This window comes from Silurus meridionalis, chromosome 24 (assembly GCF_014805685.1).
Source record: "Silurus meridionalis isolate SWU-2019-XX chromosome 24, ASM1480568v1, whole genome shotgun sequence".
Taxonomy (NCBI): domain Eukaryota; kingdom Metazoa; phylum Chordata; class Actinopteri; order Siluriformes; family Siluridae; genus Silurus; species Silurus meridionalis.
In genome coordinates, this window is record NC_060907.1 from 19,451,902 (window position 1) to 19,738,466 (window position 286,565).

Sequence of the window (286,565 nt, forward strand, 5' to 3'; positions counted from 1 at the left end):
TCTCAAAGTTTTGGTCCACAAAACGACACATGTTTAAGGTCATTCAATCAGACTAACATTGCATTTACAGTCACTGCATTTGGCAGAAGATCTAATCCAGAGCGACTTCCAATCATCTCATTTATACAACTGAGCCGTTGAAGGTTATTAGGTTCATCATGGCCAACAAGTTAGAACAAAGAGCTAACATGAAATTCTTTGTGAAATTAAGCAAATCTGACACAGAGACATCCGAGATGATTCGGCAAGTTTATGGCAATGTTGCAACGAGTCGTTCGAGGTGTTTTGGTGGCACCTGCACTTTAAAAGCGGAAGAACATCTCTAAAAGAAATCAGGAAGCCCATCAACGTGCTCAACCATCGAAAATTAAAAAAAAAATCGGCCACTTTTGCACAATGACCAAACATTTTGATACCATCTCATATTTAACATTCTTCTGAAATAATCTTATAGACAATTGTTTAAACAGATTTTCTGCACAACACCTTTCGCATTATATTGGTCCCCGTGCTCCTCGTGAAATTACGTTTAATTACAAGCTATATCAAATAAAAACAATAACCCCTTAAATAGTTTTAACAAATAGTGTTAGCATCCATGCTCTTCTCCATCAGGTGTGTACATATTATTTTTCGAACAGCTAACCATCAGTTCCATCAGCAAGGCACTGGAGCACAGCAAATAACCAAGAAATTACGAATGCAGACACGGAGAGCAAACCAAACTTTTCTCTTCTCTGTATTCCTACTGCTGCTTTTTACTCATCCTCCAGTTCCCTGAGTATCATGTTAATGGCACCGTGACTAATATATTAGCTTATTAGCTTTATTTTAAGATGTGAGAGTGGAACTAAGCTGTAACTAATTACTTTAGACTTGGCAAGAACCAAACAGGAACATGTGGATTGTGATATCAAGAGCAAAAGTAAAAACAATAAAGAATCTATTTTGAGTGGCACACGCTCTTTAAAAGTGGGAGAGCGATGAGACCAGGAAGACCTCAAGCCCCAAACATGGCAAAACCATTGGACTACTTGTGCATGATAATTGTCGGATAATAATCCACATGATAGCCTCCCTTTATACTCGCACAGGGCCTTTTTTCTTCTTGTGATGAAATTTCATTGTTTAAACGTCTGCGCCATCATAATATCCAGATGTGGTCTATGTTCGCACTAAGATTGGAGCAGATTTCCCTCTGTATATTTGTAGATAGTATAAATCCTCACCTGGCCTTGGTTTGGAGCAATTTGCAAGGCACTCTAGGATGATCAAAGAAAAAAAATATATACTTGTTTGTAATTAAAGACATCTCTTTATGCCGATCACACACCTTTTCTAATTTTGCTTAGAGCCATCTGGACCAAACCTCAAGGTTTGTGGACAAAATTCATCTTTGGCGACAGTTTAGCTGTAATTACTGTCGAGTTTTCAGCTTTTGTAAGTCTGTTAGCAATAATGTACTTTAAGGAAAAGAATGCGAATGTAGTGACTGCATTGATTTAACAATTGTACACCTTTTTTTCCGAATATGCAGATATTTTCTGCAGGTTTTTGGTCCAGACCCGGCAGCAAAATCAATGTATTTTATTCATTCATTTTTTGGCCCACTACTTTTGCCCATTACTTCCATGAGAGTCGCAAATGGGTGGATTAACATGCAGCACCACTGATTTCTGGCCCTTCAGCTAATGGAGGGAAGAAACAGAGGATGTCAGCACACATTCAGCTCATTTATCAGGCTTCTGCTCGAGCTCTAATGGCTCCACTCGTAGGGTCCGACTGCCAGTGAACAAGATTTAGTGCAACACTGAATACACAACCTACATTTAGACAAAGGTGATAACTAAAATGTCTCCTTGGGTGTTTTGGACAGAAAGCCACCATGATCCTGAACAAGTAACCGAAACAAACAAAGAACCTGGTTAACTTCTGGATGAATTTACTTGATAGAAAGGCCATTTTTTGTTATAATCTAAAATATTGTTTGTTAAAAAAAACAAGGTAAATCCTTGTCTTCTCTCAATCATTTCAAACACTAAGTAGATGACTTCTGTTGCTAAAAAAAAAAAAAAAGTTTGATGCAGGCTAACACTTTAAGCCCTTGTAGTTTGAAGAACACAAATAATTATCCCATATTCAGAGTGAGTAACATGTATCTCAAACAATTAAAGAACAATGTGGTTAAGGGCCTTGCTCAGGGCCCCAGGAGTGGCAGCTGGTTGTGGCTGGGATTTAAACTCACTATCTTTAGATCCAAAGTCCAATACTTTTACCACCTCCAATCTTGAAGGCATGGCAACTGCAGCAATCAGAATGTACCTTTGGTTGGTGCTGTTGTATTACAAATTAAAATTCTAGAGAAACCTATAAAACAATGCACAAGACTTAACTCTACACATGCCCCAACACGCTTATTGTATGTCTTGTCTAAGTAAATCCAGCTGTTGCTTAAAGCACCTGTTCAATGAGGTTTGAACTAAATACAAAAACTCCCAAAGCAGACTTTGAGTTTCCACAGTAGACCTGAAAATATGTTCTAAATAGAGAACTTCTATAGCATAAGGATTTCCGTGTGGTATCCCAATACAAACTAACCGCTTGTCATCTCTGGAGATAACGTTCTATCGGGTTTAGATAGAACAACCACCTAACTCCAAGCACCACCATGATTTCAGCACCAAGGACAGTTTCATAATCTAAACTTTTAATAAATGCACATAAACTCGCAGCACAGCGCAGCTGGAGTTCACTGATTATTCTGACTCCCAAACTGGATGTGGCACAGAGGAAAGATTAAAACCCTTTTCATCAAGTACAGTGAAGAAACTCTCACTGCCACATAAGCAGTACATTCCAGAAGAGGGGCTCTGGCAGGGTGTTGAGACTCCAGCCCCCTCAGAGCTTATCTCCTTCTTTTGAAGGAAAAAAAAAGTTCTGATCGGGGGGGGCTGGGAATAAGAAAAAAAAAATGTTGTTTGTGGTCTCCAAATGGCTGAACTCTCCATCTATATGGAATATCTTAGGGCTGAAAAGTGTAAATTCAGGATGTTAAAGGGAAAAGCAGTGCCAGAGGCTTTAAATGGACAAACAACTACAATACTGGAGAAGAAATTAGAACTGTTTATTACCTGCATTCTAGTGCTTTGGACAGCGTGGGAGGCTAAAGAGAATAGAATAGAAGCATTCGAGTGTGAAGATATTTTGCTTTGAGGCAAAAACCAAGTGTGCTCGTATGAAAACGATTCACTGCTCTAGTGAATTAGTCTCTGTGATCATTCAGAAAGAGATCCATGACAAGATTTATATTATAGTCAGCTTTTTGCTTGCTTTTAAAAGTTGGTCACCATCCAAGAAAAACAAGATTGAACCCCCGAATATAGTTTGTGAAATGTTACAAAAGAACCCAGAAAGGAACAACTGGCTTTTTTTCTTTGTGGCTTTACCATGAACAACTTCTAACTTACCATGAAGCGCAACTCCCCTGCAACACACGTGATCGAAAATGTGCACAAAGTGTTGTGAATTTGAGTAACGTGGTATAAAAATAGCATTATTCCTTCAACTATTTAAGACTCGGTTCCACCCAGTTGAATACTTGTCACAAATCTGAGCACCTCGGAAAGTTTGATGAGGGTGTGTGACAGTGTAATTATCAGCCTTTAGCAGTGTCTTCGTGTAAGAGATGGGTGGCGACGCGTGACGGGATAATTTTATTGTGTGTGTAAGAACAATAGAATTTTTCTTCACCCCTAACTGCTTTGCATGGCGGGGTGGCATGTGTGCGTTGACATGTTGGCACAGGAAGCAAATTTAAAACAACCTAAAGCTGATTAAAAAGAATAAAAGCAAGAGATAATTGGCTCCTGGATCTCAGGGTTTATAATAGGACACTGAGGTCAGACTTTCTGACAAAGTTTTTTATTTATTTTATTTTTCTATGAGATTTAAAGTCACCAGTTTTCATTCTTTTCTCTCTTTTTACCATGCTAACCGATTTTCCGAAACTCATCAGCAGTTCTATAAAAGTTGCTGGATGCGAGATCCTGATTGGTGGAATTGATGGGAAGCTGCCGATAAGTTTTCTACTGCAGATGCAGCTATCAGTGCATCTGAAATTCTTATGTTAAAGCACTAGTGCTTACTATCACGGCAATTCAGAGACGCCCTTGTCCAGAGCCACTTACAATTATCTTAGCCATACAACTGAGCATTTAAGGGTTAAGTTCTTAAGGACCAGGCAGTGGCAGCTTAGTGGTTCTGGGATTTGCACTCATGACCTGAGAAGTCTAACATCTTAAACACTGAGCTTCCCCACAACCCTGAAAGCCCTTCCCCACATCCTATCACACAGGAACCTGCGGTAATGGGGTCAGGGCTTGACACTTCCTCATCCCACCATGCCATTGTTGATTCTTTTCTTATCAGGGTGCAGCATGAACTGGTTTATTCCTTACAAATCAATTTTACATGATGCTTTTAAGTCACCTTGAGCTGCTCTCATTATAAACCTGTCTCCTGAATCACTGTTATCATTCCAAAGTTTGACCTCGCCCCGGCTGTGTCGGTTTCCTGCAATGAGAATGAAAACTTTTCCGATGAAAGATCAGACACCCCGAGCTGGCGCATGTCTGCGGACGAACCTCGTTTTAACTCACGCCTGCTCACTTCAGATAGATTCCTGTCAGAGCTTGTGCGCTTTTATCAAGCTGAAGCCTGTCTCTTAGTTACGCTCATAATCCGTCTGTTCAACCTGAGGGAAAAAAAATACATTCTATGCTATGATTTTCAAATTCAATCGTATGTCTAGCGTCCCTCCTTCGTGTCCGCAGACCTTATGTAGTGTTTCATTCCAGCAATTTTGGCACCTTTCCTTTTATTCCTGCCAAGTTCAGCAGGTCCTCGCGTCTCCTGAATCTTTACCAGAGTCATCATGTACAGAGAAAGTGAAACTGAATTATTTATTTCATCTGAATCTGGGGCAATTTTAAAATAGGAAGAATCTAAAGGATGTACTTTTTTTTATTAATTAATTAATTAATTAATTTATTTTATTTATTTTTTTATTTAATTTTTTTTTAATAAGTGTTTAAATTAGAAAAGTAGAAAAGGCAATGTGCGTGTATTCATGTTTGGAATGGAAAAATGCATTTCAATTATATTTATTATTCTATTATTATACTTTATTTATTATATTATTATTAATTATTATATTATTTATTATACTAAACTACAAACTAGCTACTTTAAGTCAAGAACATCAAACACACACACACACACACACACTGCCCTGTAAACTGTAAAAAAAAAAAAAGAAAAAAAAGATGGCGAGGAACTTAAACCAAACTTTAGCATGTAGACTCGTTAGGTTTTATTTATTTATTTATTTATTTATTTATTTATTTATTTATTTATTGCTGCTAATACATGTAGTAAATCTTCATGCACTGGATAACAGTCAAGCATTTTTTATTTTTTTTTATTTCAATCTGCTCAAACATCCCCACCCCCACCCCCTCCCATGAGAACCGAATGATTAATGAACCCAATTAAGAGCGTGAATTACGCCTCTAAATCACGGCTCAACACACTGGCTGTAGATTTGATTGACTGAGCTTCAGCCAAACCGCCACTCATAAAAGAATTTACTGCTCTTAAACGTGTTAATGAATCCGCCGAATAGGATTCGGCCATTTTTCATCAGTGTCTGTCCATCCATAACAGTCAACAGCGGTTTCGAATCACTTAATAAGAATCAACGAGGGGCCGAGTGAAGGTCAGCTGTTAGCGAAGAGCTCCTCAAACTCCAGGCCTAATGGGCTGATTTTTGAATTTCAATAAATAAAGTTTTTATTTTTCATCCATATACATCACGGTGGAAAAAATTGAGCATTATTGATATGTGAATATCTTTAAATCTGCACTTGCCTTGAAACCATCACAGTGGCCTTCGCTATTATTGGCGCTCGTGGTAAAATGAGCAAAGACGATATATATGGAAGCAGAAAAGCACCCTGTGTCAAATGGCATCCCCAAATACCTCCTACGGACTGATCGTAACTATACACCCGTCAAAACATTTTCCTTTTACCTTCTGCTGCTGTCAGTCCTTCAAGACACATGCCATCTTTCTCAGCATCAGCATTAAGCTACTCGTTTGGGCTCAAACTGGGATTTCAGCTGCCAGCTCATTCTTTTCTCCTTCATAGAAAGAGGAACTGTAACTTGCTGTTTTTTTGGATGTCAGGAAGTTTCGTAGCTGAAGGTGATGCCCTCAGACATCCATCCTCAAGAGCTGATCTCCACTCAGCAGCACAGACAAGAGCAATTTAAAGATAACATCTTCACCTTCAGCACCTGCTCCAGCACACCACCGACGTCTCGTAAAGCACCACACAGAAAGGAAGAACGAGATTTATTTCATCCGGGTAAGGAACTGTGACCTTCGAGGTTTCAGGCGTCTTTATATTTTTTTCACTTTTATATGACAATATCATTACCGGACACACTACCGGACGTATTTCCTGCATCTCTACAGCGATCTGTTGGATGCTACCGAACTGTAAAGTCTTTGTTGAACACTTCGTCGGAATGCTCTTTGGAATGTGGCCATCATTATAAAGATTTGCGCCCAAGCACGTATTCGCTGTAAGATTCCGCATTCAAGACATCAGTCGGATCTGTTGTTTACTGGATGCCAGAGATGTACGCCGTTGATTTTTAGATAATTTATTTTTCTTTTTTAACGCTTTTCTTCCCGCCGACCAAAACAACATCTGCATATTTCGCTAGAGTTCGTTGCTCTCGTTTCTCTCCACCCCTTAAGTCCTTCGACTGAAAAGAGAGAAAAAAAACCTTTCATCCCTCACTGCTTCGAGTGGCAGCAAACTAAAAAAGTAAACAAGCAAAATTAGCTAAAGAGGAGCAAGAATTGAGGGGGGGGTGGGGGGTGGTAGATGTAGATGATGAAAAGATTTGAGTGAAAGGATCAGTATGACTACGCACCCTGTTTAGTGATTGAAAGCATGCTAAAAGTCTATGAGTGTAGGAGAGTAGGGTGTTTAACAGCTAAGACATTAGTGTTTAGCCACTGATTGGGGAAAAAAAATCAACTGGAGCTGCAGGGGAGAATTCTGGGATGGAAAAATGACAATTTTGTATTAAAAAATAAATAAATAGCGCCCCTTTTTTCCCTGTAAGACGATTAGCTTCGCATGTTTCAGCAGTGATGGAGGGATGGCATAGAAATCATGGGACAATGTCCCGTTTATGCCTCTTGCGCTGCTTGGTCTGTAAAAGTGCTGCCGTTCGATCGGGAATTCTCATACATTTTTGGCTCTGATTTCTTTTCTCCACTCAGCAGAACATGTTCAGCTAAAGAGCCAAGCAGTAAGTTATGCGCTACTGTAGAGGAATTAATGTGCAAATAAGATCGAATATCCCCCGAATGACTTCATTTAGTCTGGCCTGAACGACAACGGCTCCTGTCCTCAGAAGCTCCGTCATTGGTACTTTGTGTAGGTGGGGCTAAAGTGACTGCTGCGGGATTAAGGGAAGCTCAGTAGTTAAGGCTCTAAGTTATTGATCGGAAGGTCGGGGGGTTCAAGCCACAGTGTTGCCAAGATACCAATCTTAGAGCCTTGAGCAGGGCACTTATCCCTCTGTGCTCCAGAGGGCGCTGTATCATGGCTGACCCCAACTTCCTATTATGACTGGGATGTGCAAAGGAAGAATGGTGGTTGGTGGTGGGGGTGTGCATGTGAGGGAAACCGGAGGAAACTTCTTCTATAACTGATATAATAAACATTCCAACAAAAGAAAATTCACTCTGTTTGTATGCGTTTTAAACTGTGTAATTGATGGAAACATTGATAACTTCATACCTTCAGGTGCCTTCGAATGAGTTGTTATTTAAAAATTCCATCCACCTTCTGACGATGTGATCCGTCTTCATTTAAAGTTGCATCCTTTGCTTTATTCCCATTTACTACGATATTCGTAGATTACTGCTATATCTGTCGTTCATCTCTGATCTGTTAGTGACAAAAATTACAGTGTAAATTCTTCAAAAAGGAAAAAGCATTTTATATAAAAAAAAAAAACAATTATCCGACTACCCAACTGTTTTTGGCAAGCGACACAAAATCCGAAAGTGATTCCCCTGATACCGCCAGACGTTTATTACCTCACAAAATAGTTTGCCGTCTGGGTTAAAAAAAACGTCAGCTGTCACGTTTTCTTAGAAATCCGACTTACATGCAGATCATACTGTATTGTGTTTTCGGATTTAAATAAACCGACGCAATGATATGCCTCGAAACAGATCCACCCGAAGCATGCTTTACACAAATTCCCTCATAATCGGATTTATGATATTTTGTCTTTGCTCCGAGTGCAGTTTATATCGATGTGTTTGTTCAGACACGTCACTGTTTCTATAGTAATTCTAGTGTTACTGAAATATTTACTGACAAGACATTTGTAATAAAGATAAGGAGCTTTGTATTAGCCACAACACTATGTATATTGTGTCAGGGCAGCGAGCAGGCATGGGAAGCGGGAGTAACTCAATCATAGTCTATTAAAGTTTAAAACATAAACAGGAGAGTTAATAACCGCAACACGGAGATAAACCAGAATGCGGGTATATACCGTATAGCCGGTAGGATCCGTAAAGCGGGTAGAATCTGGAAGGCATGTGGGATCTGTAAAGCAGGTGTAATGCTCAAACACAGAACCAGGAGCATGAACCAGCTGGCGGTCAGGAATCCGGTAGGTCACTATAGCCATCTAGTAGATCCGACAGCGAGTGAGGTCGGAGCGTGGCGTTATAAAGGGGACCAGGTAATGCGGAACAGGTGTCGGCGATTAGCACCGGGAGCGGCTGAGAGAGAGCCGCGGAGTGGGTGTGGCAGGAGGATCCCTGACATATTGTATGGCAATAAATCCAAGAAAATGTTACGTTTGTATCTGAAGTTATTGTCGAGTATGTAAATGTATATAAGTTGGTGAACAAATGTTTTAGTTTTACTGGTGATATCAGTTTTAAAACTAACACACTTTTGGCCACAAACTTTTATTTGCTTTCGAATGAAATGAAACCGTCAAATGACTTTGCAGCATAATAATAAAACATTAATCCACAGACAGCTCATACAGTCTTTTTACTGAAATACTTACGTCTAAAAACAACTGCTTTGGTGCCCTGATTTTCTAGGCAATTAAAAAACGGGGACTGAAAATAAAACTGTAACCCGACATCCAGTGCCTGAAATCTCATTAACTATTGCTTGCAAGCACGATCTCCACAAAAGAGTCATCAGACAGAAATCTTAATTGCAAGCTCATTATAATCGTGAATCTCCGAGGAAAGGGAAACTGCATCTAGATAAAACTGAGGCGTTTTAGAAATATTGGCGTGATGAAGAAACCAACAAATTTGTCCTCAAGCCCTGAAGATGTGTTTGGAGTGTTAGCAGGCAGCATTTAAGGAATAACACCTTGGTAATCGTTAAGCATGAAAATAGACCTTTGGTATTTGGGGGCAGTGGGTGGTACAGTAAACGACAAACAGGTAGATAAAAAAGCTTCATAATACAATTGTTGTGGAAGAATTTGAGTGGCATTAAGAATGCAAGTAAGGTCTTATATTGCACTATCAGTGTCCAACTTCACAAATGGTCTATTGGATGAATGGGCAAAAATTCCTTTAGAAACACTCCAAAATGTTCTAGAAATCTAGCAAGTTTTGGGGGTTGTTGGGGGACCGACTTTAATTACATAATGTATATGTGTTTAAAATGCCATGTTATTACAGTCCCTATTGGTGTAATAGTCAGGTGTCCTGGCCTTTGTACAAAGACTGTAGGTCTTTGTTAAAAAAAAACAAAAAATCTAGCCGTCTAATTAACATAATCCGCTTGAATTAATATACGTGCAGCATTTCCAAAATTCCCTTAAAGGCAGATCCTCAGCTCAACAAAGGGCTTATAGTGTAATTGTACTCCCACTAGCATAAAGTTCTGTGATCTGTGAACAGAACAGCTCGTGATACTTTTAATCCTACATTAAGTGATGCTGTGATTTCCCCCCTCCCCCTCCGTCCTTTATGGTTTCTTTGCTTTAAAGATTTGCGAGTCTGTTGGGTTTTATTCCAGTCTTTAATTTTATTTTTATTTTTTTTACGTAGACTTAATCCAAGTCAATTAATTAGACACGACTCAGTCTCTCTGCTTGGGTATTAAATCACAATCAAATGATTTTGTGTATACAGTGTAATATATATATACATATATACATTACAGTGGCCGGCCGTGCATTTGGTACCTGGGCCTTTAGTGGGGACATACCCAACTTAATCCACCAGAGAGACATTTCACGTATGGAGGGTAAAAACCATTTTACTAAAGCAAGAAACCCATTTAAGACTCCAAACCTCTACACTACAACCTCAACTGTCTGCAGCGCTCCTCAGAGGCTGTAATCCAGTGGTACCGCTCGTATTCACTGGTCTGGAAGTGGGAACAAACCCTTTCCTGGGCTGAGACACGCTAGCTAGCTTCGGGGTTGCACATTCCTGACTGCTTTTTCAGCTCACAGGCAGCAGTAGTGTAGTATGCTGGATATCAGGAAACCCTAATCCATAATAAGCTATTCGAGAAGCTACAGGAACTCAAACTGCTAAGAGGCAGTCAAAGACACGGAGACAAGTGCACAAGCGCACTCAAGGCTAAAGCTTAGCGCTGATTATTGTCCGCACAATAAATTAAACTTTACCAGACAATTGCGAGCACAAGCTGCCGAATGGTTTTGAAAATTTCAGGGGTCGGGGTCCTCCAGTGATATATCCCGCTCTTGAACGACTGGTTGCAGCATCACCGTATATCAAATGTACATCGTGTCAAATGTCTGTGTGGCAGATTTGCCAAGTTTCATGCGGAATTTCACATTTGCCTTTTGTTCTAACTTTCTGTCCGTGATGAAATCACAAATGTTGTAATGCACGGGGTCAGAATAGCGCCAGCTGGCCCCGTCGGTCTCGAGACGTTTTTGATACCACCTCGTATGTTAACATTACCAAACAAATGCAGAGATGCTGTCTCAGGTTATTACCCCGTCATCCCCCCTATGGATATTTCATTGTTGCTCTTGTGAATTGGTCTTTTGCGTAAGAGCAGCTCGTGATCCTACATTACTTACTACTTTTAATCCTACATTAAGTAATGCTGAGACACAACACCCCCCCACCCCCCCTCCATCCTTTATGGTTTCTTTGCGAGTCTGTTGGGTTTTATTCCAGTCTTTCTTTTTTTTTTTTTGTAAGGGGTTTAACGTTATTATTTATTATTTATTTAACGTTATTATTAACGTAGACTTAATCCAAGTCAATTAATTAGACACGACTCAGTCTCTAATTCCCACCCGCAAAAGTGTTTTGTCTTAACTCCATCATACCGAAACGCATAAAAGAAAGCAAGTTGCAGCGATCTCTGGTTCGAATAAAAGAAAGAGAGAGAGCGATAGAGAGAGAGAGAGAGAGAGAGAGAGAGAGAGCGCAAAGATAATTTTATTCATGTCGAAACAATTCATTTAAGCCCACCATCTTCCTCCTAGATCTTTCCGTGTAACTAAGAGCGAGAAAGGAGAGAGAGAAACGACGCACTCTTTTAATCAGAGAAGTGTGGAAAAGCAGTTGCGATTCATTTAAAAAAAATAATAATAATCACGCACAGGATGGATGATGGAGATGATGAGAGAGTGGAGACGACAACGACTTCCATAATAATGAAGGCTGTGTTTATTACACACCCTGCATGGGGCTATTTATCACCAAAAGAGTGAGACAGGCAGGGGAAAATTGAAAGGAAGGAGCAGGAGGAAAATGAAAGGAATACGACAAGCATGTCTAAACAAATATGATAATGGAGGTAGGAGGCAGTATGAGGGGGAAAGACAGACCCCTGTGGTCATGTTTATAGAATTAAGGGCTCTGAATGAGATTGAATTCAGACCTTCTCAGGGAGAACACACACCTGCACAGTGTGAAGATAAGCGAGCTTGTGTGTATGTGTAGCAGGTTTCGCCATAGGTACCGGTCAAACAGAACCACATTGAGGTTGAGAGAATGAAACATTAAACATGGCAGAATTTTGCAATGAGGTACAGAAGCCTCTATTCATGGTTGGCAGAGAAACAAGAAAGTTTAACAACTATGAAAATCACATATACCATTTCAACAGAAATTCTGGTAAAGATTCATTTCTTTGGTGCAAAAAATGTGGACATATTCTACATTACTTTCAGCTTTTATTTTGATGGTTTCTATTCCAAACTTCCAGAACATTTCTGTCAGAAGTAAAAAATCCTGTTCAGAGGTAAAAAAAATAATAATTGGGAACATTTTAAATGCAAAACACAAAACCTACAACACCTGGTTGCAACCCTGGTTGCATAAGTCTCCAGTGTATACTTTGTGGAAGCACCTTCGGCCTTTATTACAGCAATAAGTCTCTATTCTTTGCAAAAAGTTCAAATTCTTTCAAATTGCAAAGAGATCACCGCTGTTTAGGTCATTCCATAGGTTTTATGGATTGAGGTTTGGGATCCGGCTGAGCGGTTTTGATATGTGCTTTAGGTCATTGTTATGTTGAAATGTAAAATTAATATTTAGCTTTTGGACAGATGACAGAAGGTTTTCTGCAAAAAGAATGATATTCAGAGATTTTTTTTTTCATCTATCTTGAAAAGTGTCCCCGGTTCAGCTGAAAAGTAGCAGCCCCAGAGCATAAATGTTACCCCCACCATGCTTCACTATTAATATGGTGTTCCTTGGATGATGCTCAGTATTAGCTTTGCACCAAACTTACCTTTTTTGAATTTTGGCTAAAAAGTCATACCATAGCACAGTTTGTGGTGACTGAATGGATACTTTTGGATAATTCGGATTGCTAATTGCTACTAAAGAGTCTTTATAGTTCTCTTTGCACAATACTGTATATTCAAAGTATACACTAGGTTTACTGATCTTGTATTATGTGTACTGTCTGTCTGTACTGTTTTTCTTCTGCACTGTTTGCACTCAATGTACTTTATGTAGCTTTGTGTTGTGTTGTGTTGTGTTGTAGCTCTATGTTGTTTAATGTACCACCCGGGTTCTGGAGGAACGTTGTCTCGTTTTTACTGCGTACTGTGAACCACTGTGTATAGTAGAAATGACAAAAAAAAAGCCTCCTGACTTAACAATTAAGTCTCACAGTTATTAAAAATGTTCCCAATTCAAAATATCATTTTCCCAATCTCTCTCTGGATTTTTGTTTGTTGGAAGATCACATTAAAGATGTAACAAGTCTTGATATTTATGTTGTTGTTACTCCTGTCTCTATATTTTGCAATTTCATAAGAGTGGGTAGACTTTCGATATCCACTGCATGTCCACTGCAAATACTGTAAGACCGCTTGTTGTGGTCTGCGAAAATGTCTACATACGAGTTATAGTTGTGAGCAATAGTACAGGATTTAGGACTGGTACTAACTTTCAGTCTGGAAAAAAATAGAAAAAAGATCGTCGCAGAGCTTCTCTCATTAGCAAACAAGTTCCCAAGCTTTCATTGAAACAGCATTGAAATGCACCGAAGACCAAACCTGAATACTTCTGTACGTCTTGGGTCTGTGTACTAATAGGACACGATGACAGGAGCTGTTAACTCGCGCTTGCTTTCAGGTTTTCTGACCTCTGCCTGATCAATACTAGGCGGTCTAATTAAGCAACCGTATCCCCCGTCGCCTCGTTCCCTGGGTGCTGGAAATGTTCGCAGCACACCACAAACATATTGCTGGGTCAGTTTTGGTGCAGTTTTCATTGCTGAATCAACATCATTAGCATAAAAGAGGACGAAGAAAAAAATAATAAAACAAAAAAGCTAGGCTAAGGATGCAAAGCGACAATCAGGTCCATTTATCACAGCAGTAGAAGGAAGCCATGTCAAGCTGTCATTACAAGAGAGTCCAGGTCATTAATTAAATAGAGGCAGAGTGCAAAACATACCACCAAATGCAACAAGCGGCACATAGGAATCTCCCTTCTGCACGCTGCGTCAGTGGTAAAGCAGACTGAAGGATATCGACTGATGAGAGAAGAGCTGTGGATTAAGACGGATTAAAACAGGACAAATCTAGGGATCATCAAGATGATTGAGTGGGCATGCAGTTCGAGGTGCTGTGCCGTGTCCTACACTGTGCTTAATCCTCCTACTGGGTTTACTGTTTTCCAGATTTGTAGGCCCTTTTTTTTTCTACTTTCACCACGTTTTTTAAATTATATATAAAAAATATAACACCTCATGTGTTAGAGGAATTAAACCTGTCCTTCACATTGTGCTTCATGAGGTAAACCACATTGGTTAGAGCAAAAACAAGTGTGGATTGTTAGGGGGCTTTGCGTAAGTGGTGGCTCAGTGCTTAAGGCTGAGTTTTCGAAAGGTTGAGGTCTAAACCCTGGTATCGCCAAGCTGCCACTCTGGGGCCCTTAAGCAAGGCTTTTAACCCCTCTGTGCTCCAGAGGTGCTAAAAAAATGGCTGACTTTATGCTCTGTCCCAAACTTCCTACAAAACACAGCAATACGCGAAGAAAGCACTGCGCTGTAAAGTACATGCGACAAATATAAAGTGCCTTTCTTCATGTGTATGTTTTAATAATCAAATGCCATTTTTGCTGCCATTGAACCTTAATGTTTCATCTCAAACAATTTTGCTGCCATTGAACCAAACTTTATCAATACAGAATTTCTACTCATATTCAAGAAGGTTTTTTCAGAGCCCTGGAAATTGATGTTTGACACCCATCTTGGATTGCAACCACACCTCTGTGTACAGCTCAAGGCTGTGATTGCATTTCGGTGTTGCACATCTGGTACGAAGTGAAATCAAGAGCAACAGGGGGAATTACAGCCACTGCAGCATTTATTTATTTCAATAAACTCATCTGTTCATTTGTCACCGAAGAGATACAGTGATGTAAGAGCGTGGCAATTGAAGATTCTCCGGGTCACCATTTTGTGTGCTGCATTCCACCTTCGTTAATCGCTTAACTTTTTTTCTTGTCCCCTGGTCCAAATGCTGAGGGAGAGATCTTCAGAAAACAAGGATCAGGATGTTGTTTCTGGATTGCAATAAAAATCTATGTATTACGTCATTTTTTTTTTTCAGCGCTCGACCTGTTTCTTTATGTTTTCCTGGTATGAAATCGAACATGATGTCTAAAAATGTCTAAGATTTTCAGTCACGTCAGACCTCATGCTCTTCATCTAGGGTCCTGATAACTCTTCCTGTCTGTCCACTCTGACTGGGAAATGAATAATTTAGGTACAGATGACATCTTGGAGAACTTCTGACTTGATCTGACTTGAAATTAAAAACATCCATCTTCAAGTGCTCACATACAACAGATACGAGGTGGTATCATCACCTTCAAAATAGTCCTTTGTACAACAATACAGAGTCCCAGTGTTCTTCTGGGTTCTGTCAAGTATCTTCTTTGATTTACGCTGGATGTCCTAATCAAAACGTTGACCTTTGAGCCGGATCTTCATACTCGGGAAAAGGGCGAAGTCTGCGGGGGTGTTGAAATGAGACCATGCGCTTTGTTCTCCGACGATCATCATGCACGATTTGCAGAATTATTTTTAAATTTTAGGGGATTGAGCTCGTCGGAGGTCTTTCTGATCTCTCTTAAAGTGCACGTGGTGCTGTAAACACCTCCAACGACTCGCCGTATGTCAAAACGCATGTCGTGTCAAACGTCTCTGCGGCCAGTCTCGCACCAAATTTCCCGTTTGCTCTTAGTCCTAATTTGCTGTCCGCGATGAAATCGCAGACGTGGTAACACACATGGTCAGAAAAGCAACAGTTACACAGTTATTCTCGAATCACGTCAGACTAATGAAAGAAAGAGGCAATAGTTCTGAAGATTATGAAAAAAAAAATTTAAAACAGAATAACAAAAAAGAATAAGTGTTGGAAAAAGTCCTCAGTCCCTGATTTAATACTTCATCGAGCCACACTTTGCCTTTGATTGCAGCCATTAATCTTTTTGCAGATGTTAGTACCAACTTTAAACATTCAACAACATTCACCTTCTTATCCATAAACTGCTGTTTTGTTCTTTTGCAGGTATGTTTAGGATCAATTTTGTGGTGGAAGGTGAATGACCTGCCTATATTCAGTATCCATTTTCTCTCTTCAATCCTGGCTATTCCCCAGTCATCACTTAAAGGAGAAACATATAATATAATGCTGCCACCACCATGCTTCACAGTAGGTATGGTGGGTTTTGGCTGGTGTGCTGTGTTTTGCCTTTTTGCCAAACATTTTGAGGTCTCAAAAGGTAAATCTTGGCCTCATCAGATGGCTTTACAGTCGTCAGGTGTGTTTTGCATAGCAAAAGTATGAAAAGGCATTTTTCTTGCCACCCTGATATTTAAACCAGCTTAATGTAAAGCTTGTGAGACAGTTGACACATGTACAGACCAACCAGATCCAGCCATTAAGCCTTGTAAGTCCTTGTAAGTCCTTCAAAGTTGCTTTTGGACTTTTGGTAGCTTCTGTGGTCAATGTCCTCCTAGCTGAGTCTTAAGCCTCTTATTTAGGCAATGTGTTGGTGGTACCATATGCTTTCCACTTCTTAGTGATACTCTGAACAATACCCAGAGGAATTTCTAAAGCCTTTAGAATCTTTTTGTAGCTTTCTTCTTAGACTTAGACTTAAATATACTTTATTGATCCCGTGAGGGAAATGATTGTGTTACAGCAGCAGGTTACACAAACAGTAGAAGGGGAAAAGAAACGAATGCAATAAAATAATTGTAACTTACGAAAGAAATACAATATTGCAGATGATGCAACATAAAAAAACAGAGCGCAAACCGGCAATTCAAAAAGAAAGAAAAGAAGAAGAAATCAGATGTGCAATTTGTCTGTGTTTGTGTATGTGTGCAGAAAGTGACAGTGATGTGTATATAAGTTACTATTAGCATCTGTTACAGAGAGGTGAGTCATTGTACAGAGCAATGGCATATGGTGAGCGATTTCTCGAACGACGACGCTGAAATAATCTGTTGGAGGATGAACTCTGCCTCTGTACGGGATCATGTAGTGAGTGGGACGGATTTGCCATGATTGACAGGTGTTTGTTCAGTGACCTGTCATCCCTCACGGTCTCCATTCTGTCCAGTTTGTGTCTGATTATGTTTTGCGGATGATTTTATTGATCTTGCCTGGATCTCCGGCACTGATGCTCTTCTCACTTGGGCCTTTCTACGACTTTATCCTTTACCATGGACTACTACCAGTGCAATCTTCAAGAAATATTCGGAACTAGTCGAAACCATGAAGTCAGTTGGTACGATGAGCCTGTTGTTTGAGCTGGAAGTTGGGAGCTAAATGACTGCACCTAAACAAGTTTATAATAGTACACATTATGGGTATAACAGTGTACATAATTCACGGTTTGGTACCTAGCTGACACTCGTTTTCTGTCATGGTGAAAATCTCTTTTCGCCTCACTACAAATCGTATTTCCAGTACGCACAGTAGCCACAGTGACACTGCGCTAACTCTAGTTTCTTTTATACCTCTGGCATTGTTGATGTTTTCAAGTTTAGCAATAATCATTTTTTTTACAATTATAATTAGCTCTAAGTGCGAGGCGGAGACTAAACAAACTTGTGGTCCGTCACTTAATACCTTCCTGAGGGAACTCATATTTTGTGTTCCGCATGTAAAAAGGTTCTCTTCACATTGATAATGAGGGTAAACCCCAACAGCACGGTGTACAGTGGAACCTCGGAGCTCGCGGCCTCAGCGCTCGCGACCTCGCATGCTAGCGCCTTTCATTCCGACTCTCATTCAGATCGGCTCGTGATCAACCGCGAGCTGCTCAAAACGCTAGTTTTAACATTTCTAATCAAGGTTTATCTCATTAAAATAGCCTAAAAAATGCTTTAAAACTATTTTTATTATGTATGGAGTAAAATAGTGTTATTTACCCATTTAAATCGATTTCGTATAGTGTTCTTTGGGTTTTTACTGGGTTGGAAGGGGCGTATCAAAAGGTCGCGAAAATTCGGAACTCGCGACCGGTCTTGGTCCCTAACCCTCGCGAGCTCCGAGGTTCCACTGTATATATATTTGCTTTTCTTTAATTATTGCATCTTGTTTTTTCTGAGATAAGGTGTGTGCCATTTTAGCTGAAAAACGTTAGCTAAATGAAACGGACTGAGAGAAATGTTAGCCACGTTTCCTGAATGTCTGTCAGAAATTACCTGCTGACCTGCAACAATTTGGATTATGAATATTAATCAACAAGAGAAAAAAACAAATTCATGTAGAAACTATTCTCAGCAGGCAATCCTGCTAAATCTAAAGTAATGATCAAAATATCATTCTGTCTTTCTCTATCTGATGATCCATATATATATATATATATATATATATATATATATATATATATATATATATATATATATATATATATATATGTATTTCCTCCTCCAAGATTTAGCAAAGCAGAGCATGTAACAATAATAGAGAGATGAGAGGACAATTAACTACAACACAACAACAAATTGAGAAGGAAATTATTTATAAAGAGCTGGAAATTCAACGATTTTCCAATTTCCAAATAAACCCAAGGGCTCCAGAAGCTAAAAGTAAAGAGGATGGAAATCTCAGAGTGAATAAAAATAAGAACGGGGCCATGAATAAAATATGAAAAACGACTCGGAGAGAAAGTCCCTGAGCCATGTGCATCAATCCATTTGTCCCAATCAGCTCCTTCCTGTCCGATAATACACGTCAAACCAATGCATATGCTTAGAATCAGTCAATTTCATTTCAAATGATGACAGTGTGTGTCCTTATCATTGTTATTTTTTTTTTTATCATTGTCCACCAAATATCTAATCAGATCTGACTTTTCTGGGTCAATAACCAGGTTTTTTTCTTTGTCTTTCTTTTGTTTTGCCACTAGATGTCGCCAGTGTGGTCCTTTGCACTTTCCAGGATTACTAATTATCTCCACCTGTAGCTCATTGTCTGCGTCTATTTGAGTTCCCCTCTTTCGTCAGTTTGTTAATTCTTGATGTTCTTGTCCTTTTTTTTATGGTTTTGTTCCCTGTCTTGCTTTCTATTGAGGTTTTTCTTTTTGCTTTCCTGTGCGGTTTCCCAAAAGAAAGACTTTATATGTTTGTATTTTTTCTGAGCTATAGGCTTGTTTTTCCAGCTCCAAATTTAAGTCTTCCTAATTTTGCTTTTCTTTATTTTTGTGGTTTTGGACATTTATAATAACCGCACAATGGAACCTTTCAGTTTTTCATAAAACCAATCCTGGTTCGAGCTCTGACCTTGACATTTCTGTTTAATATTTGAGAGAATTATTTCAACCCCATATATGAGCCCCAGAGATCCCATGTTTAAACACCATTTTCATAAAATGTTGGGAAATATATACATTATCTACTTATCCTACATTGTTCCTAATTCCAATTGACCAGACGGTTGTTTTTTTTTTTTACTCAATCCTCCAAATCACAGGAGGATTCAGTTCACGTCAGGGTTTGGTCCGTTTGACCTCATTACATTTTGTACTTCCTGTTTTTTGCACATCGAAATATATTTATTTTTTAAAAGAACCCCCTAATAAATAATATATTTTCTCATATCTCCTCTTGCCTCTCCCTCAGATTCTCTTTTACACTTCGACCATTTTACTTAATGCGCAATTTCGGGGTGTAAATGAGTTTATGACGATAAAAAAAAAATAGTAAAAATGCCAACCTCCTTAAATCAATGGCTGCCGTGTCGGTCCTTCAAAACATTTGTTCTTCGCAAGGTCAAAATCAATGTGGTATTTCAGGGGACATGCTCTTCTAACAACCCAGTATTTTCCTCCCCAATATAAAGAGGTTAACAGTTTACTTTACAAATCCCTTGAAAGGGCGTGTCCGTGCTACAAAAATCAATAAACAAATAATCCCAAGTCTCAACGCCTCCTCTCGTACCTGATCTGTTAACCTTAAGACATACTTCATATCCAATCTGCATAATTGTAAAGCAGTGCCTCAGGGTTCACTATGCGGCCTTGTCTCATTGTATTCCCTTTCGCAGAAAACACTATAAACCCATGTGACACGTAATCAGGAAGTGCTGTGTGCAGGGAGCGTGGGGTTAAAGACCTTTTTACCCTCCTGAAACATCTCCGTTCCTGCCTTAGTGCTGAACTTCTTCCTGTCCGTGCTCTGTAGGGCACTGTTTTTGATTACAGTCAGGACCTTGGGGCATCACTTGAATATGATTTATAGCTTTATGTTAATGGGGGGATTAAAATACAATTAACTTGACCTCTGGGAGGGAAGGAAGTCTGAAGATTGGGATGCAGGAATTGTGGGTTTTGTTTGGTCTTACAGAGTGAATCGAACTTTTATAGTATGTTTCATAGATAGATAGATAGATAGATAGATAGATACTATAGAATGAAAAGTAAGAGTAAGCAGTGTGATATGAATTGAAATAGATGATCATTCATCCTTAGTAACTGCCTGGTCAGGGTTGCATTATTTGAATTCGAGGTCTAAATATCAGAGCAGAATCCAGTTCTTGCGTGTTTCGCAACTCGATTATCGCTCAGAGGTTTTGAAAACGTGGACATACTAAATAAATATTGTTTCCATGGAGCCGCCAATTTGTGATTATGTTGCGTGTAGGATAATAGAATACAATTTCACCGCTATTGGATTTGGTCTATTCCCGATTGCTTCTCTGATTAATGGTCTCCCTATCCATTGTTGAAAGCTGTGGATTATTGTTGATTTTCCGATTCAAAATTGATATTGATTAAATAACTCTATTGATTGGTGTAATAAGACTGTGGAAAGTATGAAAGCGTTCTGAAATGAGCTATCATTTCTCGGAGGTGTAGAACATTTTTGTAACCGTTTAATCGCAGCAAAGTGGGTTGCGCCCGCATCAAAGCGCTGAGCTCTCATAAAAAAAAAAAAACGGCTTAATTGTGTTAATAATAGTGCCCATGACTGCCCTCTCTTCCTCTCTGTTACACCCGGAGGACACGGGAAGCTAACGAGACGGCGATATTAGCCTGCCAGAGTGATTATCACCTTCTCGCAGCACCCTCTTAAACCTTTGTTCTGTCTCATTACTCACATTGTCTCTCCACAATGCGAACGTTAGGCAGCAAAACGCTGCTTATTTGAGAGGATGAAGAGGATGATGTAACGAGAGTCAAGTGGTTCCATATCTGTCCTTTCAGCTAAATTACAGTTCTGCATGTGTTTTTTTTCAGGTTCGGGGACAATTGGACTGACCTCAAAAGACGAGGAAAGAAAAACGAGAACAAATGGATAAAAGCAGGTGGAAATATAGACTGACAAAATATGAAGGAATGATTGAATTACTACCTACAGGAGATGCTTTCCCTCAGCGCGAAGCATGGTGGTGGTAGCTTCATGTAAGTAGAGCCGTTATTATTAGCAGAGATCAGGAAATTATTCGGAAGTTGAGATTGTCCTTCGAGAGACTTGAGAGGAAGTTTACCTTCATACAGGACAATGAACCTAAACACACAGCTAAAGCTACATCAAATGGATCAAAGCCCGGGTTCCTTTACATCAGACATAAAGGAACTTTGGCTCACAATTTTGATAAAAAAAAATGGAAGGAATGAAAGGTGTTGCATTTTCACGTGATTCAAATGCATTGGCTTTCTCCAGACTCGAGCCATATCCTTTCACACGTGAGTGCGTGAGCCTGTGCAGGCTCTCTTTCGCATTTTCAATAAGTCTTTGCTTGAATTCGGTGTTGGCCGACCAGTTTTTGGCTCGTCGCCTAGATTCATACGCATGGACGTGTCCATGTGTACTTCCTCGAGAGCGACAAAGGAGCAGATTAGCATGCAGAACCACCGACTCCGAGTCTTTCAGCCAATAAAGGGGACAAAACAGAAGCTGCAAAGCACACACTTGGCCCATTTATCACAGCAATGGCTCCACTCCTGGGTCACTATCGAGACTCGGCGAGCAAAAATAAATAAATAAATCATGGAAATTGTGCATTTTTGCATCAGAATGACCGCGGCGATGTGGCATTGCAATGTAGGAGCTTTTAGCAGGTGGATAACTGGGGGTAAGACTGAGACAAACGTCCACTAATGATCTTCCATACTCTGAGATTATTGGAATGATAGTTTCCCCATTTTTTTCCCCCAGTTCGGTGGTCACTTGTCACTTTTCCAATCAGTAGTAAAGTGCTAGAATGCACTTCATCCAAGCCACATGAAGACACCACATAGTTTTGGATGCTCATTGAAAGTCAAAGCTTCAGAGATCAGACTCGGCTCTTTTTCTCCTGTATTTCCAACTGCAACATTCGTTAACCAGCATTGAGAGACGGAAATTGCAAATGAATGGAAGTAACGTGCTATTGAAAAAACGTGACACGTCTGTCTTTTTTAATATTCTGACAATACATTCGTTTATCCCTCCTTTTTATTTTATTAATCCCCCCTCTGCCATTGATATGATTTTATCTGCAGTTCGTTTACAGGTCTGAAAACAAACAACATTTCTAGATGCATATTGCGGAATGCGTTATCCTTCCGCAGCAGCCGCGAACGCGAGCCGTTACGCAGCCTTATCTGTCACAGCCATGTTTCCGTTTGAAGCGTTCCTCGTTCCCCAGGTGGGTTCAGTCAAATCTGTTTTGGGTACAATATGATTCAATATGCATCGAGGAGATACGCAGAGCGTGTCGCAGAACGACTTAATATACAGCTTACAATACAATAACAAGTAATATTATTATTATTATTATTATTATTATTATTGAATGTCCATGTTTGTGAGATTCCAGCTTTATTTATTTAATACAAGAAATAAAGAGTGACGAGTTTTGGATATCGGATGACATTGTAACCCATTGAAATTTCATGAAGCGGCATTCGTCGTAATTAGGAATTTTGTCTGTCCTCGCCAGCTGTTCCTCCATCACTTCGGAATGCTGAGATTCAAATTGCCAAACAATTTGGCAATCCCCCACCCCCCGATCTGACAGCAGATGACCTCAAGGACCTGCCCAGGGGGAACATGAATGAATTGATAGGAACTGTTCCTCAGTCCAAAGATCAACTATTTAGACGGGTATAAGAAGCTAAGGAGGAACCACTTTTACATTTGGATTAGTGTTCTAAAGGAGCAAACTCTCCGAGAAACGCCGGAGGAGAGTCCGAGCTGCCGGGTTTTGTCTGAACACCGAAGTAGAATTGTTGTTTGTGTGTCTGATTTTGGTTTAAAATGTTAAAGTCCAGACTCTCTGTCTAATCACCATGTTCACAGTAGGTGCTGTAATTCACAGGATTGGAGTGGAGCTTTACAATCTCACCACCAATCTTTATTTCCTGTTTTAACATTCGATATTGTTTGTCTCATGCAAAAATCATCAAAGCAAAAATACAGATAAATGCCTATGGTGCTGAGGCAGTGCAGCTCAATCAGGGGGTTTTATTGTTAACTCACTTACAGAGGCACTGACTAGAAAGATGAAGGTCAATGGGGGGAAAAGTCCAATGTTCCAGGTGAAATGTGGCCTGAGTGAGTAAACGTATTTATTTATTTTGGACGTCTGAAGCTGAAAGTGCAGATTGAGGTGTAGCATCACAATTTCTAAGTTTGATAGTGTGTAGGTTTTATTAGTTACAGGGAAAAGAAGACAAATGTGTGTGGGAGGGATTTAAAAGTACACACACACACACTCTGATAGATGGCCGATTGAGGAGGTGTGGAGGCTCATTCACACAACCATATCTCTTCGGAGCACTCAGCACAGCGTACAATATAACCAGGCAAATCCTGAGACATCGTTTCAAAAGCATGTTGGTTCGACACACACACACACACACACACACACACACACACGTACAGCAAAAATGATTGACATTCCTTCTTTGAACCTCATTTAAATTCCTTGAAATACTGGTTTACAATTTTTTTTTTTTTTTTTTTTTTTTTTTTTACTTTCAATTATTGAATTTTTTACTGTTTCAGTTGACATTCGAATCTTTTTTTGTTATACATTTTTATTTTTGTTCTATATTTAGTAATTCATTAATATCAATATGATACATTTTTCAGTAAAGTCTGAGTCTTTATTTATTTATTTATTTATTTATTTATTTATTTATTTATTTATTATTTTAGATTACAAATCTTCCACATGCTAGTGCTGAAACAAAAGTGTTCTTGTACCTGAAAGCTTTAAAGATGCTAACACGGGTCTAGATGGAGGCGGCTGTATGAACAGTCTCTCCATCGTTTTGAAAATGACAGCGGGAGTGAGGAGAAAAAAAAAAAAAAGTGAAACAAGAAAAGAAAAGTTTCTGTGGAGTTTCTGGACCCGAGCGACCTGAACTTTCACTGTCTTCTCTTCTCGTCTGCGAGCAGCATCTCGGAGCAGAAACGCATAATGATCCTATGATTAGAAATGACTCGTAGATGAACTGTGAGGGCTGAATGCAGCAGAGTAAAGACAGGAGGAGCTCATGAAGGCTTTTAACTGGACAAATAACAGCACTGTTTTCCTCACAACGCCAATGGTGGAGGAATAATTGGGAGCAGTTCCTAATTGGGATTTCAAAAACCCCCGCCGGTTCTCACGATCAAAACCGGTACCTATTGGACTTTCAGTAAGGTTCAGAGATGTACAAATCAAAGGTGGCCTGAGGTAGATTTTCAGAAGATGCCACCTATGTGTCGGTTTCTATTCCTCTATCTGCTGTTTTATGTTCTATAGAAAATAATTGAAGGTCAAATAAAAGACATTTTTGGTCTGTGCATTCAGATCAGACTTTATATGTGGAGACATCAAACGCAAGAAACTCGTTTCCCCATATGAAACCCTTTATTAATATAGAAATCATTACATGGATTATTGTTCACCATTTGAAGGTTTACATCAGTCATTTTTACACAATGATATTCAAATAGGTTCAAAAGTTGATTGTAAAAAAATGAAAGAACACACGGAAAAAAGGAAGTGAATGACACTTATACTGCTGTACTTCTTCTATAACTGCATTTAAAGCATTTAACAATTAAATGAAGGAACATCTGAATAAAGGAGACACATTACGACCATAATCCCCCAAAAAAAAAAAAAAGAGGTCGGATGCTAAGGATATGTACTGTAGATGATCAGATATTCGATGTCTCTGCAATCTGACGTTGAGGAACATCATTATGGTGATGGACCACAGCTTGTCTTCAGTCTTCATGTTTAATAAAACATATCTTTTATGGTAAATGACCATAATAATGATGTATTTGTAAAAGTAAAAAAAGCAGATTCATGAAAAATGGCCACTGTTACTCACCGTCATAAGTAGAGCAGATGAAGTTGAGTTTGTAGCTCTCAGGCAGATCGATCCACTGCTGCGTTCCTCCAGCCTGAACTGCTCCACTTCTCTTCTCCTGGCTGCAGTCTTCATTCCAGGTCCCGTACCCCGGAGCCCAGTTCTGATAGCAGATCATCGATCCGTAAACCCAGAACCAGATACGCTGGACACAGTCGTGACGCAGACCGAGCCACACGTGTTCAGTGGAGGCTTTTTGAGCCACGTCCTTCACCCAGAGCTGCATCTCTTCACTGCGAACTGAGACCAGGTCATGATGATGGTTCCTGCAGTAGTTCAGAGCTTCCCACCAGCTCAGATTCATTTTAATCAGGATCAGGAATTCTTAAACAAGAACACATACAACTATTGTGCAAAATCTTTTTTTACTATTTTTTATATGTATTTTTTCTTGTTTTTAGCAAAACATTAAACCAGCAATGGAGTCTGGGATCTAAGTGGTATATTATGTATCATGTTTTTTTTATTTCTTTTTTTGGTTTTGAGTATTCCTAAACTTATTTAAGCAGATTTATACTCCTGCTTGTGCTTTTTTTTAAACAATCAATTTGTTATAAAATATATAAAGAAAAGTTCATTCTAAAAAAAACTGTATCGGGGAGAATAAATCATAAAAAACAGTACTTTCTTTAAAGAGAGAAAAAAAAAAAAAAATATATATATATATATATAATATATATATATATATATATATATATATATATATATATATATATATATATATATATATATATATGATACAATTATTTATGTATTTAATTAACTCACTCTCATGGCAGATGAATGGAAGTTGTTCTGTGCAGCTCACATCACTCCAGTAGTGTTGCTCAGACCCACTCACTGCTGCACATTTCAAATCATCTCTGGGTTTGTCAGAGCTCCAGTATCTGAATGAGGATTTACTCTGATCTGACCACTTCCAGGAGTCATTAAAGAGACCAATCCAAGACCTATTATTCACTGAATTTCGAGTAAGATTTCTGATCAATTCATTCCCAGCTTGGTTCCTCACACTGACCAGGTCGGTGTAGTTCTCTCTGCAGAAGGTCTGAGCTTCATACCAGGTCCTTTTTTTAATTTGAACGAATAAGTATATTGAATTCTTTCCTGAAAGACAGTTCATTAAAAAAATTAATTTCTGGCTAATTAAGTAAGTAATAACATCAGGCCAATCAAGGAAAAAAAAATAATAAACACATTATCTAGGAATGTATTATTAATGTAAAAACAATTTTATTTTATATCAGAAACATCTGTTGACAAATTCTTACCGTCATAACAAACAAAAGGTAACATTAAGTCGCATCTGTAATCATACCAAAATCCATTTTTTGCAATAACAGCACAGTGATCATTTCCTCCAGCATTGTTTGGTTCTCCACTACTCCAGTTCCTGTAAGTGTCTCCACCTTTGTAGAAAGTTTGAGACCACTTCCATTCCCCAACGCTCTCGCTCTTTAGACCGATCCAAGCTAGATTTGCAGGTTCCTTCTTCAGTGTGATATTCAGCTTCTTCATCTCATCCATGTTGCTGATGGTTGCCAGATCAGTATATTTGCCTCGGCAGTAAGTCTGAGCTTCGCTCCAGGTTTTATTCTCGTTCACAAAGTGATAGCGATGAGGAATGTTCACTGTTACACCACATACTACAGTGAGAAAAGTGATAGAAATTTAAATATTTATATTTGAAATAAAAAATTATATTAATTCATTAATAAGTGTAAATATTATCCAAAATAATTTTTGCATAGTCATCATAAATGAATAACTGAAGTGATTTGAAGTGAGTTCCTCTGCTATTGGCTTCTGCTTGCTGCTGCTTAAAAAACAAAAAAAATGACTTTTGGAGTAAATAAACGAGTTGTGATTGTTTAGGAGGAGAATCGATAGAAAATTGTAATGTGTACATGCTGACTGGTTTAACTGGCTTATGTCAGAGTAGCTGTGATGAACCATCACATAAGACCATTATCTCAAACCACAGAATCATTTGCAGCAATTTGTTCTACTGTAGTGATCCCTTCAATTGGAGGCCACTCTGTGCAGCTTGGGTGGTTCCATGAAATTCCGGATAAGAATGGGAGATTTGAGGATGGATTTCAACTGTAGTTAATGTCAACAGTCTCCTACACTGACTCAGGACTACAGTTTGCTTCTGATCTTCATCACTGTACTCCGCAACATCGTATATCTGCTACAAATGGACATACAGTGCAACCCAGATGAGGATGGGTCCACTTTTGAGTCTGGTTCCTCTCAAGGTTTCTTCTTTATGCCATTTTGGAGGGATTTTCCTTCACCACAGTCGCCACCGGCTCGCTCATCGGAGACAAACTTACACTTATAAAGAACATCTTCACTTTTAATCACCACATTATCTGTGTAAAGCTGCTTGGAGACAATGTTCATTGTTAAAAGTGCAATACAAATAAACATGAATTGAATTGGATAGGACTTCTGTGGAAATGGACAAGACATTTTAGGACACTTTTCTCGGCAGCAGTACGCTTTGGAAGCCCATGACCCTGTCAAGGGATGGATTTACATTGGACCCTTTTATTAACTAATAAACCAGGAACGCTGCTGCATCGTGTCATTCAAAAAATATATATATATTTGTTTATTTATTATTAAATTTTTAAAGATTGAGACTCTACAGTACTTATGCATCTTGATTGTAATCCCACAAAGCCACATCATGTCATGTTCCTGTTTGATCCCTGTGTTGGGGTTAAGAAGGAATTTTTGGGAGGAGGAAAACTGTTTTAAAACACATGGACATCAGCAGATTCTGGTTTCTACACCCACTCTTAACTTCCTAAACCATCCGCATAGGCGCATTGATAAACTTACACGAAATAGCAACAGAACAAAAAGTTAATAAATAAAAATAATAAAAAATCAGTTCAAGACCAAACAGGAAATCCAATTATTGACATAAAAAAATGAAGCACTAACCTGAGAAGAAAATGGTCACTGAAATAATCCAAAACATATCTGTAGGAAAACTGAGCAACATTTTTTATCAATGTACAGCATTAGAGCTGAGAAAAAAAAACAGTCTATTCTCTCTTTCTTTCTTTGTCTTTATTTTTCTTTCTGTCTTTTAAAAAAATGCAACCTGGTCATTTCCTTACCAAATAATTATTCATAAAAACAGACACTTTTCCTACAAGTCTTGATGTGAGTTGTTACTTTAGATATAATAATGTTTTAGAACATGAACATAAACGTACCTATTATTTATCTTACAGTTAAAACTACTGTCTGAGTCGTCTCTGTGCCGGCACTAATATAATGTACATCTGGCTAATTATCTTTAAAATAATCAGGTGTGATCTGATTATAAAAATATACATATATACATAAAAAATGGCAATATCCATACCTTATGTATCTCTGGTCCGCTTTAGCAAGGTGTGTGTGTGTGTTGTGCACCTAAACAAATGAACAAATAACTTCTTATAGAGCATCATTGTTCTCTTAAGACCCTCCCACACACTCGCTGTCCAAGATCCCGGTGCTGATAAACAGCAAACGAATAACTACTTTACATGAGTTTCCACACCCTGGTCATAGACAACATAGAAAAAAACACGTTTCACATTGTGTAGTTTTTACAGTTTAAAATGTTTGTAATTATTATGTTTATTTTATTTTTTTTTTTTTATACAATAAAATGTTCAACTCTTGCTACATAATTTGACTAATTCATAAAGGGATTAGCTGGAATATATTTGAATATTTAAATGTCCTTCTCCCCACATGTTGCTAATATGGCTCGTTCCTGTCGATCTCTTCTCTACAACATCCGAATCCTTCAGCTCTTCCCCTGAATGCTATTTTTCCACTGCAAATGATCCAAAACGCAGCTGTGTGGCTTGTGTTTAATCTGCCCAACTTTTCCCACACCACCCCACTGCTGCTCCTCCACTGGCGTCCAGTAGCTGCACATATCAGATTCAAAACACTGTTTGCCTACAAGGCCAAAAATGGATCAGCACCATCTTACCTCACCACACCTTACACTGCACCACGCTGTCTGAGATCCTCCAGCACTGCTCGACTGGTACCACCTTCTCTCAGAATGAGAGGTCAGTACACTTCAAGGCTCTTCTCTGTTCTGGCACCGAGGTGGTGGAATGAACTTCCCCTAGATGTCCGTACAGCAGAGTCCCTGATTATCCTCAAGCGACGATTGAAGACTTACCTCTTCCTGAAACACCTAAATTAGCACTTTCCAAGTTTGCTTTGTAGAATTCAGGAGTTATATTTATATTAAGATTGTAATCTTGCGTACCAGTGTGCAAACCCGATTCCGAAAACGTTGGGACACTGTACCAATTGTGAATGAAAACGGAATGCTATGATGTGGAAGTTTCAAATATCAATATTTTATTCCGAATACAACATAGATCACATATCAAATGTTTAAACTGAGAAAATGTTCGCATCTTCCTCTTTATAATGCGCCAAACGTTTTCTATGGGTGCATTTTCTTCTACGCAGCCATGATGTTGTAATTGATGCAGTATGTGGTCTGGCATCGTCATGTTGGAAAATGCAAGGTCTTACCTGAAAGAGACGAAGTCTGGATGGGAGCATATGTTGTTCTAGAACTTGGATATACCTTTCAGCATTGATGGTGCCTTTCCAGATGTGTAAGCTGCCCAAACCACACGCAGTCATGCAACCCCATAGCATCAGAGATGCAGGCTTCTGAACTGAGCGCTGAGAACAACTTGGGTTGTCCTTGTCCTCTTTAGTCCGGATGACATGGCGTCCCAGTTTTCCAAAAAGAACTTTACATTTTGATCTGACCACAGAACAGTTTCCACTTTCCACAGTCCATTTTAAATGAGCCTTGGCCCAGAGAAAACGCCTGCGCTTCTGGATCATGTTTAAATATGGCTTCTTTTGTGACCTATAGAGTTTTAGCCGTCGACAGCGAATGGCACGGTGGATTGTGTTCACCGACAATGTTTTCTGGAAGTGTTCCTGAGCCCATGTTGTGATTTCCATTACAGCAGCAGTCCTGTATGTGATGCAGTGCCGTCTAAGGGCCCGAAGATCACGGGCATCCAGTATGGTTTTCGGGCCGTGACCCTTACGCACAGAGATTGTTTCTGAATCTTTGGATGATATGATGCACTGTAGATGATGAGAACTACAAACTCTTTGCAATTTGTCTTTTTATACCCAATGTTGCAAATTGACCTAATAAGTTGCAAATTGGTCCTCCAGCTATTCCTTATATGTTCATTTAACTTTTCTGGCCTCTTATTGCTACCTGTCCCAACTTTTTTGGAATGTGTAGCTCTCATGAAATCCAAAATGAGCCAATATTTATCATGACATTTCAAAATGTCTCACTTTCAACATTTGATATTTTATCTATATTTTATATATAAGGGTGTCTGTTAATGTTGTAAATGTAAATGTAAACTGAAAGCTATATCTGTGTGAGCTTTGTTCCTCGTGTCACAAACTGGAGGCTACATTTTTTCATGAATTTGCATAAACTAGAACAGTAACCATAGAGTTGAATTTACAGAGTCTTAAATGTGATATTTGCACTAATGATGTCTTTTTATAATTAATTAATTTATTTGTTTGTTTATTTGGTTGTTTGTTTGTTTTGCCAAAAAAAACCAAACAGAACTTTAAAAATACCTAGAAATTTAGAATCCCTCTATGGTCCTGAGATCAGGGATACCAGAATAGTGTCAAACCATTAAGACAAGATTTATCAATGAGAAATAATCAGAACATGGCAGTAGAATAGTGGCTTCATAAACAAGTTTATTATTATTATTATCATGTATCATTTTTAGTAGTAGTTGTCATTCTTGCTTATTTATTTGATGAGAAAGAAAAGCCCAAGTACAATATCCATCATGTGATTCTGCAAATATCGAAAAAAATAAATACATTTGACCACAAGGAAAAAACAAATGTGAATCCCAAACAAGCTGTAATATCAGAAATCAGGTAAATACATTTCATCTTAACTGCCCATAAAACCCTGTAATAATAAGAAAAGAAATAATAATAATGATAATTCTGTAACAAGTTCATGCTACATGGAGTCTATAGAATTTACTGAATATTGTATTAAACATATAATGAAATGATATGGATGAACAGGATTCATTGTACCACAAATGTGTTGAAGATTGTAAAGAAGAGACTGCTGTAGATATACAGGTGAGGGACCGCAACATGTCTTCAGTCTTCTTAAATGAGAGAATGAAATATTAATTTCAATATAGAAATATTGTAAGAAACCAAATGAATATGAAAAAAGCCCACTGTTACTCACCGTCATAAGTAGAGCAGATGAAGTTGAGTTTGTAGCTCTCAGGCAGATCGATCCACTGCTGCGTTCCTCCAGCCTGAACTGCTCCACTTCTCTTCTCCTGGCTGCAGTCTTCATTCCAGGTCCCGTACCCCGGAGCCCAGTTCTGATAGCAGATCATCGATCCGTAAACCCAGAACCAGATACGCTGGGCACAGTCGTGACGCAGACCGAGCCACACGTGTTCACTGGAGGCGTTTTGAATCACTTCCTTCAACCAGAGCTGCATCTCTTCACTGCGAACTGAGACCAGGTCATGATGATGGTTCCTGCAGTAGTTCAGAGCTTCCCACCAGCTCAGATTCTCTTTAATCAGGATCAGGAATTCTTAAACAAGCACACACAATTATTATGTATTTTTTATTTTTTATATTTGTTTTTTCTTGTTTTTAGCAAAACATTAAACCAGTAATGGAATCTGGGATCTAAGTGGTATATTATGTTTTTTTTTTTTTGTTTGTTTGTTTTGAGGTTTCTTGAATTTATAAGCAGATTTATAGTCCTGCTTTTGCATTTTTTTAACAAACAATTTGCTATACAATTTATAAAGAAAAAGTTGATAGTTTTCATTCTAAAATAAGTATCAGGAATAAAAAATTATTTTAAACAACAGTACTCTTGTAAAAAAAAAATAAAAAAAAATAAAAAAATATATATATATAATAAATAATATATGTATTTAATTAACTCACTCTCATGGCAGATGAATGGAAGTTGTTCTGTGCAGCTCAGATCACTCCAGTAGTGTTGCTCAGACCCACTCACTGCTGCACATTTCAAATCATCTCTGGGTTTGTCAGAGCTCCAGTATCTGAATGAGGAATTACTCTGATCTGACCACTTCCAGGAGTCATTATAGAGACCAATCCAAACACCATAATCTTTCACTGCAGTTTGAATAAGATTTGTGATCAATTCATTCTCAGTTTGGTTCCTCACGCTGACCAGGTCGGTGTATTTCTCTCTGCAGAAGGTCTGAGCTTCATACCAGGTCTTTGTTTCATGAATGAATGTATAATTATCCCTGCTGTTTTTGCCTGAAATAATCCAGAAAAGTACAATAACTACAAATCTTTAAGTTTGAAAAACAGTAAACACTGAACAGTTACAATTCAATAGTCTACTATCATTTAATATCATTGGCATTTATTAACATGTATCTGAAAACTGTACCTTCATAACAAACAAAAGGTAACATTAAGTCACATCTGATGTCAAACCAAAAGCCAGTTTTTGCAATATCAACACAGTGTTCATTTCCTCCATTATTGTTTGGTTCTCCACTACTCCAGTTCCTGTAAGTGTCTCCACCTCTGTAGAAAGTTTGGTCTGCCAGAGACCACTTCCATTCCCCAACGCTCTCGCTCTTTAGACCGATCCAAGCTAGCTTTTCAGATTCTATCTTCAGTGTGATATTCAGCTTCTTCATCTCGTCCATGTTGCTGATGGTTGCCAGATCAGTGTATTTGTCTCGACAGTAAGTCTGAGCTTCGCTCCAGGTTTTATTCTCGTTCACAAAGTGATAGCGATGAGGGATGTACGCCGGTACACCACATACTACAGTGAGAAAAGTGATAGAAATTTAAATATTTATATTTTAAATTTAAAAAATATATATATAATTAACAGTAAATATTATAAACCTTTTTTTTGCATAGTCATTAAATTGCTAAATAATTGATCATAAATAATTAACTGAAGTGAACCTCTGCTATTGACTTCTGCTTGCTGTTAAAAGAAAATAGATAGAAAACTGTCATATGTACAATCTGGCAGGTTTAATTGGCGTATGTCAGAGTAGCTGTGATGCATTGTGTCTTTTGAGACAATTATCTCAAACTGCAGAATCTTTTGCAGCAGTTTGTTCTACTGTAGGTCTTCTGTGGAATTGGACAAGACATCCAAACACTTTTCTCCGCAGCAGTACGCCTTGGAAGCACATGACCCTGTCAGGGGATGGATTTACATTGGACCCTTTTATTAAGTATTAAACCAGGAACGCTGCTGCATCGTGTTATTCGCAAAAAAAAAAAAAAACGAGGGCATTTTCTATTTGTTTATTTATTATTTAAAATCTCAAAGATTGAGACTCTACAGTACTGATGCATCTTGATTGTAATCCCACAAAGCCACATCATGTCATGTTCCTGTTTGATCCCTGTGTTGGGGTTAAGATGGAATTTTTGGGAGGAGGAACAAAACGGAGGAAAACTGTTTAAAACACATGGGCATCAGCAGATTCTGGTTTCTACACCCACTCTTAACTTCCTAAACCGTCCGCATAGGCGCATTGATAAACTTACACGAAATAGCAACAGAACAAAAAAGTACATTTATAAAAAAATTCAGTTCAAGACCAAACAGGAAATCCATTTATTAACATAAAAACGAAGCACTAACCTGAGAAGAAAATGGTCACTGAAATAATCCAAAACATATCTGTAGGAAAACTGAGCAACATTTTTAATGAATGTTACAGCATTAGAGCTGGGAAAAAAAAAAAAAAACACAGTCTATTCTCTCTTTCTCTTTCTTTTTCTCTCTCCGCCTCTCAAAAAATGCAACCTGGCCATTTTTTACCAAATAATTATTCTTAAAAACAGATACTTTTCATACAAGTCTTCATGTGAGTTGTTACTTTAGATACAATAATGTTTCAGAACATAAACGTACCTAATATTCATCTTACGTCATTAATATAATGTACATCTGGCTAATCAGCTTAAAGAAAATCAGCAGTGCTCTGATAATAAAAATATACATAAATACATTAAGAAAAGGGCAATATTCATACCTCATGTATCTCTGGTCCGTTATAGCAGGGTGTGTGTTTTGTGTTGTGCACCTGAACATAAAGCACTTATTATAGAGCATCACTGTCCACTTGAACCCTCACACACTCACTGTCCAAGATCACAGTGCTGATAAACAGCAAAATATAACTAATTTGCATGAGTTTTTACTTCCTGGTCATAAACAGCATAAAAAAAACACATTTCACGTGTAGTTTTTACAGTTTAAATTATATGTAAATTTAATGGTTTTTTTTTTTTTTTTTTTTTTTTTTTTATAAATACAATCAAATGTTCAACTCTTGCTACAGAATTCAACTTTCCAGCTCCTACTGACTAATTCATAAAGGGATATTTTTTACAACAGTGTACAACTTGAAATATATTTAAATAACTGAAAGCTATATCTGTGTGAGCTTTGTGCTTGTGTTACAAACTGGAGGCTAAATATTTTAATGAATTTCCATAAACTAGAGACGTACCCATAGAGTTGAGAGAGTCTTAAATGTGAACTTTGCACTAATGATGTCATTTTTTCAATATGCATTCATTTATTTATTGATTTATTTATTTATGCGTGTGTTTTGCCGGGAAAAAAAAATAGAGCTGAAAAAATACCTAGAATTTTAGAAACCCTTGTATGGTCCTGAGTTCAGGTTTACTGAAATAGTGTCAAACCATTAAGACAAGATTCATTGATGATAAATAATGGCAGGAGAACAGTGGCTTCAAAAACAAGTTTATTATTATTATCATAATAATCATAATAATAACCATAATAATTCATCTTAACTGCCTATAAAACCCTGTAATAATAAGAAAAGAAATGATAATAATGATAATTCTGGAACTATAAAAAGTTCATGCTACATGGAGTCTATAGAATTTACTGAATATTGTATTAAACATATAATGAAATGATCTGGATGAACAGGATTCATTGTACCACAAATGTGTTGAAAATTGTAAAGAAGAGACTGCTGTAGATATACAGGTGACGGACCGCAACATGTCTTCAGTCTTCATGTTTAATGAAACATATATTGGTGGTAAAGAGAAAGAAATATTAATTTCAATATAGAAATATTGTAAGAAACCAAATGAAAATAGAAAAAGCCCACTGTTACTCACCGTCATAAGTAGAGCAGATGAAGTTGAGTTTGTAGCTCTCAGGCAGATCGATCCACTGCTGCGTTCCTCCAGCCTGAACTGCTCCACTTCTCTTCTCCTGGCTGCAGTCTTCATTCCAGGTCCCGTACCCCGGAGCCCAGTTCTGATAGCAGATCATCGATCCGTAAACCCAGAACCAGATACGCTGGGCACAGTCGTGACGCAGACCGAGCCACACGTGTTCACTGGTAGCGTTTTGAATCACTTCCTTCACCCAGAGCTGCATCTCTTCACTGCGAACTGAGACCAGGTCATGATGATGGTTCCTGCAGTAGTTCAGAGCTTCCCACCAGCTCAGATTCATTTTAATCAGGATCAGGAATTCTTAAACAAGCACACAGTGAATTTAGAGAACAATGTGAATATCTCTACGTAATTTAATATAATGTAAAGATTTTTTTGGAGATTATTCTTATTTATTAAGCAAAATGTGTATATAGTTTATGATATAAAAACAATACCCTTAAAATGAATTAATATCGTGTTGAAACATTTAACTCACTCTCATGGCAGATGAATGGGAGATTCTGGCTGCAGTTCACATCACTCCAGTAAAGTTGCTCAGACTTATTCAGTGCAGCACAGCTGAAACCTCCACTGGGTTTGCCGGAGCTCCAGGATCTGAATGAGGAATTACTCTGATCGGACCACTTCCAGGAGATACTAAACAGACCAATCCAAGCCCTGACTGAAACTGACATTACGCTCATGATCTCATCATTCTGAGTTTGGTTCCACACTCTGACCAGGTCGGTGTAATTCTCTCTGCAGTAGGTCTGAGCATCATACCAGGTCTTTTTTTCATTAATTAATACGTATTTATTTGAGGTTGTGTTTTTTTCTGAAAAACAGTTGATTTATATGAATAGATAATGTGTGGCCAATTCAGATTTTAGTGATTAAAAATTTAATAATCAAGAAAACAAAATAATAAATGCACATATATATTTTATGTAAAACAGCTTGTTTTGCAAATTCTTACCATCATAACACACAAAAGCTAATAAATTCTCACAATTGTTGTCATTCCAACAGCCATCATTAAACATTTCAACACAGTACTCATTTCCTCCGAAGTTGTTTGGTTCTCCACTATACCAGTGCATGTAAGTGTTTCCATCTCTGTAAAAGTTTGGTCTGCTACAGACCACCGCCATTCCCCAATGCCCTGTCTCTGTAGACCAAACCAAGCTAGCTTTGCCGTTTCCATCTGCAGTGTTTTATTCAGCTTCTTCATCTCAACAATGTTGTTGATGGTTGCCAGATCACTGTAACTGTTTCGGCAGTAGGTCTGAGCTCCAATCCAGTTTTTGTTCTCATTCACAATGTGATAGCGATGAGGAATGGACGCCGTTACAACACAGACTACAGTGAGAAAGAAATGTAAATATTCATGGCTGAACAATAAATATTTAAAAGATTCATATTAATTCTTAATAATTTTTCGATGTGTCAATGTATAAACTTTTCCTGAACAATCTTCAATTCCTGTTTTCATTTGTTAGAATTTCCCATTTCCATTGTCTGTGTTTCTTTTTTCTGCCTTTATTTCTGTTTAAAGCAGTCAGTGGAGGCCTTTCACAGTGGAACTGTGAAGAAACAAACTAAAGAAATCACACCAAGGAACAGAATTGATGTAATATGGTTAGCATCTGGCATTCGAGCCCTCACAGTGTGGCGAGTGGGTGATGACTCCGAGACATAGTCGCAAAGCTAATGCTAAGGCTCAGCACTACTCTTACCCACTTCAGGTGTCTAACAAGTTTGCTATTCTTAGTGATTCAACCATTGAGAAACCAACTCAAAATTTCAGATTTTATGAGACTCTATTCTAAGGCACTTAAATGTAGCTAGGCCTTTAGGGTCACCATCAGCGCAGGTTAGGTGTATACCAGGGCAGTGGAGGTAACAGGTCAGCTTAGGTTTCTAGTACAGGCATGCCCAGGTTCACGATCAGAATTTCTTACATAGGCATATAATCATGAGATCATTTAGTCAGCTATTAAAAGTAACAGAATAGTGGTGTGTAAATGAGCAAAGGCGATGTCTGATGCAGTAGAATGCTCTGTCCCCATCCCAAAGCTGATAACAGGTTATGGTTGCTGTGGTCTGACAGACGAGCTGCTTAAAAAGATCAGAACAGGGCTTGTTCAACTGTGACTATCCAGAGCCAAGGCCAGGTAGCAGACAAGAAGGCTAAACCGACCATCTGCTCTCTGCACTAAGTCATCACTCAGGGTGCATTATATTGAGACTGTGTCTGTTCTAATATGTAAAATAATTTCACAAAAAAGTTTGTTTAAAATGAAATAGATAAAGCTGAATGCACAGCCAGCGCCTAAAAATAGGATTGCTGAACTTTTGCTCTGTTGTAAGCACTGATTATAAATGTATTGTGTTTAACTGAAACATTTAGTAAAACAAATGAATGTGTAGCATTAAATAAAGCTAATCTTCCTGAATATAGTTACAGTTACCAGCCCCTTCTAGGCTTTACACCAAAAAATAAACAAAAATGTAACACATTAATTGTCTGTGATTTTCATTCATAAATCGGAAGGTGATTGGACCCACTCATAGTGGTAGAAACACTTGACTTAAGTCTAACATTTGGATTAAATATAAAATATACACTCGTCGTCCCACAGGCTGAAGTTATATCTCCTTTAACATCTGATTCGGCCATAGCGTATCAAGCATTATAGATTCTAGACTAAGAGGATTTTTCCTCTCAGATTTCTTTCTTTCAAATCTTTCTAAAACTACACTGTACATATGCATCTTTTGATTGGGATCCCACAAAACACAGCATAATCTGTGAAACTCGAAGTTCACGTTTGATCCGTGTAAAAGGATCAATTTTGGGAGGGAGGAGGAACAAAACTGAGCAAAAAGAAAAACAGGAATAAATGGTCAAAACAGATTCAGTGTAAAAGAAAACATAGAAATGTCTGCATTGGCATGAAAATAGAGCACATCCACTAACCTGAGAAGAGAAGGGTCACTGAAATGAGCCAGGCCATGTCTGTAGGAAAACCAGCATTAAAATTTTAGAAAGGGTCTGTCTCTCTTCCTTTGTCTTTGTTTTTCAGGCTCTGTCTCTTAATGCAACCTGGCCATTTTAGTAAGTGATAAAAATATATTTTTCATACAAGTCCTAATGTAAGCTGTTAGTATAGAAATCATAGTGTTAAAATATGCACATAATTATACCAATTTTTTTAGCTCACAGCCAAAACTACTATCCAAGTCGTCTCCATGCTGTTATATAAATATACAATGTACACCTTCTGACCAATCATCATCATCATCATCATCAGACAAATATCCATATATACATAAAAAATGTAATATCCATACCTCATGTATTTCAGGGCCGCCACACCCAGTGTGTGTTGTGTGTTGGGAACATGAGCATAAATAGAGATCTTATTATACAGCACCATTGTTCTCTTTAAACCCTCCCACACTCTATGTCTGAGCTGCCAGTTCTGACAAACAGGAAACTATTTTACTTGTTTCTTTTCACCAATCAGAAATGATATAAAACAAAGACTCCACCCCCTTTTTACTTTTCACATAGTGTAGTTTTCGAGCTTTGGATCTGAAGTTCTTTGTAATGTTAATATTTGATTCTTAGAGACGACTGAACAGCAATTTTCAACTTTTGCTCCAAACTTTAGAACTCCTCATTCTCTCTGTGTTTGCTTTGAAGGAGTGGAACGTAGCGTAGTGCCAGTGTTTACATTTATTAATGTATTTATTTGACTTAAATTAGACAAGCTTTGAAATAATTTAGAAATTTTGATTCCCTCGTTTGGTACTGAGCGTAGGGTTAATTGAAAAGTGTCGAACCAATTCGATGTCTGTTGGTAAAACATTAGAACCCGTCACTAAAACAGTGGTTCCAATAAATAAGATTCATTATTGATTTTTTTTACTCTTCAAGACTATTATGGAAATAATAATCGGTATTGCGGTTTAATGTTGTTGGCAGGATTATGGACTGGGTCTTGGTTTTTCACAAGCCAATGTACAGTGCATTGTAATGGAGAGTGTGTTAGAGAAGTGAAGAAAAGAGTGCAGGCAGGGTGGAGTGGGTGGAGAAGAGTGATAGCAGGAGTGATTTGTGATAGAAGAGTATCTGTGAGAGTGAAAGGGAAAATTTATAGGACTGTGGTGAGACCTGAGATGTTGTATGGTTTAGAGACAGTGGTGTTGAGTAAAAGACAGGAGGTGGAGCTGGAAGTGGATGTTAAAATAGTGTAAAATAGTGGCTAGAGGAAGATGTTGAGGTTTTCGTTGGGAGTGACGACGATGGACAGGATTAGAAATGAGTTTATTGGAGGGAAAAGAGTACCGGTAGTTGTAGGACAGGGCATGTAGGATGTTTTGGAGACAAGGTGAGGGAGGTGAGATTGAGATGGTTTGTGCAGAGGAGGGACATGGCGTATATCAGTAGGAGAATGCTGAGGATGAAGACACCAGGAATCAGGAAAAGAGGAAGATCAAGGAGGAGGTTTATGGATGTGGTGAGGAAAGACATGAATAAGGCAGATGTTGAGGATGGGGGGGTATGGAGACGGATGATCCACTGTGGCGCCCCCTAATGGGAGAAGCCAAAAGAAGAAAAAGAAGAATGTACCCATGGGAGTTTCAGTTTAGGGGAATCTGGGTTGGAGCCACTTTGGTGGTGTTTAGTAACAATTCTATTTATTTTGTCTTTGGTTGTGCACTTGCACACTTCTATTATATTATAGAATTGCACAATTCTGTTTACATTTTTCGGTTTACATTTTTCTGCTACCGTGCACCTTATTCTGTCACGACAGGTTTTACTGGCGGAGCTATTGCTATTTTTATTTCTATATTTTGTGTATTGTCCTGCACTGTCCTGTGTTGTCTTTTGCACTGTTTGCACCAGTTGCACACATGCACTTTACGTGGCGGGGATCTTTAGTTCCTGGCCCTGTGTTCTTCTGTTCTGTGACTGTTGTTTTATGTTGTTTTATGGAGCACCTGGGTTCAGGAGGAACGTTGTTTCATTTCACTGTGTACTGCATCAGCTATATATGGTTGAATTGACAATAAAAGCTTCTTGACCTTGACCTAAATGTTACAACCACCTCAGCTTTTATTACACAACAACTGTACATCTTCTGTTACCACACTTATTGAATTACTTTCTGTTTTTAATTAATTGATCCACATACTTTAGTTTTAGTTTGAGGACCAAAAAAACTCTATACATGACCCTAGGTTTAATATTTGTGTGTGATTGAATGAGTGAAGTGTAACACAGAGGCAACGAATACAGGGATAAGAATATTGTGTACAAGTCGATTTTTTTTTGATGCAAACTTTCAGTCTTCAGTCATTACAGTTTACACTGTTACACATTAAAAATCAAGTGAAAAAAAATCCAGGTAGAATATCCACCAACATGTGATTCTGAAACATCTAAAGAAGAAACCCATTAGTCCACGAGGAAAGAAAATTAATTGCATTCCCAACAAGTGTCAAAAATCAAGAAAATAAATGTCCCCTTAACTGCCCATAAAACTCTTTTCTCTAACCTTGATTATGAAAAAATAAAGTATAGAATTATAACTTTAAAAATATTACAAGTTCATGTTGCATTGATTTTATAGAATTTACTGAATATTATAATAAACAAATAATGAAATGATCTGGATGAACAGCATGTATTGAAAATGATAAATGAGAGACGGCTGTAGATCTGCTGATGCTGGATACAGATGATGGACCACAACTTGTCTTCATGTGTCCAGTCTTTGTTTACTTAAACAGATCTTCATGGCAAATGAGAGAAAAAAAAATATAGAATTATAATAAAGAAGCGGCTTTAGAAAAATAATGCAATAATAAACTCTGAGACTCACCGTCTTTCAAAGAGCAGATGAAGTTGAGTTTGTAGCTCTCAGGCAGATCGATCCACTGCTGCGTTCCTCCAGCCTGAACTGCTCCACTTCTCTTCTCCTGGCTGCAGTCTTCATTCCAGGTCCCGTACCCCGGAGCCCAGTTCTGATAGCAGATCATCGATCCGTAAACCCAGAACCAGATACGCTGGGCACAGTCGTGATGCAGACCGAGCCACACGTGTTCACTGGAGGCTTTTTGAGCCACGTCCTTCACCCAGAGCTGCATCTCTTCACTGCGAACTGAGACCAGGTCATGATGATTGTTCCTGCAGTAGTTCAGAGCTTCCCACCAGCTCAGATTCTCATTAATCAGGATCAGCGTGTCTGTGTAAATCAAATATTCAGTAGTAACAAAATCCAGATCTAAGTTCTGAATCCAATCTGAACATATGTTTTATCGCAAGGTCCATTTTCTATTGTGTTGATAAAGTGTATTCTAAACAATATCTCATAATCTAAAACAGTATGAATAATTAATTTTTAAAAAATTGCATTTTGCTGCAAAATAATTATTTTTCTTACTTTCATGGCAAATGAATGGGAGTTTTTCGGTGCAGTTGCCGGTATTCCACTGGTGTGGCTTCGACACAACCACTACACCACAGTTAAAATCTCCACTGACATTATTCTGGGTCCAGTATGTGAATAAGGATTTACTCTGATCTGACCAGGTCCAGGAGTCATTGTACAGACCGATCCAAACAGAATAAGAGGACTTTGCAACATTCCAGACCTCCATATACTCAGTTTGGTTCCTCACACTGACCAGGTCGGTGTATTTCTGTCTGCAGTAGATCCGGGCATCATACCAGGTCATTGCCACATTAACAAATATGTATGTATTAGTGCTTGTGTTCTTTTCTGAAAGAAAATTAATTGATGAACTTATTTTTTTTTTTAATTCATGGCTGACACTGCCATCAGAAATGTATCAGATTTGTCTGAATGGCAAATAGATATATTATTAGTTAGTATATCTGTTATCATTATATATATATATATATATATATATATATATATATATATATATATATATATATATATATATATATATATATATATATGTATTGTATATTATTTTTGTTATTTTTCCCCAGCAAGTATTTACAACCCTGATTACAAAAAAGTTGGGACCCTGTGTAAAATGTAAATAAAATCTAAACGTTTTTGGAGAGGAATGTTCTCCCATATGTGTCTGATAGAGCATTCTAGCTGCTTAACAGTTCTGTGTTTCCTTTGTTGTATCTTTGAATTCATGAAGCGCCGAATGTTTAAATGGTGAAAGGTCTGCAGGCAGTCCAATTCAGCACCTGGACTCTTCTACTATGAAGTCATGAGATTGTAATCATAGAAAGAATAGAGATTTGAAGGGTGGAAGCAGTTGTTGCTCTAAAACCTGTCTATACCATTTAGCATTGACGGAGTCTCTCCAAATATGCAAGCTGTAAAAGTAATTAACATTTCAATTCATCTGAACACGCAATCCGGATCATGTTCACGCATGCCCACTCCTTTTCATGATAGAAATTCAAACTGCATTTATGCATGACATGATAAACTGTTTTCTATGTTTTCTAAAGGTGTTATTGAGCCCATGCAGTGATTTCCATCACAGAATCAGGCCTGTTTTTAATGCAGTGCTGGATTTAAAGCAGTACATTCAAAAGTGGTGCAAACCAAAAGCAGGCCATATAGTAACTCAGTTAAAAACGGTTATACAGAGTCAACAGTTTGTGGTGTCATTACGGACGAAGGTATATTAATCAGTATAATTAGAAATAGTGGCTAAAATGATAAAAAAAATTTCATTTGCAATTCAGACAAACCTGATGAGTTTTTAGAATGATAAATAAATTATTTTCCTAGGCATGATTATGCTAAAATTTATTTGGTCTCTTTTATCTTTAGTATTAAAAGGTACTTACCTGCATAACACACAAAAGGCGTTAAGCTGTTACAGTAGCAATCATTCCACAAGCCATTATCTCCAAACATTTGAATACAGAACTCCATTCCCAACCAGTTGTCTGGTTGAGTCGCAGACCATTTGGTGTAATTGCCATATAAGGCTTCATTTGCCAGTGACCACCGCCATATCCAGGTGTCTTTCCTCCGTATTCCAATCCAAGCTTGTTTGGCAGTTTTATCCTTCAGGATGTCACTTAGCTTGTTTAGCTCAGTCATGTTGTTAATGGTGGCCAGATCGGTGTATTTCTCTCTACAGTAGGTCTGAGCTTCGATCCAGGTTTTATTTTCATTGACAAACCGATAGACGTGTAAAACATATGCCCCTGTGCAACACGCTAGTGTGCAAACCAAAAAAAGACATTATTATGTAGTGCTAAGCAGCTATTAAATATGTCAACAATGTAAATGACAAATATTTAGTTCCATATTATTGTAAATGTATATACAAAGAAAATAAAACAGTACTGTTTAGAAAATCGTTGTATTCGTAATGTTTATTGGAAATGGCCCCATTAAATGCAGGTTTGTTAATTTTCCCTTTTGGGGAACCCAAGTTTTAGAATTTGTATGTGTGTTTAACATGTGCTTACAGTAAAGAGTAGTTTATTTGTTTACTATGGCTTTTTATATCATATAACACTTACAGGTTACTTCAACAGAACACCTATAATGTATAATGCATAGAATAATGTAGATGTAAATCAAATTAATGTTCATTTCTAATTAGAAAAGGGGAAAACGCATGAGATTTCCGTGACTTGGACCATGGCATGGTTGTTGGTGCGTGGCAGACCAGGAACCAGGAAGTGTTAAAATTGATGACTCAAATCAAGGTTCATTTTCATTGTTCCATATACGCAGTATAAAAAAGAACAAATGTTAGTATGGACCAAGGTGCATAAACAGTGTACAGTAAGAGTAATTATTAGACATAGCGGAGTTAAGATGTGGGGTACGAGGTAAATTCGATAAATGAGGTTGAAATCTAAGTAACGTATGTATAAAATGCGAGTGCACAGTCAGAGGTGACCATGTGCAAGTGTGTGCAATATCCAGTGTGCATATTTTAACAGAATGAGGGGATGACTGTAGTACACAGTAAACAATTTAAGTCCCTTAGTCTAAATGTGCTACAATGTCCAGTGTGTATTTCCGATGCACAGTAAAGTGGTTGAGTGTGAGTGTGTGTTAATGTCTATGTTTGGGGCTCTGGCAGTTTGAGAGAAGAAGCTGTTTCAGAACCTTGTAGTGCGGGTCCTGATGCTTCTGAACCTACTGCCTGATGGCAGGGTCTTGAACAGACTCTGGGGGGTGAGACGGATTATTCAGAATAGCAGAGGCTCTTGCATCACTTGCAGTGCCCCGGATAGCTGAATCGACCTGTTATTTGAACCTAGAGCCATTCAAGTTTTTATGGTTGTAATGGCAGGAGCTACTGCCTGGACTATAGTTGCAATTGCACTCTCTATGACAAGTGTTAAAAAAAATGCGCCAACGTAGGAGCCGCCATGTCCATGCACCACCGTCTTAGACCCTAACCTGTACTGTATTTTGTCTCGGCATTAAAACCTTTGTGTGTTGTGCCCAAAAAACTCATCAGTCAAACTATCTTCCACTTCAACCCATGTGTAAAGCAGATCTTCATGGAGCTGGCAATATGCACAGGGGCATTGTAATGCTGAAATAGGTTCAGATGTGCTAGTTCAAGTGAAGGAAACCTTAATTCTACCATATCCAAAGACCTACTATACAATTATATGCTTCCAACAGAGGCTAAAAATGTCAGGTTGTCCCTGTACTTTTGTCCATGTAGTGTCCATCTGCAAGCCTTAATGATCATATGGTCTTAAATCACTTATGATCACTTTCTCTTACACACACACACACACACATAGTCATTTTATGTACACTGACCTGAAAAGAGCAAGTTGAGTGAAATGAGATGAGCCATATCTGTAAGGAGCATTACAAATATTTCAATACATTTTCTCGTATGTATTCAAAATATCATTGCACAGACAAAAGACTCCTGCATTTCTATGGAAAAATGCAAGATCTTCCTACCTGTGATGTTTCTCCTGTACTGCATTTGTACTGCCCCTGGACATAATGTTAGTTTATGCCAATGATTTGCATCTGATTTTAGAATTCATACCTCATTTGTGTGATCTGAACAAAACTTAAATTATAGATTTGCCTCTATTAATCCCTCCCATCCTTTCTCCATCACTGTCAAACAAAGGTTCCAATAAACAGGAAATATTATTACTGTGAATGTGAAAAAAGAAGCCTTGTTATTCACGCTGCACATTGTTTATTACTTTTAGCTTTTTGCATACTTCCATAGAATCAGATCATATCTTTGTGTCTTTGTTCCATAGAACATCATGTGACCTATTCAGGGTGGTGGTGTGGCTTTTGTTTTATAGGGAATTTTTTGAATATTGCACCACAATATCTGTGCGAAGTGTTCATATGGAGGATTTTTTATGCACCTGAATACACTTTATTTGTAAAATAAAAAAAGTTTAGAAAGATGTCCATCTTTTTAATGTCACTTTTTGTGTGTGTGTTTTTTTGGTGTGTAGCTTAGCATTAATTAGCTGCATTAATAATGATGTCAATCCTCATAAGGATAATAGCACAAACATGTTATGTAAAAAGTCCTCATAAAGTCATTGTGTGTGTGTGTGTGTGTGTGTGTGTGTGTGTGTGTGTGTGTGTGTTTATAGCTTTAGCTTTCTGTTTAATTCACAAAATGTATAATAATCACAGTAAAAGGTCCTCACATAGATATATTAACAATGTGTGTGTGTGTTTTAGAGACACCCTCACAAGTCCCCAGAAATATGTATGTGTGTGTTTATAGGGACAACTTGCCTGCCTAATGGGGACCCTGGATATTATAGGGATTTTGGAAACATTTAGGACATTGTCAAATGTGTGTGAGAGGGTGACTTTTGTAAGTGTATCTGTGCAGTTGTGTGTGTGTGTGTGTGTGTGGGGTGTATGGGTGTAAGAGAGCGATCAAATTGTTAAATCAAAGACACAAGTTCTTAGAAATGCATATGTGTGTCTTTTTACAGGGACAGCTTGTCTGTCTTATGGGGAACCCAGGGACAGATTTTTGAAGTTGCAGTTTATGGTGTCATGGCTTGTAGGATTTTCTAATGTCAATTGGCAGATACCCTTATATCCAGTTATCTCAGTTCAACAGCTAACCAAATAAGGGTTAAGGGCCTTGCTCAAGGGCCCAGTATTGGCAGTTTTGTTGTGCTAATTAATTCTGAATTCTTGTTTTTCTGTCTATAAAATTTAAGTCTTGGGTGTCTTTTGATTCTACACTTTTTCACCACTGGGGCTTCTTGCTCACCTCGTTTCCATTTTCATATTGGACTCTTTAAGCCATTATAATTTCCCTCCAGTTGCTCTGGTTTTATTTCTTTCTAGTGGACATTTAAGCCTTTCAATGTCTTCTTTCTGCCTTAGCAGGACAACAGCAGCGGTTGCAACACCATGAATCTGTGCTGGCTCAGCACGTCCAGTATACAGGCCAGAGCTCAGAGTTCCTGACTTAGTTAAAACAACAACTTTAGAGCTGTGCATGCCGCTTAGCCCATTGCTTCGCCAGACAGCCCAATGCCTGCTAAGATTTCCTAACCCAATGCTCACTAACATTTGAATTACAACCCTCCTCGTTTCCCACCAACCACTCACAAATCGCCTACATTATCACTCTTCTCTCTAGGAAAGCTCTGGAATGGGCAACTGCTTTTCAGGAAGTGCAGGTTGTTTGCTGTTTTAACTACATCACCTTCAGAAGGGTGTTCAAGCCATCGGTCAGCGGCACCAAATCCGCAAAAATAAATGACTTACCCTTTGACAAGGCAGCCGGAGTGTGGCTGAGAATGCTATCCAGTTGAGCGCACTCAAGTTATGCTTCCAGATTCATTAACCTACATTACAAATTAGCTCCTTGAGATATCCCCAGCACTTTTGAGTCGCTCATCAAGCTGACAACCTGCCTTGACATCGGGATCAGAGGATTGTCGCTGTAGGTGTGGACGAGATGTTCTGTCAATAGAGAGGTGAGAGTCACTGCTGCCTCCTGAACCCATGCAACTATGCAGTTCCATCCTCTTCTAACAGGAACGAGTCTGCCACTGCAAGGAGCATTGCTGCTTCTATTGTGGGAAAATTGGTCACTTCTCTGCCTGCCCAGAGCTCCAGGAAAACTTACGGAGCTGAGAGGAGGCTGTGACGGCTGTTTCTTTATCCTCCACCAATATGGCTTGTACTTAACGGTGGATAACTGGTGGAAGGTCAGTCACTCTCTCAAGGCTTTGCTGGATTTGAGTGTGACAAGGAAATTCTCTCAAGTTCTGATAAACAGGAAACTTTTACTTTGTGTGCAAAAGTGTGTATTATGTGAAAAGGGATGATCTGGATTATATGGGATACCATTTTGTCATGCCATGCCACTGTCTGGTAAAAACAGTGAAAGTATTGGTACAGTACAGTAATACTCCGAGCCTAAATATAATTAACAAATTAATAAATACTTAATAAAAGAAATACTAAAAATGTACAAAAATACTGATATATTATTCTAATTGATATAAAAACATTGAGACATTGTTTTTTCACATGGGAACCATTTGTTATGGTATCCATACACACACAGCAGCAACAGTGACACAACTGCCAAGAAATTATGAAAATGAAACAGATGCTTACCTCAGCAGCAAGCAAGATCATTTACATAAAACCAAACGTCTCAAAAAAATTTCTAAAACGTACACGATGAAAGAGCGTAAAAGCCAGAGTCCTCAGGTAGCAGCTACACGTCAGATTATGAACTTTTTCTTTTTAACTGTCTCCAGCACTGTAGGATTGATGTTAAAACCTCAAACCTAAGTGCTTTAACGTCTCTATTCAGAGTGAAATTTTATAAACATTCTCAGAGGTTTCTCAGCATTCTCTTGTTCCATCGAAAATGCAGGTGGTAAACAACTTTCAGGCCTGGCAGCTTGCCTGGACATCTTACCTACACATGGAATCAAATTACTTCCTAGAGCAAACCAGATGTTCTCAACAAACTGCCCGAAGCTTTAGCGCAATTCACACTCAAACAGAAGACTCAAAAAAGCAATCATGTGATGATCTCAGTATTGTGCTTGAGCTAAAACTTGGTGAAATGCCTATAATTCCATTTAGTTAATTTTATTGACTCATGATTTAAATTCTCAAAGAACAAAACACAAGGCTTTCAAATCAAACCATCTACAAATGCCTTTATTATAGTCAACTGTCCCGATGATTGACCGCTTGTCCTCAACAACACCAACCTCGTCCAGATGAGCAGATGTCGAATCAAAGACAGGAGGAATACATATTCCTAAAATGATCGATACTAGTAGCTGGAACAAAAGGTACAGCTCAAACCCTGGGAGTTTTTACTCATGTTCAAGGGCACTCCATTGTCTGTATGCAGATGTTGTCCCAGGTTTGTCACAAATAAATATAGTTGCTCTCTTGGGGTTGCAGACAAATCACTCATTAGTTTTCATTAGTTTTAAGAACTAATACAATTCTACCATGCTTTCAGTGTTACTTTTTGTCCAAAGTCTGGAACATAAGCAGAAATATATTAATGCAGTTCGTGACATCACTCAGATCCATTGAGGTCTCTTGAGACAACTGTGGTCTTAGCCAAGTAAGCAAAGTTGTCTGCTTTTGGCAGTTTTCTTGTTGTAAATGTGTTCTCCACACTGCAAGACACATCTTCATTAATTATTTGGAATGAAATATTTTAGAAACCATTTTTGAACTCCCAGCCAAGCAGTGTAGAAATAAAAAGCTTGTTTTTTACAAGTTTAATAAGATGCAAAAGCCTGCCATGTTCCACATTCAACATTTGTCTCAACAAAGTCTCTTCTCTGTTCTGGCACCGAGGTGGTGGAATGAACTTCCCCTAGATGTCCGTACAGCAGAGTCCTGATTATCTTTAAGCGACGACTGAAGACCTACCTCTTCCTGAAATACCTAAATTAGCACTTTCCAAGTCTGTAGAATTCGAGTTATATTTATATTAAGTTTGTAATCTTGCGTACCAGTGTAGATTTATTCATTACTAGAGATTTAAAGCACTTTTGTACGTCGCTCTGGATAAGGGCGTCTGCTAAATGCCGCAAATGTAAATGTAAATGTAGATTTGTCCTAAAATTCCCTCATTTTGTAAAAATATTTGCTTTCGTTTTTTGTCTTGCTTTTACAAATTTTGTGTTGGATCAGAAGTTTGCTTGGTTTGGTAAAAACCAAAGTAAAAGTGGTTCTTTTTGACGTTTTGTATTCTTTCTGCTTTTGTGTTGGTATTTCAACGCTGAATTATTAAAATCCAAATCCTTTATTTTAGATCTTGGACCAAAGTCCACCAGAAGTGTCACCTTTTGGACCTAACATTGGTTAGGTAACATAGGAAGCCTGCTAGTTCATGAAAGCGTTAATGGGCAGCGGGTTTATTGTACCAATTTAGACATCATTTTAAATGGGTGTACTAAAGTTTAGCTAAAAATGCAAATTCTGTTGTCATGTTTTATAGAATTAAGATTAAAAAAGGGTTACACTATCCCTAAATACTGTCCGTATTCTGTTTGTGTCTTGTGATGAGGGTTGTGAGCCGGCTCTGTGATGAATTGCCAGTTTTGTGCTTCAGCCAGCACAATAAAGCATAAAGCCCTGGACGTGAAGGTCCAACTGAATTCCTTCTGCGGTTAGCAAGGACATGCACCATTACCTTCTCCTTTCTGCAGGATATTTTATGTCCCTTTAAATGAGAGAAAATGGGCAGTATTCCTGCAAGGTAATGGCTTCACATCATTTACACATGGGCACACTCCGCCGGGACGCCGACATCACGTGGGACAATTTGCAACATTTCTCAGACCTCGGTATGCTATATCTCCAGCTTCATTTACGCTTACAGTAACTCACTGGTTCAGCTAGTTTTTTTTTTTTGCTTGCTCTATTCTCTTCCTCTCACAGCTGGCATTTCTGAAGAGATTCTCATTTATTACAGGTCACAGATGTTAAAGCGGTGATTTAAAAAGACAGAGACTCACGGCGGTCTCATCAGCACCCAGCAGCAAGTCTTCCCCTGGTCTTAAGTCATACACTTACCCCATTTTTTATCGCATGACAGAACCTCACACTGGTGGGCCTCTTTCATTTATGTTGAGTCAGCTGGATCTCTTTAAAGCACAGCTGAAAACAGTTCTGACATGAAAGTACCATGGAATACTGGCAAAATGCTACACTATTATGTAATAAAATAGTGACTTTCTGAACATTTATACTGTACAAACATGTATGGCATTTGTCAAATCCTCTTATTCAAGGCACTTATTTATATAAATAAGCAGTTGACCAGCATCTTACCAACTGAGCCACCACTCCACTACCACAACAATGCTTGTTAGTCATCATTTAGCATAACAGGTCAGAGTGGTAGACTAGCGGCTAGATGATGTGGAGATAAGAATTATGGATATTCCGAACTTTGAAAAGTGTCCCGTTTAGCAAAGCTTTTTTACAAAAAGTTTAAGTACGATATCAAACTAAATTTAGTCGTTAGCCAATGATTACCAATATCTGTCGAGTGGCTTTGCCATGTAATGGGTTGATAAATCCTTGATTCCTGTTGTTGTAGGTCAAATTTGAAGTACCCAACCTTAAATGGATTATTATTCCATTAACAGCATGCCCCAAAGTGTTTGATTACACTTATCCCACAGCAGCTTGTCCATGCTAACAAACTTAAACATATTAGCATTGAGACACCTGACTTTTTCATCCAAAATCAGAGGCACACAATTGTATAGAATGGCTTTGGGTGTGGGAGCATGAAATGTTCCCTTCACTTGACCTAGGAGACCCAAACCTGTTCCAGCATGACAATGCCCCTGTGCACAAGGCCAGCTCTATAAAGATATGGTTTGGAGTGGAAGATCTCCTGCTAGAGAGTTCTGACCTCAACCCTATTGAACACCTTTGGGATGAATGGGAACACCGACTGCACCCCAGGCCTCCTCACCTAACCTCACCTGATTTTACTAACACCCTTGTGGCTGAACAAATCTCTATAACCTTACCATTCTACAGAACATCTTCCCAGAAGAATGGAGGTTATACATAGGGATGATCTTATGGTCAGGTTGGTGTTAACAGATTGAAAGTACACTACATGGAAAAAAATGTACTGAGCTGCTAATTCCTCTGTCATTTAAGAAAACAGTCACAGCAATGCAGGCATTATGATTTATTAAATGAATTGAGATAATAAAAAAGCGTTTATTTATTTTTAAAATTCGTAATGTGTGGATGCAAAAACCTTTCATTTGATTGGCCAAGCGAAACCAATGCACATTTAGTTTTTCGGTGTAGGTCGTTCGCCCTTTATTTGTTGCACTTTGTGTTCCTGTGAAATATGCTTCGGGTGCATTGACGGTGCCAGTCGCCTTTGATTGAGGAGGTGTGAAGCACCTTATTAACTTCCCCATTGCCATTCGAATACAGTCGCCGTCTGGCCTTTCGAACGGAGGCGAGAGAACGAGCTTGTTTACCGTATATGCGGTCGGTAGGTCGTCACGCTAACGCTAAGCCTACCATCATTATAACTATAATCATCATCATCATCATCATCAAGAGAGGTTAAAAAAAAATTGAGTAACGGGTCGATGAGCACCCAAATATCACATTTTTACCGTTAGGATCACGCAACTTCATTTTTCAAGACAATTAGACCCTGAGGAAATCAATGTCTTATTGCTGTGTTCATTATTCAGGCCAGTGAACACCGATCTAAATGGGACGGAGAGAAGTCAGAGTGAGCGGGCGCCATCACCATCTCATTTCCATTTCCACTGACGTCCTGGACAAAGAGGAAAGAAACAGCAAATAGCGTTGACACTAATGACATAACGTGAATTCCTGTATATATCAGGCGACAATTCCAATTGCGTCATACACACTGGTGTCTTATATTTACAAACCATTGCTTTCCAGAAGGAGTCCAATGTTTCAGGTTATTTCATTGTTGTTGTTTTTTTAATTTGTTGGATTTTGAATTCTGATTCGGCACAAGCGGTCGATTCGATTTCAACCAAAGTGGTAATAAAAACCTCTGGATGTGTTGTTAGCGTTTGTATGCTGCACATCTTCCCAGACAAATGTGTGTCTCTTTGTCTGCGGAATCGACATTATCCATCATCTCAGTGCTCCTGATGATCCACAAGGACACCCATTACACACATCAGCAAATTCTGGAGGACACTCTAGGGTTTGTCTTTGACAGAAAATGTGGATAGTTTTGGGAAAAGGTTCCTACCAGTTGCTTAGTGACCTCAGGAAAGAAATCAAATATTTAGATTTTTTGTATTTTTTCTGACAGGATTGCGCTTTTCTTCAATAAGCCACTTCATGGATTTGTAGTGGGAGTGAATTCAAACCAGAATACTCAGGTTCTGGACAGACAATCAATACACACTGATTACAATAATCGTCACATTTGTGATGTTCGTTATCTGGCTCGTTTAAAGAAAGGTGAGAGTGTTTCGCTCATTTATACTCTTTGTGATGGTGACAAAGCCGGACAATAAGCATATAATTACCAAATACAACTATGTGTAAATAAAAATTAAAAAATAAAAAATAAAAAAAATAAATTGGTTTAATTACTTCAGTGTTTAACAAAGAAGAAAATATGTATCAAATAGAAATGATGTATGAGGACCAAACAGAAAAAAACGAAAGAAGAAAAAACTTTTCTTGGAAAAAATATGTTTATAAAATACATATGGAAGGAGTCTCCAGTGTCGGTGCTGAATTCCAGTCAGAGGTCAGACTGCAACTGAAGATGGATCCTGTGTAGCATAAAGATTTATTCACTTGCAATTGCAAGGCTTTATTACCAATGGAGTCTTTCGCGTGGAAACAATTCATACGGCGGATGAAAAAGCACAAGCGGGGGATTTGTAAGATGGATCGTTCTAGCGGAAAATACAAGAAAATCACTTTTCAGCCCTCACCTCCTGCAAATGACCCAGAATGACCAATGTAACACGATCTGCAATTGAAATGTAAGATTCGGTCGTATATATTATTTCGCCAAACTATCCATGATACAGTCGAATACGAGATCCAGAAGGGGTGTTTATAATTATACAAGCTATTATAGCTGTTTTTTGAGACAAATATCTTCCACTCTCGACTCTCCCTCCACCCAAATGTCACCACTCAATTAATTAAATGCTACTCGCTGTGGAATTTACACAAACCTATCGGACTGATCCTATGTCTGGGGGCTCGGAAATGAAGGGAAACACAACAGAAATATCAGATGACCTTTAATTTTAGAATTCTGTTTCATTTTTCTTGTTCGGAAAACCAATTTGTGCTACAAATTCCTAGTCAATATGATGTATTATAGGGGGTTTTACTGTTATATAATTGATTTCCTGTACTCAAATGTGTATTTATTATTTTGTGTATAGGCAATTTCAAATGAACAAGTACCGTGTCTTGAAGAGGGGCAGAGTCTATCTGTCTATCTATCTATAGACATGTGAACCAAAGTAAAAAATTAGATTCCAAACTCGATAACTTTCCCACATTTCTTTTATTTGTTTATAAACATCCTAAAAGAAAAAAATCCCCAGTTATTGTGTCTCATCACAACAAATTCTGAACGCACTGCATTAAATGCGCACAAATATTTGCATCGCTGTATATCACTGTCAGGGTTTGAACGTTTTAGAAACTAACTAGCCTACAGTACATCTCTGTAAATCTCTGATTTGATTGGTTACTTGATGCTGATAAAGCAGATTGTACTGAAGAATAACTTGGATGTGTATAACACTGTACAGCAGAGCAGCTTCAAGAATATTAGATCTGGAGCAGATTTGGATATCTTCCAGTGGGAAATTTCACGCATCGAATGCTAGCACCGCTAACGAAAAGAAGCTTGCTAGCAAAGAGACGATCTATCTTTCGATCCATAGACCCTATTAGCACTTCTGGTGGGAAAAATAGAACCACCATAAGAGGTGTTGTACTGTAGAGCTTGGAATTAGCATTGTTTATCCAAATAGGGGGATCATTATAAAATGACAAGCTACGCTAACACTGAGTACTGAGTTTATCAATGAACCATTTGGGTAAGATTGTGCACGCAGTACGGCTTAATATTCAATAGATTCTTATGAGAGTGAGGAAAATGATCTAGCCGAACAGCAGGAAATTCATTTTTCTATCTTATTTTCTACTAAGCCCGAGGGAGTCTGTATCTCTGTGCTGTCAAATGGACTTAATCTGCCTTAAAATGTCATCTGATATTACACTAATCTCATTTCAACAGCTTCCTTTTTACATCCTGCCACCACGAGAGCGCTGAGACGATATACATTTTTCCTTAGCATTCATTGCGATTAAAGACCGTAGTCATGCCTTCATCCGGATCTTAAAGAGAACATGAGGAGACCCCTTGCAAATGCCTGATCGATTCACGAGGCTATGCTGGGTGTCCGAACACACACTGGTAAACCCAGTAGAAGGTTTTTAACCCAATCAATACAGGCGGTACGGAGCATTTCATTTTGAAACCGTAATCATTTTTATTGTGTAGTAATCATAATCCAAAAATATACATCGTAAAAGACACTGTGCCAGTCCACAACCAGGAATAATACAGCAGGTTCAACATAGATGTACAAGACTGCGAGGGGAAACAATTTCATTGTTATCCGTTTTTCAAAACGCCAGCGGGGAAACCTTCGCGGGTCTGCCTCGGAGATGTCTTGCGCGCTGCATTTTTTTTTATTAAATAACATCCACGAGTGAGTCAGAGAGGATTAAACCAGCCTCTTGATTAAGGCTTTGCCGTCTCAGAACAGCACACATGTTCACACGGAGGAGGAAAAATAGATGTGCAAGTACTTTTATTACTTTTTATTATATAAACAATCAGGTGCCTTCACTTTTTCTAAAAATATATTATAAAAGCCTCCTGTATCTTCCCGAATTTACAAAGGATATGCGTATACTACACACACACACACACACAAACACACACAATGATGCAGAGTTATAAAAGTCTGAAAGGTGCAGTTTGTTTTCTCTCAGTTCGGCTATACGTATATACATACACAGTATACAGTATGATGCTGAGGAAACCTCTCGTAAAGATCCAGCAGAAGGGTTGCAAGATGTGCTGAAGATGAAAATGATGTCTTCAACGTGCTGGTAGAAGAAGCAGTCGCTGAGAAACCAGTGTGGTCGTGATGTTACACTACAGTGTTTCTGTGCCTATACGGTGGAGGAGGCAGAAACGTTCCTGGTTTCAGACTGGACTCGGGCAGGTTCTCTGGGTTCTCACTGCCGTTCTGCTTGTAGATGAAACTGTTCCTGCAGACCAGCAAGGGATCTGGAGGGTGCGGTGGAATGCTGGCTGGAAGGTTTTGATGTCGCTTTTCTGGATTGTTTGTTGGAAAGGACTTCTTATTTGTTCCAGAGTGAGCTGTTTGTGTTGTGCCGCTTTGATGGACCGCATGGCCTGGTAGAACACTAGTGGTACTTTTAACGCCATCGTGCTGATGCAAGGTGCGAGCAGGACCAGGAGATCCAGGTTGGATTTGATGGCTGATGTGGCACATTTGTCCTGTTACTGAAGGTAGGACACACATAGTGGAATGATCATGACCCGAATGGAAATGGTGACCGTTTTGACTCATTGGTCCACTGTGAGGGGGCTGAACTGGTGGGAGTGTAAAGTGAACATTTTTTACATGGATGTTTGTAGTCCTGCTTGTTGTTCTGGTCAGCCCAGGAAGAGACACCATGCTTTTCTTCAGTGTCTCCTGAATCATCTCGTCTTTTCTGTGGCCGAGAATAGTGTTCTCGTCCTCAAGCTTGAGTTGTCCGTCAGGGTTGCCATGGTAACCTGGGTTATCCAGTGCATGAACCTCTCGGTTTTTCTGGTGGATGATGAAAGGATTCTCCTCAATAGGGTCTGGAGTTTAGAAAAAAACAGCATTTTTAATATGATATCTCAAAGATTCAGTCAAGAATGAAAGTGAGGGAGCTGGCAATGCTTTCAATTTATTCACCGACATAACACAAGGATCTGTAAAAGATCATTCATATGGCATGAAACATTGGACTACTGCAGTAGAAGAGGTTACCTGAGGAACTCTTGTCGTTCCTGGCAGCCACACATCGATCCTCGTCAGGACTTCGCCTCTGTGCTCTGTCTTTCAGGAATGCAGCGGGATCTGCACTGTAGCGCCGACAGCTGCTGTCCTCTGTCGCAGTGGCAGTGCTGAGATTCTTCTTCAGCTTTCCATGGCAGAGCTGCTCCTCTTTTGCAGATTTTGCAGGGAACAACAGTTCACCAGATGCCGTGGCTGCCTCACAACCCTGTGCTTCTAACGTCGCATAACTCGGTGCCTGTATGTCATTCAACATGCGATGGAAGTCCAGAAAAAAAGAAAACTATTAATCTTGGGTCTGATTATTATCTAAGGAGGTGCCATATAATAAGGTACTAACAGCCTCACCTGATTGGATTTGAGATTAGGGCCGGATGGATGGGAGGAAACATTGGATAGATCTTTAAGTTTTTGAGGACCCAAGTACTCCTCAGCATCCATCATATCTCCAGGTTCGTCATCATCCAAGAGACTGTGGAGGAATTTACTGTGCGTGGGACTAGGCAGCTTTAGGCAGTCATCCCCCTGAAACAAAAGGTAATCTTGATACTTTCTAGTGTCAGATCTAAGAGGTGAAAAATTTATTTTTTCTGCTACTAACCTGAATGACCAGGTACCTCTGAGGGTCTCTTGCCATCTTGCAGAATTCTGTAGCAAGCTCTTTAAACCTGGGCCGACTGTCAGCATCGATCATCCAGCCTTGAGCGAGGACGAAAGGATCATTAACGAGGCACAAAAAAACTCCCGAAGCAGCTCCTTTTAGCAGGAAATGAATCAATGCAGCGTAAATAAATGGAAAATTCTCTTTTACTTGCTGATAGAATCATTTAATCCCTGTCGAGCATTTGCATGTTTCCACTTCACACCGAGTTAATTCCCTTTCTAAAGCTCATACGACAACCCTAATTACTCATCTTTATCAATATGCTGCAAGGTGCTTATTAATGGTATTGGGTTAGGCTTATAAAATCATGTAATTTGATATAATTAGATATAAATAGTTAGATATAAGGCATTCGGATTTGAACACATTGTAAAAAAAAGAGTTGAGAACTTACACTTGACCATGACCATGTAGACCTCTATTGTGCATATCGGAGGTTGAGCCAGACGTTCTCCCTTTTCCAAAATATCCGGGATCTCGCGATTGGGAATGCCGTCGTACGGCTTACCTCCAAAAGTCATCAGCTCCCAGACGGTCACTCCTGATTAATCAATATTATAATTGCCCACTCAGAAAGAGCTTGTATGCGATTCAAAACACTGAGGTTCCTTACCATAACTCCAAACGTCACTCTGGTGTGTGAACTTTTTGTAGTGAATACACTCCAGCGCCATCCAACTGATGTGAAATGTCTGCAGATGAACAGAAGAAGAAATAAGCTCATTTTTAAGTATAAATAATGTCCCTGTGGCTTGATGGAGACCTTCTAACCTTGTCTTCGTCTTCACTGTCTGCACCCAGAAGCTGAGCAAGCCCATAGTCGGTGATCTTGACGTGGTTTGGAGATTTCACCATGATATTACGAGCAGACAGATTCCTATGGACCAGCTTTCTTTCCTCCAAGTACATCATACCCTGAAAAATATTTATTCCCAGGTTATGTCTTTTTTACTTTTCTTACAAATATATTCTTTTAATGGAGTACCTCAAGGTTCGGTATTAAGCCCTGCAATAATTTTATTCGGTCACTAAAAACTTGTGTGATATCCAATCAGGCAGCGAGGGTATCATGCACTGGGCATAATGGAGCGAAGTGTAACCTGATCAAAATCATCTGTTTAGCCTAGCAGCCATCCTTTTTTTTTCATGGCCCCATATGTCGTATTTTGCGCAGAGTGCATTGCTGCAAAACCAGTCAGTATGGCTTGTGAGTGAGGGCATTAATAGTCAAAGAAAACTTCTTCCTGTACCCTAAATGTACTGCGCTGCAGCATTTTATTGCGATAGAGAAAACTGAATTTATGTCACACGATATAAAGAAAAGAGAAGGAGGTTGAAGGAGAGCAAATAAGAAGTGACATGAAGGTTCTTCTCATTGTGGTCAAGAAGGTCATAAATCAGTCACAATGTCAGTGGTTGCATGGATACACCAGGCTGCCAGGGTTTTCTTGACAGCTTTATTGAGTGCTTTAATTTACTAACTGGGCAAGTGGAATGAGGAAAGGAAACACATTTCAGCACACCATAGCGCTGTTTTACCCATTTAAAATGTACTTCCACAGTTAATTAGATCATCAATAATCTGTTATGCAATGAAATGGCACCACAGCCTGGCAGATGAGAAAGGCCAGGATTTCTGATTCAGCTGGAGATACTGGAGAATCCTCCCTGCTCATACATCATGCTTGCAGTACCAGAAACCCGTTTATTATTCCTCCATGTGGCACGCAACATCTTTAAATGAGGATCTGCTACCAATCAGGCTGCGGTGTGACCGCGACAACCTCCAACAGCAGGGACGTGTCGCAGGTGGCCGCATGATTGATAGAAGTCATTAAGTCGGTGTCCGAACCTCTTTGTGATGAAGAGCCGTAGTGTGTCTCTTCTACTCAAGCCATCAGTTCGAGGCAGACAGGTGACTTGACAGTGATGCAGGCAAGTGAGGTGGAGAAAGTGAAAGTTGTGGCAAAAAAAAGCTCTCAAGTACGTCAGGGAGTCGGACATTGCTTAAAATACACTAAATGGTTAACTGTTTGACCTATATGCATATTGTAATATAAGCTGATAGGCATTTTTCACACTAATGCACTCAAGGTGCCAGAAAGCAAGGCCGTGTCTTTCAAGGGTCAAAACTGAGCAGGGGACAAGAGATTACTGAAATGGGCAGGGATTTCTGTTTCCACTGGTTGAGAAGCTGCATATGACTGTTGATTAAAGAAAAAAAACTGGACACTCTCACAGGAGATTCTTATAGAACACTTTAGGAGACACCTACAGGACACTCTTATATGTGACTCTTATGGGAAATGCTCATACAGGAGATACCTAAAGCACACATGTACAGGACACTTTTCCTGAAAACACCCCCAGGACACTATAATAGGACTCTCTTACACAAGACTCTTATAGGAGACACCTACAGGACACTCATATGTGACTCTTATGGGACATGCTTATAGGAGTTTCTTTCTGGGACTTTTTTTTACAGGAGAATCATACAGGAGACTCTTACAGGGAACTCTTACTGAGGACGTGTACCAGGACACACTAACTTGACACTCTTGCAGGAGACTCTTCTGGAAAAGTTTTACAGGGGATTCTTATGGGAAATTCTTAATGGGGACTCTTACTCTTAGCAGGACACTGTTACCTTGGCTATCTGAACACACCAGTTGAGCAGCAGCTGAGAGCCAACACTGTCCTTGTGCTCACGGACATAGTCCAGCAGACAGCCGTGGGGCAGGAACTGAGTCACCAGCTGCACGTCGGGGCTCACACACAACCCGAGCAGACGCAGCAGGTGTGGATGATCCATGCTGGACATCATTACAGCCTCCTAAGGGGGAGACACAAAAAACAAAACACGACCTTGTAATAGAACGCCGTGAAGAATAGATGAAGCTTTCGTGATTATTCTAGCATTCACCTGACAACCATGCAATGCTGTTAATAGATGCCCCCCTCCCCCCTCTTTATTTAATCCTGAATGGATCGAAAAGGCTGTGCATTAATGCCGGCCTTGAAGAAAAGTAAGAACAGGCAAAGAATGAAGAGTCTTTCAGGGGGGAAAAAAAAAGAAGAAGAAGGAGAGAGGGCATCAATATCCGTCCTCTCAAATCCCAGACTAAACATTATCCATGAAGCCTTAAAGAGTGAAAGAAAGAGATGGAAAAAAAATAATGAGAAAGTGTGTCTAGTGCTCCATCGCCTCTCAGAAGAGGTGACCGCCATTAGTGAGAGTGACCCTCAGCATGTACTCGCCTTTGTGCATCGGTGTGTGTGTGTGTGTGTGTGTGTGTGCGCACACACTGCTGCACTTATTTAGAGAGCGTGTGCATGAATATAGTAATAACGCTGAAACATTATTCATATATTAACTGTATTAAACCGAATATCCCGGCGTACGTTTACAGAGATTCAGGTACGGAAAAGAACGTCGATGTGACTCACGTCAAGAAATTTACCCCTGGCTTTCTGTCTTGTAGTTTCACTGAGTTCTTTTATAGCCACTGGGATTTTTACACTCTCACCTTCTGGTATCCAGATGCCCTGATTTAAAAAGAATAAAATAAATATTGTTTTTTTTAAATAATTGTATAAAGTACAGTTTGTAAATTTAATATATAACGCTAATCTCTTTTTCGTTATCACTCGATTACCTTGTAGACGCTACCGTAGGTTCCGGATCCCAGGATTTTGACGCTCTTGAGTTCGGTTTCTTTCAGCAGACGCAGCTGAGCCTGATGCATTGTAGTTCCACTGGATGTAAGAGGCTCCAAGAGCTGATCAGCACACAGATCTCAGACCAGTTATTACAGTAATACGTTCACATACACTATATATACCTAAACACACACACACACACACACACACACACACACACACACACACAGCAGATCCCATATCAGTTCTTCGTACCTCCGACTCCATGAAGCGGCGTAGCACTCTCTTCTTCTTGATGCTCCTGCTTCTGAAGTAAACGGCGAAACCGAGCGCCACGATCACGATCATCATCCCGAACACTCCGGTTGCAATCAGAGGAGTCCTGCAATGAAAAAAACATTTAGGCAGCCAAGAATGTCAACCAAAAAAAAAAAGAACATGCATGAACAAGTTTTATTGTTACCTGTCCATCATTCCGAGGCAGTCCTTAATCCGAGGTCCGGTGCACCTAAAATCGACGTGTGAATCTTATCAGTAGCAGTAGTACACAATTACGATTCTCCATTCTTATTCAAGTTTATTTCATATATAAAAAAACGATCACAGAGAAATGTCGACAGTGCACAATGTCCCTGGTTTGAACATGTCCCCGGAATGCACTTGTAGCCGAAGAGTACAATGTCTCAGCTGGACTCCTCGCAGTGACACTGCGCTCTAATGGACAATTTGCTCCCAATTAAAATCCTTTCTATTAAAGCCGCAAACTCGGAGGCAGGTTCGGATTCGCCGCCGGGTGCCGAGAATAATAACCACAATCCACAGCGGTTTGTACGTTTAATACAATGTGATTTAGAGATTTAATTCTGCGCCAGATTCAGTGTGGTGTACAAGTTTATTGGCGGAAAATCTCTCTCTCTCTCACACACACACACACACACACACACACACACACACTCTGAGTGTGCAGACTTATCGCTATTAAACTCAGGCTGCTGCTGCATTACGAGGAAATGATGTCATCATGAGTAAGGGATCTAATTCCTGATGGTTCATTATAGTGCGCTGTGTTTGTCTTTTTTTTTCTTTTTTTTTTCTAGCAGCCATTGTGGGTTGGAGCACTTAGGCTGTGTGCATTCATCAGAAATGAACCCACACACACACACACACACACACACACATACCCCCGGGTGCAATGGGCATGGCAGGGTCTACACTCGTTGTTGCTGTGGGCGTATTTGAAGATGAAGCTGTCGGCATCCTGCAGCCCATCAGGACATTTCTCCACGCAGCTGGGCCCGTCTTTTACGTGGGCACACTTCATACAATGATCTGCACCCTGAAGTGGAGATAGAAAGAGAGAGAGAGAGAGAGAGAGAGAGAGAGAGAGAGAGAGAGAGAGAGAGACCAATCAATAGACATAGAGATATAGCAACATTCAAAGGAGACACATGAAAGAAAGTGATAGATAAAAAGAGAGAAGGATGGATGGATGGATGGATGGATGGATGGATGGACAGACAACTATTGAAAAAAAGACATTGAGACACAGAGAGAACAATCTTTCTGGCATATAAAAAGATAAAGCAAGATAGAGAAACATACAGAAAAAGAGAGTGCCAGATAGATAGATAGATAGATAGATAGATAGATAGATAGATAGATAGATAGATAGATAGATAGATAGATAGATAAAGATAGATAGATAGATAGATAGATAGATAGATAGATAGATAGATAGATAGATAGATAGATAGATAGATAGATAGATAGATAGATAGATAGATAGATAAAGAAACAGAGACACAGATATACAGATAGAGAGAGAGAAAGTAAGAAAGACAAACTGGTTCTTACTGGTCCGTGACAGGTCAGTGTTTTGTCTCCAGATTTCTCACACTGGTTATCGCACACCACACACACTGATCCATTGACAAACTCACGGAATTCTCTGCATACACACACATACACACATTCAGTCTTGGAATAAAACAAGCTTTCAGGTTTTCCAGAAATATCAGCAGATTTCAACTGTGACCCTTCAGCTCTTTGTATTGTTTCTGCTCCTTAAACCCCAGAGCTCAGAGAGTCCAGAGCTCCAGGGCTGTGAGACAAACCATGAATAATTCAAAATAATTCCTTCTTCTTGGGGTCAGACTGGGTGAGTTAGAGTACACACAGCCTTCCCTCCACTGTATCCCAAAAGACATGTCTTGTTTAGTTTTTTCCTTCAGTTTTTCATTGAGATAGAGCATTGCAAAAGTATTCACTTACTTGCTGTCTTGTTGCATTATAACAGCTTTAATATAAAACCTTTAAATGCGATGTTTTATATATATATATACATATACCACAAAAACTTACAGGTATACAGCAGAAATTGCAGTATTTGTCCCTAGGTCGTACAAGGTGGTATCAAAAGGTTTTGAGACCAGCTCAGTTCTAGCTCTGTCTGTAATGACCTCTCTCAGACGCCTTAAAACCCGGCAGTAGAACTCACTATTGACGGTGTGGCCTTGCGACGAATTCTCAACACACAATGCTTCGAATGTCGAAAAAGATGATTAGCATGCATTTGGTCAAGCTGCGGACCTGCCGCACCTTTTCCGGTCATTGAGACGAAGCAATAGTCTTCACAGTGGAAGAGCACATCTCCGAACCGTAACCATACACCCCCAATTTTGTCACCTGTAATGATCTTTGACATGAAGGACGGCTCATCCACGGCACACTGACGGAGTTCTTGTCAGACTTGACGTGGTGTTTATTTCTGCTCCCGAATCAGCAGCCTGGAGACGAACTTAGTAGCAACATGGCGCATGTTCAAATCACACATGAAGATCGCCTGGTTGGTTGGTTGCCTTCCTGATCTCTCATCGTCTTCCAGTGACCTTGCATTTTTTAAGTCTGCATGCCACTCGAAACACCCTGAACAACTAATTGCAGCATCGCCGTAATCTTGCCGAATCATGTCAAACGTATCTGGGGCAGATTTGGCCAGTTTCAAGCAAAATTTCATGTTTGTTCTTTGTTCTAACTTGCTGTCTATGATGCAATCGCGATCTTATTCGCTCCCTGTACTGTGATTGCAGCCTTCTGTTGGCGTGTTACAAAACCTTTTGATACCACCAAGTACATGCCAAAGAGGAGAACCTTGGAACAGTAGCTAAATAACAGACATCAGTTTTAAAGTTTAAAATGCAATATGTGGCCCAAACCCAGAACTTCCCATCACCTCAGGAACACCATTCCCACAGTAAACACTGAAAGACTCCTCTTGCAGCAGGACAGTAACTCCAAAATGCATCTGAAGCTACACAGGAGTGATCTCAAGGCAAATATCTTGTAATGACAAATCAAATCCCAGACGTCAATCCAATAGGTAATCTGTGGCATGACTTGAAGACTGCTGTAGACCAAGACCACTTGTCTAACTTGAATGAGCTGGATCAGTTTTGCCTTGAAGAATGGGCAAAAATCCAAACAAGAGAGTTCTAGTTCTATTTCAAGCCAAAGGGGAGTGTCTCAGTTGAATTTGGCTTAGAAGGTCATGAATTTGAATGCCAGCACCACAAAGCTGCAATCGATGGGCCCTTGTGAAAGGACAACATGTAAACATCCAACGAGTCTAAAGAAAAAATTAACAATATTTCCTTAAAAAAATGAGAAACAAAACCACAAAACAATATCAGTGTCTATAGAGATTTAAATAATTTGTTTAATATACATTTGCTGATTTCAATCTGCACTGAAAAACAGGGACAGTCAGACTAAAGAAACTTTAAAGCTGTCTGATATTTTTCAAATACTTTGGAGAACTCTGCTTCCCAGAACACATCATGGCCTACAAATAAGGCCACCCTGGACTACACTTCCCATCAGCAGACTTGATCACATTTGCAGTCACATGTTGACTAATCACACACCTGAGGATATTTAGGTGTAGGCCTCAGTGTAGACCGGTCTTATTTGCATGCAGTGCAAACACTGATCTTGCAGCTATATCGGTTTAGCCTAGCCTAGCCTAGCTTAGCATGCAGTATTAACATACTTACCCTTGGTAAAGATTACAGGACTTCACGCACGTCCTCCCACGGCTGTAGTACCTACAGGATACACACTGGTCAGGCCCGGGACCCCAACATCCTGCTTCTGAACACAGCTTATCACACACACGTTGCTCTGTAACTGTAAAACACACACACATAAAGGCTAATAAGTTCACTACAGAAACAGAACACCTTTCCCTGGAGACGTCGAGACCTAGTTTGCTCCTCGGTGTTCTCGGTGCCCTGCTCGGTGTACATGACATTATGAAAGTGTCATATTTCGGAGACCTTGGTCGTGTGGTGTCTTCTTGCAATCTGCTGCGGGAAAACCACTGGAAATTTGTATACCACGAATAGAAACGGATGCGGGGAGTCATGCCGGGACACAAAGTTTACTTTGGGAAATGAATGACAGGGGTTTCTATGAGGGACAGTGGAAGTGCAGTTACCTGACAGGCTTTGTTCCTCATATACTACAGAAAAACAATAATTTTTATTTGAAAACATCCACGAAACTCTATAAAAGGCTAAAGCTCACAGAATTCGCCTCCTTGTTAGCCTGTATCCTTAGACCGAAACAGACATGGTCATGAATACTTGATATATCAAGCACAGTCTGCATCACTGGCCTTCATGGATAAGTGGATAATGAACGAGACGGCTAACATGCACAATCGATTCTCCTCACTACAAACCCATTAGCACGCCATTGACATCAACCCCCTGTAAACCAGGTTCGCACTTAGGAAGGATTTCATGTATGTTAGGTGTGGAAAGCGATATTCTCCTCCAGTTTTGTAATTTACTGTATCTTGTCTATTGTTTAAGCTCGTCCATAAGCCTGGCGTTGGGGTGCGATCGACTCACCGCACTGTTGCGCCTCCTTGTTGTTGTTCAGCAGCGCTCTCTGACCCGCCGAGCGGAAAAACCTCGTCCAGTTGAGTGTGTGATAGAAACACAGCTGGCTGTTGTTGCTGATGTAGACGTTCCCGGCGTGGATCTCCAGCAGAGACTGGAAGCCCAGTGATGTGATCCAGCGCTGCTTCAGGATCAGCAGAGATACGCCGCTGAGGGAGAAAACCTCATAAATACTCTTAACAATCTTAGAATGTACACTTACCCGATTTTGTTATTAACACGCACTCACCTGTAAAGTGCTCGTCCGCCAATGATGCTGAGGTTGGAGAACACTCCGAAGTCCGTCATGTTCTCCGGCCATGACTGGATGTTCAGGAAACCTAAAAAAATAAAAAACAAATAAAACGTATGAAACAAATGCAGTTTATTATTTAAAGTAAAAAAAAATGGAGTAATTAAAAAAAACCCACTACAAAACACCATACAATGCAATGCAATACAATACAGAGGTTTATCATCGACTTGAAGGTGTGCAATAATGTGTTTATATAATAAGTGTTCCTCTTGAGAGGCGCCGTTACTTTTTTTTCTTTCATTACCAAAAAGTTTCACCCCATTAGATCGGAGACGGTCAGAGGGACGGGTTTAATGTGATGAAAGACAGAGTTCTATTTATTTTGATCAACTGTTTCACCACCAGCAGCAATAAATTCTTATTATTGTTAATAACAAATATTGAAAAATGTTCATCATTTAAAATATTTTCCCATCCAGATTATATTAAACACACTTTCTTAAAATACTCTTTTATGGCCCATGTAATTGAATATTCATATTTCTATGCAAATTCATATTTCTATATATTCATATTATTATTTTATACATTTTCTTTATTGTTGTGTATAAAATGGGTGATTTGATTTCATTTAATATTTACAGTATTAATGACTACATTTTGCTTATTTTATGCATATTTTATTAAAGGTAAAGGTGATTTTTTTACAATTATAGCACAGTAAAATTCTTTCTTCACAATTCCCAGTGATGTTAGGAAGCTGCAGTCAGAGCACAGGGTCAGTCATGATACTCTGCTCCGGAAGTGCAGAAGGTTAAGGGCCTTGCTCAAGGGCCCTAAACCTTCAGTAACCTAGAACCTTAACCACTGAGCTACCACTTCCCTAATTTTCACATATCCCATCTTGTCAGGAAGCTAAAGTCAGAGCACAAGACCCGCCATGGTACAGCACCCTTAAAGCAGAAAAAGGTAAGTGCCTTGTTTAAGGGCCCAATAATAACATCCCCTGTTATTCCCTGTTACATCCCCTTGAACCCCTGACCTTATCAGTAAACTAGTATCAATCCCAGGTCATCCTAGGTGATTCATCTCCAGGTAAGGATCTTCTGATATTTCTGCACAGCACTCTGATCTCCCTTTAAACCACTGCTCGCACCTCGGAGTAACCATGGACAATGAGCTGTCCTTTTCCTTGCACGCTGCTAATGTGACACGCTCTTGTCCATTTCTTCTCTACAACATCAGAAGAATTCGACCATTAATATCCACACGGGCGTCTCAGGTGCTTGTTCAGGCACTGGATGATTGCATCTCTCTGCAGGCAGGCCCACCTCTGAACTCGATTTGTCCATCACAAATGTTTTGAAACACAGCTGCATCACTTGCGTTTAACCTGCCTACCTGTCCTTCCACACCACCCCACTGCTGCTCTCGCTCCACCTGCTTCCGTTAGCTGCAGATTCAAAACACTGATGCTTGGCTACAAATCCAAAAATGGACCAATACCCTCTTATTTCAAAGCTCTTATTTCTCTGTGCACTGCATCACCCTGCCTCAGATGTTCTGGCACCGCTCAACTGGTCCAACCATCTCTCAGGGTACACAGGGCGTACATCAAGACTTTTATCTGTTCTGGCACTGAGGTGAAGGAATGAACTTCCCTAGATGGCTGATCAGCCACTGTCTATCTTCAAACGACAGATAAAGAGCTTCTTCTTCCTGAAACACTTTACTAGTGCTATAATTCCTCCCAATAGAGTTCATGCTGATGGTATTGTATGTTTGCAACCTATTGTAGTATTCATTAATGAAGACTTCTAAGCATTTTTTGTACGTCCCTTTTGATAACGGCGTCTGCTAAGCGCCGTAAATGTAACCTGTAATACGAAGACATCAGATTTTCCGTATTTATATATATTTATTTACTTTTTTTTTTATATATATGCTCTTTTTTTTCTGCTCCCATGAGTTTATTCATTTCCCCTCTGTTGTATTGTATTGTATTGTATTGTATTGTATTTATTTCACTCCAAAAGCTGCTCCTTACCTGTGATCTCTTTTACTGTGAGGAACACACTGAGTCTCTCAGGGTCCAAAGCTCTGATACCGTGGTACATGTCTCTGATAGAGAGTGAAGAGAAGCATCAGTGAGCTCATGAGCCATTTAAGGGGGCTAATAAAAATCTCATGGAGAGAAAGATGGACTAATGTCTTTTCAGAGCGACACGTCAGCTTGAGTACTGACGATCTAGCTGATTGATGGCATGTAAAAAAATAATAAAACTGCCATATAAAAAAAAAACCTCATACAGGTGACTAGACTCCAGGTTCTGGAGGAAAAAAAAAATTTAGCATATGTGCAGCAAAGCCCTAAAGTTCAAGTAAAATTGAAACTCTGTTGCGGAAAATCGAGCCCACTCCTGGGAAATCAAGTTCGGAGATGGATTAGGTTACCAAAAAAAATTGTATTTCCAGGCTTGTAAGCTGCAAAGCAAGGGCGAAGGAGAGAAGGAAGAAGAGGCAGTGAGAAAGAAAGAGAAAGGAAGAGAGAGAGAGAGAGAGAGAGTTCTCACCCTTTGATTCCGGTGACGAGGAAAATGAGGTTGCCGTTGATTTTGGTGCAGTTGATGAACTTGTCGATGTTGCTCGAGTCGACCGTCTGCGCCGCGTGCAAAGCACCAGTCCCTATTCCATCACACACTCAAATACCAACACACACCAACAAACACTTAAACGCAGCTAATGACTTGACGATATTATATAAACAACTATAAGCATTGCTAGTTTAATATTCATAACTGATTTGGTTTTGTGGTAAAAAGAATGAAGTGCGACACTCTAATTTATAATTTTGATCTAAAAAAGAAGAAAGCCGGATTGAAGAGAACAGGATGCTGTCTGGTATTTTGAACACCCTTGGAGAACTTGGAGAACCAAAAAACATGGCTGCCGAAGACGACACTTTCCAACATTGTCACTTTCGCAGTCACCTGTTTACTAATCACACACACCTGAGAACAATCACACAACACACACTATTTAAGAGCATTTGAGTGCCTACAACTGATTGACCAAACCTTTCATTATTGTTTGCTTGGGTTTTGGATTCACTGGTGATATGGTTTGCATGGAATTTGCTTGTCTCTGGATGACCAACTACCGTTTTTAGATTTGTGTTTAAATACGAAATGAAATGACTCTGAGCATGTGCAGTCATCTCCACTCACCTGCTGTGACAACCGTTTTCAAAAAGTCCCAATTGGTCATAATATATTACAATTACATAGACCCAGTGTATGGATTTAAACTACATTTAAATAACTTTCCCCCTCAGTTTAAGATTGTCTCATATGTGGTTCTTGCTTAAGCTGTTCCACAAATTTGGAGGCATACAATTATAAAGGATGTTGAAGGGTGCATTCGGTATTCCTTCGCTTGAATCTCCAGACCCAAACATGTCAGAGCATCACGATGCTTCGTTACACAAAATCAGCCCCATGAATATATGCTTTACATGGGTTGGAGCTCTGACCTCAACCCTACTGAACACCTTTGGAATGATTTTTCCCCTATCTGACAGCACCCCAGGCCTCCGTACATCACCTACAATAGTACCTGGCTTTACTAACCCCCTTGTGGATAAAATGAATCTCCACAAAATCTAGTGGAACATCTTCCCTGAAGAGTGGAGCTTATTACAGGACTTTCAAATTCGAGGCACAGTATAACCCAAATAGTGTATTTGTGTGTGCACAAATTAACACTAGTTGTAGAGCTTTGCTAATTAGCCAAGCCTTGATTATTTATTTATTTATTATAGCTTTTAGATGTTCACCTTTAGGACAGATGTCAGTACAAGGGACGCACATCCTGACGTGGTTCTTCTCCACCTCCATCTTGTTACTCGGGCAGGCTCGAACGCAGGAGCCATGATCCACCACAAAGTTGTCTGGAGGAAACCATAGAGCAGCTTTTTACTCTATTTGATTTGTATTTTTTGAGACACACACTCGCGCAAGAACATCCGAACCAAACGTATACCGTTGGATCTTTTTCGCGTTTTTATTCTTCCCCGCCGTACTCACGTGGACATTTTTGGACGCAAAACGCTCCGTACGTGTATCTGACATTGGGATTGGGTTCCAGCTGGAGGGTTGCGGGGTTGTACATAACCGGTTGAGGGCACAGAGACACACAAGCGCCGCTGTCATTGAAGTTTCTGCAAGCCTGCGTCAAACACACACAAAAAGGGCAAAGGTCACTGGGGATTTGGGCGAATGAATCACGCGGGGTTCACTTTTGGTCATAAATCATTCGTCTGGCATTCAATTAGGATTCGTTTTATTAACTTAAGACCATTTTTGCACAAAAAAAAACATAATGAACAATTGATCCGAAAGTGAAATGCTGTTCTAATTAAAATCTAGGCATGTATATAATCCCTGGGTGTGCGCAGCAATAACCTGAGGTAATTGAAACTCATAAAGCTATAAAACAACAACGCCATTATCGCAGGGGTGCCATTACTTTCAGGAGATGAAAGCCGAGCCGTTTGAAACGCTCGATTGTGTAATACCGTGTAATAAACCGATCGCATTCGGATAAATAATGCCTGAATAAGTCTGTACTGTACTACTACGCCAGGCTGTAAAAAAAACGTAATACTATAGACACGTTATGGAACAACAGAATATTATATCATTCCATAGAAAAGAAAGAGGACGTACGAAGCAGTCGGTGTGTTTGGGTCCCGAACAGCCTCCGGCACACTCGCGGTGACAGCAGCCGCTGACGAATGGACTGAAACAGCGACTGTCACACTGATCAGCGCACACCGTCTTTGTTACTGACACACACACAAAACATCCAACTTACACCAGGATTCCTTCTGTTACCGTTATATCCATTAGCAACATATCAACATATACCAAGTGAAGACGCAACAAATGCAGTTTTAAGGATGTTTATTTAGTCTGGTATCGACTGCGTGATGGTGTGTTATGTCTAATACACACTGGCTTTGAAAACACCGTGATCACTCACAGATTTGGCACTGATTCTCTTGGTGTCCCCAACAGCGTCCATTACATGATCGGTGGCATCGTCTGCCTGTGGAAGAAAAACAAATGGGACTAGGTGAATAGGGAAACTCCTTTTATCCAGTCTTCTCTTTACCAGCATGTTTAAAGTGAACAGGGCACTGTTTTACGGCTCACTTGGAAGATTTTCCCAGTCAGAAACAAATCTAACGATTCCACATCCTTTTTCTGATCCGTCTACGTGGAGATATTCATCGTACCATGATTACATCTGTTGTTGTTCGGCTCATGCATCAATAATATAAATGCAAAGGGGTTCTAGCTAGAAATGTTAAGGACTGACTCACACGAGTAGTTGCTGTTGTTCGACGGCACCACCAGCAGTTCGCCTCGAGTTTTCTTCATGATGTCCCGCCAGTGGATGGTGTCCACGTGGCACAGGAACTTGTTCTGATCTATGTACAACCCGCCGTTCAGGATCTCTGATGGAGAAGACAAAATGTCTTTTAATCTACAGACCAAGCTACATGTAGCTACCGCTTCCGGAGCGATTTACAACTATCTTATTTATACAACTGGGCGGATAAGGGTCAAGGGCCTTGCTCAAGGGCCCAAGCAGGGCAGCATGGCAGGACATTTTAATTCAAAGTCTAATGTCTTATCTAATGAGCTAGCATGACCCCTTCTAGCTACTTCAATTATCAAACCAATGTTCACCTCTACGAAAGTGTGAATCAAATGCATTGTGAACGGGAGCTACAATTGTGCTAAAATTATTGAATATAAGTTTTTTCAAAAAACAAACATAATAGGAGTGGAGCTTAACATTGCTTTATTGGCATTTGCTAGCGAGATTTGAATAAACAGCTCCTGGAAGTAGTCTATTTTGGAGGCAGTTTTTTATTTACTGTTTGTAGTACAAATTAAATCCTTTGTATTCAAGTTAACGCCTCAAACGTTCTCTTCTAAGGAGCTCTACACTGATTGGTTCATTCATTCGAGTCCAAAAATAACACCTGCTACAACTTTACCTGGGGAAAGTTCAGGGTATTTAGAATCTGGTTACATGCAGACCTCTGTGCACTACTTTAGCACAGCCCTAAGAGAAACCCTGAGGTCTACTTCAGTACAATCCTCGAAGAAGCAGATGCGAATGTTGAGACCGATGAATGAACGAGCGAACGTAACCGCCGAGTGTGTGGAGTAGACACTTTTCTGTAATCATGTTTTAGACCTCTGTTTTCATTTCAGCTGTCTCGAATCTTTCTGTATCGTAACGAGTTTGGAAAAAATATGCCAGAATAAAAAGATGAATGAAACGAACGGCGTTGATCTTTCGTTGGTGCTGCTTTGTTCGAGCATTTTGGTCAAAACAAAAGCTGAGACGTTCAAACAGGAACCTTACATGACCTCAGAATACGACTTTTTTGGGTTCTATTCATCATGCTCCCATTTCATGTGAACGAATTCAGCAGAATTTCCCAACACTATGGTTCTGAATTCTGTTCAGTGGGTAATCCCTGACAGCCGAACACTTATTTATTGCACTTTGCATTCGACTGAAGCGTACTCCAAGAACAGCCAGCTGTATTCTGTGAGACGGAAAGACCGAACGTTTAAATTCCACGCAGGACGGCTCACATTTAAGTATTACATTTGGAGCCTCTTGAAACCTTTTCATAAAGCGTCCAGGTTACAGAATAGCTGCAGACTGCAAAACAGACACACCGTCTCGAGCGCCCTGGCACGGCAATCTGGTGCCTGCTTTGAATATGAAAAGAGGGCCTTCATAAAAGATTCAGCCTTTCGGAAGTATATTATAACCTGCTTGGCACAAAACATCTCCAAAACAATTTGTCTCCACAATTTGGAGTCATTCCCTACGGGCAGGATGTAAGGATACTTCTTTGGTTCTTTTTTTTTCTTTTCTAGCATCCAAAAAAGGCATCGATCAATAATGTAAACTACCTGGCAGGGCACACTGGAACCTGTTTCGAATTTGCTGAAAGACTCTGCCCACCTGCATGTATGCACAGGAGCTTGGCATAAAAACCTTTCCAAAAGTGTTTCTTTCCATATTTCAGGTTGTGAGTGCCAAGTCAACATGAGGGAGAGCAACAGCCTCGAATGAATGGTTATTCAATAGACTGCTTTCCAATATCGTGGAACAAACGTAGAGTCATTTAAAACCAGTTCATTGAGGCGATTTAAGAAAATATACAAGAGTATATACAAAATCGCATTTATGCGGCGAGACTTCATATCGTGCCGTGGAATGTTTATATTTATACTTAATTAAGGCATTGACATTTATTTGGGGGTTTTTATACATTGTGTTCAAGCCATTTTGTTCTCAGAAACCAGCATTGAATGCTCAGGGGCGGGAAATGACAGTAGATCTGCAGGAGCATGGACAAGTGTGCCAAACGGAAGAATTTACACTGTGCATGAGGAAAAATCTGTTTGCCAGGCAAAAAAACTCAGCAACTGCTCCTTTTCTCAACTATTCCTTCTGATTGCACGAATCTTGAGCAGTGGACGAGCGCAACTGGACTGATGGTAACCTGAAATATCGTCTCCGAATCTAAACTCAGATCTGATTGGCTGTTTTACATTGGTGCTACAATATGATAAATACTATATGTAAATCCTGTAACCAGTTGTTAAGTGTTTTCCCTGATGTTTACAAACACTATAAAGGTTTGTGGACCCCTAAGTATAAGATTGGTGTGTGCTGTTTAAACAGTCCATTAGTCCCTGTTTGCTTTTATAAGAACCTCCAGTCCACTGGGAAAATGTTCCACTAGCTGATGGGGAGATTTGTGCCCATTTAGACACATAGGTGTTAATAAAGTCAGGCACTGATGTAGGTGAGGTGATTGCAGTCAGAGTTTACAATCATCCCAAAGAGTCTAGAGCAGGAGATCTTCCACACACTTTCAACCAATGTACAGCATAGCTTCATGTAGCTGGCTTTGTGCACAGTGGTATTGTCATGCTGGAACAGGTGGAGGTCAGTTCGGTGAAGTGAAGGAAAAACATCCATGCTAGCGCATATCAAGACATCCTATACTATTGTGTGCCTTCAACTTTTGAGGTTTGGGGGGAAGAACCACATATGGATGAAGAAGTCGCAGTAGGTTTCCCATCACTTTTGTCATGCGTACAATACAACTGAGAAATATCTTCTGAAATCTCTTCCGGTAGGTCCGACATCTTTTTGAATTTGGCGTTTCCAAAGACGATTCGATAAACAACAACAAAAGAAAAAAAAATTCAGGAGAACCAGAGGCGTTTAAAGCTACGCTTTCATGTGTAGATTGGCGATGCATGGATGAAAGGAAGTCAGGATGGAAGGACGCTACGCCACCGGATTTGCGATGCAGCCTTCATTCACTCGTTCGGTCACGGTGGCCCTTTTTAAACACGTACTTTCCATTTGTGCTGCGTGAAGCTGTGATCTCCCGGGTCTCAGATGTTCCTGTTTGTTTGCCACGTCTATTAAAGTAGCAATAGGGTGAAGGAAAAAAGGTTGTGTGAAAGCGGAATGGGTTTAATATGATTTATATGTATGAGATTCTGACCCGCACGGACACGCTGCTCTGGGGCTAATCAGACTCGCTCATGTTTTTGTCCATTCATCAACCTGGTTTGGAGGTAAAGCAGGAGAGACTGTCAAAAGTATGAGCATAAATACATTTAATCATTGATTTTTGACCTAAAAAACACATTCGCGAAAAAAAAAATGGATGTTATTACAGAACGTATGGGGACGCTTCTACATAATAAAAGATTTAAATATTCATTTGACAATATGTTGATAAATTATATAATTGGGCCACACTTCCAATTGAGAATTATGGAGGGCTTTGTGCTCTTGGGAATCTTCTTGTTGTTGTTGTTGCCTTCCCCAGGTCTCTGCATTGCAGCAATTTTGTATCTTTGACCTCATGGCTTGGTTTTTGCTCCGATTTGCATGGAGGCTCTCTATAGAACAGTGTGAAGCTTTTCCGTATCATGTCCAATTTTCCACAGGTAGAATCCAGTCGAGGTGTAAAAACATCTCAGAAACGATCAAGAGAACTCTGGAGCACCGGAGCTCACTTTTCAAATGTTGTTGCAAAGGGGTCTGTAGACTTGGGTATGAAATCTAAAGACACTGCAATTTCAACATTAAATAAAAAAGTGGGGACTTTCGGAATTAGCACTTTTTGTCTTTAAATTAAAACTTCCTGCAGACTACAAATATAATCCAAATTTACTACCAGATTTTCCACAGGACCGGTCCATGGCCTGGTGTTTGCCGAAACCCTGATTTGAAGTATTGATTTATTAAGGAATCACTGTTCAGAGACCTAACACCAGTGCTATAGACTAATGTGTTGTCCTTTAAATGTTTACAAGAGTCAACTATTCAATTCCAATATACTCCACATCTCAAGCTTTAAATAAAAGATGTATATATACAGAATATACTAATGGAAAAAAAGTCTACACTAAGTACACTATTACTTGCCATACAAATACTGGTATAAACCTCATGGCGCACATGTTGAGCTTGGTATCGTTTCCACTTCAGTTTTTTGTACATCTAAGTTTCTTTCCTCTCGATCTTCCCACAAATTAGAGCTGTGTCATTAGAGTCTAAAAATATTTTATATTGAACCATGCTGCGTTCGTTTCCTTTTTCCCCCCTCATTGGCTCCATTAACATCTGATCGTTGAGAGGAAATGGATTTGAAGTACTTATCCCGAAACAAACATACAGACAATCTCCTGATTTTTATTTATTTTTTACTTCAACGAATGAGAAATGAAAGCAGGAGTTTAACAGTAAATGATTACTGCTAAACCGGTGGATTATTAGATTCGCTGGCCTGCACCTGATGAAGTTCAATTGGCAAGAGCGTGGGCAACAAACACAACCCTGGATGAACCCCAAAATCCCTAAACGTAAGTTAAAGTGTTTTTTTCATTTTTTTGGTTCATTTTTAATCATTTCCACTCAAATAATTTCATCCTGAATTGTTGAGTTCTTTATTTTGTCCTTTTTTTCCCCTCCTGCCTCGATCCAGGAGCATAAATGTCACTTCGCAATAAAATGGTTCGAATGAGGTGAAAAAATGTTCGCTCGGTTATTGCGTAGGCGTTGCATCACCAGTTTCCAGAGTGCTGGAAAAAAACAAAAAAAACTCCCTCAACATCTTAACAGTTAAAATTCAATCCAAAGAAACAAAACAAAAAATTCCAGACTTCTTATAGTTGTGTTGAATTCTTTTAATAGCACAAATGTACCAAATGATACCAAATCACAATTATACATACGTTGAGTGAAGAGCAAGCATTAGTTTTTATCCAAAGATAATTTCACCCTTCCATTAGATTTTTATTATATATTCAACTAAATCCAAGGACATAAGCACAATAATTAGATAACCTTATTGTCCTCACCTCATTATTTCATATTCTTGAAGCGGCTCTGTGTGTTATGTATATACTAATACATAACACATGGCATACTAATAGCATACTAAAGTGTGCTGCTACGAGGCAAGACGTGAGCGAAATAGCAAACAAGGACGTATAATAAGTACATACATTTCATACAATGCAATGCGCATCATTGGGTTTTCAGCAAAGGCAGCCTCAGAATTGACGAATCGATGAATGAATTCAATGAAGGATCGAATGAATGATGGTGGTTGTCTGATTTCCATCAATTTCAACCAGTTTCACTGGAATAGTTTTCATCCTCAGACTCAAACTAAAACAGAGGGAAAGTGGGGTGGATTTCATTTGCTACTCATTTCTCTGGTTTTTAAACAACAAAAACTGGCCAAGAACCATTTTTATTTGATATGTCAATTTTTTTTTATGTCCATTTGACATCAGATTTGTTGTTGAACATTTTGTTGGAAAAAAAAAGAAAAATTATATTGTGAGTTCAAAGTACATTGATTCATTTATCATGCGAAATGTATTGAATGATATTTGTCTTTGTACTTTGGTTCCCAAGTCGATGGATGGATGGATGGATGGATGGATGGATGGATGGATGGATGGATGACCCTTTTTCCCAGCATGTTTGATCAGAACATACAGTTGGATAGCAGCAGCTTTGCATCCGGCCCAGAGCATTAAGGATTGTGGGATAAGTGGAGAGTGAAGTGTATATTGGATCCAGGTTTTTATGCCAAAACGCCTTTGATTTTTATTTTGTAATTGCGAGGTTTTTAAGCAAAACCTCAACCTTTTTTTCAATTAAATAAACTATTCTTCTACTTACTCCTCCTACCAAGTGAAACTAAAATGTCCCTCCAGACCCAAAGCCTTCCCCGGAATCCACTGCAGTAAGCAGCAGGCAAGGAAGTGAACTGAATACAGATGGGGGTGTTGATGCCACCTGGACCCATGTGTAATATATATTTCACGATCTTGGGGAATTCATTGAGTCGTGAATGAACTGGAGGCCTGCACACGGGTTTAAAAGAGGCAACTTCGCTTCCACAACCTCATTTGCATAACCGTTTCGGGTCCCAGCTCTCATACAGAATGTGTGTGTGTGTGTGTGTGTGTGTGTGTGTGTGCTTTTCGGTAAATAGTGGAGGCATATAAGGAGTTTATTTTAAACAAATTTGATATTTTTTACTGGTGACCTTGATAGCTAGTGAGATTGATTAAAAAATTTCCAAAAATATATGGAGAAGCAATTTTTTTAACCCGCAACCTTTTTTATTTTTTTGCAATCTTGGCTGTAATTCAGATCACGTTTGGGTCCATTTGTTTTAATGTGCGTCAATGAAATCTTTTATTACTGATTTGTTGTCACAAAAGACAAAAATATTAGCATCATTTTTTTTTTAATTAGTTTCAAACATTAATATTTATTTTATTGTTCCCATGCTAGCATCACTGGCTAGTTTTAAAGCAGGATTGAGGAAGGCTGGTACATATTAGTATTTTAACAATAAAACAAATGGCCGCGTGAACCGCAGCATCTCTACCGGGTTCTTCACAATGAAAACTGAATAAACACTCCAGGATTTTCCTTTCTAGTGTTTATAAGACCAAGCAGTCCAAGAATTTATATGTTAAATGCTCAACTTTTTATATGCGGTCTGATTGTGTCTGGATTCAAAGAGGAAGTTGAGGAACCGTGTTTGGAAAGAGATGTTGTGGTTGCCTGCAAACCTAAGAGTAGCAAAATGATTGAATTCATAAGAGATTATGCCAAAAAAGGGGATCAAGCAAGTGATTAGCACTTCAAAAAGGTGTTATTATTGCTGTAGATATAAAAAATCTGTTAATAATAAAGTTATTAAGTCAAAGAAGCCTCCACGGAGAAAGAGAGAAGTAAAAGAGTACCGGTGAGGTTGTTGAGTCCGAGTTGGCGGAGGCCGAAGAGTTCATCTCTCCTGTAGTTGAGGAAGATGGCGAGGGCGTAACGGTCTTCGTACAGTTTGGCACCGCGGATGATGCGCAGGTTCTCCAAAGGCAGATATTCAAACCGGTTCAGAGCCACCAGGACGTAACCGGTCACCTCGCGGATCGACTACATCAAAAAATAATTAATTTAAATGAAAAAGTAGATTAAATAAATCATGTCATTATGTAATTCTTCCACTCCTGAAGTCTATCCTGTGCTAATCGCAAGATCGATTTGAACGTCCATTCATCACACCCTAAAGAGGACGGGTTCACCCAAGTCTCTTTCCTTATGATGTCACAGTGAGTTATTCATTGGCATGGACACATAAAGTCTCTCCAAACCTGCGATTATTACTTCTATAAGAGCTTGGTTAAGAGAGAAAAATTTGCATCATATATTTCATAATTTAAGTGCAGTATTAGAAATTTCGGTGCTAGACCATCTTCCCGTTTACAGTCTGCAAGGCTTAAAAAAACAAATAATACATCTTCATAGACTGAGCACGGATCGGCCTGATCTCATGCAAAATTCATAACTGAAAGCAATTTTTGTGCATTTTGGTGAAATGTGTATTAAAAACAAAAATCGATTATCCTGGTCCTTAGACGATCCTTAAACATTATGCTCTAACACCTTAGATATTAGTGTTCCTGCGAGAGAATATCGCAGGTTGCAAACACAAAGGTGGGAGGAACTAATGCAATAAAACTCCAGCCGGTGAAAGCGTCTGTATTGTTAATGTCAGACTTGAAACCTATTCTGCATTGGGGCTGAAGGACGAACTGTTCAAATTGTATTATTCTAACGCAATTGGATGTGGGTGGGGGGGTGATTAATCTCAGCCTAGGTGACACCCATTTGATATAAAAAGCCTAAAATTAATGGATCTGAAATCCCTATTCTTACATCATCTGGCTCACAGTGAGACACAGTGAGCATTCCAAGCTCTCGCATACACTTTCATGTCGCATCAAGAAAACAACACCTAGCAAATAGTACGTAACTGATAACGACATACGTCTGAAGTTTTCTATATAATGTCTGGAAATAATAGGGTCAATAGACTATTCTCTAAGCACATAAATACAAATCACACAATTATCCAAGCTGCTGATATAGAAAACAAATTGTCAACCAATCAAACAATCAACCAACACCGGGGCACACTGTAGACTTGACATTTGTTGCCTGAAGAGCTTGTAATAAATTCATTAGCTGCCCACATTCACATAAACCAAATGGCACTGCAGCACAAAAAAAAAACCTCACACGAAGTTAACATCGGAAAGAAGCAAAGGGAATCAAGGTCAAAAACAACTCCCTCGTTTCCACACAATGAGGGCTGATTACGGCAAAACTTGCTGAATAGCCATTAGTTATAACCCTGAAGATGTCATTAAGGTGTCATTAGAAGTCGGTCTCATTGCGGAGGGTTTGCATGCCAAAGTCGAGTGGTGGTTGGACAAAATTTGTAGAAGGGAAAATGAAAAACCTGATAATTATATCATTAGGCAGAAGTCATTTCTGGGAATTGAGGAATTCTAGGCTTTTAAATTTTCAACCCTCGATGAAAAAATGTATGATCCAATTCGCACAGTAATACCTCTGTACTCCTCGGCTGCGAAACTCAAATTCTGTACTCGTCACGTTATTATGAATGAAAATTGTTTCGGCAGCCATTGCACGCTCGAAAACTCGACACCGACTTCGTTGAAACTCATGAGCGCTTCGGTCTCGCAGTAAAACAAATGCGTTAAGCATCTTAGGTTAGCTTGCAAACAGTGGCGTAGCATTGTCTTTTGTGATATTTGTGCATTTTAAACCTAAATAGTGGTTCCTAAAGTGGTTAAAAATGCGACTACCTACTTGTTCGGCACTCATTATGAGTTCGAAAAACTAATTACAGATGAGACCGATGTATTACTGTACAGCACTATTTTACTTACTGTACCTACTATGAATGTAATGGTACACATTCGTTGTGAATATACCATTCACTGCTTTTGGTACAATGCACGTGATCGTAAATGAAATCTATTTTATTTGTGGAACATCGTTTAAATCTGAGTTGCGGATCGCAAGTTTGGCTGGTCTCTACTTGTTGGTTGTTGCTAACCACTCAGTACCGGAAACATGCATGCATGAACTCACTGCTGCCTCCTGTGAAATTGAACCAGACCGTGACCTAAAAACTGAGGTACCGAACCGTGAATTGTGTGAGTTGTTTTACCCCTAGAACCTACAGGATCTTAGTGTACAAGACAGTTCTATGGGTTGCCACCGACAACCTACCCAATAGAAGACGCAAATGAAGAACAGTAAGAAGAAACAGTAGAAAAATGACTTTGATTACTTTTTCTTACCATCGTGTAACCTGGGTTTTATTCCCAAAATATACGTTTGCAGCATTTGGCAGAGAGCAACTTACTTCTCTTTTTTATAAACAAACAGGTTGTGGTTCAGGGCTTTGCTCAAGTCCCCAGTCATTTGGTTGGTTGGTGCTAAAGCTTGAAACTTATGTCCTTGTGATACAAAGTCCAATGCCTTAACCACTGTGTTACAACCTCCCTATATAGACAACTTTATCTTGAGAGTGTCGAGTTGTCAGAGGCTTGAGAAATAAAGATAAAAGAAAGGAGGTTTGAGCTCATGCTCTATCTTTCCGCTGTTTCAGGTTTGTGCTCCCCTGTGATAAGCACTCGCGCTATATCTCTCTTTTTTTGAAGCCAGACGCCTGTCAGTCATCTGTCTTGTGAGGAAGCAGAGAGCTTTGTGCATGTGGTTTGAGGTTATCAGTTTATTTTGCCTTGCACGCTCCACATTGCTTCATAGCACTTTCCTCCGGGGGTTCCCAACCGAGTGGCCTAAAAGAGTTGTTTAGATGCAGTTGACCGTATCAGCTTTCTTGAATTTTTTTAAACGACTCACCTTGAGAAAGTCCAGGTTGCGGTTCTGCTCGATGCTGGTGATCTCCAGGTTTCCCATCACCACCTCACAGTTCTCATAGGACTTGCGCAGAGTTTGGTAGTGCTGCTCGAGATCTGACAGGGTGCTGAGCTTGTTATCGGTGCCCTCACACACTGCGAATCACAGGCAAACAGGGGTAAATATATGGAAAACCTACTGTAGATACAAAGTGCATCGTAATCTTAGGATGGAACTGCATTAGTTAAGCGTTTTTTTTGGGGGGGGGTTATATATATTGAGCATGCAAAATACATTTAGGAAGTAGGAATTCTGCTGTGGCCAAGCTTAATCTTTATTGCTAATTTGTCAAGGCAATATATAAAATTCCACCAAACCAGAGCAAAACCTGGCAACCTGAATGCAGCATATGGAAGTCCTTTACTCCTTTTTCTACAGGACTAAAGGAACACATGTGGCCATATTACTTTACAGCATGAACGCATCCCTGTATTACCTTGATAATTAAACTATGTAACATCTTACGCTTATCACACACTTTCTTCTCTCCATCTGGACATAACCATCTGCTCCATCCGCTTTTCTAACAACCTTATGTTTTCTAGGTGCCATGTTGCCCACGCATTGACCTGGAAGTGGGCTAGAAACCCAGTCCTACCATGATAGACCTCACATGACATTGTTGCAAACTACCTGTGCATCACAGGTACATAAAATGGGTGTGGTATCTGGCTGACCAGTGTTCCCAATTTGGACCATTTTTGATAGATACTGACCACCAGGGCCACCACACAAGAGCTGCAGTTTTGAAGATGCTTTGTTTCAAACATCACAATTTGACAAACTTGCTCAAATCCTTACATTTGCCCATTTTTCCTGCTTCTAACACCTCAACTTTGAGGACAAAATGTTCACTTGTCAGTTTAAGTGCATGGCATGCCATGTGTACATACACAAGAGGGTATTCAGGTGGTAAAAAAACCTCTCCTAAGGTACAAGGGGCAAACTTTAAATGTTGGAATGTGAATGATATTTTATATAAGTTTTTCCATACTAGTTTTGACATTTTTGTTTTGCGTGTTAATCTTCGAATGTGAGTTTTTGAATGCATAGTTTTGGAATGCGGATTTTTTCCATGCTAATTTTTAAATGTGCGATTTTGAATGCTAGTTTTGGAGTTTGATTAATGTGAGTTTTAGAAGTTTTGGCAATTTAGGCAAATTTTTGTCATTAACTGCAAGGTCACTTTATCAGCAATTGAGAGTTTTAAACAAATAGGCTGTGGAGCCCAGTTTTCTGCACCAGTGTTCTAACAGAAGCAAAAATCAGTGGAGCGTGAATCGATTCAACTGCTAAACAACATTCAATTTTTACCTTTAGAATTCAGTGAGGCATTTCACAGACCTTCAATTTGCATTTTTGGTCTATTCAGGCATCAAGCGAGTATGGGCTCATGCCATATCCATCCTGGGAAAGCATTGGCTGTCAACACTCTCGGCTCATTTATCAGCTTACTGTTTGGTGTCCTAATAGCCCCACTCTCAGGGGGCCCTAAATGCCAGCGGACAAGATTTAATGCCACAGTGGCTCAGAACATGACTGATTACAATGAGTGTAAATGGCTCTGTTATTTTTTTATTCTCTCTAGGTATTCCTGGCCAAAATGCTTTTAATGTAAGGTCAATTGATGACAAAATAAAAAAAAAGAAAGAACAAAAAAATACCAGTTTTAGATGAATGCAAAGCCTTTTTTATTTATCAGCCATAAATTTAAGCCATTAGACCTCCACATTAGTCTCTCATTTTTTTCTCAGCTTGTTTCATCAATAACGTTTGCACAAAGTATATTGGCTCGGTGTTTGCCAAAGATACGATGAAATATACTTAGCAAACGTCTGCATAATAGATGTTTACAGATTTTTATTTGTTTTTTTACAAGCCCACACTTTAGTTTTGGCAAGTGTTAAGATTATGACTAAAAGAATAAGTCTCCCAGAAACCACTGCACTAGTTTTCATGCTTTCTTGTTCACTAGGAATTTGCTCTTGTCTCAACATTTACAGCACTCAACTTGAGTTTGTATCTGATTTCCACCTTCTTACAGACAGAATTTGAAACCCACTAATTGGATGCAGGGGGTGACCTAGTTAGAGGCTCCCCTTCACACTGTAGATGTTGACTCACTTTGTTGGTGCCCTATAGAGGACATTGCTTTGCTTTCCTGCCCTCTGGAGGACAGCAACATAGAGGGTGCCTGGATGGATCCAGGCAAGGGCTTTAAGCCCAACAATCTTGTAAATGTCTAATAGACACCTGCACTCTTCCTGCGCTTCTACTTTCTCATGCACTGCTTTTGACAATGAAGACCCAAGGCTTGTTCCTCCAAGCAAGTCAAGGTCACAAAGCTTCTCCCATCAATCATCATTAAGGATGTTGTTGGGGTTGTTTCTGAGTTTGTGGAGTGTCTGGCGATGGTACACACCGTTTGCGCCGATGTCCACATGTTGCACGGAATGAACATAAAAATAGCACCATTTTGTATCCAGTGTGGCCATTGAGGGCTACTGCCGTGCTGCCATCTTGGATCTTTAGATGAGAATTAAACAAGTGAGGGTTAAAAGTGTTGCTCAAAGGCCCAGCATTGGCAGCTTATTGGTAGTGGTATTTACCTCCTGATCAGAAGTCCAACATCTTAACCACTGTGCTACCCCTTTCCACAGACAGCATCTTTCCTTCCTTTTGTCTCACAGAGAGTGTCAGATCTACCTCAAACTTTGTTCCGTGTGCTGCCCAGTAAAACCCGAGACCCAAGGCCATTAAAAAGTGACTTTTGCAGGTCTGGAGCTGCGCATTAAAGAAGGCAGTTTAGGGGTTTTCCAGAAACCACAGTCAGTCTGTTTTTGCACCTGATTTTTATTCACCAGTAATTGGAATTTGTTTTTAGTCTCACCTTTTGGTCTTTGTTGTTAATTTTCAGTATGTTTACATTATATGGAAGATTCCAGAAATATTGCAAGAAGCCTGTGGAAAGCGACACCAAGACCACGCAGCCAAATCCTCATAAAGCGTATAGAAACTTTTGATCAATCTGTGTCTCAACTATCATTTCAAAATTGAATATACGAAACTTCATTACTTAAAACATTCCAGAAATATGAACTATAGGGACTTGTTGAGTTTGAAAGACTTTAGCCTAGGTCTATGCAAACTTCTGGACTCAATTGTGATTACTTTTTTTTTTTTTAATGAAAGCTGATGGCATTTAAAAATCAGATGCTCCTTTGTCATGTTCCTTGCCTGGCAAATTCATATAAATGCCAGATATTTTACAGGCTCTCAGTTCATTTAGGTGAAAGTGGTGATAAACCCCAAATGTCACCTCGCCTAGTGAAAACAAAGGCTATAATAATTCAAAATCAAAACTTCACGGAAAACCCATTCGCATTGTGGGGGGAAAAAATCCACTTTGGCTGCAAGGATGTTGTAAGTCTAAAGTATTTCAACTGCAGGGTTCAGCTGCGGTAATAGTAAGGTAACGAAGGGCAAGTGTATCCAGCCCCGCTTTACTTTTCACTGAAAAATGCTATTAACAGTGGCAATATCTTGTGCTGTGGAGAGACCTGTGAACCAGATAGCACATCTTAAAATCTCAGGGATATTGAACATTAGATCCTTGTGTCTGTGGTATTTTTCTCACATTGACAGCAGAGGAATTCAACATCTGTGTTAAGCATAAATAACAGCATTGATGTTTCTGGTTAGTGAGGTGACCTTGGGACTAGGACTATAGAGGCTTAAGTAGCCATTTTTATTACTTTTATTGCTTTTCAGTAAGACAAACACAACCTCTTGTCCACTGACACAGTGAAAAGAAAAATTGCACTCAACATGACACCTGGGAAAGGATCATGACCTTAAGACCTTGCCAAATTTAGCCTGTCAGACTCGTCATGAGAGCCTGAGATAAATCCATGTGTTTTTATGATTGGGTTAGAGTAGGTTAGATCCAATATGCCAGAGCGATGACTCCAATCCTGTTCAAGTGCAATGCTTATTGTGGGACTTGTGGGACTGTGACTCAAACATTTGATGAAGTGCTCTCTGGCGTAAGCCTGGAGGTTTACGAATGAACTCGATGTTGCTGAAAGTTGCTACAGTGTCAGAAGTTGTGTGTTTCAACATAAAATAACTCCTCCTTGTCTTTATGTCTGCTGTATTGCGATGTCGGGCGTCACGCCACCCAAAACAGCATGACTTCAGCACCAAGGACAGCTCTGCCAACCAAACCTCTAATAAATGAATATGGACCTGAGGCAGAGCGTGGTTCAATCACACCCAGCTGGAATCCACTGATTACCCTGACTTTCCACAGCTGGATATGGCTCCGGGGGAGATGAAAGTGTTGTTTGTTGAGGGGGAAAAACTTTTGTTGCTTTACAAACCCTTACTAACTTCCTCCAACCCCAGTACACTGCAGACTCTCTTAAAAAATGGTGGATTCAAAGCAGCAGTGTGATCCCAACTCCATTGGCGCATCTCATGGGGGGAAAACACAACCTGTGATTTCGATCTTCAACTTTTCTTCATGCTCAGATTCAATTAAAGCACACTGTGCTTTAACCTGACGCCTCCAGCAGGAAGTGGTGTTGAAATCCTATGTTAGAGTGGGTTGGGTAACCAGTAACCAGTCACGGGCATTGATGAGTTGAATGTCGCATGGGGCAGGTATTGCTTTCCTTTAAATATATAGCACTGCCAATTCATGCACATGAAAAAAAAAATCCAATGCACACTGAAAGAAGAACAAAATTACAGCTAAAACATTATGCTTTGTTTATCTGTCATGCAAATTAACCGTGTCCCCATTAGGTTTCCATTTTCTCTGAAAGGTCAGAATAAACAAAGAACTGTGCGCAAATGCAAAAATCTGTTCCCGTAAACAGACGCTAGCATCATGTCCTCGCTCGTCTCCTCCCGGGTGAGGACCTAAAGATAATTTTTTGTGTCTACTATCCAAGCAAACACATCACCACCAGTGTGTGGACCAGATGAAGATTGAAAGTCCAAGCAACATAATGGATGACACTTTAAGAAGCCTGAGTCTATTCCCGATATATTTATCACTGATTCACTGATTTTTTTATTTAATTTTTTCTGTTGGAGACAATCCTAAGTAAAATAACATTGTCTTCATTATACTTCAATAGGAATATTACAGACATGCCTCAGGGTTTCTTAAGCACCAAATAAAATTCAGCACCAGAGTTATGTTGACTTTACCCTGCTGACATCTTCCTCAATATTTGAGGAACGACAGCAAAGCAGGAGACATCAAATAAGAAGAGCAGGGAAGATGCAGTGAAGATGAAGCCAAGTCGCAAAGATGCTCACGTATGCAAAGTAGCATGGCCGAACACCATCACCATGCGGCAAAAGCAAAGCAATGAAATCTGTATATGAGCCTGAAGCAAAGCACCATGTGGATTAATCTCGGCCGGAGCTTTAATCATGTTTTTCAGCCAATGCTTGCTGCGAAACTGATCCTCATCCACAGTAGCAGCAATAAACAGAGATGGTAAAAGTACCCAATTTCTTTACTCTTTTAAGCAAAAAATAATGAAATAAATGCTTCATGTCTTTAGTTGCGTTCAAGCAGAAACGTACAAAAACTCTTATCCGGATTACGTATCTCCTCTTGCACCAAAGACGCAAAAAATGTGGAAAAGCTTTCGGTAGTAGTACAATAATACCCGCCTGAATGCTAACAACAGGCTGTCTCAAGGTCAGCGGCTTTTCTTTGCTAATTCCAAGGTAAACTTGCCTCGATATGAGCAGTGGATGAATAAAGTCTCACTCCTGGTGAATCCTGCTCGATATTTCATGAATAAATTTTTTTATTCATTTGCTCCTCGTAGCATAAGTTATACATATGAGTGGCAAACCTAGCTTCTAACTTGTTGCCCTATATTATGCCACACTTTCTTTTTTCTTTTTTTTACAAGAGCCCCAGCTAATAAATTCATCATTACCCAGTCTGGAAACAGAGCTGGCTGCAAATGCAGAATAGAGTCCTGAGAAAACACTTCCTGGTATCCGTGTCTTCACATTCATCGTGTCTCTCAACCTGTTTTGTGGGTCTGCTAGTTTGACCTTCCGGCTGCAATGAATGCTGCGAAACCCTGTGGGTCCGGCGCTACACCCTGTACTGTGACTCCGCATAGAGAAGGCTGCTTTAGACAAACCAAACCCCTCCCCACCGGAACGTTTCCCTGAGCAGAGACAAACTGCTGCAATTAAGGCAGAGCAGGTGCAATGAAAGCGGGCCACAAGGACATCCTGAGAGTCCCAAACCACTATGAAGCGAACATCTCGAATGATCTTTATCTGTCTTTGAGCCCAAATCTAATAGGCTATCGCAGTTCATGATCTCAGATGCATTAAAGTCATGCTGTTTGCTGTCGGCTCCGTGTCCGCCTTTTAACGAACACAACTGCACCATCGCTCGGCGAGAAACCCATGAGTTTAACAACCGACGTTAAATTTGATTAAGGACGCAAGCCGGTAGTGTAGAACATGTTCGCAGGGTCTCCTAAATTATTTTTTGCTCCATGTGCTCAGCAGGAGCAGCTTTGGTCAACAGCAGGAAGCCGGTGTTTGTTCCTGCGTTAACCACACACCTGCTGCACTTGCTAATCGTTCCTTCCTTCACAGACGACACAAACACACCAGTTTCACGCCAAAGCAGGCTCTCATTTCACTTATCAATAATATTTGCAATAAACGCATCTTCTGACTAATGCCATCCCATAATACGGAACTCGGTTTGCTATGCAATATGACCAGACCAATGGCTCAAGTGTAAAAGCTTTATTCGTTTGAAAACCAAGTGTTTTACAAAATTTAATTACAGTCAAGCTTCTTTATGTAAATTAAAGCCCAGCCAAAATAATAAAAAAAAATCGGGAAGCTGGGTGTGCAAAACTAAGTACACCCTTATGGTTCTGTAGCTTTTAGCAGCAATGATTCGAAGTAATGGTCCTCCGTATGACTATAATTGCAAAGAATTTTGGACTGAGACTGAGCCTTGATTCTGCTAAAGATTTGGTGATGTGCTTGCGATTATTTTTCTGTTGCATAATCAAATTGCAGCCAAACTTGAGCTGGCAGACAGTTGGCATTGTGTCTGATTCTAGGCCATCTTCATGACTGCATATTTAATGTGGAATGCAATAGAAAAACATCAACCAAAATCTCGCTGACTTTCTATCGAGTGTGGAATACAACACAACAGCTACTACTAGCTTTTTAGCCTTGCCCAAAAGGCACCACAGAACCTAATCCTGGGACTGGGGAGCACACTGGAGCTTTTCCCTGCCTATATGATGTGTCTACTTGTGTGGACCCTGGTATAGTGCCTTGAGGGTTTGGATCGGATGTTTTGTACTTATCCAGGTATTCAGATTAAAACCAGACCTTATAGCGAACCATAAACGAGACTACTGCGAAAACCTTTTATCTTCTTCGTCAGTCTATAGAATCACAAAGCGAATTATTTTTAACGAGACCTAAAGACCTCCCATCCATTACGCCTGGCGCGCTGAACATCCTGAATTATTAAACGAGCTGGATGGAGCACGGTGTATTTTAATAAGCACCCGGCTGTTTGATTCGGGTTTGTTTCTAATGACTCACTAATGAGGATTTATTCGGCCAGCAAACGCCTGTAAAAGCTTTAAAACAACTCCGGGATCGGGTTTAATCTCAGGAAAAAAAAATACAAAAAAAAAAAAAACAAGACGAAATAAAAGCTGGAACGACACAAAAGCCTGATGGCTGGGATCTTGGCTGCTGAAGCGAGAGTAATAATTCCTTCCCGACTGCCAAATACAGGCAGATAAATTAGTGTGTGTTTCCTCGACAACCACACACACACACACACATCGCACACTCTCCGTAATCTTGTCTTCCCTTCAGCAATCCCGCTATCCAGTCCTGACTGCGAGCTGATCCCGAACACTCGGCGTGAAATCTAAACACGTCTGTGTCCGAAGGCATTGTGTAGTTGCTGAATAATGTATCGCTGAATCCTGCACTGCAGTAAGAAGAGCAATTTATTTGAAATATATGGTGTGGGGAAGAGGAGAAAAAAAGAAACGTGACCGTGAAATAGAGCTTTAGCGATTCTGAATGACAAAGTTAGCCAAGGTTGGGCCGTTTTGCTGTCGTGTTAGAAAATGAGCTCATTCTTTCTTTTTTTTTTATCAAACACAACCTTCCATTCCACACTTATCTCGCTTTTCCCAGAAGGACTCTGTCTATAAATTTTGCAAGATATCAGCAAGTTACAGGAGGCATGAAGTCAGGTATTAACCGCAGAGCAGAGTTACTTTTGGTTCTTCTTGCCACAGGAAAGACCTGAAGGTCTGGACAACCACTCACTAATCGGGGTAATTTGTTCAGGTACAAGATAATCGTCCATCACTTTCTTTCGGCAAAACGCTAATACCTCTACATCTTCATTGAATATATATATATATATATATATATATATATATATATATATATATATATATATATATATATATATATATAGACAGACAATACAGACAGTCTTTGAAAATAGTCATGTAACCTGCTCCGAGCAACCACCTTGTCTACACACGATGCCTAGAGAAAGCATGGGCTTTGTTACGTGATGGCCATGCAGACCTGTCGTAAAGACCCCCGTTCACCGCACTTCCTCAATCAGCACTCAGAGACTCCGTGGACGCTCTTATCAGCTTTTGTATAACAGCTTTAACACTTCACTCTTTCCCTTTCTGAAAGACTCGCCGCTCGTGAGTGTGCTTTGGTAGCGCAAGCGATAGCAGGGGCGCATGGATTATCCCGTGCTCGAAGCCCGATGCTGGATGAGTTCCAGCACTCGGCGAGTAAATTGCTAATGGATAATGTAAGAGGGCTGAACGCTGAGAGGATCTTCTACAGCACAAAGAGCTCAAATCTCAACCTCTTGTTCGATTGTTGTGTCGTAAATGAAAGACTGGGACGTCTTTCCCTGAGAATAAAATCACAAATCACCGGTGTTACGAATTCATTCAAGCGGAATCCGACGGTTACGAATACAAAGCGGCGTAATCGCAGGATTCCAAGGATAGGATTCGATTTTGAAGTATTACATTCTCGCTGTAAAACCACATCTTCGGGTCAGTTTGATTTGAGCTTCGCTGTAGCGGCAGAACAACCCGAAATAAAAGTCAATAAACCGACTCAATGTGGATTTCACTGTGCTCTTGGAGGAAGTTTCCTCAGAACTGTGAGCTCCATTCACCAGAAAAAAGAGGACAAGAGCAATTTAAAGATAGCATCATCACCCTTAAATTAGCCCTGTGCACCTCTAACACCGCACTGATTAGGAACCGGTGGTGTGTGTGTGGGGAGAGGAGGGGGTGTCTTCTATCCGATTTAGATTAGATTACGCACACGTTCCTCCAGACAAGTCCCTACGAATGAGTCATTTCAGACGCCACTGACATCACGGCTGCCACCAGTATTGTGTAGCCCTCATTTATCTTCATAGCCGATGTCAAAACACACTTAAGCGTCCACCACCGCCGCCACCCCCTCCCCAGCAGTCACTTCTCTAACCGGTGGAGCAAAGCAACATCTGCATATTTGAACAGCTGCTGAGTTTGAAGCGCTTTTGTTTGTTGGCCCAAATCCTTTCACTCGTGAAAAAAAACACACACACAAAAAAAAACACTGCATCCATCACCGGTTTGAAGGCCGCTCGTTTTGACAGAGTAGAGAAACAACAAAAACGGGAAAACAAAGTGAGTTAAGGATAGCAAAAAAAGAGACAAGAGAGATGTAAAGAGCAGAAACAAAAAGGAAAAACAGGAACTAGAGCAATGGGGTGGGGGATTCTTTGCGACGGGAAAAGATCTGGGTAAACAGTCGTCCTGTTCAAACAGTTCAAACAGCCTAAAGGTGCTGCTTTTTTTTAGTCCGAGGAGCAAAATGCGATAAAAGTGCACAAGTGTACGGCTCAAAGGCTTTCGTCGTGGCAGGGATCAGACTGCTGTAGCTCGGTCGCGATGGAAAAATCTGGAATCAAAAGGAGCTGCAGGGGAAAATTTTGTCACAGCGAAATCAGCCACATGCATAAACACATACACACATACAGTACACACACTTTCTTTTAGTAAGTAAATGTGCATAAACAGGACTCATTTCCCAGCATGTTCAAGGGTATACATTCATTCTGGAAGCAATAAACAGCAATTTGTGGATATTATTCTCTATAAAGCACATACTGTGTATATATATATATATATATATATATATATATATATATATATATATATATATATATAATATCTCCCTCAGATGCCTCGAAAACTGGCAGTAGAACTCGCTATTGATTGTCCAAATTCTCGATGCACGATGCTGCAAATGTCGAAAAAAGATGATGAGCATGCACTCGGTTGGGCTGCAGACCAGCCTCGCCTTTTTTGGCCGTAAAGATTATGAGCTGTTCCGCTGTGAAGACTCTTGCTTCATCTCAGAGTTGTCCCTGTTCACCAATGTTTTGTCATCGCTAATGATCCTCGTCATGAAGGACGGGTCGTCCACGGCACACTGATTGAGTTCCTGGCAGCAAAACGGTGCATGTTCAAATCACATGTGAAGATCGCCTGGACTGTACCGTATGACACCCTGAGAATAGCAACAGTGTTGTGGATTGTTCTCCGACGATCATCATGCACAAGTTACTGAATGGTTTAGGGAGTTGAGCTCGGTAAGACCTTCCTGACCTCTCGTCGATTTCCAGTAAGGTTCTTACGCTCTTGAAGCAGGTGTGCTCCCTGACTAAACTCTAAATGTGCTTTTCACAGCATATCTGGGTCCCAGTGTTCACCTGCCAGGAGTGTCTCACGAGAGATGGAGAGATGATAGAGGAAATAATGAGACTGTCTGGGTTCATGCCTATCAAAGTGTAACCCCTCTAAACGAGCTGGCGCTCGCTCTTTGAAAATCTGACTCGGGTTGCGGACTTTCTTTTCCGATTTGGTACGCCACACTGTGATGCCCATTAGGAAATGCCTGAAACTGATGGAAATGCTGTGCGGATTCAGTGAGTACCTCATGAGCCTGCTTTCTGAATTCAATCACAAATGAGCCTTTACGGACGATACCTCTATGACCTGGTTACAGAATGGCGGGGTTCTGGGTTGTCAGGACAGAGAAATGCTAACAAATTAGCAGTAGGAATACACAGTTTTGACCCACAAAGTTGTAGAAAAGTAATGCCGTTATGTGATATACGAGTTGATATGGATACTAATGCTGTCAAACGCATTTGAGCCAATGAGAGCGAGAATATCTAAAAATAATTAGCTGGTGCTGGCTTAATAACATTTACCCTGAGCCAGACATCTGGGGTTTAATATGTCTGTCCAGACAAATACATTCCTCCGATCCTTTAATTAAGAAGAAAAAAAATCTACTGCTCCCTTTCTCCGGAACGAAAAAAGATTAGAACATTCTGGTGCGGTATTGCGCTCTGGAGGGAAAGAAATCCGGGTACAGCTCAGACCGTGCAACAGACCAGACCTCATAAGGAGACCCGCAGCGCTTTCTAATTAAAATAATCCCCTTTAATTAAGGCACGTGATCGGTGTGGCCAAAATTCCCAAACGCTTTTAAGGCGCCGATGGAAAACTCGCAGAGTTCACATTGAGCTTAATGTTTGACATTACGCTCGGCCATAACGTGTCGAGTCGTTCCTCTGGTTTGACTAATCGGTGTGTCGAATCATTCATGCTGATATCCAGAGCAATATTTAGTTTTCTTTCATTTCTAATGAATTTGTATTAAATTTGTGTTCTTCGATATAAAAAACATTGGGGGCTTTATTACAATGAAGTCGCCCCCACACCCCCACCCAACACCTCCCCTAAGGCTCTCAACACAATTGACTGAATTAATTCTACACTAGTGTGCACACTGCAACGAAAACGCAGACGAATGTCTCACGTCATTTAAATATCCACAAGGAAATAACTTCCTGCTCCTCAAATTTCCGTCTCTTATCTAGCAAACGGTAGCTGAACCAATTTGCGCTGAGCTTGCACATCATTTTAGGTTAACAAAACGAGGGCGGGTTGACGACGTAGCAACGCCAGGATATTGGAACGCGGCCACGGCAAAAGCCAAATGCTTTGGATTCGCTTTTACGGTTCTGTTAACAGGACACAATGGCAGGAGCAATTTTGTCTCGCTTTCAAGATCCTGCTCCTTTACCCGATCAATACGAAGAGATCGAACTTAATGCGGATCCTCTTCCGTCGCCTCGATCCCCGGCTGCCGCCGTCTCAAACCACTAACCATGTCGTGTCGTGTCGCTCGATCCAAATGAAATCGGACCTGGTAAAGATCTCTATGGTTGCAGATGTAGTCCTGCACAACTCCAAGCCAAATTCATGTGTAGTGTGAATGTATGAATCAGGCAATGGGCTCATTTCAACTCTAAACATTCTCTGGCGAGGGGTTCCAGCTAGGTGTGTGTTAAGGTTTGCTGACTTCCTAATAAAAAATTATGGATCTTCCTTCATTTCCAATTTCAGTCTCTGCATTTGGGATCACACACCTCCTTGTGGCAGACTGCTGCAGACTACTGACTCTCACATAACGCACTTCGGTTTAAGCCCCTGCCCTGACAGGCTTTGTACCCACTGAATAGATCGAACAGAGCATTCATAGTCAGTGGTTTAGTTAATGCGATTGTGTGGAAAAATTGGGTGAAAATGTACAAAAATATCCAGCCCCATTTCACATAAAAGACTAACAGAAAAAGTAGGACCCAGCAAATGGTGTATCATACAATAGACAGATACACATATGCTTGACATAGAGGGTGTGAATTTATATATTTTGGCTCTGCGTTTGTGTTGGATTTTTGGTACCAGTGCTTTTTTGAGATTCATGTGTGCTGTTTTTGAACTTGCGCATTATGTACTTAAAAAATGATGGATCTTCCTACATTTCCAAGTCTTTGTCTGCATATGAGTTCACACGCCTCCTGGTGGCAAACTGCTAGAGCTCCTGCCGCTCATGCAGTCGATCGTGGTTCAAGCCTCAAACGTGACCATCAAACAGATTCATGATCAGTGGTTTCGTGAAAGCATGGTGTTGGCTTTTATTGGAAAAAAACGCGGAACTATCCTATCATGCAACGTGAGGAAAACGTGTTTTGGGTGAAAAGGGACAAAAACAACTAGTACTTTTAAATTTTTTTATTGTGAATTAATTAATTTTCGATGTTGACAGTGTTTGTTTGTGTAAAATGATCCAAGAAAACTTCCTGAAAGCAGCACACGACATTTAAGTTCGACCAAAAACCTCCCTGAAAGGATTGCGTTATAGAAGACAGGCACCTCTTACTCTCTCTGTGTGTGTGTGTGTGTGTGTGTGTGTGTGTGTGTGTGTGTGTGTGTGAGAGTGAGACAAAAAAGGACAGTGAGAAAGAGAGGACAGGCCCGAGTCTGGGTCATTTATCAAACCTGTCCAGCATTGAGCTGATGAATGAAACCTCACAGCAGGTTGTCCAGTGTGATTAGATGAGTGGATTTCTGCAGCAATGGTCAGAGCAGGGTGAGACTCACACACACGAACACACACACACACACACACACACACACACACACACCAACAAATATGAGGACATCACACACAACTCATAATCTTTCAAACTTCCAGCACTTTCTTTCCCACTTCGACTCCTTCCCCCTATTTCTGGATGAAACACTGCAAAAACAATGTCCAGCCCGAGGACTTGTCATCCTAATTATCCGAACGAGCTGGACGCGCCGGCAGATGGTTGATGAGAGACGGTAATTAGGTTTCCCCGGACGTCTCCACTGGATTGGGCCGTGCAGGTTATATGAACGAGAACGGTGAGGGGACTTCGACATTCAAGCACATACATTTCCATGTCCATCTTCTTTCCTCTCTCCTCTCTCTCTTTCTGTCTGACCGTCCTTTTCTAATCACAACCTCATCCAAAAGGATCATGAGTCTCAGAGCAGGACGTTTTATGACGTTTTGAATTTTTTTTTTTTTAACCAGAAATAATTTCATTTTATATATAAATTAATTTGTATTTGATTGAGTAAAATAAGTATTAGATCATGTTCCTACCAGCAAGAATTCTGAGCACCACAAACCCAATTTAGTCCCTTTAAGAAAGAACTAATATCAACTCATGTATACAAAACACCAGTCATAGAATCCACCTCTTCCATTATGGTGAAGAGGTTTTAATGGAAAACACCAAAGAGAAGTCAAAGGACCTCAGGGACAAGATTGTAGACCTGCACAAGCCTGGAATGGGCTACAAGACCATCAGCAAGAAGCTTGATGAGAAAGATACCACTGTTGGTTAAATATTTGGAAATGGATTTTATACAAGAGAAGTCGATCTGGAGCACCATGCTAAATCTCACCTAATAGACTAAGGATGATTCTGAGAAAGGTGAGGGATCAGACCAGAGTTACACAGGAGGAGCTTGTTAATGATCTCAAGGAAGCTGGGACCACAGTCACCAAGAAAACCATTGGTAACACAACAAGGTTCTTTTGCTCAAGAACGCACATGAACAGATCCGTCTGAAGTTTGCTCATGAACACCTTAATGTTTCAGAGAAGGCTTGGGAGAATGTAATGTGGTTGACCAAAATTTAGCTCTTTGGCATCAACTCGACTACGCCGTTTTCGCCGGCAGAGAAATGTTATATATAACCCTGAGAACACCATCGCCACTGTCAAACACGGAGGAGGAAACATTCTGCTTCTCTGCTAAGGGTACTGGAAAACATCACCACATGAACAGGGCCATGAACTGTAGAATCTTGGATGAGAACCTCCTGGCCTCAGCCAGAACACTGACAATGAGTCTTTGAGATGACTGTCCAGCATGAGAATTATCAAAAAACATCAATCTGATGGTCTTGTAGCCCAATCCAGCCTTGTGCAGGTCTACAATCTCTTCCCTGAAGTCCTTTGACAGCTCTTTGGTCCTTCCCATGATGGTGGAGAGGTTTGAATGGAAGAGTTTGAATCTGTGGCTGGTGTCTTTTATACACAAAAAGAGTTGATATTAGAAGAACTTTCCTAAAGGTACAGGACTAATTTCGGTGTGTGGGAGTTGCTAAATTGATACAGGATCAAATACTTATTTCACTCGATCAAATCCAAATTAATTTATAACCTTTCTTTTTTTTTTTATTATCCTGTCTTTCTCTGTTTAAATGAATCTACCATCAAAGTCTAGACTGTTCATTTCTTTGTAAAGGGGAAAATTCACAAAATCAGCCAGGGATTAAATAATTATTTCTCCCACTATATGAGGTTTGGAAAAAAACAAAACAAAGAATGATTAAAAAGTGTGAAATTTCTTCAGGCAAATTTGTCCGGAGAAGAGAAAAGAATGGAGCAGTGATGGTGAAAAAGGATGGAAAAATGATTTAAATGAGATTTCATTTGGCAGGATTGTAGCCGCAGGTGGGTGGGTTGTGTGTTTGCACGTGTGTGTTGTAAAACCTTTTTTTTTTTTTTTTTTTTTTGCCAGGCCGAGGTCACACACCATCACCTCAGCATTTCCCCCTGAGGCTTCATGTTCCTTCAAATTGAGGCAACAACACCAATGAGGTTTCGGTAACTCCTTCAAGGCACTGAAAACACACACACACACACACACACACACACACACACACAAAATGATGATGACAATGATGATGAGATGGAGGCATGACCAAGAAGGTGGATGATTGAACATGTATTTGCTAAACAATATAAAGGCAAAAAGATTTTTGCATTGAGCAGCATAAACGAAAAATAAAGTGGACACAAGAAAGAACAAATGGCAGTGTCCTACAAAGCTACATCTTCAAAGATCGGTTTCATATGTCTTGGTGTTGAACCTCTTAACAGGACATGATTTATGCCTCTTTGCATGCAGACACCATTATCCAAAGCGTTGTCTCATTTATACAGCTGAGCAGTAGAGGCGCTCAGGGGCCCAGCAGAGGCAGCTTGGGATTGGATCTTGCAACCTTCTGATAAGAATTTCAACATCTCCACCACTGAGCCTCCACTTCCCCCCTAATATTCATCACAATAACCTGAGCTGCAGTATGACATATGGATGACATTAAACTTCTACTCTCACATCTAGAGGTGTGCACTGGGATTGGAGAAAAAACAGTGCTTGGGATGGAAAGCGCAAACAAAGGAAGTTCAAAATCCAAAGCCAGGTTTATTATTTATTCGTAATCGACCCATTGCGAGTGGACTTTACTCGTTTGCTTGTTTATTTTTCTGTCTCTAGACGTGGGCCAAAGCAGGAGTCCAGATCCAAAGACATTCCATTAAAAAAGATTTACGACCCAGCGCTGTTCTTTTAACTTAGCGAGATGAGTGTAAATTGGGCTTTTGTTTGCTCTCCTTTGATCCATTTTTCCTTTTATTTTCAGCATATTACATTTTATTTATTTATTTCCTTATTAGGAAACGGGAACTATTAATGTCACTAAAAAACAAGCGTGGTCAGAATATGTGCAAGAATGAACAGCGGTTGATGACACATCGCGCAGTTTCCTGACCTAATCATCAATATTTACAGTGCTCTGATCCGGGATATGTGGAGAGACAAAAACATCTCTGTTCGAATCCCCTCGATTCTGGAATAAAATGGCAGCACAGGCGAAGTCAGCTGCTGAGAATACAACGGCGAGCTTCAGTACCATCTCGTAATTAATCGCGTCATCTAACATGGAGGCAAAGAGAGAGAGATTTCAGAATGCCCAGCAGCCCTTGGTCTCAGATTCCCCTCATTGATCTGGTAATGAACTTTAGAAACCCTTCACACAATGACCCATCTGGCACACTGCACTTCAGGACCATGGACAGGGTTAGCTAAACAGAATTGTGGTGGATCAGGAGATTGTCTTGAAAATACACACACACACACACACACACACACACACACACACACACACACACAAACACTTTCAACCTTGGAGCTGCTAGACAGAATTGCTAGACATTTTGTGCTGCACCCCTGTGCCATGCTCACGTGCCATGACTTTCGTGAGTCACTGGAGAAGTCTGGACTAATGTGACTGTATTGCGCACGAGAACAGAAATTGTGCGTGCGTGTGCATTGCGCAGCTCACTGACCCACCATGCAGCTTGTATATATTCATCCGCACGCGCAGAACATATTCAGTACACTTTTCACTCATCCATGAGCTCTTGGTGCGGATGCTTTCTCTTTACTACAATATTGTTTGATCACTTTCCAGGAACAAATACAACTAGAATGCACCCTAAAGTACTTCATTATCGCAAATAACTGTGCACGAAATGCCCACGTGTGCGTGCGCGTGTGCGCGCAAATCAGACGCACCAAATTTCCATTACGCACGTCCTCATCGTCCATCAAAAACGTCCCCAAACGCACACACTGAACTCCAATATGTCCACAAGTTAATATTTGAAGCATTTTAGCATTTAAGTTTTAATTCATGAGTTGAAGTTGGTTCTTTGTTGTTGTTGTTTTTTTTTTACCTGCCTGCGCGCGGCTCGTCCGGATGACCGCAACCGCCAGCACGAAACACTGCACGAGACGAGGCGCCTTCATTTTTACCCTCGCTATCTCCATTAATTCACATGCTGAGAAGAAATCCGCCGTGTGACAACTCTGTCCTGGGACCAAACAGGAGCTTGTTTGTCCTCATGTCCTAAACTGCCTCCGCGTTTTCTTTTTTTTCCCTCTGTTACCCGCGCCACTAAAACTGCACTCACACAAGTTCACCAAGAACACCATGGGAAAGGGCCGCCTCCTTATTTACATAAACACGCCCATTCGGGTGTCTGGTTGGCTGGCTGGAAATGGGATGGTTTCTTTGAGAAGAGTGGGATTGGAATGAGAGAGAGAGAGAGAGAGAGAGCATGGCCCATCCTATTATAATTTATCTATAGCAGGTTATAATGTATTGGTTGTTTTGTTTCTCAGTTCTTCAAGTCCTTTACCTTAAAAAGACCTGGTTTGCTTCCAAACAAGATCTGAGATGGGAACGTGGCATATGATGGACAGCTTGAGAAAACCGTGTCACAAAATTCAAGCCCAAATTCTTATCATCCTCTTACATCCTGGTACCCGAACATCTCCCTGTCCATCTACAATCCCGTCATGGATCTCAGATGGGGACAAGAGGAAACATGGGGGAGTGAGAATCAATCTGAGATGTGAATATGATGAGAATATGATGGGAACCAAACTGAGTCAGCTTTTTCAAAAAGAGAGAAGAGCATTACTGATTTGTTCCTTCATTCCCAGGTATATTATACTGTGCGTTGAACACTTAAGGTCTCTGTGTAATAGATGACGGCAGAAAAATAAAGATGAACCCAACGGATTGTGGCGTTTCACCTCTTGTAACCCTGCGCTCATATAACGCGCAAACAATTTGCCATTCAAACGATTCCAGCATCGAACGAGCATCTCATTTCCATAATTCCTTGGCAGTTGCATCGCACTGTACCACACTGTCTGACCGGTATAACTGATAACGATGTGTGTGTGTGTGTGTGTGTGTGTGTGTGTGTGTGTGTCAAGTCAAGTCAAGTCAAGTTTATTTGTATAGCGCTTTTCACAACAGACATTGTCTCAAAGCAGCTTTACACAAATCAACAGTGATGGTGAATGGTGTGAATTTGTCCCTGATGAGCAAGCCGTGGTGACTGTGGCAAGGAAAAACTCCCTTAGATGTTATGAGGAAGAAACCTTGAGAGGAACCAGACTCAAAAAGGGAACCCATCCTCATCTGGGTGACATCAAGAGTTTGATCATAAATCTTTCAACAATACAGAACACTGGAGAGTGAGAACTAACATGATTACTGGAGTATAAGATTATAAGTGATGTTCTTTCTGCAGTCTTATACAGTCTATATGGTTAGTAGCTCCGAGTTTTATAAGCTCAGCATTTGTGATCACCACAGATCCAGCATCAGCTTCTCCATGCCAGAGCCTTTAAACACTCCAGGAGGTCCAATGTCAAAACTCCACACATGTAGCGGGATCCAAATGGCACTGGTACGTCTCTAGATGGTTCAGGATGTTTGTGAGTTCGGCATCTACTTCTTCAAAGGTCCGTAATCATCACGAGGTGGGAGGTGACTGGAGCTGGCCAAACCTCAGGGTGTCTCGGGATGGGGAGAGAAAGAGAAGCAGTGGAGAGGAATTAGCGTAGCTGCTGTTCATGATATTAACAGCACAAGTTGATAATGTGCATGTGATCAGATGTTCTGGAGCACAAGGTTATGATGTGATGTGTGTTATGTGTAGGCTTTGCTAAAAGATATGTTTTAATCTACACTTAAATTGGGTGAGTGTGTCTGAGCCCCGAACACTGTCAGGAAGACTATTCCAGAGTTTAGGAGCTAAATGTGAAAATGCTCTACCACCTTTAGTGGACTTTGCTATTCTAGGAACTACTAGAAGCCCAGAGTTTTGAGATCTCAGGAGCGTGGCGGATTGTAGTGTGTTAAAAGACAGGATAGATATATGGGAGCCAAACCATTTAGTGCTTTATAAGTGAGAAGTAATAGTTTGTAGTCTATTCGAAACTTAACAGGAAGCCAATGTAGGGACGATAAGATTGGGGTTATGTGATCATATTTTTTTGACCTTGTAAGAACTCTGGCTGCTGCATTCTGGACTAACTGAAGCTTGTTTATTAATGAAGCAGGACATCCACCTAGTAACGCATTACAGTAGTCTATTCTGGAGGTCATGAGCATGGACGAGCTTCTCTGCATCGGATATGGGCAACATATTTCTTAGCTTAGAAATATTTCTAAGGTGAAAGAAGGCTGTTTTTGTAACCTGATTGATGTGATTTTTGAAAGACAAGTCGCTGTCTAAAATAACACCCAGGTCTTTTACCGTTGAACTAGTGGTTACAGAACATCCGTCTAAATGCAGGTTGAGATGCTGGGGCGTCTGTATACTAGTTTTGGGCCGATGAGCAAAATCTCAGTCTTATCAGAATTTAAAAGTAGAAAGTTATGGGTCATCCAATCTCTTAGTTCCTTAACACACTCAGTCATCCGGGTTAATTGAGCTGTATCGCCTGGTTTAGATGAAATATATAGCTGAGTATCATCAGCATAACAATGGAAGCTAATTCCATGCCTTCTAATAATATTTCCTAACGGAAGCATGTATATTGTGAAGAGCAGGGGTCCTAGAACTGAACCTTGCGGCACGCCATAATTTACTTGCATTAGCCTGGATAGCTCTCCATTCAAATCTACGAAATGGTAACGATCGGACAGGTAGGATTTAAACCAGCTTAATGCCTGTCCCTGAATGCCGATGTAATTTTGTAAGCGATCTAGGAGGAGATCATGGTCTATAGTGTCGAATGCAGCACTAAGATCTAGTAAAACCAACAGCGAGATGAAGCCTTGGTCTGAAGCTAAAAACAGGTCATTAGTTATTTTAACTAGAGCAGTTTCTGTGCTATGATGGGGCCTAAAACCTGACTGAAATTCTTCAAAGATATTGTTCTCTTGCAGGTAGGAACATAACTGTGCAGCGACAATCTTTTCTAAAATCTTAGACATAAATGGGAGATTTGAAATTGGTCTGTAATTTGATAACGTGTTTGGATCCAGATTAGGTTTTTTAATAAGGGGCTTAATAACTGCTAACTTGAGGGATTTAGGGACGTGACCTAAAGATAGTGAGGAGTTAATAATATTTAGAAGAGGTTCACCAGTTGTATATAACACTTCCTTCAGTAATTTAGTAGGAATTGGATCTAACTGACATGTTGTCGATTTAGCTTTGGCAATAACATTATACAGCTCTTCCTGTCCTATACATGTAAAATAGTGGAGTTGTGGAGTTGAAGGTAACACTGTCTCAGGAGATGCTGTCAGAGGTTGGACCGCCACTACTAAACTGTGATGGAACACAATTTTCAGAGCCCTGATTTGTAGTTAGTTTAGCTACTGTACTGAAAAGGAACCTGGGATTGTTTTTGTTGTTTTCTATAAGTTTGCTCAGGTGTTCAGCTCTAGCAGCTTTTAGCGCCTGTCTGTAGCTGAGCATACTGTCTTTATACGCGATTCTAAATACCTCCAATTTAGTTTTCCTCCATTTTCTCTCAGATTACGTGCTGTTCTCTTGAGGGCATGTGTATGACTATTATACCAAGATGCAGGTGCTTGGTCTCTAACCTTTTTTAACCGGATAGGGGCAACGGTGTCTAATGTGCTAGTGAGGATAAGGTCTATGTTCTTAGTTATCTCATCAAGATTATTAGTAGTTATGGGTTTAGTGAGAAATTGAGATAAATCAGGCAGGTTATTTATGAATCTGTCCTTAGTGGTTGGAACAATAGTCCTACCAGGTCGATAACGTGGTGCAACACGGCTAATCTGCTCTACCGGTAGTGTGTACAGTATGAGGTAATGGTCTGTGATGTCATCACTCTGAGGTAAAATATCTATATCAGTGACGTCTGCTCCGTGGGATATTATTAAGTCTAGTGTGTGGTTAAAGCGATGAGTTGGTCTGGTGACGTTTTGTTTAACCCCAAAAGAGTTTAATAAGTCAACAAATGATAATCCTAGAGCATCGTTTACATCATCTACATGAATATTAAAATCTCCTACAAGCAGCACTTTATCAAAATTGATCAAGAGATCTGATAGAAAACAAGCAAACTCTTGAAGAAAATCAGCGTAGGGCCCTGGGGGTCTGTACACGGTGACCAGAGCGAGTTTTCTATGTATGTCTGAAAGTACAACTTTAAGAACGAGCACTTCAAATGATTTAAAGCTGAATCCTAACATCTGACTAACATTAAGAGAAGCAGTATAAATGGTTCCTACACCCCCCCCACGACCAGTCTGACGGGGCTCATGCTTATAAACATATCCTGACGGTGTGTGTGTGTGTGTGTGTGTGTGTGTGTGTGTGTGTGTGTGTGAGAGAGAGAGAGTTATATATAAAACAGAGAGAAAAAATGGCGATGAGGATGATAAACGAGGATTACAGTAAAAAGCATTTGTATTAATCGGAAAGTTTAAAATCATCCTGATGGTTTATAAAACTACAAATAAAAACAACCTTCATGCTCATTTCCTGTCTATTGAGAAGTTTCGCCAACTCCAATCATTTTCTATCTGACCTCGAATGAACCTTGTAGTTTTCTCGCTCGTGCTTCATGCATCAATGCACCTGCATAGATCCTAAAATCCTGGTCCTATGTGATGATATTTTCCAGTTTTTGTGCTAAAATGCGTTGATATTTGGAGCTGTGGATGGTTTCTCACTAGTACAACATAGACACGGCACACGTCCCAAACCCTGAGCAACAAGACTCATTCACTCAGATGTGTGAATGTGTTAACGATGATGAATAGATAATGACTGTTCTAGCAGCGGAGAGAGAGAGAGAAATATGATAACTGGGATAATTATACCGTCTCTTCACGGCGTTAACGCGTGCCTCGTGAGAAGAAAGAGAGCGTGATATAGAGGGAGAGGAAGACAAAAGGACTCGCACGTCGTCTTTATTCCGCTCGCCGAGATTCAATTAATTCTGTTCCTCTTTGATATACCACGACGATAATATTTGTATGCCATGTCAGACAATCCTGGAGCTCGTTCACTTTTCTGCATGTCAAACGAAATTCTTTTACACGTCACCTATCGGCTGAACGTGAACGCTTTGGGTTCCTACTGGATGCCAGGTGTTGTAGGATTCATCTTGATTGCTAAGCACATTGTTTTGACACCTTACTCTTATCCATTCATGGGCCACTAGAGCGTCTTTATCTGGGGGCGGAAATGCCATTTCGCAATCGCTCCACAGCTCAGAAAGCTGATTCGGACAATTTCTGCGGAAACACCTACAGACTTATACTAGCATTCTGTAGAAGACTATAATCAGGAATCGATATTCTTACAGTTCATATGTTAGATCTTTTGTTCCATTCAACAACCACAAAAAAACTAATTGTCATGGCTAGACGACTGGGTCACAACATCTCCAAATCTGCCGCACTTGTGGGGTGTTCTAAGTGTTCCATGGAAGGAACAGTGGTGAACCGGCGACAGGGTCGTGGGCGGCCGAGCCTCATCGATGCATGCGAGGAGCAAAGGCTGGTCTGTGTGGTCCGATCCAACAGACGAGCTCCTGTAGCTCAAACTGCTGAAAAACTTCATGCTGTTAATGCTTGATGCAAAAGGGGGCCAACACAATATAAGCCAGGTGGTCATAATGTTATGTTAGTTCGGTTTAGACCTCGGTTACAACTATTAGTTTCGTAAGCATCCATCATAAAGATCAGGACATTTCAAACCCAGTCTTTCATTGTCTTCAAGAGAGACGTGCATGTTCCTTCAGTTTCTATGGAACAAACTCAGTAATTTAAAGGTATGACGTTTTTCTTTGACCAAACAAATATATAAATGTCTAGATGTTCCAATTCATTTGTAGTGAAAAAAATCATCCGTTAGCATCAAGAACGACGTTACACACTCTTACACACTCTGGACAGTTCGTTTCTCCAGACATTCAGCTGGAAATTTGCTGTGCCTCTTGGAAAAACTTGCCAAAGATGTTCTACACTAGATGGACATTTCGTTCATCCCAGAGCAGTTTGATAGGATTTAGGTGCGGTGACTCAGCAGACTGTTCCGTGATAGATAGCAGCTCATGGTCTGGGTGAACGGTGAAAACATTTGGCATATCATTAAACAGAAAATGTGACAAAGAAGACCCAGGACTGTCGGAAGTTGGTTGCAGTGAGCCACGGTCCAGACGGAATTGCGTGGTGTTGATTTATGGAACGGTAGCCATGTCAGTTCGGTATTCCTTTTATACTTTGTGTGTGGGTTTTTTCAGGGTTTGCTAGTTTCCTTTGACCTCACAAAACATGTCAGTATTAAAATGGTAAGATTACTGAAGATACATTTTTTCCTTCACCGATTGAAAGGTTCAGGAATTTAAATGTAACTCATTATCCAAGCTCCTAGTTATAGGTCTAGCTCTAGCTCAGGCTTGAAATCTAGCTCATGAGGCTTGTCAATATATTGCTTATTTAATTACCCCTGAGGATCGCATTATGCGTAATAGCGGCTTAAACATTGAGCGCAATATGGATTTCTAATCCTTTGCTTGAACGACATGAAGGATAATATTAGCTAAATCAGGTATTATTGTATTGACCGTGTCTATCGATCCACTGACTCCACTCCCGGGAGTAATCCATTTTCAAATCGTACTCATAAGGAAGCCGGAAGTCTTTTTTGGCAGAGATCCAGAGTAGGGTTACAGAAAGGACACGACTAACAGGAGTTAGATGACGAGGCACAAATTCACGAGCGTCATTTTCACCTTGGCAGATCGAGAACAGCACACCAAAAAAAAAGCCATATTTTTTCCAAGGTTTATCAATTTTTATTTTTTGGTTTGTTTTAAGAACTTCATGGTTGCCAGTAATATCTATGAGTGTTTGCGTTGTGTTTTGGGTTCTGGTTGGCCCATGTTAATGAAACAGATTCAGTCCTGGTGTATTTCAGGTGGGTCTAAATCAGTGGTCCCCAACCCCCAGGCCACGGACTGGCACTGGTCCGTGGGTCAATTGGTACCGGGCCACACAGAAAGAATACATAACTTACATTATTTACATTTGATTTATTATCTGATTCTGAACTGTTTTATTTTGGAAAATAACCGGATTTTCTCCACCACATCTGTCTATGACTCACTCTTGATGCAGGTCATGATGCCTCGGTCACATGTTTTACCTCTATCCACTACCTTCTTAAAGGGGCTCCGGCCGCTAACACATAATACATTACCGCTAAATTCAAACCCCCAAGCGAGCAAAATGAACAAACAACAACACAGTGGATTCACGTTTATTATTATATTTTGAAAATATAATTTTATTTTGTTGTATTTAACTGCCACACCTTAAAGGCCGGTCCGTGAAAAAATTGTCCGACATTAAACCAGTCCGTGGCGCAAAAAAAGGTTGGGAACCGCCGGTCTAAATGATGGAGGTGATCAATTAACAATAAGGAAAAAAGTATACATAAATACAAATACAAATTACAATTTAATAATTCAATTAAAAGCATGAAATAGCATATGCTCTATATATATATATATATATATATATATATATATATATATATATATATATATATATATATATATATATATATATAATGTGTATGTCAAATATATATAACGCGTGATGGCCAATTGTTCACAAACTTTTGGCATTACTATTGGATAATTTCTATATGGAATGTCCTTGCACCTGAATAGCCCCAAAAACCAAAAACTAGAGTCGAAGACTTGTTTTTCTACAGTAAGTGAAAGGAATGGAAACAATTTCAAAAGTTCGCAATTTGCAATATTGTCTTTGCATCACATTCCATATATAAACCTTTCAAATAAAAACCGAAAAGCATACACCATATAAGGCTGCAAAACCTTCAAATAAACCGACGACTTTGTCATTTAAGGTCCCCAAAATCAATCAGTCATCATGTCTAACATCCAGGCCAGGCCAAAAAAAAAACCCCGCTTTTTCTAGAGACCTTCCCCTGTTTCTCCTGAAGGTTGCATTAATTGCGTTTTAATCCACTATTAACATAATAGGTGAGAAAGCGTCCTGCCATGAATGAAGAAACCATGACCTACACGGGACAAACAAAAAGAAGGATGACTCCGATGTGCCGAGGAGATAGTCTGGAGGGAGAAAAGGTCATTAACACTCCCCTCAGCCAACATGAGTGTCGTCCTGAGTCACCTGGATGTTGACTGAAGAATATGGTAGTTCTCAGATAGAGCCCTGAGGCAGCTTTTTCCAGTCTTTGGTTCACAGGTTTTATGATTCCTAACTAACGATCTATACGTTCCAGAGTTGAAAAAACCTCACCCTATATAGTGTTTTATCAGTGTTTTATACAGCGATAAATAAGAAACCCACAATGTGAAACGAAACGCACGATTTCAGAAGCAAATAAGCTTCGAACGACATCGATTCCTTCTCCGTGGTTTATTAAGAGCGTTCCTCGTCATCGCTACGCCGTTGTCACCACGATTACCCCGAACCATCTGGTGCCGGAGTATTCCGTGTGTTTATCCCGCGTTCCCCGGCGTTAATTATTGTGATATTCCAGCTGCTCTTTTCTCTCGGCTGATGTGACACATCTGAGACACTTCGGGCTGGGTTATGCTCCGACATCACTCATATTTTACACACAGACATTTTTTTGTCATCATTTTCCAAATGATGGTAATTAAAGCTGTGCTGGAGTTTTCTGGTTATGAAAGGAGTCTCCGGTTTTAGCGTTTCTCTTTTTTCAGCTTTATTCCGAATATTTCACTCACCAAATAATCTCTACAGCAGCACCGAACTCCTGATTTTCTCCTAAATAACAGTAATTGTGTGAAAGCCGGTTGCTGCCCTTCTTTCTTCTACCAGAGGACACAGAAGGCTAACAAGACGGCACGATTAGCCCACCGTGGTGATTATCGCCTTCTCGCGCCGTCCTACCGATCCGTTTGTTCCGTCTCATTACTCGCATTGTCTGTCCGGCGAAAGACAAACGCAGACAGGATGAAGAGGACGGTGAGAGCAGAGGGAGTCGAGTGCTTCTACGCCGGTTAAATTGCGCTCTCGCTTTTCAGGTCAAGGAGAAATGCGGGGGACATTACAGAGAGCTGTCGGGGGAAGCAGAATGCGATCAAATCCGGAGGATTACGGAGAGCTAAATAAGGGGTTTTTAGAAAGCTTTGAAGCCGAACATGACAATGGAGAAAGGGTTAAAAAAGGGTCAGATACGGGCCTTAATTACATAAAGGAACGATAAGAAACACACACAACTCACTTGCAGCGAGAGGCTGCACTCAGCTGGGGCTTCGTAACACCTGATGCGTCTTATCAACTCCTCGGATGCCTAATTGTTTTGCTAATGACACCGTGACTAATGGAAATGTTTGGCGACTTCATTTTTGAAACGATAGCGTGCTAATTAGCCGCAGCTCAGGCACAGAGGGATCCGAGTAGGAAGAGGCACTCCGAACGAGGCTAATCTTGGCAGAGCTGCGTCGTCACGGTTGCTAATTCTTAGTATGGCTAGCATGACTTACCTGTGTCTTCTCAGCACACTGGCTCCCTGCATATCATCATAATGACAACATTGCTATTGCGCCAGTGTGGTTGCTTTTTGCCACCGGATGCTCCTTATCGGTTCATTATAGGCGTAATTGTTTGCTCATGGAAATGAGCGTTAATGGTATTTTGAAATGGTAGCATGCTAATGAATAGGCTCCGAGCAGGATCTGTCGCTCAAGTGAGAATTTCTGAGATAGGAAAGGTCTCGTTTTCTCTCAGATTTCCCTCGGGTTCTGCTGGTCTTGATTTATTTCATGATTGTATCCTTTGTTAGTTCATCTAGTTATACACTCATTTGTTTTTGTCTCAATGGGTCTCTAAAATCTCTTTAGTAGCAGTGAAGAAACACTTTGAGATGCCAAATACGGCTAAGTCACACGTTTAAGAGGCGGGTCGTGTTTTCCCAGCGGTGGTAGCATGGAATCTGAACTCATGATCTTTGGTTTCAAATTTCATTGTCAAGTCAAGTTTATATCTATTGCGCTTTTCACAACAGACATTGTCTCAAACCAGCTTTACAGAATGAATAGTTAACCTGATTGATGTGAGTTTATCCCTGATGAGCAGCCATGGAGACTGTGGCAAGGAAAAACTCCCTTAGATGTTATGAACCAGACTCAAAAGGGGAACCTCATCCTCATTTGGGTGACATCAAGTGTGAGATTATAGTCTTTAAACACAACAGAACACTGGAGAGTGAGAACTCATTGCTTTAACCACTGAGCTACCACATTTCTTCATGTACCTTATTCTTGCAAATGAACACAACACAAACTGTTGAAGACAAAATAGTTATTTTATTGGAGTTCCAATGATCATTACACTCTAAATGTTTCTCTAATCATCTGACATGACAGGTTAAAAGGAGACCACCACCACCATAGGTTTTTATAATTCTTTTCAATAATACATTTTATGTGTTTAAGTTCTATATAGACTTGTGTTACCAAAAGATTTAATATATAAATGAAAAGCATCTGGGAAAGCGGATTGAATGGAGCAAATGAGATATTGGTATATTACTCATGGAGGATACAGTTTGAAAATATCGAGAACGGAAATTTTTCTGATCGCGCAAACGAAACCCCACCACCCTGACTAGCAGTCATAGTTGGAGCAGATGAAGTTGAGTGTGTTGCTCTGAGGCAGACTGACCCACTGCTGCGTTCCTCCAGACTGCACTGCGCCACTACTCTCCTCGTTGTCGCAGTCTTCGGACCCCGTCCCGTTTCCCGGAGCCCAGTCCTGGTAGTAAATAAATTGAAAATTTACCCAGTACCAAAAGTCCACGGTGCAACTGTGACGCAGGCCGAGCCACACGTTTTCGGTGGAGGCGCTCTGAGCAACTTTCTTCACCCAGAGCTGCATCTCTTCAGAGTCCACTGAGACCAGGTCATGATGATGGTTCCTGCAGTATGTCAGAGCATCTTTCCAGGTCAGATTCATCTCTATCAGGATCAGTTTATCTGGAAATACAAGAAATGCGTATTCTATCGTAAAATCTATAACAGATTATAGGCAAATAAAACAATGGGATCAAGTTAAAGAATGAAAGATGAATTATTGTAATGGAACTCACTCTCATGGCAGATGAATGGAAGTTGTTTTGTGCAGCTCACATTATTCCAGTAGTGTTGCTCAGACCCACTCACTGCTGCACATTTCAAATCATCTTTGGGTTTGTCAGAGCTCCAGTATCTGAATGAGGAATTACTCTGATCTGACCACTTCCAGGAGTCATTATAGAGACCAATCCAAACACCATAATCTTTCCCTGCAGTTTGAATAAGATTTCTGATCACCTCGTTCTCAGTTTGGTTCCTCACGCTGACCAGGTCGGTGTTTTTCTCTTTGCAGAAGGACTGAGCTTCATACCAGGTCTTTTCCTCATGAATTAATGTATAATTATCACTGCTGTTTTTGCCTGAAATAATCCAGAAAAGTACAATGAATACAAATCTTGAAGTTTGAAAAACAGTAAACACTGAACAGTTACAATTCAATAGTCTACTATCATTTAATATCATTGGCATTTATTAACATGTATCTGAAAAAGTTTACCTTCATAACAAACAAAAGGTAATTTTCTTTCACATCTGCAGTCATACCAAAAGCCAGTTTTTGCAATATTAGCACAGTGTTCATTTCCTCCCAGATTGTTTGGTTCTCCACTACTCCAGTTACTGTAAGTGTGTCTATTAAAAGTTTGGTTTGCCAGAGACCACTTCCATTCCCCAACGCTCTCGCTCTTTAGACCAATCCAAGCTAGCTTTGCATTTTCATTCTTCAGTGTGATATTCAGCTTCTTCATCTCGTCCATGTTGCTGATGGTTGCCAGATCAGTGTAATTTTCTCTGCAGTAAGTCTGAGCTTCGCTCCAGGTTTTACTTTCGTTCACAAAGTAATAGCGATGAGGGATGTACGCCGTTACACCACATAGGACTAAAAAACCAAGGCAATTGGACTTAATACAGGATTATGGTGTAGAAGAACAGATATGATCCAACCTGTCTAAGTTTGAAGGCAAACCATTTACGAGTCAAATTTATTCAAAAAAATATATGAGCACTCATTTAAATTGAACTTTTTGTAGCTACACACTGACCTGGGAAAAACAATAACATAATTCCTTTGTGATCCATTTCTGTGGAGAGAAAAAGACAAATGCATATGCAAACACTTTACAATATTATATATGTACATGTTATGTGAACAAACACGGAGCATTCAGTGATAAATGTTTGTGGCAATACAAAAGGATTCAGGCTCAACTCTGGCTCAAGAGGTCAGGGTCCATTCTCAAAACAGGGGCCCATTTTGGGGACATTGCTAATTACAGCCAAAATTAAATGACATGAGATCATCTCATCACGGTTCTTATAAAGTTCTAACTAGTAAGGTTCTTCAAACATGAGAACATAAATAGTGTAGCAGAATCAAGTTTGAGAACATTCAAGCTCTTTTATGAATCACTTGAAAAGGCTTCATACAGATACTGGAACGATCGCAGGACCCAGTAGGAGTTGCAAACAAGTAAATGTTGCAGACACTGCCTGATTTGAGATTTTTATTTATATATATATATATATATATATATATATATATATATATATATATATATATATGATTAATAATAACTAAGACACATTTCAGATAAATTCCTGTAGTAAAGATGGACATTGTTTGCATCGCATGTCACACAACTGTTGTGTTCTATACACACCTTGGGGTTTAACCAAATTAGCCAAACTACCAGATAAGTTCTACATTACTATTCTATCTGTATGTTTTCTAATATCATTACTGCTCTTTTAGTCAGCAAATATCAGCAAATTCTTACCAGACTCTTCTTGCTTTCTGCAATCTCTTAATAGACTCCTGTTTGTTCCTCTGTGTCGTATGGAGCTGTATATATCTGTCTGTTCCTCTTAAACCTGTTCTTTGTGCATTGTCCTATCGATCTCCTCCCATCTCCCTTTGTTGCCGCCCAACACCACCCGTCTCTGCTTGTGCACACTCAGATGTCTAATCTGAAGTTCAGTACGCTTTCTGTGTACTTCCATGTATATTAATATACATTCAAAACCAGAAAAAAGTTCAGGATTTGCATGAAGCCAGAGGCCAAGGTGAATTTTTCTGCCTGCGCCGGTTACAGTGAGCTTTCAGTTACATGGAAATGGAGATGTGGTTAGACGTGTGTGTCTATTTATTTATTTGTTCATCTTGGTGTGTTTTTCAGAGGAGGATTCCCTCTCATTTTCTTATCCAATTCCCATCCCGTCTCCTCCTGGTCCTGTCCTTGCTACATTTCCCCCAGTTGCATTCAGGTGTTCGTTTATTCATTTCTACCAGAATGTGTCTTTGTCTCACTGTCCCTGTATCGATTAGGATCTGAGAGTCCGTATCTAACCCTATCATCAGATCTCTGTTTGGCTCGAGGCCTCAGTGTCCCGTCCTGCAGGGATTTCTGAAAAGTTTCCGTAAACCAGTATAAGACGAAGTATCATGAATTACAGATCCACAGGCGTAAAACACATTCATTACCTCATTACATAACAGACCGTCTGCACTGTTTTATCCATAATGTCCTGATTTTACAAATAGATTGAAATAAATCAGAACACACTGTTTAGTTGTAGTGACATTTCATCTTAATTGACTTTCAGAACTGAATTATGCCATAGACTCGTTTAGACATGACCGAAACTGGAAAGTTATCTGTCCGTTATACTGGAAAAATCCCTTTATTTTGTGAATCAACACAGAACAAATTGTTGGAGGTCAAAATATTCATTTTATTAGAGTTCCAGTGATCATTACACTCCATATTCAAATGTAAAAGTCAAATCATTGACACGACAGGTTTAGAGAGACCACCACCTTAAATCATATACATTGTCAACATTAATCTCTTTATATAGGGAACTGAAAGCTCAGTGGTTAAGAAATTAATGCAACTGCTGTATTAATAAGATCATTGCCAAATGCCATAAATATACATGTAATCCATTAATATATATATATTAAAAAAAACATACAGATGTCTTTAATCAGGAACTTTGTTTTTGATGTTATAGACTTTATAGTGTCAAATGTCTACAGGTGTCTGTTACACTACAGACAACTAAACAAACCAAATATTGCATACAACAAACAAAATCGAGCAAGTAATATAAAAGAAATGACTATTTCCAGCTTTTATTTCCCTCAAACCCCCTTCTATTAATAAAGAAAACGTTAGTGCAGATCACATGGAAAGAAATCCGTAATACAGTGGAGCAAATAAGCATTTGACCCAGCCTACATGAATTACATACATGGGAGCATCTGGGAAAACAGATTAAATGGAGCAAATGGGATATTGGTGTATTGCTCATGGAGGATACAGACGATCGAATTTGAAACTATCGAGAACGAAAATGTTTCTGATCGCGCAAATGAAACCCCACCACCCTGACTAGCAGTCATAGTTGGAGCAGATGAAGTTGAGTGTGTTGCTCTGAGGCAGACTGACCCACTGCTGCGTTCCTCCAGACTGCACTGCGCCGCTTCTCTCCTCAATGCTGCAGTCTTCGGACCCCGTCCCATTCCCCGGAGCCCAAGCCTGGTAGTAAATCAATTGAAAATTTACCCAGTACCAAAATTCCACGGTGCAACTGTGACGCAGGCCGAGCCACACGTGTTCGGTGGAGGCGCTCTGAGCAACTTTCTTCACCCAGAGCTGCATCTCTTCAGAGTCCACTGAGACCAGGTCATGATGATGGTTCCTGCAGTATGTCAGAGCTTCTTCCCAGGTCAGATTCATCTTTTTCAGGATCAGTTTATCTGGAAATATAAGAAATGTAGTAGAAATGTGCATTCTATCGTAACATCTATAACAGATTATGCGCAACATCTTTAATACAAATTATATTACACACAGTGTGAAATTCAGCAGTCAGTGTTATAAACCAGGAACAGGAATAAATCACTGAGATACAGTTAAAGAAATGAAGGTGAATTAGTGTGATGGAACTCACTCTCATAGCAGATGAATGGAAGTTGTTCTGTGCAGCTCACATTATTCCAGTAGTGTTGCTCAGATCCACTCACTGCTGCACATTTCAAATCATCTCTGGTTTTGTCAGAGCTCCAGTATCTGAATGAGGATTTACTCTGATCTGACCACTTCCAGGAGTCATTGAACAGTCCAATCCAAGCACCATCGTTCACTGTAGTTTTAATTAGATTGCTGATCTTTTTATTCTCAGTTTGGTTCCTCACGCTGACCAGGTCGGTGTATTTCTCTCTGCAGAAGGTCTGAGCTTCATACCAGGTCTTTGTTTCATTGATGAATGTATAATTATCACTGCTGTTTTTGCCTGAAATAATCCAGAAAAGTACAATAACTACAAATCTTTAAGTTTGAAAAACAGTAAACACTGAACAGTTAGAATTTAATAGTCTACTATCATTTAATATCATTGGCATTTATTAACATGTATCTGAAAACTGTACCTTCATAACAAACAAAAGGTAACATTAAGTCACATCTGCAGTCATACCAAAAGCCAGTTTTTGCAATATCAACACAGTGTTCATTTCCTCCATGGTTGTTTGGTTCTCCACTACTCCAGTTCCTGTAAGTGTCTCCGTCTCTGTAGAAAGTTTGATTTGCCAAAGACCACTTCCATTCCCCCACGCTCTCGATCTTTAGACCAATCCACGCTAGCTTTGCAGTTTTATTCTTCAGTGTGATATTCAGCTTCTTCATCTCGTCCATGTTCCTGATGGTTGCCAGATCAGTGTATTTGTCTCGGCAGTAAGTCTGAGCTTCTCTCCAGGTTTTTTTCTCGTTTACAAAGTGATAGCGATGAGGGATGTGCGCCGGTACACCACATAGGACTAAAAAAGCAGGACACATGGATTTAATACAGAATTATGGTGTAGACGAACAGAAAACTAATCCAACCTGGGTAAGTTTGTAGGCAAATCATTTACTAGTCAAAATAAAAAATAAATAATCTATAAACATTTACTTATTTTTAACCTTTTGTGGCTACACACTGACCTGAGAGAAAAAAAAACATAATTCCTTTCTGATCCATTTCTGTGGAGGAAAAAAAAATATATGGAAACACTTTATATTATATATGTACATGTTATGTGAATAAACACAGAGCATTCAGTTATAAATGTTTGTGGCAATGCAAAATGATTCAGCCATTTTTTTTTTTTGATGGGGGGCAGGTTCGACTATGGCTCAATGAGTCAGGCTTTTTTGGGGCCCTTTTTACTACAGCCGAAATTAAATGACATCTGAGATCATCTCAACACGGTTCTTATAAAGTTCTAACTAGTAAGGTTCTTCAAACATGAGAACATTAATAGTGTAGCAGAATCACGTTTGACAACATTCAAGCTCTTTTGAATGAATGTCCGTGCCATCGCAGGACCCAGTAGGAGTTGCGAACAAGTAAATGTTGCAGACACTGCCTGATTTGGGATTTTATATATATATATATATATATATATATATATATATATAATGATTAGTAATAACTAAAACACATTTCAGATAAATTCCCGTACTAAAGATGGACGTTGTTTGCATCGTCACGTCACACCGCTGGTGCGTTCTATACACAGCGTGAGGCTTTAACCAAATTAGCCAAACTACTAATATTGTCATTATTCTTGTTTAGTCAGCAAATATCAGCAAATTCTTACCAGACTCTTCTTGCTTTCTGCAATATCTTAATAGACTCCTGTTTGTTCCTCTGTGTCGTATGGAGCTGTATATATCTGTCTGTTCCTCTTAAACCTGTTCCTTCTGCATTGTCCTATCAATCTCCTCCCATCTCCATTTGTTGCCACCCAACACCACCCGTCTCTGCCCGTGCACACTCAGATGTCTAATCTGAAGTTCAGTACGCTTTCTCTGTACTTCCATGTGTATTCATGTACATTCAAATCGAGGAAAAAGTTCAGGATTTGCATGAAGCCACAGGCTAAGGTGAATTTTCCTGCTTTTCTGTTACATGGAAATGGAGATGTGGTGAGACGTGTCTATTTATTCATTTATCCGTTCATCCTGGTGTGTTTTTCAGAGGGGGGGGGGTTGTTCTCTCTATTTTCTTATCCAATTCCCATCCCGTCTCCTCCTGGTCCTGTCCTTGCTACATTTCCCTCAGTTCAGCATTCAGGTGTTAGTTTATCCATTTCTACCAGAATGTATCTTTGTCTCACTGTCCCTGTATCGATTAGGATCTGAGAGTCCGTATCTAACCCTATCATCAGATCTCTGTTTGGCTCGAGGCCTCAGTGTCCCGTCCCTGCAGGGATTTCTGAAAAGTTTCCGTAAACCAGTATAAGACGAAGTATCATGAATTACAGATCCACAGGCGTAAAACACATTCATTACCTCATTACATAACAGACCGTCTGCACTGTTTTATCCATAAAGTCCTGATTTTACAAATAGATTGAAATAAATCAGAACACAACATTTAGTTGTAGTGACATTTCATCTTAATTGACTTTCAGAACTGAATTATGCCATAGACTCGTTTAGACATGACCGAAACTGGAAAGTTATCTGTCCGTTATACTGGAAAAATCCCTTTATTTTGTGAATCAACACAGAACAAACTGTTGGAGGTCAAAATATTCATTTTATTAGAGTTCCAGTGATCATTACACTCCATATTCAAATGTAAAAGTCAAATCATTGACACAACAGGTTTAGAGAGACCACCACCTTAAATCATATACATTGTCAACATTAATCTCTTTATATAGGGAACTGAAAGCTCAGTGGTTAAGAAATTAATGCAACTGCTGTATAATAAGATCATTGCCAAATGCCATAAATATACATGTAATCCATAAAAAAGAAAAAAGAAAACATACAGATGTCTTTAATTAGGAAGTTTGTTTTCCATGTTATAGACTTTATAGTGTCAAATGTCTACAGGTGTCTGTTACATTACAGACAACAAAACAAACCAAATATTGCATACAGCAAACAAAATCAAGCAAATATTATAAAATAAATGACTATTTCCATCTTTTTTTCCCTCAAACCCCCATCTATTAATAAAGAAAACGTTAGTGCAGATCACATGGCAAACAATCCATGATACAGTGGAGCAAACAAGCATTTGATACACTGCTGATTTTTCAAGTTTTCCCACTTACAAAGAACTGAGATATTTGTCATTTTCATCATAGGAACACCTCAACTGTGAGACAGAATCCTAAAAAAGAATCCAGAACATCACATTTTATGATTTTTAAATTAATTTTCATTTTATTGCATGAAATAAGTATTTGATCGCCAACCAACCAGCAGGAATTCTGTCTCTCACAGACCTGTTAGTTTGTTTAAGACGCCTCCTATCCTCCACTCATTACCTGTATTCATTTCACCTGTTCACACACTCAATCAATCAGACTCCAACATCTCCACTATGGGCAAGACCAAAGAGCTGTCTAAGGACACGAGGAATAAAGCTGTAGACCTTCACAAGGTTTTTGTACCCAATATTAAGCTCTATTTTTCTATTGTATCAAATACTTATGCAATGAATTATTTGAAATTCATACAAAGAGATTTTGTGTCAAGTAGTACAAAGTAGTTGCAGTGTATCTTTCTGCAGTTAATTTACCTCAGGTTTTCTCACAGCTATGAGTGGATTTACGAGATTTGGAGGAAAACGGAATAACTGAAGTCATTGAAATGGTCAAAAGTGCTCTGTATTGTCTTTCTGGTGATCATTTGGGTTCACACAGCATTGGTGGGTTTACTGTATATTTCAGTCGTTCTCAATACTTTTACGGATTCTGTGAAATCATACGGTGAATTTCAAAGTGATGACTCAATTGTTTGTGGTCCCCAGCGCCCCCCTGAAAGTTACGATTTTGCTGTTTGTGATCCACAAACTGAAGACAGTCAAGGCAGCAAAGGAATAAAGGTAAACTGTTTTTAATACTCTGAAATCTTTTGCCAGCATGGTCTCCCACCTTGTTTAGGCCATGACATTTTTGAGAGTGTCTTAGCCTATAATATTCTATTGTACTTGAAGTATTTCATTAAAAATACACAATGGCTTACATATTCAGTTCTGAACAGATGCATCAAGCAGTTGAAATACAAAGGAACCGATGCTCTTACAAAGCCATGTGCTGTCGACTCCGAGGCGCCCAAGCTTTCCAGACCAGCTGTTCAGACTTGGAATCCAGATGATGTGTGGCAGTTAACTTTCCAGCTTAACGATATTGTTGGTTTTGGTTTGTGCACAAACAATTTCTTCAGCACATCTTGACATTCTAATCCAAAAATACTTGGAATCAAGGCAGTGTTTATTTCACGGAGTCCACTAAAACCACTTCTTGAGGCACTACCCAGCACTCATTTTTGAATTTGGCCCTTTGCTTAGATTGTGAACGATGCGATTCAAAAGTGAATGCAGCTACTTCAACAGATGTGCCAGGCATTTGAAAAAACTTCAACATCTGCCTAACATTTATCTGAAAGACCTCAGATGTTTCAAGCATATCTTTCAGCTGGACCAGGATGCAGTCAGCTTCTGCATGTCCAAGACTTAAACTTTTTACCCCAACCTTTACAGTGAATCAATTAAACCTGCAGCGCGAGAGCTTATCTTTTCAGAAGTTAATACTCGTGTATCCACAGGCATAATGTAAAGAGGTAGGTCATATAAACAGGGTCTTTTCCTTGTGTCGGAAAATGGTGAGTCCACTGAGTTTGGTGAACTACTTATTTTAATTCGGAATGATGCAGCTGTGTATTTCGTGATGGAAATGTATAAAGCTGAAGATGGTCTGAATCCCACCTGTACTCTGTGACAAAACAAAGTACCAGGGTGCAATGTCTTAGCAGTAATGACTCGGTGGATTTGTATCCATTATAATCATACATTACATTGTTAATGGGCACCAAGTCATTCCACTGAAACACACTGTGCTGTCTGAATAAAAAGGTTTTTTTTGGCACCGAAGTGAACAAACGCTGCGAAAATGCTAATTTACTCTTAATAAAATGTGAACATATGCAGGACTGTGCAAAAGTATTCGGCACCATACTACTTTAACCTTCCAGAAATGGTTGAAAGGCAGTTATTTATACATTTTGCTGTAGTGGATCAATAGGAAATATCAGTTTACATTTCCTTTTGCCTGAAAATTTCACTGGATTATTCAAATGTTTGTATGAGCAAAGAGTCTGACATCAGGTGCTCCACAAAAAAGATGTGATCTCGCCATTATCTGGTTCATCTGCAATTACATGAGGAAACAGAAAAGTTGACAGACTGAAAGATGCGTTAGAAACCCACCTGCAAAACTCCCTGAAAATCAATGTACAAGTGTACTTGGGAGAGCAGCTGTTTTGAATGCAAAAGGTGGACACAGATTGTTTTTATTCAATTAATAGAACTTCATTGATAAAAAGTTTAATTGTAATGATTTCGAAGGCATCCTCACTTTACAGCATTTTTACACAGGAGCGTAAAAGTTTTCACAGTACTGTAGCATGCAGGTGTTTTTATTTATTTATTTATTTTTAATCTTCATGCAATCGCAGACAGACTGAATTATGTAGGATCAGATCACTTTGTGGAGCATCAGATTCTGTGACATTGTGCATACAAAAATCTTCCTTGATTATTACAGTTAATGTCAAAAGAAATGTTTGGAAAATGTAAACTGATTTTCTGCTGACACACTACAGCAAAATATATAAACAAATGGTTTAAAACAAAAACTTTTGCACTATTGCTTATTGAAAATATCAAAAAATTAAAGACTTGCCTTTAAGTGTAGTATTACTTCTCTCTCCTATTCACTTTAAACTCCAGAAAAGACTGACTGGGAGAGAACATTTCTCCGCTCTGCCATCACTGAGGTCTTGCCTGACCTTCCAGAGGTGACAAAGGATATTTTAGAAGAGACTTTGCATTCTCTAGGCATGGAGACCTATGATGATTTGTAGTTTATAGAGCCAGATGATTTGCTGTCAGCGTTGAGGCCTGTTCAAGCCCCAAAAGTCATTGCTGCTTGGACACTGAGATGTAAGTCATGTTTTTGCAAAACAAAATACTACCAGTGCCCAAACTTATTCGCCTAAAACAAAAGGTAATCAGTATAAAAACTCACATTGTGTAATTGATGATTCCTTGTTTGTGTGTGTTTTTTTGCAGGCCAGATTCATCTGTTGGTTCCTCACCAGGACTTCACACAACCTTGCAGTCTTTTTCACCCAGTAGTTCACAATCATTCTCTTCCAGAGGCTCCCACAGCCCTGTTATTGACTGGGAAATACTGCTCTGATATGCTGGGAGAAGTTCCCAGAGGAACTGATGCAGGTATTGGAGACAGAAAAGCGTCCATGAATGAGAAGAGAAATGCTCCGGATTGTGGTGACTGAAATGATGGGAATAGGTTCTGCCCAAAGAAGAAGGCATTTTACTGAGGTTGCCAAAAAGATGGTGTCAAAATATCCTAAATCTCTGCAAGATGTAATAGAGGAAGATGTGGTTGGGCCACGGTAACATTCTTTAGTTAAGCAGTTGCAATATAGGATTGAAAATGTGAAGCGATCTACAACCCCTAAAAGATGAAAACGAAAGCATCGTGTCAGAGTCTGACAGGTGAAATACCTCCAGAGCAGAGAGCAGCAATCCAGGATACTTACGGGTGCATTAACTGGGATGTAAAATCCATGCCCCTCGGAGAAACCCCTGAGAGCCAGCAGGAAAAGAAAGAAAAGCTGAAGATGATGTCTCGGCAACCTACTGTAAATCTACAAGAAGTCAAAGGTGTGGTGTTCAAAGTTCTCTTTGCGCACAGCGGAAACAAGTCAAACGGGAAAAATAGAAAAAGCCTTTTGGAAGAGTGGCTGGCATGGCAGATCACTTCAAGGAACTTACTGGAATTGGTCTTCAAGAAACGTTGACATGGAATCTGGATTTGAAGGTGAAACGACTCTTAAACTACTTACTGTTGGTGTGAAGAAAAACAAAGTTCTTACAGGCAGTAAAGCAGTATGGAGTGATGAGGGGAGCGCTAATTGGTTGCTCTGAGATGTAAAACAAACATTGCTGTTTTTCTTTAACGAGAAAGAAGATGCAATATTCTGCTACGTGAAGGACACATGCCTGCCAGGGGAAGTAGAGATACCAACATAAAACTTCAGTCAATTATACTTTTATAGCATTCATAAATCTTAAAGATGGACGTTGTTTGCATCGTCGCATCACACCCCTGGTGCGTTCTATACACAACGTGAGGCTTTAACCAAATTAGCCAAACTACCAGACAAGTTCTTTTTTCTTATTATATCCTAATATTGTCATTATTTTTGTTAAGTCAGCAAATTCTTATCAGACTCTTCCTGCAATCTCTTAATAGACTCCTGTTTGTTCCTCTGTGTCGTATGGAGCTGTATATATCTGTCTGTTCCTCTTAAACCTGTCCTTTGTGCATTGTCCTATCAATCTCCTCCCATCTCTGTTTGTTGCCGCCCAACACCACCCGTCTCTGCCCGTGCACACTCGGATGTCCAATCTGAAGACCAGTAGGCTTTCTGTGTACTTCCATGTATATTCATATACATTCAAATCGAGGAAAAAGTTCAGGATTTGCATGAAGCCACAGGCCTAGGTGAAATTTCCTGCTTTTCAGTTACATGGGAATGGAGATGTGGTGAGACGTGTGTGACATGCATTTATTTGTTCATCTTGGTGTGTTTTTCAGAGGGGGATTCCTCTCTTATTTTCTTATCCAATTCCCATCCCGTCTCCTCCTGGTCCTGTTCTTGCTACATTTCCCCCAGTTGCATTCAGGTGTTAATTTATCCATTTCTACCATAATATATCTTTTGTCCCTTAAATGTCCCTGTATCGATTAGGATCTGAGAGTCTAACCCTATTATCAGATCTCTGTTTGGCTCGAGGCCTCAGTGTCCCGTCCCTGCAGGGATTTCTGAAAAGTTTCCGTAAACCAGTATAAGACGAAGTATCATGAATTACAGATCCACAGGCGTAAAACACATTCATTACCTTATTACATAACAGACCGTCTGCACTGTTTTATCCATAAAGTCCTGATTTTACAAATAGATTATAATATTTCAAAACACACTGTTTAGTTGTAGTGACATTTCTCCTAAATTTTTTTTAAAACTGAATTATGCCATAGAATCGTTTAGACATGACCGAGACTGGAAAGTTATCTGTCCGTTATACTGGAAAAATCCCTTTATTTTGTGAATCAACACAGAACAAATTGTTGGAAGTCAAAATATTCATTTTATTAGAGTTCCAGTGATCATTACACTCCATATTCAAATGTAAAAGTCAAATCATCGACACGACAGGTTTAGAGAGACCACCACCTTAAATCATATACATATATAAAGTTTGTCAACATTAATCTCTTTATATAGGGAACTGAAAGCTCAGTGGTTAAGAAATTAACGCAACTGCTGTATTAAGATCATTGCCAAATCCCATAAATGTACATGTAACCCATAAATATAAAAAAATAAAACATTAAAGAGGTCTTTAAACAGGAACTTTGTTTTTGCAGTATTAAATGGACATTACAGTGTCAAATGTCTACAGGTGTCTGTTACACTACAGACAACTAAAACAATCTAAATGTTACATACAGCAAACAAAATCGAGCAAATATTATACATCTTTCTTTTTTTCCCCTCAAACCCCCTTCTATTAATAAAGTAAACATGTTAGTGTAGATCACATGGCAAAAAATCCATAATATATGGTTTAGATATAGGATTAAACATCTGGAAAGAAAGTCAATAGAATGGATAGATATATTGTTGAATCACTCGGTGGTACAGATGATCTGGAAAATTAGAGATCTTTTTAAAAATATAAAAAATAAAATGTCAGCACCAATAAACCCACCACACTGACTAACCTTCATAGGTGGAGCAGATGAAGTTGAGTGTGTTGCTCTGAGGCAGACTGACCCACTGCTGCTTCGTTCCTCCAGACTGCACTGCTCCGGTTCTCTCTTCATTGCTGCAGTCTTCTGTTCCTGTCCCGTTCCCCGGAGCCCAGTCCTGATAGCAGATCATCTCTCCAGTCACCCAGTACCAGAAGCCCAGAGCGCAGGTGTGACGCAGGCCGAGCCACACGTGTTTGGTGGAGGCGTTCAGAGCAACTTCCTTCACCCAGAGCTGCATCTCTTCAGAGCGCACTGAGACCAGGTCATGATGATGGTTCCTGCAGTATCTCAGAGCTTCTTTCCAGGTCAGATTCATCTTTATCAGGATCAGTTTATCTGGAAATATGGTAAAATGTTATATATCAGGGACAGACTATATAAACACTGAGATGACTAAAAATGAAATGAAGGTGAATTAGTGTGATGGAACTCACTCTCATGGCAGATGAATGGGAGTTCTTCTGTGCAGTTCAGATCACTCCAGTAGTGTTGCTTAGAGTTATTCACTGCTGCACATTTCAAATCATCTCTGGGTTTGTCAGAGCTCCAGTATCTGAATGAGGAATTACTCTGATCTGACCACTTCCAGGAGTCATTGAAAATCCAATCCAAACACCATCATTCACTATAGTTTGAATAAGTTTTGTGATCAATTCATTCTCAGTTTGGTTCCTCACGCTGACCAGGTCGGTGTATTTCTCTCTGCAGAAGGTCTGAGCTTCATACCAGGTCTTTGTTTCATTAATGAATGTATAATTATCAATGCTGTTTTTGCCTGAAATAATCCAGAAAAGTACAATAACTACAAATCTTTAAGTTTGAAAAACAGTAAACACTGAACAGTTACAATTCAATAGTCTACTATCATTTAATATCATTGGCATTTATTAACATGTATCTGAAAACTGTACCTTCATAACAAACAAAAGGTAACATTAAGTCACATCTGCAGTCAAACCAAAAGCCAGTTTTTGCAATATTAGCACAGTGTTCATTTCCTCCATTATTGTTTGGTTCTCCACTACTCCAGTTCCTGTAAGTGTCTCCGTCTCTGTAGAAAGTTTGGTTTGCCAGAGACCACTTCCATTCCCCAAAGCTCTCGCTCTTTAGACCGATCCAAGCTAGCTTTGCAGTTCCTTCTTCAGTGTGATATTCAGCTTCTTCATCTCATCCATGTTGCTGATGGTTGCCAGATCAGTGTAATTGTCTCGACAGTAAGTCTGAGCTTCGCTCCAGGTTTTATTCTCGTTCACAAAGTGATAGCGATGAGGGATGTACGCCGTTACACCACATAGGACTAAAAAAGCAGGACACATGGATTTATTACAAAATTGCGGTTTAGAAGACCAGATCTGATGTCTGATATGATGATTTACAAAAATACTAACGAGTTGACTGATATGATAAATCAGAGGTTTTAGGATTTATGTGTAAACACAAATTTATGAAAAATTGTTTCTACACACTGACCTGAGTAAAACAGGAATGTAGAAATTCCTTTCGAATCCATTTCTGTGGAAAAAAAAGCACATGCAAACGCTTTACTACCTTATACATTTTATATTATTTTTAATCATTTATTTATTTATTAAAATTTTTTTGTAGAGAAAATGTGCATCAGCAGTTTGTTGCACATGCAAAGGGATGTAGCCATGCAATTTATTTTTATTTTTCTGAGAAATGAAGTGAATTAAAAAATGTATAGAAATGTTTCTGATCTTTAGCCAGGCACTACGTGGCGATGACAAATTATCATACATAAATAAATGGACTTATGCATCATTTTCTATAAAATACTTCAAAGACAATTCTTCACATAATGATTTCAGCGGCATGCCGATCAAAAGCATGCAATTCAAATCATATTCGTCTGCAATCTACATGAGTTTTCTGGAGATTTCATACCAACAATAGGTAGCAGTGATTTTCCAATAAAAAATATGAAATATCAGTTATCTACATGATTGGTTATAAAAAATGCTCATGATTTCTATTCCTATATCAGATCAGCAATTACTGTTTTACTTGGCTGTAAAACAATAAATTAATTCCACATTAAAATATTCAACCTGTTTACACGGACTATTACCCTACATGCACCCTGGGTAAAGTGGTAAATGACCTGCTGCTGACCTTTAATTAGGGTTTGTGTCTCATTGCTTGTGCTTTAGGTTTTTATTTTTGTAATTTCCAAATGCTATTTCTTAGTAAATTAGTCATGAGTTTGGTATTAACTTTCTCTGTAAAGCTGACGATATGCGGTTGGATGCAAGTCGGATGAGAGACGAGATGAGAGTTAAATAATGTTGAGGAATGTGTGAAGGACGTTAGTAAATGGATGCTTGTTAAATTCTGAGAAGACGGAAGTATTTTTACCGGGAACTCGTACTGTACAGTACAAAGTCCTGAAGGCTTTCTGACTTCATAACATCTCTAAATTTCCTGTCATGTGCAGCAGTGGAGTTCCTTGGTGTGATTATCTACATGAGGTTCGAAGGAAAGACTGGAGTCCATAATGTTACTCAGATCTCAGAAATAGAATGCTCTCGGAGAGCGCTAAAAGGTGCAGGCTAATTGTAGAGCCTCGACTAGTGAAGACTAACGCAAAGGATTGTTTTCCATTGTGAAACCTTTTGCATAGTTCCTGTTTGAAGGATGACGGTTTCATGATCTTGAACGCCATTTTTATGTTCTCGCTATTTAACTGAAGTACAAAGAATGCGAGCAAAACCAAACCCATCGCACGAACAAATTCTTTCTCTCGCACGATTATTGAGTCAAATTACATTCACGTCTGCCTTTTCGGACATTTAACCTCCTAGTTTGTTGTCCTGTATCCCATTTTGCAGTGTGTGCACTTTTGTGGAGCGCTGAAAAAGCCTGCGCATGCAAATGAGCGGCGTCCGAAACGCATAAAAATTACATAGGAAATTAGCATTTTCTTTATTTTCAAACATTCACGTGTGTATTTACAAAAAATGTTATAATTGTACACTGATCTCCGAAACAACACTTTCTAGATACTTTATTCATCTCAGATTTCACACAATGATCCTCGAATTCTTATCTAAAGGACGCACAGAAGAGCAAAACACAAAATAAGTAACAATGTAACACTTACCTGAATGCTGCTTGTCCCTTTCTCTCGAATTGCTTCTCAGTCTCATATAGAACTCTACCTTACTGTCCTCTCCTCTTATCTCGGTTTTTGGAGCTTCAGCGATCTCCGCCCATCTCTGTTTATCAATACATGTCTGTGTTTACACACAAACGTAGAAAGTGACGTCATCTGAAGTTCAGCTTCTGTGCAATTGCATAATAGAGCGCTCTATAAAGGCAATTTGAGGAACAACGGTATGTTTTGCATGTTGTCACAGGCTGAGCTAGCTGTTCCTGTCTGCAGTGGTATCAGTGAACCATCGGCTCCATGGAAAAGGAAACTATTTTGCATATGGTTAGATGTGTAATTCTAGCAGTGGCAGACCCTCAGGGCCAGCAAGGCCTTTCCTGCTGGCCTAAACTCGATCAGAATCACTAACTTGGGTTTGAATATTTATTTTTGACCCATGAATATGTAATTTAGGAAATGTAAATCATTCCCAGTAGTCTTCCCTTTTATTTCATAGCATTTCTTATGAGTGTTTTTTTGGGTTATAGTTTGAATCCAATCTGATTTCGGCCATCACATACTGTAACCTGTTGCCAGGGTCACTGGAACTGCCAGGATCCCTTCAAAATGGAGACTGCAGGGGCACCCTGTAGATTCAAATCCATTGTGCAAAAGGTCACTTTGAGTTTAATATTAATGCTTCAAGTAGAAATAATATATGTTGGTGGTGCTGCTGTGGCTTCAGTGAAAGGAGACTTTGTGAATTTTATTCCTTGGGTTGCTTGCTTTAGAAACGGCATTCTAAAGTCTATTAATCAATACATTTGTCTTCAGTAAGCCTTTATTTTTTCAAACTCTGTGTAATATATTCTTCCCTGTAAAACATTTGTCTTCTCTAAAAGTAGCATTTGCTGCTCTAATGTAGTGACTCTGTCATGCAGTGTGCAATGACTTTGCAGTTCCTGGTCCTAGAAAGTACAATTGGCCATGATTTCCAGGATGGAGGCAAGACCTTATGCTGTATCACTTGTCAAGTCGGAGCATGCAACAGCCAAGCTTGTGAGTTTAGGTGCAGAACGATTGAGATCAGTCCGAGTGGCTTAGACTGCATTATAACTAATTACTGAGGATGTTAGATTTGCTTAAGTTGATTCACCAGCCTTGTCCACGAGCGTGAGCAATAAATTCTTTACATCTTTTGGTCTTTCAGACATGGTCAGTACTTGCACGTGCAGTGTGTGGGGTGGGATTGTGTTCCAACATTAGTGAGAATTGTACACTTTCCTTTAGCTTCTTGTCCTTGTATGTTCTCTTGAGTTTCGCCCCCCCCTCAAGCCGATATGCACGCCTTCTCTCCAACAAGTCCAACCTACATGGACCCGTCCAGCATTAAAAAGATCAGGAAGACTAGTCATACACATGATGATTAACTCAACCCACTTCCACCTTCTGAAGAATGAACCCCACCCACTCCCAACTGAGGGGGAAAAAAATATATGAACAATGTATCATTTCCAAATTCCAAAGATCTTTTGAAATATTTTTTTTTTGCCAGCCGGATGCCAAATAACATTTTGATGCGTCTTGACATTCTGTGTGCCTGAGATTGAAAAATGGAATTTATTCAAAGCCTGCCTTTGAACTGCATTTTGCAGACTTGAAAGCCACCCTGGCTCCACCCTATCAGCCTATCCAGACCCTTCAGGGGTCCGGGAACCGAGTCTGTATTAACTAACATCTATGGAAGAAATTGCACATTTTCTCAATTATTGTCAACCCAATTCTATGGAGCCCCAGCAGCAGTGGGTCAGCAGAAGGTTGAAAGCTTTTTGTAACCTCCCTTGTAACCTTAAGCTTGGCGTTTAACCCCAGTTTTGGTTCACCATTAATACCTTAAAGATATATATTTTTCTTTTTCTAACACAATTATTACATCTTCAGGTAAATGAGACCTGGTTAAACCAGGGCAGGTGTATTAAAGCTTAAGCATGACTCAACTTCTTGTGTTCAGTGTGTGTGTTAGAGCGTCATTGTGGAACTTATTATTCTTCAATAAAAGGTTTTTCCAGTATAAGTACTAATGGGTTCACAATACCACGATATGAGTAACTTTAACTGCAGGGTTTTTCATGAAGCCGAATTAAAAAAACAAAACGTGATAAAGAATAAAGAGACATTCTCATAGACGTATAACCAATGCTACAGCACATTTGAGCTTGACTCTGTCTGTCTGATCACATTCCTATGAGGAGTTGACAGAATGTAACGCAATGCTTTAAACACATGCTCAGTTTGGATTTCAGCTTCTTTTTTGGTTGCCGTTCCTCTCTCACTTCAGTCAATTAGCTTCGATCTGCTTTAACAGATGCCTGTTGGTGATGGTGTGTGTGTTCATGCTGTGTAGTGTCATTGGGTCTCACTCTGCCTTGACCAGTGCAGCAGAATTTTCTAATCGAACTGGACAGCTGGCTGTGAGGTTTCATTCATCAGTTCAAGAGCAGACATTTGATAAATGACCCAGACTCGGGCCCGTCCTCTCTTTCCCATCGTCTTCCTCTGTCTCGGTCATACTCACAGACATGCAAAACACAAACACATGCTATATACTTCTACATACTGTACAAAGTTTTATTGTAAACTCTCTCATCATACCTGGCACACGATACTGTCATTTGCACTACCATGCACTCCCACACTTTATGTACATTACTGGTCTGTATCCCTATTTATTACCCACACTGTCTGTATTGTCTTGTATAGTCTGTTTTTGTCTTGTCGTGTCTGTTTTGTCTTGTATAGGTTTTTATTTATGTCTGTACTTTTGGGAGTAACAAACAGCTGGAACCAAATTCCTTGTGTGTGTCAACACACTTGGCCAATTAACCTGATTCTGATATATGAGCTGACTTTTCTTTTTTTTGTTTTGTTTTTACTCTAGATTGTTTCTTGTTTTTGGGGGCAGGACTATTTTCTCAATTTGTTTAATTAAGTTTCAACTTCTTTCAGCTGCTCCCATTAGGGGGCGCCACAGCGACTCATCCATCTCTATACTCCTGTCCTCTACACCTGCCTCTTTCACACCAACTACCTGCATGTCTTCCCTCAACACATCCATAAACCTCCTCCTTGGTCTTTCTGTTTCCCTCCTTCCTGGTGGCTCCATCCTCAGTACCAACCCAAACCTCCACTTTTCTACAATTCTTTCCCTGCTGTCTCTGTCGACGTCTTCCTCCTCTTCTCCTCCTTTGGCCAACAGTAGCCCAATTTCCACGTGTACCCTGTTAGCTAACAATACCTGTGGCGGTCATTGGTAACCCAGTCCTTGACTGATTCGGTATGAAATCTTTTTTTTTTTTTTTTTTTTACAGATTTTGCTTTACTTCCTATTTCCCAGAGTGGACACTTCTCAAGCTAATACTAGGTATAAATCCTATATTTGTCCAACTGCAGGTTGGCAATGCCGTTTGACCAACCTTTTGAATAAATCAGCACACCTGCTGCTGTTAGATAGAAACCGCTGCTTAGTAACGTAGTCGCTCTGGATTCAGTCACCTTAGTTTACCAGGACTGCATTTACATTCGCATCAACCTGGCGTCAAGGCCGTACAGCTTCAGAGGCTCGGATTATATTTGTATCGAATGCTTTTTTTTTTTTTTTGAGGTCTGAGACACAAGCACCAGGGGAATGCGATGAGGAGAAAGAGCCTGTGCTTAATAGGGCGGCTGGGTATTGATTAGCCGGAGGGTGAGAGGCAATTAACTGCTTCAGTTGTTCCCCGAAACCGACACTGGATCGATCTCTCGGCATTACGCCGATAAGGAAATCCGTTATCGTGTTCCGTGAGAATTTCCGTCGCCGTCTCCTACGTTGGAACTTTTTGCCGTCACCTTCATAACCGGCCGTAATAAAATGCGACAAACTAGCTGTTCCGCGCTATGGAGCGTGCTACTCCACTGACAAGCCAGGCGTACGGTGGGGCGGGTTGGGTTGGGCGCTTCATCGCCTCGCCCATGGTTAAAAAAATAGCATCTGTTTCCTTGAAGTTACAGGAACATAAAACTCCCTGGGAAAGTGATGGCACGTGACATCGGCACGCCAGTTTTTCACAGGAAGTGAAACGTTTTGCGATCTGATGCGTTTCGATGATTGACGCTCCTCCTTTAACCATACGCTTCCTAGTCGGTAAAAAAAAAATAATAAAATACACGAAAATTAAAGACTGGTGCCTGATATCTTCTCATTTTCCATTCACTTGTTCATTCTATCATCAAATTCCATCCCTATATACTCATCTATTATTGATTTTCGATACTTTTCACTTTCCCACCTTCTTGCCCTTCTTTTGTTTTGTTTTTTTTCCCCGTCTCCCTGCTCCGAGATGGTCTCTCCTTGGAGGCGGGTGTAAATATTAATGGAGTGTGAAGGAGCAGGATCCTTGTGCATGTGTGGAGAATTGGTTTTCTGGTTTTTTTTTTTTCTGTTTTTATTTTTTATATAAAGAGGTTGACTTTCGATGAGAGAAGTTGCTCCATGCTTGCATCTGTAACTGTACCTACGCCTCGGACATTAGCGTGCGAAGCTGAGCGTGTCGCACTGCAGGCCAACTCTGATGGAGACGTTCAGGAAACGTAATTACCATCTTTCATCAGCCATCTGCTGGTGGATCTCGCTCATTTAGTTAATTAGAAGAGCAAGCCCTCAGGTTAAACTGGCACACGCTTCATCCAGGAATCTTTGAAGACGAAATAGAGAAAATGATTGAGCTTGAGCAGAAGAAACTAAGTGCTGGATGGTCTGCTGGAGTGTATATTTGAAGGCTGTGCTAGAAGCTGCTGAGAAATAAGGCCATGAGGTCTCTCTCTCTCTCTCTCTCTCTCTTCTGAGCAAAATGTGCTGAACTTAAAAGTGAAACTTTAAAATGTTTTAGTGCATTCCATTAAATTGGACACATTCACAAAGGGGGAATCGAAGCAACGTTGTCATCGTTTATCATTGACGCCAGAATCTCTCATTTGTTGAACACTTTTCATATACCAAGAGCTTGTTACATAAGAATTCTTCAGTTCAGTGCGACGTTTCATAACGTGTGACCTCGTGGTCCACGAACCATAGTAGTGGCATTAGGTAATAAAATTATAAATCCGTCTGTTGGCTCCTGGGACGGAATTATAGAAGAACCAATAGACAATAAACAATTCTGCTTTTCTCGAGTTTTAACAAAGGCTTCATGTGGTCCGTATTTGGATATTTTTCATGTTTTAGCTTTTTAATGCTAGATAGAATTATTTTTTTTGTTTGTTTTTGTTTTTTAACTCCTGAAACAAATGTAGATATTAATCTCGATAAGCAATGCTCACCTTCTAACATTCTTGGCAGAAAGCTGCGGCGTTATGGTTTAGCACCATTTATTTCGCTCTAACGCACCCAATTCACGTCACTGGCTAACAACTGAGCTCTTGGATCGGATCAAATGAGGTGTGCTATTCGAGAGGAATGAAAATGTTAAACGTGGCTGAAAGGGAAACGTGGACATCCGTCGCTAGGCATTGAACGGAACGTCCGAATTTGGACAGAGATGGGCGGCGGGTTTGTTCTGCACCGTTTGAGATCTTTTAAAACGCAGCATCAAACAACTGCATGCGATCGGGCACAGCTCGGCTTCCTCCTGGCCTTAATCCTCCCGGCGTCGCCTGCCCAGTCAATTAAGTCCAATCTGCTTTGGAAAATGAATCGGCGCGTGACCATATCGCATGCAGTTCGGCAGCGGTTCGCCTCGCTCTGTGCTGCCCAGTACAACATAAATCCTCAACGGCTAATGAATGGAGATGACTCACTGTGATGTTTCATTTGTCAGTCCAAGAGCAGCCAGATTTAATAAATTACCCAGACTCTGTTCTGCCCTCTCCTATTGGCCCTTTCTCTTTGTTCTCGGTGCCATCTAGAAACTAGCGTCCTAAACTCCATGATCATCAGGTATACACTCATGTACATTACTGTCTTAGGGATTCGGATCTGTATTATATTTACATTTATGACATTTTGGCAAATGCCCCTATCCAGAGCGACTTACATTTATCTTACTTGTACTACTTAGCAGCTATGGGGTTAAGGGTCTTTCTCAGGGGCCCTTGTTGTGGCTGGGATCTGAACTCACAACCTTTGAATCAAAAGTGCAGTTTCTCAACCACTAATCAACTACCTATTTAACTTAAGTCATTGTTCTAGACAATGGAGCAGTAACATTTTCTATGCAAAGCCTTTGTGAGGCCCTCCAACAAGGGTTATATGTTCAGCAGACCCGCATATGCTTTCACGCCAAGTCGACGTCAAGTCAGTGGCTTGTTTGCAACTGTGCTTTTGTTGTGTATGTTTAGACCTGGGGTTCGATCAATACCAGGAACTTTGGCTCCTGACGCCAGAATCTTCAACAAATTGAGTCAACATGATTCGAACAAGTCTTTTTATGTGCAAGATTTGAGACCAAGTAAACGGCAAAGAATCTTCTTCTTTCGGCTTCTCCCATTAGGGGTCACCACAGTGGATCATCAGTCTCCGTACCCTATCTGCCTCTTTCGAAGAGTAAAGAAAAAAATTCAACCTTGGTATAATTTCCTTTCGTGGTAGAGTGATCGGAGCGAAAACTAAAGCGCTAATGGTCTAACATTTAACTAGCCTGTTTTTTTGGTTTGTTTGTTTTGTTTTGGGTCTTTGTGTTTGTTTGTTTTATTTATTTTTCTGACCCACTGGTAATTTGACTCGCAACCTGATTCACCAAGGAGCAGCAGAACCTTGTTTGCACTGCACAGCGCTGGCTCCTGGGGAACGAGGTACTTAATTGGACGTCGTGCTATTGATTGGGCGAAGGAGGGGGATCTTAAAAGCGAGAGCCAATTACCAGCTCCTGCCATTGTGTCCTATTAACACACAGTCTAAAGAGACTTCCAAAGCTGTTATTAACGCACTCGTTATTGGGTCCTCGCATTACTTTATAAACCGAAGAGTCCGATTAGATTACAGATCAAATCAAAGAACTGTCAGAACCAGATTTTGGTGCATTGGGGGGGCTGATGGTGAGTAGTGCTAAGCCTCCCGACCTTTCAAAGAAAAATACACATCAATATAACGTTTCAGATGATCTGCATTAAATAAATATCCTTAAGTAGAAGTGACTGTCTGCATTACCAGGTGCTGACTCTAGATTCATTCTGTGACAGTCATGAGACATAGATTTGTAGATACATGGCCTGAGAGCTTTCATTAAGACTACATCTGGATCAATTTGAAAACTACGATTTCCTCAAAAAATAAAACGTTTTCAATCTTTTACCAAAAGTTGCTCATCAGTCCTTGTACTGTGCACGCTTCAGACCAGGTCACTTATGTGTGCCATTTATTTACTTTTCGGCTCTTCAAAACACTGCGACGCAAATCTTGGGCTAGAGACGTATGCGATCGGTGCAGTTGCGGCTACAGCGAAAGGAGACGTGTTGGGTTTCTTGCTTTAGTGATGACCTTCATTCTCGCTGTGAGATTCCTGTCTGTGATGAAGAACTCTGTTCTACTGCACTTCTCCCGATGACAAAGACTGGTTTCAAATGGGAAGAAAACGACCCTCTGGGTTTCTGCTCACTGAGGGAAAGGTTTGGAAAGGATCTAGAAAGTGCATTAATAATCGTCTCTGGGAGCACAAAAAGGCAAATGTGTGGTCGTGTGCATGATGTGTAGATTTATGAGCGTAATAATGGCGGCTGGGTGGCTTTATTGTGACACAGTGATGTTATCCATCTGTCATGTTTCGAGTTTCATCTTCCTAAGCTGTGTGGTTTTTCATCATCCTGCCACTGCAGCTTTTAAATCTGAGCATGACCACAGGGTGCAGTGTTTGTCCTCTTCCTACTCCAATCACCATTGTCATATTTATTCCGACGTGCTCATCTTCCCCTCTCACGTCTTTCTTTTTTTCTCGCCTTTCTCACTAAGCGCTCTTCCTGTTCTATAGCCCCGTCCAAGGTGTCTAATAAACACAGCCTTCGTTAATAAGGCCCCTCATTCTCTGGATCTCCGCCGGCCGTCTTCTCCACGTGTCGTTTAATGAATCTCGTCCTCGCTCATTTTCTTCTTTTCTTTTCTCGCCGTTCTGCCCTCGTTCACCTTACCATTTATTTACACGAAAAGAGAAGCTTATTTTCGGCATTTGAACGATGGAATATTTCAGTGTCCCCGTCCTTGTCCCCCCCTTAATGTTCTGAAAACCACACTTAAGTGCTTCTCCGAACAAAAGACTGAGATGGACGCGGTGCCAGTGCGAGACGCATGAGACAAAATGATTATCGGTTTGACCGTAGACGTCGCCGTCCAGCCGTCTCACATGCCAGCGTACCATGTTTATAGAGTAAACCTGACCAGATGACCTCTGTAGCAGTAAATACGTCTTTCTTTTTTTTCTTTAATATGTATTTATTTATTTTTCCCTTCCAATCCAGAATGAGCCAAAATTCCCCGGCCTCACGGGAAACCCATCTGTGGTGTTGTGTGATCTTTTCTTTTCTTTTTTTCTTTTTTTTTTTTTTAATTAAAGAATCAGCCGATCTTATTCGTTTGGACAGAAATATTGAACCCCAGATGTCTAGCTGCGACAAAATGTTATTAGAACGGGATGAGCGCAAAAGATTTAATGAAAATGTATCCGAAAACGAAGGCGCCGTCGTCTTTATGCATTTTTCTAACCCTGGAAACATTTGTCTTTTCGGCGGAACTTGTGGGTGGGAACAAAATTACAAAAGCATAACGGTTATTTTTTTTTAGGTAACTTACTTTTTTCCAAAAATTTAGTTTTAATAGTCCAGCTTCTGTCTGGGTGATAATCATGTTAAGAGGATCGCTCTTTGCTATCGGCTCTTGTTTTATCCCTCGCAAATGAAGAACTCAATTAGCTCTTTTCAGTGCACCAGGAACTCGATTACGATGTTACGAACGCTTGTTGGATGATGTTTTAGTAGTGTATGATGCAAGAGTTTTAGTACGTGATACTGCGAACATCAGATCATTAATATCAATAGCCAACATAAGTCTGACGGAGTGAAATCGTTCGCTTAAAAAAACAATCCGCTCTGGTTGCGAACCGATGCCACGACGTTCGCGTTTGCGCTCGTTTATCGCTAAACGACTCCATTTGAGTCGGTTACGTGGCGAACAGGAGAGCGGCAGCAGTGGGACTTTCTAATGAGAAAGACATCGAGTTAATTAAGTTCATTCACAGCATCATTTATTTCATTAGTTTACTAATTGTTTTTTGTGCGTGTGGGTTTCAGGAAACTCTTCAGCTCATTGCACATTTATAGGTCGGAGGTGATCGAGGCGTAAGATTCTTTAGCCCATGATGAGGCAAATATCGCACCTGTATTGAATTCTTGTAATTGGTTTTAGTCTAGAAATACTCCAGTATTAACTAAACAATCGTGTTTATCTTTTGATGTTTTTTTTTTTTTTTTTTATAGTCTCTCAACACGACTTTTGAAGGGGTTTCGTTTGACTGGGTCAGTTCTTCTCGCTTGGGTCATTTTCCTCTCCCAGTCCAGATATACACAGACTATATTCACATGCTTTTAATTCAGGAAAAAAATAGCACCTGCGCTACTTTTCTACCAGTTTAGCTCAATAGGAGTGCTTTTGTATTTACTCGAATAAAGCACTTGGCGTGTGGATGATCCTCACACCACTCGGCTGTCCTCCATTAGCCACTCGGGTGAGTGCTGTATTGCAGTCACTGAGGTGAGTGCCATCAAGTGTCCGTGAGTAAGGGCTACTCCCTGTATAACTAGCTGCTCTAGTGCTACTTGAATATGTAGCTCATGGGGTTGTTTTGGAATCCAGACAAAATTGTCAAAATCGGTACATCTTTGGAAAATGCCTTTTGTTTTTTTTTTTTTTTTTACATATTTGCCCTCTTGGCCACAGTTTACCCAGTGATTAGTACTTTATCCTCCAAAGCCACCTGAAAAGTTGAGAGAAACTCTGCAGCATGTAAGAAAATTCTAACTAATTTGACAGGAACCAGAATCTGAACCTAATGTAACCCAACACCTTGTTAAACCCATGAGAGCAAAGTGGGGTCTTTGCCAGTTCTAGTATAATGGTACACTTATATTTGTCATTTGCCAGACACACTTAGCCAGGGCAAGTTGCCCCATTTATACACTGAGCATTCGACGGTAAAGAGCATTGTCCAAGGCCCTGGGAGCTCGGTAGTGCCAGGATTTGAACCTTCCAATCAGAAGTCTGACCACAAAGTGGTTGGGTAAAGGTAAGGGGGGGGGGGTATTTTTCAAATGTACATTACAGCATCATGGAAATCTTTCTTCACATATCAGAGCACAGGGTCAGCCATGATACTGCACCACTGGAACATGCTTAAAGGCCCAAGAGTGTCAGCTTGGAGATACAACTTTCCAATCAGTAACCCATAGCCTTGACCACTGAGCTGCGGGTATTATATTGGTGCTGACCGTGGTGCTGCTGGTATTTTTTATGATTGTAGGGTAGCTTTTGAGTGTAGTCCTGAAAGTCTTTTTTCTGACGCATATAAAGCGCCTATTACGATTTCTATAAAGTTATAAAAAGCATCGAAAAAGGCGTCATTGTATCGCAGCAAGCTCGATTATGCCCAGAATCATACAGGCATCCAAGGACATGATGTATATGTTAGCTAAATAAATCCAAGCCGGTATTCATGGTTATTTGGAGCAAGTTGTGAATTGGTTTATGGCAAGTGTTGTATTTTTTTATTTTTTTTGTGCTGACACAGAGGACGGTTCTCTTTACTTCCTCCACTCGACTTGTTCTGACTTTAATTGCAGCTCTGTTCAGAGAAATTTCCTGAGGGGATTTTGATTGTCTAAAGCAGTCATCTCTATGCAGAGTCACAGTGCAGGGCGTCGTGTCAGACCCGCAGGGTTTAGCATTCGTTCTAGCTTAAAGGTCACATTGTGAATGTGAGTACACAGATATCGCAGATATGAGTGTTTCCTCATATCGCAGAACACCTTTTTGCTACTCATCTGCCCCTTGGTGTTAATGTGTGTTCAGCTTGTCTATCAATATTTTCAAGATTCTAGTGACATTATTTTAAGATTGAGGTGTTGAATGAAGAATGAAGGGGTGATATGGAAAGCGGAAGCACGACAGATGAATCTCTTGGTTCCTGAAAGGAAGACCGTGGGTTCAAGCCCCAGAACCGAATCTGCCACAGTCAGGCCCTCAACCCTCTCCAGAGGTGATGTTTCATGACTAACCCTGCGCTCTGACCCCAGATTCCTAACATACTGAGATATGCAAAGTGTGCAATAATGTACACATGACCAAAATCTGGAATGATCATACCCAGCAGATGAACGGGCTTGAGTTTGGATTGGGCCACCATCCGAGCAGGATCAAACCGTTGCCATGGCGGCACGCAACCAGATCGGATACCATTTCTAATTACGGATGCATTAGCAGTTTTTGTTCAGCACGCATTCACGGCTTTGCTATTGAATCTGTTTCAATAAGTTGGTTTACCGGACGATAATGCGACGCCAATCCAGGCAGGTACGAGAAATAATAAGCAGGAAACGCGAGTCGTCCATTAACGCCGCCGCTGTAGATGAATGTCTGTTTTGGCAGAAGCAGGTAGAAAGACGTGATGCAGAGCCTGATTAGAGTTTTGGCAGGGTTTTTTTTTTTGTACAGATGGCCGCACAGGGTCGGTTTGTACACACACTCTTTCTCTACTTTTACATACTCTCTCGCTAGTGCTGTCCTCATTACATTGGGCAATTTTGTGCAGGAAAAACAGGTTAATGCATATAAAGCAGTGTTGTGGTTATTTATCTCTGAGCAGGGGTCCTTTAGGTTCCCAATCGCCACATCCCCTAATTATACAGCTAAGAATTTCAACTATAAAACCTGTAAATCCTGTGTGTGTGTCTGTGCACTGTTTCCAGCTGATGCTTTGGGACTAATCTTCTTTTTTTTTCTTGCCTGTATTGTGTGCACTGAGCAGCGTCTGGCAGAGATAAGAGTATGTGAATGATCCTCCACTCCTCCTTATTCAGCCATCCATCAGTGTGTGTTTGCGCTTGTTTTTATGACTTGTCGGGGCCCAAATATTTTCCCTAGAACAGGTACATCTGATGGTTTTGACCTTGTGGAAACAGTTAGCTGGTTCCCAATAGAAAAACAACTTTGACTTTTATTTCAAAAAAGAAAAAATTGAAAGGTCTCCTTTCGGTTATTTAAGGTTAGGGTGCAATTCCGATTTAGATTAAAATGATGCATACTATTATGGTATTAAAAAGGATTGTGTTGCTTTATTTTTTCATTTTTTTTCTCCTGTGAATTCAGCATGTGCCCATCCATAGCAGTGAACCAGTCATGGGATTTTATCGCATTCACCCTTGTGACCCTGTTAAATTCTGACATTTTCATCTATTCAGAAAACAAGCAGAGGGACATTTCAATTATATAGAAAATTGAAAAACTTGCTATATTTTTTAAACTTATGAGAAACTTGCATGACCCCCAGTTCTGAAAGACAAATAACACGATACTCAAGAATGCATTGTGTTTACTGTCTGAAGTTGCTGTGGCTACTGATTGGTTATTGTGTTGGTGTCACTCTGATGGGATTACTGTGGAGGGTCACTGTTGGGGTTCCAGTGTTGGGGTCACTGTGATGGGATTACTGTGGAGGGTCACTGTTGGGGTTGCAGTGTTGGGGTAACTGTGGAGGACTGTGTTGGGGTCAATGTGATGGGATTACTGTGGAGGTCACTGTTGGGGTTCCAATGTTGGGGTCACTGTGATGGGATTACTGTGGAGGGTCACTGTTAGGGTTGCAGTGTTGGGGTAACTGTGGAGGACTGGGTTGGGGTCAATGTGATGGGATTACTGTGGAGGTCACTGTTGGGGTTGCTGTGTTGGGGTTACTGTGATGGGATTACTCTGGAGGGTCACTGTTGGGGTTACTGTGTTGAGGTCACTGTGATGGAATTACTGTGGAGGTCACTGGTGGGGTTGCTGTGTTGAGGTTACTGTGCTGGGGTTATTGTGATAGTTAATGTTACCAATGAAGAGTTAGTGTTTTATTTCTCTATTAAATTCTACCATCAATGTTGCTGTTACAAAAAAAAAAAATCGACACCTTCTGAGCAATCCAGAACTCGCCCACCAAGCTTTGGCTTTGTGACCAGCAAAACAGCATAACACTAGAAGAACTCGATCATAAGTACCCCTTTGATGATGCTGGATAGCGATTTCTACGGCGGGGTAACGACATAATAAAACTGCTAACCCCCTGACTATGCCTGTTCCTAGACCCTGGTCTGAGAACGCATTGCTCTAACGGTGGCTCTCTACGTTCGAAATAATTGCTGCTGTAGCTCTGAGTTGCACTAAATCTTGCTCAGTGGCAGTCAGATCTCAAGAGTGGAGCCATTAAGAGCTCGAGCAGAAGCCTGATCAATGGCCCGTGTGTGCGCTGACAGCCTGTGTTCCTTCCCTCTGTTTGGCTGGATGACTTGAAATCGGTGGGGCTGCATGTTAATCCACTCGGTCTCTCTCGATGAACAAGAGAGCTCTTCCATGCATACGAATTTGGAAGCGTGCCAAAATGTGAGACCTGCAGAATGAAGACTCTAAATAAAGGTGTGTGTACAGAAAACGTTACCCTGCACCACTTGAAATTCTTTCATTAATTTTTTTTGTTGGTCTTGGATAATTCACCATTCAAGTCCTTGTGCATGAGCTGAACCTCGAAGCAATGATGCAGAAGAGCGAGTGTGTTGTGTCCTATGCAGGCGCCCTGCCGTTAGAATGGCCACCTACACACTGTAAAACCGGAGGGTGTCTGAGGATGTCGGTGCAGCTGATGGAGCAGATGGTTCTGGCCTGACAGCGGCAAGTGTGCGATGGGTGGAAGGAGGTATGTTTAATTACACATCAAGTCTCAGCTGTTTACAAGCTGGAGTGTTGCCCATTACTACAAACCATTACTCAGATTTACACTCACACACACGCACACTGTCAGGAAAGAAAAGTCAAAGATATCCTTTATGAAACACATCTGTTTTCTTGAAACTTTGAATTACATGGTCTTGTGACTATCATGCTTTTTTTTTGTATTGCACAATCCAGTCAAAGATTTGGTTCTTCACATGGGTAATTAGGTTCTGCTTAGAATCTCTTCTAATTGGGTCAGAATGCATATTCAGGAGGAGAAGATAAATAATTTTGCATTAGAATATATCTTTTTTTACACTTATGATTATATTTTGAGGGAAAGAATTTAAAGTTTTGCAGTGTATTGCCACTGAGGACCAGCCCAGCACCCGGTCCAATCCAGCCTTGACTACACCTTCTGCAAGTTTGAGAAGAACTTGGTGATGGGACATTTGGAGCATTGATGACAACTGGAGCCTCAAAACTTAAACTTCAAGGTAAGTCACACTCTATTGTTACATCTAAATCTTAAAAGCCACATCGTACTAATCTCAGCCTCGCCTTTCTCAAGGTGACACTAAAATTAACATGTAAACCAATTCCTGAAACCTAAACCGAACCAATCCTCGAGGTAAATCCTTAAAACCGCTAAGGGTCTGTTTGCAAGGTCACTTTGCCGTGGTGTCTTTCTGGGCACCTTAGACTTGTTGGGACCTTGAATAAGAGAGATATATGGTCAGTCCTTGAGGACCGTACTGAGAAAACATTGCTGCTGATGCTTATCTGAGGTTTATCTGTAGTGTGTTGTCCTGTTCAAGATCTCAATAAGGGACCTAAACATTTGGGCATCTGGAGGCTTGATTACAACTATCATTAGCTATGAAGAAAGGAGGATGAGGAGAATGTTGTTGTTTGTCTTTCTTCACGGTTAACCTCTTGAGTCTCTGCTGTATCTGATTCATTCTGTGATTATGTGGAGCAGATGTTCACCTACATTTCAGATTGTCAAGATGAAAACTCAATGGGAAGTTTGCGTTTGTGATGCACCTTTTTATTCTCTGTGGTCTTTCTCGAACACACGCGATTGAGCAAAGAACATCTGCTGCATGTATATATTTTTTATGAGGGCATTTCAGCATGAACACAATCATTGCCATTAAATGACAGCCATTACAAGCGTTAATGGCGGTTTTAATTCTTTCAAAGCTGGTACCCTTTGGCTGTATTGAATGCAGACTTGAGTAAATGTACTCAGACTCTATGGGACCAGATATCGTCAGGTTATCATGTTATAAATGCTTAATAAACACTGTATGAAGTGTTAATAAGAATCTTGGAATGTTTTTTCCCATTGAATTCTTTACATTTGTTAATCGTCCATCAGCAAACCTGCAAGATTCTAATAAACATAGCAGGGGACCCATTGGATTTCTGGCCCTCAAGCTTGAGCAACTCTCCATGGAGAATCTTTAGCCCTCTAGTTTCCTCCCACATTTTTCGAATGCAATCCAGCACGTGGTTTATCTGTTTAAATTTTAACTACATGTGAAGAGTGTCCTATGATGACCTGGCGATCAATACATGATACATTTTTGACTTTCCTCACAAAGGTGTTCAGTGGGGGCTGAAGCTCTGTACGGGTGTTCTTTTGCTCCAAACCTGCCAAAAAGCAGGCCTTTCTGTATCTCTCTTTGTGTCATGCTGGAATACCTTCTGGTACCTTCTACAATTCTTCAGCATACAACTATTCTATGTAATTTGCTTCCATCTTTGTGTCAGTAGGCAAATTTGTGGTGCGATGTGGTGATCAGTTGCCAACAAATGGACATGTAGTTTATTTTTGTCCGGCTTGGTAAAAATTCTTCAACACTTGAGCCCTTTTTTGCATGACTAAGAGATCAGGCCTAGCTGCCACCACCTTCTTCTCGATCAAACAGCACTTCCAGACCATCTATGTTTCTTTCTGAAAAATCAGTTTGCTTGGGTTGATTATTCCCAAGCTTCCCCCACAATGTGACTTTACACATATGGGGAGGTGGTAGCTTAGTGGTTAAGGCGCTGGATCTGAAAGCAAGAGTTCACACACCAAAATGCCACCCCTGAGCCCCTTAACCCCATAGCTGTGCAGTTGTATGAATGAGATACTTGCAAGTCGCTCTGGATAAGGGCGTCTTCCATTAAAGGGCGTTGCAAGTACACCAGCAATGTATTCGGTGATATTTTTAATCATTAATATATTTTAAACAACAGTTTCAAGAGTTTCAAGGTGGAGGGTTCTTTTCCAAATTCCAAGCAGACAATTTCCAATTAGGGACAAATTTTCTTCATTTCCATCCCAGGTCAATAGTGCACTCGAGCATGTGTTTGGCATTTGTTCTTAATTGGCTTGAGTGAATTTCTCATCACTGTGTTTTTTCCCAAGCAAGGATATTACACTTATTTATTTCTTTTACTCACCTTTAAACATGACAAGCCTACAAAGCTTAATGGCGGTTTCAAGCCCTATTTTGTATTCTAAACGCACCCGATTTCAACATATCCTCTAATTATCAAGTTTTTTATGACTCCGAGTAAAGAATCCTACTGTTGAAGGCGTGAAAATACTGTATTATACTCTTTCAAATATTACCCAAACTAAAAGCACTGATGCTGCTGAGGAACCACTTTGAACACTATTTGGTATGTAAGATGCTGAAGGTCATCATTAACTCAAATGCAATGGGGTCAGGAAGTTTGTCTTTTTTTTTTTTTTTTTTTTTTTTTGTGCACTTTTAACCTTTTTCTATTCACCGGCTTCTGTAGCCATTTCCACAATATAGCAGATTTTGTCCATCTTTACCTTTTTTTTTTTTTTTTTTTTGGTCTCTATGTGTAAGTGAAGAGCGTCTCATCCCCCATCCATGGAGAATGAACACATTTATTCCGGGACAAGAGGAAAGCCACTTGACTTCTCTACATCTCCTCGATCCGTGCATACTAAACCTCTCCTGGCAATAAACCTGCTGTATTTTGTGTTCCACCAAGAGACAGCAGAGCTCTAGAGAGAACTCTAATAGTGACATTGGGTTTAAACACTACCTCATTATCCCACCTCTCCATCACAGTAATGGATAAAAGCTGGAAGCACTATGGGCTCGAGCACACTAGCATTAGCAAGATTAATGCGCCTCATGGGGAAATGAGGGGAATTTTTAGCCCACGATTCCCTTTCACCTTGTTGCAACCGCAGAGACACTCGCTTTTGAACAGTGAAGAAAGAAGCTTTGAAGCGAAACTAGGGGTGACTTATTTTCAGTATGGTTTGTCACTTACTGATATGAAAGACTGAAAAGTATAATCTTGCTAATTGTAGACTGTGGCGGTTTTCCTCTGCCATGTTGTCAGCAGTGGACACTCCTATCTATAGGAGGAATTAAATAAGTATGGTTCAATAGTTACTACCGAGGAATGGGTGACTTTTCTGTACAGATATTTCAAGATTTTTTTTCCCATTGTTTGCAGACAGTAATGTTAGAGGTTGTGTAGTTAACTGTCCGCCCTTCCTGACTGTTTTTACATGTTTCTTAAAAATTATAGTTTGTGGGGTTTTTTTTTTTTAGACTTGGGCAAAAAAAAAACGTAGAAAAAAAGTAATTCAGTTCAGAGCAGTGGATACTTCTGGCCAAGTTATTGAATTCTACCAGCTTTTAGTGAGTTCACACCAAACCTGCAAATACAATACTACAATATTTGATGTAAATGGCAAACCGATGAAGAGCTAATACCAAGTATTACCTACAATCATGTAACAAGTATAGTGATATAATAAGCGGAGACCAGACCAAATCAAAATCGAAAACATAGTCGAAAACGTCGCTTGCCGCAGTAAAAAAACAGGCTGAAAAGTGAAATCTATGACCAGCTTTGTTTCCTGTGAATAATTATACTTCCTGGCTATAATATGTGCCCCTTTTCTTGATTTCTGATTGTAGACTGCTTAGTATTAAGCCTTCCTGTGTTCTAAAGTCTGATTTCAACGAATTCTGATCACTCATGGAGTCATGGGCTTAGTTTCCATGATCAGGCACGAAACTTGGCAATTCTCAAACCTTGGACTAGAGCCACTGCTCCACCAAATTGATCAGAATCAGGGTAGGTGGTGTGGGTGCCAATTATAGGAAAGGGTTTCTCTTGGATAAATGATGGTAAAGTTGCTCCAGACATTCCTATTAAGAACTTCGCAGCACTTTTAACTTGCAGGAGCCCCAGCAGACATTATCATGCTCAGTTGGCCTGGGAATATGTGGGGATCTTTTGGAATTATCTCAAATCTGTAGCTGATGCTTTAGAAATCCAAGCTGATCTTTTTTTATTTGTATTTTTGTATTTTTTTAACCTGTTGATCTTCACCAGGTTTTTGGGCTTGAATAAGGGCAATAAGACAACAGAGTTGGGACTATTGCTACCTTGCAAGCCTAATGTTTGAAGATCGTTGGTGTTGTCCAGTTTCCGGTTGATTTGGCTGCTCCTGGATGTGAGCGTTTGCATGGTAGACTGCAATGGACCGATATCCCATCAGGGGTTGGTCTGAGTGCTCAATATTAAGTACAGTATGCCAGGATTAATAAAATAAAACCATATAACAATTTCATATATTCTGTCAGCTTTTGACCCATTGCAACAGAAAAACGGTCCGACGTGAGCACAGTGACGTGCGCTGGAGATTTCAGCATATAATGTGTAATTGCTGTAGGTGACATGCAGCATTCACCTCAACAACTTACTCAGTGTCATCCATGTTATAAGGCATAATGATGCTCCTGACTACTGTGTGTAAGCAGCAGCAGCAGCAGCGGTGTGACTGACAGCGAGAGCTATCGGGAAAGTAACTCAAGTGTGTTCTGTTTGTCACTTCTGGAAGTGGAGGGTGAGTGCTAGAATGCCATCATGCATCAGTGTGACAGAAATGCAAACATGTCAATGGTGGACAGGAAAAGAAAAGGGGCCCAGGCATCCCGGATGAGTAGATTTCATGTCAAGGACATTCGATTTCATTAATTTGCACATCAGACAAGTTTGTCCGAACAAGCAGTAACATCAAAAATAATCGCTTTTATTTGGTCCCTGTTGTAATGATGACCTCAATGTCGTAACTAGATGGTGTTGCTTTATATATACACATGTACATTCATGCTTACTACATGCGGGCACATCACAGTGAAATATAAAGACCAGAAAAAAATGCATTAAACAGAGCAGAAACCCAGTCTTTCTACCCAGTAGGTCGCTGGAAAAACGCGTATGTACTCTTGCCACCATTTGTGTTTATGCACTAAAATAGATCAACACTCCCAAACCTATTTTACAGTATATAGACTAGCATTTTTTACAACTCGCAACTTTCTCAGCAACCAAAACATGCCACTGGGCCACACAAGAGCGTTCACTTGCCCTGAGGGCTTGCTTATAAATGTGTCATTTGCCCACCCTTGCATGTTCTCTGTCTGTGTTAATGGCATTGGGACCGAAGCTGGAACTGGATGTTTACATTATTGATGAAGGTGCCAGATGGGAAGGTTCTGCACCGTCACGGACCATTAGCTGCTTAATTTTTTTTTTAATTTTGGCTAGTCCAAATGCAGTTAGTGTGATCCGAGTTCACAGGATGATTCAGCGTGGCTCAGAGATGGGGTTTTTTTTTGTTTGTTTGTTTGTTTGCGAGGTGACAACATTGTAGTGTCAAAATCGAACACATTTTGTTAGTTGTTCGCCAGCTTTAAATAAAGATTTGACCTTTCATGCCCTTTTTCTCTACTCACTGCATTGTTGCCTCGATTGTCCTTGCGAGGGATGTTCTATTGTTCAGAACGTGTATTGTTTATACAACAGCCAATCTCAAACCTCTAACCTGATGGGTCAAGTGGCGTTCCAAGATTGCTGTAGTATATTTATAGTATATAATCACTTTTGGAGGTCAGACGATACCAATTTTTTCCAGAAAGATACTTAACAAAGTGCAAATCAAAGTAAGCTGGCAATGACTTCATTATGCTCTAAAAACATTCGTGTTTAAGTCCTTTAAGTCCATCTGCAGGACTCCGGTTTACTTGCGGCTCAGTGAAATTCCCTAAATTGTGAAATATATATTGCATGTGAATATGTAGAGTGAATACAGATGGGAATACTCCTCATCTGTATTCTTTTAATTCCCCCTGCTGTTGACTTCAGCAAATTTTTAATTTTCTGTCACTACCATGGTACACTACCTCGCCCCACCAGCAGAGGCAGCAATCTTTCATTTGAACTCATTGTCTCATGTCCCTATTTCACTGTAGACTGCCTTGCATCAGGTTTCACCCCCTTTTTTTTTTGCAACATTCCTCCATTCTGTAAAGTTGAAGGCTCCGAAATGAGATGGACCAATCGGACCGCAATCCGGCTGAGAAATCGTAATCGGATCGTGGTCCATTGTATCAGATCCCTTGTCTGGCTACCGAGTAATGGACTGCCCTTTGGATTCGCCAATAAAATCTCTAATTCTGCTTCATGTGTATCCTGAAGCTCCTCTGAGAGATTCGTTACAGCATCAAGGTGCAAAGTTACAGACTGAGGGTTTGTTGCACATAAAGAAAATAAACAGAACCTCGTCATTGGTTCTTGAGGTTGAAAAAGAAAAAAAAGAAACAGGGTTTTGTGATTGGACAGCATGTCCTGATTAATGCATCTTTGTTGCTTGTTTCATTCGTTTTACCCTTCTTCTACATTCTGCTTCTTGTTCCTCATAAATACTATAAGCATATCCGGCCACATGACTTGTGCTATTGATTTGATGCAGAATTTTCCCACCCACTACCTTGGGCCCAGAAGTGCTGGTGTTTACAAAAGTCGTTCTACAATACAACCTTGACTGATATGCTGATGAATTTCAAGTATCGGAGCTGAGGGTCCTGAATTTGAATCTGGATCGTCGGACCATATGTAAATTGATTTTTGGATGAAATCTGCTCACAGGTGAAGGGAATAACATCCGATTTTAAGGTTAATGTTCACCAAAGTCTTGTTGATGCACAGGGAAATGAAGTCTAGCCTGCGTGATCCAAGCCTACAGAAGAGCAACTGCAGCAGAAATTGGCATGAATAGTAAACGCTGGCTCTGACGGAAAGGTTTTGGAACATGCAATGCACGATTGCTTGAAGTGGAGCTACAGACTGGTAAGAGCACTATAGAAAGAACTGAACCATAGAGCAGGAGAAGATTGTGGACAGCCAGCTGTCTCTTTACTGGAGAAGAGATGGCACCAGGATGCTGGTTTGGAATGGTGATGGAAGTTCTTGACATGATGCATTCTGGGGCTGTGTGTGTGTGTGTGTGTGTGTGTGTGTGTGTGTGTATCGATCAGGTATAACATTGACCACATGCCTAATATTGTGTTGGTCCCCCTTTTAGCTGGCAAAACATACCCGACCTGTCCAGCATGAACTTGTTCCTACAGGAGCTCGTCTGTTGGATCGGACCACACTTCGCTCCTCACGTGCATCGATGAGCCTCGGCCGCCCACGACCCTGTTGCCAGTTCACCACTGCTTCTTCCTTGGAGCACTTTAGATAGATTCTGACCACTGCAGACCAGGAACATCCCACAAGAGCTGCAGTTTTAGAGACGCTTTGACAAATTGTGCAGTCTAGACGACTGGGTCAAACTCGCTTACGCTCCCCCATTTTTCCTGCTACAAACATCAACTTTGAGGACAAAATGTTCACTTGCTGCCTAATAAATAAATCCACCCATTAACAGGTGCCATGATGAAGAAATCATCAGTGTTCTTCACTTCACCGCTCCTAATTACATAACGTTATGCCTGATTGGGGTAATGCAACACAGCTGCTTTAAATGCAAAATTTTTTTATTGCTTTCTGATCTTGAACTTCTATAAAAACATGACTTTTTAACCATTTTATTTCCAGGACTCTTTCGCTAGACAGCAAATTCGCTGCGTAAAAGAGCATCTCGGTTACGCCGAATCCCATAAGAGTTCGAGACGTGCCATTTTTCATCCTGACCCATTCTGCAATAATCGAATTGGAGCAGCTCAAATGAAATCAGAGGCTCGAAACCAACTTGCAGTTTAGAATGCTGTAGAAAAAAAAAGCGAGCTGCTCCTCCTTGCAGACTGCAGTTACTTTAACGCTTCCATTTATCATTCAAAATGATCGGTTCTCCGTTGACGCCGTTGCTAAGGAGACTGTGCGAAGTAGTGGTTTATTTATTTATTTATTTATTTTCCCTTTAAATGGATTAATTGAAGGTATAAGTCCAGAGTAAAATGCTCTAGTATAGTAGTGGTAGTAACAATTTTTCGTTAATTAAAGAAGCATGAGCGCAGTTTTACTCTCCTTTTCCAGTGCAGCCCTTTTTCATTTTCTACTGAGAACAAGCCCAGTGTTTATCCTTACTTTATTTCACTGTGCTCAATGTGTCTCATTTTAAGACAGAAAAAAGATTACATGGGTAAGAAGTGGGACGTTGGCTTTCTGATCAAAAGTTCTTGAGTTTCCATCCCAGCAGCACCAATGCTTAGCTCCTGAGCAACACTCGATGTATAAATGAGACACTTGTCTGGATGGCGTTCGCCAAAAGCCGTAAAACGCGTGTGCTGGCACTTTGAAACGTGGTGCATGCAAATGTCTAGACACTCATGCCATCAGGCGTTCACGTCTGACCATTTCCAATCCTAAACGCTAGTGTGTTTAGATCAGAGCATGCTCCCGGTCCGTGAGGACGCAATGTGTCATGAGGAACCCTCACATCCAGCTGATGGTGGGGTCTTCGAAAACACCGGCTGATCATGTTGATCATTCGAAACCCCAGACGTCATGCGAAGAAACGCACACCTGACGCGCCTTTTCCCTGTAGCGTGTATTTTATGCATAAAGTGCGCCACATGGGGGAGCACCTTTGTGTTCTTTTGATTATGAAGACTGTAGTTTTTATTTGAAGACTCGGAGTTCATAAAAATCGTGATGGTCTTATTTCAGCTTTTATTTTCGGACAGTTGAAGATGGACTTCCAAGAAAATCAGGGACAAATCAATGAGTATCCAAAATTGCCTCCATTTCTGTTCTTGTTCTTCCTCTTTCATAATGTTCTCGCGTGTCTGCCAGAATCAGACCTTCAATTCGCAGAATAATAAAACAACGTTGAGAGCAGCATGTATTTACAGACGATTACAAGTAGTAATAGCACCCCTGGATTTATTTATAGCTTCCTGAATTTCAATTACTTCAGGTTATTGCCACGCTCACACGGGGATTGTATACATGCCTGGATTTTAATTAGAACAGCATTTCACTCGTTTTTTTTTTTTTTTTTTTTTTCTTTTTACATTCTGATCAATTGTTCATTGCAGTCGTTTCTTTCTTTCTTTCTTTAGTTTGAAGTTAAATTGTATAAAACCAAGAATGATAATGAGCTTAAAGGAGACGATGATGCGTTCACTATGGATAAAAAAATAAACACATTGAGTCCCCATTTTTTGGTATAATAAATTTCACTCTTCTGGGAAGATGTTCCACTAGATTTTGTGGAGATTTGTGCTCATTCGAAAGACAAGGGTGGGTAGTAAAGTCAGGTGGTGAGGAAGTCTGGGGTGCAGTCAGCATTCCCATTCCCTTTTTATTATTGTTGGAGCTCTTAAGCAGGAGATCTTTCATTCCAACCCATGTAAAAACAGATCTTCATGGAGCTGGCTTTGTGCACAGGAACATTGTCATGCAGGAACAAGTTTGGACCTCCTAGATCAGGTGAAGGAAAAATTTACATTCTCTATAGTTTGAGGAAGAACCACAACTGAGCAGTGGCATTTTGATGTGGCTGGCATTTGAACTCATGACCTTTTGGATCCATATAGTGGATGATTTACTCCATTTAACCCAAACTGAGGGACATTTTAACCTCCTTCTCAATCTTTTATTGTTCTATTGTGTTTTTCATGTTGCCTCAACTTCGATCACCGTGGCGCTTGTGTGCATGAACGTCCTCAGCATCTGGACAATCGTCCTAATCTCAGCTACACCTGTAGAGCATTCCATGTCCAGTAATGGATCTCACTTCATGTAGAGTTTGAAATCTTTTTGAATGTTTAAAAGCTCTGGCATGGAGAAGCTGGTGTTGGATCTGTGGTGATCTCAAATATTGAGCTGCTTTATGAGTTGCTCAGTAGCTCCCCTTTTCCCCAACGTGAACTGACTGTATAAGACTGTAGAAAGATCATTAATCATCACACACTCCAGTGCTCATGTTAGTTCTCACTCTCCAGTGTTCTGCATTGTTTAAAGACTATAATCACACTCTTGATGTCACCCAAATGAGGATGGGTTCCCCTTTGAGTCTGGTTCCTCTCAAGGTTTCTTCCTCATAACATCTAAGGGAGTTTTTCCTTAATCACAGTCGCCCCAGTCTTCATCATCAGGGATAAACACACAATCATTCCCTTTAATTCTTGAGTTCTGTAAAGCTGCTTTGAGACGGTGTCCCTTGTGAAAAGCGCTATAGAAGTAAACGTGAATTTGAAATGTCCTCGTGAGTGAAGACGAGAGGAATTTATTGCTGTTTGTTATGCAGGTTGTATATATTTGTTCCCCGTCTGGTCTTTCATCACATTACACCCGTGCCTCTGACTTTCCTGCGTAGCTAATGAGGTGCAACTTTCTAATAATGAAAACTGCCGCATAAAGCAAAATGTAATGGTGCCTCGCACACTCCGGCCCCGAACGTTCATTACTAAAACGTGACGAGTCATATTTTGATTTTATTGTTTTTCATTCTCTCAACGATTTCTGTCGGTGCCGTTAAACAGAACACGGCGACAATAATTCTGGGCACGAGGAGGAAATTTGAAATCTTTTTTTTTTTTAAATGTCACTTTTTTTTTACCCAGTCAGTTATCTCTAGTTGATTGCAATATTCAGTTCAGGAAGGTTAACTCGGGTTTCTTCACGAAGACATTGGTGGTGGCTATTTGTTTCCATTACAGTATTATTGGAGAATGTGATAGTCTACAATCTAAGCATTACTGAAATACAGAGTACTTTATAGATGAGGAAAAAGTATTAGCCACCTTTTTTTTTCTACTTGTCACATTAATTATGAGCACAAATTTTAATATTACGCAACCATAACCTACGTAAATAGTTTTTAATTATTGTAATTTTGGGTGGGATAAAAGCTGTTCAAACCAGTGTGTGGAAAAGTAATTGCCCCCTAAACCTTAGAACTGGTTGTGCCACCCTTGGTGGCAACAAATGCTAATAATTCTCAATGAGCCTTTTACATTACTTTGAAGGAATTTTGGTTTACACTTTTAGCCGCATTGGACAGTTTTTCGAGCATAAACGGCCTGTTAAAGTTTATACCACAGCAACCCAATCAGATTCAAGTCTCGGCTTTGACGAGGCCTCTCTCTCTCTCCATTGGGCGAGGCAGGTATTGTCTCCTTAATAAATAATTATCATTTGAAAACTGCATTTTGTATTTATTTAACCTTTTGGAGGTCGACTGATGCGTCGGATTTGCAGATTAATAGGCTCAGGGGGTTGATTGCTGGAACTCTCTTCAAAACTCCATACTCATAGTTTTTCCAGGTTGTGTTTATATATATATATATATATATATATATATATATATATATATATATATATATATATATATATATATATATATATATATATATATATATATATATATTGCAAGAGCAGCCTCTAGACACCACATGCTGTTTATTTGAATTGTCAGCTTAGCACCTGGCACCAGGTGCTAAGCTGCCTAAAGGACTGGTGTACCTTTGTCGGTTCCGGAATGCGCAGCAATTGAGGATTACGTCCAACAGGCTCTCCAGCAGGGCTTTATCACTCCATCCTTCTTCCCCGCAGCCCCAGTTTCCTCTTTGTAGACTCCGGCCCTGCATCGACTATCGCAAACTGAATACCTTGTGGACTAGAGTTGCCAAACGAGACATGTTACACCCAGCACTCCTGGAGGAGTTTCATGCCAGCCACCCTAACCGCTTACACCCCGGGGCCACGGGCATCCCAGGCGCTGAGTTAGAGCGTCGAGAGCCGCCGCTGGAGGAGGGGGTAATGTCAGGGAACCACCAGCCACACCTCCCCCCTGCACTCAGCACACTCGCAGCACCTCGCCTTCCTGCTAATCACCTTCACCCATCTCCAATCTACTCTCCTCTTTCTTACTTACTCACCATCCGATCTATAGTTCACTCTAGAGATCATCCCTGGACTTCCATTGTTCCAGGTTATACCTGTTTTCCGGTCTGTGCTTCTACCTATGCTCCTGTTTTGTGTACTAAAGCAAATAAAGCGTGTTGACTGCATTCTGGTCTCCGACTCCTGATCCGAGCATGACAAAATCTATTAGATCTACACAGACTTGAGGCACGTATGCTGCTATACCCTACATTTTAAAGTTATTTAAGTCTACATTTTCAAGAAGAAAAGCAGGAGTTATTGAAGGACATTATTGAAGATCTATCTTCCATTCATTAACATGCTGATATATCCTCCGTTATCTCCTGCGTGTATTCTTCAGCTCGATGCGAAGCTCGGTTTTTTTTTGGCCCGTGAGCATACAAAAAATGTTAATAGTTTTCAGCGGTTACGTAAAATGTACCGCAAAATTTTTTTTTTTAAATCCGCAGTGTTTTACACCGATTCATATAAAATCAGAGGAAAAGATTTGTGCAGAAAATCTATGGACAATCAGACTTTCTATTGAAAAATGCCTTGCCTCTATTTTATGTTACTGTTCAGACTCAGTGTGGTGTTCGACACGTCGGTTTAAAAAAACTAGTCTTGCAGTGTTGCGTGCTTTAAGCGGCTACTGCGTCTCTGCCTCCTGTAGATGATTAACATAGACTGTAATAGAAAAGATAAGTGGAAGCAAATTGGCCTTTAGAGCTCTGTCTCGCAGTGAGTCCAGCTGAGAGATTTAACACACTGCATTGCAGGGCATTCTGGGTGAAAGGTCTTTATCTGGTAATACTTTACAAATTGTAGACTTATCTCTGTGTCTGTAGGGGTAGGGATGTATAGTGTATGTGTTATTGTAGTAATTGCTGTGGAATCTGCTGTGTGTATTGTACGAGTCTTAGGTGTAAACTTGGTGTATAGAAGTGTTAGTTTGAGATCCGATTTGCTGTTGTGTGTCTGTATGAGCGATAGTGAATACGGATAATATTGTAACAATTACTCTGGGATCTGCTGTGTTGTTGGTGTATAGTGTAATAACCCGATCTGAGATCTGCTGTGTGTTTGTGTATATAGATCAGGGTGTTAATCAGCTGCTGGAACCTTAAAAAGTCAGAGGAACAGGATCAGTAGCCAGTCATCCAATGTTATTCCATTTTGTACTAGTTTAAAAAAAAAAAAAAAAAGATTGAATAAAATAAATAAATAAATGTAATTTATATAAATATTATATAAATATATAAATTATATAAATATTACATTTAAATAAATGTAATAGGAAATCCTATATTGTATGTCTTAACTCCCAGTGTGTTTTTTTTTTTTTTTTTTTGGGCACCGTTTATTCATACGTGTGCGCTCTAAGTGCCTCGGTGGATCTTTTTCTCAGAAATGCATTTCCGCATGCACACACGAATACGTACCGAGGGTCGGTTTCACAAATAGAAGTCAGCGCTTTGATAAACACAGGCTTGCGTTCTTTATCTTCCCCTCTGGGCCTTCTTAGGTAATGTTTTCTCCAGGATTTCGGAGGACATGCCTCGGAGCACTAAAAGCTCTTTTGTCCTTTTTGGCCAGTCGTTCGCGAGAGGCCGATGTTAATGCGTAACCTTTCATGTCTATTGCGAAAGGAATAAAACCACCTACAAAAGGGTTGAGAGCACTGAGGCAGGAGGGTGTCCGTCTGAAAGATTCTGTCTTTTCAAACGGTGGCAGCGTCACTTCTGGGTCTCCGTTCCAAGGTCATTTTTTTATTTTATTTTTTATTTTTTCCACCTTCCCACAAGGCTGCGATGACGTCCTGCATGAATCACACACACCTGCTGCCTGGTGTGTTTGTTCAGGTTGTGTGTGAGCGCCAACTTGCAGCTGGTGACTCGGTTCATGCCCCACGGCAGCCTGCTAGACCACGTTAATGAGTGCAAGGACAACGTCAGCTACATGCTCAAAGGCAATGGCTGTAGTAATACCAGTGCATCATTGATATCTTCTAGATAGCCAACGTTCATAAATCGTTACGAATCATCTTAAGCCATATACGAGGTGGTCACAAAAAGTTTTGAGACTCGCTCTGTTTCCAGGAAAGTACTTTATACGTTTACACACCATCACATTAATTTCACCACCTTCCCAAACATAAAGAGGAAGAAAACCTCCTTCTAAACCACTTGAACAACAACTTTTGCCTGCTGCTGTTAAGGGACACCACAGCGGACCAGCCATTCCCATATAACTCTGTCCTCACGAATACCTCCTTCAAACCAACCACCTGCAGGTTTTCCTTCACCACATCCATGAAACTCCTCCTTGGCCACCTTCTTTTGCTCCTGCTTGGTGGCTCCATGCTTATTGTTCTATGGATATACCCCGTGTCCCTCCTCTGCGTATGACCAAACCACATGGCACCTCTCTCACCTTGTCTCCAAAACGTCCTACCTGCACTGTCTCTTTTAACTTGGGCACCTCCAGCTCTGCTTGCTGTCTATTTTGTCAATGCCACTGTTATGCTGTATGGTTTAAAGACAGGTCTCACCTCAATCTTAGAAACGTTCCCTCTTGCTTTTACAGATACCCTTCTATCACACATCCCTCCTGCCACTCTTTTCACCCACTCCACTATTTTCTTCACTTCTCTAACATGGATTTCAGTAAGAGTAATGCTGTACAAATCCTATTTATAGCTCTTTATTCCTCGCAGTATAAAAATGTGATACCAGCAATATGCCAGTAACTTGTGTTGTGGCTATAGTGCAGCAGCACCAGGGCATCATTATCCAACATCCCACGTGTCGCGTCTTTGCTGCTTTCACGCCTTGAAATTTTAAGGACTCTGAAGCTCAGACTTTGTTTTTGTTCACCTCCTACATTGTTTCACTTGTTGTAGCGTTTCACTAATGCCGGCAAAGATTCGGCTTAAAGATTTGTCAGATTTGAATGTTCATGCCCATCTTTGAAATTCAAATGTATTGCTGCGGCTGTAGATATCCACGGGTTTTACGCATTCGTTCACAAGAAATTTCATCACCACACACAATGTCGTCTGCCATTTTGATTAACGGTCTCTGGCCTGCGACACGTGCACCACCTTTTAGTATCACACTAGTCATTCGCTGCTGCGTGTAGTACCACCATGCCAGCATCCTTTTTTTTTATATCTAGAAAATTGTAAGTCTTGGTTTGACTTGAAAGCCCCTCGTATATTGTACCTGGGTTACAAATGGATTAGCAAAACTCGTCTGTTCCTCCTCGTATGCAGGGGTCATTGAGTTTCATTGTGAATAATCTCTTTCCATAAATATTCCTGCCACGACAGAATCATGGGTCTAATGTGCTTCATGAAGGTTCTGATGAAAAAATAAAAATCTACACACGAATGACTGAAGGGAATCGGGCAGCTTCAGACGTTGTTTACCAGCTTTTCAATCTGCCTCCTGGCAAGCAGCAACGGCTGAGGAAAGCACCAGGCTCGATTACTTCATTCACTTTAGGGGTCTGGATTATTAGCGCAACAAAACCCCCACCCAGCATGGCTCCAGTCTTCTTACCTCACATTCACGTTTTGTGATTTTTTTTTTTTATGCCTTGTTTAAAGAGGCAACTCCGGCGTGGACAGATTTACAAAGGTCGGTCTTTCGCACGATCCGGCCGCAGGAGCATGCGTTCGAAAGGTGCAGAGGAAATAAGTTCCAAGTGACTGTGAATAACGAGTACACAGAATGACTCCATCAGCAACCACACTTTTTGTGTTTTTTTTTTTTTTTATTTAGGTTCGACTCGTCACAGCAGTGTCGTGGTGCCGAGGTGAGAGGAAACATGCTTCAAGTGAATGGCTACCAATTTGAAATTCTATCACTTCTGATGGAGTTGAGTTGAGTGAGGTGCGTTCACGGTTGGTTTCTGCGTAACCTATAAATGAAGTGCCTGCGTACAAAAGAAATGTGGCGCGTTCAGAATCGTCGTGCGTAAAATACTCGCTTCAGTGTTGTTACAGGAGAATAAAATGTAATAGGGTGATGAAGCGTTTTTTTTTTTTTTTTATTCTACCACGCAAAATTTAGTTTTTGTGTTTATATTCTTCAATTCCAAAGCAGTTTGCTTGAGATTTAAATTTTTATTTTTATTAAAAGAATAAATGGCATCTGTTTTGCACGTAACAGGGATGCATTTGTTATCTATTTGTTTATGTACCTTGGTGTTCAAATCCAAATTTTACAAATATTGACCGAAGTAAAGCAGACTAAAGATTGCGCTCTGACATCACTGTCACATTAAACAATGCCCGATAAAACATCTTGCACAAATATAAAAAAGCATTAGGGGAAAAAACATGAAACATTTTAATAAAGTGTACCATAGACCAATACCATATGACCCACCTTATCTAGATCAATGTCTGAGGAACTCGAGACGTATGAAGATGGATTTGGATTGTAATTAATATCAACAGTTTGCTCCAATGGCTCAGGACTGAACGCATCACTGAACAGTAAATCTCTCACGCATTCCTATCAAGGTTTCTTTCCATTTTGAGGAGCTTTTTCCTTTCCCAGGAGCTTGTCTGTTGGATCGAACCAGACAGACCAGCTTTCGCTCCCCAAGTGCATCAGTGGTCCTCGGCCGCCCACGACCCTGTCACTGGTTCACCACTGTTCCTTCTTTGGATCACTTTTAATAGACACTGATTACTGCAGACCGGGAACAGCCTACAAGAGCTGCAGTTTGGGAGATGCTCTGACCCAGTCGTCTAGACGTTCCAATTTGTCAAACTCGCTCAAATCCTTACGCTCGCCCATTTTTCCTGCTTCTAACACCAACTTTGAGGACTAAATGTTCACTTGCTGCCTAATAAATGTATCCACAGTAGTCTAAATTCTTGACCACGTATTTGTATATAATGTTTGACCTTGTTGGTTGTTGACCTTGATGGTTGACCTTGTTGGTTTAACACTACGGCTTTCAGTAATGGCATTGAGTGGCACCAATAGAACATCCAGGAATAGTGTGAAAGTAAACCAGGCACTGAACTATGGATTGGAGGGTCACAAGTTCACATTCCAGCACCACCAAACTGCCACTTCTCGGCCCTTGAGCAAGGCCCTTCACCCTCACCTTCTTTGTTGCAAGTTGTTCTTTATCCATTTGCCTCACAAATGCCTTGAATGTAAATGTCTCGAACATTATGCACCCTTGACTACCTTTTATTGTTTTATGTTGGGGTTTTTTTGCTTGTTTTCGTTCATCATTGTTAAACTTGTCCTCCCTTGCGTCCGTGTTCCTCGAATAACCTGACATACAGCAGCGGTATGTAGTCAGTTCATCACCTACAGCGCCCCAACCCCCCACCCCCCCATTCCTTCTCGTTAGCGCAGACTTTATTGAATGCTTTTATATGAGAGAGCCTCCCACTCGGAGGTCCCAGTTCCTAGCAGAATGGATTATTGATGAACTCATTTAACCAAGGCACTATGTTTTGATGGGCTACTTTATTGAAAAGAAGACACAAGCCTCCACCTGTTCTATTGTATGTCATTGGCTGTGTCGGAACTCATTAGCACTTTCGGAGACCAGCCTGGCATCCAAAGAGACAAATCATATCAGATGGTGTGTGCTGTTGGACTCCTTCCAGTGTCTGTGTGCCTGCTAGGTCAATTAAAACACTCCATAAACCTGTCGAGGAAACTCTGGCATCTCATCGCGCAGTCGTTTTGCCAAGCTTAGAGTAGCGCCAAATGCTCCTCCTGCTGCGAGAACATGCACACTCGGTCTTCTGAAGATCTCTGTAAGATTGTGGATGCATGACCATTACAGACTAATATTTCAGCCTTGTCACAATTATATATACATGCTCTATATGCTGTAGCATTGCGATTCCTCTTTATGGGAAATGCATCATATGCTTATACCCAGTGAGAGGAAAACTGAGCTCTATGGGAAAGTAGCATGTTAAGGTCTCAAAGGTCCTGCGCTGTCCCTGACAACTTCAACCCCACTGAAGACCATTTGGATGAACTGGAACACTACGTAATTATTACCAGGTGTCTTACAATTGCACGTCATGTACAGGCGTCGTCTTTACCATTCGAAAATCCCAGGTGAATGTCATCATGTGCTGGAGGTGAAAATCGTCTGCATATTTGAGATTATCTCCTTGTACGCCGGCTATTTAAAAACTTTGTGTGCATTCGTTCCGCGGCAAATCTCACTTGGTGCGAACGCGATTTGCATTCACGATTACGTGCGTGCGGGTGCGCGCGAGGTTGCGATCTTGTGTCAAGTCTTTTGCTGTGCCGTCGGCTTTTATTTGCACATAATTGAAATGTATGAGAACAAAAACAGCACAAGTGTCTGTGAAATTGCAGCAATTACCGCAAGTGAAACATGGCAATTAATTGCATTTCTTGCTCTCATTTGCATCTTTATTCGCATGACATCCAGCTTAACTCTCCATTCCATCTCGGAAACAGCGCAGAGGTCGCTGAAGTGTTTATTATAGCACTGAATTAGATTGCAATTGCCCTAGATTGTTTTTTTTTTTCTGATCATGCAAAAATGTTGTCCGTGTCAACTTTGCGTCTTCGGTAAATGAACTGAAATGATAACCTATTAGAACAAGGCCAATAATCATCGAATCATTTATCTTATCCTGATATTTACTGGTGCAAGTTTGTTTGTGCTGGATTTCCATTATCCCTGTAAGTAGCAAGCAGGTGTGTGCACCAGGCTGAGGTTAAAAATGTGCACAAAAAAAAGATACGATTCTCAGAAACGGTCAGATCGCACCTACGACCGAGGCCACGCTTGCAGAAGTGGACAAGATGGGCATCAAGGTGCAGGATATCCTCAAATCCTACTTCTATATCTCTTAGATTTGCACCTTGTCTGCAGACTGAATGGAATGTGACAGGACCGAATATTGAACCTTAAAAGAAGTCTTTAAAAAGTGCTCGTAATTCTTTATGTGCAGGTCAATTTCTTTCCTTACAATAAGAATTTTTGATTAATTTCATTTAACTTATTATTTAATGATATTTTAGATTTAGCTAAAAAGAGCAGCCAGTGCTGGACACAATTCAACCCAAATCAACAAGGTTGCTATCGCCACATAAACACCTGTACCGCCCACCCACATCATCTCTAGCGGAAGTATCAATATTAACCTCATAAAATGCCTGATTGTGTTGGACCCTCTTTTGCCGCCAAAACCGCGCTGACCTGTCAAAGGCATGGACTCTACTAGACCCCTGAAGGTGTGCTGTGGTATCTGGCACCAAGGTGTGAGCAGCAGATCCTTCCCACTGTCGCTTGATTGGATTGGAATCGGTGGAATTCGGAGGCCAAGTCAAAACTCAAACCATTCCTGGACCATTTTACTCAGTAGCATGGTGCTACTAAAAGAGGCCACAGCCATCAGTGAAGGCCATGTCCATGAAAGGGTGTGTATGGTCTGCAACAATGCTTAGGTAGGTGGTATGTTAAAATAACATCACACTGCCTCTGCTGGCTTGCCTTCTTCCCATAGTGCCTCCTGGTGGCATGTGTTTACCAGGTAAGCTTCATTCATAGCTTCATCAGACCAGGCCACCTTCTTGCATTGCATTCCAGTTCTGATGCTCACATGACCATTGTTGGCGCTTTCAGCTGGTTACAGAGGTCAGAATGAGCACCATGACTGACGTGCGGCTACGCGGCTTACACGCAGCAAACTGTATTCTGACACCTTACAATCGGAACCAGCATCTTTTAGCAATTCAAGCTTCAGGAGCTCATCTGTTGGTTTCACTCCCCAGCCTTCACTCCCCACGTGCATCAATGAGCCTCGGCCACCCACGACCCTGTCCAGTTCACCACTGTTTCTTCCTTGGAGCACTTTTGGTAGATACCATTTTCTTCTAAAATACATACCATTTTTCCTACTTCTAACACGTCAACTTTCGAGGACAAAATGCTGCCTAATATATCCCACCCACTAACAGGTGCCATGATGGAGATAATCGGTGTTATTCACTTCACCTATCAATGGTCATAATGTTATGCCTGATTGCTGGATCTGCAACCAAATTAATTTCCTCTGTCAGCTATTGTGGTATGAAAAAACAGAAAATATATTATGCAGTTTGGTGGGTTTGACGGCAAGGATGCTGGTCCATAGAACCCTTTTGAAGTTTTGGTCAAGTCTCTAAATCCAACCTGCTGATTTTGATCTCGCTTGTCTTTGTATCAATTCCCCTGAGAAGGAGTACATAGACATGAAGGTAAGGTTAGAAGCCTCACTGAGATCTATTCTAGCACTAAGAATATAACTAAAGCCGAACAAATTGTTGGTACTCAACAAACACAGTAATTATATTATATTATTAGAAGTTTTATGCTTGACATGGTTTTTTACAGGTTGTAACTGTTTGTTTTCTCCAGGCTAATCAGACGTGATCAAATCAAACCTCGCTTGCAAAGGGCTTGGATACATTAACTGATTATAGGACGAGCTGTTCCGGCTCTAATCACTGTCACGTTAATAACTTCGTGGCGATGTCGTTTATTCGCTTGAGTAATTCCATTAGAAAGTAAACTCCTCGAGATAAACCGTTGAGATTTATAGAGGGGGACGAACTGCAGAAATGCACCGGCGACCGAACGATCATTTTAATGATCAACACAGACGGTCATCGCTTCACTTAAGGTTTCAAATCGAGCGTCAGATAAATAACGAGTGAACCTTAGCAGCTTTACACTAAATAGTTTATTTTTAATCTATGAGCAGAACGGATTCACCATTGACTGATTTTGCCGCGGAAAGGGAGCTGCTTCACCCGGTGACTAGTTACGGGCCCCTCGTTCCCGCTCAAGGTCGAATGATTGATGCTGACAGCCGGCCCGGGTTCAGAGAGCCTGCTGAAGAGTTCTGCAAGGCCCTAAGAGATACCCAGTCGTCCAGGTGAGCAGCAGAATACCAAAATTGGCAAATTGCCCTGGTATAAAGGTTGAACAGTTTTCTCTTTTTTGCTCGGATGTGTTTTGGATGCTTTTTTTGCATGATGCTTTGGGGGGGCAGTTGCACTATTTTTATGTATTTATTTTTAAATATGTACTCTATATTTTGTGCTCTTGTTTCCTTCCATTTTACATTTTATGCAATTCTACGCATTGTCTTTTTATTATTATTATTAAATTTGAAAACAGACAACAATGCCACATGCCTCATTTTTATATTTTGTTTAACCTAGCAGACATTTTATTTTAAATTGTTTAACAAATGTAGACTGTTGACATTGAAACATTTGAATAATAATAAAGTGCCAAAAAAGTAATTATATGCATTTCTTCCCCCATAACAGTGAAATTTTGCGTACCATTAAACCCCTAATAATTACAATCGATATTGTAGAACGTCCTTGACACAAGTCAGGTCCTGTTGTTACTATATAGTAGTTTTAAACAGTGTTAGACACCCCTATCCTGTACACCATTACAAATTTGCATAATCTATTTATTATTCGATGATGTGGAAGGTGTGGCTCAGTGGTTAAAATGTTGGACTTCTGATCGTTAGGTTATGAGTTCAAATCCCACCACCACAAAGTTGCATCTTCATCTCAATCTGGATAAGGGGGTCTGTCGATGGGGCCACTAACCTTCCAAAACATGGTATCACATCTGAATTGTAAAAAATGTTAATCAAATGGGTAATATTGATTAAAAAAAAAAAAAAGATCTGGTAGCTTAGCTGGTAGCATCATTAGAAACCTACAATGGGTTTCAAAAAAATGTAATTTAACTAATCAAGCCATTTCAAGAAGTAGTGCTGTGGGCTAAGCGCCTTTGAATCATTAAATTGCTACTGGAATCTATTCTCCTTCCGTGAATCCTTCCAGATTTCTATTTGTCCTCGTTTTTTGTTGTTTTGTTGAAGTAGTAGGTTGAGCAGAAAAATGAGATTAGTGTAATGCAGATGTGGGATTCTTGTCAGCTTCACTGAGAAGTGCAGGAGTAAATAATCATCTCTGCGACTTCACCGGTGAAACGAACGAGGAGCCCGAGTTTTAAAATGTCCTACAGGAAACATGTCCGTTTTTATCTTCATGCTCACCTTTTCAATGCAGGTTTGGACGTCATATGCCTCTGTCTGTTGTCTGACTCGTTTCTCCTGAGGTGGAGCATAGAAGTGGTGGTAGATCCTAAAGGTTAAAGGGTCCTGCTGCTCTTCTCTTTCTTTTAATTTATCAAGGTTTGAAGCATTTTTTTTTCTCCTTCTCCTTGCCTCTGTATTGCTATGCCATGAATATAAATGAAACCAATCTGCCTTTTTTTTTCCTTTTAAAGAAAACACTAGACTCTTCCTGACACTCCTTCCAAGTGTCTTTTTATATACATTTTCTAAAGCAATAGGTGAAAATGCCTTCTCGCTCTCACACTCATTTTAAATGAAGCGTAAATATTCTCTATTCAGACTTGAGGTACCGTGATCTTTATTAGGATCTCAGTGTACAAGATGAAAGCTCATGATTTCTAATCCGTGTTTTATGCTGATGTAACCTTTTTTTTTTTTAGAAACAATTCTTTTTAAAGGCCCAAACTGCTGAATTGTCAAAAAACAGTATGTTACAATTCTACAGAGAATGTACCGTATAAAAAACTATACTCCAGCATCAGAGATTCGGCGAACTATTATGACTAGGAAAAGTGATCAAGAGATGTTTCATGGCCATGATGCATCCGTTTCATTATCTACAAATCAAATGCACTTGCATTTTTTTTTTATGTATTCCTTACCCATGCATTGTAAATTGAATTAAGTTTAAGGGTGATTTTTCAGCAGGTTGTGTGAGAAGGTTTGCAGGACGCTCTGGAAAATCAGGCCATGTGTCCTTGAACCTGAAACATCAAAAGAGAATCCGTTATCCTGCTCCGTGGGTGATGTCAATTCACTGTACAAACTGTAGGTTCATTGTTAAAAGCGCTGTACTAATAAAAGGAATTTAATTAATTGAATTCTTTTTTATTATTAAGGTACATACTCGTCTTCTATGTGAGCAAACTTTTTTTTTGTGCGCCGTTTTTGTTTTGATCCTATTGAAGGCCAGACTGTTTGGGTGTCCTTCAGGCTTGTTGTAATCAGTGTGTGTATTGATTGCCTGTCCAGGAGTCCAGGAGTAATCAAGTCGAAACACACTCGCAGTTCCAGTTCGTCTTTCAATGTGTAGAGAAAGAAAAAAAAAAACCCTTAATCATATCTGTACTGCGAAAAAGACCCAATTCTCCATAATTGCTTTATTTTCGCACGTTCAGAGTGCGAGTCTCGACACGAATAATTCGGAGGTTGCAGAACACGAACCGAATCGAGCAGATTGTATCCGGGTCCTAAAGCAGTCCCCCCCGCACGGCCTGGACAAACGCACGTATTCATCAGCGGGACAGGATCCAGGGAACAGAACGAGACACCAATTTCATCCATCATCTCACCGCTGTTCCACTTGGACACACACGAGCAGTTTTAGAGGACGGTAGTGTCACATTATGGATTATTTCACCTCAGCACCATGTGGAAATGATGTGTTAGACTGGTACTATCTAACGGCTTGGGGATGACTTGAATGAAATGCTTAAAAGAAAAAAAAGGACTCGTACATTTGAGTGAGGATTGGATAAATGGGGATTTAGCAGAGCTTGGGCGGAGGGAGGCTTGGGGGTTGGGGGGGTAACAAAGTTTTCCCCATTACTTTAGTCAGAAATAAATTTTTCGTCTGTTGTACCTTTTTGAAATCAGTCATTTTTATTTTTTTATCATTCTGTTCGACATGTTTAAAGTCCCTTTAGCTCGTTGTCTTTCACGTTTCACATTCACACTTGTAATAAGAACGGTTTCATATTCCGAGCGCTCACCGATTCGGCACGGGTCGTCCTTTATTTATTTATTTATTTTTTACCCATTTTGACTGTAATAATGCTTAGACCAGAGTGCTGCTGAATTCTGAATCCATATCAGTCAGAATGTGTGGGTTTTCCGTAACAGCAGCAACGACAGCAATGAAGCTGGAAATCGGAGGTTTATATTAATGCCCTCATTTTGATGCTTTCGTGTTTCTGTAACATGTACAACAAACGTGGCTGATATAATGTAGGAGACGGAAAAAGATCCTTGATGGATAAATATAAGATACATGACAATGGATTTGCTCTATAATTAATACATGATTGGTTGCCACAATGGCTTTGGGTTACAATTGGCAGAAAAAAGTTTTGCACCCGAGTCTCTATCAGTGAACAGCTGATGACCTCGGCAATGACTGAAGAATAATGCGGTAAGGGGAAGTGGTAGCTCATTTGGTAAGGCTTTGGGTTATTGATCAGAAGGTTGGGGTTCAAGCCCCAGTATTGCTAATTTGTCACTGTTGGTGCCTTGAGCAAGACCTTTAATCCACACTGCTCTATTCTGCATCATGGCGGACCCTGTACTCTGACCCCTACCTTGCTAACAACCTGGGATATGTGAAGAAAGAAATGCACTATGCTGTAATATATATTGTATGTAACAAAGTCAAAAGACTCTCTTTCTATAATGAATGGACATTTCATGTTGAGAATGGGTTCCCTTTAGCGTCAGGTCCCTCCCGAAGTTCTCAAGGGGTTTTTCCTTGCCACAGTCATCACTGGTTCGCTCACTGGAGATATATTCATAACGACTTATTTTATAATCTATTTATTGCTCTAAAGCTGCCTGGGAACAATAACTATCACACAAAACAGTCAGGTGTAATGGGTTTTTCACAAACCACCACCATGGATTTTTTTACTATTTGATAGATTTAAACTGAAGCAAATAGTGAAGGAAAAAACCAAACACAAACCGAGGAACCTTGGAGGCTCTCAGGCTCTCGGTCCGAGCAAGTTCTAATAACACAGCCTGGGTACGCGCCGATGCGATGTTGAAATGCTGCTGTTTGTAACTCTGTGTACGTTCAAGTTTATATATATATATATATATATATATATATAAAATGGAAACAAAGAGAGAATTGTGTATAAGACGAGGCTGAAACGAGGTGAAAGCTGTCACTACGGTGTGAAGAGATTCAGCTGATCCACTGAGCAGAACACAGGATGGATGCTGTAATATGCTGTTTGCTGTTGCAGTCCACCAGGAGCCTCTGTATCTGATATTCCAGCCTCAGGCTGAAAGAGAAAGTGTGTGTGTGTGTGTTTTTTTCCCTAGGAAAAAAAAAAGGAGAGTTTTAATATCTAGGGTATTTCTCCATCTTGACTGACATGATGGCTAATGATGTTAGTGATTTTGCTAGCAGGTTTATGAAAACGAAGCAGTTTCAAGAAATTGGTCAAAGTCAAACTTCTGCCGGTATTTACATATTAAACAACGATGAATCTTCAAGAACCAAGAAAAACAAACAAAAAAAGCAGTTACAAATTCTTATATCGAAGTTCTCAACTGTTTTAGCTTCACCGTGATTTCTGGTACTTTGGCGACTTATACCCTAGCGCTCGATTGTCTTATTGCGAAGTCTTGCCAGTTCCAGTACATTTTCTGAACCTTTCACTTATTTTGACTTATAATTGTTTATTCAACATATATATTTAGAGATGCTTCCCCTACCTTACTATGGTCTGACTTCCATTTTTTTGTTATTTTTTGTTTTCTTTTTGCAGGAGCACTTCCACTGGGAGGCTGGAATCCAGTAAAAAATGCAATGTAAGCTGATTTTGTTTTTCATCACCATCGAACGCCACATAATGTTGTCCCACATGGGAATTTAGCACGTATTTATTCCCACTGTTTGTAATTATACTGCGAACTGGATTATTATTGCCCTTTTAACTGGTATCTTGAACTCAACACCGGTCCAAATGACGCAAAGTCACAGGAGCCACAGGAGATGATTTGGCCTGGCTATGACCAATGTCTAATGTAAAAGTAAATCTGAAAGTGAATCCACTCTGGAACACCATGTAAACATTATTTGGTAAATCAATACACACACACCCCCCGACTCGGAATCGGCTTGATCTCACACAAAATGATCTAATTGCTGACTATATTTGAGTTCTTTGTGTGTTTGAACTGCTGCGTTAACAGGCTTGAATCTTCTACCTGCACCACACACACTTGATACACACTGTGTTCAGCCCAGATGCTGGAATTTATGGATACTTTTGGCTGGACCTGTGAGTAAAAGCCAATTCTACTTCCCACAGGCTTCATTAAAGACCCCCTTCTCATCAGATTTAATTAAAAGAAAGTCTGTGCAGGATTATAACTCCTGGCATATGCCAGAAGCTTTCGAGTACAGAAATACACAGCTGTAAGCAACGGAACTGGGAGATTTTAGCCAAAACATGTGCACGAGGTTTATTAATATCACCCGGTCTACTAGACATAATCAAAAGGAAAAGGTCAAAGACACAATCCACACAATTTTTTGAACCAGCAGAGCGAAACCAAAGAGTAGGCCAAACCAGTTGTGGCTATATAACAGGGGTCTCCAATCTTCTGTACACCACAGAAGTTATATTTTTGAAAATAGTCTTGGAGCAGCTGTTGGAAGGGGGTATTTATGATATGTATACTTGTTTATTTTTTAAATGATTGTCATTTTGTATGGAAATTTTCCCCAGAACGTTCTTGTGCCCCCAGGAGGCAACTCTTTGTGGTTCTCTGCTATAGACAAACTTGACAATGTTTAATTGGGCTTTCTATGGTCTGTAAACAGGAAATAACAAGATGTTCATACGTGTCATATATAAATTATTATATATTAGACAATTTCCCCAGAAAGATTTTGATCCTCTAAAATAGACAATTCAACGTTTTAAGCTTTCTATTGTCTGTTAAGAGGTTGATAGCCTGATAGTTGTAATGGGCCTCTTTGGGTGTATTGTTTGGTTATTGATTTATGCAAATTTTATCAAATAAACTGGTCATTCTGAACATAACACTAAACATGGCCTGAAATGATGGATTATGAGTCAGTCCTGGCACTGATGTCCACTGTAGCGCGACACCAGAGCGGAATACAGAATAAAGGGAAACTAATACAAACCAATGAACAAATGAAGGAATAGTTTCAAGATGAATTAACAGCTTTAAATCTGAAAAATTGTGGAAAGGTTTTGTAATGTATAAAAGCGCCGTTATTAATGTGTATTAGGCGTTAATAGCGTTTTGTCGTAGCAATTGTAAATGTTGCACTACAAGCCTTTTGTGTTCATTTATTTCTTTTTTTTAAATCAATGCTAAACAGAAAACCTTAAGTTGTATCGGCAATAGAGGGGAAGTAGTTGCAATCAGCGTTTTCCAAAGATTTGAAGGGTAAATCAGCACAGAAGAAAAATCTAAATCCATTTGCTGTTCGAATGTTTTGACAGAAAAATGGCAAACGCGTCATAATAAACATACCTTTTCGTAAAACAATTTAGTACGCCAGAAAAATTTGAAAATACTGTTTCAAAATGTACCCACTATAAACTTTAAAAAAGAAAAAAGGTCCTTTTGTACCAAAGCTTACCTCAGCAAATCCTCAGGCAGTTGTGTTGAGGTGGATTTTAGAGGCACAATCAACTTTTTTTGATCACGTTCGGCTGGGGGTGTGTGTGTGTGTGGGGAGCAGTGCTGTAAACGGACCCAGTCTTCATTGCTTTATTTAATTCTGGGTTATAAACGTGCTAGTGTTCAGTGCGACAGCACCTTTGTAAAAGCCTGTGGTTTTCGGAATGTGGTATTAATCAAAATGATGTTCTATTAAACTGGTAGAAAACTCCGGTGGTCATTTAACTCCAGTGGCAGTTTTAAATGGGAGCTGATAAAACACTGTGCACATTCGAAAAAAGCTGCATAATTCTTCCTTCGTTTAGGGTTTTTCTCTATAAAAGGCTGATTTGTGGAGATTCTTAAAATCGTGGAGGACTTGGCATTTCACTTCATTCTCTTGACGTTGTCGTACACGGAGTAGATAAATAGATATTATATACAATTCGAGTTACCGGTTTCAACATGCAGAACTGAGAGAATAGTTTGTGATTTAAAGGAAGTAAGTATAAAATCCTGTTTTTATGCTGGAGGGGCAAAACTGCTGTCCTGAAGAGATCCATGAAGACACAGTTTGGATCTGATTAGATCGTAAATATGAATATGCTTCTATAAGCCTCCAGGAAAAAAAAGTCTTATGACTTGCTAAATAATATCACAGTCTCAATACAATAACAAGTATATATTTTTTTCCTTAAAATGGTACTTTACTGAGTTTCAACATTTTAATGTTCTATTGTAAATTAGTACATTTTATAAAAAAAGGTTTAAAAACCACTTCCATGTATTAAGACACCAGGTGAACATGAGGACCAATGACAGAACAGAGGCGGAGTCATGACCTAAACATGGCGGTGTGAAGACACGAAGGAATTCTTTGTGGTAGTCACTGTACTCAACTCAAAAATGTATTTTATTCGGAAAAGAATTACTGACCAAATGTATGTAGCGTGACTTCAAAGAGAGTCTTTAAAGAGTTCTTTAATAGATGACTTTTTGGGAGTCCTCACAAACACGTTTGCAGTCGTGTGCATATTTATGCATGTATTCCAGTTTGGGTTCAATTTTCTCTCACCTAAGCTATTGTGTGATGAAAATGACATAGGTTTGCGATGCGAGGACAAATTTGCAAGCTCGTGAATTGTATTATTTCCTCTGTCATTCAACTGGCGTCTGTAGTCAACATGACCATTATAGATTGAAGATGCTCCCTCGAGGCTTCATTGATTCGGTGCCATTCCCGAACATGTTTGTACCATGGAAACGGAGGGATTTGCAGAGATGGGTTCAATTTCAATCATATTCACACACTCCCGAGTTAACTGTGTATTTTTTATTTTTTTTATTTTCCCCCTCATTTCAAAAGGATGCCGTATTCAATTCTCGGCGGGGACGGTGGACGCCAGGAGAGCAAATCGCGGTCCAAATGTGACTATATCCATTTCAACCATCTGTTTCCATCACATTACTTAACCAAATGTTTGCTATCGAATAGAAACCTTTTTACACACGTTCCTCTTTTATCTTGTGCCGTATTCAACCCGGCATCAGAGGTTCGCTATCCGGGGTATTTGAATATGCATCCAAACAAAAAAAAGATCTTGTGAAGTGACTTGTTTACAGACTTTGCTTATGCTGATAGATCATTGATCACCATGTATTTCCTGACTAATTGATTTGCAATCATTCAGATGGACATTTTAGAAACCAAGGAACTGAGCACCTGAACGGTCCCTCTCAAAGATCACAGCTGGGCCCAATTAAGTTCAGCATGTTGGGTCCCAGGTAAGAGGGATTGTATTTCTTTTTCCACAGCTCCCAGCACCAGGTGGCCCAATATCCATCCAGACCCCTGGCACCCTTTATGCCCTGCTCAAACACCGTGAGTCTTTATTTTCTATCTCAACAGAATTCGACTGAGCGCCAGTCTGTATGACTGGAAATTTCACTGACTGCACCTTTGCCTAAAGTGCTGTTTAATAAAAGAAAAATACTGCATTAGTGTGGGGAACCACCTGCAATTCTACAGTAAACGGTTTAGAGTGTAGATAAAACTGAACAATGATGCTGCGAGTGAAGTATCCGCTTCTGGAACAGCATTAGCAATCTTGAGTTCTGCTTGCTGGCACAGTCATTACTTGCAAGATAAACCTGGATCAATTTGTCAAATCTTGAATCAATAACCATTTGCTGGCAGGAGAGATGTAAAGCCTGGAACGCGCATCGGAACACGCGGTTTCATTTCTGCGACCGATTGAATCGGTGAAATGCGAATCAGCGTTGTTCTGCAATCCATAATCTTATTAAGCAATTTGCTGCAGTGTGTCGGAATTTATTACAGCGGGCGTCGTGCTCGACATTTTCCAGACGAGTTGAAGCGGTGCATGGGTAGTGATTTATTTGTACCACCTTGAAATTCTGACACTGGATCAATGTATCAATCAAACGCTGACTCAGTAGATCAGCCGGACATTTGATATGACCATTTGAATGCGGTTTGTGAATGAGAGGACCTGGTCTCGGTGTGAAAAACTGCGGCGATGTGGCTTCGGCTTTGTTCTTCACTCGTTTCTGAAGGTATCCGTGCCCTAGCTTTCTTCACCCTTTGGTTGAAAGCCATACCCGATCTCCATGTTCATACACGGGTGTCCCATCACGATGTCGGTTTGCAAACTTTTTGCAAAAATGTATTACTTGCTCCAGTTATTGATGAGTCTGTTCCCACATGTTTCAGTCCTCAGACACCTTTGTATACTATGTTATAAAATAAATTGAGGTATGTGGTACTGAGTAGAGACCAGCTCAGTGCAAGTGACCCAGTGTGCCAATATAGAGCATTGTGCAGGGAACATAGAAGAACAAATGTCTAGTGATCAAGAAGTGGTCATGGTGAGTAAAACAGCGACATCAACAGTCTGCTACAATGGTTCAGCTTGCATGGGAAGTTCTGTACTGTAATGATCAAGCGTTTAGTGTCACCCAGATGAGGATGGGTTCCCATTTGAGTCTGGTTTTCTCTGAGATGGGGGTCATAATGGTTATGTATACATCAGTGTATGAGTTCGGAGTTTAGAAGGCTGACGGAAGATGGGCAGGAACTGTTCTCGAGCATGCCACTGCCACAGCAGACGCTTTCCGAGATGGTAGAGGAGTAAACAGACCTTGTTTGAGCGCAGAGGTGTCTTTGATTGTTTCATGCCTTTGTCGGAAGCATTTGCAGTGGCAGCAATTAGGTGGGAGAAAGGTTCACCAAAAGTAGGACACCACTATATTGTTGGCAAAAGTTGTTTGCTACCTGCTATATAGCCATATTATATAGTCAATATTGTTCCTGTTTTGTTGGAAACTAGAATTTCTTCTGCTAATATTCTTGCGGATCACTTTAACAAGGTCTTGTGTAAAAATTTCATTTGAAGTCTTTAATAAATTACACTTCAGAACATGAGGATGCTAATCTAGGACGAAGCTGTGTTGAACCACAGTGGTGTTTTGGGTTTTTTTCTTTTTTTTTACATATAAAATATTTATCTTTCCCACATGTCAAAAAGGATCATTTTAATATAATAAATGAATTGAACGGATTTTTTTTTGGGTGTTAATAAAATCCAGCCATCCACATCATGAACAATAATCATTTTCCCCTTCCATGAAATGAATTATACAGTTCGGAGCAGAGCGTTTTTTGCCTTAAGCTGTGCTCTGATCTGTGATATTAATGTCACAATGGGGAATTAAGTCGGCGTCATCAGAAAGGGAAATGGAGCTGCCCGGGGCGTAAAACGCACGCATGGCTTATTTCCTGCTCTCTTACACTCTGACAACAGGGTGAAAAAGGAAAATAAGCGGGATTTCCTAGAAGGAAAATTGTTCTGCCATGTGACCATTTAGCTGAATTGATTTGTGGGTTTTTTATTTTATTATTTTGCCTTAGTGATTTACCTAAAATGAAAAAAAAAAAAAAAAAAAAAAAATTTGGATGTTTAAACATTTTGCTGTGCTTTTTTTTTTTTTTCTTAATCCTGTGGTATAAATGAGATAAAACATATAAATCCAGAAAGAACACAAAATGTACCCGAAGCTCCCTTTTTATATATTCATATGCTGGAGGTTGTTGTGCAAACTCCATTATTACATTCACAGCCATTTTTTTCGTAGTTCTGGTTCATTTAGCATGAATCTGACTCGACTAGATCTTGGCTGTGGAAGAGATGACTACGCTCTTTGTTTTGGCTGCAGGTACTTTGCACTCGTTGAAGTTCCTCTTCTGAATCGGTGCGTGCGTTCGCGTGTTGAAGCGCCGTACCTGATTAACGACTCCGGATCTCCTCCGTTGTAGTTTACGAGCCTGATCAGGTCTAACCATCGGCAGATTAAAAAGAATCTCGTGCCTCGCTCAGGTATTGATCTTCGATACACGCTGTGAATCATAAGCTGCTCGCGTTCGCGCTAGTTATATTGGATTAATGTCTTGCTGTCAAGATGCGTGTGGTTTTTGCAACCGTGGACCTCTGGTGTTGGGGTTGGAAAAACATAATACGACATCACAACTTTTTTTGCCCTGAGATCGTTCGGATGAACCAAAGCATGAAACATTCACAAACCCAGATTTCCCATTGTTTACTGCATGATTTTAAAAAGCCTTACGGTACATCTAGTACAGTATCTGAATACTCATCCACATTGGACAAAATTTGCAAACGCAAACGTCTATTTCTGCTGTGTAACTGCTTCCCATGTTGCTTTAGATTCACTGAGGTTTTTGTTCGAGTCTCCTGTGTGTGGTCATCAGTGTTTGCAACACAAGGAGCCAATAAAGGAAAAAGGGTATTTTACAGGACGGTGATGACTGAATCAATAGAAACGATGTATGAGCCCATTTATTATTGCCACTGCTATTTTAACGGTGGGTTTAGCGAGGAGTTTTGAGATTTTATCGTTGCCGCATTTCTTCGCAAAGTCCAGCCGGAGTCAAACAGCGCCTTCGAAATGTTTCCGACACGCCCGGTGGTTTTCATTCGATCAACTGATCGATCGTTTCTATCGAGCAGAGCATTATTTGCGTAAAATCGGATGTGCTGGGAGAGAAAAATGATAATGATTAAAAACGTTACCTGGTAGATGGTCAAAGGATAGAAATCGATGAGACCGAATCGGTAGCTTGCTCATAAGCTTTATTCATCTAAAATCCAGTGAAATTGTCAAGTTTCCGTCCCTTGTTTTTCAGTCCCATTGAATGAAATCTGACTTATGTGTCTCCATGTAGTAGCAGCAGGTACGGTATAAAATGGGCCTTGTTCTTTTTAGAGTAAGAAGCATTAGTTTGTACATTTCTCCTGGTTGCTGTGGGGTGTACAGCACAAAGACAGGAAAGATCCCATCTTATATTAGAATGGTAAGCATTAAAACAAGACCTGACTACGTCTTGAGTAGAATTCCTCAGCTCAAAGTTTTCAGATGTCAGAAATCAGAGTTCGGAGATATCAGAGCTCCATTCTGCGGTATTCTGACATTAAAATCCATGCTCACTTTCTGTTCACCATTCAGCCTTTGAGCACAAAGTCTGAGGCTCTTCTGTGTCTAGACGCAGGGTTCATTTCCCTTCTGAAGTACATTCCGATGAATATTCATAGTTCAAGGCACCTTATGAAGTATATTTCGCATTCACACAGATGTACGCTGAGGTGTTTTCAGAGGTGCATTAATATTCTGAGGGATTTTTTATTTATTTTATTTTTTGATACATTGATATTCTGAGGTAAATTCACATTCTGAGGTGCTTTCAGAGAAACCTTAAAGAAATTTCTGGAACACATTGCAAAGTTTAAACTCATGCCAGATTTGGTCTTAACATTTGATTGCTCTAAAATATTGTTTCAACCAAGCAACCAAGAACGTTACAAAAAAAAAAAAACTGTATGTGCCTAGTGATCCAAAAGGATGATCCATGGTATAGTTTCACTTGGAAAAGCTTAGAACCCCAGCTCGGTCACCTGAGTAATGGTGTCTGATGATTTAATGCCAGAAACACCATGAGTTCTCTACTGAGTATAAACTTCAATAGCTAGGCAACTTTTTGGATTTGAATTCGTTTATGACAACAGAATTTATAAAAACTTGAAATTTTCTTTTTGGATACAACCAACAACTTAAACTGAAGAAGCAGCAGGCTGGTTATTCCCCGGTCGCTCCGCCTGTGGATTTTATTCAAAGTATGGTTTAATAAAAACAACTCATGATGCCATTCATCTGTAAACAATGATTGTGTCTGTATCGACACTGACCATGAAAACAAAAGTCTCAGACTTTGATGCTCTTATCACTACGTCTCATGCAAAGTGGTTGGTGTTTCCTGGTTACCAGCACCAACAGTTTATATGATGTTGCTGAGGGAAACCATTAAAGGGATGGGAGGAGTTTATAAAAGAGGACAAGGGGATATTAATGAGACGTCTGTCCAGTTAAGGGGCAGAAGATGAGAAGAAAAAGAGCGGAAGCAACACACAAGCTGGGGAGGATCTACACAACTCGCTGCACCAGTAACGTCCACGAGAAGCATCACAGGTACAGACGTGTTCACACGTTTTACAAATTGAATTATTTTTTATTTTTATATTAAAAATGTGATAATTAAATAGAATAAGCAGTGTGTTATAACTCTGATAATGGAAAAATAATATGCAGTCATTTGTGTATAACAGGTACATGTGTTTAAATTGTATTTTCCTGGAATGTCAAAACGTATGCTGTGTGTGTGTGTCAAATCAAATAAAAAAATTTTTGTTACATACACATACATACAGGGTACGACATGCAGTGAAATGCTTATTACGATGTTCTGGCATGAGGGAATAGGATGGGGAGAAGAATAATACAGAGAAAAAGAAGACTGATAAAGTATAAAAACTATATAAAATAAGAATATATAAATATATAAAAGAAAAGGATGTATATTGAAAGAAAAGGATGTGTGTGTGTGTGTGTGACGCATTTGCTCATAACTAAGTGTAATAAAATGGTGTAATATGAGGCGTCTTTCCAAATTCACATACACAGGGCCTTGCTGTACTGTAATTACCAGACTATCAAGAGCAGCAACGTTTGGGAGTTGTAGGCTATGGCGACCATGTTTGTAGGCAAGTTATTAGTAATTCTAGTTATTAGTAATTTTATCTCTTAATTAGTTTTTGGTTTTTGTTTATTAATAACTTGAGCGTTAAACAATTTTTTGATCAACGCATTATCTTGAAATCAGAACATTTGGCAACGTGACGCCGTATGTGTTGGAGTGTTGGTTTCAAATGATATGTTTCCAAATAAATCTTTTTTTTTTTTTTTTCCTCTGTTATTGACACCGTGTTGTAAAGATAAATATAGACTTGGATTAAGGGAAAGCAGATGTAAGAGATTGTGCTCGTTGTGATAAAACAGTAAACAGAATGTAGTGGTTTCACGAGGAAGAGGTCGATGTGCAGCAGGGAAGAGAGGAGGTCATCTGAATAGACGTTGTAGCACAATATCCAGTAAAACTTGTAATAATGCGTTTATGAAAACTCCGCCCACTTTTTTGGGATCATGTCCCTCTGGCTCATTACTGCCTCCTTCAATGGTGCACTTTTATAAACTTTATTACTCTTGTATCAAATAAAATGACAGACAAAAATGATTTGAAAGCTTCATATTGTGTGTTTGCAGGCATGTGTCAGAAAGGGGTTTTGGTTTTCCTGTTCTTCTCAGGTCAGTATTGTGTGCACTACAGCTTGTGTGTGTTTGTGTTTATTGGAGAATCACTACTGACCTACACAATCTTGACCTACATGCACGTTTATATGGCTTATGGTTGTGCGATTGTTTAATATGATACAGCTCTTATAATGCTTTATTTAAATTATTATTATGTTTCTCACTGTAGTATGTGGTGTAACGGCGTACATCCCTCATCGCTATCACTTTGTGAACGAGAATAAAACCTGGAGTGAAGCTCAGACTTACTGTCGAGATAATTACACTGATCTGGCAACCATCAGCAACATGGACGAGATGAAGAAGCTGAATATCACACTGAAGAAGGAACCTGCAACGCTAGCGTGGATCGGTCTAAAGAGCGAGAGCGTTGGGGAATGGAAGTGGTCTCTGGCAGACCAAACTTTCTACAGAGACGGAGACACTTACAGGAACTGGAGTAGTGGAGAACCAAACAATGCTAAGAAAATTGAGTTCTGTGTTATGATGTCGAGAAAAGATGGTTCCTGGTTAGATGAAAAATGTGAGGATGGATTGTGTTTTGTGTGTTATGATGGTAAGAATTTGCAAAACAAATTTTAACAAAAAGAAAATTAAAAAAATTAAATATTTGATTCTTTGTGTATTTTTGTGTTTTTAATGTATTTTTGACTGATATTTTAATGGAAGAAAGATGATTTACTCAGAAATTTTATGTAAAACAACTGCCTTTTAGAAAAACAAAGTAATAACACTTTAGTGGAAATCAGTAAGAAAAAAAAAGTTTACTTTTATTTTCGTTAATTTTTAACTGGTTATTTTATTGATTAAATTCTGAATTATACAGAAAATTGTTTTTATTGTCAAACAACTGTCTTTCAGGAAAGAATACAAACTCTAGTAAATACATATTGATCAGTGAGTCAAAAAAGACCTGGTATGAAGCTCAGACCTTCTGCAGAGAGAAATACACCGACTTAGTCAGCGTGAGGAACCAAACTGAGAATGAAGAGATCTGGAGTCTGATTAAAAGATCAGTGAATGAAAGTGTTTGGATTGGTCTCTTTAATGACTCCTGGAAGTGGTCAGATCAGAGTAAATCCTCATTCAGATACTGGAGCTCTGACAAACCCAGTGATGATTTGAAATGTGCAGCAGTGAGTGGGTCTGAGCAACACTACTGGAGTGATGTGAGCTGCACAGAAGAACACCCATTCATCTGCCATGAGAGTGAGTTCCATCACACTAATTCACCTTCATTTCATTTTATAGTCATCTCAGTGTTTATATAGTCTGTCCCTGATATATAACATTTGAACATATTTCCAGATAAACTGATCCTGATAAAGATGAATCTGACCTGGAAAGAAGCTCTGAGATACTGCAGGAACCATCATCATGACCTGGTCTCAGTGGACTCTGAAGAGATGCAGCTCTGGGTGAAGGAAGTTGCTCGGAACGCCTCCACCGAACACGTGTGGCTCGGCCTGCGTCACACCTGCGCTCTGGGCTTCTGGTACTGGGTGACTGGAGAGATGATCTGCTACCAGGACTGGGCTCCGGGGAACAGGACAGGAACAGAAGACTGCAGCAATGAAGAGAGAACCGGAGCAGTGCAGTCTGGAGGAACGAAGCAGCAGTGGGTCAGTCTGCCTCAGAGCAACACACTCAACTTCATCTGCTCCACCTATGAAGGTTAGTCAGTGTGGTGGTGTTCTGTAGTTATTACACCAATACATTTACTCTACATATCATCTAACACATATAACACACTGTATACTTCAGCTAATCCACATCTATTTTAACGATCAGTTTAATCTCCATCTTCTTGTTTATGCAAATCTCTGATCCTATATGAATTTTCCAAGCGTAACTCTAATATTATATCTATAATAAAATAAGGGGTTTTAGCAGAATCGTGGTAAAAGGGTTTAGCTGTTTTGGTGTGTTTGATGTTTGTTTAATAATATTTTCAAGATAATCAGTGATCATTTTTGTGCATATTTACATGAATAAGACTAAAAATATATACAAGAAATCTATGCAATTTGATAAATACATTTATTTGAATAATTTTCTATTGTTAATCAGTAATAAAACTGTGTAGTAGATCAATAAGCAAAAGTTGTTTGTCTTTGATTTTTAAATACTGAATATGGAGTGTAATGAACTTTAAATTTATTTCTCAAATAAAATCACTAAAAAAAAATCTATCCATGGTTTTGTTTTGTAGTTCTTTTTTATATTGTTAATCAGCTGTAAATTGTGGAAAAATCCCTTGAAATGCAGTACACAGTTCTAAACCTGAGATTAGATTTAAGGAAATAAACGTCTTCAATTGTTTTTCTTTTGGACTCTTCAAATGCCATTGAAATCAGACGTCATAAACGGAGGGTGAAAAGTGTTCGTCTCAGTTCATTAAAAATCTCTAACGCTAAAATCTCCAGGTCTGCTCCTTTACCTTTAAGAAAACACTATTTATAAAAGAGCTGAATAAACAAAAATGTTTAATTTACACTTGCATTAAGCTGCAGTTCAAAAGTAAAAAAAAAAAAGTGAAAACAATAATCAGCCACAGTAACTATGGATACAGTCCAAACTACAACAAACACCAAAATCCTGAGTTATTCCCTTTAACCTGTCAAATCTTCCTGCAAACGAGTGCGAGTGGTCAATAAACATGTGGGAAGATCAGACGATGTGCAGCGTCGCTCCAATCAGCAGAAACAAAACACCTGACCAAAAACTCTTCTAAATACCCCCTTCATGTCTCCATCCACCTTCAGATTTTACACAAACACATATTTAAATAGTCTCCCGAACCATTCGGATGAATTCCTCATGTCCCGAAATGCAAACATGGTGAACTTCCTGTTGCTTGGTTTGGAAACACGCAGGTCAGAAATGATGACACAGGTGATCATGTACAGTATGTGGCTCTAGCACAATATAAAAATAAAAAAAACGTGTGCAGTGTCCTCATTAAAATCGTTCTGTATCATCAATCATCATCAATCAGCTTTCAAGTGACGAGTCGGAAAACGTTTCAGCTGACTTTATTCCCGACACGACACAAACCTTGTATTGTAGCGTTTCCCGAACTAAAGGCACATGCAAAGTGTTTGGTGTCGACCAGCTCATACGATGCTGCTGAAGGAAACAGGTAAAGGGATGGGAGGAGTTTAGAAACAAAGAGGACGAGGTGATATAAATGAGACGTCTGTCCGGTTCAGGAGCAGAAGGTGAGAAGAAGAAGAGCAGGAGGGCCCAAGACGCACCCTGGGAGGATTTACACCATCCATGAGAAGAGTCACAGGTACAGACTTGTTCACGTGTTTCAAATGTAATACGTTTTTTTTATATGAATAATTCTACAAATGAGTGTGTTATAACTCGGATGAGTAATAATGTGCAGGCTAGTGTTTATAACAGAGATGCATGATTTAGAATAAATCCAGAACATATGCAAAGTGTGTGTGTGTGTTCATTTTGTGCTGTATCTTTATCCCAGAATGAGTATAATTTCCCAAGTAATGTTGCTTTTTTGATGAATCCAAGCCGCTATCACATTTTGTTTTAGGGAGTTGTAGGCTGTGGCGGCCATGTTTGTAGTTGATGGTTGGGAAATGGAGTTGTGCTCTGACGTGACCATGTTTAGCAGGTTGTTGTTTTTATCACTGCATCATCCAGAGATCTAAACATTTGACCACATAAAGGCATGTTTGCGTTCGTCATGAGGAAGAGTTCAGTGTGCTGCGGGGAAGGAGAAGAGTTCATTCGGTTAGACTTTATATCCCAATATACAGTAACCTCGTTCTAATGCATTTATTCACCCCTTTTTAAGATCAGGTTTCTCTGAGACTCATTACTGCCTTGTCTAATGGTGCACCTTTATAACCTTTTATTACTTTAATGAATAAATCATTAATAAGCCAAAACTTTTGCTACTTTTTTTTTCATTTGTTTGTTGTTTGTTTGCAGGCATGAGTCAGAAAGGGGTTTTGCTTTTCCTGTTCTTCTCAGGTCAGTATTGTGTGCAGTACAGCTTGTGTGTGTTTGTGTTTATATTTCGTTTCTTCTCACAACTGATGTTTGTGTTTATATTTTGTAAATGTTTGTGAACTTGATACTTGTTTTAGTTTGATGTTTATGGCATTTGTTGATTTGTGTTTTAGCCTGTGGTTTTTAATTAATGATTATTATGTTTCTCACTGTAGTATGTGGTGTAACGGCGTACATTCCTCATCGCTATCACGTTGTGGATGATATTAAAACCTGGAGCGAAGCTCAGACTTACTGTCGACAAAAATACACTGATCTGGCAACCATCAGCAACATGGACGAGATGAAGAAGCTGAATATCACATTGAAGAAGGAAACTGCAAATCTAGCGTGGATCGGTCTAAAGAGCGAGAGCGTTGGGGAATGGAAGTGGTCTCTGGCAGACCAAACTTTCTACAGAGACGGAGACACTTACAGGAACTGGGATAGTGGAGAACCAAACAATGGTGCAGGGAATGATCACTGTACTGAGATGTATAATAAGGACAAGAATGATTTTTGGAATAATCGGGGCTGTGCGAAGCCTCAATATTTTGTGTGTTATAATGGTAAGATCTTTCAATAAATCAATAAAAAACATCATTTAGAATTAAAGGAAAAATTCATTTTAACTGGTTATTTTATTGAATGAATTCTAAATTATTCAGAAATTAGTCGTTATTGTCAATGAACTGTCTTTCAGGAAAGAATACAAACTCTAGTAAATACATATTGATCAGTGAGTCAAAGACCTGGTATGAAGCTCAGACCTTCTGCAGAGAGAAACACACCGATCTGGTCAGCGTGAGGAACCAAACTGAGAATGAAGAGATCAGGAGTCTGATTGAAAGTTCAGTTAATGAAAATGTTTGGATTGGTCTCTTTAATGACTCCTGGAAGTGGTCAGATCAGAGTAATTCCTCATTCAGATACTGGAGCTCTGACAAACCCAGAGATGATTTGAAATGTGCAGCAGTGAGTGGATCTGAGCAACACTACTGGAGTGATGTGAGCTGCACAGAAGAACTCCCATTCATCTGCCATGAGAGTGAGTTCCATCACACTAATTCACCTTCATTTCATTTTATAGTCATCTCAGTGTTTATATAGTCTGTCCCTGATATATAACATTTTACCATATTTCCAGATAAACTGATCCTGATAAAGAAGAATCTGACCTGGAAAGAAGCTCTGAGATACTGCAGGAACCATCATCATGACCTGGTCTCAGTGGACTCTGAAGAGATGCAGCTCTGGGTGAAGGAAGTTGCTCGGAACGCCTCCACCGAACACGTGTGGCTCGGCCTGCGTCACACCTGCGCTCTGGGCTTCTGGTACTGGGTGACTGGAGAGATGATCTGCTACCAGGACTGGGCTCCGGGGAACAGGACAGGAACAGAAGACTGCAGCAATGAAGAGAGAACCGGAGCAGTGCAGTCTGGAGGAACGAAGCAGCAGTGGGTCAGTCTGCCTCAGAGCAACACACTCAACTTCATCTGCTCCACCTATGAAGGTTAGTCAGTGTGGTGGTGTTCTGTAGTTATTACACCAATACATTTACTCTACATATCATCTAACACATATAACACACTGTATACTTCAGCTGATCCACATCTATTTTAACGATCAGTTTAATCTCCATCTTCTTGTTTATGCAAATCTCTGATCCTATATGAATTTTCCAAGCGTAACTCTAATATTATATCTATAATAAAATAAGTGGTTTTAGCAGAATCGTGGTAAAAGGGTAGAGTTGTATTGGTGTGTTTGATGTTTGTTTAATAATATTTTCAAGATAATCAGTGATCATTTTTGTGCATATTTACATGAATAAGACTGAAAATATATACAAGAAATCTATGCAATTTGATAAATACATTTATTTGAAAATGTTCTATTGTTAATCAGTAATAAAACTGTGTAGTAGATCAATAAGCAAAAGTTGTCTTTGATTTTTAAATACTGAATATGGAGTGTAATGAACTTTAAATGTATTTCTCAAATAAAATCACTAAAAAAAAATCGATCCAGGGTTTTGTTTTGTAGTTCTTTTTTATATTGTTAATCAGCTGTAAATTGTGGAAAAAATCCCTTGAAATGCAGTACACAGTTCTAAACCTGAGATTAGATTTAAGGAAATAAACGTCTTCAATTGTTTTTCTTTTGGACTCTTCAAATGCTATTGAAATCAGACGTCATAAACGGAGGGTGAAAAGTGTTCGTCTCAGTTCATTAAAAATCTCTAACGCTAAAATCTCCAGGTCTGCTTCTTTACCTTTAAAAAAACACTATTTATAAAAGAGCTGAATAAACAAAAATGTTTAATTTACACTTGCATTAAGCTGCAGTTCAAAAGTAAAATAATAATAATAATAATAATTATTATTATTATTATTATTATTATTATTACCAGCCACAGTAACTATGGATACAGTCCAAACTCCAACAAACACCAAAATCCTGAGTTATTCCCTGTAACCTGTCAAATCTTCCTGCAAACGAGTGCGAGTGGTCAATAAACATGTGGGAAGATCAGACGATGTGCAGCGTCGCTCCAATCAGCAGAAACAAAACACCTGACCAAAAACTCTTCTAAATACCCCCTTCATGTCTCCATCCACCTTCAGATTTTACACAAACGCATATTTAAATAGTTTCCCGAACCATTCGGATGAATTCCTCATGTCCCGAAATGCAAACATGGTGAACTTCCTGTTGCTTGGTTTGGAAACACGCAGGTCAGAAATGATGACACCGGTGATCATGTACAGTATGTGGCTCTAGGCATTATAAAAAAAAAAAAACATATGCAGTGTCATCATTAAAATCGTTCTGCATCATCAATCAGCTTTCAAGTGACGAGTCGGAAAACGTTTCGATGCTCAGTGGTCAGTTTTGGTTTAATTTTGGTTTTGTACGACGAGATGTAAAGGCGTGAGACCCCCATGGATCGCACTTGTTTGTACGTTTTATTGCCGCTGTTCGAATAAAATTCTATTGGATTTATTTTCATGCGAACATTAAGAAAATTTTTTGTGAGGCAACAAAGCACAAACTGACCCCAAGTTGCAGAGTTCAGTTCTTTGGCTCTTTTTGTGTGGATTTTATGCAAATGTGTGTTTTTAATAAAGAACCACGGCCCGTCCTGACGTTTACGCATGCAGCTGACTTTATTCCCGACAAGACGCAAACCTTGTATTGTAGCGTTTCCCGAACTAAAGGCACATGCAAAGTGTTTGGTGTCGACCAGCTCATACGATGCTGCTGAGGGAAACCGGTAAAGGGATGGGAGGAGTTTAGAAACAAAGAGGACGAGGGGATATAAATGAGACGTCTGTCCGGTTCAGGAGCAGAAGGTGAGAAGAAGAAAAGCAGGAGGGCCCAAGACGCACCCTGGGAGGATTTACACGATCCGTGAGAAGAGTCACAGGTACAGACTTGTTCACGTGTTTTAAATGTAATACGTTTTATTGATATGAATAATTCTACAAATGAGTGTGTTATAAGTCGGATGAGTAATAATGTGCAGGCTAGTGTTTATAACAGAGATGACACAGTGCTGTATTTTCTGCTGTTTCTTTATCCCAGAATGAGTATAATTTCCCAAGTAATGTTGCTTTTTTTAATGAGTCCAATCCAATATCATATTTGTTCTATTCTCTTGTTTACAATGACGCATTTGCTCAGAACTAAGTGTAATAAAATGGTGTAATACGAGGCGTCTTTCCAAATTCACTCACACAGAGGCCTTGCTGTAGTTATCAGAATATCCAGGGCTGGATAAAACTTAAAATGTGATAAAACATGTCAGGAACAGAAATAACAAACACAAAGCGCATTGCTGGGATGTTTGGGGTCTACTGAGAGAACGCTCTGTAGGGAAGGACAGATCGAATGGTTTTTGTTTATTGTGAGTGTGAGTAGTTTGGGGTTTAAGAGCAGTGACGTTTGGGAGTTGTAGGCTATGGCGGACATGTTTGTAGGCAAGTTTGTAGATGATGGTTGTGAAGTGGAGTTGGACTGTGACATGACAATGTCCAGCGGTAAAATTATTAATTTTATATCTTAATTTGTTTTTTTGTTTATTAATTAGTTGAGTGTTAAACATTTGATCAAAGCATCATCCTGAAATCGCAACATTTGGCAACATGACTGCGTGTGTGTTGGAGTGTTGGTGCCAAATGAAATGTTTCCAAATGAATTTCTTCAGTTATTGACACCGTGTTGTAAAGATAAATATAGACTTGTATTAAGGGAAAGCAGATGCAAGAGATTGTGCTCGTTGTGATAAAACAGTAAACGGAAGGTAGTGGTGTTTCACGAGGAAGAGGTCGATGTGCAGCAGGGAAGAGAGGAGGTCATCTGAATAGACGTTGTAGCACAATATCCTTTTTTTGGGATCATGTCCCTCTGGCTCATTACTGCCTCCTTCAATGGTGCACTTTTATAAACTTTATTACTCTTGTATAAAATAAAATGACAGATAGAAATGATTGAAAGCTTCATATTGTTTGTTCCCTGTAACCTGTCAAATCTTCCTGCAAACGAGTGCGAGTGGTCAATAAACATGTGGGAAGATCAGACAATGTGCAGCGTCGCTCCAATCAGCAGAAACAAAACACCTGACCAAAAACTCTTCTAAATTCCCCCTTCATGTCTCCATCCATCTTCAGATTTTACACAAACGCATATTTAAATAGTTTCCCGAACCATTCGGATGAATTCCTCATGTCCGGAAATGCAAACACGGTGAACTTCCTGTTGCTTGGTTTGGAAACACGCAGGTCAGAAATGATGACACAGGTGATCATGTACAGTATGTGGCTCTAGCACATTATTAAAAAAAAAACATATGCAGTGTCATCATTAAAATCGTTCTGCATCATCAATCAGCTTTCAAGTGACGAGTCGGAAAACGTTTCGATGCTCAGTGGTCAGTTTTGGTTTAATTTTGGTTTTGTAGGACGAGATGTAAAGGTGTGAGACCCCCATGGATCGCACTTGTTTGTACGTTTTATTGTCGCTGTTCGAATAAAATTCTATGGGATTTTCATGCGAACATTAAGAAAATTTTTGTGGGGCAACAAACCACAAACTGACCCCAAGTTGCAGCGTTCAGTTCTTTGCCTCTTTTTGTGTGGATTTTATGCAAATGTGCGGTTTTTAATAAAGAACCACGGCCCGTCCTGACGTTTACACGTCGCACGCATGCAGCTGACTTTATTCCCGACACGACACAAACCTTGTATTGTAGCATTTCCCGAACTAAAGGCACATGCAAAGTGTTTGGTGTCGACCAGCTCATACGATGCTGCTGAGGGAAACAGGTAAAGAGATGGGAGGAGTTTAGAAACAAAGAGGACGAGGGGATATAAATGAGACGTCTGTCCGGTTCAGGAGCAGAAGGTGAGAAGAAGAAAAGCAGGAGGGCCCAAGACGCACCCTGGGAGGATTTACACGATCCGTGAGAAGAGTCACAGGTACAGACTTGTTCACGTGTTTCAAATGTAATACGTTTTATTGATATGAATAATTCTACAAATGAGTGTGTTATACCTCGGATGAGTAATAATGTGCAGGCTAGTGTTTATAACAGAGATGACACAGTGCTGTATTTTCTGCTGTTTCTTTATCCCAGAACGAGTATAATTTCCCAAGTAATGTTACTTTTTTTAATGAGTCCAATCCAATATCATATTTGTTCTATTCTCTTGTTTACAATGATGCATTTGCTCAGAACTAAGTGTAATAAAACGGTGTAATACGAGGCGTCTTTCCAAATTCACTCACACAGAGGCCTTGCTGTAGTTATCAGAATATCCAGGGCTGGATAAAACTTAAAATGTGATAAAACATGTCAGGAACAGAAATAGCAAACACAAAGCGCATTGCTGGGAGGTTTGGGGTCTACTGAGAGAACGCTCTGTAGGGAAGGACAGATCGAATGGCTTTTGTTTATTGTGAGTGTGAGTAGTTTGGGGTTTAAGAGCAGTGACGTTTGGGAGTTGTAGGCTCTGGCCGACATGTTTGTAGGCAAGTTTGTAGTTGATGGTTGTGAAATTGAGTTGGACTGTGACATGACAATGTCCAGCGGTGAAATTATTAATTATTAATTTTATTTAATTACAAATCTCTTAATTTGTTTTTTTGTTTATTAATTAGTTGAGTGTTAAACAATTAATTGATCAATGCATCATCCTGAAATCGGAACATTTGGCAACATGACTGCGTGTGTGTTGGAGTGTTGGTGCCAAATGAAATGTTTCCAAATGAATCTCTTCTGTTTTTGACACCGTATTGTAAAGATAAATATAGACTTGGATAGTCCCTCTGGCTCATTACTGCCTCCTTCAATGGTGCACTTTTATAAACTTTATTACTCTTCTATAAAATAAAATGACAGATAGAAATGATTGAAAGCTTCATATTGTTTGTTTGCAGGCATGTGTCAGAAATAGGTTTTGGTTTTCCTGTTCTTCTCAGGTCAGTATTGTGTGCAGTACAGCTTGTGTGTGTTTGTGTTTATTGGAGAATCACTACTGACCTACACAATCTTGACCTACATGCACGTTTATGTGGTTTATGGTTGTGTGATTGTTCTTATGTGATACAGCTCTTATAATGTTTTATTTAAATTATGTTTCTCACTGTAGTATGTGTTGTAACAGCGTTCATCCCTCATCGCTATCACTTTGTGAACGAGAAAAAAAACTGGAGCGAAGCTCAGACTTACTGCCGAGGCAAATACACTGATCTGGCAACCATCAGCAACATGGATGAGATGAAGAAGCTGAATATCACACTGAAGAAGGAACCTGCAATGCTAGCGTGGATCGGTCTAAAGAATGAGAGCGTTGGGGAATGGAAGTGGTCTCTGGCAGACCAAACTTTCTACAGAGGTGAAGACACTTACAGGAACTGGAGTAGTGGAGAACCAAACAATGCTGGAGGAAATGAACACTGTGTTGTGATGTCAAGATGCATTGGTTCCTGGTTAGATGAAAAATGTGATGAAAAATTCTGTTTTGTGTGTTATGATGGTAAGAATTTGCTAACAAATTTTAAGAAAAAGAAAATGTAAAAAAAAATGTTAAAAATGTGTACTTTTGTGTTTTGATGTATTTTTTGACTGATGATATTTTAATGGCAGAAACATGAATTGCCCATTAATAAATTATTCATGTAAAACAACTGCCTTTCAGAAAAACAAAGTTATAACACAATAGTGAAAATTAATTAGAAAAAAAATATACTTTGATTTCCATTCATTTTTAACTGGTTATTTTATTGACTGTATTTAACATTATCCAGAAATTTGTTTTTATTGTCAATCAACTGTCTTTCAGGAAAGAATACAAACTCTAGTAAATACATATTGATCAGTGAGTCAAAAAAGACCTGGTATGAAGCTCAGACCTTCTGCAGAGAAAAATACACCGATCTGGTCAGCGTGAGAAACCCTTTGGAGAATGAAGAGATCAGGACAGTTAGTAAAAAGAATCCCAGCACCTGTACACAAAACTCAAATAATATTGATTATGTTTGGATTGGTCTCTTTAATGACTCCTGGAAGTGGTCAGATCAGAGTAAATCCTCATTCAGATACTGGAGCTCTGACAAACCCAGAGATGATTTGAAATGTGCAGCAGTGAGTGGGTCTGAGCAACACTACTGGACTAATGTGAGCTGCACAGAAGAACACCCATTCACCTTCATTTCATTTTTTAGTCATCTCAGTGTTTATATAGTCTGTCCCTGATAAATAACATTTTAACATATTTCCAGATAAACTGATCCTGATGAACAAAAGTCTGACCTGGAAAGAAGCTCTGAGATACTGCAGGAATCATCATCATGACCTGGTCTCGGTGGACTCTGAAGAGATGCAGCTCTGGGTGAAGGAAGTTGCTCGGAACGCCTCCACCGAACACGTGTGGCTCGGCCTGCGTCACACCTGCGCTCTGGGCTTCTGGTACTGGGTGACTGGAGAGATGATCTGCTACCAGGACTGGGCTCCGGGGAACGGGACAGGAACAGAAGACTGCAGCAATGAAGAGAGAACCGGAGCAGTGCAGTCTGGAGGAACGAAGCAGCAGTGGGTCAGTCTGCCTCAGAGCAACACACTCAACTTCATCTGCTCCACCTATGAAGGTTAGTCAGTGTGGTGGTGTTCTGTAGTTATTACACCAATACATTTACTCTACATTTCATCTATATATATATATATATATATATATATATATATATATATATATATATATATATATATAACACACTGTTGAACTTATTGAAGAACATCCATGGAACTCCACAGTAGCTAATACACATTTTGTTTTTTTCCCATTATGATTTTATTATAATTAATAATCAAGAACTTTAAGCATAATGTTACTCTTACAGGTTAAACCCATTATGATGTTATCTGTAATAATATAAATTTTTTTTTTTTATGGGAATCAGGGTAAAAATATTTACTTGTATCTGTGTGTTTGGTGATTATTTGTTTATATATTTACACATATATATTGCAAGATTTTCAATGTGTAAGCAGTTTCTTAGTATTTCAGCTGAAATTATTATCTATGAGCATAAATACAGGAGGTTTATAACAACCAAATACATTCAAGGAATATTAGCAATTTTATTTAATACATGTTTTGGATGATTTGTTTTTCATAATATATTAATTATCAGGGGTTGTTCTTTTTTAAAGCTGCCAGATTATTTTTTTTATTATTATTATGATTATTGACTAATAATAGTAATAGTTATTGTTACTAATTTCTGGAATAAAATGAATTCATTTCTCCCAAACAAATAAAAGTTTTCTGTTCATGGTTTTATTGTTTGGTTTTAGATTTTCTATTATTTAGAAATACCTGTGTAACTGTATGTATACTGTACATATGCTTTATTAGGGTTGGAGGTTATGGAAATAATAATAGCATCATTGTAAAATTTTGATGAATAAAGTTTAGCAAGTAAAAGTAATTCGTAATCCCTAAATTGAGAAAACCGATCAAACATTTTTAAGTTCCAGAAGCATCCAGATACACAGTGAAAGCTCCTATTTACTACCTGGATCCCCATCAGCACAGTTTAAAACCCCAATCCAGTCTCTGAGCTACACTTCAAAGCTTAAAAAAAAAATCCTAATCCCAAATCACTTAAACAGAAACCAGTCCAAAATTTTCCACATACCATAAATCCCTAATTTTTAATAACTACAATTCATAACTGTTGCCTTCTAAGTTCTGAGGAGCCTAATGACAACCAGATGATATGCACCCGAGACCTTGTGTTCAAATGAAACACCTTTTTTTTTTTTTAAGCACGTTTGAAACGCAGCAGGAGCCTGATTACATCTGACACCGCAAAGTGGGTAAGTCTGTGGGACGGAATGAAATCTTCACAGCTGTTCAGTCACGCTGCCACAGAGAGACGATGATGGCTAAATTAAAAACCAGTGACAGTCCAGAACCGATATAATAGTATAGTTAGCATGGAATTGTCTGAAATTGGATAGTATTGACTAATTAATAAATAAAATCAATTAGCACCGTCCTAGCTAGCATTTGACTTGAGCTAAATCGCTGGCTTTCCTCAATATGTTATGTATATGTCAAAGCTAAAAAAAAATTAACTTGGACAATGGTTCCATCAATTTTATATAATACAGAATTAATTCTTTCTTTTCCCTGCTGCTTTGTGCTTGAGTTAAGGTTAAACATGACATTGTGAGTCCAAAGAAACCGAGACTGCACTCAAGCTTGAATGCCTCAGGTGCTTCGTAACTTACGTTGGGATGCGAGAGGATATCCCAAGTGCTTTCCTTCCTCTCAATTTTATGGAACTCTCAGCCACATTACAAACCTCAGAGCATGACCTGGCTCATCCGTGCACTATTAAGGCCTCCGTGACCAAGTGTCCTTCAAGCGAACGAGACTCTGTGACTGAGACTAAAGCCACTTCTCGGCTCTCGGGTGAAATTGTGTTTTCGGCTCGTTTGAGCGCGTTGCCTCGGGCGAGTGTTTGCCTCGGCGTAATTTATGAGCCTCTTCACGTTGTTTCCCGCCGTGGATTTTTAATATGGTTCAATGTCGGAGAGTTTTAAACTAATAAATCAGAAAGGAGAGGAACCATGCTTTGAACAGCTGGAGTTTTTTTTATTTACTTTTTAAACAAAATTCTATGTTTGCACATTAATATATCGGAATAATTTTTAGTGCCTACTGCAAAATGAGTATTATTTCCCCACTGGGGTCTACTGGATATTGATGTGGGCTTTAGATTGCAATGTCATTTGAATGGAAACCTTCAGATGTACGTTAAATGCAACCTGTGCAACCTCCCTAAACGTTTGCTATTGGGAACAACTTGCTATACATTCATTTATTTAAAACAAGTGGAAAAGGCTGCGAAGCGCATCTCGGATTACCCCGCTCCTCCCGGTACTGCTATCTGTGTTCTCGCATTGTGGATTGTCTATTGTCTGCCTTTTCTCTGCCTCTGTAAATAAACCTCTGTTTGCTGTTTCGTCGGCTTCCCTTCCACGCATAACAGAATAACGGACCCCCGAAAGGGAATATAAGGACAAAAAGAGAAAAAAAAAAAAAAGAAAAAAAAAAGGACACGATCGGATTACCGCCGTGGTCCCGGCGTGATTTGCACTTTGGCAAAAGGATTCAATTTGCCGCAATGAAGCAGCCGCCAAGCTCCGCCTCTGGGAAAACCCAGAAATCCGCAGCGCCATGCCCCTATGTCGACGTCATGGATTTCTCGACTCGCTTCTCCAGCAACAGAGCTGAATGGGGTGGATTTTTGCGGAGCGTGGAGCGGTAAGTGGAGTCAAATCCGTCCAGCTTTCCGACGGATCGCAAGGATCGCATTTCACATTTCTCTACTGACGGGGGAAACCCTCATTCTCACCAGAGAGTTGTGGAACGCGACTGGAGGGGAGTTCGGCTCATGCGCCCGGTTCCTCCAGCTTCTTACCAGGGAACTCGGGATGATTACGGCTGATCTCCATCTCCTCTCCCCCACTTCCGAGAGCGCCGTTCTGCACCAGAGTTTCCAGGAGATCTCTGCCCTGCTTCAGGCCCTCCAGGAAAGCTCCACTCCGCCTCAGGTTCTCCAAGGGATCTCCACTGTGCTCCAGGCCATCCAGGATGGCGTCGTCCCACTACAGGACCTCCAGGAGCTCTCCTCCCTGCTCCAGAACCTCCGGGATGGCTCCGCCCGCTCCATGGCCTCAAGGAGATCTCCGCCCCGCTCCAGGACCTCAAGAAGAGCTCAGCTCCGCTCCAGGTCCTCCAGGAGAGCTCAGCTTCACACCAGGTCCTCCAGGAGAGCTCAGCTCCGCTCCCCGAAAGCTCCTCTCAGTTCCAGAGCGGCCCCAAGAGCTCTGTTCCACTCCAGAGAGTCCCCGAGAGCTAAAGGGAAGACGAACCGCTGCCCCCGGGCTCCACTAAAGGCGACGGCTCGCCCCACAGTCCCTCAGAAGGCAAAGTCACACCTCCGAGTCCCTCTCTGGGTGATGCCACGTCTCAGAGCTCCTCTCCAGGCAAAGTCAGGTCACAGAGCTCCACTCCGGGCGACGTCTCACTCCCGAGCTCCTCCCACGGTGACGTCTCGCTCCCGAGCTCCTCCCACGGTGATGTCACGCTCCCGAGCTCCTCCCACAGTGACGTCTCGCACCCAAGCTTCTCCCACGGCGAGGTCTTGCTCCCGAGCTCCTCCCTCGTCTATCCATTCCAGGTCACCGGGGTGGTCGCCGCGCCAGTTCGGGTTTTCATGGTGGAAAGGGCTCCGTTCTGAGCCTTCGTGGGGGAGGTCGATCCGTTCCTGGTTTCCGTGGTAGCCGTCTCTCAGCTCCGGACCACCGCCGGAGGGCGTCTCTCTGCCTCTGCTCTCCTCCGTGGATGGCACTCGTCCACGCTTTCCCAAGTGCTCTGATGGATAATCTATTGTCTGCCTTTTGTTTGCCGCTGAAATAAACCTCTGTTTGCTGTTACGTCGGCTTCCGCCTCCCTTCCACGCATAACAGCTACATTGTTAGCGTTATTGTGTTGCGTGATCTTGTGCTAATGTAAGTTTCATGCAGCACCACGACATGGATGTTATTCCCTTAATTTAGGCATTTTCTTTTTGTAATCATCGTCCTTATCGATCCCAAGACTGAACTCTAGGAGAAATTGATTTCAAATGCACTTTTAATAGTGCATGAAAAAGACTATTCTACTGTTTTATAATTCTTTTCTAAGAGAGTCAGAGATTCATGTAAGACCTGAGACAGAGCTTGACTTGGGTTTTTTCTGGGGGGGGAGAAAAGAAAAAAAAAAGTCTCCTGGGCATTTGCATTTCCTCTGAACAAAAATCCTTCTGAAGCCTGAGAAGAAAGTAAATGTGATTGACAATCTTTCTCATCCTTGCTCAATCATACAAAGGTATTGATTCGGTTGCTCAGGCCTCAGCAAAGGGAATTAAATACAGTAACTCATCAAAGTTGACTGTGACTATGTGAAAACTCTCAATCCCCGCTCGGAAAGTCCTTCCTTCAGCCTAGAGGTCATCAGACTTGCATTTTTAATCCACCATTAACATAAAGCCATAAATCATTTCTGAAAAGAAGCCAACTTGGAATTACGATGACCTTAGAAACATGGTGACCTACACGGACTGAGCTAAAAGAAACATGACGGCAAGGCATGGGTGAAGATGGTAGGGGAAAAGAAAAGGTTCGCAACCCTGCCCTGTCTGACACAGCAGTTCCTGAATAGATGTGAGCTTTACAATCATCTCTAAGACAAAAAATAGAACAGGGAGGCACTCTGTCAATTTTTTTACTTTTTTCTGCAAAGAAATTAAATTTGTAAATGAGAGAGCTTAAATAGCAGAACTGATATCGGGTATGATGTTCCGAAAGAACAAAGAATTGAAAAGTCGAAACAGTGTTTAATTAAAGAAGCTTGTTGCCGTTTTTATTGTACCTCATTCAGTAGCTATTTTGTTTTGTTTTTTCAACTGGTTTGCTTCTTCATCTATTTAATACATTTTTCTATTTCAATTTGACAAAGACAAGCCCCGTAAATGGCACGTTTTGATGACGCGATTGCTGGCAAGATGTTTAGAAGTTGATGAGTGGAAGGCGTCTCCGGCGTGCCTGCAAGGTAAAACAAGAAATCGTTTACAACCAAGGGAAGTTATGCTTATTGCATTATTATTTACATTATTATTTTCTTACAGATGACGAGCCGCATGCATTTTTGTTGATTATGACTTGAGAGAATGGACGTTTCACAACATTAAGTATAACTAAAAATGGATATAAAACTATGGCATTAAAATAAAAATAAAAACCTTTAATCCTTGACAAATTGCTGCCATGAAAGAGGAATAAATTACTTTGATATGAGCTGCCTTAAAAATAACATTGCTATGATAGTGTGTTGTGAGAGGGACAGACAGACAGACAGATGTCCGTTCTAATTCTTTCATGTCCCACCATCCAGTGCACAGTTATTAAATCAATTGATCCTTACAGTCTCCCCTGTCAAAAAGTTAAAGCCAAATTTGCTGTGTAGGCCTGGTGCTGTGAGCTGTTTGTGAAATATTAATAGACATCGCATTTGGTTTGCTGGAATAATTGCTGCTCATTTAGATGAAGCGTTTGATCGGGAGCGTTGAGAGGAAATTGATTGCTGGGAAATAAGCAGCGAGAAGCATGCAGGCGCCTGCCAGAGACGGAGCGCTTCTTAAAGCGATGTTGTCACCAGTTCGGTAATTGAGGTTACCGCTTGACCCCCACCGGGTGTCGTCCAAATAGCGGACTTCCTCGGCGTGGGTTCTGTCGGGCTGCTTAACATGTGACGACGATTAACTTTCGGGTGATGTAATGATCGGGCTGCCATTTCCTCGAACCGCTGTTGGACATATCCAGCCTGTCGGTTTTTGTGGTTAGGAAGTCATGATTCCGCTCAGCGAATTTCAACGGAGGAATTATTTAGCGATTAAAAGGATATTCTGCTCGCTTATGCATGAAAAAGGTATCTTAGAACAGAGTCGGTTGACTTTGAATTGTCCTTTCTACCTGTGAAATATTAAAACCATCTCCAATATTCTGAATAATAACCACCTCAGCTGAAATGTCGTTAAAGAAGTGAGTCAAAGACTAAAAAAGTACTAAGGGGCATGGGGGGAAGTTCATGTCTTCAAATTGAAGAACATAGCGGTTGGACATGCTGTTGGATGAGTAGGGAAGCAGGTGAAAACCTCATCTCCTTACCCAAGCACAACCCAGCCGAGATCCTTCCTCAGATAAGCCAGAGATTAGTAAGTGCAGTTGTGGACAGTAATGAAGTAAATGTAAGGTTTTTTTGCGTCTCTACTTTCTGAAAGTGTTTCCATTTCAGGAGATTTTTACTTGAACTTAACTACAATGTGAAATCTCTTTTTTTTTTTTCCCACTTTTGAATCTACATTTAGCAAAATCAGTCGTTCCTTTTTTACTTATGAGGATAAAAACGTAACTGGTGAAACACGCAGCGAGTCACCAATCAGGGTCGAACGCATGCTCTGTTTTACACGTGTTCTGATTGGCGCTTGGTGCATCTACTGATCACCAACATACAGTTCAGCATCAGTCCAACATCAAGCAGAACATTTAGAGAGGAATAAATTTATTTGGGTTTATGGTCATTGTAATAAAAATCAATCAGTGTTTGACTCTATCTTTCTATTAATAGATCAGTGTGCTGAGAGTCACATTCGAGTCTTTTCACGTAAACTGAGTTGATTAAAGAGTCTTGTGATAAAAATGATAATCGGAACATTATAGTTATAATAAATCAGTACTTTGGATACTTGAAGGAGAAAACGTTTGTACTTTTACTCAAGTCAAAGTTTAAAGGGACACTTTTACTGGAGTCACATTTTACCAAACGTATCTTTATTTTAATTCGACTACATGGTTTGTTTACTTCGTCCACCACTGGGCAATCGAAGCCAGATTCTGAGGCAAACCGTCACCCTGAAAGCGTCGCAGAATACAATGCCGGGGAGGGCATCAAATGTGAAAACAGCTTTCAGAATTGTATTTGGCGGTGTGGCTAAAAAGAACCTGCTCCTCAAGAACCCGCTGTTCATCCTCAGAACCTGGGGTTCTTACCAAAATGAAAAGTAATACAGACGAAGCAAAATACCGGTGCATCTTACAAAACTTTCCCTTTCAGCAGGATAGCGGCCCCGGAGCGCAATGCGGGAATCGTCTGAAACTAAATGATGACTGTCCCACAGAGGTTCTGCAGCTGTTCCTTACTATTTCGGCTAAATCTCTTTGATCGTGACGGCGTGTTCGTTAGTCGTTGGTTGTACAGAAATGCTGAAAGAATAAACGCAACATGTGTCGAGTAGGAGAATAAATCAATAGGCTGTGATCTTCTGTTTTCCAAATCTTGGCAGTAAAATTTTGTTTCTTTTTAACTTTAGTCTTTGAGACCTTTGAATCTCTGAAGTTACTGACACTGAGCCCTTGAGATCTGGACTCTGGATCATCGGAAGCCTGAAGTGAACTGTTTTATCATATTAATCTGAAGAATCTGTGCCCTTTCGACCCCTTCTCTTTTTTCTTTTTTTTTTTTGCATTAAACTTGCATCTGTGGTGAAATACAGCTGAGACCAGACCACTTCAAGATTGTTTGTTCATTAACAGGAAACTAATGGGTTTTTGCTGATGTTGTTGTTGTTGATGATGTCCTTAACTATTAATTAATAAGATTAAGATAGCTAATAATACATTTTTGTCTTCCTGTCAGTATGAATCCTGTGTGAAACCCTACTGCTAGATGGACTTTATTATAAACATTTAGCTGCAGTGGATCAGGGCAAAACCAATGCCCATCAGTGAACAGCTCATATCTTCAACAACGATGGATCTGTAATAAATCTACGTTTGGTGATAACTACGTCGATGGAGTCCCTTTTGAGTCTGGTTCTTCTGAAGGTTTCTTCCTTGCTACTGTTGCCATTGGCTAACAATGGTAACATTTCTATTTGTAATCTATTCAATTATTTCAAGCAGCTTTGGGACATTGGAAATTTCAATGTAACTTTCTATAGCACTTTTAACGTTCAATGAAAATATATTCATATTGTATTTATAATTACAGTGGAACCCGGTTATATCGATGTCCTAGGGGGTCGCCAAAAAGCATCGAGGTAACCGATGATCGAGATAAACGAAAATCAAAATGGCGGCAGTATATTAACGTGCTTGAAATTTCTTTATGTACATGATGTGCGTTAATAAATGAGAATGTGCATGCACGTGTTTTTGAAGGGGTTTTTAAACAACAGCGTTGCCGCGATTTGTTTGATGAAGGCATGCTATAAAAAGGTATATACGTTTGTTAACAACAAAAGGCATAAGTGCACCTACTAACAGCAGAGATTTACCAGTATACAATACAAACCACCGTCCATTCTCCATACAAACCTTTATTATATTCTCCAACATTATGAACACACAGATCGCTCAAAAAAAAAAACACAGCGGCTGCACAGTGCCGTCTCACATTTAGTCCACATGTGGAAAAAAAGAAAAATAAACAGTAACTAAGTTTCTGAAAACTTATGACCATCAGGCTGAAGTAATCCGCACAAACACACAAAGCAAAGTGTCCGAAAAAACTTACGTCCGCGATGCCGAGGGGGAGATAAGCCGAGAGAGAGAGAGAGAGAGAGAGAGAGAGAGAGAGTTTGTGAATGGAAAAATAGGGAAATTCCGACACGGCGCGAAGCCGAAAAAAACCCCCGGAAGATCCAAAACTGAACCCGAAACCAAAAATGAGGGACAGAAAAGTCTCAAACGTGAACGGCCGAAGGGGGCGTGGCAGGTGCTTTCTCGGCCGCTTTCTCTGAAGCTCCCGGCTTCAACTCCTTACCGAGAGCCGTGCTCCTTACCCTGCTCGCCCGCCGGTAAGGAGTTGAAGCCGAGCGCCCCGCTCCCCTTGCAGTTCATCGCATAACATTTAACAAAAAAATGCATATGTGCACTTACTAACAGCAGAGATTCACCAGTATACAATACAAACACCTGTAGTATCTGTAAGGTTTGATTTTTCCGCCACTTTCGCGAGTTCTTCTGCGGCTGCACAGTGCCGATCGACATAACTGACGTTAAAATTTCTAATTTTTCCCCCCTTGTGCTCGAGATATTAGGGTTCCGCGACATAAAAAAAGTCGACATAACCGATAAAAAATGCTAAGAAAAAGCGAGAATTTGGCGGTTCCACTTCAAAAACGTCGACTTAATAGGGTTGTCGAGATAACCGAGCTCGAGATAACCGGGTTCCACTGTATTTTAATTCAATTAAAAAAAAATCTAGAAATGCAATAACATATTTTAGAATGAATATTTTGTTTTAGCAAGGCATTAATATTATCAGGAAAACATTATTAAAGATAATTGTTTAAATGTTTCCTAGACGTTTTTTTTTTTTTTTTTTTTGGAGCGATTGTGGCAAATGATAGCGAGGAATTTTCCTCTGATTGAATGCTGTCATTATTAATATTCATGACCAAAAAGTCTTATTTAGGATTGCTCATTTGCATAAAAAAAGAGAAATGTTTGCAACAATATGAATATGAGAAATTCTAATTTTGCATGATGAATTTGATGTCTTTTTGTAGCATTTGAGTATCACACCTCTAAAACCTGCGTGCACGGTCAACTTCCTGCCAATCGACCAATCAGAGATGAGGATATGGGCATGGTTATGAAACCAGGAGGTGGGTCCTGTGCAAGGTGGTCTAAGGTAAGGTTGTGTAAGTGCATGTAGTGTGTTACATACATATACATACACATCATGCGGATTGTTCTCCGACGATCATCATGAACGAGTTGCCGAATGGTTCAGGAATATTATGAGGTTGAGCTCGTCGAAGGTGTTCCTGATTTCTTCTATTCCTGTCTCTATTCCTGTCTGTTATTTCTTCTATTCCTGTCTCTATTCCTGACTTTATTCATGTCTTAATTACAGTCTCTGTTACTGCTTCTATTCATGTCCCTATTCGTGTCTCTATTATTGCTTCTATTCCTGTCTCTTTTACAGTCTCTGGTATTTTTTTTCTATTCCTGTCTCTATTTCTGTCCCTATTCCTGTCTCTGTTACTGCATCTAGTCCTCTCCCTGTTCCTGTCTCTCTCTCTGTTTCTATTGCAAACTCTCTGAGACTGTGTTTATTCCTTTCCTTATTACAGCCTCTATTCCTAATTATATTCCAGTCTCTATTTCTGTCTCTATGTATCCCTACAGGAATAAAACAGCTTCATAGAGATGGTCAATAGAGACTGTACGAAGTACTATAGCAAAGCTTTTGTGTATATTTTGAATGTGATTAACATTGTGAAGAAATGCCAGTATTATTTATTATGCTGAATTAATATTCTGGTCTAAGGTTCCTGAGCACATAAACATCACTCATTCACTTTAATGTTTCTAAACGAGCCTGACAGGAAAGAGAAGCACGGCAGTGGCATATAATAAATGAAGACGCTTTTTTGGGGTCCAGTTGATCAGGGGCCTTGTGCCTCTACCCGCTGTAGATTTTATTCCCTGCCATGTTCTGATCTTCTGAGTCTTTCTCTTATTATTCCTTGTAAGCCAAAGTCTTCTTTTCTTTCGCCTCTTTGAGGCTTTTGGTTTGTTTAGATGTCCCAGGCGCTCATCTTATTCATATTTTATTTACATGCTCTCTCCATGTATTCTCGCCTCTTCTACGCTGCTGCTTTTGGGTCCTGTTCTGATCGGGTTCTGTGATATCGAGCCTATTCATTACCTTCTGTTTACTCGTGCTGTTCCATTAGTGACGGTCATGTCAGAGCGAGGTTACAGATGTTAAGGCAGGTGTGTGTGTGTGTGTGTGTGTGTGTGTGTGTGTGTGTGTGTGTTTGTGTGTATGTGGCTGTATAGTGTGTGTGAGTGTGTAAATGTAATAACTCACCTTGGATCTGCTGCGTGTGTGGTGTGTATATACCCATCGTTGCAAGTCATCACAGTGTATTGGTGAATAGTGCATAGGAGGTGTGTAATTGTAATAATTGACCTGTGATTTGCTGTGTGTGTGTGTGTGTGTGTGTGTGTGTGTGTGTGTGTGTGTGTGTGTGTGTGTGGTAACGGTGAAGGCCTCTCTCAAGCAAATGAAATGTATTGTTATTGTGGAAAACAGTAATTCCATCTAGAAGTGGTAGTCAACACACACACAAACACACACACACACACACACACACACACACACACACACACACACACACACACACACACACACACACACACACACACATAAACATAAACATAAACAGCTTGACCATCCACAGCATCTTCCTTTTTAATCCTCACAGCATCTTTCTCCACAGTCAATTACCTCCAATCTGGTCGAGCTTTGAATGTGTGTGTGTGTGTGTGTGTGTGTGTGTGTGTGTGTGTGTGTGTGTGTGTGTGTGTGTGTGTGTGCTGTGTCTCACTTGGTATTCCCTATTACACTACCAAACCTCCACATCCAACCAAACAGACAGGTTCCCGGGAGTTTCATCTTTCTTTGTCTCACACACACACACACACACACACACACACACACACACACACACACACACACTATACTGATTTATACTGACAAGTTGACATGCCTCTCTTCTACGTGTGACAGATTTTTTTAGTTTTTTGTGAATTTCGATCATCTTCAGCTCTGCTTGCTCCTCACTTCGCTCTATTATGGATGAAGTGTGTTGTATCACGTTTGAAAGTGTAAAGAGCTCTAACGGCAAAAATAGGAGCCCAATTGGCAAAAAACGGGAGCCTGAAAGGAGCCCGAACGCCACCTGTGAATGTTTTATAGGCACCAAAGATTTTCCAGTGTGCATTCAGTGCAGGTAGACTGTCTACTCAAATCCATATTGTCACTGCCCAGGGAACGCTTTGTATTCGGAGGAGTATTGAAGCTGATTTTCTTGGTGATCTGATGAGATGAATTAATTTGACACTCGTCTTGAACATGCACACACAATAAAAAAAATTAAAAAATCTGGGATAGATAAACACATTTACGCATTCTGGTGGTCTAAGGGCCTTGCTCAGGGGCCCAGGAGTGGTATGGCTTTGGATTTGAACTCTCAACCTGAACTCACATCCTTCATATTCAACGTCCAATGCTTTAACCACTAACCGTCTCCCCAAACGAAAAATGTACTCTGCAGCAAAACGATAATTTGTAATTTGTAATTAATAATAAAAAAAATACAGTAAAAGCAAGAAACAGTTTCGAGCTGAAGCTGGAAGAGTGGTGGGTTTTGGGGGTGTCTTTTAGGTTGCCAAGGAGGGAAAACTTTTAGGGGCGCCTATGAACCAAACCGTGAAACCTCAGAAACCCATAGAATTGCTGGAATATCATCCACATCACAACAAGACAAATAAAAAGCCATCGACGGTGCGTGTGTTCTTTCTGTCCTGACCCGCGGGTACCGGCGGCGGTTCATCGAGTAAACCGATCAGCGGCGTGTTTGCCTTGAGTGACAGCATCACCTGGGGAGCGAGGTGCAAGCGGGCTTAATTGGGTGGCCTGGTATTGATTGGGGGAAAAGCCATCCAGGACGGCTGCAAGTAAAACCTAATTAAGTGCTCCTGTCATTGTGTCCCATTAGCCTGGCAGAATAAAGAGGTGTGGGGGTGTTTAGCGACGGCGCTCTCGCATCCCGATGCCGTGTGCGCTCTCCTGATAAGCAGAGCTCCTCGTTTTAATGACGGTAAACAAAAGCTAGCTGACTTCACATGTTTTAATTAGAGGCAGGTTGAGCACAGAAGGCTGAATGAAGGCCCCGGCATTGCTTCCTCTTCATTACCACGCTTTTCTTTTCTTTTTTTTCTATTTTTTCCTTCCCTTTCCTCCCCCAGCCGTCACTATCGTGTCCGCACACCTTCTCTGATAAATAGCCTCGTTCAGGGTGTGTCATAAACACGCGCTTCATTATTTTCGGAGGAAAGTAGTTGTCATCCTTTACTCTTTTGAATCTCCGAGTTAATAAACTGCGAGGACTGTCTTCCGTCCTTTTATTCAAATCGTGCTTTCTCTCAGGCCCTCTCAACCCTCATCTCAGTCACTAGGAGGGTCCTGGAGGTTTGAACGCCGGCAATATCCATAAACAATTCGTTTGCTCTGAAGTGTACAATTTGGGCCGATGAACGAAATTGAAATAAAAATTTGTCACAAGAGCTTGAAGGAGATTCGAATATTACAAGAAGTTTATTATTTATATAAAAGTAATTGTTTTAGCTTGATTATTGTTATCGGATGATTTTTCCAAGCTCTGTGTGTGTGTGTTACAAACCATTAAATACTGCAGGCTTTAATTGATATATAATGTTGCTATACATTACACATTTTCACATGTATACCTGTGGCAAGCCATTAGGGTCAGCAAGACCTTCTCAGCTGTGAACTCTTCAGGCCAAAAACTTTTTTTTGTTCATTAGTATGTGTTACGTTTTTATTCATATACACAGACGCTCCCCACTTTACGAACATTCACTGTACGAACTTTTGCGGATACGAACAAAACGGTCCTCAAAGTGAAATCGAAAATAAATTCTAAATGCAGCGAGCTAGTCATCGACAGTAACGAGTCTGCATGATGCGCACTGGACTCGGGCCAATGAATGTTTTTATATAATTAATTAAAAGTTTTTTATGACTTACAAAATATTGTATACAGTTAAATGAGTTTGTTGTAGTGTTTTATTGTTTATTCAATAGTATTTATCGCTCTTACATCATTAGGAGATATGCGTAGTCAATAACGAACACAGTAACAACTTACGCACAAATTCATGCTACGAACACTCGTTCGGACTGCAACTCGTTCGTAAGGTGGGTTTGTAAGCATCTATTGTAGTCTATTCTCTTCATTTCATAGCGTATCTCTCAGGTACTGTTGCGCCCTTACAAGTTTCGGACGGAGTTTCTCTCCGGTCGGATTTCGGGGGTCCCATCATGCTTTGCTGTAAATCCAGCAGAAATGAACAGCGTGGGCTCTCGGTAGATCCAAATCCACGTTGCATAAAGCTGATCAGATTGCGATTTGCTTGCTAAAAGGAGTTCAAAACTAGATGTATGCGAGTTGTGGCTATGGTGAAAGGAGACGTGTTGAATTGCTGTTCAAGATTCCTGTCTGTGATGTGGAGCTCTGTTATGCTGAGATTCTCTATAATGATGGTTTCTATAGTCGTGGCATCATATTTAAATTATCAAGAGGTGGAATGATTTAGGTAGGACACCACTGAAGACCTGGGGGGAAATGCACGGCCCCTGACTGATATCTAGTAATAGTGGTATGTCAATACAGTATAAAATGAAGAAAGGGGACGGCTGTTTTTTGAAAAAACGTGCATCTTTCATTGAGGCGACAATGACTGAACAATAACTTAGCAGTGTAGTACCTGTCGTTTTTATTTCTGAATGCTTTTGTTGCTATGTAATGAAAATGTAACAGCGCGTGTTCCCTTCACACTGCGTCCAATATATGCGACGGCTCGGAATTTAACCGCTGCGAGCAATCTGTCACGCGAGCAAAGAAACGAACGCCGGGACGGACGCAGATGTGCGACACGAATCGAAAGACACGCCTGAGAGAATAGAAAGAGGCCCGGCTCAGAGTCAGGCTGCAAGGCAAAGCCACAGGTACGGATTAATGTGCTTGTTGAGAGGCGTCGCTTGTTCGTGCACCGTTTGTTCCTCTCTTAACGGCCCGCGTAAAGCTTTCCCGCCTGCCGGATTCATGGACGTTATGAGTAACACCTTGTGCCAGAGAAATTTCAAATACTTTTCGAAGAGAATAGCTTGAACGCAACAGGTTGCTGGTTCACCGTTTAAACGTCCTCTGTCGGGTTTTTTGCCCTGCTACATCGATGTGACACACGATCGACGCTAATAACTCCGATCGGACCGCACTCGCTGCAAGGGTTCTGCCGTAGAGGAGAGGAAACGAAGCGGACCCGCCAATTTGTTCCCATATGATAGAGATCCTTTGATGATTAGCATAAAACCAGAATAATAACCAAGTCTTCTGTCGTTTGCTGACAATTCCAGGAAAATGTACTTCGTGGTGCAGAAACGCATCGGATGATAAAAAGGATGGGGGAAAAAAAAAAAGGAAGAAAAGGAGCTTTTCATAAAGCTACAGCTAATTAGCGGAGCACACGCCTCAAGTTTCAAAGCAACTGCTCTTTACTGATGGTGAGTCAGCGTTCGGAGGATTATATCTAAAAGTCTAAGATGTGTGTACATTCACGGCGCTGCTTTTTTTTTATTATTATTTTTTTAAGGATACTGATGTAGAGCTTCTTTGTAGAGTCGTTAACAATATCACAGGATGACGTTGATCGACTCATGAGCTGTTTATAGATTTCACACACACTCTAAGGCATAGTTTGAGCTGAATAGTTGAGGCTCTGGTTTACTAGAGAAGTAGGAACCACAACCGCCAAGGTGCCACACTTGGGCCCTTGAGCAAGGTCCCTAAACCTCTCCTCCCCAAGGGGCTCTGTGTCTTTATTTTTTACCTAAACAAGCTGGTATCTGGAAAGAAAGAATTTTATTGTGGAAGGAAGAATTGTGCTGTAATGTACAAGTGACGTAAAATCTTTCTTTCCTTCCTTCCTTCTGATTCTTTCTTTCTTCCTTCTTTCCTTGCTTCCTTCTGTCTTTCCCTAATTTCCCGAGTTTCCCTCTTTGTTTCTTTCGTTCCTTCCATTTTAGTTTGCTTCTTTTCTTCTTCCTCCCTTCATTGCTTCTTTTTCTTCCTTCCTTGATTCCGTTCCTCCATCCTTGCTTTCTCCCTTCCTTTTTGTTCCTTCCTTACTTCCTTCTTTCCTTCCTTCCTTTCTTGCTTACTTCCTTTCTTTCTCCCATCCTTCCTTCCTTGTTTGCTCTGTACGTGTCATAAAACGCCAATCGGTCAGCAGTTCACTGAACAGCACACCTCAGCGATATTTCAACTACAATGAACGGGCATTTGGTGCCACCCAGATGAAGTCGGGTTCCTGTCAAGGTTTCTTCCTCATTCCATTTTAGGACTTTTTTTCCTTTCCACAGTCACCACTTGCTCACTCATTTATGCGTAAACGGTATATTTCTATGTCAGGGTTTTCTGGGCTCAGGGTGCTTGCTTCCGGGCCACAAAGGACAAATTTTCGACGCCAGATTATCTCACCGGCTTTGCGAGTCCCTCAGAGTATTCTTGCCACCCTGTCCATTCTGGTTTCTTTTCCCAATCCCTGTCCCAGATTCCTGTTTACCGGTTTTGGACTTTGTTTTGTTTTTTTCCCTCTGCCCTATGTTGCTCTGTCTGCTGGCTTTTGTATTTTGGACTGTTTGAGATTCGGATTCTGCCTCTGTTCCTCATTGCCCTGTTTGCTGGCATTTGGATTTCGGACTGTTATTCTGGCTTAGGATTTTGGTTCTTCCTGGATTGCCCTGTTTTTTTTTTTTTTGTATTGGATTAGGACTGTTTTTGGACCGTGATTTTCCTCTCCTCCTTTGCTCAGTTTGCCGGCTTTGTCTAAGAACTGTGTTTTTTCCCTCCTGACTGTTCTCTTATTAAAGACTGTATTTTTAAACTCTGCTTGCGTCCTGCATTTGGGTCCTTCCCGTTTCACCGCTTCAGACATTCTATCCTATTTGTGTGAACATGCTTTGGGACAATGTTAAAAGCGCTCTACAAATAATATTAAATTGAAATCGCACTGAATCATCAACCTGCAGCCTCCAATGACGCAATGGGGCGGCCTTGTGTTAACGTATATCAGTGTAAACTAATTAAAGGATTGAATTTATCTTTAATCTTGTTTTGTTTTTTTGGAACAGAACTGTTCGGAGCGCTCGTATCAGCACGGATCGCCGCCTAAACAACTGGGGGAAGAAAGCAGCAGCTTTGGCCAACAGCAGGAAGTCTTGTTTGTTCCTCAACCAACTCCACACCTGCTGGCACTAAATGTGTTCGCCCCGCTAATCGTTCCTCCTCCCTGAGATAACGGCGAGCACACGCAGGTTTGCTTACCCGCCGGGCGAAAACGGCGGCAGAGCGAGGATCAATCTGCATGCCCAGTTTTTCATATTCATGCCAAAAATTCACAGTTTAGCAAACAAAAAGAAAAATAAGGGAGAAAACAGACACTGAAGAACCATTGCATGAATTAACATTAAATTAACATTTTGGAGAATTTGATCAACAAAACTCTCGTACATCTCGTGCATCCCTTAGCAGACATCCACTTCATTTCGGTTCGGAAAATGCGTCAACAGTTTCCGCCCAATCAGATAAGGGAATTCTGCAAGGCTGTGATTATTCACATGGCCCCAGAAGAAAGCCTCAAATTTGACAGCGCATTTAAAGGCGGAAGACAGAAACAGACATGAAGACACGACCGAACCGAGTTCGCAAGATGAAAACATGTACGTTTGCTGATACACAATGTGAGTATAGTTTGAAACCTCTGTTCCTTTCCTTTTGCATCGTTCCAGTTTCCCCACCACACATCCATTCTTAAACGAAATGTGCTGCAGCCCATCGCTCGGATGAATACAAAGTTCCAGCACTATAATTACTCTGTCAAAGGCGTATTCATCTTTATTCTTTCCTGACAGGTTGTTCAAGAAAAGGGGATTATAATCGAATAATCAGGAACAATCAGATCTTAAATAACCGAATCAGATTTTCCGATAGGTGCGTACCATTATGCCAATTACACGCCATTCATCAAAACAAATCCCAAAATAACTTCCTGGGAATTGATCAGAGAATGTGTCTGATGAGGTGCAACAAGGGTTCATTCTTTTATTTGTACTGTATTTTTTTTTTCCCCCAATAATGAAAAACTTTTATTATAGTAATGTTTGTCTGTGATTGTTTATTGAACCTGTATAGAAAAATATCTGTGGTGTAACTAGAGATAAAAATGTCTGGGAGGTGCAGTGAGAGAAAAACACGAGTTCAGGGTGATACCCTGGTGGTACAAATCCGAACCATCAGCATGCGATTGTGTGGCTTTCCTTTCGAATAAACCAGGCTTCTCGGGTTTTTATCATCGCTTTCACGTGAACGAATTGAAATGCCATTGATAAGTGTACGGCGAGAACAGGGCCAGAGAGGGCATCTGATCATTTAAAGTGCTTTCGTATTTACAGTCTGGCTTTTAAATACCATCAGAATCGAGTCGAAAGCTAAAGAACTTCAGTGTCTGATCTGGAGTTGCACTAAATCTTGTTTGGTGGCAGTCAGACCTCAAGAGTGGAGCTATTAGAGCTCGAGCAGAAGCCTGATAAATGGGATAAGCGTGTGCTGACAGCCTGCGTTTCCTCCCTCCAGTGGATGGCTGGAAATCCGTGGTGCTGCATGTTAAGCGACTCGGGAACAATAACGCAGGCGAAGATCCTAGCAAAGCAAATGAGCTTGAAATTGATTGAAAATGAGTGACTTGGATTCCATAATAGACTGTTTATAAAAATGAAATCTTATTCCTTTCTTCAGTACACTTCTCGAAATGCTTGCGCTCGAACTGAATAGATGTGTCTGTAAATGGGATTAATGCTTAGATATTTGCCTGATAATATAACGGGAAATGTTGAGATCAATACGGTTGTTTTAAGATCATTGGCTCATTACAAAATGTTATTGCCAATTTTTTTTCAGGATCTGAAAGATCCTGAAAACAAGAAAGCTTGCACATATAGGGTTAGAGTAGAAGATCTTGAGGGGGGCTGCCACAGAGCTCTGACCTCAACCCTATATGAATGTGAGCGCTGACTGCACCCCAGGCCTCCTCACCTTCTAAACATCAGTACCTGACTTTACCAACACCCTTGTAGCTGAATGAGCACAAATCTCCGCAAAATCTAGTGGACTGTCTTCCCTGAAGAGTGGTCAGTGTGTCAGTGTGTGTTGGGAAATATATAAAGGAGCTGCTACTTGATTTGTTAGTTAGTCCCAGCGCCATATCAACTGCCTCATTGTTTTTTACTGCTGGATCTGAAAAAAGCAGTGATCATCTCTGTCAGTACCGGGACCTTTGCATGTGAGACCAGGGTCAGAGCTAGCGGCAATTGTTTAGGGCCTCGGGCTTGGACGGTTCCCCGTAACCGCTACAAACCTATACACTATTTCACCAAAGATGGGCAGCGTAAAACTAGGCGTCCCCACCCTCTGAATGCATGTCACTTTTCTATGTATTGACCTTTTGAGCGAAAAGTAATAATAAACATTGTTTGCAGCCGTTTTTTTCGAGTTCAAAACATGAGCGCCATGGCACGTTCTTTAAATTCGTTTATGTATGACGGTTTGAATCGGAGCTTTTGATTTATTCGGACAGGAAGGTGAACAGCGGGGCCTCCAAAAGTCTAGAATCGGGTCCTAGATCGGTGGGGACGGTATCTCCTCTGAGTTCCAACTAAGTATCTTAAAATCTCTGAATTCTGAAGACATTTCCGCTCGTTTCCAGAACTTCGCTAACCTTCTTATGATGAATTTGTATTCGGCACTGATTGTGCACCGAAGCCCGGTGTTCGTCTGATTAAATAACCTCTCGTGCGCACACTAATCAGTCTTAATCAGAACTTCATCAGAACTTCATCCAGGATCATTTGCATCGCCTAATACAAGCAGATATAATCCTAATCAGTGAAAGACTCTGATATGTGAAGGGTGAACGCCCGAGCCTGTTTATGCCGGCGAGCGTATTTAATAAGAGGAGCAAAGCCTGAGCGTCCGTCTTTCTCGTCCCATACCCGTCAGACAGTATCCTCTCACACATCTCACTGAAGGACTTGTTGATGCGTGGAAATCTCACCGCACTTGTCATTGTTCCTTCTTGTGTACGTATTGTTTAATTAGGAACTCATGAGTGGAAAAACATGCTTTTTGTTGCACAGATCTGTTGCTTTGCTCTGCACCGGAGTCATCTCATTCTCCACCCGCTGCACAAAGTGCGAAAAACGCACCGGAACGGACTGCATAAGTGACACAAAACACAAAAAAATGATTGAATGATTGAAAACAAGACAGAACAGCCTTGATACAGAAGGTTTTTCAGGCGGTTATCGGCAGGACCGGGAGACGAGGATACAGAGAGAGAGAAATGGCCACAAATCAGCGAGGGGATGACAAGCAGGCAGGCGACGACAGTTTACAAATCAATTCCGCATGACAGTTTTCACCTCTATAGCATGCTCGGTGTCATCTACCTTATTGAACATAATAGACTGTGTGTGTGTGTGTGTGTGTGTGTGTGTGTGTGTGTGTGTGTGTGTGTGTGCGCGCACCACTGGAACAGCTTCAGCGCTCTTTTACCATGAGTCTACACATTTCTTTCAAATGATATTTCTTCACATGATGTTTTGATGTCTTATGAAAATGGAGAACACTTTTCACTCCAACGTTCCTCCATTCCACTCTGGGTCTTTTAGTCACTGAAGAACTCCGACATCATCACACTATCTGCGGTGTCTTTCCTCGACTATAGAAAAAAATAAAATAAATGGGAGCTCTTTAGTCAACTAAAAGCAACCCTCTCAATCTTTTTGCACATTCTTGGTTTTCCTTTCTCTCTGAAACAAACCCCTTTTGATGGGGTCATTGTGGCGCGGCACAATTAGCCCTGTTCTAATAAGCTAGACTCATTAGTCTCTAACGTAGCGGCGTTTTATGGCCCTCCGAATCGCGTTTGAGACGGCTCTGACGCGTGGCCGTATTTCAGTTCCAATTACGGCTAATTCGACATTCCCTCTCGTGCGTTCATTACGCTCTTTTAATAATAATCCCATTAACAGCTTTTGTGACTTTGGAGCCGGGAATGCTGGGACGTGAAACCCGTTTAACATGTTTATTCACACTTATTTATGAATATAGAATAAGATGGAAAACACATTTTTTGAAGCAGTCCATAAATTTACCCGTTTAATTAAATTGTCTAAATACCGTCATTATGATGCAAGTTTTCCTCAGAAGCACTGACTTACATTTTAATCTTTTTTGTACAAGCATATGTATGCAATTTTTCCCAACAGTCTATTCTCTTCGTTTCATAGCGTTTCTCTCGGTTGTGCTGCTGCAAGGAGCAATGCCACGGAGCGTAATTATACATTTCTATCCAATCAGATATCAGCAAATCTGTAACAATCTGCACAAGCTCAAACATATTTGTGTAGATTTAATAGCTGCTTTTTGCTTGTTTTTTTCTAGCAGAAGGAATTGAGGAATTTAGCGCAGATAAAATCTGCGGCCTTTCCAAGAAAAGTGGAACATCTTGAGGAAAGTTACGTTTGAAACAGTTTTTAAGCTTTTTTCACAAACGATAACAAGTTTTTGCGTTTTCTTTCCTGTAGAATTTGCACAAAAGCACCCAATTTGCCTGAATTTGAAATCCCCAGGAAAACCGTGATGCATGAAAAAGATGTGATCTGATGAATTGAATATCGATGCTTCTGCTGGGGATGATGTATGCGGGAGGTGCAGTTGTGGCTCCAGTGAAAGGAGACGTGCTAAATCGTGTTTATTGGGTTTCTCCCTTTAGTAATGATGTTCATTCTCGCTGTATGAGATCCTGAGTGTGATGCAGCGCTCTGTTCTACTGCTCTTCTCTATAATACTGATTGTTTTAATAGACGTGGCGTCATAATGATTGTATTAAGAGTTGGATTTGTAAGGGAAGGACATCTCTACAGGCCTGGGTGTAAAATGCATGGCCTGTCACAGATGAAACATCTATCATGTTCTAAAATCAAGGAGAGGCTCTGGAAACAGTACATTCGGGATGGGCAGGGAGCTCTGAGTGTTTCTACATGGAGTATGAAGCACTTCAGAAAGACATTAAAGCAGCCGTTGGCATAAAATTATAAATATGGATCCTTTTTGTATGAAAAAAGTAATGTCAAGTGTCAAGGGTATAAATATATATATATATATAACTACACATGAAGTGTTTTTAGGTTCCAGCAATACGCCTGTTGAAGTGGTTTCCTTAAAAGTGTAGCGATGAAGTCGTCTCAGATTCTCCTTATTAAAGACTATGAAAAGGCACTGAATCGAGTAGAAACACTTGGGAAAACTTTACTGCGGTTATTATGGACATACAGGACGTTGGATGGAGAAATATTTGTAAGAACGTTCATGACGTTATAGTGATGGTGGCCATACATTATATGAGTGGATGTTTTTAAAGAAGCCATTCCACATTGAGTCCCATTTTGCTGTAAATAACCTTCATTCTTCTGGGAAGATGTGCTGGATTTTGCAGTGTGGACATTGTTGCTCATTCATTCAAAAAGGGTGTGGTAGTAAAGGAAGGTACTCATGTAGGTGAGGGGTAAGGAGGCCTGGGGTACAGCAGGTTAGCATTCACATTCTTCCAAAAGGTGTTTAATAGGGTTGGCGTGCTATAGCAGGAGATCTTCTACCCCAACCCATAAATTCTTGGAGCTGGCTTGGTGCACAGGGGACATTATTAGTCTGATAGATCAAGTCACAGGAAGATGTCCTGCTACAGCATCCAAGACTGTTCAGATAAGAACCACATATGGCTGGAAAAGTCTGGTTTCCCCAATACTTTTGTTCCACATAGTGGTTGTTTAGGATGTATTTTTGATTCGAAAGCTGTCTTTTAGAAGATTCCATATTAGGAGATTGCAGCTCACCTCAGGTCAAGTGACACCGTCGGATATGATCAAATCACGGTCCAAATCCTATAAAAGGTCGTGTAATGGAGCGCATTCTTCATGCCTGATTATATCACGAAAATCGTCTGATGAGACTTAACGCATGTGAGATATCCGAATCTAATATGGTAATATGTAGCGAAAACTTTATAGGAATGAATCAATGTCTGAAAAGCTCTAGACGTATCCGCATATCATTATCTGGGTTTTTATACGTGGCTGATTAACCGATTCGCTGTGAAAATTTGCAGTAAGAGGGGGCCTAGTTCAAACAGACGAGATCCCGAAATAAATGATGATGCAAGTTTTGCTGCGCTTTGCATGAGGGAACATTTCCAGTCCAAATGCAGAAGGGGAAAAAAAAATTATAATAATAAAAAAAATAAAAAATTTATTCTTATCCATTGTAGACATGAGGATTTTACTCAGGATTTTAGGTATTTATTTATTTATTTAAAGAATTAAATAGATAATTGAACAAAACAAAAAAATATATATATTTTTTTTCCCTTGACTTTTTTTTTTATTTTTAAAGTGGGAAAGAAAAAGACAGATTTAAGCTTCGCCCAGCTGCCAGCTTGAAACCGCATTTTCCCCAGTGAGCCTTGTTTTTGTAACGAATCTGTTCACCTGGAGCCGAGTGCCACGGAGGACACTGAGATTTGTCTCCATTAGAGGTCAAGCACCCATAAAATCCCAGGTAACGCTCTGTAATAGAATCATGATTAGGTTTTTTTTTTCTTCTAAATGCAGCGGCAACGTCTCAAAGCAGCTTAGTGCTACACGGGGGCTGTGGAAGCTTTGTTTTTTATTAAATAAAGGTGTGGTTTTTTTCTATGTCCACAAACGCTTTGCTATTTAAGTTATTCTCGTCGGGCTTATTGAGAATTGAGTTATGCATGTGAAGTGGTGGAGAGGGGATTTCACACCAGATTTACTCGCATTTGTATTCAGAGCTCAGATGTAACTACAGGCTTACTGACTGACGCGTGTCTGGGTTATTCATGACTCTGTCCTTGAAAATTCCCTATGTGAGCGGAACCGTATGAGACTGGAAAAGGCAGGTGTCCCAATAATTTTGGCATCATGTATAAATATATGTATAAATATATATATTTATATAAATGAGTATATAAATATGATTTTTATGATTATATATATATATATATATATATATATATATATATATATATATATATATATATATATATATATATATATATATAAAATCATTAAAAAATCATTAATTTCTATTCAATGGGGAGAGCATTTAGATGTTCATGAGAACAGTATTAGAAGACTTGACTTTTTTTTTTAAATGTTTCCCTTGACTTAACCTAGAAGACCCAAACCAAACAAAGCCAGCTCCATGAAGATATGCTTTGCATGGGTTTGACCGGAAGATCTCCTGCTATCAAAAACCTACTGAACACCTTTGGGATGAACGTGGACGCTGACTGCACCCCCCCGGGCCTTCTCATCACCTACATCACTTTACTCACAGCCTCACTCTGAATGAATCTCCACAAAATTTAGTGGAACATCTTCCCAGAAGAGTGTAGCTTTTTATAACGGCAAATGGAAACTCAATGTGGGATGGTATTGTTAAAACGTACATTTACATTTACGCCATTTGGCAGATGCCCTCATCCAGAGCGACCTACATCTGAGCAGGGGAGGGTTAAGAGCCCTTGCTCAAGGGCCCAACAGTGGCAGCTTGATGGCGTTGTGATTTAAACTTTAGACCTTCCAATCTAAAGTCCAATGCCTTAACCACTGAGCTCCATCTCCATAATAATCTTATACCGCGGTATCTACAAACATTTATATGGTATCCACAAACAAATACATTTAACCCAACAGGACTTCACGTCCAATTCCTGCAATAATTCATATTGGTTTTCCGCTTGAGTTCCTCTAAACGATAATCCCAGTTATAAGCCCAAACATTTCTCATCAGGTTGAGAACAATAGGATCTGAGACAGCCAAAATGTGATCGGAGCTCTGAAACATGATTACAGCTTAGGAGGCGGAGGAAAGTGGCTCCTCCGCAACCCTCCAGTTATACAGTATCAACTCATCCCTTTCTCGTTCTCAGCAATCTCTTCACTCGAAAAAACCTAAAGAAGGAACGTACGAGCATGCGTCCGTCCACGATTAATTGAATTTACCATTCATGAAGTGACTTTATAGTCAATATATTATCTGGGAAAAAAAAAAACAATTGTGCACACAATGACAAAACGTCAACCTTCCAGTTTATTTACGGGCGTGTGCGCCGTTCGTCTTCTGCCGCTCATGAGTTTTTATCTTCGGTGGAGTTGATTGAATTGTGTTTACAGGTGTAAAGTCGGGGTTTATTGTTCGGAGTGTTTATGCGAAAGAGCCCCATTTTTTTTTCCACCGACTCATTACGAGTCTTTACCCTTCAATTGACTTTTACAGTCCGACGCTTTTTCTCGTCTTTCACCCTGTACAGGCGTTTCCATTTTTCTCCAAGGACAAACCCATCTTTCATCTTCTATTTTGTTTAATGTGCTCACCGAGCTCATTGAAATGACAAGGAAGATTTATGGGATTTGAAGTCTGAGTGCTCACTCCATTTATTTATTTTTTTTCCAATTCTCTGGCAAGATGACAAAAAATCATTTACACACAGGGAATTGAAATTTGTTAAGAACAGCGTAGATAAACATTCCTAGATATTACTCAAAATGACTCTTCAACTTCCGTGAATTTTGGCTGAACGTATCTCTTTCTTATAAGACCACACGCCGGTGGGCTGTGCATTACACCCCCAGGCCTTCAGTGCACCTCTTAATATCATCATTATGATGCCACGTCTAGAAACTATCAATATTATAGAGAAATGCGGAAGAACGGAGCGCTGCATCACAGACAGGAATCTCATACAGTGAGAATAAATGAAATCACTAAAGCAAGTCTTTAGAAGTGTATCTGTGACCAAATCTATTTCTTCTCCTTTGTTGATTTTGCAGATTGTGCAGTTTGCTACAGATGCTGGTTGCGAGCTCTGACCAGTGCGCACTCTGACCATTCAATCAAAGGACGAGAAAATTCTGACGTTATTGGATGCCTTCTAGATGGCCCGGTGTTGCCAACTCGAAATCTGATTGGTTAAAGCAACAGATTCATTCTCAAGGATTTTTTACGCTACCAGTGGCCCGCAATGCTGCTTTTCTTAAGCAACCCCAGCAACATTAAAGGTGTGTGAAATCTGATTGGAAACGAGCTTGAGTGCATACAGACACTCCTAACAGCAGCGCACCTGACAGAAAAGCTATGAATTTCAGAGAATAAGTGTTTCTGATAGAGTTTAGCCTTTTACCGATTACTTTCTTATATTTTTTCTCTACACTATACCAAGATTTTTTTTAATTAATCCATCTCTGAGCTTGATTTCCCTGAAGTCCCTTCAAATCTTTGTGATTTTCTGCACTGGTTCCCAGGACCGTTTGGATATTTTAGTCGACCCCTTTGGGGGCTTCGTTGGCTGTTTGACAGTTTCTAACAGGCCGTCATTCAGTTAGATTGTCAGAACTCATTTAGTGTTTTCTTCCTGCTGCAGTGTTGCTCTGAGACGTCATTAGTCCATTCTTCAATCTGGGAGGGTTTTTCCTTCCTCAATGTCTCAGGAGATCACTTATTACTTCGAACTCTATTTTAACCCTCGCTCTGAAGAGCTCAACTACAGTATGTGCTTCCGACCCTGATGCTTCACTTCAATTCCTAACAGAGACGTGTGACCCAGTATCAGATCTCTGGACCCTGAGAGGCTCGGTGTGTTCCTCACTGTTAAAGAGATCAAAGGTGAGGAGCAGCTTTCAGTTAGAAACCATGTTACACACAATTTAATGTGCTCAGGGATCCAAGGTGTGTCAGGTGGAAGTTTTTTTTGTAGACTGGTATAGAAGTAACATTTACACCTGCTATACAGAGCAAAATATCTCTATTACTACTATTATACTATTATTTCCAGAAGTTTGGGGACATCCGGCTTTTCCTGCTGTACATGGTTCTTCCCCAAACCGCAACATCTGAAATTTTCCCTTCATGTAAACTAGGACTCAACCCTTTTTCCAGCATGACAGTGCACAAAACCAGCTCCATTACGTTATGCTTTACATGGTTTAGTGGGACATCTTCCCAGGAGAGTGGAGGGAATTAAAGCAAATAGAAAGCTAAAGGCAAAATGGGATGTCAAAAATCACATTTTCAGAGTGTTCCTCAGCACTGTCAGAGGAGCAACACTTTGGAGGATGTAAATGAATAGAATAAGGCTGTTCCAATGATTATGTACTAATGAATAGGAGTAGTAGAAGGTGGAGGAGTAATAGAGGTAGCAGTAGTAGTTTTATTAGTAGTTATTGTTTTAGGGAAAGGAGGAAGAGGCAGGTACTGATGGAGGAGAGGAGACCTGGGGTGCAGTCACCTTCACATTCATCCCAAAAGGTGTTCAGTAGGGATAAGATCAGAGCTCTATAGCAGGTCACTCGAAATCTTCCTCTCCAAAGCATGTAAACTGGATCTTCAAGGAGCTCACTTTGTGCACAGGGGAATTGCCATGCTGGAACAGGTTTTGGGATTCCAAGCTTAAGTGAATGCAAAATTTTACTGTCGTGCATCTGAAGACGTACAAATGAAGTTCAAGTAAAAGTCTCCCAAAATGGAAATCCTTCAGTAAAGTACAGATACGCGAAATTGCTACTTAAGTTCAGTAAAAAAAAATTACATTTACATTTACTTCCTGTCCACCTCTGGTAAGAGGAGATAATGTAGCAAGTAGGTTGGTAGATTTCGTTCCTCATTGGTGTCTTTCTGCAGATCTTGACTTTTTAGTGTCCTTTTTTATCCAAAAGTGGAATTTTTTTTGACTAACACTCGGTGGCAGCTTATTCATGGAGGTCAAATGAGGCTTTTTGCCATTTATACGTTTCGCTTGAAATAGTAATTAGCTCTTTTGAGTGACCAACAATGAAAAACACCCACTTCCTCATTCAACTGCTATTATTACTTCTCATCCTAATAAGATTGGTTTCTATTTGCTGCGGTCCTCCACTCATCTGGGAAGACGTTCCACCAGATTTTAGAGTGTGCATGTGGAGATTTGTGCTCGTTCAGGCTCTCACAAGGGTGCAAGGTCAGAGCTCTAAAGCAGGAAATCTTCTCAGCAATTCATACCGATACACAGAGAATGGCTGTATATTATGGGCTATTTTGTGATTCACGACATATAATCCTAATCAGTGCTTTTATCTTGTTCTTGTGTCCGAAAACTACAAAATATGGCCAAAAAAAAACAATTTCACAGGACGGGAATGTTTATGCGTTTGATTAAATGCCACAATTTAGCGAGCGTACAGCTTCCTGCGAGGCAGCAGAAAACCTCCGGGGCGCATGCCGAAAATTAACGTGGGCTTTAATAGAAAAGGCTTTAATTAAAAAGTCCCAGGGAGTAAATTGGCCATTAGAGCTTGTGTGTTACTGTAAAGAGCCAAACTGAGAGACTGAACTCCCTGCTCCAGGTGCATTCTGGGTAAATGCCCTGTGCCTTGTATAGCAATAAATATTTAAAATTGTACAGGGATGTACACGGAATTGGCTTCACATACAGAGTAACTGCTACAGTGGGAACTACTTGCGTTTGATATCGGCGTGGTCTGTTTAGCAACCGATTCTGGTGGATGCTATTTCTTTGCGTACGCATCGAAAACACGGAGACGTTTATTGTTTGTCCAGGACGTGTTAACTTCCATGAACTTTCGTCTCCAAGAAAATTGTTGCGAGCCAAACGCACAGAAATGTACTATAGAAAAGTGCATGAGTACGTCCTTTCAGAAACATGCTTCTCTCGCTGCCGTACCCACATGCGTACTGGAGATGACTACATGCAGCGTGTTGCTCTTGCTAATTGGGGTCACCTCTTCAGAGAGGCGAGGGAACACTAAGCACACACGCTCTCATTATTTTTTTTCTCCCCCACCACCCACCCCAGTTTCTTTCTTTTCACTCTTCACAGCTTCTCTCTGGGATTTGAAAGGATGGAAATTCATGCCCTTTTTTTCTTTTTTTTTGTTGATGTTTTTTTTTTTTTCGTTTTTTTAAAGGCCAGGGTTATTGTGCAGCCTTTTCTATCATTTCGAGTTGAAACAAAACAAAAAAAGATTACAGCAGCTCATCCCCTGAAAAAAGATTTCTCAAAAGGCCATCAGGTGCTTGTTAGCGACCATGATGATGTTCTGCAAAGGACGACTCACTCTGCTCATCTCGTATTCACTGTACAAGGCTCTCGATCTGAAGGTCACGTCTCTGTCCATGTCCAGCAGGAGGCTCTGATGGTGTTCAGCATGGATCCTGCTTCCTGCTGTGTCTGATAGAGGTCTTTTTCTATCTCTGTTTGCTATATCGGCACCTATGAATGTCCAAGCCTGTTACTTTGAAGCGTCAAATAAACTCCCACGGCGTCCTTCGGCCAGTCTCTTTTAATTAAAGCTGAAATCACCAACAGGTTCAGATATTGTTTACCTGCTTTCCAATCTCACTCCCTACTAGCATCAAGGTCTGAGGGAGGCCCCATGCTTCACTTCTCCTTTTTACAGGATCCTGGTCCCCAGATTACCAGCAAGAAAACACCCACTAGGCTTTTCTCTGCAAGGTCCTACTCTTCTTTCCTTATATACGATTTATCTTGAGCTGCCTTGGCACAGGGCCCAGAGATCACAGCCACTTATCATGCTTAGTTTGCTCCAAAAACTCGTACACAACCCTTAGAACAAAAGGTTATATTGAGTACATTGTACAAGAAAGAAACCCCCAAAAACACTATGTGCACATCAATGCATCAGTTCATTTGTCTAGATTTCTTTACCCTTATTGCTGGCCAGATTTCAGTTTAACAACTGTGCCAACACATGATAGTACAATAGTAAAAAAATAAATACATTTGTTCATTTACATCTGTCTATATTGGTGCACTTACGAGGTGGTATCAAAAAGTTTCAAGACTAGCGCACCAGAGATCCACTTGCTTTCGCAAAATGTCCTCTCTTAGACACCATTAAACATGCCAGTATAACTCGTTATTGACGTACAAGGTCGAAAAAGACGATGCTGAAAATGTCAAAAAAGACTATGAGCATTCACTCATTGAGGTTGCAGACCCGACTTGCCTTTTTCGGTCATGGAGATGATTGGCTCTAGCACTTTGAAGACTGTTGCTTCGTCTCAGGGTCGTACCCGTACACAGAAGTTTTTGTCTCAGTAATGCTCCTCAACATGAAGGACTGCTCATCCATGGCGCACTGATGAAGTTATTGGCAGACTTTAAAGTTTTTTTTTTCTTTCTGCTCCGGGGTCAGCAGCCCGGGGCCGAACTTGGCAGCAACACGGCGCGAGTGGTCAGAATAGCACCAGTTGCACAGCTCTCCATGTACACAGGACTTATGAAGATCGCTGCTCCCTGTGACTGTGCGAGCAGCCTTGTGCTGCTTCTGTTGGCGTGTTATTAAACTAGTCTGGAAACATTTTTATACCACCTTGTAAACTAGGTTAGATTCAAACCTTTCACACAGTCAAGTTCCAGGCAACAAATCACTTGTGACTGGCAGCACATTGGACCTTCATTAGCTGATTTGTCCCTTCCAGTCCTGCTAATGAGGTAGCTGGGTAATTTCTTGATGAATAATAAGATAATGAAATATTTATTTATGGGTGGATAAAAACAAGGGATGACTAATAGAAAGTAGGGTATCAAAGTAGGGTGGAAATAGTGGGGGGTGTCATCCCATGCTCTTGTGCCTGGTTTCTTCTGGATTCTCTGTTCTCTGGTTTGTTCTGCCTCCTGGAGGTATCCACGAGGCTTCATCATGGCTACAGTGACCTTTGGAAAATAAGCTTTGGGTTTTATTTATACAATTCTGTGTATTAATTATATCTTTTTGATGAGAAACCTCTACCCCATAGCCAGAACATGTCTTCAAAATGCGAGATGGTTCTTATATACAGGGATGGACCTAGCCAGACTGAAATTTTTGCAAATAACCTTCCATTTATGTTTTGCTGTTCATTTCTAAGGCAGAGTATTACATTTGACAGCTGTACACATGCTGTAAACTGTCATTCATTGTCTTCCTGTCATGTTTCAGTGTTCATAGGGTATGACTTTACTCAGCCATGTGCCACTGTCAAGTCACCTGTCCACTGTGAATTGATGACTTGTGTACACGAGACAGACACCGGCTCTTCATCACGAAGCGGTATCGGCCACATCAATCCCCCACACACCTGAGACACGTCCCTGTTGTCCGAGGTTGTTCCGGTCACACCGACAGTCGGGTTGGCAGCGGATCCTCATTTAGAGATGATGTCTGACACGGGGAGGAATAATAATGGATGAGTTTATGCTAATGGAGGTATGATGAATGTAAAGGAGATTAGCACCGAGGATTCTGTTGTACTCAAACAGACTCTCGTATAAAGCAGCAAGGTCATGTAATGGAACATTGGATGTTCATTCCCGTTCAGTCGGGTGCCAAATAATTGCGGAATGGATTATTGATGAACTAATTAGCTGTGGAAGTACATTTTGGTGAACAGATTGGCTATAACAGATCTCATTAGCACTTTCCGAGGCCAACTTGGCATCGATAGGAATATGCCGGAGAGAAAGGTGTGCGCTTCCTGGATCTTCTCCAGGGTCTGTGTGCCTGGTATGTAAATTAAAGCACTCAATAAAGCTGTCGAGGAAACACTGGCATCCCAATCATTTTGCCAAAGTCTGGATTCTTATCGGGTAGGTTGAGAAAACACGTCGTTGTTTGGATGCATTTTTCGGCCACTTATTCCGTATATCAGAATATTGCGCTCCAGTCAGTAAATGACAAATCAAATTTAAAGAATTTTGATTGATCACAAGATAAGCCAACTCATCCAGTGGCACGATGCTTTGTTAAAGTGAATATATATATATATATATATATATATATATATATATATATATATATATATATATATATATATATATATATATATATATTTGTATTTTTTTTAAAAACAGGATAACTTTGCTCCATCGCACCACCCCGATTATTTTATCATAACGGCACAACACAACTGTGTTTCGTTCCCTACATAATCTAAGGTTTGCATTAAAATTTAAAGGACACAAGGTTATCGGGTCGCATGTGCTCCTGAGAATTTCCAGGACATTATAGATAAAGGTGAATAGAGGTCACTTATCATTTTTCTTTCTCATCACCCCATTCCTTCTCAGTCTCTCTGCATGCCCTCCACGTGCTCCTTTTTTTCTTTTTTTATTTCCAGCCTAATGAGCCCCTCTGCATCCTGTAAGCACAAACTTTTCTTTTCCCCCCAGCCAGAGCAGCGCTATTATGAAATCAGTGCATGCAGGAAATGTCTCTTTATTGACACCAGTGAAAATTTAAACTCAGCTAATGTCCACATTGGAATCTTGCCTGTAGCAGATGCTCCGCCGTCATAAACGTGGCCGCGCATGCAAAAGAGCCGGCTATGCTAATTAGCTTTAGCATTTATTTATTTATTTATTTATTTTTTAATTGAGCTGCTCATTTCCTTGTGCACTTCTCCACCAGAGTGTGTAATGATAGCTTAAGGCTAGTGGTGTGTTAGCGGAGCTACGAGCGGTTGTTGATGCAGCTCGGCGTGGTTTTAGGCTAGTGGATACGCTTTGCAGTTCTCACATAATATTTAATCTTTAAAAGTTTTTTTTTCTTTTTTAAATATCTATATTACTAATGCTAATAGCGCTTCTTTGTGTACATTTGAACATTTCGCTATCTACCATTTTCCTCGCGGTGGTTGAGATAGGAGGAAGTGTCTTGGCGGCAGTAGATGGAGTGTGTGGGGTCTGTGTCAATTACCCCATCTTGAAAATATAACTGCTTACTCAGATTTAATGTGTCAGGTCTTTCCAAACAGGGGAATGATCCAGCTGTGTTATAGTGATAACAAGATTGGATTATTTTACTGACCCAGTTATATGAATCTTATTCTTAAAAATGTAGTTTTTCATTCCTTTGGTCAGAAATAAAATAAAATGTTACCTCAGATCACCCAATATGTCTACATACACAAACTCTGGCGACAGTTCCAATAATTTATATATGTATTCAGAACTGCATAGCGTATTTGGAAGAGGCTCGAGAACAAAGGATGAGATGAAATGCACCATTCCGTTTCCTGTGTAATGCGCTGCAGAGTGTCTATGGGAGTCACGTGATAAAAGAACGAGGGAACTTTGATTAAAAGGGGTAAACTACTCCATTCTGTTCCCTGTACACAACCTACGGAGATTTTGCGATCCTTTGCTAATGCGTGTCCAGTACAACATGAAAGATTCACTCTTTGTTACGACTCGTTAACTCATTTGCCAATGTCCGTCTGTCTATAAGTGTCGATAAATAACTGATTATCTAAAGACAAAAAAGCATTCCAGAGACCTTGTTTTGATCATGTTGATCATATTTTTCAGGTTATTGGTACTAATCGACTGTTGCAGCATTCCTTCAAACACTTCTCTGGATCTGTAGAAACCTGTAGGACCAGTACACATGAACTCAATGGGCTCCTGATAAGTATAACACACATCATATGCTCTCCTGCACAGATGTTGAAATGATGACTGTATTCACTACAAAACATTTCCCCACCAGATGGATATTTGGCTTAAATGTAAGCATGCATGGCTAAGTGATGATTGTTTAAATGTTTTTAAACTTATAGGTCTCGAAACTGGTAGTCAACCCCTTCCATCTGATCAGACTCCAGAAATACAGTACTTAGTTGTATCAACTTCTGCTTTTAGTTATTAATTGTATATTTTTTTGTTTCCCAGAGGTAACTCTGAACACGGTGATGGAGCTCCACAGAACGAAGTGCTAAAAGAGGTTTGAGAGCAGCCGCTGTCTGCGCTACAGCATAGATCCTTTCATTAAAGAGAGAACACTAGGGACACGCGCTGATGAGGATGGATGTCTGGCCGGCAGGCAGGACGAGAGCTTCTCAACTAACCTCCAAAACATGCCCGGAGTGTCAAGAGCAATCTCGTGTCGACTCGAGTAGGTATATTGATCAATAAATTGTGGGTTTCTGCACCCTGGCTTTTGACAGTGAATAAGCATCTCTTTCTTAGTCTCTGTCTTCCGAGACCTCGGAGCAAATCGTTCAAACAAGCCGATACCACTAGAGCATCAAAAATGCACTATGACATAAATATGCATCGTAATGTGCACTTTATTCACGTAGCTCCCTTTGTGTCTGTACGTCAATAATCCGTCATGAACACACCACAAACCCAGAAATGCGTACAATGGACAGTGCAGATAACATTAGCCTCATCCTACTGAGATTGTTAGCATGCGGATGATGAGGGGGAACAAAATTCCCGACTGGAAAAATAGGGAGAAAAACCGTGTCGAAAAAAGTGTAATGTAATAAAGATGCAGAAATGTTGCTGACGTTTTTGATATATTTTTGCACCGAGCTCGCGGGCCGTCCTGATTAACTCGAAGTAAATCATTTGCAATTCCCTTGAACGCGTTTTCTCCGCGCTCTTAGACTTTTCGCTCCGGTCATAAATAATACAAAACTGTTCGACGCTTGAATGCAATCTCTGTGAAGTTAGCGCTATTAATACTAATCAGCCGACTTCTCTCTCGCCGCATGTTCCTCGTCTTGTTTACGTGGCGATGCGTTTACTTGCTGCCTTTTGCACTTTTTTTTTTTTTTTTTTATCGTAAGCCCTTGAAAACTTCGAGAGGTTTAATGAGGTTTAAACTCTTAACTTGGAGGCCAGTATCCTCACTGGGAGGTTCTTTAGAAGTTCTTTATGTCCACACACAATTTAGGAGATCCTGAGCAGGAACCTAGTGTCATCTTTAATCAGATAGAAAAGAAGTTTCAAAAAGTTCTTCACTCATAGACCCAGAGGAAGCCATTGGCCATTGTCAACTTTATGCGAACAAGTTAATAGGGCAACCCTGTTTCTGAACATCACCCTCCAGCCAGGACCAGATGGACCACCATTTAAGCTTTAAAAGAAAAACTCGAAAAGTCCATGAGAGCTTGATATATATTCTCTTCATAGACAATTATTACTAATTTTATTATCTTGTATATATAATTATGGTTATTCTCCTCATGACTAACAAAGAATGTGTTTCCTCAGGGAACATGAGTAAACCTGCGCTAATTTCCTGAAAGAAAAGAAGAAAACCAGGAAAAGTAAGTGAAATGTTTTTGCATGTTTAAATTTTTTTCCACAAGTCAGAAAAAGGGGGAAGAATTCATCATAATTATAACAAACAAAAATATACATTCTGTAAAATATCACTAAGGAAGGAAGTGAGGAAGGAGAAGCAGGGAAGTGAGGAAGGAAGGAAGGAAGGAGAGGAAGGAAGGAAGGAGAGGAAGAAGGAAGAAAGGAAAAGCAGGGAAGTGAGGGAAGGAAGGAAGGAGCAAGGAGGGAAGGAAGGAGAAACAGGGAAGTGAGGATTAAGGAAGAAAGGAAGGGATGAGTAAAAGAATAGAAAGAAGCACAGTCCTCACATTCTGCCCTCCTTTCTTTGTTTCCTCCTTCTCCTCTTCCTTTCTTTGTACCAGGGAATGAAGGGAAGGAATGGAGGAAAAAAGGACAGCATAAAGATAGGTATATAAGTAAGTAAGTACCAAATATCCCAGGATAGGAGGTGTGGCCTCTGCATGAATCACCCTTAGTGAATACTTCTGTCCTCCATATTTATCAGCCCCGTTTGAGTAGGCGTGTCTCATGTGCGGGTTGGTGATAGTGGCGGATGCGTCCCCAATGTGTTCCTCAGTCCCACTGAAAGATGCATATCCTCCCAGACTTCACTATCGCAACAACCCTACATCAATTTACTTGGAATCATTACAAGGTGAAAGTGTTTGTACTCTCTAGAGAGGCTGACTGCTATACTTGCAGTTAAAATATCTCTCACACACACACACACAGGACACACACAGGACACACACACACCGTCTCGCACCTCGTCCCTCTGTGTCCCTGAGAGTGACCATAACAAGCTGTCCTCTAATGTTTACCTGTTCTCTCTCTCTGTCTGGTAACATCTCATCACATCCTGCCCTTCAGCCTTCTCTGACAGTCCCGGTGAGATTCGCTTCCAGAGATTAGCTGATGAAGCTGTGTGTGTTTGTGGACGTGTGTGTGTGTGTGTGTGTGTGTGTGTGTGTGTGTGTGTGTGTGTGTGTGTTAAGCATCAAGGCTCTATCCGTTATAACACACTGTGTATGCTGTCTCTGTACCAGCCACCGTTTAAAATTCCAAACGGCGTCTATACTAATGAATGGCCTCTGCTTTCCGGGGCTCTCGTGGCTGTCATGGAGAATAGCGCGGAGGTGAAGGGAGTGCAGGGACGGAGGGAACCTTACAGACAGGGATACACATCTAAACACCAGCCTCGTTCTTGCATCATCTCATCCATGAAGCAGGAGCACGAATCAGCTTCGGCTTTCTTAAAGCTACAACGTGCTACATCTTGAAAATCTCTTGGAGCTTGGCCTCAGTTTTCTGTGTACATAAAGTCTATATTTGCTTATTGTGTTTCGGTGATCAGTAATGTGCAAAATGACTGTAAAGGAACAAGGAGAGATGTTGTAATCATGTGGATAAAAAAAAGAGAGACTCCTGACTTACTTCCACAGCCATGTGTGGTTCTTCTCCAAGCTGCTACCACACACACTTGGAGGCATATGATTGGATAAAATGTCTTTTGGATGTGGAAACCTGAGATTATCCCATCATTTGAACCTGTTCCAGCATGACAATGCAACATTGCAAAAAACTAGCTCCGTAAAAAGATATGGGTTGGAGTGGAACTTCTCCTGCTATATAGCCTATCTCCATTAAATCTATTGGAACATCTTCCCAGAAGAGTGAAGTTGTTTATTTCAGCAGTTGGAGACTAAATGTGAAATGGGATGTCAAAAAGAAGCACGTACCAATCTTATGGTCAGATGTCCACAAGCTAGTCTACAAAGTGTACACAGATCAGTCATAACATCGTAGCATTAGTGAATTGAATAACACTGATTATCTCGTCATCATGGCACCTGCTGGTGGGTGGATATATTAATTAGGCAGCAACATTTTGTCCCCAAAGTTGACGTGTTAAAAGCAGGAAAAAACGGGCAAGCATTGCCAAATTGTGATGTCTAGACGACTGGGTCAGAGCATCTCCAAAACTGCAGCTCTTGTGGGATGTGTCTGGTCTGCATTGGTCGGAATCTATTGGAAGTGTTCCAAGAAGGGAACAGTGGTATACCGGCGACAGGGTAGTGGGCGGCCGACAGGGTAGTGGGCGGCCAAGGCACGTGGGGTGCGAAGGCTGGTCCGTGTGGTCCGATCCAACAGACGAGCTCCTGTAGCTCAAACTGCTGAAGAGGTTTATGATGATGATGCTTGACGGGTCACGACTTTGGCAGCAGAAAAGGACACAATATTAGGCAGATGGTCACAACGTTATGCCTGATCGGTGTACATTTGATGAAAGGGTAATTTGCAATCTATGAGAATGCTTAAGGAATTTGCTTAAGGCACATTTGTTATGGACTATGAAGTTAGAACGAGTATAATTTGCCTTTAAAATCCAGCAGAACAATTCATGTCATCTCATCAACGTTTCTCACTATTGTCCAACAACAGGAGCCAGAAGCCTATTTAACTCGACAGTCTAATTGAAACGCCTTAATTCATTATGCGAGACGGCCGTCAACCGTGTCCGATAGAAGATTGCAATATCAAATGTCTCCCTTACTAAAATCAAGCTTTTTGTCCGTTTCCAAACGAGTCAGGGGATGGCTGGGAGAAATGAGATCCCTTATAACAGCCGTCAGAACCTGAACGTGTCCGTTCCTTTTTCAAAGCAGGTGCCCGGGATGACCTTCATTCTTTTCCACTCACTGTGACTTTGCTATAGGGATCGAATTCACTGCTACTGTTGACCTTGACAGCCTCTCTTTTGTGATTTGGCATTTGAATTTTTCTCATAAAGACAGGATTTATTCACCTAATAAAGTATGCACTCTTAAAGAAAAATCCCATCGAGTGAAATTTACACGTCCGATTTTTTTAGACACTTCCACACTTTTTTGCAGCAAGTATGTGGTTGGTGAGCTGAGCAACCATGAACTGTTCTGGGGACATTATTGTGAACTTTCACTTTTTTATATGTGTATTTACCTCAATATACTCGTCATTAAACATCGTATCAAGCATTATGGTTTTATAGAGACAAAGCCATCGAAAAGAAGGCGCCAAAATGTAGCTAATCAGCCGAACCGGTCACGTTTCCTGTCTGAAGGGTTTCCTGTGAGTCTCTAAAGTGAGCATAGCTTGTCCAAGCTGCTTTCCTAAAAATTATTACTCATTTGTCCTCAAAAGACATTTGTCTCAGTACCACAATTTCTACATAACACATTCCAGGTCCTGCTCTGCCTCTGAGGCTTTTTCTTGCAAGATACTGGCAAAACAAGCAGCCTATGGCACCTAGTGGGACTGAGGGGGGAAAAAAGAGAAGGATACCTAATTGTGTGAGTAGAGAAAGCATCTGGGATTTTGTTTTTACATGCACCAGACACATTGTGTTACCTGTGTTGCTGTAACTGTTATATTTGGGCCATATTTAGAGCAGAGCTAAACAGGTGTAATTGGGATTTTAAGGCCACAAATCCTCAGATGTAATTAAGTGCTACTCCGAAGTTAAACAGGAGTTGGCCTGAAAGAGGAATCGTTTTTCATCTGCACCGCTTTTAGGCCTCAAGCATGTTGGCATGACATTGGCTCGAACCTATTTAGGAGTTGAATTTATGGTGGATAAATAAAGCGAAGCAGTTCGAAGCGGTTCGACGTTCGAAGCAAACACTGTGCAAGAAATGATTCCAGCCACCAAGAACTCAAAACCTTTTATGACAATGTCACACTTATTGATATCATCTTTGCTGTCAGCTTTTACTCTACTGCGGCTTTTCGAATTTAAGTTCAGAATATATTGGAGCTTCACACAAGTGGGTACGATGTTGGACTTACACCTTACATCACTCTGGATAGTCGCATCTACCAAATATCACAAATGTCACCATATCACCCCTAGGGTACTTTGAGATGGTCTAATTTAACCTCTGTTGAGGTAAAAACAAAAAGCAGTCCTAGATGAAGTGCGATTTAATGGGCTCACTACACAAAAGGTATAACAAATATGAATATTTAAATAAATTTAAATATTCATATTTAAAGCATTGATTTGTGCCAAATTTACAACTAGGACTATTTTCACAGCTATACTTTTTTACTGTTCGATATCATCTAAATTTTGGGGTCCAAACCAAGTGTTGAGTAAAGGCTATTTGTGATGTGCATGTGATTAAAAAAAAAACAAAATTCCCCCGTTTTTTTCATTTGAAATCAATATGGAAAGATTTGAAACAAACTTTTTTCACGTGGTAATTATTGGGTTTTGTTTGTAGAATTTTGAAGAATATAATGAATTTAATCCATTTTGGAATAAAGCAGTAGCATAGCAAAAATGTGGAAGCGCTGTGAAAACTTTCCAGGTGCCCTGTGTGCGTTGTCACGATACAGCTGGATATTTTATTGTTCATAAACTTGTAAAAATAAATAAATAAATAAAATCTATAAAATAAAATTCATTACATTTATCAGTTGCATCTCATTGACGATAAAGGCATCTATAAGAGCTACTTATGCTTATCCTATTAAACTCTATAAAGCCTTGTGGACTTTAAGGAACAGCTCAGCAATGCAGAACCTGAAGTGCGTTCTGCGTGGTTTTTATTTTTTTGTAACAACCTGAAACCAGACCTGATTGCACCAGATGGGAGTGATGAGGCGAAATCAGGGTTGATGTTTTTGATGCGTGTCTGTGCAGCGGCGTTCCCCGGAGTGTTTGCGGTGCAACAGAGCGAAGTGTGGAGGTTAGCTCCCAGGCTGGTCTGTCAGATTGATTCAATTCACTGTTACAGCAATCACCCAAAATGCATGCTGGCAAATTTACTTGTGTGTACCTGCACTTGTACTTCTGTGATTATATTTGTATATCTGTCAGGATAATGAATTTGGGTCATGCGGTGTACAGATATTACTGCAATTGCACACATCGGGAGTTGGACCTCAGACATCAGTACGGACTTCAGTGCTAGCATCACATGCTAAATACATTTAGTTTATTGCATAGCAATATTCTAAACAACGAACCTAGAGAAGCTAAACAAATGAAAATGAGACAGGTGAACACAATCCGGTAGCAACAGAGGGATAATTCTCGAGCTGTGACAGAGACGTGAGTAGAGGAAAACTAAGGGAATTTGACAGAAGAGTATAAAGAACGTGAAACAAACGGACTAACTACACAAGTGATGCACAAATAGGGCGTTTTGAATAATCAGAAAGTGCATGACACAAGCCTATATATACGAAAACATTGTTTTCCGAGTGTAAATCCTAATGTAACTTCTGGTACAGTTTATTAATTCCTATTCCTAGTAGTGCTTTTAATACCGGTGTCAGATACATGTACAAATTTTCAATTATCATTTGAATCCATTTTTTTTTTTGTTTCGCGAAACGAAAAGTCACAAAGATGCCGTTTGACAGCAGTTGACTGAGAGCAAAACTTTAGAGCGAAATGTGCTGACAAATAAAAGCGCTAAACACTTAAACCGCACACACACCCCTTACACACAGAGCGCTACACCAGCTGCAGTAATAAACAGCCTCATATATATTTTTTATTGATTCTGTCATTGTGCTCTTGTAAAAGAACCCACTTTTCTTTATTGAATTCTTGTTGTGCAACGCTTTTGACTGCGCACTAGAGACCTCGAACAATTATTGCCCAACCTTCACTGTATTAAAAAAAAACCCAAAACACATAAATATACTGAATAGAATATCATTCAAAAGTTTGGAATCGGCGTTTAAACCAGTGTATGAGCGACGCTTATAAAAATGATTGTCGATTGCAATCATTTGTGCTGTGAAATGATTGAAGATTTGATCATGAGATTTGTCAAATGAATGTCACACACATTTGGAGAGAGGATTTATTAGTTTTTCCCTTGCGAAATTTTGTTCGATGATTTTGTTGAGGTGGGAGCTCGGTGGTTATGGATTTAGACTTTGGTTCGGGAGGTTGCGAGTTCAAAGCTTCCACTGCAAGGTCCTGATATCTCAACAGTTTAGTTGTGTAACTGGAAATAATGTGTACCTGATCATTTTAAGTCGCTCTGGATAAGGGCGCCTGGCAAATACAAAAAATATATACGGGTAGTCCCCGAAATAAGATGTGCAGCAACCCCCCGCTTTACCGTGGTTCGAATCTCGCACCCCGGCTTTATCACGGAATTGCATCTGCCACATAAATAATTAGTTTGGCTGATTTTCCCAGTCTCTCGTGGAGAGCACGTGGGAATAAATTACTTTGGTCTTTATGATCCTCATGTAGAATGTTTAAACTTATTGGAACATGTATTTGAAATGGGAAATGTGTATGTATAATAGAACCCCTAGTCCAATATATCTAGTTTACAACATATTGAAACCTGGAATATGTTGGAATAAGTGTAAACATCTTACATCATATGCATCAAAGTAATTTATTAGAATCTTTTGTTTTTAATTCCCACTGACATACTGTATATTAAAACAATACACAGTCAACAAAGAAACAGCAAATCGACAGGAAAGTTCTGAAACAAATGTTAATGTTGAATTAATGACGCTCTTGTGACCTGCTTTTAAACATGAAACCCCTAGCAAGTTTCACTGATTGTGTGTATGTGTGTCTGATCTATGAGCCTGAGGTCGACATGAGATCCTCAACATGCTTATGACGCCTTCCAGCTGGAAAAGAATTCAAATATACGTCTTTTTTTTTCTTTTCTTTTTTTTGTTTTTTTAATAAGAGTCCCCACAGGCCGTACACCATGCAGGAACTCATTCAGGCTTGAAAAATACCGCTTCAGCTGATTTTTTCCTGTTGCCCTTTGGGTAATGACTGATCGGATTTCCTTAGCGTGTGTGTGTGTGTGTGTGTGTGTGTGTGTGTGTGTGTGTGTATGTAAGGTGTAATGGTGTAAAAACTACACTCTGGAAGAAATATACATTAAAGCAGTATATATTGAATTATAATATGTGTATGTGTACTATAATAGAGAGTTATTGCTTTTTTAACTTACAATTTGGACATCTGTTTGCAAACTGTTGGGGTGTGTGTGTGTGTGTGTGTATATATATATATATATATATATATATATATATATATATATATATATATATATATATATAATCACACACACACCCAGGCACTGGCTTTAGAAGGATTAACACTGAAGCGTGTTGAATTTTCCCATGGCTTGTTAATGGAGTTCATTGTATCCTTTTGTTTTTCCTGGTCTAACACAGGGGATTTGGCTCATGAAGGCCTTGCTAATCCACCGGCGTGTGTTCATTTGCAAGCAGGGAGTTCTAAATTGCAAACTAAAAATGGCATGTTATTTCAGTGACGTCCAGTCGAGTGGCTTTGTCATTCCAGCCAAATTCACTACAGTACACAATAAAACCTCCAGAACCAAGGTTCTCAGTGAAACGACAATTAACACAAGATAAAATAAACAAATCCGAACAAGTAGATCTATACACAGCACGTTACATTAAGTGGTTATGTGCAACAGCACAACACGAACATTGGAACAATGCAGCAAAAAGTCTATATTGCGCTTTTCACAATAGACATTGTCTCAAAGCAGCTTTACAGAACTTAAGAATTAAAGTGAATTATGTGCATTTTTTCTGACGATGAAGCCTTGGGTAACAGTGGCAAGGAAAACCTCCCTAGATGTTATGAGGAAGAAACCTTGCCAACATTGGCAGATTTGAGGTGCTGCGATTTTAAACTCATGACCTTCAAATCCAACAACTTCTGAGCTACCACTTCCCTGACTATTTACTTCCCCGATGTCTTTTTGAAAAGAATAAACTACATTACAAAAAGGTATCATCATTTTCCATCAAGTGTAGGCTAATATTGTGCAGGAGCAAATATGTTTAGCTAGCTTATATAAAACCTCTTCCCCTTATGCAATAAACCAAACTTTTCCGGATAAATATAATTGCTCAGAGGAATAACACTAAATTCAAGATCCCATTTGCTAAATTGTAACTCCAGCATATATCAGGACATGTACAAGGTGGTATTAAAACAGATTGCTATTCCGAACACGTCTGTTACCATGGTTGCGATTTCAACATGGAGCAACTGTAAAATTCTGTGTGAAAACGGGCAAATCTGCTATTGTCACATTTGACATGACCTCCGTTTGACATACGGCGATGCCATGACCAGTCATTCAATGTGTTTTGAGAGATCCGGAAGATCTTCAAAGAACTCAACCACCGATAATGTCGAAACCATTCAGCAACTCATGCATGATGATCGTCGGAGAACGATCCATGTGATCTCACTTACACACCCACCCTAATCACCAGATTTGGCTCTGGCAGACTTCGCCCTCTTCCTGAAGATTAAGATCAAATTCGAAGGTCGCCGTTTTTACACATTTGCGGCGTTCCAACGCAAACCGCACGTTCTGAAAAGACGACGTCCAGGACACGTTCCAGAAGTGGCAAAAACGCTGGGAGGCTCTGTATTGCTGTGCAAGGGGACTATTTTGAAGGCGATAGTGCGCAAACGTAGATAAGTAAAGTACTTTCTTATAAACAGAGCGAGTCTCAAAACCTTTTGATACCACCTCGTATTTAATTATGATATATTATTTGTAGCTTGCTAGACGACAAGCAAATGTTGCGTAGGTGCATGTCTTTAATGTCCAATAGAGATTGATCTTAAACCTACACAGATTATGATATTGTTATTGGATAGGTATTTGTACACACTAGCTTGCCACCCCAGTGGGCTTATTGTAAAAGGTCTGGCTACACCCGTTCTGATACCGCTAATATTTACTCCAATATCGACTCTCTTTAATTCCTTATAAGCTACACTTTAATTCTGATGTTCCAAAACAAAAGGATAGATTAGTTAAACCCTCACAACAGTATATAACTAACAACCTGCTACAGGACAGGCCTGGAAGGTGTTTTCTGTTTTATAAAACCTACCGGCAATACGTAAATAACATTTTTACATGGCAAATCATCCTGAGCGAACGGCTTGAGATTTACAACGTGTCTGGCAGATCAATACTGAGCTCCGAGCGAGGTGGTAGATTCTATTCAATCTGCCACCGGTTACAGCTGATCCGCCTCGTAAAACACAACAGCGGCGTTGTGCTGTCATTACTTGAGCCTGGCGCTTCTAAACACCGCAGCAGGCTTCAATTCATGAATCTGGTTGGTCAAGATGCATCAAATCGTTTTCTGGAACTTTGTCTAAAATGTGAGAAAATGTTGGGATCCAAAGTTTTGGTGTTCATCAAAAGCCAAAATGAAACAATTTTAATAATATGCACTACAGACTGAAATTCTTAGCCTAAAGACCAGTTCTGATTTTAAGAATTATGAGTAAAAAATGAACATAGACATTGCTATGTCATTGTTAGCAGTAGTGACAGCCTAGGTGTTGTGTTAAGAGCACATTGAGGCTTTTTATCTTTGCCTCTCTCAGATCATTGTCCTTCCTGTCTCGTTCACATTCCAGCCGGTCAGGATTACAGGCAGGATTATAAACCATGACAGAATCAGCAAGTAGTGAAAGGAAGCAGTGGTAAGCGCTTAGCTTTCACAGCATGCTAGCATTCATAACAGCCCTCTGTGCTTTCATTAAAGCTTCACTGAGTGCTTCTGACACGTGAAACTGCCACGGTGAGATGAGAAATAATGGGTGTCTGCTTTCATGACCGCGTCAAAAGATTTAAAACTTAGCACGGAGATTGGGCAGCGAGGGGAAAATGGAGGCGTGTTGTGAGGCCAAACTGGGATTCTTGTTCACCCGAGTCAACATGGCTGCCTTGCGAGTTTATTAATATAGTTTGGACACGAGCCTGCCGTGAATGGAACGAATAGTTTAATACAAGCTTTTATTACTTTCGAGGAGTTTAAATATCATATCGTGTTTACCTCCAGATTTTGTAAAAGGTCTGCCGCAGCTTTGCTAAGTCCCCCGTGGAATCTCACAACTGAAGTCTGAGGAAACGAAGCCTCTTTTCTAATTAACCCCTGATTCATTTGCATTCCCTTCCATGCAGGTGAAAGAGTGTGTCTGCATTTTCTTAATAAAGAGTCATGGAGGGTTTTTTTCTGAAGGAGTAAAAAAAAAAAGAAAAAAGACTATCTCTTTCTTTTCCTTCTCCATATTTATTCTTTCTCATTTTTCTCTCCACAGGTTCCGATTCAGGTGCGCCTATGGTTTGGATCAGTGGCTCCGGAGTGATTATAAAGCCTCCTGTGAGAGGTTCAGCCCCCATGCAATTAAATCGTGCTGTTGGCTTATAAATGAGGAAATCGTCAGAGTCTGGTGAGAGACGTGCTGTTAGTAAAACACTTGTTGTGTGGTTGATTGGATTATTCACATTCGATAGTGTTACATGAAACGATTACTAATATGACTTTTGAAATAATCATGTTTGAGGGTTTTATTACTTAGTCATACCAATGGTCTTGTGTTTTTTTTACTTTTCAAACACATCACTGTGCAATTCATTGCTGTCCCCTTTTAGCAAAGTGAAACACTGCTAAATAAATCCATCCTGTCGCTGTGAGTCTCACCGTATCAGTCCCTTAACATCATCCACCGCCTCAGGAATTCTGATGATGTGATTATTAAAATTCTTTCTCCAACCATCTGGTAATGCATCTCTTGCGTACTTAATTAGACCAGGTCCTCCGGGTGTTTAAAGATCAAGTCTCCAGCAAACAGACCGACGAAGGATGTCGTACTATCAATAGTCTTTTACAGAGAATCTGAACTCCAAGTTTAAACTGAAAAGACACAAAGGAATGGACAGGAAATGATTCCCCATCAGCCTGCTCTCATTGCTTTTTGTGGACTTCAATAGGACGAGCATGAAAAGGTCTTCTCAAACACTACCGGTTTATGTACATTTTCCCTCAAAATGGGACCAGACTTTAGATCACCATGATTCAAGACTAAAGAACAGCTACAACCTTGACCCCCCCCCACCCTGCTTTTGGACTGCAATGGAGACCATATTAGCATATTGCTGCTCACACATGGAGTAAATATGCCATCTCCAGACTCCACGACTGCTTTAAATCCCCACACTGACAAATATCTTGGAAAGCAACAAGGGACAGCATAAATGAATGTACGGTCTACAGCAAATCCAGATTTGTGGATGTTGTCCCAGCAATCAATGTAATTTCCCAACCAGAAATCATAGGTAAAAGGACTGCCTACAAGAAATCCAGATGTAACCTATAAAAGGCTAGCAGATATTGCAAAGCAGACTTCAATGACAGTGTAGACAGACAATCCCAGCTCTAAGTAGTGTGTGCACCAAACCCAGGAAAAACACTAAGCCTGGGTTTGCTCCTTAAGATCAAAATATTCTAAACTTGCTTAAATACAGGCAATTCTTTTCTTGCTGTGAAAATATGTGCTGACCATTGCATTTGATCAGAGCCTCATGTAACAGCAGGACCTGAAGGCATCCATGGACAGGTCCTGACAGATTGTGCTGGCCATTTAGCAGTTGTTTTCACTCTCTTTGAGTCGGACCATCATCGCCACTTGCTTCAAGCTGACCATGCTCACAACTGTCCCTAAGAAAACTGCAGTCTCCTGTCTGAACACCTACCACTCTTGTCCAATACCATATCGGCTCATCTGTACCAGAGACTTTGGACCCCTCCCAGTTTGCTTACTGCGTTAACGGTTCTGACCATGTCATTCCAAAGGCATTGTAGGCATATATGGAGAAAAGAGATTCTTATTAGGAACTGCTGTTAATTGATTAGAGCTTTGCATTCAATATCATCCCTAACAGACTCATAGTTAATCTGAATGATCTGGGACTTAACAGTCACCTGTATAACTGGACTGGTCAGTACTGGTCAGGATCCATGCTCCCCCTCAACACTGGTGCACCACATATGGATGTAGGCTTTAGACCTCTCTAGTAGTCCTTGTTCACCTGCACCAAACAGCATAGCTTCATCATCCTCTTCAAATTGGTTGAAAATACAACCACCCTGGGATTCTACAGATATGACATTTTGCAGAGATGAGGTTAGAGAACTTTCAACATGATGTGATGAAACAGCCTCTGTTTGAATGTCAGCAAGACCTAGGAGATGATCATGGATTACAGTAAGTCACATTGATGGGATCACGCTCTTATCCAGATCAGTGGGGTGGAGTTGGAGAGGGTGAACTACAAGTTCCATGGTGTCCTCATCTCTAGGTATCTGGCTACGCTATTTTGTGTTTTGTGTATTTGTTCTACACAGTCTTGTGTTGTCTTGCATTGTTTGCGCCAGGTTGCACATGATGCACTTTATGTGGCGAGGACACTTACTAGTCTTCAACCCTGTGTTTTCTGTTAAGTAGCTTTATGTTGTTAAATGTAGCACCAGGGTTCTGGAGGAACGTTCTCATTTCACTGTGTACTGTGTCACCTATATATGGTTGAAAAGACAATAAAAGCTAGTTGACTTGATCTCTCCTAGATCCTCCACATAGATGCAATAGCGAGAGGGGACCTGTTGGTGTCTCTACTCTACCAAACTTGGCCTGTAGTTTCAGCACTACACCCTGCACTCACCCTGTTCACTACCTGTTTGTGGCAGGTAGTGTCTTCTGGCAGATTCGAGCATGAACAAACTGAGGAAATGTTTTTATCTTATCTGACTAATTAACGATTAGTAGTAGTGACACAAGGACACTTGGATATTCACTATTCAGGTGGACTATTTATTTTACTTGTATTGACTTATTTAATAACCCAAGCCATTTTTCACAACATTATATCAACCAGTCATATCTAATAAGAATGAATATGAGCCTCGTCCGGAGCATTTCAGCGGCTAGTGTACACAGTGTAACTATGCAAATGACAAATAAATGACTCTTGACTCTTGAACCATTAAATATCATTGCACAGCGATAATTAAGAGCTGAAGTGGCTACATTTTGTTTTACACCAGAGCTTGTTATTGCCACTTGGGTCTCACGCCATTGATTCATACAAAAGAGAATACGGAGACTATATTTTATTAGCAATCATAGTTGGCTGTATTTCCAATACACAGATAACACACTCGGAATTCAACCTGGAGGGGCCCAAGGGTGAGTTCTGTTAGGAGAACCAGCTGCCTATCTAGTCTATTTTAGCATTTGCCTATTATGTTTAAACTATAATACACCAGTCAGACCTTTCCAACATCATTTTGTAGTGGTGGGCATCTTCTTTTCCCCAGTTTTGCCTGAGCTGCTCAGCAGAACTGATCGATTCCAGCACATGTAAAGGAATTCCTAACACTACAATGTAAACTTGGTAGTTTAAAGAAAGAATAAACATCCTGAAGAAGGAGGAATGTGCACATGAAACGAGTGCAAATCCCTGCAGAACTCATAATCTTAAAATCTGGCTTTTTGTAATGAACTAAATACTTGACTTTTTTGTTTTGTGCTCTGGATTCTTGCTAGAAGAGTTTCATTCTTTTTCTCCTTTCTCATTTATTCTTCTTTCATTGATCAGTTTTTTAGTCTTTGGTGAAACCCATTGAAAATCTTTGCTTGAGCCTCATAGCGACCGCAATCATCCAGTTACTGACCTCAGCTCTAAAACATAGCTGACTACTTAATCTCCACAGGTTCTCCTCGATACGTTACATACAGACACGGGTAGAGATTGTCTTTCCAAAATAGGAACGCAAGCTCCTGAAATCATGAACAGACAAATATAGTGTTAGACCAGAAAGACTTCCAAGAACGCTACATAGAAATACGCAGCCAAACGAGGAGCAAAAGCTGTCAGTGTGGTGCGAGAAAGAGATTCAGCTGATCCGCTGAAGTGAACAGAATAGAAGACGGATGCTGTAATATGCTGTCTGCGGTTGCAGTCCACCAGGAGCTTCTTTATCTGATGTTCCAGCCTCAGGCTGAAAGGAATGTGTGTCATCAAACTTCAAAACAGCTGTAAGATTGATTATATCAGCACAACCTCTGTGTGTGGCAGTGTGTTTAAGCTTAATGTATGAAGCATGTGGTTGCAGTATTTTTATTTCTTTTTGTTTGTTTCTGTCCATCTTAGGTTTTAAAAAGAAGAGTCAGGAATTTGCCTTGGGCGCTTTTCACATGGTTCATTACTTCTCTACCATGTGCCGTGAGTGGGAAATGGAAGCTCATATAGGCTTTACTACTTGAAGGATAAAGGAAATGCTGGTGCATCAGTCAAAACAAAAACAAGGCAAGATTTGAAAAGTCATGGCTGCATTAGACATATGAGGTATTAAATTGAACACCATATTTGCCTCCATAATGTTACATATATACTGCATACAGTTTGTTTCTTCACTAGTTGGAGATTTCTTTCTGATCTTGCATTCCAGTTCCTCCCAAAGCAGTTCAATAGGATTCAGGTGCAGTGACTGGGCAGGCCATTTAATGAGCCAGATGCCACTGATGTAAATAAAAGATTAGCTTTTCACAAACACTGTATATGTAATATTGTGATATAGAAACATTTACTCCTTAAAATCTACTGTGCATTATTAACAATATGTTTTGCAACATCTTGCTGATCCTGACAAATGCGCAATAATAGCTTCAAAGTAAACGCGTGTTGATTAAGGATCCTGCTTTCCGTACTTTCTCTGGAGGCTTTGGAAAGCTTGGGGTGCACCTTCATGCAGCAAGCTGCATGATTTAACCTGCTGCTGTAGCACCGTTGCAATTTGGGTCGAACAGATGCTGGGTTTAATGGAGCGCCCTGGCCAGTCTTCTCCTTCCCAAAAGTCTTCAAATGAGCTCTGCAGGTAATGTAGCATGGACGGAAATGCTTCTGCTTCCTGCTTCTGAAAGGAAATATGTTGTAAGGCAAAACATGCAAAACATATGCTCCTATGCACGTGCCCTTGCCATGAAAAACCCTCGTCATTGCACTTCCAAATGGATCAGAAAGAAACCCGACAGAATTCAATGCTACCAATTTTATCGTGTGGAATTGTAGAGTATATGATGCATATTTTTGCACTCAAATACATAATGATTTAACTTGTATTAAAGTTACACACTGTGCCTTTCCCTCAAACATTTCTATATATAATTTACAGTTTATTCTACTAGTTTTGGTAATACTGGTTGTTCCAGGGCTGATTAAGGGGAGTCACAGCAGTACTTATGCAACCAGGAAATTTCTTATTTGTGAGATTTTTGCAGCCCCATTTCATTATTAAAGATCTACTTTGTGTAAATGTGTCACATATAATCCCAATTAAAACCATTTCAGTTTTCATAGTAAATGAAGTTCAAGGAGGTGAATACTTCTGCAAGGCACTGCATGGATAAAATAAGAATTGAGACGTCAGATTTGTGTATGGTGATACGATTGAGTCATTTATAGTGCATAAATAATTGCCTTTGAAAGAGTACTGATTTTTGTAATTCAGATTTTGCTTGAAGCTGGAACAGGAGATGTGTAGATTAACGTTCAGCCCAGTCCACCACGCCAATGTTTCTCTATGCCTTAAGAAGAGAGCAGGTAGGTACTGTCAGCACACGCTCAGTACCCTGAACGGCCCATTTATCATTCAAGGGCTGGTATGATACTATTATTTATAATGAGTTCTCCAGGACACAGTGATCTTCAGGATAGAGCACTGTGCACATTCTGGTTTCTCAGTAATAATATAACATGTTGAATTGTTGTCTAATTAGTTTTAATGAAGTAGGAAAGAGGGAGAGGAAAGACTTTTAATAGCTGCTACTCCATAAGCAGCTTCATTGCCAAATTATGCGAAAGGAGAACAATCAATTAGTCAAATAAATAAGAAAGGCCTTAATCATTGCAGATTCACCACCATGCTTTTATCACTGGTAAAAAAAAAATGTGTTTGTTGAAGATGTTGTGCCAGCAGTGAGCGGGTAGAGGTGGAGGGCGGAGCCGGACAGAATGAGCGGTAAGAAACACCAGCAGCTGATGAGACTAATAAGTGCATTTGGTTTCATCCAGCGACGCCAATTAAGAGGAGCGAGACACCAGCCTCAGGGAGAGACACCAAGCAGAGACAAGCGGGAGAATCGGCGAATGGTGACTAAGCACGGGCAGGCGCCGGAGAAAGACTACTGCCCAGCGAGTGCACTTGGGCGGATGCTAGTAAAAGGTGTGCCAGTCTGTGTGGAAAATCGGGCGAGCACTGAGGAGAGAAAGAGCGATGATCCGCGAGTGAGACGGGCGGACATCAAAGAGAAAAGGCGCCCAGAACCGCGAGTGTGTGCGTGAGCCCCAGCGTGTGTTCTGGATAGGAAAGCACCAGGTGAAAATTAAAGTAAATAAAGAAAGCTCTGCTTGGTGAACTTAGTTTGTCTCTTTTTCTTTGCCACGGAGGGAGCAGGAGCAGGCCAAGGAGGAGTGCTGCAGCCGACGCTGAGCGAGATGGGACCAGTGGCGAAAATGGCCACTCCACCATCTGCCACGCCTCTCCTGGGACGTCCAGATGCTGCTGTACCCAGGGACAGGCAGCTTCTCTCCCTCTCTTCCATTCCTCCTCTCCTTCTCCACTGACCATCCCCACCCATTCACCAGCTCCTCTGAATCTGGGAGCACTTTCCACCACCTTCTGCCTCTTATGCCCGGTGGGCATTGTGGGGGTATGTGCCAGCAGTGTGCGAGTGGAGGGTGGAGCCGTACGGAAAGTTTGGTAAGAAACACCTGTGGCAGATGAGACTAATCAGTGCAATCTGTTTCAGTCCGGTGACGCCAATAAAGAGGAGAGAGACACCAATCTCCGGAGAGAAAGCCACCAAGCAAAGATGAGAGGAAAGGCAGCCGAATGGCAACTGAGTGCAGACAGGCACCAGTGAAAGAAGGTAAATGGACTCGTGTGGATGCCCTGTTTGTTTATTTACACCAAACCTGAAAAAAAGCAAAAACACAGAAGAAGGAAATTCTCTAAAAGAACAGGAGATATGTTAGCAGACTGCCACACTGTCACAATGCAAGCTAAATTGTTTTGGGTTTGTTTTTCAAGCTTGGAGACTTATTCTGAGTGAAAGGAATACTAACCACCAACATGGTTACCATTCTATACTTCAACACCATGCAAATCCGGCTGGACTGCGGCTCACTGAAACCGACCTCATCATCCAACAAGACAATGAGCCGAATCGTACATTTAAGCTCTGCAAATGTTATTTAGAGATCAGTCATCTGGAGTGTTATTTTCATGGAATTACCTGCCCAGTCACCGCACCTAAATCCTATTGAACTGATCTGAGAAATCCTCAACTAGTGAAAAAAACAATTGGCAAGTTTTACAAGAGGCATCACTGTATTTCAGCTGAATGTTTGGAGAAACAACCTGTCCGAATGCTAAGAGTGTGTAAATCTGTTTTTCATGCTAGGGGAGGATTTTTTCAATGGAAATAAAGTAGAACATCTGGACATTTATGTAGTTGTTTAGTTGCATTATCGAGGTTGTTGCATAGAAACAAAAGTAACATCAAAAAACCATAAATAACCTTTTCCACCCTTCAGTGCTTCTAGAAATCCCTTTATTGCTCCAAAATTACCTAAAGGTTATCGACATTTGAAATTAGCCTTTAAAATAAAGAAAAAACAAAGTCAGATTAATTGGCTTTCTCGCGTCATGTCATGCATATTTTAAACACCTTTCACTCACCAGTTGTGAAGCCTGAAGCTGTAACCATAGCTTTCATCTGGAGATCAAGGCGAAGAAAAGTGACCTTCATGTCAGTATTGAATCAATGATTGAATGAATGAATGAATGAATGAATGAATGAATGAATGAATAATTTGGAGCAATGAGCAGTTGCATGGCCTGTTGTGAGAAACAGCACGGTTAAATCGACTGATATCAGGGGAAAGAGAAGGATATCCAAGTTGTAAACAGGACGTGCTGGTTGAGTGCTAGACATTCTTTCCTGGTAACTGGAATGTTGCATTATTACATCTGTGGACATTTAAAAAGTGATTGTTTTAAGCTTTTTACAAGTATATTAACCTTCTACTGCTAGGAGTTCACCTTGAGATGTATTCAGTCTCAAAGTCTGTACCGGATATACAGCTGGGTAGTATAACGTCCTGAAAGTTTAGCATGACCAAGGCAGAGTATGTTTGCTGACACTACCTACAGCTACTGACTTGCCTAATTTACAGTACAGACCAAAAGTTTGGACACACTTTCTCATTCAAAGAGTTTTCTTTATTTTCATGACTATGAAAATTGTAGATTCACACTGAAGGCATCAAAACTATGAATTAACACATGTGGAATTATATAGAATTATATACATAACAAAAAAGTGTAAAACAACTGAAAAATGTCATATTCTAGGTTCTTCAAAGTAGCCACCTTTTGCTTTGATTACTGCTTTGCACACTCTTGGCATTCTCTTGATGAGCTTCAAGAGGTAGTCACCTGAAATGGTCTTCCAACAGTCATAAAGGAGTTCCCCGAGAGATGTTTGGCACTTGTTGGCCCTTTTGCCTTCACTCTGCGGTCCAGCTCACCCCTAAACCATCTCGATTGGGTTCAGGTCCGGTGACTGTGGAGGCCAGGTCATCTGGCGCAGCACCCCATCACTCTCCTTCTTGGTCAAATAGCCCTTGATGCCTTCAGTGTGACTCTACAATTTTCATAGTCATGAAAATAAAGAAAACTCTTTGAATCAGAAGGTGTGTCCAAACCTTTGGTCTGTACTGTATACAATATATAACACACACCTCGATCACCACAAAATGCTGCTAAAACTTAAATACCATGGAAGCGAATAAAGGAATACCAGTATGTGGGATTCCAAAAAGGAATAATTGACAAGTATTTAGTTTGACTGTACTTGGCTAGGCTTACATTTATGTTCACGCTTACCTCAAGCTCGCTTTGCAAAATTGGCATCCCAAATTGACCTCCTTTACCTAGTCATGACTGGATCCATTCTCCTCCACCCCTACCATGCCTCCTCTTCTTTTTTTTAGTACACATAGAAATTCCTAACTGCCATTCAGCTTGCTCTATTTATTTCCCTCTAGTGCATTCTGAAGACCTTCCATACTAACAGCACAGCCTGATGATGGGGGAGGTTGTAGCTCATTGGTTAAGGCAGGAAGGTCACAAGTTTAAATCCCAGCAACGCCCAGCTGCCACTGTTGGGCCCTTAAGCAAGGCCCTTAACCCTAAGCTGTTAAGTTGCGAGTTGCTCTGGATAAGGGCACCTGACAAATGCTATAAAGATAAATGACATTTTATTATTCTATTCTAACTGTACATTATACACTCTACACATATGCCATAATTAGGTTTATTAGATCCATTAGGCACATTGTGATTTGTATAGCTCTTTTAAGATTGCTGAAATCGTACAGCCGTTAGAAGTCATATTGGCTTGAAATTAATTATTTACCGTTTTTTAAGAAAGATTGTTTGCAAGTGGACAAATAAGCAAATGTTTTATACAGTGTACAGGATCTTTACAGGACGCAGCTGCACCACTTGGTTTCACCCTTTCCAGAGTGTTCCGCATGCTCACTCCGCTGACTTCCTGTAGCTTCCTGTGTCTGATTTAATACGCTCGCCAACAAAGGCAAAAAAAAACAGACCAGCATCCCTTTACCCCTCAGCACTTCTCACCTCGGAGTGTACCACACTCCTTCCAATCCTGAACCACTGCTGGACTGGTCCCAGAAGGAAGGTATGCTTTCAGACTCTTCTCTCTTCTAGCACCAAGGTGGTGTAATAAAATTCACTTGATGTCTGAATAGCTGAGTCACTAGCTGCAGCCTTCAAACGATGTCTGAAGTCTTACCTCTTCGAGAGGTTGTTATATCATCATGGCTATGCTGACCGGCAAGTCTCCATGTACAGAGTTGTTTACATGTGGTTACAGGGGAAAGGTGAGTCTTTTTACACACATATGCCAGTGCAATGGACCTTGTATGGGAAAGAGCCTCGTTTGCATCTGTTTCTCACCCCTATCCAGAAGGCTAAAGACAAATATGTCCTTTTCACCCATAGAGGAGTCTAGATGATGAAATCTCACTGCAAGAAGCAATAGCAAGTAAAGATCTAGAAAGAAAAGGGAATGCCATCTAATCTTTCTCTTTGCTATTTAGTAACAATATTGAAGTGTAAGCATATTATAGAACAAAGACAGACAAACAGACAAAAGCGTGTTCAACGGATTTTCTGTGCGGCTGCTGAGACATTAATCGACGAAAGATGGAAGCAAAGAGATGTTTGCATTCTCACAACCTCCATCTGGCTGCAGATATGAACGGCAAAACCAGGGACGAGCTGATCAGTGTGGATTTATCGCCATGGTTCGGTGCTATGCTTCTTTGAAAAGTTTTACAGATCCCCTGATTTTATTTTAGATCGCTTACCCAGCAGTACCTTTTTGACATTCTCCTATATTCTAAAATAGTATAGATGGATTTCTATACATTATTGCTATATACTGTATGCTACAATCTCTGACAGCTTGTAAATATCCTGTCTAATCGAACTCAAGCAGCTCCTCAGAAATCTACTCAGCTTAAAACACAGCCATCCATGGCCGGGAGCCAAAGGGAGCAAATTTGGATTGAAGGGATGGTATATTTTCTCTCCCATGTAATTCAAATCATTCTCGGCAATTTTTCATAGAACAGATGACATAGTGCTTTGTCATGTCACCCTGTTACTTACCATTATGAGGCACAGTATGTGTTAATCCTCACTCTTCAAAGTTAGTATTTGTTGTATGGTGGGAAAAGTGGATGGCTTGTGGATAGAACTAGGCAAGTGAGCAAATTGTAAACCAAATAACTATTTCTAATTCTAAGTAGTTTTACTAGTGCTCATGAGAAATGGGAAAGTTCAGCAAAGATAGTTACGAGTTGTTTGCTGTTAAATATTGACCAATTGTATGATTAGCCATAAATTGTCCCAGCACAATAGAGAGAGTGCTGAGCTGTGTCGTTTTTTTTGTTGGTCATGTAATGAGCTATGAAAGCACATGGATAGTGGACATTTGGAAGTTCTTGCAAAAAAGCTGACTGACTTATACCAATTTTCTGTGGTACTGCCTAATGCAAAGGTTGGGGGGAAAAAAGTATTTTTAAGACTTTTGTTCATCCTACACCTCATAAACTATTTATTTCCTTAAGTGCTGGCTAAAATATTTGTTATATTTTTCAAAGGAACGTTTGTGGAACAGATTGCGAATGCACAGATCATAATTACAAAGTTCTCCGTTTTGAAAAATTACGGTCAGGTGTCGGATTGATTGTTTCATTCTGCCGACTTTGTTGTTGAAATAAATAATCTATGCATATAAACACTCATGCCTATGCCTCAGGAGTTACGAAAGGTCACTGTGAATAAGTCATGAGAACTCTTTCCGCAAGACTAATGACAAATCCCACAAACTGTCTGTCCCAAACCTTAAAGACCTTCTCCCCTCAGAGGTCACCATAATTGAATTTTAATCCAGCATTAACATAAAGCTATAAATCATAGCAATGTAGCAGCACAAACACTAAAGATGGGGCCTGTTTAAAATTAAAACATACAAGGGTGGCCAGGAAGAATCATGACCGAGAGAGGTGCTGAGGAAAGATCCATAACCCTCTTATGTCTGGCAGAGATGAGGAAAACCCCAAAATAGAACCCTGAGGTACTCAAACAAAATGATAACAAACAAAAAAAAAATGTGTTTACTTTGGGCAAAGTTGGCCTCTTCCTCCACTTTGCATATTAGCTGTGAGGGCACACATTTGAATCAAACTCAAGATTATGTCCCAAACTGCATAATGTACATTGGGTAAATACTTTTGACGGCAAGGCTAAACTTTGTGTGGTACGGCATCCTTTACACTTAGGAAGGTGCCATTTCTTATAACAACCTTGCAGTCTTAGGACAGGCTTGGGTATTCGTTTGGAGCTGACTGGAGAGATCACTCAGGTACCACATTCTACCATGAAGTCTTATAGTCGGAGATTGGATCTTCTGACAGTACTAAAACACTGCACTGCACTGATCTGGTTAAAGTGGTAAATTACCAGTGGTGGATGAAGTGCACAAACCCTGTACTTGAGTTAGGGAGTAGAGATAGAAGTAGAGATACACTCTGTAAAATAGTTCTTCAGTAAAAGTGCTCCATTTAAACTTGAGTAAAAGTACAAAGGTATTTGCCCTCAAAAGCATTTAAGTATCCAAACAACTCTGATCAACAAAGTTGCTTAATCAACTTTGTTAATGTGAAAAGACTTTGTAACTCTCAGCACACTGATCTATTAATAGAATAATATTCATGCTTTCAACACTGATTGATTTTCGATTCAAATTATCATGAGCCCAAAACCTTCTTTTCAACTTCTTCAAAAAAATTGTGCAAATGAGGCCACATGTTGTTGTGGCAAATTCGAGTCTGGAGTTTCTTCATCATTTATTCCTTTCTAAATGTTCTGCTCGCTGCTGAACTGTATGTTGGTGATAAGTACATAGACACCACCGAGCGGTGATCAAAACAAGTTTCAAACGGAGACCTGAATGGTGGCTTGCTGTGTGATTGACCAGTGACGTTTTTATCCACTCAAATAAAAAGGAACGACTGATTTCGCTCCAATGTAAGATATTTGACTTTGAAATGTAGTGACGTTAAAGTAAAAGTCTCACCAAATGAAAACACTTCAGAAAAGTACAGATACGTAAACAAAAATTACTTAAGTACAAAACGAATCACGTTTACTTCCTTACTGTCCAGGGTCATGTCTCTGGATGTTTTGCTTTAGGTAACTGACACTTTTCTCGCTGACAGACAGATACAAAGGTAAATTTAGTGGTCCACAAGTCTCTGCTCTGAGGCCATTATTCTCATATATATCTATACAGAACCTACAAAAAAATTTAACTGGATGTAATAAATGTAATGATGATGTAATAGATGTGATAAATTTAGAGTGTAGAAGGTAATATTTTCAACTTAAATATCAAACAGTGTATCTAACTGGTTTTGTCTGGACAGAATAATCTCTGATGTCTGATAGTATCGAGTGTGCGGGAGTACACCAAGTCATGTTGTATTCCTCAATGTTCTTCCCATGAGTCCTCCTCCTGGTGACCATCTTTCGCCTGCTCTGCGTTTCATCTGTCGTCTTGTCGCGGTGTCTGGAAATGGATAAATATGTTGGGATATCGAGAGTGACTGAACAAGGAGTGCATACTGCCAAAGGAACTATATTTCTTGTACTTTACTTTGAACCCAAATGGTATTTCAGGGTCTGCAAAACAGAAATCTGTGGTGTGGATATAGCTGGTATTACCTGAGTAATGACAATAACTTGTGGAAACTTCCAGAATGACAGTTGATGGGGGTGAAAAAAAGAAGAAAAAAAAACAATGCTTAAACCATTCAAATCATTCCCTAAAGGAAAGAAAATGCAGGTATGTGTGGGTGGACAATTGGTTTCAAGAGAGTAAAATGTATCCCTGACAGTGTAGGAGTGGGTAGAAAACTCAGTGCTGTACTGTATGTGTGACCTTCATGTACACTTATTATCCTGCTTGAGGTTACAAAAAGTGTGTTGCTTCTACACGAGACTTCCTGACCTTCAAGGAGAAAGAAAAGGTGGCCACAGGCTGCACGCTGGATTTGTAGCAGATAAGCGTACACAAAGACCCTGGAACAATGTTTGCGTGTGTGTGTTTGTGTGTATATATGTTTGCCCTTGTGTAGCTGTACAGCTGCAAAACTCCTGTGGCTTTAGGAGGATCAACACTGCAGCGTGTTTGGTCTTCTCTCTGCCTACTAATGTGTTCTGTCTTTGATCAGTATTGTGGAGAACAGGGTAAGGTGTATGCTTATGATGGCCATACTAGCACGGAATTGAGATTAGCATAACTAGCCGTCAGCCAGCAGGGAGGACGATTGCGTGTCATGCTTGGGGGTTTCCCAGGCACAGACATCAGCATCAATGCTTACATTTCAGAAATCAAAGACGCAGGATCACTGACGAAAATAAAGTGAATAAAATGTGTGTGAGCAACTGCTTATAGGTTACATTCGATGTATTTTTAGCATTATTTCTGTATGTAGAAGGAGTGTGACGAGCGGCGTTAACAAATAGAATTTGTACGTGGTAAAGCGAGATACTCAAATATTCCAGTCATTTAATTAAATAGGACATCAGGCGATCAATGGAAACCCTGAAATGGAAATCTTTCCATTAGACTAAAACCATATTATTAAAACTCAATCAAGTTTGGTAGTTCCAGTACCCTTGAACCGAATACCCCAACCCTATTTTTCTATACAGTAAGAGAAAAGCCCAAGTATGTGTAGTGTATATACAAGTACAATTAGGCACCTTTGGTGCGCTCATCAAGGCACTTTTCAGTGTAGTCAGCATTGCTATAATGGCAGAAAAAAAACATGTTTTAAATGCTTTGGGCAAATAAAATAAATAAATAAAATATCTTACAAATAAGTTAGCCTACAGTTTCCTGATCCATATCTGAACTTTTTCAAAAGGACTGTCATCATTTGGACCAGGCTAAAGAACTGCTGAGGAGATGTAGAGTGTCCACATCTAGTCTAATTTCTTTTAGAGAGAATTTAAGTCATACATGGACTAAAAGGAATACTAATCAATTTCAGTTAGAAAATAAAACTAAAAAGCCCTATGAGAACTTGGGGGGGGGCTTTATAATGCTCCAAAATGCTCGAAAGTTATTAAGCACTACAAACCAGTTTCAAATATCAGACCTTCTGCTTTGGTGACTGTCTGGTGTGGTCTGTGTTTGGTCGCTCGGGATCCCAGTCACTCTGTTCTAACCTGTTCTTTAATCACACTTACTCAACTTTAAACAATGTAACACCTGATAAAATATGCAACTGACTGTAAGATTAACCAGTTTAGATGTGATTTCATAAATCATGCACTTGAAGATCCGACTAGAATTGCAAAAATAAAAAATAAAAAGGAAACATCGGTCATTTGTGATCCCACACTGCCCCCTGGTGGCAAGAATTTGAACATTGCATATTTAGGGGGCCAAAAATAGTGTTTGAACCCGTAAGTTTATGTATTGATGTTTTATATATATATATATATATATATATATATATATATATATATATATATATATATATATATATATATATATATATAAAACATCAATACATATATGTATGTGTGTGTGTTTGAGCGTATTCTACCCACACATTTAGTGTTTTGTACGTTTTTGTAACTGATGTGGATTGGATGAACTAAAACACTTTCAAATGCTCGCCGCTGCTTTCAGCAAAGCAAGAATAGACGAATCAGCACAATATGAACAATTACAACCCAGAAGGTCCAGGGGTTTGTCTTCAATTCAGGACCTGTATCTCAATCACATACATTATCATGAAGCCTAACATGGCAAGATGATCATGAGGGAAACAGGCTTCTGGTGAATTACAGATCAGCATTGTCCTGCGTGATGTATGGGATTTAATTTTTGTCTGTCACTGGTTTGAACTGAGCAATCTAGCTAAGACACTATAATGCCCGCAATCCAGAGTTGTGCTTGAAATCACGCAGTGCTTGCAAATGGGAACATAACGCAGTGCGAAGTACCTCCAGCCAAAACAAATGATGTAAACATCTCCCATTGGCGCAGGTGCAAGGAACCAGAGCCGAGCTGGATTTATGGCAAATGTACCAGAAATATGGAGATGCACGGTAGCAGTAAATTGAATTTGAGGTGTATTAGTGGAAAGGACAAAAAGAATCTTGGGAGGAAAACAAGGCCGTAAATTACAATATTTACAACCTGAAACCTTTTATGGTCTTTTATTACTTTTATCATGAGTCGACTTTTGCAAATGCCTATAGGTGACTAAAAATTATACTAGTTTGATATTTAAGGCAATAAATGCATCCAAGCTCATCTTATCTCATTTTTCTTTTACAGATCTTCCCCAGCCATAGTAGCTGAGTGTGGCATTTTACTGCGTGGCTCCCTTCTTGCACCAAAAAGAATAGAGAATAAAACATGGCAGAACTGGCAGGTCACACCGATAAGGTAGTGCTTAGTGTTCACTGTACGCTATCACTTATCGCTCTCCATGCTTCTTTTAAAACCTGCCCCAAGTGCTTGTGACATGTTCAAATGCAAAGTTGTGATGAGAAATACCTGGTATTGAGCTCGATCAAGCCTTCCAGATATCAGATATTACGAGATCCTGATTTGTCTCCAGGTCAGGATCTCTGAATACTGTAACTCTTCATAACTCTCTGCTCTCCCCTTCAGCCACTGCTCACAACCTTGGGGTAACTACAGACCCCTTCTCCTTACATGTTGCTAATGTGGCTTGTTCTTGTCAATTTCTTCTCTACAACATCCGAAGAATTCGACTGTTTCTGTCCAAACAGTCTGCTCAGATGCTTGTTCAGTCTCTTGTCATTTCAAGACTGGACTACTGCAGCTCTCTGCTGGCAGGTCTTCCTCTGAATGTATTCGTCCACTGCAAATGATCCAAAAATGCAGTTGCGTGACCTGTGTTCAATCTGCCCAAGTTCTCCCACACCACCCCACTGCTGCTCCTCCACTGGCTTCCAGTAGCTGCACGTATCTGATTCAAAACACTGATGTTTGCCTACAAGGCCAAAAATGGACCAGCACCATCTTACCTCAGTGACCTCATCACATCTCGCACTGCACCACGCTGTCTGCAATCCTCCAGCACTGCTCAAATGGCACCACCTTCTTTCAGAATGAGAGGTAAGTACACTTCAAGGCTCTTCTCTGTTCTGTCTGGTGTTTTTAATGCCTGTCCAACACTGGATATCAAACCTGATCCAGTTGCAGCATTGTCAATTTATCAGATGTAATCTTGTGCCTCCTCCAGCTGCTTGAAGACGTGATCAAGAGACGATGCTTCACATATCGCCGGGGCCCTTGAATGTAATTGAACTTTCTGTTGCGCAGCCTAGCTTACTCGATTCATATTCTTTACACAAGCAGTCATTGCTCCGTATTTAAAAAAAATGACTAGCAAGAAAAAACACTGTCCCTCTAAAATAAAATCACACACACACTAATATTCTTTTGGACCGCCTTGAGCTTTGATTATGGCATGCATTAGCAGTGGCATCGTTTCGATAAGCTTCTGCAATGTCAAAACATTTATTCCCATGCAGAGTTGCAGTAATTGTTGTATTGATGGTGGGAGTTGGACCACTACTCAAAGTCTTCTCCTGCACATCCTAAGGATTCTCGATGGGGTTAAGATCTGCACTTCATTGGTGGGAAAAATCTATTGAATAAATAACCTGGTCATTCAGTATATTCAGGTAGTCAGCTGACCCCCCCACAGGCTTGTACGGTATGCATTAGGCATGATAGGTGCATCTGTTTATCCGCCTCTCTTCTTACCCTGATGCACCCATAACTCTGGAACGGGGTAAATCTAGACTCATTAGACCACACAACCTTCTTCCATTGCTCCAGAGTCCAATCTTTATGCTCCATAGCAAATGTAAGCCTTTTTTTCCCCTAAGATTAGCCTCACTGCTAAGTCGTTTTTCTCACTGCTAAGCAGTTTAGTCCTGTTGTTGTTTTTACGATTTCACCAAACGTTTACGTGATTGCCGATCACGATCATTCAGAAGATTGTTTTCCCACTATTCTTCCAGTTTTTATTAATGCGTTGGACAGTTTTTAACCCAATTTTAGCAGTTTCACCGATCTCCTCAGATGCATTCTTTGCTTGATGCATGTCAATAATTTGACCCTTCTGAAATAGATTAACAATTTTTCATGACCACAGGACGTGTTCCAACATGGTTGTTTGAGAAATGAAAAGTTGCACTTTGGGGTTCAATAACTTGTTGCCAGATGGAACATAATCATCCATGCAGAAATTATCCAATTGGAGGCTCTTACCTCTTTGCTTAGTTAAATCCAGGTGGTGACTTTTTTTTTGGACGGCAGTGTGTCTTTGCTATATATCTTAGCTCAGAATGTTTCCCACCATAGTTTTTGTCAAGTAAGTTTACTTACAAAATATAGACATGATCAGGTTTTATGGTTTTTGGGTTTGGTTTAAAAAGAATCAATGCACTTATCTTGTAGAACTAAGTGTCTGGGTTTATCTCTTAGCACTGTGGTGAAAAGAGGGCGATGTGGCATTCAGCTAAGCAACTAGATGAAATCTGCCAACACAATTCATACAAAAACTAATTACAAAAATTAAACAGGATCAAGGCACTTGCACAGCTGGAGGTTGAGGGCTTTTGACCCCAGAATGCAGAATATCTGAATGTACATTAGTATTCATGCCAACATTTTATGCCTCCTCAATTTTTTATAACTTGATCTGGCATGTGTCTTTGCATGATAGACAGCAAGATAAAGGCCTTTTATGACTTTTACTTCCTTAGAATGAAATTCTTATGGTTTTCTCAAGGCCAGTGGGCTAGCCCAGCTGGACCAAACAAGGAATTTACAAAACTATGTTATCATGCCAGTCTGACACACAAAAAATTGCAGGGCCACTGGATTTTAGGAAGGTACCCTATTCCAAACCACAGCAGAGTTTTTTCTGTTACAGCAGGGTGTGCATTGCCCCAGAACAAGGCAGATCCTAGTTTACCCATGTTTTGGCCTCCAGGGCACCTGCCTGCAGGAAAAGCTTGTCTTGCAAGTGCTACCAGAGTCTGGGACTCTCGAATGAAAACACAATGCTGTGAAAGTACGTAGACTTGCAGACTATGCTGGATATTCTGCTGCTAATATTGGAACACTTTCTTTGATCTGATGAAATATTTGAGAAAAATGTGTGATAAAAAAACCCAGACAAAAGTTATCGGCTTAGTAGGAGGGTGCAGGTTTCTAATCATTAAGAAGGCATTGCCAAAAGGACCATTCCTGTGGAGCCTTTAAAAAACTACACTGTGTGCTGACTTTCCCTACTGGGGACCCACCTACTGTGCTTTGGGGAACCATTTAAATTCCTCTTATCTACCTAAACAGTCCCCACCCCAAATATTCTTAAACAAAGCACACCTCAATAGAGCAGGAACTAGAATGAAATGTTTGACAAAAAAATAAGAGCTTGTTGGTAGAAAGGTAACTGTCACAAGCAGTTTGTTTAGTATCTGAGATAGGTGGTATATGAAGTTTTAAAGCAAAACAAATTGTCAGAATATGTTTTTGGAGAGTTATTAATGGATATGTTTGTATCCTTAGGGTGATGTGTATCCTCTTGTTGCAGTGATAAAAAGAAATTGACACCGCAGAAACTTATCTACAAAAGAAGAAAAAAGTGCACACAAAGCCTTGAAATTCCATGTCCATGGTCCCTCACCAACAGAATAAGCACAATAATACAGAAATAACGTTTCATTAATTTGAAGAAAAGAGTGTAAGTGTTGTTTATGAATTTCTAGGGTCAGGTTCAATCTAGAGTCTGGTACTTTTTTTATTATTTAAATAATAAACATCATATATAATGCCGTTTGGGTTAGTATTAAAATAAAGGGACAAGATACATGATTTAAAGCTGGAACTACCATTTCATGAAACGTGACTGGCTAATCAAATGTTCTGTGTGGATTTCATCAACAATTTAAACCACTAGTTTAGCTTATAAACAAACATACTGTATGAATTCAATATAAACATTCAAATCATGCGTTCAACAAGAATACAATAATAATTGCTACATAGCATGCAAAACAATTTCATTTAGTCTCCTTCTTCGTTGACAGCTTTATCCTGGACCAGGGGCCTACTCCAAGAACACACTGATCAAGATGGGAATACACCATAAATGTAACACCAGTCTGACACAGGGTATCATATGCTCTTATATTATACATATTTTTTTACCTAGGGTGAATTAGAGCAGCGGTCCCCAACCTTTTTTGCGCGACGGACCTGACGGTTTAATGTCAGACAGTATTTTTACGGACCGGCCTTTAATGTGTGGCGGATAAATACATCAAAATAAAATGATACGACCATAAAAAATGGTATTTTCTAAATCTAATAATGAACGTGAATCCACTGTGTTGTTTTTTTGTTCATTTTGCTCACCTGGGGGTTTGAGAATCCGGTAATTTTACAAAATAAAACATCGTTCAGAATCAGATAATAAATAAAACGGAAATAGTTATGTATTCTTTCTGTGCGGCCCGGTACCAATTAACCCACGGACTGGTGCCGGTTGAGACCCGGGGGTTGGGGACCACTGATTTAGAGTATCCGTCTACTGCCATGTATTTGGTAGGTGGGAGGACAAGGAGAACAGTGAGAACACACTACACGATTCTTACCCTGGAGCTAAGGTACCAACACCACCGTCTGTCACCATGCTACCTCACTATGAAGCAAGGTAAGATGAAATCTGTAATCTTAATCAAAGCTCAGTTTTATCAGTTCTTTTCTGTAGTATATTAAGGTGTCGGCTCCAATGTGTGGCTTCCCTCTTTTGTGTGAATGCGCTGATGTTGCCGGAGGTTAGACCTGCAGGTAAAACTTTTTCCACACTGTGTGCACTGATAGGGCTTTTCTCCTGTATGAATGCGCTGGTGTTGTCGGAGATTCGACTTGCAAGTGAAACTCTTCCCGCACTGCGGACATTGATACGGCTTCTCTCCCGTGTGAATTCGCTGATGAATTTGGAAACCTTCCAGGTAATTAAAACTCTTACCACACTGTGAGCAGGAATACAGCTTCTCTCCTGTGTGGACACTCTGGTGTCGTTGCAAGGTACTCTGATAAGCAAAACTCATCCCGCATTCCGAGCAACTGTATGGCTTCTCTCCGGTGTGAATGCGCTGGTGTCTTTGAAAACCTCCCAGTTGAGCAAACTTTTTTCCGCACTCTGAACACTGATAAGGCTTCTCTCCAGTGTGGATGCGCTGGTGTTTTTGGAAATTTCCCATTTCGGTAAAACTCTTTCCACACTGAGAGCAGCAATATGGTTTCTGCCCCGTGTGAACGCGCTGGTGTCGTCGAAAAGTGCGCTGGTAAGCAAAACTCTTGCCACACTGCGAGCAGTGGTAGAGCTTCTCCCCTGTGTGAAAGCTCTGGTGCTGTTGGAGGAGACTCAGGTGAGTAAAACTCTTCTGGCATTCTGAACACTTGTACGGCTTGTCTCTTGTGTGAACGTGCTGGTGTATGTGGAGAGTGCTCTGCTGAGAAAACCTCTTCCCACACTGTAAACACTGAAACGGCTTCTCTCCGGTGTGAATGCGCTGGTGGTCATGGAGAGACGTCGGGTGAGTAAAACCCCGGCCACACTCGGTGCAGTGGTATGGCTTCTCTCCTGTGTGAATGCGCTGGTGAATCTGGAGATTGATCTTTTGAATAAAAGTTTTCCCACATTCTGAGCACTGATATGGTCTTTCTCCAGTGTGAATGCGCTGGTGGAGCTGGAGAGCGTTTTGGCGAGTAAAACCTCTACCGCACTCTGAGCAGTGATAAGGCTTCTCTCCTGTGTGAATGCGCAGATGTGTTCGGAAGTTGCCCTGCTGAGCAAAACTCTTCCCACAGTGAGAGCAATGGTACGGCCTTTCGCCGGTGTGCATACGCTGGTGTCGTCGGAGATAACTTGCTTGAGTAAAACTCTTCCCGCAGTATGAGCAGTGAAACAACTTCAGTTTCTTTCCCGCATGAATGAGCTGGTGCAGTTTAAAATCACTCAGGTGGACAAAACTCTCTCCACAATCTGAACATCGGTACGTTTCTATCTGCGTTTTACTGTTAGAGGCTGTAATGCACAAAGGACCAGAGGAGTCGGCTTCAGTTGGATGACTACTGGAGCTGTTGGTAGGCGTTAGATTTAATATCTCGTATGCAACCGCCCCTGAATTCATCAGTCTCGCATATTCCTCAGAGTGGCACCTCTTGGCGTGTTTTTGGAAGTGAAATAGCGATGTATAGGAAAGTGCACACATGGAGCAGCAGAAGGGTTGCGACAGGATGCCATTCATTTCTGGAGCAAGACAAAAAAAACAAAACAAAAACAACAAAAAAAAAACAACAAAAAAACAGAACTTCAAATTCAATGCAAGAAAAAATGTAAGAGACAATAATTTAATTTCATTTAATAATACCAAAATATAAAAGTATTCACTCTCACTACCAGATTGACAACCAGGCTTTGAGACAGGTATGTTGCATCCAAGCCACTGTTATCTCTTTCTAGTATTTGAATTGCACTTTGCAGTCTTTTCACCATTTATCCCGTTACTTGACTTCTGAACACAAACAGTATGAACCTGTACTCATACGTCTTGACCAAAGAAAACTCGGTCTTCATTCTAATCTTGCCAACATCTAAAATTATATTTAGCAAGCCCCAGAACAGTACAAAAAAAAAATCCTCATATAAAGCTCTCAAAAAATAAAAATAAAAAAGCATTACTCTTGTCTAATTAAAGGTCTACTGTGGGTCAGCCAACAGGTTACTCAAGGTCCAATCCAATCCAGTGAAAAGTGAGTAACCCAACAAATGCCTGAACAATATTATACACTTTCACTGTACATACATTTCATAGTTTTCATAACCTGTCCAGTAGTCAAGACACTTTCAAATTCCTCTTGCAACATTGGATCACTGACCAGAAACGTAATCAATATGATGTTTTGGGATTTTATATAAAAAGACTGTGGTGCACTGCTTTGCTTTACCTCCAGACTGAGACAATCACTTTTTTGTTTATATATTCTCCTAATAATGCTGTTGTGCTTGGTTGATCCTTGCTCAACATTCTCAATCTACTATTGTGCAGAAATTGCAATGTTGTTTTTTTTTTTGTTTTTGTCTATAACTTTGTTTAGAACTGTACAAACCGAGCAGTTAGCTCTCAGCTTTTCACTACCTAAAGAGAAACTGCCATTACTTGTATTTCATGAGAATACCACACAGGACCCTTTAATGCCAAGATGGCTATGGGTGCAAGCATGGCCCTGCCCACATAGAGCCCTCACAAGGTTAAAGAAACCTTTTAGGATCCTGAAACATGGAATGGTAACACACCATGTGGCCAGTCTGATTAGTGGTTTCATGATTCATGATGAAAGCTGTGCTCTCCTTTCCAGGGATTCTTTGGCAGAAGGTCCAAAGAGCAACCCTTGCACACAGCTTAGATTCAGGGTTAATATAATTATACCCTGCAAAAAACACTAGCAGATCAGGGAAAAACACAGTATTCCCCTGTGGAACCCTATCAAACCCCATCAAGTTCAACAGCCAGTTAGACAGTGGAAAGTGTAAGAGAAATGTTCAAGGGGAAGCTGGAGTTTTAAGAGGAAAATACAGTGAAACTAACTTTACCCCATTATGCTCCAAATAGGAGGCTAAAGGCAAATGTGTGCAAGAAGACTGGTGCCCCCACTACCCTTGTGACCCACTGGACCGCCAAATGATAGAGGATGTGAAATGCTCAGGGAAAATGGAATCGAGGGAAGAACCCAACCCAACGGGAAGGTAAGAGATGTAAGTGCCACAACTGAACAATGGCACAAAGCAGTCTGTAAAACTTGACAAGAGAACTTCGCAGTGAGTGAGTCTAACAAGGCTAGCGACAATAATAAAGGAAACCAGTTAAAAGCTAGAGAAAGAAAAAAAAACTGGAAATATATGAAATATACACTCACTGCGGCAGAGGAGAAGATAGGAGATGGTAAGTCACCAGCTTTGGAGGACTGGATACCTGTAGCTCCATCCATGGTCCCAAGCTGCTAAGCGGACAGGTCCACATGACGCACATGTAGTCTGATGTATGCAAGGTAACAAAAGGGCAGAAAGACTGCTGTATGACAGCCATATTTATTGTATACACTGTCATACGTCACCTGGCACACAAGAAGGTTTCTAGGTGATCACCACCTCTGGCAGTTAGGAGGGGTGACATACTGCTTGCGTGACATTTTTTTTTTAACTATCAGTTGGCAGCATAACCCTTTACTATTATTATTATTATTATTATTGCACCTCATAAAAATGATGGCAAAGAAAAAACTATTTTGTCATGATTACTGGACAGTTTAGATTTTTCAGATTAGGGTTTTCCCCCACTGCTTTCATATTTTATAGGGTTGATTTCGTTTATTTGAGCTTTTCATTTATTTTCATTATTTTATGACTCAGTGTTACACTGCTATGAATTATTAGCACTCAGACTGAATATGATGTAGCTGATGTAGATGACCAACAGTTATCTAAATGAAGTTTGGCTTCAAGTTTAGCCCCACTGTGTACAATTAGCGCTATAGCTTGGTGCTCTACTCCTGCAGACCAACTATCTGTATAAGTGAGTAACTCATGCCATGCCCCAAGAGTATCTGCTGCTAGGCCTTTGCTAAGAAACCAATTCTTGACCCTTTTCAAACTCCAACAGATGTTTTTTTTTCTGGAAGCATCCTAATACAGATTTAGTGCTGGCTAATGGTGTAAATTACCAACCGCATGTCTTGGCTTGTAAGTATATGTGTTGGTACTAGTGGACTTGAGTACAGCATTCGACACCGTTTTAATCATGATATTTTAATAGACAGGCTTGAAAACATGCTCGGGTTAGACAACCAATGTTTTAATCAATTGGAACTATTTAGTGCCTCAAGAAGTTCAATATGGTGCCCCGAAAAGTTAGACCTGCTACACGTCCTTTGTTTTCTTGCAATTTGCAGATACAGCTACAGAAGATATATCTAAGAACCACGGAATAGTAGTGTAATAGTAATAGTCCTCAGTAAGAATGTTTTGACTCTAGAGCTTGATTGCAATTTTTGATTCAATTATAAACATCATATATAACGCATTTCATCTGAGTATTAAAATAAGCAGATACGGTACAGAATGTTGGTGAAAAAAAGTCCATTTGATGGAACATGATTTACAATATAAATGTTCTTAATATATTTAGCACACTATTCAAGCTACTATCTAAGAAAGAAAACATATGAATGCGACACAACATTCAACACATGCGCTCGACAAAGATACAAGACCATCAGCTACATAATATGCAGAACATTTTCATTCAGTCTTATAGAACATCTATTCATCGGGGTGTATCCTATCCCAGGAACTCTGGGAATAGACCCTCCACCGGATACTGCACAACAAAGGAAGTCACAACACTCATGCATTTCTTCTGGGATTTTTTGACTATCCGTCTAGTGGTAAGTCTGAAAAGTGGGATGCAGTCCTTGCAGAAATGGGGAGAACATGTCAAACTCTATCTACTGGACCCTGGAGCTTTGAGGTACCAACTCAACCTGTCGCCATTCTACCCGACTAGGAAATAAGTTAACCTGAACTCTGTAATATGGACAATCAGGTTTCTTGCTCTTGTGTCTTGGCTGTACAGCTTCGCTCTTTTGTGTGAACGCGTTGGTGTTGTCGGAGATTAGACTTGCAAGTAAAACTCTTGGAACACTTCGAACAGTCGTACGGCTTCTCTCCTGTGTGAATGCGCTGGTGTTGTCGGAGGTTAGTCCGGCAAGTGAAACTCTTCCCGCACTGCGAGCAATGATATGGCTTTTCTCCTGTGTGAATACGCTGGTGTATCTTGAGACTACTGGCACTAGTAAAATTCTTCCCACACTGTGAACAGGAATATGGCTTCTCTCCTGTGTGAACGCGCTGGTGCACTTGCAACTTGTGCTGGGAGGAAAAACTCTTCCCACACTGTAAGCACTGATACGGTCTCTCCCCGGTGTGAATGCGAAGATGCCGCTGCAATCTGTGCTGGAAAGAAAAGCTTTTCCCACACTGCGAACAGTGGTACAGCTTCTCTTTCGTATGGATGAGCTCGTGCTGATGCAAATTACGCTGGTGAGAAAAACTCTTCCCGCACTGTGCGCAGTGATACGGCCTCTCCCCAATGTGAATGCGCTCGTGCTCTTGAAGATGAGTCCGATGAGTGAAACTTATTCCGCACTGTAAGCAGTGATAAGGCCTCTCTCTTTTGTGAATAGACTGGTGTTTCTGCAAGCCTGCCAGCTGAACAAACCGCTTTCCGCACTCGGCGCAGCGGTACGGCTTCTCTCCGGTGTGAACGCGCTGGTGTAGACGGAGAGCGCTCTGTTGCGCAAAGGTCTTTCCACAAAGCAAACAGTGAAACGGTCTCTCTCCTGTGTGAATGCGCTGGTGTGTGTTAAGGTTACTCTGATGAGTAAAACCCCGCCCACACTCCGAGCAGCAATATGGCTTCTCTCCCGTGTGGATGCGCAGGTGTGTTCTGAGGTTACTCCTTTGAATAAAACTCTTTCCGCACTCTGAACAGCGATACGGCCTCTCGCCTGTGTGAATGCGCTTGTGGGCTCTGAGGTGACTCACTTGAGTAAAACTCCTCCCACAGTGCGAGCACTCGTATGACTTTATCTTCTTTCCCGCGTGAATTTGCTGGTGCAGTTCAAGATCACTCTCTTGAAGGAAACTTTTACCGCAGTCGGAGCAGTGGTGCGTTTTTATTCGCATGCGACCGTCGGAGGTTGTAACGCACAAAGTACCGGAGGAGTCAGCTCCAATTTGGTGACTACTGGAGCTGTTGGTGGGCATCACATTGAATTTTTCACAGTTTATCTCTCCTGAATTCGTCAGTCTCACATACTCCTCATAGTGGCATCTCTTGATATGTTTGTGGAAGTGAAATAAGGATGTATAGGAAAGTGCACACAAGGAGCAGGAGAGGGCTTGCAACAGGATGCCATTCATTTCTGGAGCAGGACAAAAAGAAACAGAGAACTTCAAATGCAATGCAATGTTTTTAGGTTTGAAAATTTTTAGGAAACTGTATTTATGAACTGCTTTATAAGCTACAATAATGTTTATTGCTAATATCAGTAGTAGCCAACCACACCATGACGTTTAGCACAACCAATATCTAAAAACCTTCACATAACCACTAACTTACTAACCTTTAGACACCACCAGAAGCAGCATGACACTTGGTAAAAAGAGTACAAACTTCAAAAATAGCTCTAACGCAGAAGTGAGGTGGCAGCCTCTGTTCAGATTTAGACCAGATTTAATTACCCAGTATGTAGAAATGCTCCAGCTAGAGTGACAAGACAGACACCTGATATCCTGTAGTTCTCATCTCATTTCAACAGTGGAAGCCTAAGATCAAGTCAAATCATGAACCACCAAACCACTAAATTCCACTTGGGCAAAATTTGCGTATTTACGTAAAAAACCCTGAAAGACAAAATGCCAGTAAAGGAAGCATGACCCAGAACCATCTACATTCTAAGACAAATCGTGCAGACTTCAACCACCAAACTGACTACAGAAATCACTTAGAAAGTCTTTGGTGTTGTCTGATGAGGGCTCAAAAGATGGAACAATGAATGGGTAACACATGAATCTGATCTGTAAAGTGATCTGTACATCTGTTCACCAATCCAGCTAGATCCAGGTGGAACTGATTGAGAACACCACAGATGGCAGTTTGTCAAGACAAATGCCTGACTTACAATTAGTGCAGTTGCTTTATATTAAGAAAAAACCCACGATGACAGCGCACCTCTCACCTGACTGCTTGACCCTGAATGCAAGTTATTCAATAAACATGCTAATACCAACACAAAATGATGGATGGCTCTTTAATGCTGTAGAGGCATTTTGCTGGCTTGGTTTGGTCCACTTCAATACAAAAATCTTTTAACTGTTCTTCTGATTGCTCATGATAGGTTTGCTCTCTTCCAGGGTGACCCAACACCTTCCCCAAGGCATGTGAGCTTACTGGTGTGATAGTTATCACAATGTTGGCAAGTTGAATGCTTGAGTGTTAGACGGTTCCCCCACCCCACTATCAAGGCACGAAATGAGAGCCAGTACAGTGTCCCAACTTTTCGGTATCATTGCTGTAACAGTACAAAGACAGGTGTACAGGTAACTCATGATGGCCAAACCTTACAATTCGCAGAATGCTTTTCCTTTAGTATGTCACGAATGCGTGTGTCTCTATGTGAAAAAGATAAAGGGAGTTTCCTACCTTCTTGCCACAATTTCAGACACCTTACCTTATTAGATTGAAATTTTTCCAATAGCCTCGACCATTTTTGCTTCTGTTATAGTAGTTTCAAACTTTTAAGTAGTATTTTGGGGTAGTTTTGTCAACCAAAACTGATTTTGGACTTTCTGTGAGTGGACCAATGAAGGTATTTAAAAAGGTAAATTTTTAGTTGCAATAGATTAATGACTGAAGATTTGACATTAATTGAGTCTGCTCACTACTAAGATTGAAGTAGACTTTTTAGAATTGATTCACAATCTATCATAACCCTAGACCTATCATAACCCTAGACCTATCATAACCTTCTACTCCAGATTCAAGTATTAGGTAATTTTATTTGACCACCTTAACCACCTGCTACTTTTAAAAGACTAGTGGAACAATTAAATTACATATGTAGTCATGCACTATGAACTCTAGATAACCTCCGGTGGTGTTTTTACACCATGATACAATCTAGTGCACTTCTGCACACAAGGCAGGATCTTTAATACAAAGTCACGTGGTTGCCATGCAACACTATAAAATGCTGTCAGTAGTGGTCAGCATTCCCTATGGAACTTTCTCACTGGGTTCTAATTGACTGGAAACCCTTCTAACATTCCACCTCACCCCTCCTGACACTGCTGGGGCAGTGTTTTAAAAGCAGGATTACCCATATATCATTAGGAAATTACTCACCTTCTGAGTAGGAGGGTGTTTGCTGTACTCATCACACTCAGGCATAATGTTCTTATAATATCTGCAGCAATGCACAAGTAGCTGCAGCACAAACCTCCTGGAATGGCATGTTTATCAGAGTTCTTAAACATGAAATGCACCTTGTGGAGTTGCCCATTTTCTGCCACAAATGTACCATGCTTTTAATAGGTATAGTAGGGAACATTCTGAACGGACTGACCCTTGTTGCACACCACAAAATCAATCCCAGGGTACTTGAGGCACATAAACTAAAATAAGATCCATGAGTTTGGTCATGAGATCACTCTGAAACTGGTTGTCAGAGCATGTGGGACAGGCTTATTGGCAAGGCATGCAGTCATCTTAGCCCTCTGCAGAGGTGACTGTCAGCAAAAAAAAAAATGCTGTCTGTAGTAATGCTCCATAGAGCATCCTGTCTGGGTCAAAATGGTGTGGGAATAAAGGTAACCAAAAAAAAAGTGAGATCCCACATCTGACTCCTTGGGGATCGGTAGCTTATAAGCCCAAATTTAGGATTGTGTTGTCTATCTGTACTGTTTGCACTGGGTTGCACTCGATGCACTTTATGTAGCTTTATGTTATGTAGCTTTACGGTGTATCACTGTGTATAGTAGAAATGACAATGAAAGCCTCTTGACATAACTTGACCTCTTGACTTGAGGTATGAGTGCCCAGATTACAAGTCACTTATGTGTTGTAAGCTGCCCCACTGTGCTGACCAAGTGGGTAAAGCACTCTCCAGAAGCTTACCATTGGTGGGCCAGGTCCAACATGTTTCAACATGTGGAACATATTTAGGATCCCACCAATACCACACCCACAAATGGCCTGGAGTCTAGCGAGCAAAACATGTCTTGTTCTCTACATGGGAGGACTGGCGCTCCTCCACCCTGCCAAACCTATCAATCACAATGAAACTATCCGTGTAGTAAGTGTTTTTTGATCTTTACAGTCAATGACATGGCTAGGAAGGACTTGAGGACCTCTCCTGCTTTCTGAGATTTGGACTTAATGCCCCTCTCACTGGGAAAAGGAACTGTTCTTGTCCGAGGTCCCTGGGGTTTGCTTCAGACCCTGCTGACTTACAAGAGGTCTTTAATTCAATTCACCTTTTAAGGACATTCTGCTGTACATGTCCATCATTGTATAATTAGCACAAAGAATCCTCCAACTGAAGACTATTTTTCTGACTTACACATGCTGGTGTCCACCCCGCATCTCCAGAAACCTTGACTGCCTTTACTTGACTCCTATAGCAAGGTTGGTAAGCACTCACAGCAGAATCTGTGCATTTTACTTTTGCTATTATATGCATTTTACTAACAAGCACAAGCTCTTTCCATAGGTGCGCTGTACAGCAAGTGGATTCTGCACCTGAAATCAGAAACCTCTCAGCAGGAACTTAATCTCCAACTCTGATTACCGCTGAAGATCTTTTCAAGACTTGAATGAGCTTCTTGTGATGGTGGCACCAGGGGGCTTTGGTTAGAGACACCAAGGCTAACTATGCTCAATGTGGATGCAAAAAAGTTTGTCAACAGCAAAATCACCCACCACAGTTCTGACTCAGTGTTATAATCATGTAACCAGGACAACAAAACCACTCCATCACAGTCATAGACATGGTACCCCGGGGGCCCAGTATACCAATATACACCAGTAACCAACTAAAAACCTGATAAACCTACATCACCTGTATCTGATATTTAACAGTCTTTAAAAAAGATGTTTAGCTGACCGGTTAAAACCCTTGTTTAAAAATCATTCTCCCTGTCCAACAAAAATCCCATTTTCCATTGTCCTATCATAATCCCTGCATGAATACCAATCATACCAAGCCTGCAAAAAGAGGTTAATTTGGTAGGTAACAAAGGCCGTGGTAAAATCAACTCCATCTTAACAGTAGATGTCACTTCCAGCCTAGGGATAGGCTGAAAAGAAAGCTAGCTCAAAAAATAGCCATGAATAGGTTCAGGTTTATGCTCATATAGTCCACTAGGTCTGACCAAATAATGAATAGCTTGTAGTTCGACCAACAAGGAAAAACCCAGGATTAACCAATGAAATAGTTCTACGTGAGTAGATCATAACTGAGCAACGTAAAATATTAGTTAGCTGCAAACTCTTACGCAAGTGAGGTGCCCAAGAATAGACAAGAAAATCACTGCTGACCAAGTATTAACAGGCATTTAGATTACTACATATTTCACAACTGGCCAGATTAATACCTTAGTTATAGTCTCTATCTTGTATGATTATAAATAAGGCATTGTCTAAATAACCATAATGAAATTGAAATATTGGTACGTAACCATTTAGGGAACACTTTTTGTTCCAGAGGTATTCGAAAGCAAGACTGAGATCTTTGGCGTATTCCTCTTCGTAGCCCACTAGAAGCTCCTGTCCTGGTTTGATGGGTCGGCAGCAACGATAGAAAATCCCTCCTTGATACTGAAAGGCCATGAGATTCTGATCTTCATCAGCACAAGCGCAATTCACATACCTAAATTAGTGGCAAAGGTAAAAACAAGGTTGTTTTTTTAATAAACATTCTATTTGAATAACTCGAAATAAGTCCTCAATATAATATTCCTCACCTCATCCAGTTAGCATGTATCTCATTCGTAGCATCGACGTATTCCTCACGCTGTCTGTCTTTGTATATCTGCCAAATAATATTAAACTTACATTCTATGCACAATTGTGTAACAAGTATTCATTCATTTACCAATTCAGTTGACCAAAATGTGATTAATCAATTAATGTGTGAATTGTGTGATTATATTACTTACCACCCATGAATAACCACTGTTCATTGCCTCCTCTCTGTCTACCGGATCTCCTTGGTATGGCCCGAAGTGTGCTCCAACTGGAACAGTGTCTCCATTATTAAACACTCCCAAGCCTGCGTCGGGAACGTCGGACTTCCGAATCTCTAGCCCTGATGGAAGGGTTCGTCTGGCACGGTCGGCGACCCCCATGGGAACAGGAGTGTCGGGTATGAACAGAGCTGGACCGTGAACCTCACACTTGTTCACGAAAAAGCACCTGCATTCCTCGCAGTCTGGGAAAATGAAAAAAAAAAAGACACTAGTTTGTTCGGGTTTATGGCTAATTTTCGTGATCAAAAACGTAATTTTTTCAGGGTAGCTGGAGTAGTTATGTGCACATGGGTCGTTATTTAAACAGGATATTGGTACATCATACAGATCATCGATATGAGTCGGCATCAGCTGACGTATCATTTACTTGTTTAAATAGTCTTTTGATGTTTATGTAGGCATCAGTTCGTGTGTTGAGCTGTTTGTTCTGGGTGATCACCCGTGTTAGTTTGTGTTCAGGTAGTTAATCATCTGTCAGAATGGTTTATTGGTGTTCAGCAGTTTATCTGTGTATAGATTTATATCAGTAACTGATGATCATGATGTGCATCTGTGTTCACACACTTTCTTCATGTTTACTTGGTTCTCATTAAAAACAATGCCCAAGGCAAAACACTACAGCGTGGCAATGCGAATCATTTCAGATTTTTGGATCAATGGCATCCACAGCATCTTGTTTCTTATGCTGTTGAGAGAAACAAAAAATGGATTTGAATGAAAAGCGTGTGCACTGCTATGTTTCAATGCAGTGCAGGTAGTAGCTTTGTGGTTATGGCATTGGGCTTTGAAGGCTGTGAGCCACACCAAGCTGCCACTCCTGGGCCCCTGAGCAAGGCCCTCAACCCCATAGCTGGTCAGTTGTATGAATGAGATAAGGATGTCGGCTAAATGCCATAAATGTAAGCACATGCCATTGTAATTTCCTTTATAAAACTCGACGCATGATACCTGACGTGCATAAAATCATACATTGAATCAAGCACACAGACACAAGACTCAAATCCAGATGTTGATCAATGACAGGAGCTTAAAAAATGGCAGAAGCAAAAAAAAAAGAACATTTCTGTAAACAGTGTAACAAACACATCCGTAAATGCCATCGTCCAAAAATCTCACGTGATCCGAAAGCTTGTTTGCAGAGACAAATATCTTTTCTGAAATTATTTTTTTTTTTTAGTATCTAAAGACCATCTAGGGCTCTGGATAGGGCGTGTCACTGAGCGGACTCCGTTGTGTCCTGCAGCTGGCTTACAGAGGTAGTCGTCATCCTCTGGATCTTCCTCCTTGATGCAGATGATATTCAGCCTGTCGAAATCGCTCCCTTGATCATCGCTGTTCAGCTCCACAGGCTCCTCCTTCAAGCAGTGTCCTAACATGCACAGGATCAAACACACACACACACACACACACACACACACACACACGCGTTGTCAGGAACACACTGACACAAGTTCATCGACATGTTCACATAAAGCGAGGCACCAACCGGACTCCTCCGATCCAAACTCTTCTTCTGGAAGTTCATCCCGGTCATCCTCCGGGTCAACGTGACGCCGGCGTGAGGTCTCGCCGCTGGTACACGCCTCCTTCGGCACTTCTTCAACCTGATAGCCGTGGACAAAAGTTAGACCCGATTTAGGCTTTGTACATGTCACATGTTCTTTCACTGTACAGTGGATTTTCACATTTTGCAGCTTGTTAGGAAACTAGCAAAATAGGAATCTCGCTCTGACTAGACAAGCATGAGCAGGACTTACAGGTGCAAACAAAACAGGAGAAACCATTGCTCCAAAACCTGGCAAATGGGGAAGTGGCAGCTCAGTGTTGGCCTTCTAAATTGGAAGGTCATTATTTCAAATCCCAGCACCACCAAGGACTGGGCTCAGAGACGTTCAGAGTGTTTGATGTGGCTGTTCAGAGTGTTTGATGATGTAGATGGTCAGAGTGTTTGATGTGGATGGTCAGAGTGTTTGATGATGTAGATGTTCAGAGTGTTTGATGTGGATGGTCAGAGTGTTTGATGATGTAGATGTTCAGAGTGTTTGATGATGTAGATGTTCAAAGTGTTTGATGTGGATGGTCAGAGTGTTTGATGATGTAGATGTTCAGAGTGCTTGATGTGGATGGTCAGAGTGTTTGATGATGTAGATGTTCAGAGTGTTTGATGTGGATGGTCAGAGTGTTTGATGATGTAGATGTTCAGAGTGTTTGATGTGGATGGTCAGAGTGTTTGATGTAGATGTTCAGAGTGTTTAATGATGTAGATGTTCAGAGTGTTTAATGATGTAGATGTTCACAGTGTTTGATGATGTAGATGTTCAGAGTGTTTAATGATGTAGATGTTCAGAGTGTTTGATGTAGATGTTCAGAGTGTTTGATGATGTAGATGTTCAGAGTGTTTAATGATGTAGATGTTCACAGTGTTTGATGATGTGGATGTTCAGAGTGTTTAATGATGTAGATGTTCAGAGTGTTTGATGATGTAGATGTTCAGAGTGTTTGATGTAGATGTTCAGAGTGTTTGATGATGTAGATGTTCAGAGTGTTTGATGATGTAGATGTTCAGAGTGTTTTGAAGATGAATGAAGTGTTTCCGGTGGCTGTGCTTTACCTCTGACTGAGCAGGATCAGGTTCCTGCGTCCGAGGCATCGCAAGAGCCCACCGTCTGTATCAACAAATATATATTATTATCTTTTAAATTTAAAAATAATATTTTAAAAGCACCATTATAAAAAACAAAAGAAAAAAAACATCAGCATTAACTGCTAAACCCGGTCACAAAAGACACATGAGTACAGTGGAGGACTTTCCCCAGAGCTGACTAGCTTTATCCCTCAGAAATTAGCTGACATGCTAATAACTAGCTGAATGCTAAGGGGCTTTGCGGTGAATGTAACGGTCCTCAGGAGACAGATCACAGCTGGATGGGGTTCTTCTGGTCTTAATCCAGCTGTTACACGTGACATCAGTTTGGGATTTAGTTTTTTGTGTCACACCGTTCCTGAGAAAAGGGTCTGAAAATGCAGCTAAAACACGAACCCAAAATCATCTAAATATCCAAATCAGAAGCCAACTGGTGGGGTTCAGTCTCCATCCATTCCTTATTTATAGAGAAAGTAAGTTCATGATCATTCCTGAGCCACCAGTGACTCTGGACCTCCATTCACATAAACAATGAATCTAGCTGAACCAGCAGCTTCACCATGGCTGAATCCCAAAAAACCTCCTCTTGAATACAAAGTGCACTGCAAAGGGCGTAGGCGCCATTGTTTTCGCGGCCTATGTAGTGTGCCTACACAGGAAAAGGAACTCGATTTGGGATTCAGCCACTCACCGTTAGCCGAGCAGCTCAGCCAGCGAAAGTCGGTTTATTTTTATTATCTGGAAAAAAAAACAGCGAGGTTTTGATTTTTATTGTTTTAAAACTCGAACACGGTCATATTCGAATGTAAAACTCAATTCTTAAAAGGAAAGAATAAGATGATTAGGCAGGCTGAGGAGAAAAGGGGAAAGTGCGCTCAGCTTCCCGAGCAGAAAAAATGCAGCGCGTCACCGTCAATGGAAAAATGTTTTTTTTTTGTTTTTGTTTTTTTTAATCATCTTCTTCGCTAAAGTTATTCATTGAAAAAATCGTCATCGCCACCAAGCGGCCTGGCGGTATTGTTTAGGTTTTGCTTGCTTTCTTTTAGTTTTTTTTTCCTTTTTATTTATTTTTCCATTTCTTTCGTCCTTTTTCATTCTTTATTTATTTATTAATTTGTCTGTTTTGTGACTGGGTGGATGTGGGTTTCCTTTACTACCACTGTTTGTGGATACGGCTGGAAGTTGCAAATTAAATAATTATGTAATTAATTATGCACGAACATATAATTTCTTTTTTCACGTGATAAATCTGTGAGGCTAATAAGCTAATAAATTCCAAAAACAACAACTGGTTGATCTTGATCTTGATTTTATTTTTGTTTTCTGGTACAGCCTTAGCCCATTCTAAAACCAACCAGTGCATAGATGATGCGTGTTATTGCGCTATTTGTCCACAAGGCGGCGAAAAAACACCCATTTTCTAAACCAATTAATGCAGTGAATATTGAAGTAGTGTTGTTGCGCTATTTGTCCACAAGGCGGCGAAACAACACTCGTTCTAATAAAGTCAGTGCGGTGAATGAGTGTTGTTGCGCTATTTGTCCACAAGGCGGCGAAACAACACTCGTTCTAATACAAATCAGTGCGTTGAATGCGTGTTGTTGCGCCATGTGTCCACAAGGCGGCAAAACAACACCCATTTTCTAAACCAATCAGTGCCGTAAATATTGAAGTAGTGTTGTTGCGCTATTTGTCCACAAGGCGGCGAAACAACACCCGTTCTAATACCAGTCAGTGCGTTGAATGCGTGTTGTTGCGCTGTTTGTCCACAAGGCGGCGAAACACCCATTTTCTAAACCAATCAGTGCAGTGAATATTAAAGCAGTGTTGTTGCGCCATTTGTCCACCAAATGGCGCCAAACCCCGAATTTGTTATGCTGCGCTCCAAAATATTGTGACACGAAGAAGAGTCAACACTCTGGCACGTTTCCCAAACCGACACTGATCCTACGTGATAGTGCACTTGAGAGTCGGTAGGGCGCGTTATCTCGTACCCTACGTAGTGTGCATCCGTATTGAGGGTAGCACTATTTGGAATTCAGCCCCAGCCTGCACGGTATGTTTTTGCTGCAGCGTAGTTGTGGTTTAATTCTCGACGTTTTGCGTTGAAAATGTTCTTTTAAAACCCGAAACGATTTCTGGTGAATTTCTTTAGTTTGCACGAACATATTGTGTATAATTATATAAGATGCGTCCTGGACAGACGCCATGGGCGTGTGTGTAGCGCTACATGTAATATTTGCTCGTGTCTGTAATAATAATAATTATTATTTATTTATTTATATATAGCATTATTTCGCTTAACATCCTGTTTCGCTCGAGCGCGCGCGCGTGTGTGTTTTTACTTCACACGTTAAAGATGTAAATAAAATGTAAATAAATTTATTTGCCGTCACACAGGGCCCAAATGGCACGTTGTACACGTCACAACTCTGTCCGTATGATGTCAGATTGCTGCCGAATAACGTTCGCAAGTCATCGTTTCCATAGTAACGGTTCTTTCACACGGAAGTGAAACGGGAGAAATCGTGTGACGTTGTGTCGCTCTTTCCGTTAACATTTCTGGGAAGAATCTCCTGTGTCCCGGAGTCAGAATCGAGCCGAAATGTTTCATTACAGCAAAAATGTCAAATAATCGACATTGCTTTTTTTTTTTTTGTATATCGGGGGTCATTCAGAATTTTTTTGTTATTTGCAATTAAAGAACAACACATGTATTTTCTCTATTTGTTTAATCACGCAGAGTTGTATTCCTCATTCTAATCTCAAAATACCCAAATCTGATCAATAGGCTGTAGTGCTTAATATTTCCAATCTAACATCTGGAATTTGTTTACTGGTCTGAATATGATGCAAAATCACAGCAACATATTCAGAAATCCAGTAGACCATGGTGCAGGACATGTGTGAGACTCCCGTGCTTAGATGAAGCTCCTGATGGTTTATCAGTTTTTCAACATCTGGATTGTTTGGCGGAACCACACCCACATTACTCAAAGCAAAAACAATGAGATGGAAGAAACTTGGGTGTATTTTACATATTTTACATTTAGAGCAAAAAATTTGTTTAAACATAATTGGATATTTTTTCTCATTTTCAAAACAATGAACCAATGAACGCGGTCGTTTCCGGCTCCTCTGCAGCTAGAAAAAGTAGGACGTGTCCTTTAATAAATCTATGCGTGATTGATTTCTAGAGCAGCTGCACCACAGAGGGTTGATTTCAGCAGTGCTTTGGGATTTGCTCCGTGGCGTTGAATAGTTCTAATTCCATAACATGGTTATTGTTCTTTTTTTTTCCGGTGTTATATCAGACGAGTAAAATTGCCTGTAAATAAGTTTCATGTTACTAAGCTAGCTTCAGTTTGAGAATTAACCTACGATCTTGTCTTCACTACTTCAGTCCTGTTCAGCGAGGTGTAAAGATGGTGGACCAGCGAGCTCTGAAGAATCCCTACTTGGATTTTAATGGACTTGAGAACTCACAGGATCTGTTCGACTCTCATGGCAAAGTGAGTTCAACACAAGTCTGTAAATGACGGGATGAATATTGAACACAAACTTCTAAGTGGTAATTTTTTTCCATTCCTAGCTCACGCCCACTTTTGCCGGTCGTATTACCGGTAAAATTAAAGAGCTGCTGGCCGTGATGGAGAACGGGCTGAAGACGGCGGATCCGAACGACTGCACAGGATACACGGGCTGGGCAGGTTCGAGATGTTCAAATATCTCCGTGTCATGATTTATCAAATTTAGACTGTGTCAAAAAACATTCAAAAAACTTGAAATTATATATATATATATATATATATATATATATATATATATATTTTTTTTTTTTTTTTTTATTTTTTTTTAATAGCCATCATTAAAAATTTTATTGTATAATTTGAATCAAAAACATTTTTGGAATTTAACTTTTATTATTAAAATATAATGTTGCTATGAGAATCAATTGGAATGAAGTTATAATTTTTATTAAATTGATTAAAGCTAATTAGATAAAGATTTCACCATACAATTCTTTGAACCAATTTTTTACCAAGGGCACCAATTTTTGTAGATTCGTCTGCACATTTATACGACTTAAAGCAGCCGTTATGCCGTTGTTTACTATTCTAGGCATCGCCGTGCTCTACCTGCATCTTCACTCAGTCTTCGGTGACCGTGCGTTCCTCCAGAGGGCGCTAGAGTACGTGGACCGCAGCCTCAGGAGTTTAAACCAGAGATGGGTGACTTTTCTGTGCGGAGACGCCGGGCCGCTCGCCGTGGCAGCCGTTATTTATCACCGCTTGCAGAGGACCCAGGAATCAGAAAACTGCATCGACAGGTTTACGATCACGTTCTTTTCGATTGTCCCAGAAGGTTTCAGAGGGGGTTTGGCTTCACGTTTGTGATGTTGTGTTTGCACATCTGCGTCCCAGGTTGATGGAGTCACACAGATCAGTAGTGAAAGGGTCAGGTGGCCTCCCGAACGAGCTGCTGTACGGCCGTGTGGGCTACCTCTTCTCCCTCATCTTCATCAACCAGCAGTTCCAGCAGGAGAAGATCCCTGCACAGTACATTCAGCAGGTCAGTGGGAGGTCTAGTCAGATTTGACCTTACTACTAAAAATAAACATGTGCAATGACACAGTTCATGTCGTTTTTGAACATGAACTTAAGGTACGCATAATTGGTGGTGTTGGTGTGTTAATTTTTTTTTGTGTGAGCAGTGGTATTAAGGATACCTGCCAGGTATCCTTAATACCACTATATAGGATTAAGGAAATCTGCCAGACCTTCACTTTCCCCAACAACGTCTACACAACACAGCCAGTAATCCACTACTCCTTTGTTGTCAAGCTTTACAACCTTAACAGAAGATAAGACACTGCAAGTCATCCAATCTTGCAATCCCACCACCTGTCCTCTGGATCCAATCCCTTCAACTATGCTTCAGACCATCACACCAGATCTCCTGCCCTTCATCTCCACAATCATCAATGGGTCCTTAACATCTGGCTAACTACCTTCAAGCAAGCAAAGGTCATTCCCATCTTAAAGAAACCTGCTCTGGAACCATCAGACATCAACAACTATAGACCGGTATCACTTCTCTCCTTTGTTTGCTAAATCTCTTGAACGCACTGTTTTTAACCAACTGTCTGTCTGTCTCTCACAGAACAATCTTCATGATCAAAGCGGCACATTCCACAGAGACGGCCCTTTTGGCTGTTTCTGAGAAATTGCATGCTGCTCGATCAGCCAAGCTGTCATCTGTTCTTATCTTCCTGGACCTTTTAGCAGTATTTGACACAGTCAACAACAAGACTCTCTTGTCTACCCTCAGGAGCCTCAGTATCTGCTGAACAGCATGGGAATGGTTTGCTTCCTACCTGGAAGGTCACTCATACCAGGTAACATGGAGGGGATCCACATCTGCCCCGTGCAGACTCACCACTGGTGACTCACCACAAGGCTCGGTACTTGGTCCCCTCCTTTTCTCCCTCTATCTATCTATCGTCCACTGCAAATGATCCAAAACACAGCTGCACGACTTGTGTTCAATCTGCCCAAGTTCTCCCACACCACCCCACTGCTGCGCTCCCTTCACTGGCTTCCAGTAGCTGCACGTATCAGATTCAAAACACTGATGTTTGCCTACAAGGCCAAAATGGACCAGCGGCATCTTACCTCAGAGACCTCATCACATCTCGCACTGCACCACGCTGTCTGAGATCCTTCAGCACTGCTCGACTGGTACCACCTTCTCTCAGAATGAGAGGTAAGTATACTTCAAGGCTCTTCTCTGTTCTGGCACCGAGGTGGTGGAATGAACTTCCCCTAGATGTCCGTACAGCAGAGTCCCCGACTATCTTCAAGCGACGGTTGAGGACCTACCTCTTCCTGAAACACTTAAATTAGCACTTTTCAAGTTTGCTTTGTAGAATTAAAGAGTTATATTTATATTAAGTTTGTAATCTGGTGTACCAGTGTAGATTTATTCATTAATAGAGACTCTAAGCACTTTTGTGCGTCGCTCTGGATAAGGGCGTCTGCTAAATGCCGCAAATTTGAATGTAAATGGTATCAAGTGTAAATGCACAATTTTTTCCGGTTCTACTCACTGTGTTAATGGTGCTGTCTTACCATAGGTTTATTATACAGCCGCTACCTTCTTGTGGCTTTATGAGGAAGGGGACGATCTAGTAACCCAGATACCATAGCTCAGCTCGACCTAGATACAATTTTCTTGCATGAGCAGATTCTGATTCCAGTTCCAATTTTTTTGTATCATTTAATGGTATTCGGTGCACAGTGATAAACTGGTGAATCAACCAGAGTGTTTTTCTACCAACAGGCTTCCGATAAACCAACATAAAGAGTTAACCGAACTCTCTGACGATATCTTGCTCAGAAAGTCTACTTATGTAATGGATTATAATCCCTACCAGGTGGCGTTCCACCATTCTTGCACCATTGGGCCCAAGCATACAGGATTGAGAGATAACAAGCGTTTTATCTAACCTCGATTTATGGAAAGTTGTTACTTAATGATGAAGTAAGAATAGGTCTTGACAGTGTTCTGACTTGTGGTCCGTGTTTGTTTTGTGTAGATCTGTGATGCTGTGTTGGCGTCGGGTCAGAATCTGGCTCAGAGGATGAGGGTGGAGCATCAGACTCCACTCATGTACGAGTGGTACCAGGAGCAGTATGTGGGTGCCGCTCACGGCCTTTCAGGCATCTATTACTATCTCATGCAGGTACAATTTAAAATGGAGGCATATGTTCTGGCAAAACCTAGATTTATATATATATATTTAAGCAGTTCCATTTGTTTCCCTGTAGCCTGGTTTCATCTCCAACCACAGCCTCATGACAGCCCTCGTGAAGCCCAGCGTTGATTATGTGTGCTATCTGAAGTTCCCATCAGGTAATTACCCCCCATGTGTCGGCGACTCCCGTGATCTCCTGGTTCACTGGTGCCACGGCTCTCCTGGAGTTATCTACATGCTTCTGCAGGCCTACAAGGTACAATCAAAAGAAACAAAACCATAGAGAACTTGTTTATGCCCTGATTAATCCTGACTAACTGAACACCTGTTTCACCAGTTGAATATTAAATACCTCTTAGGAGATCAGTTGTAGTTTATGTAGGGAATGTGTTAATTTTTTTCGACCAGCACAATATAATATGTATTATATACTTGTTTCTTTCCTAACCGGAAGGTGTTTGGGGAGCAGCATTACCTGCATGAAGCCATGCAGTGTGGTGAAGTGATCTGGCAAAGGGGTCTCTTAAAGAAAGGTTACGGCTTGTGTCACGGAGCAGCAGGAAACGCCTACGCCTTTCTGGCTCTCTTCAAACTCACCCAGGAGGCCAAGTACCTCTACAGGGCCTGCATGGTAGCACATATATCGAAATATTGCATAAATAATATAAACTGTTGTCTTTTATTTTCCTTAGTTAGCGAAAGCTGTATCACTAATCCAAACGTCGAGGCATGATGGGAAATAGTGTCTGGTTATGATATGTATGTCTCGGTTGTTAGTTTGCAGATTGGTGCATGAACTATGGGAAACATGGCTGCCGCACCCCAGACACTCCTTTCTCTCTTTTTGAAGGTACTGCATAGAAATAATAATAATAACAATAAAGGCATACTATTTTCATGAATTCTGTGATAATGAATTTTACCATTTTAAATCCATTGAATCTATAATGTAAAAGTATGTGCAATTTTGTGCAATTTCAAAATTCAGTACGAATTTATCTTTCATTAATTTCTTCCTCTTTATTGCAGGAATGGCCGGAACCATTTACTTCCTGGCTGATCTCCTGCAGCCGACGATAGCCAAGTTTCCAGCTTTCGAGGTGTAAAGGTGAATAAAAAATGATATATCTGATGAATAAATCCAACTTTTGAGCCAGCAACATTTTATGTATTAAAAACTTAAGATGAAAGAATATTTCATGAATGCAGGTAATTTAGAATGTGAGCTATAATTGTGTATAAAGCAAGTGGGCGGGGCTAAGTGTTCGTCTTTAATGTTTAGCTGTATCCAAATGAAAATCCATATTTGAATAGTTTGTGCACATGAGGACGTTGACCCTGATTTGTTGTGTTCTGCTGTGTTGCATTCCAGGTTCACTGCTACACAACGTCGCAGCATAATCAGCGGCAACCTGGGGTTTTTCTCCAGAAAAGGAAACGCACACTAATACACACACACACACACACACACACACACACACGTTGTTGTTGCTCCCCATGCTGTAGGGAATTGCGCATGCCTATTGTACGGTCCTACTCGCTGTCCATGTTCATGTTTCAGGGTTATCTCCTTTTTGAAAATGAACATTGTAAACTTTTTAGTCAGGAAGTGGTGAGCTAAATCTGTGCACTATAACTGCGCATGAAATCCTTTGCATTTTGCATTAGCTTTGGTGAATTATCGATTATTAGTCAAGAAATAGGAATGTGATATTTTTGTATTTTGTCCCAGCATTTGCTTTTTCTATTACAGTGAGCTGTTTAGCAGTTATGATGTTAGGCACTTGTACTGCACTTTAAGTTAAATTTGTCATTATTTCTTTAGTTTATGCAAGTTTATTCTTCAAGTCTTACTAGTAACTGATCAATATAGATCTTGTCTCTTGAAAGGAAGTAACACTGGGTGTTTTTTCTTCAGTAAAATACATTTCTGCTCCCGAAATAAAAGCTAAATAAAGATGATCATGATGGACTAGTCATTTTTATGTCTTTAAAGGAGAACGCGGATCAGCTATAACGTTAAAACTCCTGACCGGTGACCCTCAACGTTTAGCCAGGAAAATAGCTGCCCAAGGTTTGTTGATATTGCTGGGGCTCACCTTCCTGTCTTGATCCATAGAGGCCCCTCCATGCACTTTACAGGAATCTCCTTAAAGGTCTAATAGGGTTCAGGGGTCTTAGTGTCAGTGTATAGGCAGATGGTTTTAAAGTTAAGGATGATGAATATTGTTGTATAAACCCCAGTTTCATAAGGTATTCTATTTGTTAATGAAAAATATTTGAATATTTAATTACATAAATTACAATGGTTTTTTGTAAGATATAAAGCCATGTAAAAATATTAAACACTTGAATCAAATTTAAAAAGAAGAACACAATCGTATAAAATAAAAAATACCCAAACACACAGGTGTGATTACATGATGCAGAGAACAGGAGTAAAAATTCTGCTGCCAAATCCAAATAAGGCTGCTACTAATACACAACACTTCTACAGCTTTTTTTATACCACGATCTGAGATCTGTCTTGCTTTACAACTGTAAGAGTGTAAAACCCCATCGGCCAGCTGATGAAGCTGATCCCGGATCAGTTTTAAGTGTAAGGAGTAACCCAAGCTGGTGTGAGGCATCTTTTTACGATCCGTGGTCTGCTGCTAGGGCACATGGGTAGGGTGTAAAACATTTAGGACCCTTGGGAAGTCTCAGAGTGTAAGAAATTGACACCTCTTGACTGAGAGGAACTAAAGATAGATCTTGCAGAGGACTGTTGTAAAGTGTACAAGAATCTAACAAGAGTCCTAATAGCTTTAATGGCTACTTTTGAAACAAATTCCTAAACATGGATTGAAATATAACAGGCAACCTGCAGCTTTGGATATTTTGTAATTCTCCTAGCACACCTATAAAGGGAAAGGTTTTAAAGTAAGCACATGCCCCCTGTAGGAAAAGACAGATCAGACTGCATACTAAATATACACACAGGTTCCATGAAGCAGGTCCACCATATATACAAGAACTGCTCTATGGAGTAAATATTAATAATGTTTATTTAATAAGTCTGTCCAGGTTACTCTTGATGGCCCCTGATAGGCAGGTGAAATATAAGTGGTGAAACCCAAGAACATCTTTAAGAACATGATTTTCTTGGGGTTTTTGTTGTTGTTTTTTTTCTTTTCCAATTTTGTATGATAAGATTTCAGATCCATCATTCAGTCTCAGTTTCTTTAATGGCTTGGGATCTGGAATGTCACCTGTACCTCTAAACTTTTCGAGAACCTTTTAGTTATTCATGAAGTACCGGACAAACTAGGTATTTATTGAATTCTTTCCAAAAGCAATATTCCTTGAAGTGCTAAGCATCGTTCAGTTAACTAAGAAACATCATCTCATACAGATAATTAGTCGAATTTTATATTAGAACATGTGAAAGACATCCCAAATTAAGGATTAATAAAAGAATCCAAAACTTGTTAAATGTCCAGGGCTTCATTGTGCAACAATATGTGGTTAAAGGAAGACTTCTGGCAAAAAATAAATAAAATTCATCAACAACTGCTTGGACATGTGGTGTTTGCTGTGATAGTTTTGCACTGAAGGTATGACACAACTGTATCATTTCCAGTTCATACTTTGTGCATAGATTTGTTCTTTTGTCTCTACTTTCCCTCCAGCTGAGATCCCTCATTGAAACTTGCATATGATTCCAAGAGTCCAAATCAAGTTTGGCAACCTTCCTGAAATGTGAGAACTTGAGTCATCTTGTGGCTAAAGATAAATAAGATAAAGTAAGATAAATTAATACATACAACGATTGGCAGCGATAAAGGCCAAGCGCTTTTCTCTGTGATTGACTATTATAGAGGCCACACCTCCTCATGAGCATGACAAGCATAGATGATGCACTACCTTAAATGGTTCCAACAGGCACAAAGGCCACACCTTCATCACTGAGACTGTCACGCATAGACACCATACCACCTTCACTTAGACTGACAAGCATAGAGGCTACATTTTCTTCACCTGGACTGACAGGCATAGATGTTACCCTTTCTTAGATGGGACTGACCGGCACAAAGGCCACACCTTCTTCACTGGTACTGACCAGCATAGAGACCACACCTTCTTCTCTGTCCTTTAAAATCCCCATGTGTCCTAGTGTTATAAAACTTGACACATGTTAGTTTGGTGAGAAGACAGACAGGGATTAGGAATCATGTTTAAGAACTTATTTACAAGCCCAGATATGCATGGTGATGAAGGAGTCTCCGGTGAGCAAGCAACGACTTCCAACAACAGTTACAGGAATTCATAAACAGTTTGACTGTTCAGCTTATAGATTGACTGACTGCACACTAGAGGCCTGTTAATGCACTGGTATTCTTTGTTGTGAAGTTGTGTTTCTGAATTTGCACATCGTTCTTTGGTATACACGAGTTCTAGACTGCCCACCTCTCTTTAAAAAAAATTATTTAAATAATTTGCTGGATTAGAGCTTTCTAATTGACTGCCGTCTTTATCTCTGAATGTCGGCCTCCTCCTGATAGAACACAAACTTATTTATGTATTACAAGATACTGTGCATAATCCGTTCATGCTACGGTAGCTTGATACCCTGCTAACCTGCTACTTGTTATAATGTTTGCTAGCGTTTTTTTTTTCTTCTTTTAACAATATACTACTTAGTTTTTTCTCATTGAACTTGGTTAGCTTCTGTAGTTATATTTAGCTAAATCCACAGCTAGTTTTAGAGCAAGCGATGTAGACAGCTAGGCTAGAATTGCTAAATCAGCATGCGCGCTTGTCTATAAATAGACTTGAATTTTCTGTAACAAAAAAAAAAACTTTTTGATTTTTTCATCCTGTTTATATAATGTTCTGTTAACTGTGATATTGGGTTTGGATAATATAATGTCATATCATAAAATCTAATCTAGATTACAATTATGTTCAATAATAGTAATTTGGGTTGATAATTAAATGAATTAAAATATCCCCCAAAAAGAAACAGCTCATAGTATCCAACCCAAGTAAACAGTTTCTGTGTTTTAGCTCTTTATATAACCATAAGAGGCTAAGCATCACAAGTTAAAAATATCACTGATCCTATTTGCATTAAATACTCAATTTTGGTGCACAACTCATCCACTGATGAGCAGTCAGTTCTTCCAGTTTGTATGTATATTATGAATCAATTTAATGCTGACCAAAACTCGAGACTGTCTCCAAAAAAATGGCCCACAGAGTAAATCTAAAAATACCCAAGTGCCCTAGAGGAGGGCGCGTCTCGAGCATTCAGCTTGCCCTAAGAAAGTTAAAGAAAGTCATGGAGCGTCAACCGATCCTCCCTGTGACATCAGCGGCCCAGCTTAAATAAGAAGGCCTCGAACCCAGCGATCAGGACCACTCTCCTGGGACTACGGCTTCTTCACTTGTGCCCCTTCTCCCCTCCATCTAAACTGCATCATGGTGTGTACTTGGGAATATTTCTTGCTTTCTTTCTTTTACTCTCTCTCTTTATTTTGGTGCAGAAACCCGTCTTTTCGATCTCTGGGCACAAATCTGGGATTACGTTTGCCAGTGGATGCTGGTGATAAAGGGATTTTTTTCCAAAGGGTTTTTGAAACAAAGCAGTGAGCATTTAGTGTAAAAAAAAAAATTTATAAAGTGTACACTGAGATTTTTTTTAAATAAGCATACAATTATTTTTTAATAAAATCCAGTATTTATATAAAAAAGCAAACCTTTGTGTTTAGTTTTAGCAACGTTTATGTATTTATTAACCTTTTTTTAGTCATGTAACAGAGAATGACTTTGTATTTGAATTTTCCAGACTGATTTCACAGCTGACCAGATTGAGGGTGAGTATACAAATGTTGTGTATAAATACTTTAAAGTTGTATATATTTATTAGTACATTCTTAAATGATCTTAAATCTGGAAAAATAGTGCTGATTGGAGCATTTATGTATGTAAATATACATTTTTGAAACCAGGTGTACATTTAGTGTTACAGATTTTCCTGGGCTCTGTTTCAGACTCTTAGTTTATTTTCATTCATCAAAACCGACTCGCATAACAGGCGACTTTTGAAGGGTTCATTATTAATATATTAATTATTCATTTCAAAACACAACCCTAAAACCTATAGTGAAAATCATACCACAATTCTCTGAATATAAAACAAATATCTTAGATTAGTTGAAAAATTTATTATATATATATATATATATATATATATATATATATATATATATATATATATATATATATATATATATAAAATGTATTTTTTTTTTTTTTTTAAGCGAATGTTATGCAATTAGTCACTAGTGTTGAAATACCAAACAAACTCCTTAAGAAAAGTGAGGCTAAATATATCCCGTAGTGGAGGGTGTTCTGTAGTGTACACCCATGGTAAGACATTAAATTACAGTAAACCCGCAATAATCTTTTACCCTGGAATAAAAAAATTGCATATATTTAAATGTATTGGATTATATCAAGTATGTGAATGTGAAGCGCTTTTCAATCTTCTAGTCAAAAATGCTTGTATTAACCAGCTTTACGGGACCCAGTCCAAGGATTCATTGCAACACTTATGTTGGATAATTAAAGCTATGGCGGATTAGCGTGCTTTTTAATTTTTCCTCGTAATTAGATTGCTGCGCTCCCCGCTGTCTTTCAAGAATCGCAGGCATGTGTACAGTTGCAGTGCCAGAAAAAGATATCTTGTTAACTTAGGGTTGCGGATTACACCTCAGTCAGCGTTCCAAAGTTACACTTGGCCATGTTTGGCCAAAGCTGTTTCCTTAAGACGTATCAGCTAACACAGCACCAAATGGAGCCTTAAAGAGTGGACAGCTGGTCCCGTGTCCAGCCATCAATCCGTCACTGTATCACTTTCCATTTAGACCCATAGAAATAGCAATGCCAAGTGAGGGTCACTCCTTGTCTTCTTGAACACACAGTTGGCCTTGATAATTAGCGAATGGTGTTGAGCTCAGAGCAAGGGGAACATTTCACTTTCTTTGACCTCGTGAGAGAAATAACAGAATAACAGAATGGAAATCTTTAAAATGGTAATATGTATTGTATATAGATTGTAAGCTTGATAAAGCCAGTGTATTGGAGAATTTAAGGCCTAAATATCTCTCAATCTCTTTTCTCTAGACTTCAAAGAGGCCTTTGGTCTCTTTGACAGAGTTGGCGACAACAAAATTGCCTACAATCAGGTCGCTGACATCATGCGTGCTCTGGGACAAAACCCAACCAACAAGGACGTCAAAGGAATTCTGGGTAGCCCATCTGCTGAAGGCAAGATCTCAACTGACTTCTTTCCTTACAAATTGTTTATTATATGTTATTTTAAATGTAGTAAATAAAAACAAACAATGTTTGTTTTAGGCTTGGTCACCTTGATAAACTTTGTATTTAGTTCTCAAAAATAATTATTCCATTATAGCCTTACACTTAAACCTGGACCTAAAACAAGAATCTAATTTCAGTTTACCAATTTTATATATATATATATATATATATATATCTTCTTCAAATATCTTCGTTCAAATTATATGCTACAGCTAGTCACTTTGCTTAGCTTTTTATTTTTCTATTTAGTTTCTATTCTAGTATAGTTTATTTATTTATTTATTTGTTTGTTTGTTTGTTTGTTTTATTTATTTATTTATTTTTTTTGTCTGCACTGTTTGCACTAGGCTGCACTCAATGCACTTTATGTAGCTTTGTGTTGTGTTGTAGCTCTATGTTGTTTAGTGTAGCACCAGGGTTCCGGAGGAACGTTGTCTCGTTTTTACTGTGTAATGTGTACCACTGTGTATAGTAGAAATGACAATAAAAGCCACTTGACTTGACTTGGCTAACCACGCCTGACTTGTTTCATAGACAAGCAGGTGTGTAACAATCTCCAGCACAGACCCCTCATTTTTTCGAAAGCGCTAGTAAAGCTTGATAGTGCGTGTTTCACAATTGGCATTGTGTGTTTCCAGAAATGGCCAATAAGAGGATCGATTTTGATACTTTCCTGCCCATGCTGAAGAAAGTAGATGCTATCCAGAAGGGAACCTATGATGACTACGTTGAGGGTCTGCGTGTCTTTGACAAGGAAGGCAACGGCACAGTGATGGGCGCTGAACTGCGCATTGTGCTGTCCACACTGGGTAAGTGAACAAGTATAGGAATATGGGAAGTGGTGGTAGGCACTGGTAAATTAAGTGTCTTTTCCTCAAAACTATCATGGTAAATGTTGGTCCTGAACATATTTTCCAAGAACTTGATTCTTTATTGATGGAATAAACTTGTAACATTAAATGCCAAACACTTCTACAGGAGAGAGAATGTCTGAGCCTGAGGTTGACTCTTTGATGCAAGGACAGGAGGACGAGAGCGGCTCTGTCAACTATGAAGGTAAGGCTTTCTACTGAAACAGTCTAACATTCTGTACTCTAAACAATAAAAGCTTATAGATAGCCCCAATCCATGGATCCCTCTGGACATATTACAGAATTGTGCATTGCTAATTAACAACATTGATGCTTATCAGGCCTTTAAAAGTGGATCATATCATATCTGTTGTTTATTGTTTTCTCTTTGTACAGCCTTTGTCAAGCACGTCCTGTCTGTGTAAGAAGCCCCCCTCTCCAAGGGAGTGGTGAGAGAAAGGTGGTGTATCTACAGACCCCATGGTGTCAAAGTCAACTATGTTTTTGAAGACCAACCGAACAACAAAAAAGGACTATGAGGTGTCATTTCTAAATGCATTCTCTCGAGTTTTTGCCTTTTTGCCCACATTTTTCTCCCTCTTGAAGTCAGCCCCCCAAATGCAGTTTATTTTGGCCTTGCATCTTTTCTTTCTGTTCGGCCCGGGGACAGTGGTCCACAGTTTGGTGGAAATCGAGGGAGTAGTCACCGTCCGCTCATTAAGTGAGGGTGCGGTTTCTGTTCACCTCGGCCACCCGTGACACTCCAGCCGTGTTAAAGGCACGACACTTGGCCGCTTTCCCCGTTCTGCCCAGACCTCACACACTCACGTTTCGCAATAAACACTTTTTCCAAAAGTTCCTATTGGTCTTTGTTTTTGTTTTTACATTTTGTATGTATATGACTCACAGCAGTACATCAGAAACTGGCAAGTTATTTAATGTTACTTCTCAGAGGTAGACAAGATACTTGTTAGTGAGAGAGTCTACAAGGCTGTTATGAGGAATGACCCTTTGCCATTATTACACATCAGGTTTTAAAATAGTTGCCAAATTTTTGATTTATTATTACAAGGTAATTACATAGTTATTGCAATGCAATTACATGGTTACTACACTGCAGGTTTTTATTAATTGCCAAAGTCTCGATCTGATATTACAATGTAATTACATTATTACATATTTATTATAGTTATTACATTGTTATTACATAGTTACTACATAGTTACTACATTGTTATTACACGTCAGGTTTTTATCTTTTTGGCCAGAATGTCAATTCGTTATTACAATGTAATTACATAGTTATTACATTCTTAACACATTGTAATTACACGTAAGGTTTTTTTCTTTTTGCCAAAATTTCTATTTGTTATTACAATGTAAATACATAGTTATTACATAGTTATTACTTTGTAATTACATGTCAGGTTTTTACTTTGCCTAAATTTCGATTTGTTTTTACAATGTAGTTATTACATAGGTATTACACGTCAGGTTTTTATTTTATTGCCAGAATTTCAATGTTATTACAATGTTATTACATAGTTATTACACGTCAGGTTTTTACTTTGCCAAAATTTCGATTTGTTTTTACAATTTAATTACACAGTTACTACATAGTTACTACATTGTAATTACAGGTCAGGTTTTTTTCTTTTTGGCCAAAATTTCAATCTATTACAATGTAATTACAGTTATTACATTGTTATTACACGGTTATTACACGTCAGGTTTTTTCTTTTTGGCCAAAATTTCGATCTATTGCAATGTAATTACATAGTTATTACATTGTTATTACACGGTTATTACACGTCAGGTTTTTTCTTTTTGGCCAAAATTTCGATCTATTGCAATGTAATTACATAGTTAATTACATAGTTATTACATGATTATTACACGTCAGGTTTTTTCTTTTTGGCCAAAATTTCGATTCATTATTACAATATAATAACAGTTATTACATTCTTATTACATTGTTATTACACGTCAGGTTTTTATCTTTTTTGCCAGAATTTCGATCTGTTTTTACAATGTAATTACAGTTATTATAGTTATTACATTGTTATTACATAGTTACTACATAGTTACTACATTGTTATTACATGTCAGTTTTTTTTCTTTTTGCCATAATTTCGATTTGTTATTACAATGTAATTATGTAGTTATTACATAGTTATTACATTGTAATTACATGTCAGGGTTTGTCTTTTTGCCAAAATTTCTATTTGTTATTACAATGTAATTACATAGTTATTACTTTGTAATTACACATCTTGTTTTTTTCTTTTTTTGCCAGTTTTGATTTATTACAATGTAATTACATAGTTATTACATTGTTATTACATTGTTATTACATAGTTATTACATTGTAATTACATGTCAGGGTTTGTCTTTTTGCCCTAATTTCGATTCATTATTACAATGTAATTACATAGTTATTACATTGTTATTACACGGTTATTACACGTCAGGTTTTTTCTTTTTTGCCAAAATTTCGATTCGTTATTACAATATAATTACATAGTTATTACATTCTGATTACATTGTTATTACACATCAGGTTTTTATCTTTTTTGCCAGAATTTCGATCTGTTTTTACAATGTAATTACATAGTTATTATAGTTATTACATAGTTACTACATTGTTATTACACGTCAGGTTTTTTCTTTTTGGCCAGAATTTCGATATTACAATGTAATTACATAGTTGTTACATTACTACATTGTTATTACACTTCAGGTTATTATCTTTTTTGCAAGAATGTCGATCTATTTTTACAATGTAATTACATAGTTATTAAATAGTTATTACATAGTTATTACATTGTAATTACACGTAAGGTTTTTTCTTTTTGACAAAATTTCTATTTGTTATTACAATGTAATTACATAGTTATTACTTTGTAATTACACATCAGGTTTTTTCTTTTTTTGCCAAAATTTTGATTTATTACAATGTAATTACATAGTTGTTACATAGTTATGACATTGTTATTACATAGTTTTTACATTGTAATTACACGTCAGGGTTTTTTTTTTTTTGCCCTAATTTCGATTTGTTATTACAATGTAATTACATAGTTATTACAGGGTTATTACACGTCAGGTTTATTCTTTTTGGCCAAAATTTTGATTTGTTTATACAATGTAATTACATAGTTATTACATAGTTATTACATGTCAGGTTTTTAATTTTTTGCCAGAATTTTAATGTTTTTACAATGTAATTACATAAATAGTACATAGTTATTACATATAAGGTTTTTTCTTTTTGCCAAAATTTCAATTTGTTATTACAATGTAATTACATAGTTATTACATAGTTATTACATTGTTATTAAACATCAGGTTTTTACTTTTGTCAAAATTTTGATCTGTTATTACATAGTTTTTACATAGTTATTACATAGTAATTACACGTCAGGGTTTTTTTTTTTGCCATAATTTCGATTTGTTATTACAATGTAATTACATAGTTATTACATAGTTTAAATTGTTATTACATTGTTATTACACATCAGGTTTTTCTTTTTTTGCCAAAAGTTCGATCTGTTATTACAATGTAATTACATAGTTATTACATAGTTATTACATTGTTATTAAACATCAGGTTTTTACTTGTCAAAATTTTGATCTGTTATTACAATGTAATTACAATGTAATTACATAGTTTAAATTGTTATTACATTGTTATTACACATCAGGTTTTTCTTTTTTTGCCAAAAGTTCGATCTGTTATTACAATGTAATTACATAGTTATTACATAGTTATTACATTGTTATTAAACATCAGGTTTTTACTTGTCAAAATTTTGATCTGTTATTACATAGTTTTTACATAGTTATTACATAGTAATTACACGTCAGGGTTTTTTTTTGGCCATAATTTCGATTTATTACAATGTAATTACATAGTTATTACATAGTTATTACACGTCAGGTTTTTTTCTTTTTGGCCAAAATTTTTATCTGTTATTACAATGTAATTACATAGTTATTACATAGTTATTACATAGTTATTACACATCAGGTTTTTTCTTTTTGGCCAAAATTTCGATCTATCACAAAGTA

General features: G+C 40.0%; 14 protein-coding genes and 2 long non-coding RNA genes across 47 annotated transcripts; 6 read left to right on the forward strand and 10 right to left on the reverse strand.

Annotated features, from left to right (window-relative positions):
- Window positions 1-5,505: 5,505 nt before the first annotated feature.
- Window positions 5,506-14,162, reverse strand: LOC124378231. Its single transcript, XR_006924185.1, has 3 exons — window positions 14,045-14,162; window positions 7,884-8,033; window positions 5,506-6,834 (listed from the first exon to the last, which is right to left on the reverse strand). It is a non-coding gene; the product is annotated as an uncharacterized LOC124378231 (long non-coding RNA).
- Window positions 14,163-25,213: 11,051 nt separating this feature from the next.
- On the reverse strand, window positions 25,214-28,882 carry LOC124378169 (macrophage mannose receptor 1-like). 2 transcript variants are annotated; one of them, XM_046837707.1, is made up of 6 exons: window positions 28,860-28,882; window positions 28,430-28,479; window positions 26,743-27,117; window positions 26,240-26,578; window positions 25,433-25,795; window positions 25,214-25,327 (listed from the first exon to the last, which is right to left on the reverse strand). In XM_046837707.1, exons 2-6 carry the CDS (start codon window positions 28,464-28,466, stop codon window positions 25,323-25,325), a joined length of 1,119 nt encoding a protein of 372 aa, XP_046693663.1. In that variant the 5' UTR covers window positions 28,467-28,479; window positions 28,860-28,882; the 3' UTR covers window positions 25,214-25,322. The 2 variants fall into 2 exon arrangements, with proteins under 2 accessions (XP_046693663.1, XP_046693662.1); XM_046837706.1 differs by having other exon boundaries at window positions 25,216-25,349.
- Window positions 28,883-31,274: 2,392 nt separating this feature from the next.
- LOC124378518 (C-type mannose receptor 2-like) lies at window positions 31,275-126,843 on the reverse strand. Of its 4 annotated transcripts, XM_046838222.1 has the most exons (7): window positions 126,766-126,843; window positions 125,115-125,156; window positions 106,589-106,591; window positions 33,003-33,386; window positions 32,522-32,866; window positions 31,794-32,156; window positions 31,275-31,707 (listed from the first exon to the last, which is right to left on the reverse strand). In XM_046838222.1, exons 1-7 carry the CDS (start codon window positions 126,809-126,811, stop codon window positions 31,700-31,702), a joined length of 1,191 nt encoding a protein of 396 aa, XP_046694178.1. In that variant the 5' UTR covers window positions 126,812-126,843; the 3' UTR covers window positions 31,275-31,699. The 4 variants fall into 4 exon arrangements, with proteins under 4 accessions (XP_046694178.1, XP_046694176.1, XP_046694175.1 ...); XM_046838220.1 differs by lacking the exons at window positions 106,589-106,591; window positions 125,115-125,156; window positions 126,766-126,843 and adding exons at window positions 34,230-34,279; window positions 34,624-34,705 and having other exon boundaries at window positions 31,275-31,704; XM_046838219.1 differs by lacking the exons at window positions 106,589-106,591; window positions 125,115-125,156; window positions 126,766-126,843 and adding exons at window positions 34,230-34,279; window positions 34,624-34,705.
- On the reverse strand, window positions 35,482-39,280 carry LOC124378524 (macrophage mannose receptor 1-like). The gene is made up of 6 exons (XM_046838232.1): window positions 39,152-39,280; window positions 38,778-38,816; window positions 36,774-37,156; window positions 36,294-36,632; window positions 35,753-36,115; window positions 35,482-35,641 (listed from the first exon to the last, which is right to left on the reverse strand). The coding sequence occupies exons 3-6, from the start codon at window positions 36,946-36,948 to the stop codon at window positions 35,637-35,639; spliced, it is 882 nt and encodes a 293-aa protein (XP_046694188.1). The 5' UTR covers window positions 36,949-37,156; window positions 38,778-38,816; window positions 39,152-39,280; the 3' UTR covers window positions 35,482-35,636.
- On the reverse strand, window positions 41,120-45,876 carry LOC124378519 (macrophage mannose receptor 1-like). The gene is made up of 6 exons (XM_046838224.1): window positions 45,766-45,876; window positions 45,616-45,654; window positions 43,659-44,036; window positions 42,256-42,594; window positions 41,695-42,057; window positions 41,120-41,604 (listed from the first exon to the last, which is right to left on the reverse strand). The coding sequence occupies exons 1-6, from the start codon at window positions 45,788-45,790 to the stop codon at window positions 41,591-41,593; spliced, it is 1,158 nt and encodes a 385-aa protein (XP_046694180.1). The 5' UTR covers window positions 45,791-45,876; the 3' UTR covers window positions 41,120-41,590.
- LOC124378517 (receptor tyrosine-protein kinase erbB-4-like) lies at window positions 55,388-99,748 on the reverse strand. Its single transcript, XM_046838218.1, has 27 exons — window positions 99,514-99,748; window positions 81,889-82,040; window positions 78,897-79,083; window positions 71,879-72,013; window positions 71,536-71,601; window positions 71,220-71,338; window positions 70,578-70,719; window positions 70,328-70,441; window positions 69,066-69,192; window positions 68,540-68,613; window positions 66,487-66,577; window positions 66,207-66,406; window positions 65,346-65,478; window positions 63,148-63,241; window positions 62,475-62,629; window positions 61,757-61,801; window positions 61,549-61,675; window positions 61,290-61,412; window positions 61,081-61,179; window positions 60,281-60,466; window positions 58,402-58,545; window positions 58,244-58,322; window positions 58,025-58,171; window positions 57,568-57,665; window positions 57,315-57,491; window positions 56,940-57,204; window positions 55,388-56,767 (listed from the first exon to the last, which is right to left on the reverse strand). The coding sequence occupies exons 1-27, from the start codon at window positions 99,605-99,607 to the stop codon at window positions 56,043-56,045; spliced, it is 4,098 nt and encodes a 1,365-aa protein (XP_046694174.1). The 5' UTR covers window positions 99,608-99,748; the 3' UTR covers window positions 55,388-56,042.
- On the reverse strand, window positions 109,991-116,382 carry LOC124378523 (macrophage mannose receptor 1-like). Its single transcript, XM_046838231.1, has 5 exons — window positions 116,376-116,382; window positions 111,772-111,810; window positions 111,228-111,608; window positions 110,746-111,090; window positions 109,991-110,632 (listed from the first exon to the last, which is right to left on the reverse strand). The coding sequence occupies exons 2-5, from the start codon at window positions 111,806-111,808 to the stop codon at window positions 110,265-110,267; spliced, it is 1,131 nt and encodes a 376-aa protein (XP_046694187.1). The 5' UTR covers window positions 111,809-111,810; window positions 116,376-116,382; the 3' UTR covers window positions 109,991-110,264.
- On the reverse strand, window positions 113,368-116,534 carry LOC124378521 (macrophage mannose receptor 1-like). The gene is made up of 5 exons (XM_046838230.1): window positions 116,376-116,534; window positions 115,717-115,755; window positions 115,164-115,550; window positions 114,686-115,027; window positions 113,368-114,491 (listed from the first exon to the last, which is right to left on the reverse strand). The coding sequence occupies exons 2-5, from the start codon at window positions 115,751-115,753 to the stop codon at window positions 114,124-114,126; spliced, it is 1,134 nt and encodes a 377-aa protein (XP_046694186.1). The 5' UTR covers window positions 115,754-115,755; window positions 116,376-116,534; the 3' UTR covers window positions 113,368-114,123.
- Window positions 118,097-120,977, forward strand: LOC124378527. 2 transcript variants are annotated; one of them, XR_006924262.1, is made up of 5 exons: window positions 118,097-118,177; window positions 118,333-118,444; window positions 118,547-118,621; window positions 120,527-120,739; window positions 120,869-120,977. It is a non-coding gene; the product is annotated as an uncharacterized LOC124378527 (long non-coding RNA). The 2 variants fall into 2 exon arrangements; XR_006924261.1 differs by having other exon boundaries at window positions 118,145-118,444.
- Window positions 122,958-124,386, reverse strand: LOC124378526 (lithostathine-1-alpha-like). Its single transcript, XM_046838235.1, has 3 exons — window positions 124,079-124,386; window positions 123,615-123,980; window positions 122,958-123,539 (listed from the first exon to the last, which is right to left on the reverse strand). The coding sequence occupies exons 2-3, from the start codon at window positions 123,958-123,960 to the stop codon at window positions 123,490-123,492; spliced, it is 396 nt and encodes a 131-aa protein (XP_046694191.1). The 5' UTR covers window positions 123,961-123,980; window positions 124,079-124,386; the 3' UTR covers window positions 122,958-123,489.
- Window positions 123,813-182,284, forward strand: LOC124378520 (macrophage mannose receptor 1-like). 5 transcript variants are annotated; one of them, XM_046838225.1, is made up of 10 exons: window positions 123,813-123,949; window positions 140,590-140,714; window positions 141,092-141,228; window positions 161,727-161,900; window positions 166,625-166,667; window positions 174,959-175,061; window positions 176,193-176,234; window positions 180,437-180,829; window positions 180,964-181,308; window positions 181,408-182,284. In XM_046838225.1, the coding sequence occupies exons 7-10, from the start codon at window positions 176,195-176,197 to the stop codon at window positions 181,776-181,778; spliced, it is 1,149 nt and encodes a 382-aa protein (XP_046694181.1). In that variant the 5' UTR covers window positions 123,813-123,949; window positions 140,590-140,714; window positions 141,092-141,228; window positions 161,727-161,900; window positions 166,625-166,667; window positions 174,959-175,061; window positions 176,193-176,194; the 3' UTR covers window positions 181,779-182,284. The 5 variants fall into 5 exon arrangements, with proteins under 5 accessions (XP_046694181.1, XP_046694184.1, XP_046694183.1 ...); XM_046838229.1 differs by lacking the exons at window positions 123,813-123,949; window positions 180,437-180,829; window positions 180,964-181,308; window positions 181,408-182,284 and adding exons at window positions 140,176-140,437; window positions 176,410-176,796; window positions 177,102-177,449; window positions 177,549-178,408; XM_046838227.1 differs by lacking the exons at window positions 140,590-140,714; window positions 141,092-141,228 and having other exon boundaries at window positions 123,892-123,949.
- A 1,397-nt stretch (window positions 182,285-183,681) lies between these two features.
- LOC124378525 (snaclec coagulation factor IX/factor X-binding protein subunit B-like) lies at window positions 183,682-188,460 on the forward strand. The gene is made up of 3 exons (XM_046838233.1): window positions 183,682-183,690; window positions 186,914-187,300; window positions 188,046-188,460. Exons 2-3 carry the CDS (start codon window positions 187,033-187,035, stop codon window positions 188,414-188,416), a joined length of 639 nt encoding a protein of 212 aa, XP_046694189.1. The 5' UTR covers window positions 183,682-183,690; window positions 186,914-187,032; the 3' UTR covers window positions 188,417-188,460.
- A 2,253-nt stretch (window positions 188,461-190,713) lies between these two features.
- Window positions 190,714-241,437, forward strand: LOC124378499 (serine/arginine repetitive matrix protein 2-like). Of its 18 annotated transcripts, none has more exons than XM_046838177.1 (12): window positions 190,714-193,041; window positions 193,337-193,429; window positions 195,747-196,297; window positions 197,949-198,073; window positions 203,396-203,542; window positions 205,172-205,780; window positions 221,545-222,130; window positions 223,240-223,295; window positions 233,468-233,599; window positions 237,360-239,917; window positions 240,017-240,136; window positions 240,298-241,437. In XM_046838177.1, the coding sequence occupies exon 1, from the start codon at window positions 191,020-191,022 to the stop codon at window positions 192,118-192,120; it is 1,101 nt and encodes a 366-aa protein (XP_046694133.1). In that variant the 5' UTR covers window positions 190,714-191,019; the 3' UTR covers window positions 192,121-193,041; window positions 193,337-193,429; window positions 195,747-196,297; window positions 197,949-198,073; window positions 203,396-203,542; window positions 205,172-205,780; window positions 221,545-222,130; window positions 223,240-223,295; window positions 233,468-233,599; window positions 237,360-239,917; window positions 240,017-240,136; window positions 240,298-241,437. The 18 variants fall into 18 exon arrangements, with proteins under 18 accessions (XP_046694133.1, XP_046694140.1, XP_046694141.1 ...); XM_046838184.1 differs by having other exon boundaries at window positions 237,360-239,583; window positions 239,662-239,917; window positions 240,017-241,437; XM_046838185.1 differs by having other exon boundaries at window positions 237,360-239,541; window positions 239,659-239,917; window positions 240,017-241,437.
- An 11,900-nt stretch (window positions 241,438-253,337) lies between these two features.
- Window positions 253,338-268,450, reverse strand: LOC124378223 (gastrula zinc finger protein XlCGF26.1-like). 4 transcript variants are annotated; one of them, XM_046837777.1, is made up of 10 exons: window positions 268,211-268,450; window positions 267,487-267,541; window positions 266,362-266,479; window positions 266,128-266,244; window positions 264,786-265,057; window positions 264,591-264,658; window positions 264,306-264,496; window positions 258,638-259,990; window positions 258,089-258,093; window positions 253,338-254,907 (listed from the first exon to the last, which is right to left on the reverse strand). In XM_046837777.1, exons 2-10 carry the CDS (start codon window positions 267,523-267,525, stop codon window positions 253,714-253,716), a joined length of 3,357 nt encoding a protein of 1,118 aa, XP_046693733.1. In that variant the 5' UTR covers window positions 267,526-267,541; window positions 268,211-268,450; the 3' UTR covers window positions 253,338-253,713. The 4 variants fall into 4 exon arrangements, with proteins under 4 accessions (XP_046693733.1, XP_046693730.1, XP_046693731.1 ...); XM_046837774.1 differs by lacking the exons at window positions 258,089-258,093; window positions 258,638-259,990 and having other exon boundaries at window positions 253,338-255,257; XM_046837775.1 differs by lacking the exons at window positions 258,089-258,093; window positions 258,638-259,990; window positions 268,211-268,450 and adding an exon at window positions 267,916-268,156 and having other exon boundaries at window positions 253,338-255,257.
- A 994-nt stretch (window positions 268,451-269,444) lies between these two features.
- lancl1 (LanC antibiotic synthetase component C-like 1 (bacterial)) lies at window positions 269,445-276,238 on the forward strand. 3 transcript variants are annotated; one of them, XM_046837779.1, is made up of 11 exons: window positions 269,445-269,575; window positions 270,923-271,031; window positions 271,112-271,229; window positions 271,642-271,849; window positions 271,944-272,091; window positions 274,118-274,264; window positions 274,350-274,532; window positions 274,731-274,907; window positions 275,054-275,126; window positions 275,306-275,384; window positions 275,649-276,238. In XM_046837779.1, exons 2-10 carry the CDS (start codon window positions 270,945-270,947, stop codon window positions 275,380-275,382), a joined length of 1,218 nt encoding a protein of 405 aa, XP_046693735.1. In that variant the 5' UTR covers window positions 269,445-269,575; window positions 270,923-270,944; the 3' UTR covers window positions 275,383-275,384; window positions 275,649-276,238. The 3 variants fall into 3 exon arrangements, with proteins under 3 accessions (XP_046693735.1, XP_046693736.1, XP_046693737.1); XM_046837780.1 differs by having other exon boundaries at window positions 269,559-269,660; XM_046837781.1 differs by lacking the exon at window positions 269,445-269,575 and adding an exon at window positions 269,849-270,799.
- Window positions 276,239-279,611: 3,373 nt separating this feature from the next.
- mylz3 (myosin, light polypeptide 3, skeletal muscle) lies at window positions 279,612-283,353 on the forward strand. Its single transcript, XM_046837782.1, has 6 exons — window positions 279,612-279,742; window positions 280,107-280,134; window positions 281,447-281,590; window positions 282,283-282,453; window positions 282,623-282,700; window positions 282,892-283,353. Exons 1-6 carry the CDS (start codon window positions 279,740-279,742, stop codon window positions 282,918-282,920), a joined length of 453 nt encoding a protein of 150 aa, XP_046693738.1. The 5' UTR covers window positions 279,612-279,739; the 3' UTR covers window positions 282,921-283,353.
- The last annotated feature ends 3,212 nt before the right edge of the window (window positions 283,354-286,565 follow it).

Excerpts from the sequence above, each read along its gene's own strand:
- LOC124378169 (XM_046837706.1), bottom strand. The coding sequence starts at position 28,466 with ATGTTTTGGATTATTTCAGTGACCATTTTCTTCTCAG. Across the intron at positions 26,579-26,742 it reads ACCTTTTGTTTGTTATGACG|GAAAGAATTCAATATACTTA; the intron begins GTAAGAATTTGT and ends ACTGTCTTTCAG. Across the intron at positions 25,796-26,239 it reads TCCATTCATCTGCCATGAGA|AATTCCTGATCCTGATTAAA; the intron begins GTGAGTTAATTA and ends TTCTTGTTTAAG.
- LOC124378518 (XM_046838219.1), bottom strand. The coding sequence starts at position 34,703 with ATGCTCTATAATAAGTGCTTTATGTTCAGGTGCACAACACAAAACACA. Across the intron at positions 33,387-34,229 it reads AGTGACCATTTTCTTCTCAG|TATGTGGTGTACCGGCGTAC; the intron begins GTTAGTGCTTCG and ends TTCTCACTGTAG. Across the intron at positions 32,157-32,521 it reads TCCATTCATCTGCCATGAGA|AATTCCTGATCCTGATTAAA; the intron begins GTGAGTTAATTA and ends TGCTTGTTTAAG.
- LOC124378524 (XM_046838232.1), bottom strand. The coding sequence starts at position 36,948 with ATGGCGGTGGTCTGTAGCAGACCAAACTTTTACAGAGATGGAAACACT. Across the intron at positions 36,633-36,773 it reads AGCTTTTGTGTGTTATGATG|AAAAAAACACAACCTCAAAT; the intron begins GTAAGAATTTGC and ends ACTGTTTTTCAG. Across the intron at positions 36,116-36,293 it reads CCCATTCATCTGCCATGAGA|AATTCCTGATCCTGATTAAA; the intron begins GTGAGTTAAATG and ends TGCTTGTTTAAG.
- LOC124378519 (XM_046838224.1), bottom strand. The coding sequence starts at position 45,790 with ATGCAGTACAGGAGAAACATCACAG. Across the intron at positions 45,655-45,765 it reads GTACAGGAGAAACATCACAG|ATATGGCTCATCTCATTTCA; the intron begins GTAGGAAGATCT and ends TGCTCCTTACAG. Across the intron at positions 42,595-43,658 it reads GCCTTTTGTGTGTTATGCAG|AAAAGAACACAAGCACTAAT; the intron begins GTAAGTACCTTT and ends ATTTTCTTTCAG.
- LOC124378517 (XM_046838218.1), bottom strand. The coding sequence starts at position 99,607 with ATGGAGATAGCGAGGGTAAAAATGAAGGCGCCTCGTCTCGTGCAGTGT. Across the intron at positions 79,084-81,888 it reads GCAACCTGGACTTTCTCAAG|TCGATCCGCGAGGTGACCGG; the intron begins GTGAGTCGTTTA and ends TTTTTGATGTAG. Across the intron at positions 69,193-70,327 it reads TACTGACATCTGTCCTAAAG|TGTGTGATGGAATAGGGACT; the intron begins GTGAACATCTAA and ends TTGGTATTTGAG.
- LOC124378523 (XM_046838231.1), bottom strand. The coding sequence starts at position 111,808 with ATGGATCACAAAGGAATTATGTTATTGTTTTTCCCAG. Across the intron at positions 111,091-111,227 it reads ACCTTTTGTTTGTTATGAAG|GCAAAAACAGCAGTGATAAT; the intron begins GTAAACTTTTTC and ends GGATTATTTCAG. Across the intron at positions 110,633-110,745 it reads TCCATTCATCTGCCATGAGA|ATAAACTGATCCTGATAGAG; the intron begins GTGAGTTCCATT and ends TTGTATTTCCAG.
- LOC124378521 (XM_046838230.1), bottom strand. The coding sequence starts at position 115,753 with ATGGATCAGAAAGGAATTATGTTTTTTTTTCTCTCAG. Across the intron at positions 115,028-115,163 it reads ACCTTTTGTTTGTTATGAAG|GCAAAAACAGCAGTGATAAT; the intron begins GTACAGTTTTCA and ends GGATTATTTCAG. Across the intron at positions 114,492-114,685 it reads TCCATTCATCTGCTATGAGA|ATAAACTGATCCTGAAAAAG; the intron begins GTGAGTTCCATC and ends TTATATTTCCAG.
- LOC124378526 (XM_046838235.1), bottom strand. The coding sequence starts at position 123,960 with ATGAATCTGACCTGGAAAGAAGCTCTGAGATACTGCAGGAACCATCAT. Across the intron at positions 123,540-123,614 it reads CATCTGCTCCACCTATGAAG|ATCATCTGTACCACCGAGTG; the intron begins GTTAGTCAGTGT and ends CTAATTTTCCAG.
- LOC124378520 (XM_046838225.1), top strand. The coding sequence starts at position 176,195 with ATGTGTCAGAAAGGGGTTTTGGTTTTCCTGTTCTTCTCAG. Across the intron at positions 180,830-180,963 it reads ATATTTTGTGTGTTATAATG|GAAAGAATACAAACTCTAGT; the intron begins GTAAGATCTTTC and ends ACTGTCTTTCAG. Across the intron at positions 181,309-181,407 it reads CCCATTCATCTGCCATGAGA|ATAAACTGATCCTGATAAAG; the intron begins GTGAGTTCCATC and ends CCATATTTCCAG.
- LOC124378525 (XM_046838233.1), top strand. The coding sequence starts at position 187,033 with ATGGATGAGATGAAGAAGCTGAATATCACACTGAAGAAGGAACCTGCA. Across the intron at positions 187,301-188,045 it reads CTGTTTTGTGTGTTATGATG|ATAAACTGATCCTGATGAAC; the intron begins GTAAGAATTTGC and ends ACATATTTCCAG.
- LOC124378499 (XM_046838186.1), top strand. The coding sequence starts at position 191,020 with ATGTCGACGTCATGGATTTCTCGACTCGCTTCTCCAGCAACAGAGCTG.
- LOC124378223 (XM_046837777.1), bottom strand. The coding sequence starts at position 267,525 with ATGCCTCGGACGCAGGAACCTGATCCTGCTCAGTCAGAG. Across the intron at positions 264,659-264,785 it reads ACAGTGGTTATTCATGGGTG|ATATACAAAGACAGACAGCG; the intron begins GTAAGTAATATA and ends ATTATTTGGCAG. Across the intron at positions 264,497-264,590 it reads ATACATGCTAACTGGATGAG|GTATGTGAATTGCGCTTGTG; the intron begins GTGAGGAATATT and ends CCACTAATTTAG.
- lancl1 (XM_046837779.1), top strand. The coding sequence starts at position 270,945 with ATGGTGGACCAGCGAGCTCTGAAGAATCCCTACTTGGATTTTAATGGA. Across the intron at positions 272,092-274,117 it reads CTGCACAGTACATTCAGCAG|ATCTGTGATGCTGTGTTGGC; the intron begins GTCAGTGGGAGG and ends TGTTTTGTGTAG. Across the intron at positions 274,265-274,349 it reads TCTATTACTATCTCATGCAG|CCTGGTTTCATCTCCAACCA; the intron begins GTACAATTTAAA and ends GTTTCCCTGTAG.
- mylz3 (XM_046837782.1), top strand. Across the intron at positions 280,135-281,446 it reads CACAGCTGACCAGATTGAGG|ACTTCAAAGAGGCCTTTGGT; the intron begins GTGAGTATACAA and ends TCTTTTCTCTAG. Across the intron at positions 282,454-282,622 it reads CATTGTGCTGTCCACACTGG|GAGAGAGAATGTCTGAGCCT; the intron begins GTAAGTGAACAA and ends ACACTTCTACAG.